The sequence below is a fragment of the Dermochelys coriacea genome, chromosome 2 (assembly GCF_009764565.3).
Source record: "Dermochelys coriacea isolate rDerCor1 chromosome 2, rDerCor1.pri.v4, whole genome shotgun sequence".
Lineage (NCBI taxonomy): Eukaryota > Metazoa > Chordata > Testudines > Dermochelyidae > Dermochelys > Dermochelys coriacea.
Window position 1 is genome coordinate 223,792,874 of NC_050069.1, and position 266,192 is coordinate 224,059,065.

Consider the following 266,192-nt stretch of genomic DNA (forward strand, 5'->3'; position numbering starts at 1 on the left):
ATAAAAGCTCACAACTCATATTTTAATATCTGTAGTCTTATCTTTCTAATGCAATGGATCTGTCTGTTTTTGTGAGCAAAGTTCAGGGAAGTTGGGTGTAATGTTTGTCCAGCTTTAGCCTTAGGTCAGATTCAGCATTCATCCTGCTTCTGTATTTGGAACTGAGGGCGGTAAGTGATGAAAATCCTGTCTCACACAGGTACATAGTAGCAAATGGCATCAGAATAACGCACTGCTTTGTCTGCAAGTTCTGGGACTCTCCAGTTCTTTGAATCCAAAACTCAATTAGGGAAGCTCTTTTAAATTCTGACCATAATGTGTCATCACAAGAAAGCTCCAACAAGCACTCTTGTGCCTTATTGGAAAAACCAGAGGGCAGCTCACAGATTTCAATTCTGAAAGGATTACGTACCCAGTTGTTTGGTTCAGCTTCTACTGGAAACTAATCTTCAAACTGTTGCTTAAGAGCATATTCTTCTTTGTCATTTTAAATTTTTTTTCAAAAACCAGTTCATTTTCAGACAGAAAACCTTCCAATGTTGGGAATGAGCTGAAATCTTCCTTTTTTACGTGATTAGCAAACAAGTCAAGTTTCTTGATCATTGTATTGATTTTGTCTCGCACATCCAATAAAACTCCCTGCAGCCCAGCATTCAGCTAATTTAGGCGTGTAAATATATCAGAGAGGTAAGCCAATCGTGAGAGCCAGGATGAATCCTTATTGAGGTTACAGGGACAAACCATCCCGATGTGTAGAAAGAATAGCAAATATGGCAGGTGACCAGCTTGGCTTAACAGTGAAATCCTTGCTGATCTTAAACACAAAAAAGAAGCTTACAAGAAGTGGAAGATTGGACAAATGACCAGGGAAGAGTATAAAAATATTTCTCTGGCATGCAGGAGTGAAATCAGGAAGGCCAAATCACACCTGGAGTTGCAGCTAGCAAGAGATGTTAAGAGTAACAAGAAGGGTTTCTTCAGGTATGTTAGCAACAAGAAGAAAGTCATGGAAAGTGTGGGCCCCTTACTGAACGAGGGAAACAACCTAGTGACAGAGGATGTGGAAAAAGCTAATGTACTCAATGCTTTTTTTTGCCTCTGTCTTCACGAACAAGGTCAGCTCCCAGACTACTGAACTGGGCAGCACAGCATGGGGAGGAGGTGACCAGCCCTCTGTGGAGAAAGAAGTGGTTCGGGACTATTTAGAAAAGCTGAATGAGCACAAGTCTATGGGGGCGGATGCGCTGCATCCGAGAGTGCTAAAGGAGTTGGCAGATATGATTGCAGAGCCATTGGCCATTATCTTTGAAAACTCATGGCGATCAGGAGAAATCCCAGATAACTGGAAAAAGGCTAATGTAGTGCCCGGCTTAAAAAAGGGAAGAAGGAGGATCCTGGGAACTACAGGCCTGTCAGCCTCACCTCAGTCCCTGGAAAAATCATGGAGCAGGTCCTCAAGGAATCAATTCTGAAGCACTTAGAGGAGAGGAAAGCGATCAGGAACAGTCAGCAAGGATTCAGCAAGGGCAAGTCATGCCTGATTAATCTAATTGCCTTCTATGACGAGATAACTGGCTCTCTCTCTCTCTCAGATAACTGGATGAGGGGAAAGCAGTGGACGTGTTGTTCCTTGACTTTAGCAAAGCTTTTGACACGGTCTCCCACAGTATTCTTGCCAGCAAGTTAAAGAAATATGGGCTGGATGAATGGTTTATAAGGTGGATAGAAAGTTGGCTAGATTGCCGGGCTCAACGGGTAGTGATCAATGGCTCCATGTCTAGTTGGCAGCTGGTATCAAGCGGAGTGTCCCAAGAGTCGGTCCTGGGGCCGGTGTTGTTCAATATCTTCATTAATGATCTGCAGGATGGTGTGGATTGCACCCTCAGCAAGTTTGCAGATGACACTAAACTGGGAGGAGAGGTAGATATGCTGGAGGGTAGGGATAGGATACAGAGGGACCTAGAGAAATTAGAGGATTGGGCCAAAAGAAATCTGATGAGGTTCAACAAGGGCAAGTGCAGAGTCTTGTACTTAGGATAGAAGAATCCCATGCACCGTTACAGACTAGGGCCGGAATGTCTAGGCAGCAGTTCTGCAGAAAAGGACCTAGGGGTTACAGTGGATGAGAAGCTGGATATGAGTCAACAGTGTGCCCTTGTTGCCAAGAAGGCTAAAAGCATTTGGGCTGTATAAGTAGGGGCATTGGCAGCAGATCGAGGGACATGATCATTCCCCTCTATTCGACATTGGTTGAGGCCTCATACTGGAGTACTGTGTCCAGTTTTGGGCCCCACACTACAAGAAGGATGTGGAAAAATTGGAAAGAGTCCAGCAGAGGGCAAGAAAAATGATTAGGGGACTGGAACACATGATTTATGAGGACAGGCTGAGGGAACTGGCATTGTTTAGTCTGCAGAAGAGAAGAATGAGGGGGGATTTGATAGCTGCTTCAACTACCTGAAAGGGGGTTCCAAAGAGGATGGATCTAGACTGTTCTCAGTGGTACCAGATGACAGAACAAGGAGTAATGGTCTCAAGTTGCAGTGGGGGAGGTTTAGGTTGGATATTAAGAAACACTTTTTCACTAGGAGGGTGGTTGAAACACTGGAATGCGTATCCTAGGGAGGTGGTGGAATCTCCTTCCTTAGAAGTTTTTAAGTCAGGCTTGACAAAGCCCTGGCTGGATGATTTAGTTGGGGATTGGTTCTGCTTTGAGCAAGAGGTTGGGACTAGATGACCTCTTGAGGTCCCTTCCACACCCTGATTATTCTATGATTCTAAACAGCTTGGAATTGGAATGGACGCTCTGTTAGAATAGCTGTACTTCTGAACATAGCTCAAACAAATGAGTAAGTACTTTGCCTCTTGACAACCACCGTACATCTGTATGAAGAAGGTTGTACATGAGCATTACCCATTTCATTGCAGAGTACACTAAAATTTTTGAATTTATAGGTCTAGCTTTATATAATTAACGTTTTCACAGCAAAGTCCAAAACACCCCTTCATTTCCACTGGCATATTCTTAGTAGCTAGTGCCTCCGATGAATGCTACAGTGCACCCATTTGGTATTAGGTGCCACTTCACGGGATGCGAGCCATTACCCACTTATGTCTTCCATCATTGTTCTATGCACTGTCAGTACATACTCCAACCAATGTTGGCAATCAATACCGTGTTCCTCAAACTCATCTCGTAACTGGAAAAGTGTTCAGGGTTGTTCTTCTTGGCTCTGAATGACGAAACAAAATATCTTCCAGTACTTTTCCTTCCCACTCATACCTGATGTATGCAAGAAGATTTGCAACATCAGCGATATCAGTCATCTCATTCAATTTCAATGCAACATACCTACTGTTATTCACACCTTTCACTGGAATGTCTTTAACATTAGCTGCCATATCTTGACTTCTGCGTGACACAGTGTCATTTGAAAGAGGCACACAAGCTAACTGCTTTACCGTCTTCTCTCCACACATTATAAACGCAAGTTAGACATAGACATAGAACGCAAGTTCTTTAGCTGCAGGCAGAATAATTTCTCCCCCAATAGTGTGAGGCTTCTCTGCTTCGGCGATTCAAAGGCTTGTACGAAATGAAGCTTCCAGGGCTTTTAAATTTACTGTTGCATGAGCAAACAGTGTTACTTTCCCTTGTTTCAACTCATTCAGTTTGTGCTGAAAAAATTCAGGAGGTTTATCTTTGAAAGCAGTGTGATTTGTCTCCAGATGATGCCGGAGATTTGCAGGCTTCGAGCTTTCATTAGCCAGCACTGCGTAGCAGAACACATTGCAGCCTTAGTTCATCTTGTTCACCATGTGAAGATGTGAAAAGCCTACATTAATATAGCTTGAGTGGTATTGTCTTACTGGTTCCTGGTAAACATGGGTCTGCACTCAAAATTTCCTTTGCAGATGTATGTTTGCTTGCTGTACTCTCATGTTCTATTTTGAACTTTGAACTGATCTCACCGTCACTGGTTTGATTATTTGTTGATGTTTTCTTTTTCAAATATTCCGTTTTCAACCACAAATCCATGTCTGGGGGTTGACCACGATCCTACTTACTGGACTGACAAATGTTAAGTTTTTTGAAAAAGCCCTAGATTCTGGTACAGTCAGTACTTTCCACGTGACAATGATGCCCAACACATACAATAGGTAGGTTAGCTGAATTGCATCCAATGCAAACCACACATACACAGCTGAAAAATGAAACTAATTAAAACTATGCATGTTGTGTCGTAGGGTACCAATTTAAAGAAACACACATTTCGCATCTGGATTAAATGTGAATAAAATAAAATAAAACAAAATAAAATACCACCAAAGGCCCAATTAAATAATCTACTCCTACCACAGACCACTAAATCTCTCCACTGGGCTGAGAAGGGGGCAGGGTGTCTCTCCCCTGCCACGGCAGCCACTGGGCTGGAAAGGAGTGGGGAGTGTCTCGCCCATGCAGTAGCTGGAAAGATGGGGGGGGGTCTCTCCCTTGCTGCGGCAGCTGCCAGGCTGGGAAGGAGGGGGGTGTCTCTCCCCCACTGTAGCTGTGGCTAGGAAGGAGGGTGGGGTCTTTCATCCACCGCGGCAGCCATTGGGCTGGGAAGGAAGAGGGGTGTCTCTCCCCTGTTGTAGCTGGGGCTGGGAATGGGGGGGGAGAAACCTGGGAAGGCATGCACAGCTCCACTTACAGGGAACTGTCCATGGACCATCTGCATGGCTCTCACCAACCACTGGTGGTCTGCGGACCATAATTTGAGAACCTCTGCTGTACGGTGCAGAAGTGTGGGCAATAGAGAGAGAGCAGGGTTGTGCCTACAAGTGTTTGAGATTAGATGTCTTCACTCCATTAGAGGAGTTACACGGACAGACAGATTTTGAAATGAAAGTATTATAGTGGAAGTCAAAGTCTGTGATGCAGCTGACAAAATCCAGGAAGTGCAACATCGCTGGTTCGGACACAGGCAAAGGATGAATGAAGGGGACCTGGTGAACAGGGTCATAGAAAGGGACTCAGAGGACAACTGAGGAAGTGAATAGATTGCACCAAAGAAGAGGGTAAGATGGGATAAGGGAAAGAAGAGCCTTTGTAAAGCACTTTACAAATTCAGGATGATTAATTTGCTCAACTTTATTTTTTTTTTAAATGAGCGCAGTCCTGCATTCACTGAACATCCCAAATGCCCAGCAAAGCTGTAGAGTGGAAGTTTTGGCTGCACAAAGCATCTAAGATTTACTCCAGTGGGTAAATTCAATCCTATAGTGGTGAACAGCAGAGAGGCTAATAGAGGGAGTTTGCCTGGGATCTGTCTGAGATGTGGTATGCTAAGGGCTGCATTAGGGAGGCTGTGCTGGTGAGTATCTGAGTGTCTGTTGTGGGGACAGTTTGACAGTGTTGGTTGTTTAATTGGTTATTTGAAAAGTGTGACTTGGGAGTGCTTTGTTCCAGGTTAGCCTTGAGTGGGCCTGACTGTTATAAAAAGCCAGTCAGCTGCGAACCAGCTGAGCGGCGAACAGCAGAGAGGCTAACAGAGGAAGTTTGCCTGGGAGTTCGCCTGGGGAGTGCCCACTGAGGCTTACATCTTGCCGGCTTCTCTGAGTAGTCACTACAACTCCTGAGGAAGCTCGTAGAAGGAAGGTAATATGGATGGGGAGTGTTCAGCTGTTGTGACCTGCACTGGATGTGCCATATTTGTCTTTCTTCCACAGAACAGAAGCGACTTTGTCTGTACAAAGTGCAAGCTGGTCTCCATATTAGAAGAGAAGGTTCAAGGTCTGGAGAAACAAGTATCGACCCTGCTTTGCATAAGAGAAACTGAAGATTTCCTGGACAGACATCAGGATATGCTTCTATGGACACAATGTTCTGAAGATTCAGAGCAGGCTACGCAGCGGGGACAGGAGGACGGTGAAGAAATTTGGCAGCATGTGACCTCCAGAAGAAGAAAGGGGAACGTCCATGTACCAGCAACGCAGATACAGGTAAGCAACCATTTTCATGTTCTCTCCAGAGGTACTAATGCGGAGAGTGGACTAGACAATACATCTGAGGGAAGGGTACAAAAGGAGACCCCGCCGATTGGAAGGCATGAGATGCACTGTGCTAGGGATGGGGGTTCCACGACCACCGCTCCCAAGAGAAGGAGGCGGGTGGTGATGGTCAGGGACTCTCTCCTCAGAGGGGCTGAGTCATCTATCTGCCGCCCTGACTGGGAAAACCGAGAAGTCTGCTGCTTGCCAGGAGCTAGGATTCACGATGTGACGGAGAGACTGCCGAGACTCATCAAGCCCTCGGATCGCTACCCCTTCTGCTTCTCCACGTGGGCACCAATGATACTGCCAAGAATGACCTTGAGCGGATCATTGCAGACTACATGGCTCTGGGAAGAAGGATAAAGGAGTTTGAGGCGCAAGTGGTGTTCTCGTCCATCCTCCCCGTGGAAGGAAAAGGCCTGGGTAGAGACCGTCGAATCATGGAAGACAACAAATGGCTACGCAGGTGGTGTCGGAGAGAAGGCTTTGGATTCTTTGACCATGGGATGATGTTCCAAGAAGGAAGAGTGCTAAGCAGAGACGGGCTCCACCTAATGAAGAGAGGAAAGAGCATCTTCGCAAGCAGGCTGGGCTAACCCTAGTGAGGAGGGCTTTAAACTAGGTTCACCAGGGGAAGGAGACCAAAGCCCTGAGATAAGTGGGGACGTGGGATACCAGGAGGAAGCACGAGCAGGAGAGCATGAGAGGGGAGGGTTCCTGCCTCATACTAATAAAGCAGGACAAACAGCAAGTTATTTCAAGTACCTATACATAAATGCAAGAAACCTGGGAAACAAGGGGAAGAACTGGAGTCAACCACAGTCAAGGAATTATGATGTGATTGGATAACAGAGACTTGGTGGGGATAACTCACATGACTGGATCTGTCCGGATGGTATATCTGTTCAGGAAGGACAGGCAGGGCAGAAAAGGTGGGGGAGTTTCATTGTAATAAGAGGCAGTATGACTGCTCAAGCTCCGGTATGAACTGCAGAAAAACTGAGAGTCTCTGGATTAAGTTTAGAAGTGTGGCACAATGATGTCGTGGTGGGAGGTCTGCTATAGACCCCGGACCAAGGGGGATGAGGTGGACAGGCTTCCTGTCAACTAATGGAAGTTACAGATCGCATGCCCTGGTGTCTCATAGGGAACTTCAGTCACCTGATATCTTCTGGGAGAGTATACCCGCAGTGCACAGACAATCCAGAAGTTTTTGGAACGTAGGGGACAATTTCCTGGTGCAAGTGCTGGAGGAACCAACTAGGGGCAGAGCTCTCTTGCCTGCTGCTCACAAACTGGGAAGAATTAGTAGGGGAAGCAAATTGGATGGGAACCTGGGAGGCAGTGACCATGAGATGGTCGAGTTGGCAGGTCTTGACACAGGAAGAAGAGAGCAGCAGAATATGGACCCTGGACTTTAGAAAAGCAGACTTTGACAACCTCAGGGAACTAATGGGCAGGATCCCGTGGGAGAATAACATGGGGGCAAAGGAGTCCAGGAGAGCTGGCTGTATTTTAAAGAATCCTTATTGAGGTTGCAGGAACAAACCATCCCGATGTGTAGATAGGATAGTAAATATGGCAGGCAACCAGCTTGGCTTAATCGTGAAATTCTTGTTGATCTTAAACACAAAAAAGAAGCTTACAAGAAGTGGAAGATTGGACAAATGACCAGGAAAGAGTATAAAAATATTTCTCGGGCATGCAGGAAGGCCAAATCACACCTGGAGTTGCAGCTAGCAAGAGATGTTAAGAGTAACAGGAAGGGTTTCTTCAGGTATGTTAGCAACAAGAAGAAAGTCAAGGAAAGTGTGGGCCCCTTACTGAACGAGGGAAACAACCTAGTGACAGAGGATGTGGAAAAAGCTAATGTACTCAATGCTTTTTTTGCCTCTGTCTTCACGAACAAGGTCAGCTCCCAGACTACTGCACTGAGCAGCACAACATGGAGAGGAGGTGACCATCCCTCTGTGGAGAAAGAAGTGGTTCGGGACTATTTAGAAAAGCTGAACGAGCACAAGTCCATGGGGCTGGATGCGCTGCATCTGAGAGTGCTAAAGGAGTTGGCGGATGTGATTGCAGAGCGATTGGCCATTATCTTTGAAAACTCATGGCGATTGGGGAAGGTCCCAGATGACTGGGAAAAGGCTAATGAAGTGTCCATCTTTTAAAAAGGGAAGAAGGAGGATCCTGGGAATTACAGGCCGGTCAGCCTCACCTCAGTCCCTGGAAAAATCGTGGAGCAGGTTCTCAAGGAATCAATTCTGAAGCACTTAAAGGAGAGGTGAAAGACAGAAACAGCATGGATTCACCAAGGGCAAGTCATGCCTGACTAATCTAATTGCCTTCTATGATGAGATAACCGGCTCTGTGGATGAGAGAAAGCAGTGGATGTTTTGTTCCTTGACTTTAGCAAAGCTTTTGACACGGTCTCCCAGTATTCTTGCCAGCAAATTAAAGAAGTATGGGCTGGATGAATGGTTTATAGGTGGATAGAAAGCTGACTAGATCATAGGGCTCAATGGGTAGTGATCAATGGCTCCATGTCTAGTTGGCAGCCAGTATCAAGTGGAGTGCCCCAAGGGTTGGACCTCGGGCCAGTGTTGTTCAATATCTTCATTAATGATCTGCAGGATGGTGTGGATTGCACCCTCAGCAAGTTTGCAGATGACACTAAACTGGGAGGAGAGGTAGATATGCTGGAGGGTAGGGATAGGATACAGAGGAACCTAGACAAATTAGAGGATTGGGCCAAAAGAAATCTGATGAGGTTCAGCAAGGGCAAGTGCAGAGTCTTGTACTTAGGATAGAAGAATCCCATGCACCGCTACAGACTAGGGCCCGAATGGCTAGGCAGCAATTCTGCAGAAAAGGACCTAGGGGTTACAGTGGATGAGAAGCTGGATATGAGTCAACAGTGTGCCCTTGTTGCCAAGAAAGCTAAAAGCATTTGGGCTGTATAAGTAGGGACATTGCCAGCAGATCGAGGGACGTGATCGTTCCCCTCTATTCGACATTGGTGAGGCCTCATCTGGAGTACTGTGTCCAGTTTTGGGCCCCACACTACAAGAAGGATGTGGAAAAATTGAAAAGAGTCCAGCAGAGGGCAACAAAAATTTAGGGGACTGGACACATGATTTATGAGGACAGGCTGAGGGAACTGGGATTGTTGCAATGGGGGAGGTTTAGATTGGATATTAGGAAAAACTTTTTCACTAAGAGGGTGGTGAAACACTGGAATGCGTTACCTAGGGAGGTGGTAGAATCTCCTTCCTTAGAGGTTTTTAAGGTCAGGCTTGACAAGCCCTGGCTGGGATGATTTAACTGGGACTTGGTCCTGCTTTGAGCAGGGGTTGGACTAGATGACCTTCTGGGGTCCCTTCCAACCCTGATATTCTATGATTCTATGATTCTATGTTTAGTCTGCGGAAGAGAAGAATGAGGGGGGATTTGATAGCTGCTTTCAACTACCTGAAAGAGGGTTCCAAAGAGATCGATAGACTGTTCTCAGTGGTACCAGATGACAGAACAAGGAGTAATGGTCTCAAGTTGCAGTGGGGGAGGTTTAGGTTGGATATTAGGAAAAACTTTTTCACTAGGAGGGTGGTGAAACACTGGAATGCGTTACCTAGGGAGGTGGTGGAATCTACTTGCTTAGAGGTTTTTAAGGTCAGGCTTGACAAAGCCCTGGCTTGGATGATTTAGTTGAGGATTGGTCCTGCTTTGAGCAGGGGGTTGGACTAGATGACCCCCTGAGGTTCCTTCCAACCCTGATATATTATGATTCTATGAAACTCAGATATAGTAGGGATGAATTTGTCCCAACACATGTGGTGGGAACTCCTTCCAAACATTCCTGTCCTCTTTTCTGTAGCGTGTACTTAGCATATCTTTTTGGAATGTGCAACACAAATTGTGTGTAAAGTTAAAGTTGATCAGAAATGGGTTACAATTGCACATCCTATTAGTCACAAGCTATAAACTCAGCATAACTAAATCCTGCCCTCAGGATTCCTACTTGATTCATGTACATGTTTAATTCTCTGCCTGTATTCATACCCATCTGTTAGGATGGCTTAGTGTCCACTCAGAAGTTACTTGCACCCTTGCAATGAGAAAAGAGCACCAGATGAATTTAGAAGGGCAGGTAACATTTTATTTTAAGTATGATTTCTACTTCACCCTCCCTTAAGAACCAGCACCAATGATAAAAGCTCTGTTATAAGAACTAGAGCAAGGAAGAATACAAAAGACAACAAGGAAATGACTGATGTGTCACCGTTTTTGTTCTAATGCTGCTTAATGTGGGGGTCCATCAAACTGGTAAATATTCTTAAGGAAATAAGGCTCTATACTAAATCCAGATAAAACAGTGACTATTTAGTATAGATTACAATTACAAGAAGTGCTTCTCCATGCCCTTTCTCAATTGATCTATTGTACTTATTTGCTTGTCTGTCTTATTTCCTGATCTCTGTGTGGAACAATTTCAGTTCTACAGGGCAACACCTTGCACATACTACATACAATTTCTATTCAATTATTAATATATCAACATACATTTGAGTTTTTAAACTGGGACCTGTCATAAAAGTTTCAAATTCACAAAGGCAGAATGTTTAAAGTTCTAGAAGCAAAGCTACAGGGTCTGACTTTGAACAATCCTTAACATTTTCTGGGCCAAATCTTGATATGTCTGTGTCAAAACTGCACCTGCAAAATGTGTATGCAGCTAGGTAACTGCCCAGGTGAAATGAGTATTTACATACAGAAAATAGTTACTCATGCACAAGCAGTGATCGTGCAGACAGTTATCTATTTTTGCATGTGCAAGTAGACAGTGCAATCATATAGCTGTATTCACACAGCTACTTTTTATGTCTTTGTGTAAAAAGGTGCTAAAATGTACATAAGAAAATCAAATAAATGAAAAGAGGATAAACTAATCTGAAGGTGAACTTTTTTTTTTTTTAAACCCAGAGGCCTGACATTATTTTGACAGTATACAAAACATCCTGCATTCAAATAAGAAATTGTTTGTTGTCAATAGAATCCCCGTTTGTGCTGCATTTGTGAATTTCATTTGCATCGATGGATTGTGAAAGGCTTTATGCCTTCGAAGTCCACTTCTAACTCAATTGCAACCTCTGTCTAGTTTGCTTTCACACACAAACGTCCTCTTGGTGTGAATAGAATGGCATGTCATTACTGCGGAGCTCTGAAACATGCGGCAGAATGGCTAAACCTTGGAAATGAGACTATCTAAACAAAAGTAATAAAAAGCTAAATGATAAAGCTATAGGTTCAGGTACCTCTCTGTTGCAGTTTCAAGGCTTCCAGACTTGTTCTGTACTATTTACACCAGTAATTCTATTGCCTAGTCACTTCTCAGATCACCCCAATAAGATTGTTTTTCTTAAAGCACCACTGGTCATCCTGTAAGCAACCATTTAAATTTGTCTTTAGGAATAAAGACGGAGGGCTAAATTCAAATAGGAATCCAAATCTTGCCTTCTGACACATATGCATATTTCCCATTGAATTCCAATGGAAGAACTCATCTGAGAACTGAATTAATCAAAGATTTTAATATTACAAAAATAGAACTGTTCCCTTTTTATTTTTACATAGAGACTTTCCTTTTATTAACAAAACCCTTTTAAATATGTTTAATATTTTCATTCTTGGATTTAGAGGTCAACAATAAGCTCATATGAATTGATGTAAATATTAAAATGTATTGTCCCTTAAAATAAACAGCAGCTTTGTTTATATGTTTGTATTATTGCAAACCTTCTGAATATTTTCATTAAAATGGTTTGAAATCTTTCCATTATGCCTGTGCATAATGTACCAGTGTTTTCAAACTAATGTTCTAAAGGGTAAACTAAGTTACAGATCCAGAAAAAAAAGACTGTGATAAGCCAATCAAGAGGTAAAATTTGCGTATGTGAGCTCAATGACTTCAGCATTCATATGCATAAACCAGCAAACATATGTGACTATATATATGTATCTTGCATATATCATCTGATTGGCTGTCATATGAGTTCAAAAAAATTATTAGTGGATGATCTTGGAAATCCTGAGATAAGGAATAGGGACAGCTGGAAACCTTGTTTTTATGAATTCTCCTTCCCTGGAGAGTTCAACTATTCATTCATTCTCAAAAAAAGTTTTTCCCCTTTATCTTTTGTGACAAAATGACCTTCGCTATCTGTCTTCTAGACAGACATTATCTGCAGTCTTCCAGCAGTCATACAGCTTGAAAGGCCATGCCATACTGTTTCTGACACTGAAGCACATCACCTCTGTATGTGGGTGTTTTAAACTAGGATACTGAAACATGGGTCTTTTTTGGCTGTGTTTTAGAGCTGATGCAGGATGCTTCTTTAACAAACCATCACAATTGGAAAATTATTTGCATTGCTAGGTTGAAAGTATTATTTTTATTGAGCTTCAGTATGCAGAGTTTTATGCCTTTGTTATTGTTTATATGACACAGTAAATGCGCCTGGCCCTTTACAGACAAGTCAGAGACAATATCCCTGCTTCAAAGCCCTTACAATCTAAGGCACATATCCTTTGAGGTACTGAGTGAATCAACCTTTTTCATTTTAAGACATGACTTGACTCAGGTTCAGACACGACATTAGGGATAGTAAACTTTTTTTTTTTTTGGCAGAGTTGCGGAGAAGAGAAGGAAGAGGCAGCAGTTGGGACAGGAGGAGAAAGGTGACAGTAATAAGGTTTGCAAAAAGAAAAGGAGTACTTGTAGCCCCTTAGAGACTAACAAATTTAAGCCTAACATGGCTGCTACTCCGAAACCAGTAATAAGGTTGTGTGATTGCTTTAGTTAGTAATATGGGGCGTGAGTCATATGAGTTCAGAAGTATGTATTAGGCATGACTATTAAGTATTTGTTTTTCTACTGAAACAATTTACTAAAGAAAGGGAGACTAAAACTATAAACTTTATAGGCATAGTACATTTTGAGGAGCGACTTGGAGAAGAAGCAGGGAGACAGGGTTGGGGCAAATATGTTCATTTTGATTATCAGTACATTTAGGGTTTGGACATAGCAAATATTTTCAAGGCTGGGAAAGATCCAGGATCTGTCAAAAAATAGAATTTTGGCAGCCACCTTCTACAGTGTAGTGCTTCACTGTCCTTTGCTTACAATTATAAATTCAAATTTCCCATGACCTCATCATGCCCCATGAAATATTCAGATTTCAACAGCATGACCTTATTGTACAACTCAACTGTTTAATACGAAATTGCCTGAAAATGAGTTCACCAACACTCCTGCAGTGATGCTATAATGGGGAAAGGGAAACAGAGCAGGCAATCACACAATCACCTGCATGAAGACCTCTGCACCTACAACACCAAGACTTCTTTGAGATTCTTGGTGATGTGTAGCATTGGAAAACTATGTTCCCTGGCCCTCTCTGCATCCCCACCATTTAAACCATAGCAGGAAACTCTGCATTCTCCCTTGGAAGGTGTAAGCAGGCACTATGTCCCAAACCCACCCCAAACAATTCTTACACCCCCTCAGGTCTTCTTTAATCAAGTCACAACCACTTAGTTTTCAGAGAATTATAAAAGACTCCTCTTATCCTTAGTCTACATTCCATCAAAGCTCCTCCTCACCATCCCTCTGTTCCAAGACCTCTTAAAGCTCCTTTTCTTAAGCTTAACTGGCTTTCTACCTCTCCCAGAGAAAGGCAAGGCAGTCCATCTCTCTTATATCAGTGATTAATGAGCCAGCTGCAGCTGTGAATCAGCACCCATTTCACCTGTGTTTAGGTAGCTCTCTTCCTGATAACAGCATGTGTTAGGGAAAATCTGAGTTCAACAGTGAAAATCCAGAGCATAGTGAGAAACTGTAGTTGGTATGACTATTTGGTCTATTATTTGGGCTAGTGACCTAGGACTTGATTTGTCTCATAGTTTTATTATTTCTCTGGAAAAAAAATACATCAGGGTGTTAATTTGCTATGAGTCTTGTGGATTGTCAAATTCAGCATTGATTCCCAGCCTGGTCTGGAAAATTGCTGATGGCTCTTGCAGTCAGCATAGCAGAAGTTTCTCTTGTGTATTACTAATCTTTCTTCTAAATGTAAAACAGCCAACCAGCAGTTAATTAAGTAATAAAGCACAACAGACCATGTAGCACAGCTGATTAATGCAAGTGAAACCCAGTGCTTCTCTCTAATGCACTTGAAGTATGTGTTAATCTGCACATACAGCTTGATGATGAATCTTGTTACAGTTATTTAAAGGATATGCATCTAAACACTGTTCATATTTTAAAATGACTCTGGAGTCCCATGGTTAGGACAACAACCTGGGCAGTTGGAGACCCAGGATCCAGTCCCCCTGCCCAAATCACTAGTTAATCTACAGTAGAACAGCTTCAACAGAACATATTGAGGGAGCCCTTGTCAGAATACCTTATAGCCAACTGGTTAGCACACTGCTACTGAGAGGTAAGAGAATGCTGTTTGAATCCTTTCTCCTACTCTGGGGGAAAGGGGACTTGAACCTGGGTCTCCCATGTGAGCATTCTAACACTTAGCCTAGAAGTTATAAGGTGAGTAGCACTCCTCCTTTGCCTGGTTTGTATGGACTGAGGCAAATGCCTAATTCATTCCCACAAAAACCTGCTTATTATAGCCTAAGCCATCTGACTCCATGAGACAGGTTCCCATTCATGGATAGCTAAGCAGAGACTGGGCTGCAAGGAGGTGCCAGATTTAGACACCTAACTATGAGAGCAGGGCAAGTGTAGCACACACCACTCACATCATCATCTCCCTTTGACTAGCTTGTGTGGCTCTCGGCTTAATGGGCTGGATTTTGTGAATTGCATTTTAAGGCACCTATCTCTCCCCATTCATTGCATAGGGAGCCTAACTCAGGCTGTGTAGATCACCGTGTTGTTCTTTCAATTTTCTAGGCACCTAAAAATTAGGCACCACAATGGCCAGGATTGCAGCACCTAAATCCCTTTGTAAATCCAGGCCTTTGGTATTTAAACAGATGCACGGTGTTCACAGGGAAGAAAATTCTCAGCTGAAGGGAAGAAAGAATAAAAGACAGGAAGAGGCTGAGAAAGGAATTTTAATAGAATGTGCTTGAAAAATCCTCATTTGTGATTTTTTCATCGATGTCATCAGTTCATCCATAGTGGTCACAGTTACTTTATTTAGATTTCTAATAAGATACAAAAATCCACCTAAGCAGCATCCTGGACGCAACTTAAAAATCAAACTAAAAACAGCAGAAAACACATTGGCAGTCCCCTGCCAATTCTGCTTAGTGATTAGAGCAAGTGACTGGAAACCAGGACTTCTGGATTTCTGTTATTGATTCTGCCTCTGACTTGTTGTGTGGCCCTGAGGAAGTCGCTTAAGCTCCCTATACCTTTGTTTACCATATCTGTAAAATGGATAAGATAATACTCTGCTAATACTCAAACTTTGTGAGTAGATCTAACTTTTGTAGCTTTAGCCAATCACTGAATTAATGTGGTAATAAAGATCTTTGAGATGCTTGGATTAAGAGGGAGATTGGTTTGAGGATCTAAATGGATCTGAACTTTTCCAGTATTTGCGGATAAGGGCTCCAGTCTGATCCTATGGCTCAGAAATCAGCAGAAAAATAACCTTTGGTAGCTTGAAAAATTATGTCTTGATTGTAAGCACTGTGAATCTTTAAACATGGCCACACTCTCTTGCTCCTTCTATTTGTTTCCTTTAACTCAGTCAGGAAGTTAAAATGGGCTTTAGATGCACAATGGTGGAAAAGGACAGTTATTGAACATAAAAAATTACAAGAGATCTGTGAAACTCACCAAGCCCTGAGTTGACAAGAATTTGGGCTAGAATGCAAGTTTTCATCAAGAGTCCATTGTTTCAAAAGTGAAGGAAGAAGAACGCTCCACAACATAGGTGCAGCAAGGACCCAATTTACCATGCTGATATTAATTGTTTCCAGGGGAACAAGAAACGTTAGCATTCACCTTTACATACTTACTGTATGGAAGAGCATGTTAGAAAGGGACTATGGCCCATACAGCCACCATCCCTCAGCAACTCCCCACTCATGAGGAGAGCAGAACTGCAGAAAATAAACCCAAAAGAGGCCACATGAAGATTGTGCACTTCCTCACATAGTGCCTTTCTCTACTCCACAAAAGATCTGCAAGTCCATTGACTTCATTCAGAAAGGGAACACGGCTAGGAGGAGCTGTGCTAAGTGGCATGTTCCCTTGTAAGAACACTATGGAAGAATAATAGTAAAAGGACATCATAATACTTCAAGCAGAATTCATTTTAATTTTCCTGTGAGCATGGTGACAGTCATAAGCTGGTAGGCAGTGCGGAGTGCCTCCTCATGACACAAAGCCATTCATGGCTATTGGAGGGGACAAAAAGGAAGTTCCCTAATGCAGCTGGCCTGGGGTTTGTGGATCCCGTTACACACAGAATTCCCACCGTCAGTGTTTTTGCTAACCTGTGCCTCTCCCCTCCCTGCAAAATTGCTGATTTGGAGCTGTTTGACACAAAAGGGTTTTGCATCTAACCAGCTCATTCTAAGTATTTGCTGCTAACTCTAATAACCCCATTTTTTGAAGTGATTAGCACATTTACTAGAAAGTGCTTAAACATGCTAATGAAACATTATAATCCATAAAGCTCAAAAGGAAAGTACTATTTGTTACATTTATTTACAAAAACAATGCTTAGGAACCACTTTCTATTAGTTCTTATTGAGGCACTATATGCAAATGTATTCCTTTCTTTAAGATTATCAGCATTTGTTCCCAGATAAAATATCTATAAGTTTTCAGCCTGCAAGCAAATATTTGTACAATTTAATAAACACCATAGATATGCTCATGTTGAAGAGGAGGACACAAAAAGGTTTCTTTAAAAGGCTTTGGGGGCTACATTTTTTGTGCTGTCATAACTCAAAGTGAGCTTCCTTTAATAAAATTTAGTTGGAAAATTTAGTCTGTACTGCAGAGCAGACCTATTTCTTATGTGGAAAAATTAAAAATTGCAGGCTTATGGCATTTATAAATTAGTTACAGAGAATGAAGCTGCAGTAACTATTTTTCATTACCTTTTCTTAATAAATACCAGTCATTTAGGATTCAGTCTTGTTCTGACATACAAACACTTACAGAAAAATCTTTTGAGTCAGATTTGGCTTAATTTATCAGCTGCCAAGAATCCTCTTGATGAGCATTCCGTAATATCAAGTTGCACACCTGCTGAATTTGGAGGTTTGATAAGAAGGGACTGTGAAGAAAAGGAAAATAGATTGCTTGAGCCAAAGTAGGCAATTGTTACTCTTCTCCAGCATTTTATGTAAAATTATCATAGGAAATGTTTATTATTTTTACTGAGTCTCATATTCCTTGAGAACAGAAGGTTTATTATTCTTTGATTCTGGTTAAGAATGTATGGTATTAACTACAACTTCTGGTTTTTGTCTGTATGTGGCTTGTAATGATGTATTTTCTTGGTATCAGTATATATATGGATCCATGAACATCAATTGGACTTTTAGATTAGACATTAGAAATGTAAAGCCCAAATTTGCCACCACATACTTGCTTACTGCTACCATTTAAGTCCATGTTTGCACGTACATATCTCAGGGTAGAATCAACCCGTAAATTAGAGCTGGTGTCTGTTAGTATAAGTTTGATTTTCTGCCTGTGTGTGTCCTCCTATCAGAAACCAGCCTTTCTCATCACAAATATTACTCAGGCATGCAGGAGTGAAATCAGGAAGGCCAAATCACACTTGTTGCAGCTAGCAAGGGATGTTAAGAGTAACAAGAAGGGTTTCTTCAGGTATGTTAGCAACAAGAAGATCAAGGAAAGTGTGGGCCCCTTACTGAGTGAGGAAGGCAAATTAGTGACAGAGGATGTGGAAAAAGCTAATGTACTCAATGCTTTTTTTGCCTCTGTCTTCACGAACAAGGTCAGCTCCCAGATTACTGCACTGGGCAGCACAGTATGAGGAAGAAGGTGACCAGCCCTCTGTGGAGAAAGAAGTGGTTCGGGACTATTTAGAAAAGCTGAACGAGCACAAGTCCATGGGGCCGGATGCGCTGCATCCGAGAGTGCTAAAGGAGTTGTCGGAAGTGATTGCAGAGCAATTGGCCATTATCTTTGAAAACTCATGACGATCAGGGGAGGTCCCAGACGACTGAAAAAGGCTAATGTAGTGCCCATCTTTTAAAAAGGGAAGAAGAAGGTTCCTGGGAACTACAGGCCAGTCAGCCTCACCTCAGTCCTGAAAAAATCAGGGAGCAGGTCCTCAAGGAATCAATTCTGAAGCACTTAGAGGAGAGGAAAGTGATCAGGAACAGTCGGCATGGATTCACCAAGGGCAAGGCATGCCTGACTAACCTAATTGCCTTCTATGGTGAGATAACTGGTTCTGTGGGGGAAAGCGGAGTGGATGTGGTTATTCCTGGACTTCAGCAAAGCTTTTGATACGATCTCCCACAGTATTCTTGCCAGCAAGTTAAAGAAGTATGGGCTGATGAATGGACTATAAGGTGGATAGAAAGCTGGCTAGATCGTCGTGCTCAACGGGTATGATCAATGGCTCCATGTCTAGTTGGCAGTCAGTATCAAGCGGAGTGCCCAAAGGGTCGGTCCTGGGGCTGGTTTTGTTCAATATCTTCATTAACGATCTGGAGGATGGAGTGGATTGCACCCTCAGCAAGTTTGCAGATGACACTAAACTGGGAGGAGTGGTAGATAGGATAAAGAGGGACCTAGACAAATTAGAGGATCAGGCCAAAAGAAATCTGATGAGGTTCAACAAGGACAAGTGCAGAGTCCTGCATTTAGGACGGAAGAATCCCATGCACTATTACAGACTAGGGTTCGATTGGCTATGCAGCAGTTCTGCAGAAAAGGACGAGAAGCTGGATATGAGTCAACAGTGTGCCCTTGTCGCCAAGAAGGCTAAAAGCATTTTGGGCTGTATAAGTAGGGGCATTGCCTGCAGATCGAGGGATGTGATCGTTCCCCTCTATTCAACATTGGTGAGGCCTCATCTGGAGTACTGTGTCCAGTTTTGGGCCCCACACTACAAGAAGGATGTGGAAAAATTGAAAAGAGTCCAGCAGAGGGCAACAAAAATAATTAGGGGACTGGAACACATGATTTATGAGGAGAGGCTGAGGGAACTGGGATTGTATAGTCTGTGGAAGAGAAGAATGAGGGGGGATTTGATAGCTGCTTTCAACTACCTGAAAGGAGGTTCCAAAGAGGATGGATCTAGACTGTTCTCAGTGGTACCAGATGACAGAACGAGGGGTAATGGTCTCAAGTTGCAGTGGGGTAGGTTTAGGTTGGATATTAGGAAAAACTTTTTCACTAGGAGGGCAGTGAAACACTAGAAGCGTTACCTAGGGAGGTAGTGGAATCTACTTGCTTAGAGGTTTTTAAGGTCAGGCTTGACAAAGCCCTGGCTGGGATGGTTTAGTTGAGGATTGGTCCTGCTTTGAGCAGGGGGTTGGACTAGATGACCTCCTGAGGTCCCTTCCAACCCTGATATTCTATGATTCTACGATCACACATAAAGAACCGCTTAGAAACAGCCTTTCAAAATGTTACCCGTGAAAGGTAAAAGGCAAAGAGAAAGGATGATGGATTGTATATGTGCATTACAGTAGTGCATAAAGGCCCCAATCAGAGATCACAGCCCCGTTGTGTTGGCTCCATTTATAGACTCTTATTTTCCAGTAGGTTCCAATCCACCCATATCCACCCGTCATATAATAGGTTAATTTGCCTGGTACAGTATTGCTTTTCATTTACAGTACAAGAGTGTAAATTTCTGCCTTAGAGGAAAAAACAGCAGACATTTCAAGTACCTGTAAGAAAATATGGTAATGCAAGCATCCAGTATTTTATTACCATTTCAATGAAAATCTCTCAAAGACCCTAAGAAGGCAATTGAGTAGTATGCATAAATTAAAATTCAGATTGAATGGTCACATTCCTCTATTCCATATTGGAAAAATAGTTTTCTGAAAGTGCCCAAATTTTGGAGGGGTCAGAAATCTAGATCAAAGTTTTGCAAATAGCCTCACTTGTATATTGGAACAAACCAAAACCTTAGATCTAAACAATCCTGAGTGAAAGAACAAATCCAGCTGTGAAAGCAGAGCCCAACTTTGAGACTCTAGATCCTATCTACTGTATTGTTATAATGGTGCTTTCTGTGAATTAAAGCAATCAACGTGCATTTTCATCTATGTTTCCCCTCCCAAAGCTTTCGGAAGCATTCAGAAGTTTGCATTGTCAGATTTTCAAATAAGGTGCACAAAATTACAAAACGTACATGAGCAAAAACTCACTTTGTGTACTCTCACCATCCCCCATCCCTAAAAGCTTCCTCAGCCACTCCCAGACATTACCTCTCACTCCAAGGCCATCTCCACTTTTTGGAGCCTCACTGGGAATTGAGTGTGTTCATCATCTACTTCTCTCTCAGCAATCTGCATCCTTGCAGATGTGTTATGATTGCTAAGTTCAAAGTTACCTCATTCTCTCATAACACATCTCTCTGTTTACCCCTCTGCACAGCTATGGTAGTTATGGGCATGATCAAATGTCCATTGAATTATTCAATGTACTTTGCTTCTGGCATCACGTTGGATTTTTCACACTTTAGCACTGATTGAAGATCTGTCAGAGTGCATTCACACACTTGCTACCTTGTGTACACACACATGCACAAACCCTACAGTCTATAATTATGAATGATAATCAACTGCTTTTTTAATAATTGGAAATGTAGCCCAAAGGAGAGTTTATTAATGAGTGAACCACATACAGTTCGGATTAGCATCTTAAAGTCTGATGCACTATCAAAAGTTCATTTTAACTTTTTGAAGTAACCTACAGCTGTGCTAACTTCTTCAACATGGGTGGGAAGGAAGTGTTCCAAACCACAGACTGACCAGCAGAGCCGGTCCTAAGCAGGGTGGGGGAGGGAACACATACAGAACATCGTTAAAAGGGGAATACTCTGTGATCTCCCCCTACATTCCTGCGCTCCTGGATGCTCCCATTAGGATGGGACATCTCCACAGGATCCCCCAACAGAGGGGTATAGCTTAGAGTCATTATTCAAGCCCCCACTTAGGAAAAGTTAATTTTACCTATGTACTGTATTTGTTCACAGAGTCATAGAGTTTAAGGTCAGAAGAGACCACCACATCATCTAGTCTGACCTCCTGTAGGGTCTCTTGTGACACTGCAGAGATGAAATTGGCAAGGCAAAGCTGACAGTGACACATTGCACTACTCCACATATTGTATGGAAGTTTCCTCCCTGAGGTATATGGATACCTCCAGAGTGGAGGCTACTACAGTCCTGAGAACACAGTAGTTACTATGTCAAGGCTATGACCTGCATCCATAAAGACTCAGGCATTGCAATGTTCAGTTGCAACACCTAATGCTAGATTTTTTTTAAAGTGTATTTAGGAATCTTCTATTTTTAGGCCAATAGGTTTTAGGCACCTAGATGCTTTGCAAAATCAAACTAGATGCCTAAATACCTTCAAAATTCTGCCCCCTAGGCAGTAACTGGACCAACACGAGGATCCACAAAGCCTGAGTTAGATGCATGAGGAGAGAGTGGTACCTTGGATTGTGCTCTACAAAAATCAGCATGCTAGTCAGGGAGCTGCCTAAGTTAGCCAATGGGAGATGCCAATGAAAAGGTGTGTGTCCTAAGCCCCACACCTCTCATGGAGTTAGGCACCTAAACCCAGGCTGCATGCGGCACCCATCGCTGCCTGTGATCCACAGCGAGGAACCTCTCCTGGAGTAGGGAAGTTTAGGGATCTAAGACATTTCTTGTGAGAATGAGTTAGGCGCTTGCCTCACTCCACAAAAAATGCTCCTCCCTTATCAGGGATGTGGGTTCAATTCTCCCCTCAGGCAGAAGGATTTGAACAAGGGTCTCCTCCACCTCTCAGGAGAGTACTCTAATCGCTAAGCTATGGGATAGTCTGATTTGGTGCTCCCTCACTCTCTCCTGTTAAAGCTGTTCCACTGTAGATAGATAATTAAAGAGTAGTTAGGCCACAGAGGCTATATAGTCCAGTGGTTGGGGCACACACTTGGGAGGAAGGATCCCCAGGGTCCAGTCTCCCTGCTCCAGTGACACTTTATATACACTGGAACAGCTTCAACAGGAGAAAGTGAGGGAGGCCTATCAATATATCCCATAGCTCAGTGGTCAGCACACTGGTCCTGAGGGGTGTGGGAGACCCCGGTTCACATCCTCTCTTTTCCTCAAGTAGAGGGGGGAATTTAAGCTAGGTCTCCCACATCTCAGTTGGGTGCTCTAACTACTCAGCTAAAAGTTATAAGGTGGACAGAACCTCCTCATCCTGCAGCCAGATTTTGAATGGAGACCAATCCAGCTCTGAGCACGTCTACCAGCTTGGGCCCCACAGGTGAGTTAGGTGGCAAAATGCTCATCTTCCCCTGGTTCAGGGATCACAACTAGGCTTAGGCAAGACGTAATTATTGGGACACCTAGAGGGAAGCAGAAGAGTGCAGGCCCAGAGGCAAAAACTGAGGTACCAAGGGAACTTTTACCCTGAAAACGTAGACACCAAGTGAGTTTAGACACCTAAAAGGTTAGGCAGCAGCCAAGAAGTTTTGTGGATTGCAGCGGCACCTAAATCTGGGATGTAGGCACCTAAGTACCTTTGTGGATCTCTCTTGTGCTATTGCTCAGCTGCCTGAAGGGTGGCAATGTCTCCCCTATCAACTTGAAGAGTTGCCCTTTACCAATCCAAATGGGAAAATCCAATTCAGGATATATGAGAGTTATCTCCTTTCTCTAGAATATTTTTAAACTAAACTAAACTAAAAACAGAGACTATAAAGGCCAGTTAGATCCCTGATATAGAGTTTCCACAGGCTGATTAGTAAATTGATTCTGACACGACTGTTAGTTGTAATAGGTGTGATTGAAGCTTAGTTTGGTCGAGCACAAGTAGTTTACTTATAACCTTTTAATTCGTCTATATGAATTTCGGCAACAGGAACCTCTGTTCTTGGGGCTGCCTATGAGGCAGCAGAAATAGAGAGGATGTGCTTGGCCGGTGGGACTCAGGAGCCCCGGCATTCAATTCTCTGGCCAGGCCCACAGATTGCCTGTGTGACCTTGGGCATGTCACTTACAGCTTATTTACAAGGGGTTTTAAACTGGATCATTGAGTTAGTTGGGTTTGAAAATGCTTCTGCACTGACACAGACCCGTCACTGGCACTTACTCCACATTTATCAGAGTTCTGGAGATCTCTTTTATCTCCCTGGGCCTCACTTCCCCATCTGTAAAATGGTGGACAGTATGCTTTCTCACCTCACAGGGTTGGTGTGAGGATCATATATGAAAGACTTTGAGGCACTAAGACACTACAGTGATGGGGTCCATTTAAGTACTAAGATAGATTAACCCTGTGGTGGACTCTCAGGTTTGAGCCTTCAACACTTCTGCACTTAATGTCCACTCCCATTGCCTGTCCCATTTGGAATAAGTTAAGCCATGTGTAAGTGCAGGAGTCTAGCTCTAACAGATTCTGAACTTGTAATATCTGAAAAGACTCAGAGATGATATGTCCGGGGCTCAAAAGGAATGTCAAAGTAATTACATTTTCCATTGAGACGAGAGGTGCTGATCTCTCACCAAAGCCGCATTATACATTGGTGTGCACAAATACAACAGTTCCTAAACCCTGCTTTTGATGTCTTGTCAAAATAGTTCCTCCAAATCATTTCAGGCCAGATTGTGAACGCTGTTACAAACAAGTGATGTCACAACCGCAATCTTGTGAGTTGCCCCTCAATAATGTGAGGTTCTTCACACCTGGCCCTAAAAAAAACAGCCAAAGAAAGTAATAAATAAACCATCCATGTCTACAGCCACAGAACAGACCTTGGAAGATATCAAAAATGACTGTACACCTGAACAAAAGGCGGTGAAAGTATAACACAGAATATTTACTGAGATATTAGATTGATTTTTACAAATGGTGTACAGTGCAACCTATTCAGATCTTTAGGTCCATCTACCAATGCAGAAAACATATACATATTAACCATTCCCAAATGACACCAGATCAATCCTCTTTGAAAACAATAAACAAAAGGAAACACACTCCCACTCAGCGGAGTGCCCCAGGAATGGAACAAATGAGCAATTTTTTTTCTTGCTTCTCGCTAGCTATATTTTGTTTTTCAGATTTTGAGTTTTGTTCTTGGTTTCTATCACTTCCTGAACCTGAGGTTTCCTAGTGCTTCTTAGTGTCTGCAGTACCTGTATGTTTCCAATTAGCCCGCTTTGATTCATCTGTAGAAACAAAGATGCTCCTCAAGCTCCCAAGACTTCCATAGAGGTTTCTTATCACAGCAAACCCTGTTATTACTATCTTGTTTTATAAAGGGCTACCTTTGAGGATAACTTTCACAGACTTTTGTTTTAAATATATGCTATTGTTTGCAATATTTATCTCAGAAAATTAGCAATATAATATATTTACTTCTATTTCTGTTTCCCAGTCTGATTTTCCCCTCTGTTTGCAATGCAGTACATGACCAAACATCAATTTGGTCACTTCTGTCAGGTCCAGCAGTGAGGAAATTATTGCTGGTTCAATCTCTGGTAAAGTGTGGGGGTAATGCTGATTGGAAATATCCCCCCCCCCTCCCAGCATGAAACATGCTGCGCTCCCACTCGTTTTACTTCCACCCAGGGCCCTGGAGCTACAGTTTCACCCCCATCCCTGATTTTGAACCCACATTTCCCAGATTTTGCTCTCCCCCCCTACACACACACACTTTGTCAGAAAGGAGCATGTGGCTCAAAGTTTAATTACCTGCTACAGCACAAGAAATCTCAAGATATTTTTGTTGTGTGCAGAGAGAGTTGTGTGCACATATCTGATGGCAGGATTTGGCCCTCAATGTTTTTATTATTTTTAGATTCTCAGTGCAGAAGTGGATATACAATCTTTCTCTCCATTCTCCAGATTACCATCAAAATGCTTCTAACTTTGGGTTCCTCCACAAATCTGCAGTTTCTTTCCTTTGATTTGAATAGGAGGCCTATGAATTGATCAGATTAAAGTCTGCAACAAGTATTTGTTTCTAGAATTTGCCGCTAGCACAGCAATCTTTTCTAGTTAATGAAATGGCAATACTGTCATTTTTTAGAGACTGTATAAAGGCAGCTGTTGAAAACACTATTGGAATTTTGCACATGCAGTATAGCAGACCCTAATATTTCAGCTGAAGGAAAGGAGCTGCAATATTGCATTCCATAACAGCTAGACTACACAACAGCGTGTTCTAATAAATTGATTTCTCTAATTATGTGCCATCAATTAAACGATAAACCCAACAGATTTCATTTCATAACATTCAATAGTGCTAATTACATCCCACGCAGCTGCATATTAGGGAGTTTGGTTATATATTTATTTACATTATTACTGTCATCATCATTGTAAAATCACTTTCTTCATGAAGCTATAAGACTCCTGCTTCAGAGTATTTTTCATCAACCAACTTGTCTAGTATAACAATGTATGTGCTTTTTATTTGTCAGCTTATTGACAAACATATACCCAATACTCTGTAAAGTGTCCGGGGCCTAGGGATAGAATTTTCTCTAGAACAGTGGTTCTCAAACTAGGCCGCTGCTTGTTCAGGGAAATCCCCTGGCAGGTGGGGCCGGTTTGTTTACCTGCCGCGTGCGCAGATTCGGCTGATTGCAGCTCCCACTGGCTGTGGTTCGCCACTTCAGGCCAATGGGAGCTGCAGGAAGGACGGCCAGCACATCCCTTGGCCCATGCCGCTTCTCCCAGCCCCCATTGGCCTAGAGTGGTGAACCGTGGCCAGTGGGAGCCACGATTGGCCAAACCTGAGGACACGGCAGGTAAACAAACCGGCCCCGGCCCACCAGGGGCTTTCCCTGAACAAGCGGCAGCCCTAGTTTGAGAACCACTGTCTTATAGGGTATGTCTACACAGCAGCAAGGAGTGTGCTTCCCAACACAGTTAGACAGACATGTGCTAGCTCTGCATGGGCTAGTGTGCTAAAAATAGCTGCATGACTGTGGTGGAACAGGTGGCAGCTCAGACTAGGTGCCCGAACACAAACCCATCCAACCCCAATAGTACATACACTAGCCAGAGCTGCCATCTGCACTACCTCAGTCAGACCACTGTTTTTAGTGTGCTAGCTCAAGCAGAGCTAGTGTGTGTCTGTCTGCCTGCACTGGGAAGTGCCTACCACGCCACTGTGTAGACATACCCTCAGAGTTGTGAAATGATAAAGCATTGCTTTGTAGGCCTACCCAAAAATGCTCAGGCTGATACAGGTTTGGAGTTCTCAAAAAATTATTAAGAGACAAGACAGAGATTCATTCTGACCTTGTTTAGGAACTGATGAAGAACTATACTATACAGCCATGCTGACATGACACATACTATGCTTTCATCACAATCTACAGAACACTGAACTTGATTCTGATTAACAGATTTTAAAACACAGAAGGGGCCATTGTTACCATTTCATCAGTGTACCACAGGTCATACAGTTATACCCAATAATTCCTGCAGCAAGCTCACAACTCTGTTTGAGCTACAACATATCTTTTAGAAAGACACCCAAGTCTGATTTAAAGGCTTCTAGTGGAGATTCTAGTGGAGATTCCCCCACATCCCTGTTCCAGTGATTACTTATCCTCCATTGTTAAATTGATGTACCTTATTTCTATCTGATTAGCTCTAGCTTCCTTCTAGTCATTGGATCTTGTTACACCTTTGTCTGCTAGATAAAAGAGTCTTCTAAGGATCTTCTCTTCATATAGCTATCTACAGAATGCGCTCAGAATGCAGGATCAAGTTACCGTCAGTCTTCTCTTGGTTAAACCAATACATTGAGCTTGTTTTGTTCTCAATATAAGGCAGGTTTTCAGACCTCAGATCATTCTTGTAGCTCTTTTCTGAACCCTTTCCTATTTGTCAATGCCCTTCTGGGATGTGGACATTAGAACTGGACACATTAATCCAGAAATGGTCTCATTAATGCTGTTTATAGTGGCAATACCTTAATAATAATAAGAATAAGAATAAGAATAACCCTACTCCTATTCAATATCCCACTGTTTATGTCATGTCAGCCTTCTTAAACTGTTGCAGTGGCATGATCTCACATCAGTTTTATTCTAGAGTAACCCCAGAGGTTTCAATGGAATTACTTCTCATTTACACTGGTGTGAGAGGAGAGTCAGGCTCGTTACTGTGAAGAATAAACTTCAGCAGATTTAAATGTACCTGTGTTGTACTGAATGTTTTCCTGACTGCTCACAAATGTGGCTTTTGAAGAATCTAGCTTTATGAAACTTAAATAGATCAACCTAAAGTGTTGAGTAAGTGGAAAAAAAGACTCTCAGGATTTGTGATATCAGTAGAATATGAGCTGTCAAAAATCTGAACTACAGATAGATGAATCTGTATGTAAAAAGCAAAAACAGAAAATTAAAAAAATCTTTCCACTGAAACATGGAGATTCCCAATTTTGAATTACTGCAAATATTTTCAGTTAATTCATAGGATAACCAAATTGTCAAGGGCACAAGCTTGTTTTGGGAAGAAAGACTCATAGGGGATGGTTTTAGTGAAGTAGGATGCTGGACACAGAAGGGTTAGCAGTTGGGGCAGAGGGATAAGAAAGAGAAGAGAAGACTGTCCATTCTTCCCTCGTGTTTTCTGGTTTGTGTCGTCTTCTCTCCTTTCCTCAGCCATTCATTCTCTCTTATCACATTCAATCAGAATCCTTTGTATCCCCAATTCAGCCTCCCTACATCACTCCCAGTAACACAATCTGATAGCTTTGATGTAAGGAAAGTGAATAGAAGCATGGATACCAGTCCTCAGTAGTGTCAGTAGCCACCTGCATGTGGTAGTGATGCAGCTGTACTGCTTGTAGTCTCATCACTTGCACCAATCCCCATAGTTTCATTCCACTTATTCAACAAATGGGAAAGAGCTGGTTGGAGGGGCTGCATGGAGGATAGCTTGGAATACTATTCTCTGACAGACCTAGGAAGGCCCTTGAGGTATAAATGTTGTCACCCAGACTACATTAGTTACATCAGCTCCTTCAGGCAGCCAGTCTTTAGTGGAGCAGGGAGGGGGGTGTGTGTGTGTGTGTGGGGGGGGGGGTGTTAAACTGTTTTGTTTTGTTTTTTGTAAAAGTAAGAGACCAGAAGGTACAAAAGTAAAGTCCAATGAGCAGAGTACATGTCTGCTCTTACAGGCTGAAGGATCTCTGACAACAAAATGGCTACTCTGTTCTGCACACAGGGACAGTTCTTAGAAACTGAAAAGCACCGTACACAGAAAACATCAAAACATGATAGTAAACATCGGCTATCATGATATTGCAGACAGGGCACACTGCAGGCGTGCAAGTCAATAAAGTTTGGGGTCAAGTTATATCCATTTTGTTGGGACCAGCTGCCCACACTTTTGAATGTAATATTATAAGGAAAGTGATGCTCTTCAATTTTACACCTAAGATCAAGCCCTTACAAAGGACCCTGTAAGGCCTTGTCATCATATTGAGCCATGAAGTTTCAGAATGAATTTGGTGACTCTTGGGACTCTACACTTGTGGTGGTGTGTAGGGTATGTGTAGCAACACATGGCCGCAAAAGGCAGGTTACATCTACACTGTGGTGTGTCCATACGTGTGGTAGTGAAAGGCTCTGGTGGGGGGAGACAGCAGGGAAAGGTTCCAGCAATTTAACATTACATTACTAAAAATAGCAGTGTGGACATATGAGCCATTGCTTGGGTGTATAGAGAGCTGTGTAGGGTGTGGTCCTGGTGTGGCTGTACTCTACTCACCTAAGCAGTGCTTCACTGTCTACACTGCTATTAATAACTGTGCTAGATGGCATTCACTGTATGGACTCTACACACCACCGTTAGTGTAGACATACCTTAAGAGTCTCTGAATTCATTCTCAAACTTCATGGCCTGATAATGATTATTGTGGGATAAGACAACAACAACAACACTACAGAAAACTGGCTTCATTCACCACACTTAGAATGAACCTGGAGTCCTGTGGAGCATCCATGGAAATGGGCTTCTTCTACAAAGTTGTCTCTCCCTTATTCCCCATCACCTCCACCATCTGGGTTTTCATCTCCTTCACTTGCCAAGAAGCTGGGGAAGTTTGGGCCAAACATAATTTTGGGTATATCAGTACTTTTAAAAAAAGAAAACTGTAAAACTGCAGCTGTACTAGGATTTTTGAAGTAAATCAAGTTTTTACTGTAGAGTTTTAAAATGAAGGCCTTGCTAATAGGAAAGACCTATTTTATCATAGCAGTGCTCTCATAATGCAGGAAATAAGTTAGGGGTGGGGAATATAGTTTGCACACATGGTGTAAATATATTTTATTAAATGGCTGTGTAGCCAATGGTTTTGTTTAGTATCCATTTATCATATGATTGATTAATCAATATGTTATATTACATATTTTCACGGTATGCTAATTAGAGTTGATTTGTAGGATTATAAAAGTATAAGATTGATCAATATTTAGAGGAACTGTGTAATAGACATGAGTAAGACAAGCTGAAATGCAAAAGCCTGTAAGCTGAGGCCTGCAAGACTCTAGCTTAGCTATTTTGGGCCTTGGAGACAAGAAATGATGGCGCAAGTCGATGACTGAGAAATAACCCAAAAGATGATGGGAAAGAGGTACCAACTGGTAATATTGAGAAAGTATAGCTGGGGAGATTAAATTTAAATCATAAATGCTGTAACAACAAATATGATTTCTAACACGTACGCTAACCGCAGGACAAAGGTGGTACTTCAGTGTTGACAAGAACCTACCCAGCCTATAGAATTCGGGGTCCCTTGTGTTTCCAGGGGACACAAACCAATAAGAAAGAGGGCTGACACTTTCATGTACATGTACAGAATATAGGTTTAGACAGAATCACAAGTATAAAAAGGAGTGCCCAGAGCAGGAAATTGGGCTTCCTATGGGAAACTCCAGCAGGAACCACTCCTGTATTGATGGTCAATCCATGAGAGGGCCAACAGACTCTAACACCATCTAGGAGGGGTGTGAATATGTCTGTAGGTGTAACTAGTTCATTATACTTATCTATAGGAATTGTATATGCTGTAACATTTATAGCTTTCTTGGTAACTTTTATAAAATTACTAAAAGATAGATGCCCTTGTAATAGTATGTGTTATTTGCCTATGGTATCATGTGTTTCTATGAACTCTAGATCTGGAATAAATGGAGGTACTGTTGAATTTGAGACTGTAAGAGCCAAACCCACTGAGGTATGATTAATATTAAATAGAATAAAAGGCTACAGCTATGGCCTTTAATTTGCAGAAAAGAAGCCAGTGTGGTGATGAGTTCATTTCCCCAGAAATCACCACCTTGGTACTCATTCTGCTTGGCATCCATGAATTCACAATTCACTTAATGAAATTTGATCAGTGTTCCTGAATCACAGATTTCACAGGAATTAGTAAAAGCATCACAGGGAGATTAGAACACTCTTTATTTTTTAGGGAAGAAAAAATACATTAGTAGAGTTGAGAAGGTGTATTATAAAATTATAGTGTTGCACACACAAAATCAAATACTATGGTTACACCTGTTGCCTCCAAGGGAGCTTTCTGTGCTTCTTGATCCTTTTGTGCTAAATATTAACTGTGATTTCAGAGATGAAATCCTGACACCATTGAAGTTAATGATGAAAAGATCAAGATTCAACCCCAGGAGTGCAAATTCAGCTCACATACGTATTCTCTGAGGGCCAAATCCTACAATTTTCACTGAGGCAAAACTTTACTTGAATTTTGCCTCAGTATAGCGGACTACGGTAAATAGTCCTGAGTTGTTAATTTTGTGCTTTAAACTTATTTGTGTTCATATTATGGCTTTACTAGCTGATCATGGTGGTTTAAAACAACCACTCTAGTTTGCAGTAAATGATACAATCTGAGAATTAGCTGTTGTACAGGTGAAGGAAATGAGTTAGATGTCTTCCATCTGCCCTATGCAAGGGAAAACCTTGTTAGCTAACACTCTTTTTTCTCACCAGTGAAAGTGCTAATGGGATCCCCAAGTGAAGTCCTTTTTCATTCAAATAGATTCCAACAATGCCCCGAATGCCAGTGTTTACTCTATCATTTCCTGTACTTTACAACCTACAGGCTGCGGTTCAGGTTCATTTACATAAATCAATTCCATTTTCAAGACATGTTTATAAAGCTATTTACATAGCTCACAACTGTGTTTCAGTTATAGATTCATAGTGTAGCTTCTGGTCTCCTGCTAATTGAGGTTAGAAAGCCATTACTGATATAAAAGTAATAATGCTATCTTGCAACGCAGTAGGAACCTGCTAATAATTCAGCTGTGGAAAGAAAGCAATCTTTTCATATTCCCTTCTTTAATGTCATTTAAGCTCCACATTAGCATTCCATGAAATAAAATCTTACACACCAGTGTGTTAGGGTTTCTTGATAAAGCTTCTATCACTCCACTGAGTGGTTCCAACATAGGAAACCAATTTTTATTTGACTTTTAGGTTATAGTCTGAAGAGTTCAAGAAAATAAAGCTCTTAAAAATCTGAAGGTTAACAGTTAAGCTGATTTTCAAAACTTGGCTGGAACTTATTGCTACAGTATGTGGTACATTATATGATATGTATAATGCTAATAAAAATACTGCACTATATAAAGTAGTACATTTCACAGAAAGATCTCAAACTGTTCAAAATTCACTCCTACTAGTATCCAGGGTGTTATATGTGTCTCCTGTGCCCATGAAAATATATTGCATTTGAGGGGGGTGGGATTCTGCCAGGATAGGGCAGTTGATTTTCTTGGCTCCATAGGTGGTGAATCAGGACATCTACAAGTTAGCTAGGTCTGGCCTGGTTTTGGGCCTGCACTGGTCAGATATGGAGTTCCAAGCAATGTCCACACCATACCTCTGCTCTAGGCAGTCTTACCACCATAAAGGACCCACAGCCTGAATTCCATCCTGGAGACCATTTCCTTCAGATCATTTTTTCTACTTTCATATTTTAGTTGACTATTTTCCCCCAATAGGCCCTTCCCAGGCATCTGTGCAGCTGAACATTGAAGTACAGGCAGTAACCTCTTCATCTGGAGGGTGATTTTTTTTCTCCATACTCGTATATTTTTTGGCCTCCTTCCAAGGAACTACTTGGTTTGACCAGTGGAAGGTGCAATAGTTCTATCATGCATTCTACTGTTCTGCAGTAATTCTAAATCACTTACCATGCATCACAAAGAGTTGCTACTCCTAAAATGCAGCAGACATTGTATGCTGGTAGAAACACAATCTGGAATTTCCAAATTGATTGCACATGAGAGGATTCAGCATACGATAGAATTTAGAAATGAAAAGAGACTTAGGGTCAGATTCTCAATGGGTTTAAACTGCAGTAGCCCCAATTCTAAATACAAAACTAGCCTGTGTTATTTCTCTGTCCTCAGTGATGTTTGCAATGTGTTCTAAGTACAATCCTAAGTACAGATCTAGTGCCCCAAAACTTGCATAGAGAAGAAGCAGAGGGAAAGGAGCCAGTATTTCAGACCACAAACTGAACCAGTGACCACAGAAGGCTCCACTTCAGTTCCATGGCCTGACTGTAGGTTGGGGGATTGGGGTAAATGTCATGCTCTGCTTCATTCCTTGCAGGAAGCCCAGCTACTTAGGCTTTCATGAAAGAGGTAAATTTCATTTATGAATAGCAGCCATACTTGGAAAAACAAACAAACAAACAAAAACATAAAAGGAAATTCAGACAAAATTCCACTCTGGACTGCTCTAATTTAGTGACAATAAAAACAGCTGGCCATTTTTTATTAAGAACTTCTTTGCCAAATCTATGCATTTCCTAAAACCAATTATCTCATTATGAATCACGTATAATGTGGTATCTGGTTGAGATTAGTACAAATAATATATGCTCTGTTAGCCAGTTGGGAATATAACTCTTTATCATGCTATAAGGATTAAACAGGATGTTGGTTTCCAATAGGATGAGATAGACAGGGCTCAGCATCCATTCAGACTATGGGAGTATGCAGTGTTAAACAGCCACTTCATTCATGTGTGGGACTTTCATATACACACACACATACTCCACACTATACCCTCTCACCCTCTTTTGGTGATAAGCACAGTAAACCTCATGTTGCAACTCGCCCTGTACCTTCCCAAATTTTTTGACAACGCTCGGTCCAATTCTAGGTCATGGAATCCATTACACTCTATTTAAGGTGTTCCTTATTTTTAACAAAATATAATTCCTTTCTCCACTCTGTCCTTCTTGAAAGCTCTCCCAGCCCAATATATTTCTATGGAGTTGAAAGATTTGTTCCTGTTTGTCTCTTTAAATGTCCATATTAGCTTTCAAAAATAGGCAGAGTTGTAATGATCACAATGGTTAACTCCTTTAGTATGTATATAGTTACAATTGGACTACTAAGACATTTGGGAGAGGAAAAAAGTCTTTATATGTTTGTGCTGCCCCTAACACAGTGGAGCCCCAATGCTGATCACGGTCTCTGCCATATAAACAATAATTACTCCGTTAACTTTGAATAATACTTTGAACTTCTATAGCACTTTCCATCTGAAGATCTTAAAGTGCTTTATAAACATAAAATACACAGCACTCCTGAGGTAAATATTATCATCCCCACTTCATAGATAGGAAAATTGAGACATGGAGAAGTTAAATGACTTTCCAAATGTCACCCAGGAAGTTTGTGATGTTGTCAAGCATAGAATCCAATTCTCTTTACTTTTAATCCTGTGCTTTACCTCTCGACAGGCTTTCTTCTTTTAGAAAGTACTGTTGATTTGGGGATTACAGACATATGCGGTCTATATAGCAGTGGGAAACATTTCAATCATAGCCTGTAATTGACGTATGGCACAAGTATGTGGATGAAAGATGCTTGCAGGACTAAGAAATTTGGAGATCTACATCAGCCCAAGCTCCCTTCCTTCTCTCTTCAGTAGCCCCTCTCTTTCCAATAAACCCTAGAATCCTTCTCACCCATGTCCATCAAATACACACAAGTTTGACTTCAGCTATATCTAGTAGAGGTAGAGTGTATGGTATGCTGAAGAGTTGGTATGAGGGCCCTTTGTGGGGAGGGAGAATGTTTCCCTTAGAGGTTAAAGCTCAAACTTGGATCTACAAATGAACCTGAAGAGTTCACTTCAACCAAACTCTCTGCCAACTGAACTGTAGAACAGTGCTACTCAAAGTGGTGGTCTGCGGACTGGTGCCTGTCCGCGAGCCATCAGCTGCTGGTCTGCGCACACATTGGGGGAAAAATATTGCCGGTCCCCCACATCAGATAGCTTGAGAAGCACTGCTGTAGAAGACACTTCGTGAACCAATTCCTGTAGGGGTCACCTGGATCAGAAGCTGACATTTCAAGTAAATTGACAGAGAACTAAAAAAGCATTTTAGAATGCTTTGATTATGCACTACATGGCAGCTAGATTTAATGTCTCAGCATGTAGAAGGCTTTATTTTATCTCTTGGTTATTCTTTAGGTTGCCTCTTCCAGACTTTTTGTAATTTTGTTTCTTGTGGGGTTTATTTGTTTGAGACACAAGAGAGAAGTATTATACAGTCAGCTACATACTGGTTACATTCAGCTATATAGGTTGTCTGAATAAATTAACAAAAGTCAGCTTCCCAAACCAAAATGAGCCCTACTGTTGTCAAAGAAGATATACCAGAAATGAATTCTATATAGCTTAATCTGTGTGCTCATTTAAACTATAGATGATTGGTTTATGCAGATGTTTACTGCATTTTCTTTCAAACAAAGCCCCAGGATATCCTGGCTCTTTCCCAGCTTACTGTGCATCTTGCTTTGGTGGCTTCTCCTGTCCCTCTGCAGCTTCCTTGAGACCCCCTTGGGAAAACATGATTTTCACATTGAAAGGCCATTAGGTAAGATGACAAAATCAAGCTTTTCCAGATAAATCTGTCTTAACTGACCTGCTCTGTAACATACTTAAATGCTGTCGACATTTCATTCCTATTCTCAGGTTTCAGAGTAGCAGCCGTGTTAGTCTGTATTCGCAAAAAGAAAAGGAGTACTGGTGGCACCTTAGAGACTAACAAATTTATTAGAGCATAAGCTTTCGTGAGCTACAGCTCACTTCTTATTCTGAAATAATATCCCTCAATATTAGAGTCTGTGAAATTGAGCACTAACATAGATCAAACATCCTAGACAGACTATTGACCTATCAAGGTAGCCTGTCTTAAGCAGATGCCAAAACTTGGTGTTTCAGAGAAAGGTGAACCAGTCAGTTGTACACAATGCTGAGCAAAGAGGCAGGAGGGTGGGTGGCTTTTGACTCTTACAAACAAATTCACTTTTGACTTTTGCAAGCAAAAAGCATGATCTCTGACGTCCAAGACTCTAAATAAATATTCAGGATATATCACTCTAAAGCTTATTGTTTTGATCTTCCTGTCTTACTGAATAACACCTGTATAGAAAATAAGCTTAGTTTTAATACACTGGGTTATCTAAATGATCCACTTCATAGAAAAATGCACTCTTGTGAATATGTATTTACATTGTGATTTTCAGAACTGCTGAACACCTACAGTTTCCTTTGACTTTAATACGATTTATGGATGCTTAGCATTTCTGAAAAACAGGCCACTAGGATATTATAATTTATCATTTTTTCCCTAGAATTTCTAACTGAGCTATGAAACTCACTTGTAACTAAAATGTTTTGTACATGCTGAAGACTACACACAGATCTGAAGAAGAGCTCTGAAGCACTCAAAAGTGTGTCTCTTTCACCAACAGAAGTTGATCCAATACGAGATATTACCTCCTCAACTTGTCTCTCTACTATCGTGGGGCCAACATTCCTACAACACTGCAAACAATACATGCCGTCAAACTCAGGAGTGCTACTCTACCTTTTTATAGCTAGCTTGCTATAAGCTGACTCTCCAGTCCCTTCTAGAAACCCCTCTCAAGCAGTCTCCCCGGTAGAAACCATCGTCCTGCACTTCTCTCCCATAGAGATCCTGGCCCCCACTCCCTTTACAGACTTGTGCCATGCTCTTCTCTTGTTCTCCCCCATAAACTGGCCCTTTAGTAATGTGTTGATTTGAAATGCCTTCTTGCATTGTAGTTAAAAAATAACTTTGTTTTTAACAGACTTCAATGAGTTATTTAAGACAAAGTTCACACCACAGATTTCTAAGAGGAATTTTACATGTGATTAGAGTTGAAGTGAATTGGGAATTTGATAACATTGGCGTTTCCATTTACTCCATGCCATGACTATTATCTGACAAATACAAAAGAAAGAGAATTCCTTGTCACTGGAGGAGTTTTCCCAAAGTTCTGCTGCTGCTTTCTCTCATTTTCCAGTGCAATGACTGTTGCAGCCAGTTTAAGAGAGAACTTATCTGAGGAGGATTTTACATAGGGTGAAATTCATCCTGGTGTAGAGGGATGACACAGTCTTTTACACCACTTAGAAACATGCTTCGGACAGTATAGAGGGAGGAGCTGCGTGTGGGCTGCAAGCAGGGCCATGGGATCCACAATTATATAGATCCAGGAGTCCTGATAAACCATGTAATTTGTGTGGAAGATCTATAGCTGCATTTCCAGCCCACAGGCACAGCAGCAGCAGGGACAGAGGTTGAAGGGTTAAAGTTTTCTTCCTCAACAGTAGCGGTCTTCAACCACATAAATCTCAACTCCTTGGACTTTAGCTGAACTGAATTTTACCCAAAATAAGAACATTCTTGAGGGTAGGGGTACACCATAATTTGTGTAGAAATGGAGGATTGTGATTGAATACCTAGAGGCCCAATAGTCAAATATACATATTTTAATAGGATGTCTATATTTCACATTTGGATTGTCAAATTGGCACCTGAACACACAAGATTTACTTGTGTTCTCCTACTAAGCTCATGACTTTAATATGAGTGCTTAAATGTCCCCCCCTCTTTTTTGGGGGGAGGTATTGCCTATATGCTGATATAAGCATCCACATGGGAGATCTGTAAAGTTGTTTAGGCACCTGTATTATTAAAGTAAATCTGCAGTGACAATAAGGAATTTCTCTATAATTTGTGAGATGCTAACATTTGATTTGCTGGGTAAGTGGATGGACTGTGGTAGGCTGAAATCTTGCTGCTTGCAATATAATGAAACATAATTTAGGGGTTTTGTTTTGTTTTTTATTATTTTTACCATTTAAAAATGAAAAGAGATCAAGATATTTCACTCTAAAATCTTTTTCTTGTATTTACACACTAGTTTCTTTAGGCCTTGATCCTGTACCGTTAAAATCAGTGGGAGTTTTGCCATTGACTTCAATAAGATCAAGTTAAGATCCTTAAGAATGTTTAGTGGATACACTAGGAGTTTCTTAAAATAATATTAATTATATTGTAATTATATTAATTAACATTGAGTACACTGCAGTCCCTTCTTCAAAGTTGTCATGTTGTACATTCTAGCAGATTAATAATAAAAATATAGAACCTATTGAAATGCTTATTATACCGACATAAATACCAATTCAAGGATTTGTCTTCTGAGCCAAAGTATTCATTTAGAGCATTTTCTAAACTGAATAGCTTGTATAACATTGTTCACCTGATTACAATATAGCGTTTTACATGCTAAACCTTACATTTCAGATTAAGAAACAGCTATATTTTTGTCATTTTCTGAAATTATAAGTACACAAAAGTAAGAATCAGTATATACAATATTCTAATTAACTGACTGGACATCAAAGGTAACAAACAAATTATGCAGCTACTGAGTGTATTAAAAAGATGGCATAACTGGAATTGCCTAAACATAATATATAATGTTTCTTTTAGTGAAATTAGTTTTGTTTTCCTGCCTTAATTATTTTGGTGTGGTCCCACTGGAAAACAAATAAGATATTGCAAAATATTTATGGATACTTTACAGACGCTTTTTAAATTCTTAATTTCTTTTTTCTGAGATAAATTACATGGGAGCTCCAGGTTGGGAAGCCTTTCTGTTTGAACGATGACTTTTCTAAGTGCCCTAAAGCCAATGCTCTCATGTCACATGGACTGTGCATATGCAGACAGAGTACTCAAAAGGTGGCTGGCTAGCCACTAATCAGAGTCTGTGGGTGGCTCAAGGGGACATGTGCTGGCCAATAAACCTTTGCTACAGCCTATAAGACACTGTAAGTTTGAACCCAACCCGTGGTAGAAATCTGAAAATGAAATATAGGTATGTTACTACAAACTACCTCCATCCAAGATTTTTATGTATTTATTTTGAGGAAATGTAATCTGACTACAGCAGAAAATTCAGAAGGCACTCAATCTATATTTGAAAAGAAAGTAAATTACACATGTAAACGTTTGTTGGGGGAGAAAGGAGTTAGCTGTGGGTGGAAGAGCGGCAAGTGATTTGGTTCTGCAGCAAGGGGAGGGGGATTATTGGGAGGGGGATAATGGGTATGGGTAGTAGGGGAGGGAAGCGGGGTTGGGAGGTTCAGATCGTGGGAGAGGGTGGGGATTAGGGAGAGTGGGACATAGAGGTGGGTATGAGGGTGTGGGGGGGATTTGGGGCAGTGGGCACCTGTCAGCCCCACATTCTCTCGTCCTGTGTGTATGCTAGGATTTCGGGGCCCCTGCTGAGTTCAACAAAATTCAAACGTCTGAAAATAGAAAATGAAGAGTTCAGATAGATGTCCATGCAATTGTAATTCTGCCCTCTTTGAGTGATGCCCCAACATGATGCTTGCAGTCATACACTTAGCCTATTCCACTGAAAGAATAACACATCTGTTAAATTTTATAACCCCTTCAATACCTTTTACAACCCCTTCACCCTTATGCACATGATGCCATCTAACATTACACTTCCACTTACCCTTCATTAAACCTTTAGATCACACCCATCTCCCACCTGACTGCTGACAATCCTCAAGGTAAGAAAATACCTGTGCCCCAGTCTGCCAGCATCTGGTCTGCCAGCATCATAGCCATGTCTTTGCAAATTGCTTTTTGTTGACCACTCGCGTGAAGGATTGTGCCAGCCCACTGGTAAGCAGGAGTCCTGAGGTACTTCTAGAACTCTGACAATATGTTGTCATAACCAGCAGCAGTGCTGCTCTTAACATCACTCCAAAATTTGTCTAAGTCAGTGGCTGTGAGGGCTCTAAGTATTGCCAGGCTTTTCTCCAAAGGAACTAACACCATTCATCATGGATTTGTTGTCTGACATGATTCTCGTTTGGTGCCTTTGACACATTCAGCAGATGGCTGGCAGCTTGGTTTGGCATCACAGGTGGTTTGCTTTGGATTGGTGGTTGTTGAGCTGCACCAAGACGACAAATCAAATTCCAGCATTTCCGGCTTCAATGAGTGATATCTAAATTCAAAGTCATCCCTTCCCATCATGCCTCTCCAGCAGCAAGAAGTGATTGGGATTAGGTGGTCAGCAATATCTGGGTCACCAGAGGATTCATATTGACTGAGCAGTTTGGCACATTCAGCAACCAGGTAAGGAGTGTAAACTAGACGGTACCTGCATGGTACGGATGGGCAGGTGGCTCTGAAGATGACTTCTCAAAATCAACTAAAGGCTTCATCGAGTGAGATGATAAGTGAAGATATAGAGACGACATTTTTTCCTAGAGCATCTGTGTACTTTTTCCAGTCTGCCTTCCTGAATTTCCATCTTGGCATGTTAAAGGTTCTAATGATTGGGACTTGTAACCCCATGTGGATAACAGAAGGTCTCTGTTGGCTACGTGGGAAGTCTTCCAAAACCAGACATGATGTAGGTTAGAAGTGATCATCCATGAATAACACCCAACACTAATCAGGAGAGTATTTATGAGACCATCTGGATGAGTGGAAGGTTGCCTCTCTGCCTTGCAAAATGGATGAGGGCAAGATCATTGTTAGATGCCCACTCCACCAGCTGGTCTCTGTTAACGTCTGATGAGAGTATCCCCAGTCAGGATGGTGGCTGTTGAAGTCACCTATATAGACAACTGGATGAGCTAGTCTCAGCAGAACTTGCTGGTTAACATTTGGTGGCTTGTAAAACCTTTTGATCTGGAAACCTCCCACCTGAATCACATCACAGACAATAGTTGATATAAAAGGAGCAGAATCTGAGATGTTTGCCTAGATATAAGTGGAGCAGCCCATGTTTTCCAAATCATTATTTAATTGCCTCTTTGGAAATGTTAGAGCTGTGTGTTCTACTCATTATTATTACACATTCTTGTTTTCCTAAGTCACTTCTGAATTCAGCTTCTGGTTTTAAATGGGTTAGTCTTTAAATCATTTCAGTTCTCCTTCTCTTCAGTCAGTTATTAATGTTCCGGCTACTGAAGTTGCTCTGAATTCTTATCACTCACTCAGCTGATATTATTAACCAATCAGAGCTGACATTGGAAATAGTACTTTAATTTACAGGGGGAAAATATGACTGGCATTATTCATAAATTACACAGCATTCGCTATGTAGAATACAAAGACTCAACTGAGTTAGTTAGTTATGAAGATTTACAACCAAATCCAAGTCAATTGAAATCAATGGAAATATTCCCATTAATTTCAATGAACTTTGGATCAAGCTTTTTAATAGTGAATTTAGGTGGAAAACTTGCAAGTGTATCCACAACAATGTATTCTCTATTCTAATCTAATTTTGGTAGCCCTGAAAATAAACCTACAAAAGAAAAGCAGAGACATGACATAGGTTATACACTGATGAATCAGACAAGAGATGCCTTAGGAATGTAACCTAAAAAAATAATTATATGAAAGAACAAATGCCTCAAACAATCAAGATCAGACTGTTTAAAAATAAGTTAAATACTTGTTAATTATTTTTCAAATGGTAAGTAGGTCAGAAATTAAATCTGAGAATATTTATATGTCAAATCTAAATTACATCATAGGATATACCTATACTGGAGAAGAAAGCACCCAGTCATAGTTGTAAAATGACTGTTACTATGGGGCAATACCTAACTTTTTAAAAAATTTAAAATATTTTCTCGTTCTAGGATGCCTTCCACTGAATTCATTCAATTGTTTCCCCTTCCCTTAGGTTAGTCACAGATGGCAGCCATCAGGACACTGCCTCAACAATTTGAAGATTTATGACAGTAACAATTCTTCCACCACACCTAGTATCCTTGATGATGGCAGTGCTTGGAGACAAAATCAGTAAGAGGAGGGATACTGACCTCCTTAAAGGGACCATCCTCAATGGGAGTTTTGTCAGTGTAAGGAATGCAGGATGAAGTTTTTTGGCAGTGAGCATCTTTTGACTGATTTCATTCTGTTGACACAAGCAATTTGTGTATTCATAATTTCCAAGTAACATTAGTTATGCCTGTAGGAATTCTGTGCCACTGCATATGTGCAGAATTCATGACCCTGCAGATTCTTTTTCTCTGCAGAAATTACACCTTTCATGCACCACAGGCTGCTGTGGCACCAGAACACACAGCCAGAGCCAGAGCAGTCAACTGCAGAGAGTGGGAAGGAGAAGCTGCACTTCTCATAGCACCCTATCCGTGGAATCAGGTGAGGAGGAATGGGATACGTGTGGGGGGGACACGGACAGAGTGGGACACGTGGGACTTCGGGGGAGTCACATAGACTGGGGTTCAGAAGGGCTGGTGGGGGCACAGGAGCTAGTGGGGTGATAGCATTGAGCCAGGGGCTGAATGAGAGCAGGGGTGCAGGGCCACATGGAATGAGGGAGGGGGTTGCAAGGACACATGGGGATGGGGATGAAGTGGTTGCTGAGGGGGTGCAGGGCCATGGGAGGATGGGGAGGGCATAGACACATGGGGAAGAAGGGGTGCAGGGACATATGGGGGCAGGGGCAGATGTGCCTGACTGAGTGGGAGAGGGTAAAGGTCAGCCAGGGTCTGCATGGGGGAGGCTCCCCAACAACCCCTCCTCCCTCCCCGCAAAAATCTCCCCTGTCCCATACTTCTCCCATCCACACCCAACAACCCTCCAAGTTCACTCCCAGGCTCCTTCCCAGCAATGACTTCCTTCTCCCTCAGCTCCTCCATTAAACCTGACTTCCCAAAGCCTTTGTGCAGCTTCTGAGGAGTGCAGGGAACATGTTTCTGTATTGTAGTTTAAATGACTTTTTAGTCAAAGTTCTATATTAATATCTTTAGTAAAGAATCGATTTGTCAAAAAACATTTCCTGAATCTTTTTTGTTGTCTGTATTGTTACAGACATACATGTCGACAGCCATTTATAAATAAATTACTGAAATAACTGAAACTGGCCTGATCATATAGTGTTATTTTGACAAATAAAATATGCAGCATTTTAAAATTGTGTGCAGAATTTTTAATTTTTTGGTGCAGAATTCCCCCAAGAGTAATTAGTATGGGTGCAAGATGTTAACAGGATGCTGAGAAAAGACGGACACATTATCCCTTTTGGAAATATTGTCTGTTAACCTGGAAGATTGTCTGATGCTAGTCCTGCTTTTATGTGGCTGATGTAATTGATTCTATTTATAAATATCCACAATCAGCTGTTACCTAATTGCACTGATGAATTACCTATTGGATCACTGGCCAGGCTTTTTAAAAGAAAAAAAAGTCACTTACTATTTTAACAGCAAACAGCAGACACTAAAAAATTAGGTACAAACACATAATATCATACAGTATCAGCTTTACAGCTCTCTAATGATGCCAACATATGTGATTCATTAGGTTGTTATCACAGCTTGTAATTCTGGGAAGCCATGGGTTTTAATCAAGAAGATTGTGAAAAACTGTTTTACAAACATCGAAGTAACCAAAATACCTCAATCTTTTTATGCAATGATAAATTATTATGATGATCACAATCTGATTTCTGATTTTCTAATACTTTGTTACAAGTTCAACTGAATAGACCCTTTTTGGGCTGTTCCCTTTTCTTTTCTTTACTTTACTGGTAAGGATTGTGACAAGTGGAACTGCTGTGTATCCAATGAAGTGAGCTGTAGCTCACCAAAGCTTATGCTCAAATAAATTTGTTAGTCTCTAAGGTGCCACAAGTACTCCTTTTCTTTTTGTTGTGTAATAATTTGTGAATCCTGCATGTTGACCTGTTTATTGGGGTATTTCGTTTAATAGGAGGCTGCAAGGATAAGCAAGCAAGAAGGAAGCAATGGTTCAAGATAAGCTACTCCCTAGTAAATATTTAAGAGTTATTAAGAGACAATGCCTGAACTATTAGCTGTGAAGATTCTACTTCCTGGCTCCAGCCAATTTACAGCGCGGGTTTTGACAAACAGGACCAAAGCTTGAGAACTAGAAAAAGAACAAATGACTAGTTTAAAAAGGGACTCCCTCTCAAGAAGGGGGTAACTGTTCAGATGTCCAGGGAAAGCAAACTGAGACAGACATCCACTAGGTGTCTGAAGAAACAAGGCCTGTCTAAGCTACCATCAGGGGGCGATAAGCCTATAGATAAGAAAACCATGCATGTTTAATGGGACTGTTGCCCCCTTACTAACATTCAGTGGGGGTGTTTTGGTTGGCTAGCTTCCAGTACTAAAAGGAGAAGGGTCTATGGGAAACCAGGACCCTGAGACTGATAGGCCCCAGGAACAATGGGGAGAGGCCAATGCTCCAGGTCAGCCTGAATGACAGGGCAGGCACGCTAATCAGAGAGTCAGGAGCCAGGGAGGTCCCGTCCTCCACGTGAGCTGGATTTGCCTGGGTCAGACAGAGTGGGGCCGAGCTAAGGAGAAAGCAGGGGCCCAGGCTAGGCTGGGGGGCAGAGCTGTGCCAGATCCAGAGGGACCAGAAAAGCAGCCCAGAGAGAGCAGACCCTGTCCTGGGAGCACAGCTGCAGCCCCAAAGCCAGAGGCACAGCCCAGAGAGAGCAGACTTGCCCTGGGAGCAGAGCTGCAGCAACCAGAGCCAGAGGGGCCAGAAAAGCAGCCCACGAAGCAGGTCAGTGCTGGGAGCAGAGTCACAGAAGCAGCCTGCAGAGCAGACCTGTCTTGGGAACAGAGCTGCAGCAACCAGAGGCAGAAGGGCCAAAGAAGCAGCCCAGGGAGCTGGAGGCAGAGCAGCAGCAGCAGTGCAGGGACAAGTGGTGGAGCTGGGGCTGGAACAATCCGGAGCTGGGTGCGGTGAGCAGCTGGGGAGACCGAGGGGGACCCTGGGCAGCGGGCCCAGCACAGGGGAGATGCCTCAGCCAAGAGGCTCTGCAGGCCAGGCTTGGATCATAACCCCGACAGGGCAGGGGCGACACTGGGAAGAAGGATCCTACCACTTAGAGCCTGAGAGCGTGTGGCCACCACCAGTGCAAGTGTCCAACCCACAGCATCCCTGCAGCACAGCCAGGCCTGAGAAGAAGGCCTGGGACTTACAAGGAACAGACTGTGAACTGCCCAGACATTCCAGAGACACTGTTTGTGATGTTTCCTGCCACAGAGCGGGTTGATGTGTTTCCTTTAACCTTTCCCATTTGTCCTTATTCTTTTTAAAATTAATTGTTGATTAAATAACTTGCATTTGCTTTAACTTGTATGTAATGGTCAGTGAGTCAGAGAAGTGCCCAGTGCAGAGAGAGTACACCAGAGGGGGGACACCCTAGCCTCTGTCCTAGGTGACCACAGCAGGGTTGAGAGTCGAGCCCTCCAGGAGTCCCGGGCCCAGCCTTGCTGGGGTTACGAGGACTCTGCCAGACAGGAGAGTGGAAGGAGAGTGCTCAAGAGCAGGGAGGCCACTGGGTAAAGGAAGTGGGAGCGAGGACTCAGATCCTTTCGCTAGCCCACTTCACCGGGATAGTGCAGTAGCCAGGAAAGTTCCCCACAATAGCGGGACTATTCCCCCGCTTACACATGTAAGATGGCAAAAGTCCCATATGTATGGAGGACTTAGTGTAGTATGCTGAGCCAGACTCCAGGACTTTCACTGTGCTGTAGCAGCGTCCACACAGGATATTATTGTGTGTCAAGTTCCCATGCTGTAGATTCACATCCCAGTTTGCCAGGCACTAATTTGCTATGTAGACAAGCCCTACATGCTTTGTTCCTACTGTTAAAATACTTTAATTATAAGAAGGCTATCTGGACACTATATTCACCACCCAAGAAAGAGATTTTGGAATCATCATGGATAGTTCTCTGAAAACATCCACTCAATGTACAGCAGCAGTAAAAAAGCAAACAGAATGTTAGGAACCATTTGGAAAGGGATAGCTAATATAGCAGAAAATACCATAATGCCACTGTACAAGTCCAGGGTACACCCACACCTTGAATACTGTTTGCAGTTCTGGTCACCCCAGCTCAAAAAAGATGTATTAGAATTGGAAAAGGTGCAGAGAGGTGTATTAAGCAATATAACTACAATAAAATTAGAAAAAATACAAAGTAAAATACATATTCATTGTATCATAAAACATCTTGTTCACTACTTTGTTATAAGAAAATGTAGAGTATCTACTGGTCACACTTTATATAATCGTTCCATTTATAAAGGGCTTATAGAATTAATAAATGGTTGCAAGATGTATAAGCCTATTACAGACATGACTGGCATGAGTCTACCTTTTCTACCTAAAACAAGGAAGACAGAGAAACAAGTCATGGAAAATATTACATGAAGAAATATCACAGATTGCCAGGAAATCCTCATCACAGAGCAGACAAATCATGCACAGTATAAAAGAAAAATGTAAGTGGGATTATATTTCATAGCAAAAGACTTTGGGTGAACTTCTGGTCGCATTGAAGAGAAAGTAAGTTTTGCCACTAACGTCAGTGGGGGCGAGAATTCACTCTCTGTTTTTGAGTTTGAGGCACTTCCACAGAGATTATCACTCTGCAACCCACCATGGAAGAAAATGTTATTACTGATGGAGCCCAGGTTCAAATGTGCAAGGGGCAGGAATAAGGTTCTCTCAGAATATGGCCCTTAGCTATGGATTTCACAACTGCCAGAGACAAAGTTAAATCCAAATCTTGCCACTTACAGAAATGCATCCTGGATCACTTCCTTAAACAAAAAATTTTGTTTAACAACCAAGTTGGGGAATGGCCCCACCTGTGAACTCTGCGTAGTAAAGTACTTAAATGTTTTTCTCACAAATAAGCACTTTTGATCTGGATGTAAGTGGGGAAAGCAGTATGAGAACACTGTCCCCTTTCCTGAAGAAATTGATAAGTTTTCCTGGACTGATGTAGATAAAACCTAGACACTAAAATAATGAGCAGCATAAATAAACACAGAGTAAATAATAAGAGCTGTAGCATTTCGGATAAGGTTTTATGGAAAATTGCCTGCTGCTGAAGGGAGATTGTACTGGATAGGGCGAAAATTTAATTTTTTTCTCCTGCTTTGCTTTCTCCTCCCGATTCTCTACTTTGCCCCTCCTAAATTGCCACCTTTACTGCCTCCCTCTAATCCTGCTGGTGTTGTGTACTATACATGCTGCAAACTGTCAATCTGCACCTGTGTCTCTCGTTGAGTCCGGCAAGGGGTCAGAACACCTGCTCCTCTCAAATCCCAGGGTGAAGAGCATACACAAGGGCTGCTCACTTTTTTAAGGCACAAAGAAACACAACTCAGATGGGCACTAGGCTCCCTATTCTGATAGGGTTCTAACCCACGAAAACTTACGCCCAAATAAATGTATTAGTCTCTAAGGTGCCACAAGGACTCCTCGTGATTTTTATTCTGATTATATATTTCCAAAATGAGGTAAAGAATGGCTTGACTATTAGAGGGAGATGGCAAGAAATTACAAGCAAACACTATAGCTAGGGTGGGCTTTTTTTTCATAAATTTAAATCTACACTCTACTGCTTGGGAAGGGAAATTTTACATCAATATTAATTCTACATATAAAATCATGTAATAATTCTACATGCAAAGAAAGTAAATACATGTCTTTTCCAAATTCATCTTAAAGATACGCTAAAATCAAGCTGAACTATAGCTGACAGATCTGTTCAATTGATAGGGAGAGAAAAAGGAAATGCTGGAAGTTACCAGGGTTTTTGTGTCACAAAAGGAGAACGATTTGTTCTAAAGCAATTGTATATAGGATGACGGCTGGTTTGGTAAGACCCACCGCCTATCATACGGACCAATATTGTCTAACTACGCTCTCTGGTTTGTCTGTAATCACGTTGTCTCCTCTTATACTTGAATTGCAAGCTCCTTTGTGAAGGAACTATCTTTCTGTTATGCAGTTGTATAGTATCTAGCACAGGAGTCTCCCACATGCGGCCCACAGAATTATTTCCTGCAGCCCGCCATAGCTCCCCTCACCCCCCGTCCCGGCCCCCCTCCTGTGCATGCTGCATCCCTGCTCCTCCACCTACCTCAGCTGTTTGAGGGCGCTTAGGACTTTCCATTGGGGGGGAGGAGCGGGGACACAGCACACTCAGGGGAGGAGGTGGAGAAGAGGCAGGGCTGGGGCCAGGATTTGGGGGAGGGGTTGGAATAGGGGTAGGGAGGGGTGGAGTTGGGGTGGGGACTTTGGGGAAGGAGTTGGAATGGGGGCGGGGGACTTTGGGGAAGGAGTTGGAATGGGGGCGGAGAAGGGGTGGGAAGAGGCAGAGCAGGGGTGGGGCCTCATGGAAGGGTTGGAGTATGGGCAGGACTGGGGGAAGTGCGAGGGCTTTTGTATCTTTGTATGGAAAGGTGTCAGTGATGTACTAGTCCTCATGTGGCCCTCGTGGTGATTTGAGTTTGAGATCCCTGATCTAGCACAACAGGGCTTTTGTTCGTGAGTGGGACCTCTAAGCGCTGGTGCAATACAAATAAAAAATAAAAATATATGATGCCAGTCTCCTATAGAATAAGAGAACCCAGTGTAGCCTCCTTTTTCTAGTAAATGCCTCATTTAAATTAGGAGAATCTATAAATAAGCCTCACAAAAGTATTTTCTTTAAACACAAGTACCAGGAAATCACTCAACTTCAAATGAGATTAAACCATCTGAGATGCTTATGTTTGAAGCCGGATAATATTTCTCAAATAATTTATTAGACAAATTTCAGAATATATTTAAAATAAATTATTTAACTTTTTGTTAATATTCATCCAGATATAAAGCTTTGTGTGACAAATGAAATAGAGGGGGAGCTCCCTTTTATGGACACCCAGCCAGCCAGTTTGCTATAAAGTCCCTCTTGGTGGTTGCTTCCTTTACCTGTAAAGGGTTAAAAAGTCCCCCAGGTAAAGAAAAGGGAGTGGGCACCTGACCAAAAGAGCCAGTGGAAAGGCTAGAACTTTTTAAAATAGGGAAAAAAGCTTTCCCTTTGTGTTCTGTGGTTGTTCTCCGGAGAGAGGGGAACAGAGCAAAGTCAGGGCTATGACTATGCTGTAAAAAGCTTTTTGCCAGGTATGGAAATCATTAGATTATATTGAGAACTACCCAAATATGTATATAGATTAGGAAATGTCTAGGAAGATGCAGTTAGGTTTATTTCCTGTAAGGTTTGTGGACTCCTCTGTGCTAACCCCAGATGCTTTTGTTTGCTTGTAACCTTTAATCTGAACCCCCAAGAAAGCTATTTTGGGTACTTGATTTTTGGAATTGCTCTTTTAAAATCTAGCAAAAGCCTAAATTCCAGATGTATTTTCTTTTTGTTTTTAATAAAATTTACCTTTTTTAAGAACAGGATTGGATTTTTGGTGTCCTAAGTGGTTTGTGCATATGTTGTTTAATTAGCTGGTGGCCACAGCGAATTTCATTTTTCTTTCTCAGCTCTTCCCTGGAGGGGGGTTAAAGGGCTTGAAGGTACCCCACACAAAGGAATTCCCAAATGTGCCTTCCTGGGATCTGAAAAGGGGTTTGCATTTGGATAGTGGCAGGGTTTACCAAGCCAAAGTCAGAGAAAAGCTGTAACCTTGGGAGTTTAATACAAACCTGGAGTGGCCAGTATTAATTTTTAAAATCCTTGCGGGGCCCTATCTTCTGCACTCTAAGTGCCAGAGTGGGGAATCAGTGGGGTCCTGACACTTTTGGTAGATAATTCATGAATATATTTGTCTAGTAATTTATTAGATAAATTTTATAATGAATTTCAAATAAAATATGAAAATTAACATGTAACCCTTCTGCCCCTCAGAGTTGGCAGCAACAAGGGCCAGGTTCAGTATCTAGGGGTTCCATTCCAATAACAATACAAAACCGGCTCGAGCCCCCAACCAGCGACTTGGGACAAATATATACCACCCCCGCTGGTTGCCTCCAAGAGGCAATACTTCTCTCTCGCAAGCACGGAGTCTGAGTATAGCAAAAAGCCTTTTAATAACAGAGAGAAACAATGTGGCATTGTTTCTCAAATAAATGTTAGTCTCTAAGGTGCCACAAGTACTCCTTTTCTTTTTGAGGATAGACTAACACGGCTGCTACTCTGAAAAATGTGGCAGTATGTTTGGAAAACACCACCAACAGGATTCCTAACACAACCCATGAGCAAAAACCCACCCCAAGCAAATTGGGGCATATCCTTTCCCTTTGGTTCTTGAGTCCAGCAACCCAAAATCACCCAAAGTCCCAAGACCCCGAAGTCTCTCTCCCTGGTCAGGGCAGCCCCAGAGTTCGAAAGTTTATCTGCAGAGTTTTACCTCCCAACCTGGGTGGAGATTGGGGGGGGGGGGCGGCACCTTACATGGTCCAAAGCTGATTTACCCCACCTCTCCATGGGGCTCCACTCTGCCAGCCGCCCCCATGACCTGCTTCAGGCATTCAACAAACTACTCTGCTCCAAGAGCCACTCTGCGCTGCCAGCCCTCCCGCAAACTGCTCTGCTCCAAGAGCTGCTCTCACCATCACACAAACTGCTCCTCCATATATCTTCAGGCTCCCCAACTACTTAACACAACACTCAGTGATTTCAGCTCTTAGCAAACTTAGCTCTTTTGTGATTTCAGCTTGTAGTAGGGAACCTTAGTGCTGGTACACCAGTAGCCCAAAGTGAATTCAGCTCAGCAGCCTGTAAATAAACTCCTAATGGAATCAAAATTAGCTCCACTATTCCACAGTGGAGAGAGAAGTGCAATTAGCATGTAAAGCCCATACCATCAAGTATTAACACCTATCCCCAACCTCTCTCTATTCACTGAGTTTTGGAACCCATGACCCTTGCGTAGCAAGTGCTGGTTAATTGATGGTGAGTCCCTCCATCATAACAAAAGGCCAAGTACAGTTCCACTGTCTTTAATTCACATAATCAGGATAATAAGAGTTTATTCCTTCCCCAATAACAGAGAAACTGGGGCTCCTACAGCAGCCAAAGTGACCATCTAGGCAGGGTGGGTGTGCCTATGCAAATGAGATTAGCCCCCTGAAGTTCTTTTCCACAACCCATCATGACTCACCACCAGATGTAAGGGTAGAGTTCATCCTGACTCTACTTAAAAACATACGTTTCCAACTCTAATTTTAGTCTACACTAGAATCATTGTCTGCACCCTGACATGCCACAATGCAATGACTGCTGGGTCCAGAAAGTGAGTTTTATAAAGACGTTGTGGGATGACAAAGGGAAAAATGAAGTGGAAAAGGAGCGAGCTACAGTTTCCAGATGTATTTTAGCAGTAGGGTTATCATCCTGGGAAATAAAATTAATCTAGTGGCATAGAGTGATTTACAGCCCTAACAAAAGGAGATAAAGCCCAATTTTGACAAAGCATTAGAATGGTCTCGTTAGAGCTGGTATGGCAACAGCCATTTTTCATGTTCTCTGTGTATATATATCTTCCTACTGTATTTTCCACTGCATGCATTTGATGAAGTGGGTTTTAGCCCACGAAAGTTTAGGCCCAAATAAATGTGTTAGTTTCTAAGGTGCCACAGGTATTCCTCAGATACAGACTAACATGGCTATCACTCCGAAACCTTTGCAGCACTAGTGAAAGAGCTTTTCTAGCCCCAGATTATTTCTAAAAATATTGTCACCAGCAGAAATTCCATATACCACATTTTTTGGCAAGTAAAGTTGTTTTCAGGGCCCATTTAAAAAGATGGTGTTAAGACCAAGTTTTTGTAAATCCCTGCACACCGGTTAGCTGAATGAGCCACCAGGCAGCCAGCTTTGCTGAAACTAAGAGCAGGCTGGCTGATTGCCTTTATGTCCAAAGTACCCATGATCACTAGAGTGCCAACTTTCTGATTGCAGAAAACCAAACACCCTTGCCCCGCCCCTTTCCTGAGGCCTTACCCCTTTTCCGAGGCCCACCGCCGCTCACTCCATCCCCCCTCCCTCCATCACTCGCTCTCCCCCATCCTCACTTGCTCATATTCACTGGGCTGGAGCAGGGGATTTGGGTGCGGGAGAGGGCTCTGGCAGGGGGTGAGGGCTCTGGGGTGGCACCAGGGATGACAGGTTTAGAGTGCAGGATGGGGCTCAGGGCTGGGGTGCAGGCTCCAGGAGGGGGCTCAGGACTGAAGCCTGAAGGGGGTTTGGGTGCGGGCTCTGAGTGGTACTTACGTGAGGCAGCTCCCAGAAGCTGCCAGTATGTCCCTGTGGTCCCTAGGCGCAGGAGTGGTCAGGGGCTCCATGCACTGCCCTCGCCCGCAGGAGCTGCCCCTGCAGCTCCCATTGGCTGCATTCCTGGCCAATGGGAGCTGTGGAGCTGGTGTTGGGGCAAGGGCAGGGTGCAGAACCTCCCAGGCCACCCCATGCCTAGGAGCTGCAGGGATATGCTGGCTGCTTATGGGAGCTGTATGGAGCCAGGGCGGATAGAGAACCTGCCCTAACCCCGCTGACTGGACTCCGCTGACAGGAGCTGCCAGGGTCCCTTTTCGACCAGGTGTGCGGGTCAAAAACCGGACACGTGGCTACCCTAAGGAGCACTAATTTTGTCACATGTTCACACCCTGCTCATCCTGCTGCCACAAGTAATCCCAAGGACTCTCATTGCCCCTTCAAAGTCACGGAGCCAACCCTCTTCTGCAGGAAGCGTTAGAGGCAGCCGGAATCAGAGGCTCCCTGTGACTCTGGGCGATACGACAGGCGCAAATCTCTAGACAGCTCCGTCAACAGATCTGCAGAACGCGGCTGACCCGAGCCGCGCTGGCTTCTCCTCCCCACTTCCGGGCTGGCTTGTGGCAGGCATGAAAGCGAAGGAGCGAGGGGGAGCGAGGCAGGACTAGGGCCCGGGAGAGAAGAGGGAACGTAACAGGAGTGGGCGAGCGGGGCAGGCAGCGGAGAAGAGAGTAAAGCGGAGAGAAACGCGGAGCCTGCAGGGGATCACAGAGACAAAGGGCGAGGGCACGGCGGAGGGGGACAGGGCGCAGGAGCTGCCGGAACACAGCGCACGGGGCGGCGCTGGCGGACAGCCACCGCCCGGCGCCACGGGTGGCGGGGCCCTTCCCCAGGCCCGGGCTGCTGCGGGAACGCAGGGTTAGCTCCGGGGGGGGGGGGGGAAGCTGCCGCTCCCGCTCCGGCCCCCGCCGTCACCCAGGGCGCTGGAGCGGCCCGTATCCGCCGGCGAACGTCCCCGGGCGCCCAGCCCGGGCCCTGCCCGCTCCTCCCCTTGGCCTTGGAGTCGCCGCTGCCCCGCGACGGCAGAACCAAGATGGCGCCGCCGCTACCCAGGAGGCCCCGGGCTCGGCCGGAAGGGCCCCGCACGCGGAGGGACTGCGTTACCCAGAGGGCCGTGGGGCAGCGATGTCGTGGCGTTTGGGCGGATTGGTGACCCCTGGGGAGGGCCCGGAAGCCGGAGCTTGGCCGCGGCCGCTGACGCGCGGAGCCTCTTGCTCAGCGGGTCGCCTGCCCATCCCGCCGCAGGGATGAGGCGCGCTGGGCTGGGTAAGCGGCGGACGGCGGCGGGGCTGATCGGCGCGGAGAAGAGCGGGGGGGGCGGGGCTCGGGAGCGGGGGGGGTGACCGAGGCCCTGTAAGCAGGTGGAAATGGGGCCTGAATCGTTTCTGTGGCCTCCTTCCCCGTGGCCTGAACTGGTCTCTGGCTAAGCTCCGGGGCGCGTACCCCAGCCGGGGCTGTGCACCCGCCGTGAAGTAAAGTGGCCCTGAGAGGAGGCTGCAGAAGCGAGACACCATCCCCGCGCTGAGCTGCTTCTTAGGGGAGGCCCTTGGGATACTTCTCTTTCCACCTCGCTGATCACAGCTTGCCAGACACACGCCCCGCTCCAGCTGCTGCCCTCCTTCCTCCCCCCAAAAAGAAAAGGAGGACTTGTGGCACCTTAGAGACTAACAAATTTATTTGAGCATAAGCTTTCCTGAGCTACAGCTCACTTCATAGGAATGCATCCGATGAAGTGAGCTGTAGCTCAGGAAAGCTTATGCTCAAATAAATTTGTTAGTCTCTAAGGTGCCACAAGTACTCCTTTTCTTTTTGCGAATACAGACTAACACGGCTGCTACTCTGAAATTTATCCCCCCAGTAACCGAGTGTTGTCGTTGTTTCAGACCTTCTCTTGGTACCCTCCAGCAACCAGGTGATTACAAAAAGAAAAGGAGTACTTGTGGCACCTTAGAGACTAACACGGCTGCTACTCTGAAGCAGGTGATTACAGAAAGTGGGAGGCCTGAGTCATCTCGGGACCCATATGTAAATCTGTTTCAGAGTAGCAGCCGTGTTAGTCTGTATCCGCAAAAAGAAAAGGAGGACTTGTGGCACCTTAGAGACTAACAAATTTATTTGAGCATAAGCTTTCCTGAGCTACAGCTCACTGCATCGGATGCATTCGGTGGAAAATTTTCCGATGCATCCGATGAAGTGAGCTGTAGCTCACGAAAGCTTATGCTCAAATAAATTTGTTAGTCTCTAAGGTGCCACAAGTACTCCTTTTCTTTTTGCGAATACAGACTAACACGGCTGCTACTCTGAAATTTATCCCCCCAGTAACCGAGTGTTGTCGTTGTTTCAGACCTTCTCTTGGTACCCTCCAGCAACCAGGTGATTACAAAAAGAAAAGGAGTACTTGTGGCACCTTAGAGACTAACACGGCTGCTACTCTGAAGCAGGTGATTACAGAAAGTGGGAGGCCTGAGTCATCTCGGGACCCATATGTAAATCTGTTTCAGAGTAGCAGCCGTGTTAGTCTGTATCCGCAAAAAGAAAAGGAGGACTTGTGGCACCTTAGAGACTAACAAATTTATTTGAGCATAAGCTTTCCTGAGCTACAGCTCACTGCATCGGATGCATTCGGTGGAAAATTTTCCGATGCATCCGATGAAGTGAGCTGTAGCTCACGAAAGCTTATGCTCAAATAAATTTGTTAGTCTCTAAGGTGCCACAAGTCCTCCTTTTCTTTTTGCGGATACAGACTAACACGGCTGCTACTCTGAAATTTATCCCCCCAGTAACCGAGTGTTGTCGTTGTTTCAGACCTTCTCTTGGTACCCTCCAGCAACCAGGTGATTACAAAAAGAAAAGGAGTACTTGTGGCACCTTAGAGACTAACACGGCTGCTACTCTGAAGCAGGTGATTACAGAAAGTGGGAGGCCTGAGTCATCTCGGGACCCATATGTAAATCTGTTTCAGAGTAGCAGCCGTGTTAGTCTGTATCCGCAAAAAGAAAAGGAGGACTTGTGGCACCTTAGAGACTAACAAATTTATTTGAGCATAAGCTTTCCTGAGCTACAGCTCACTGCATCGGATGCATTCGGTGGAAAATTTTCCGATGCATCCGATGAAGTGAGCTGTAGCTCACGAAAGCTTATGCTCAAATAAATTTGTTAGTCTCTAAGGTGCCACAAGTCCTCCTTTTCTTTATGTAAATCTGTGGTAGAGATCATCCTCCAACCTGTTGAGGGTGACAGAAAGTGAAAGAAGATGCATTTAAAATGCTGCTGTTATTTTTGCCTTTTTGTTTTGTAGTATGCTAGTACTAAGCTCATGGACTCTGTTTTAGAGCCCGTGACTTGAAAAACGTATTTGTAAAATGAATAACTGTTTGTTGCCCTTCATTCCCTGCCTGAAGACAGGCTACTTCTGCAGCTGGCATCAAACTTTCAGATGTGTCTAGAGTGTGGCTTGGAAATAACCCTGTTGGGTAACAAGAATATTGGCATTTGGAAGAATTATGTAAAAAGGGGGTGTGGGAAGTTATGAACGTGTTGCTGTCTGGAGCAGGCACTATTACTTGTACAGCACATAGCAGCAGTTAAATCTTTTCACTACTGTAAGGTTCCCCCTTAATGGGGGAAAAAGTTAAGTAAATGAGAAAAAGCATTGTCCAAATTGACTAAACTGTAATTATGTAAATAAAATACAAGAATAAAATAATGGCTTACCCAATCTACTAAGTAGTTAGGAGTTAGTTTTGACCAAACCATTCAGAATGTGGTAAAACAGACTCCGTTACTTAGGCTATGTTTACACTACAGTTCCTAGGGCAGCATAGCCCATACGGTAGACTCAGCATTTGCCAACAAACATGAATTTTGCAGGTATAAAAACCACTTCCCTTCATGACCTTACCTTTGCTGAGAAAAGCCTTCTTCTGTTGGCATAGCTGTGTATACACTGGGGGTTTTGTCAGCAGTGTGTAGTTTTTTCACCTACATTCTGGACTGAAATCACTATGCTAGTGTAAATTTTATGTGCCGATGAGGCCTTAGACTGTAAATTATTTGGTAGACCAAATAGACCAGTAGCCCATCTTTTTGTTATGTGTTTCTATCATGAGTAGCACAACAGAGCCCTGATTTCTGTCTGAGGGCCTTAGGCTACATCTACACTATACACTGTGTAGGGTATGTGTAGCTACATGGTGCAGTGAAAAACAGGTTGCGTCCATACTGCAGTGTGTAGCTACATGTCAGTGAAAGACTCTGGTGTGGGGAAAGGGCAGCATGGAAAGACTTCAGCAGGTCCCCAAGCCTCTCATTGCAGTGAGAAAAGGCTCTGACGGGGAGAGGCTGAGCTGTTCCCTGTGGTGGGGAGTTGCCAGAGCCTTTTGCTCTTCTGGAGCCTTCCCCCTGCCACCAGAATCCTTATCTGCAGCAAGGAAAAGCTCTGGTGGCAAAGGGCTCCAGCAGCAGGGAGCTGTCAGAGCATTTTCCTGCTGCCTCCCCTTTGCTGGAGTCCTTACCTGAAGTGAAGAAAGGTTCTAGAAGTGGGGAGTTGCTGGAACCTTTTCCCCTCTGCCGGAACCTTTCCCCGCTGCCTCCCCTTGCCAGAGCCTTTACCCAGAGCAGGTGTTTTTCCTTGTGGCAGGGAAAGGCTCCATCTGGGAAGCAGCGGGACACTGCATGTCTAAAAAGAGCAATGTAGATAGGAAGGCATGGCTTGAGCGAATAGAGAGCCATGTAGGATATGAGTACATACCCTGACCATTTAGGCATGTCTGTACTCTACTCACCTAAGCTGTGCCTCCCTGTCTACACTGCTATTTAAACCTGTGCTGGGGAATGGAGGGCCACCTTAGTACATACTCTACATGCCGTCAAAAGAAGCATACAGTGCAGATATGGCCTTTGACACTCCTGCAATACCAACAATATTTGTTTTTAAGTGTACAGAATTCAACTGATCTAGGACAATTATTTTACTTCCAGTCTTCCATTATGATTAAGGCTATGATTTAATCATGGTTATTTTTAGTAAAAGTCATGGACAGGTCACGGGTCAGAAACAAAAAATCAGGGCCTGTGACCTGTCCATGACTTATACCATAAATACCTAATGAATCTTGGGGGTGAGGGGTGCCACAGAGGGGAGGGGGAGCCTGCGGCACCAGCGCCTGGGGCAGGGAAGCCCTGGGGGCCATCAAGCTGTGGTTGCTCCGGTTGCCCCCGGGGACCGCTGCTCAGGAAGTCCTCAGGGCCAGCTGCATTGGCCACCGCTTGCGTGGTTCCTGAGGTCAACTGCCTGAGGCCGCCAGAGCAGCTCTAGGGTCGGGATCACTCCAGTAGCCGCCTGAGCAGCTGGCCCTGGGGTCAGCCATACTGGCCGCTGCAGAAGTCACAGAGGTCTCAGGAAGTCACGGAATCCGTGACTTTCGCCCCCTCCATCACAAACACAGAGCCCTAATTATGATGTAACTGCATTATGATGCAATCTTCAAGATTTGGGGTAGAAATCTTGATCTTTACTTTTGAATGCTAGAAGAGAAAAAATTCTGTTACTCTATCAGCCACGTTTCTAATGCTGCTTTATGCTTGGGATGAATCGTGTTAGTTAAGTAATAGGTCCCATAGCTGCTTCTGAATTCTTTTGGGTTTTTTGTGTGGGTCTAGTTCTCTAATTAAATCACGTCAGATTTCCACTGAAGGAATGGTTAGCTTATAGTGACAGGTCGCTCCAAACACACCTTCAGTAGCTTTTAAAAAAAAAATGTTTAGTGCCTCTCCCGGTGGTCCTCTGATCAGGGTGGATTTGGTTTAAATCATGATTTAAATCACTAGTCAGGAAGACTCAATTTAATCATGGTTTTCTACATAAAAGTGCATTCTTGTTGGTTGTTATTACCTTAATACATATTCTTCACAACTCAGAGATAGATGAAGGTTTCATTTTTAGAAGGTACACAACTATACGTTTTTAAAGTGATTTATTTTGAAAACTTTTCAGATTAGTTTTACAGCTATATCAGAAAACGAATGATTGTTTGGTTATTTTATTTACCAAAGATAATTGAAGCAGATAGTTCACCTCCCAATGACTTTATAAATATCTGCAGTTCAATGGGTTAATCATTAATATTTGGAGGATTTTCTTGCCATGCTGTATTAGGAGGAGAACATCACCAGACAGACATTTAAATTGTTTTTTTTAACTAAAACAGCAACGTTAAGTATTCTGGATTTTTTTTCTTCAACAGCAAACATATAATATTTTAACAAAACAAGCATCTGTCCCTCGCTTCTCACATTTATCTCCAGACTTCTTCTCCTTGTCCAGATCTATTCCGCCCGCAATCTTCTATTCATTGAACTTTTTGAAACTTTGCACTTTTAGAGAGAGGTAAGGGATTGACTCTGTGTACAGAAATTTGCAGAGGGACAACAGAGTTGAGGTCTGTTATTTCTCACCTCTATATGTTTTGTTTATTTATTTACAAACATTTTTGCTGTTAACAAGCATGTTACTTCTGGAGACACAAATCCACAGTTTGAGAACTGCAAAACTAAGCATCTCTGATGGTATCTTCTAAACTGAACATTGAGTCCCATTGGGTAGATAGAAAGATTATCCTAAATAATCTGTACAGACGCCTGTGGAACCCCCTAAGATTGGGTCCCTAATCCATGAACTATTGGAACTCATTTACAAAACTTTTCTTAAACATTATATGAATATATTATCTCATGCTATAGAATTAGAATTTATAATCCCTATTCCATGGTGAGATATCTTTGAGCTCTAATGTATCTTAACTAAAACTATCTTTTTTTGTCAAAAAAATCCGATTTAAATAAAAAAAATCCCATTTTTTAAATTTCTTTTAAAAAATCATAGATTTTATTTACCCCGCCTCTGATTAAAAGTCATGCTTTTTAAAAAGTTTGTGCTCATTATACATTTTAACATTTATGGTAGTTGGATGCAAATATAGAGACTGTTCATGAATTCCACAGAGTCTTTGGGAAGTTTGGGCATTCTCATCTTTCGGTCAACCAACCATGGTGTTGATGGTGATAGTAAAAGAACTTTTGAGCTTCCACAATACGTTCTAGGACTGGTAGGTATTAATATACTTCAGGATTTATATCATGTGATCCATGCATCAGAAGTTTAGGATTAATTCAGACAGTATTCTTAGATTTTCTGTTCAGATATGGGATCAGTCTTAAATGGGAACATACTTTCCCTGAATGGATGTTTGTACCCATTCCTGGGTCATATTAGACCATTGATGTCAAAGTAACCAAAATATAGGGGTTACCAGCTCGCTCTATAATATTGATTCTTTAAATTTTTCCCCTTTCTTCACTTGCAAGACCTGCAAATTTAAATATGTCTGGATGGGTATACTAAGGTTGAAGGGCTTCAGACACTTCTCCTAATTGCTCATTTCGTGCTACATTGAAGGTAATGCTCAACATAAAAAGGAGGTTGCAAATTGATAAAATTCATTGTTTTGCTTTTCCCCTGTTGGAAAAGATGGGGATCAATATGAAAAGTGAAATTTGAAAGGTGGATAAGGAACTGGTTAAAGGGGAGACTACAGCGGGTAATACTGAAAGGTGAACTGTCAGGCTGGAGGGAGGGAGGTTACCAGTGGAGTTCCTCAGGGATCGGTTTTGGGGCCAATCTTATTTAATCTTTTTATTACTGACTTCAGCACGAAAAGTGGGAGGATGTTAATAAAGTTTGCGGATGACACAAAGCTGGGAGGTATTGCCAATTCACAGAAGGACCAGGATATCATACAGGAAGATCTGGATGACCTTGTAAACTGGAGTAATAGTAATAGGATGAAATTTAATAGTGAAAAGTGTAAGGTCATGCATTTAGGGATTAACAACAAGAATTTTAGTTATAAGCTGGGGACGCATCAATTGGAAGTAACAGAGGAGAAGTAGGACCTTGGAGTATTGGTTGACCACAGGATGACTATGAGCCGCCTATGTGATATGGCTGTGAAAAAAGCTAATGCGGTCTTGGGATGCATCAGGAGAGGCATTTCCAGTAAAGATAAGGAGATGTTAGTACCATTATACAAGGCATGGGGAAACCTCATCTCGAATACTGTGTGCAATTCTGGTCTCCCAAGTTTAAGAAGGATGAATTCAAACAGGTACAGAGAAGGGCTACTAGGATGATCCGAGGAATGGAAAACCTGTCTTATGAAAGGAGACTCAAGGAGCTTGGCTTGTTTAGCCTAACCAAAAGAAGGGGAGATATAATTGCTCTCTGTAAATATATTGGAGGGATAAATACCGGGGGGGAGAGGAATTATTTAAGATCAGTACCAATGTGGACACAAGAACAAATGGATATAAACTGGCCATCAGGAAGTTTAGACTTGAAATTAGACGAAGGTTTCTAACCATCAGAGGAGTGAAGTTCTGGAACAGCCTTCCAAGGGAAGCAGTGGGGGCAAAAGACCTATATGGCTTCAAGATTAAGCTCAATATGTTTATTGAGGAGATGGTATGATTGTATGACATTATTTTGGCAATTAATTGATCTTTGACTCTTCGTAGTAAATAGGCCCAATGGCCTGCGATGGGATGTTAGATGGGGTGGGATCTGAATTACTACAGATAATTCTTTCCTGGGTATCTGGTTGCCCACATGCTCGGAGTTCAGCTGATCACCATATTTGGGGTCGGGAAGGAGTTTTCCTCCAGGACAGATTGGCAGAGGCCCTGGGAGTTTTTCACCATCCCCTGCTGTGTGGGGCACTAACAGACCGTTCCTGAATGAAACTAATGTTGAAAAGCTATTAGAAGGCCAGACAAAGTGACTTAAATTTATCGTGTGGCTCCATTGCTATTATGAGGACATTAAAAAATGTCCTGCTTGCTTACAGGGTCATTAAACTTTGTGCTCTAAATTTCAGTAGATGGTTCCAGTTAATAGAATATTTGATCTTAAAGAATCCAAAGAAACAATTTTTTGTGCATTCTTAAGATGAGCGTGAATCCTGTATCTTCCTATTTCACAACTCTTGACAGACTCTTACATTTTATTTTAGGAGAAATCTGTTTTATTTAATCTATTCAGTTTCCACTTTCTAGTCAGTCCCCCTCAGATTGGGGCACGTTGAGAGAGGTTGTTTAGGTAAATTCTTCTATTCTTATAAAAACCTATAATTTCTAGAATTTCTGCCATTGCTTCCAGCCACCTGTGCCTTCTTTGGCTGCCTATTACACAGTTGTGCTTACTGCATACTGCTTATTCCCATAATGATAGCACACAATGTTGTGGGACAGTACACACACGGCACTGATTTCTCTTAAACTTCAAAAGTACTTCTTCCATACCTGTCTGGCAACCTCATTCCCACTTGAAGTTGTGGTTTATGTAAATATGGGGTTTGCTTATTAAAAAGACTTGGAATGCTTGTTCCATTTGTAAAAGACTGTCTCTTGCAATGATCTTTGATGTATAACTGCCGGACTTTGGCTCCAAGCTACAGATTTCAAAGTCCATTGTAAACACGTTCCTACTATGATATTCACTTAGTAATGAGTACCATAAGGTTACTTCAGTTATAACTTCATATTTGGCACATGCTTGTGACTCTGCGAAAGGATTCTCTTTGAGCCAACTTTGGTCTTAATCCAAATCTGATTGGAAAAAAATTTAAAAAAATAAAAGAAAAAAGATCCATTTCCCATTGTTGAGTAGCATGATAGTAAAATGGAAGCTTTCCAGTTCATTCATCCTTACTGAAAACTTGTCATCAGGCCAATTTGTGGGAAAAAAAAAATTTTTTTTTAATCTGCATCTATAAAAAAAACAACCACCAAACAAAAAACCACCTTGGTATTACAGAATATCATAAATTCATAATATCAGTTATCTAGTTATCCTGTTTTCCTAGGTATGCCTTTACCATGTGCAGTACAGTGGGAAATCAGTCAAGAGATAATATCAATGCATTATTCTAGTTTTGTGGATATGACTGCTCTGTCTCCTCTCTCTCAAAACCTTTTCAAGGATGAACTGAGAAAATGAATTTGTCAAGGGGATTCAAACAGGTTTAGTGTGATTTGAAATTTTTAGCTACTCATGATAAATGAGGATAGGAACTAGATTGCTAGCTGAAAGTAAATACAATCTCTACTCTAAAATTTAGCAGATAAAAACCCAGGCTTTTAGCCAGCCATCTCCCTTGATATGTCTTCTACTTGTGGCCTGCTACCCTGCTATTCCTTTTAGCCCTGCAAAGCTAGGACTGCTTTTACTTTGAGTACTGGGTGGTGTGTGTGTTGGGGGGGGGAATGCAGGGATCTTGGTGCATACCTCTCCCAGTATGCTGTTTAGCTGCTGGTTGGACGGTCTCTTTAATAGAGATTGGAGGGGGTGAGCATACTAAACTGATGATTTTGGCACTGACTCTCCTCTACTGGACAGTCATCTGCCAGTTGACAGTCTGGGTAGCAACTGTGAAGCTCTTTCATCCACCTAGTAGATGACTTGCCAAGTGCAGCATCCCACCACAAGGCAGAGATCTGTTGCTGGTAGAAACATGAGGAAACCTCTGATTATGCAGCCTGTATGTTAATCCTTTTCCCTTTTTATAAACTAAAGGGACATTAAAACCTATATTTCATATAACAGGTTACAAATGTAAACATTCCAAAGTCAAAAATATGAAGACTTACTGAGTAACCTTAACTCCTGAATCCAGCATATTTGGGAATGTATACCTTAATATACAATGGACTCAGTTCTACTTTCAGGTATGCTTTTAACATTCAGGCTGTCTTCCTTGGAGAATACACAAACGTACTGTATCTGAGGGCAAAATTGGGTTATGATATATGAATTAATTAAATCAAGGTTACCAAAGAACCTTTTAATTTTCCTGATTTCTGAACTGAAAGCTAAACTCAATGTTCTAAATGGCTGAGAGAATTTGTATATGTTAACAATGTCTCTTGCTCATTCTTGAGGATGCTGCAGGGATGCATAAGGAAATGCATTTGTAACCATAAATGGACTGGGACCCCCATGATACTGTATTTTGCTTGGATGATATTTCCTGTCTGTAAACCTGATTTACTGGGGTTTTTTGTGTTTAGGTGAAGGAGCACCCACTGGTAACTATGGCTATTCCAACAGTGGGTATAGTGTACACGAAGAAGAAAATGAAAGGTTAACTGAAAGTCTGCGTACAAAAGTCTCTGCCATAAAATCAGTAAGTCTATAATTACAGTGGCATCATCACTTCGATTGAATCAAGTGCACAAAATCTTATGAACCAGTGAAGCAGCAATAGAGGAAAAGTTTAAAACATAAATTGAATACAAGAAAAAAATATTGCCAGTCAAAAAGCACAGTGCATTCACTCGTGTAGCTGATTTCCTCTTCAATTAGACTTTAGCTCCTGCTGTCCTTTTTGGCTAATCATGAAGCTACTTGCCTGATGAGGACAGCAGAGTCTATACTTACTGCTTATTCTCAACTCTAGGAGTCAGCATTTCCTCGAGTAAGAATCACACTGGCCAGGGAAACTAGAAGCCTGGGTTCAGCTCAGTAATTGACCTGACAACAAGGTTTTTTTTTGTTTGTTTGTTCCTGTTAATTTAAGGAATTAGACTACTTGTACTTAGCAGAGACAGTAGTTGAAGAACAATCAAGTCCTTCAAGTTGAGATTTGGACAACTTTTACTACATCTATTTATGAATTTATAATATGGAATAATTATTTTGGAAGTAACATCCTGATTTCCTCAAAAGAAGAAACTTTTTGACTAGGGAAACTCATTCTAGAGACTGAGGACTATATTTTTAAAATAAATCCTTTTCTAACCAAAACCCCGCGAGTTCACTCTACTCAACAAGAAACTCCATTTTTCCAATAGTTAATCCATTCCGAAACCTGTTAAACATTTTGGAGCCCTCACTATAGGTGCCGTTTTTAGAGATGTGGTGCAAGGCAATGACTTTTACAGAGTCAAAGCCCTTACAATCTTATTGCTCAGACTGTTGTTCATAATTAAGCAATTCAGTTCCAATTAGACAAGCATAGAGACAGATTATCTTAAATAAATGCTGTCATCTTAAATCGTACTTTGAACTAGGATTGTCAAATTGGGGGTTGCATCACAGGTGGTGGTTGGGGTTTTGAAGTAAAATCACCAAAACACAGTGACTGCTAAGATCTAGTGGAATGAGCTAAAGGGAGGGAAGGAGAAGCTCTGATTTCTGCTCTCACAGCTTGTCACTCATAATCATCTTCCCTAATGCTCGCACTATGCTGTACTCCTGATAAGTGCCACTTAGAATCATCGCACAGTACCCTCATACAAAAACAGCAAAAGACCATGGGAGTGGGATCATGACACAAAAAAGTAGGTCATTTGGGTGGCCCCAGGTAGGAAAGTTTGAAATTCTGTTGTCAACATGGCTGTGTTAATAATATAGCAATAAGCTACTCCAGGGTGTGCATTAGTTAGGTGATTACCATATACTTAAGGTGTACTGAGAACCAGGAACACAGACAGTACATTCAGCCATCCAAGCAGTGTGCCAATAACCTAATAACTGCACCCTTGAGTAGTGTATTGCTATGTAAATTTCACCCATATCTTTTAAATTTCTGGAAATTCATGCCATGTCTTCTTCCACTGTGAAGAGTGGTTCTTAGTAAAATGAGAAAAATAGGGAAAAGGCTATAAACACCTCTTTATTCTGAATATTTGATTCCAGAGTCAATCTTTATAGAGAACCTAAAAAAAATCCTGAGAAAAATGTATACCATAAAATAATGTCAGTCTTTAGGCTGTATATGTTCTTGTCGTAAACTAATACAACATAAATGTAGACGCGGTGGTGGCATTACATCACCAGAAGATGCATCTGCGTGTCAGGGAGATGCATTCAGGTTAGAGCCACTTTGCCATAGGGGGATGGTGTAAAGTAACAAGTGTCCCAGAGTTGAAGGCCTTATCTATTGCACTTGTGCACAATTTCATAGATGCTTTTCTCTGGTCTCTTTGAAAATATAGCATCCATGTTACTACATCTAGAAAAACACAGGAGATGACAGATACTTTCAGAATGACTTCTCCCAGTATATAATAGTGAAATCTGGTTTATATGGCTCAAATAATATAAGTAATGGTAATGCTCACTTCTTTTATAGCTTTCCATTGAAATTGGAACAGAAGTTAAAAATCAGAATAAAATGTTATCAGACATGGTAAGTATGTAGCAATTAATCTTACGAATTTCTACAGCGATATATACATATGCTTGTTTATAGTTGGTGTTTTTTCTATTAAGAATCTTGTAGTGACGGGACTAAGAACTTATCCCTTATGTTATATAATACCACAAAAATGTTGTTTATTATAGGGACAAAAAGGAGGAACAGTTCTATTCTCCAAATTGACCATTAGGTACTATTTCTGTAGCAGCAGTGCTTCCTCATGTAAACACTTTGGCCTTGTCTACGCTACCGGAGTAAGTTTACCTAAGTTACACTACTACAGCTACATGAAAAATGTAGCTGGAGTCGACGTAGCTTAGGTTGACTTACTGCAGTGTCTGCATTGCGTCTCTTACTTTAATCTTCTCGTTCCATGGAGTACCAAAGTTGACCGGAGAGTGCTCTGTAGACGATTTAGTGGGTCTTCACTAGACCTGTTAAATCAACTCCTGCTGCATCGATCCACGGCAGCATCGGTAAGTGGAGACATGGCCTTTGTATGAATATAACTTCTAAAGGAGCAGTAAAAATTGGTAGGTCCCAGATGAGTCTAATTATTTCTGCTCCATTACAGCAAATATGGAATAGGATTTAAAATATAGCTTTGACAAAGGGGGCATGTCAGTGCTAGAATTGATTTAAAAAAAATGGAGGACAGAAGTGAAAATCAAAGAAAATTGGTTACTTGCGTAAGATCGTCTTGTATCTGAAAATAGGTAATCAGATGGAATGGACATGAAATGAGGACTTCCCTTTATTATAGGCTAGCAAGATGTAACTGCCTGTTCATATGCTGGTTTGAAATGGTTTTTTAATACTTTAAATACAAAAAGAAAAGACAAATGCAAGAAGTGATTGTGCCTAGTCCATTGTAGCGTGGTGTTACTTGCTTAGAATGATTCTCTTTATGTTCTCCTTTTTCATAGGACTCTGACTTTGATTCTACGGGTGGATTTCTAGATGCGACTATAGGCAGACTGAAAACACTCTCCAGAGGGAGCCAGACAAAACTATTGTGCTACATGATGCTCTTTGCACTCTTTGTCTTTTTTGTAATTTACTGGATTATTAAACTGAGATGATGAAAATTATATCCATCTTTTTAGTGCCACTTCAACAGAATTACAAAATGGTGTTAATCTGTGAGGACAGACATTAAATTTACATACTCTGTTGATAAATATGGTTAAATGGTTATTGTAAAATATATTAAATATCAGTGCATTTGTTATGTATATTTTGTCTTAATATTTACCATTCCAGAAGCTTTCTTATCATATCCCCTGTTTTCTGGGGTTAACAAATGTTATCTACTACCTTGTGCATATTTACATCTTGGCTAAAATTACTTCTTGGGGAAATATCTTTGGAAATGCACAAAAATAAAAAAATAAATAAAAAATGTGCCCGCAAGGACAAAATGTGAACCTTTAACTTTGAATTTCCTTTAATGGGTTTCACGTTTTTAATAAAGTAAAAACAAATATTAACAAAAGTAGGGCCTAATCCTGAGCAAGGACCTCAGGATAAGGCTTGTAGCAATTTGCAGATTATAAAAGTATGAAAAAGGCTTATGCTTTTTCAAAACAGATTTATTGTAGCATAGGTTAAACCACCTGAAACTACAGTATCGTCATACTTGTAATGCTTTGAGTGTGGGTTGGCAAGTTTCTGTAAGTATTATGGCTTAGAATTTTAAAATGAAATAAAAAAAAAATTGACCTTGCAGGTTAAGGAGGAATTAACTGACCTAAACTGGAAGAATGTTGGTTAATTTTAATTTGAGACCAAGTAATGCTAAGGGCTGGTCTACCCTGGGAATTTACAGGGAGATAGCTATGTTTCTCAAAGGTATGGAAAAATCCACATCCCTGAGAGACATAGTTATGCGAACCTAACCCCTGCTATAGACAACATTAGGTGGATGGAAGAATTCGTCTGTTGACCTAGCTTCTGCCTCTTGGGGAGGTGGATTACCTATGCAGATGGGAGAACCCCTCAGGTGTGCATAGGTAATGTCCACGCTGAAATGCTATCGTGGCACAGCTGCAGCAACATGCAGACAAGTCCTAAGACATGTATTCAATATAACCAAATGCCTTTTGATAGTTTGGGGAACCAGCATGGACAAGATGCAAATATTTGCATAGCATCTTTCCATTACATTTTATATTTAAGTACTTAAAACTTACTGATTCTATTGAATCGCTCGGGTTTTTACCCTTCGTACGTTTGTCAGTTAATGACCTCTTAAAGCTACTTAGCATAATTTTTAAATGTGAAACCAGATTTATAATGTCTTATACTGGAGAGTATTAGGATGCAAGATAGCATTAATTACCTCTTTTATTAGAGGTACTTTTATTTATTTGTTGATTAAGCCTTAGTTTTGGTTATTCATAAAGGTAAATTGTTGTCTAGCGACTATTACACTGTTAAATGCAGCATACAAAATAGAAACCATTTTCTGGAGATTGAAATGTTATCTAAAAGAAAACTATTCTTTGCGTAAATTTTTTGGACTCAAAATGCAAAATGTTGCCATGACTTGTAGTACTACCCCATTACAAAGTGTAAAAAAATAAAGCATGTCTGTGGTATGTTTCTTAGCCATATGGATTTGTTCCTGAAAATAGATTGCAGGTTTGTTCCATCTTATGTAGTCTTTCCTAGCATAAAATACTAAGAGGTTTTTCAAAAGTGCTGATTTTAAAATAATGTTAGAATCAGTATTCGATATTTTAAACAGCAGTATTTAATGATGCAACTATCCTTGTTTGGGAAAAAAAAATAACTTAAACAACTGGTAAACTGAGGTGCATTCTGAATATTTAAGTATCATACTAGTATTAGTCTGGTGGATAGTTACTTTTATAATCCATATTCAACAACTTGATTGTGTTTTTCTTATCTACCACGTTTGAGGAGACCTAATTTTAGATAGTCTGCAAAAGAATTAATCTACTGTAGTTTGAGTAGACTTGAAAAAAAATCTTTATTGTCAAACATCTAAAAAAATGTACACAAACAAAATGTGCTTGAAACACTGACTCTTATGTAACACATCCTCCATCTTTAAAGGATTGCTGTTTGTATCACTGTATATTGCAATGGCCCTCTGTCTAAGGAACCCTCCATTTTTAACAAATCTGCCTTCAGGAATTAAAGTCCACTCACTATTCTATTGGTAGGTATTGCAGTCTTTGGGAGTGAGCGTTACCCCCCAAGCTGAGATACTACAAGCATTATTCCTAATACAGTGCATTGCCTCTGACCTCCAGAGCTTTTGCATCTCATCAGTCTTGCCAGGCTTAGCGCTTCCCCCTTTGCTAGTGGCAGGGCCTCGAGCAAATCAGCCCCACTCTGGACAGTGTCTTTCCATTTTTATTTATCAGTATTTTCAAGGAAGGCTTTGGGGCAGGCCCAAAGAGTATTCTAAACAAAAGAAACAAATTCACAAACACAAAATACAGGAGGATACCTTTTCCTATCCCGTCTCTGGGGTGGGGGTTATCCTGTTATTGGCCCCAGCGTACCCATCCTTCCCCTAAACAGGCATTCAGTTTAGTTGTTTCCCCTGTCAGGAGGAGAGTAGCCCCTCACCCAGGAGAAGTCTGTCTTCCAGCTACCACTATCCCTGCAACAACTTGTCTCTCTGCCCCTTCTCTCACCAGAAGAGGGGTTTATAAATGTCTCAGGCAGCTCTTGATTGGACTCAGGTGTCCCTCAGTTTATAGGGAAAATGGCCTTTATCCTTCTAAGGCTAACAGCCCTTCCACTATTCTCTTGCAGCTGTCCAGCCTGACTTTGTCACAATACATACATATATACACGTACTGTCTTCATGTTACTGCAGCATCTCTTTTTGGTTATCAAACATAGTATCTGAAGTTTCACTACATAGACTACTTTTTTTTTCTCTCTCCCTAGAGCAAATACCTATATGGGCAGGGACTCATTGCGTATGCAACACATAGCATAATTGAACTACACTTGAATTAATGTTGGTATACTTGTTTTCTGCCCTTGCCCAAAAGTGTTGCACTAACACCAGTGTTCACATTGCTTTACAGTTTATTCTTGTCTTTTCTCAGCCTTTGTAGGAATCCTCAGAATATAAAATCTGCCTCTGTTTGATTCTTAGATTGTTTAAAACTGACAGGATTTTGAGGTCTAGGTTTTAAACCGCAACAGGTGAGTAAAAGGTATGTCTATGAAAGACTCAATCTCCCTAACCCTCTATGTCTGGGAAAACTGTAGCTTGAGTTTTAGCCTTTTCTTGATATTACTACCTTATTAGTTTTCTAGGAAAAATAGATCTGATACTTCGGAGAAAAGTGAGGGTATCTTTAAGCATGAAGGAACAGTAAAATATGAGGAGGGAGTGACACTGCACCCCATATTCTTCATAGTGATATATGATTATAACATAATCATGATGTATTTTATGCAAGATGGGTCATGTAGGATGTCATTGGAAAAGTTATGATTTGCTGAATATGATTATCCCATTTGTATGCATGTATCATTTTTGTATCTGAAGTTATAAATACTAATGTGTCTGTACTTCAAACATAGTGACGCCCACTAGACAAGATGCTTTCAGTCTAGATAGCTGGCTGGGAAGGGCCTATTCAGGGCAGTGAGCCATGAGGCCTTATCTCATCTCCTACCTGGTGACCCTTCCAGAGAACACTCCAGACAGCCTGTAAGTAATGGCTGCTATGACTCTATAAGGACATGTGACCAGGCTACATGAATCTGGACTCCATCTTGGGATGTCAGTATTTTTCCACAAACCAGTCTGGGGACTAAGTTTTGAAACAAAGGTTCCCACCATATGTTAAAGCTATATAAGGCAGGGAGTGACATCTGTTGTTCTTCACTCCCCACCCAAGAAGACTCCTGGAAACAGCTGAGAAACAATGACTGAACTGGGGAAAGTGCTGGACACAGGCTAAAGAAATTTCTAGCCTGTGTATGAAAGACTTGAGGATTCCAAGCTGTAAAGCAAGCACAGCTTGCCCCTTAAGAATCTGCAGCCTGCTTGTATCATCAGCCACGGTGAGAATTTGCTAATTCATATCCTGTCTTTCTAGTATCTTAGACTTAGTTTGCATTTTTATTTACTAGGTAATCTGCTTTGATCTGTTTGCTATCCTTTATAATCACTTAAAATCTATCTTTTGCAGTAAATAGACTTGTTTTTGCTTTCTCTGAACAAGTGAGTTTAGAGTGAAGTGTGTGGGAATCGTAGCTCAGAGGAGCTGTTGCATATTCCTTTCCACATTGGTGGGGGTGGGGGAGAGCAAACTCAGTTTACGCTGTACAGTTCCCTGTAAAGCACAAGATGGTATAATTTTGGGTTTATGCTCTAGAGTGGGTGCATGCCTGGGACACTGAGAGTTACCTTGGCTTTAGCCTTTCTACTGTTGGTTCATGGAGTGGCTAGTCAGAGAGCCTGCATGTAACTGCAGCTGGATGTATCCCTACCTGTGTGTATGTTGGGGAAGTTAAGACTGGGAGCTTGTCACAGCAGTGCAGTATGAGAGTGAACCCAGGCTGGTGGGTCAGAGAGTTCAGTGGTACCCCAGTTCCAGGTGACACCCTGGGGGGAACCCATCACAGAGGGGGAAAAATAAACTCCTTTAATCTGCTATGGTTGCCTAACTTCTCAATAAGCTACATCAGAAAAAAAAAAGTTTTGTATAATGTATAAGTAGTACAGGGATGGCCTGATTCCTTGGGATGCATGAGCACTTCATGGCTTTCCTCTCTCCAACCAGAGATTTCTGGTACTAGATTTCTATAGCATCAGTATAGGGTACTTTAAATTATGCATCTCTGAGAAATGAGATGTGAAAAGGGTATTTATTTTTAATCACACTAGAGCGCCTCAACTTTAATGGCATTAAGTTATTTTGATATCTCTTGTAGCCTGAAATTATTGGGCTGGGATACAGTTAAGAGCGTGCAGCTCATGTGGATGGCTGTAGGTTACAAACTATGTGTTTCAATAGGTTTTACCAGTGCATTTTAAATGATAAAGATGAACAATGGATGAAGTATTGGCCTTTTAACAGAAGTAAATGTGCAGTATGAAGATTTGATTCAGAATCCCAGCCATTCATTTGGAAAAGGTTGAAAGAGAACTTATGTAGAAATAGAATGACCCTTTCTTGAGGAATATTTCACTATGTAAAGGATACTATATGTAAGGAGACTATTTGGGGGAGACTATGTATTGCAACCCCTGTAGTGTAGAGGCCTGGACTTTTAGGTTGTTCAAAGTAACAAAAGTCCAACTCAGACTGTTAACATAAAATTACTTGGAAAGTCAGCAGAAGTTAGATTGAATTAATCTAAACAAAAGGGTATTCTTGTACCACCCAAGGATTCCTAAGGTGGTGACTGGTAAGAAAAAGCGAATGGAATAAGAAATTAATGGATCAAAATTGGTGTAAAAAACTAGGACTAGTTGGTGGACAAAATAAAGAAAGATGAGCTATCTTCCGGAAAGACTTTGGGGGAAATTCCAATGGTGGAAGACAGGTGGACTGAAAGGAGTGAGCTTTACCATCCTGGGTGTCATCTTAACAGGCTTCTCGGGCCTCAAGATTCATTGTGATAGCACTAAGTCTTCATCATTTTGAGCATGAGAGATGTCCTGACCACCCAGCTCAGAGGATATTGTCACCTCCACCAGCTCTCACTAAATCCTGCCCACCAGCTGGACTGTAATATTTGGGTTTCTGCTCTTGTTTCTTCTCGTTTGTCCTTTTTCCTTCTCTTTCCGCCTTTTGTTTAGTAAGAGTTTGGCTTAGCCAGCCAAACAACTGCAGCTTTTGCAGCACTATAATGAAGCCAAAGACAATCGAGAAGAATGCCCTAAGAGCCTGATTTCAGAGTAGCAGCCGTGTTAGTCTGTATTCGCAAAAAGAAAAGGAGTACTTGTGGCACCTTAGAGACTAACAAATTTATTAGAGCATAAGCTTTCGTGAGCTACAGCTCACTTCATCGGATGCATTTGGTGGAAAAAACAGAGGAGAGATTTATATACACACACAGAGAGAACATGAAACAATGGGTTTATCATACACACTGTAAGGAGAGTGATCACTTAAGATAAGCCATCACCAGCAGCAGGGGGGAGGGGGGAAGGAGGAAAACCTTTCATGGTGACAAGCAAGGTAGGCTATTTCCAGCAGTTAACAAGAATATCTGAGGAACAGTGGGGCGTGGGGTGGGGGGGAGAAATAACATGGGGAAATAGTTTTACTTGGTGTAATGACTCATCCATTCCCAGTCTCTATTCAAGCCTAAGTTAATTGTATCCAGTTTGCAAATTAATTCCAATTCTGCAGTCCCTCGTTGGAGTCTGGTTTTGAAGGTTTTTTGTTAAAGGATAGCCACTCTTAGGTCTGTAATCGAGTGACCAGAGAGATTGAAGTGTTCTCCAACTGGTTTTTGAATGTTATAATTCTTGACGTCTGATTTGTGTCCATTCATTCTTTTACGTAGAGTTTGTCCAGTTTGGCCAATGTACATGGCAGAGGGGCATTGCTGGCACATGATGGCATATATCACATTGGTAGATGCGCAGGTGAACGAGCCTCTGATAATGTCGCTGATGTGATTAGGCCCTATGATGGTGTCCCCTGAATAGATATGTGGACAGAGTTGGCCACGGGCTTTGTTGCAAGGATAGGTTCCTGGGTTAGTGGTTCTGTTGTGTGGTGTGTGGTTGCTGGTGAGTATTTGCTTCAGATTGGGGGGCTGTCTGTAAGCAAGGACTGGCCTGTCTCCCAAGGTCTGTGAGAGTGATGGGTCATCCTTCAGGATAGGTTGTAGATCCTTGATGATGCGTTGGAGAGGTTTTAGTTGGGGGCTGAAGGTGATGGCTAGTGGCGTTCTGTTATTTTCTTTATTGGGCCTGTCCTGTAGTAGGTGACTTCTGGGTACTCTTCTGGCTCTGTCAATCTGTTTCTTCACTTCAGCAGGTGGGTATTGTAGTTGTAGGAATGCATGATAGAGATCTTGTAGGTGTTTGTCTCTGTCACCAGCAACCACACACCACACAACAGAACCACTAACCCAGGAACCTATCCTTGCAACAAAGCCCGTTGCTAACTCTGTCCACATATCTATTCAGGGGACACCATCATAGGGCCTAATCACATCAGCCACACTATCACAGTCTCCTTCACCTGCGCATCTACCAATGTGATATATGCCATCATGTGCCAGCAATGCCCCTCTGCCATGTACATTGGCCAAACTGGACAGTCTCTACGTAAAAGAATGAATGGACACAAATCAGACGTCAAGAATTATAACATTCAAAAACCAGTTGGAGAACACTTCAATCTCTCTGGTCACTCGATCACAGACCTAAGAGTGGCTATCCTTCAACAAAAAAGCTTCAAAAACAGACTCCAATGAGGGACTGCTGAATTGGAATTAATTTGCAAACTGGATACAATTAACTTAGGCTTGAATAGAGACTGGGAATGGATGAGTCATTACACAAAGTAAAACTATTTCCCCATGTTATTTCTCCCCCCCACCCCACCCCCCACTGTTCCTCAGATATTCTTAAAAAGAAAAGGAGTACTTGTGGCACCTTAGAGACTAACAAATTTATTAGAGCATAAGCTTTCGTGAGCTACAGCTCACTTCATCGGATGCATCCGATGAAGTGAGCTGTAGCTCACGAAAGCTTATGCTCTAATAAATTTGTTAGTCTCTAAGGTGCCACAAGTACTCCTTTTCTTTTTGCGAATACAGACTAACACGGCTGCTACTCTGAAACCTGTCAGATATTCTTGTTAACTGCTGGAAATAGCCTACCTTGCTTGTCACCATGAAAGGTTTTCCTCCTTCCCCCCCCCCCGCTGCTGGTGATGGCTTATCTTAAGTGATCACTCTCCTTACAGTAAAAAGAAAAGGAGTACTTGTGGCACCTTAGAGACTAACAAATTTATTAGAGCATAAGCTTTCGTGAGCTACAGCTCACTTCAGTGTGTATGATAAACCCATTGTTTGATGTTCTCTGTGTGTGTATATCAATCTCCCCTCTGTTTTTTCCACCAAATGCATCCGATGAAGTGAGCTGTAGCTCACGAAAGCTTATGCTCTAATAAATTTTAGTCTCTAAGGTGCCACAAGTACTCCTTTTCTTTTTGCTAAGAGCCTGATGTTGCTGATGTCAGAGTGGCTTGATAAGACTGTGCTGTTGTACCTGTATTTCTCCAGCAGCAAGCACTAGAGACAGAAACTATATTTTCCGTCACTGGTTTTTTCCTCTTTTGTGTGTGTTTTGTCTTGAAGTTGGATCAGACTTTTACAGCTCTCCCCCATCTCAAGCAATCGTCTCTTTTCCCTAAAAAAGACCAGCTGTTACCATCTTTAATACCACCTAAAAGATTGTCAACCAAGGTGCATTCTCTATAAAACTGTTTGCAGCTAAATAGAAAGAGAGAGGTTTTCATTTTAACACTTACTTAATACTTTACATTTCAAATCTCTATCATTTCCTTTTCTGTATCTTTAATAAAAGGATAGCTTTTTAATGGTGGTTGTTGACATGCTGGCTGATGTCTCTGCTCAACCCCTTGGCCTAAACTATCTTTAACTATTTAGTGTTGGATAATGACAAGATCACTAACACCAGTGACTTTCTGGGCCCATTTATTCCATTGAAATTAACACCACTCAGAAATAAGCATTGGCCTCTGGATAGCTTTTGATACAACAAAATATCATTACTTAGAACACTTCATAATTCATACCAAAAATGTTAGTCTCTCCCTATATCAGCAAACATTTGAGTGCTATGATATGGTCTTATGGTCATAAAATACTCTGCATTTACTCACTACAGATGTGGGTGCTATACGAAAACTAGTCCACTCGCTAGTATTGTGTCAAATGCACAAATATTAGAGCTGAATAACACTTTTCAACCAAAACTATTGGAGAAAAGTGAAAATTTGGGTTGACCGCAACACTTTGTTAATTTGCAAAATTGTTTTGGCAAAAAAATCCCAAAGTTTTTTGTTTTGAAACTAAACATTTCAGTTTGAAACAACTATTTGAAATTTCCTTTATTATTAAAAACCAAATGTTAAATGCAACATTATTTTCTGGGTCAAACAAAAATGTTTGATTCAGCTCAAAATGGTTTTTATTCTTTTTTAGTTTTCAGAACTGCCACCAAACCAAATTGTCGGTCATTCACACAGTTCTCCAATGTATATTGTAATTATCTTTGCTTTTGTTTTTAAATTTAATTGCTGTGGTGTTGGGTTTTTTTAAAATTAGTAATTTTCAATGGCTCTTGCACTTAATGCAAATGGTATTTTACTGTACCAGCAAAACAAGTATTTCAAGTTGCAATGTACTTTTATATTAGCTGTCATGATGCTTAAAGGAAATATCTGCTTTAAAGAATTAGCCCCACAGTGCTGTTGAGATTCCTTAAGACATACTTTATGATTCATCATTAAACTGTGAAAATTCTCGATTTTAATGAGCAGTAATCCCATCAAAAGCATTTTTTTTGGCAGTAAAATGGTTTTTGACAGTTGTGATTTTTTAATATGTTTCAGTTTAAAAAGCTTTGTTCTCATCTAAAAGTGGTGGAAGGAATGACCAGAGTCAATTTTGAAGGTACAGATAAGGTTGAAATGTAAAGACTAAGTTTGATTCAATGTAAGTATAATGTAAAACTAATTTTTACATTTATTGCAAGCAGCTGTACATTTCATGACAGGGACTTCTGTAACAAATTATGCTAATTTGTCCAATCAAATTTCATTTGTCACATATTTGTGCTTTAAAGCAATTACAATTTACAGTACTGTTAAACACATTTAATCAAGTTTAAACAATTTTAATAAGTGTAACTGACACTGATGAATCAATATTCAAAATAAGCCAATATTAATGGACTGATCTATTTAGAGAAAATGAAAAAAAAAAGTGGTTGTCTATTTGGTACTTAGGTCCTAACCAATGTAAACTCCTGTTAATCATAGATTCCAAAGCCAGAAAGGACACTTGTGATCATCCAGTACATCCTCCTGTATAACACAGGCAGTAGAACTTCCCCAGTGTGGTTGCAGACTGTAACAATTTAGCTAAGGACTACAAAGAGGCTGGTGGCACCTTAAAGACTAACAGATTTATTTGGGCATAAGCTTTTGTGGGTAAAAAAAACACTTCTTCAGATGGTTTTTTAGAAGAAGTGGTTTTTTACCCACAAAAGCTTATGCCCAAATAAACCTGTTAGTTTTTAAGGTGCCACCAGACTTCTTGTTGTTTTTGTGGATACAGACTAACACAGCTATCCCCTGATAGCTAAGGACTAGGTATTGTAAGGGAATATTACCAGACTTATGGCAACTGTTCAAAATGAATGATGCATATGTAGATCCACTTTCTGCAGTGTGTGAGCTATTATTCATTTAATATTACGAAGTGAAAGTTATGTAACCTATAGGTGAATGAAGGACAGCAGAATTACTGTTCCAGTAACAGAATGTACAAGTGTAAGAAATGAGGTATGAGAAACTGTGGTGCCTAGAAGTGCTAATTGTGGACCAGGACTGTACAACCACTGAAGAAAAAAGAAAGTCTGTTCCCCAAAGACCTTATAACCTGAGATAAAGTGCATGCCTCCAATACGGTTGGTGTTCAATGCAGTTTTACATTAAAATTTGCTTAAGTAAACTACTGGTAGAATTGTCTCTTGCACGGGATGTAGCAAGGCGGCACTCAATTTTATCATGGCTTAGGTTTTTTAAATGTAGGTGTATCTTGCTTATATAAGTAGACACTCACTCCATTTACTTAATATGCACTAGACCAGGGGTGGCCTACATGTGGCTCCGGAGCCAGATGTAGCTCTTCAGAAGTTAATATGTGGCTCCTTGTACAGGCACCGACTCTGCGACTGGAGCTACAGGCGCCAACTTTCCAATGTGCCGGGGAGTGCTTACTGCTTAACCCCTGGCTCTGCCACAGGCCCTGCCCCCATTCCATCCCTTCCCACCTGTTCCCCTGAGCCTGTAATGTCCTCGCTCCGCCCCCCCCAGCCTCCTGAATGTCACGAAACAGCTGATCCGGAGGTGCAGGGAGGGAGTGGGAGGCACTGATCAGCAGGGCTGCCGGCCGGCGGGAGGCACAGGGCAGGGGGGAGAGCTGACGGGGGGCTACTGACATATTACTATGGCTCTTTAGCAATGTACTTTGGTAAATTGTGGCTCCATCTCAGGCTCAGGTTGGCCACCCCTGCACTGGACCATTCACAAGCAGCAATTAGTTTTCAACAAGAGAAAAAAATGTTGCAAGAGGATACATGTTTTCAGATTACTTTCTTTTAATTTCGATATTTACTTTAAAAGTTATGGTACAAGTAATTTTGTATACAAAGGCACTAACTAGTAGATCATTGGCATAAATGCTAGAAAATTTCACTTAAATTTCACCTTAAATATATTGCTTATTCTTTCAGTACGTAATCAATATACTGTATCTCTCTCATGAATTTTCAATGAAGAAATGTAACTGTTACTGGGCGTTACTTCTTTTGTGGAAGAGTTTCCATATATTTGCATATAATGGAAAGCATGACTTCATCTGCACCAGCCCCTATTGACAGTAGTCTTGAATCTCTGCAGAGAAAAAGAATGGGTGAAAACATTTGTATGATACATCAGCTGAAAATTCATGCTGAACTGAAATGTTTCCTCCCTCCTCTCCCCCTGACACACATTTAGTTACTACAAATTCGCCTGGTTTTATTACCCAGAAATATACTCTAGCTGTAGAAATGTATATTACTTCCTAGACAAAGCCTTAGATAATATTGTACATACACATCAATCAGAGTGAAGGAACTTTTCAGGGTGTTTGAAAAGAAAAACACAGCATTGCTTCAGACATAGCCTAAAGTTTGAAAATGCAGTTTTCTTCAAGTGTAATGCTAGCTCTGAATTTCAGTAATTTTGTTTCCCCTTCAAAGTAAAGCTTATGAAGGAATTACCCCTTTGCTCTCTTCCTACAGCTTTAGAAATCAGCCAGAGAAAACTTTAAAGAACAGCTTGGTGTTCCATTGTCTATACTGTTTAGATTGTCCAAGTTTGTTAGGCTAACACTTGAAATCTCCATGCTCACCACGATGAAGGCTGCACTTTACAAAATGAATTGTGGCCCATCTTTTCTCTGGAAATGTGTCTGCTGGGGATGGAGGGTAGAGAGAGCAGGTTCCCTAAAAGGGTTCTAGGGAGAAAAGGTATCTTTCATCCTTTAACTTTTCAGAAATTCAGTGTAGTCTGTAACATTGAACTTCAGTGATCTCTGTAGGGAAGAGTCACAATCGAACAGCAGCAAGGGTTCTGCAGAACACTGGGGGCAGTCCATTTTTGTATGACTTTGGAGTAAATACTACTTCTTAAAATACATCATGGTATCCAACATCTACCCTGATCTGATAAGACTATTTTTAAGGCCTTACTTTTAGTCAGTTTATCTTCCTGGAAGGGCCGCTCTAACCCTACTTACTTTTGAGTGAGTGGTTTCAGCAATAGTAATTGAAAAGCTGGCTGTTACACTAATGAGCCATCCCCACCTGTGATGCCTAAATTCTCATAGCAACTCAGATCTATAAACCATCATGCCCCCGCTCTTTCCTATTTTCTTTGTAAATTTGATTTTCCCTGGGGGGAAAAATTGTTTTGCTAAACTACCACTCTTCAATTCAATAGTGACATTGTGGTAATCAGACACATATCAAGAAAAGAAGAAATTACTTAGAATCAGTCTAGATCAGATGTATATGTTCATAGGATTTATGGTCTGTTTGAAAAAACAACATAAAAAGTTACACTGACTTTTTAAACAATTTTCTAAAAAACCACAAAATACTGTGACAGCAAATGCTTGGTTATTCAAAGTAACAACTTAAAAAACATACTTGTAATTTTATCTATTACTAATAAAACTTTGCCTAGCAATAACTAAAAGGTATTTGAGAAAAAAAATCTTTTGGATTTACCCCACTTTGAACATTTGGCAGCTCCATTTATAGTCATTTTACCCGTTTTATAAGCATAGCCAAAAATCAATTTCCCCTGTTGCTTGCTTGGGTTTTACACACAGCAACTGAGGAAGAAAAACATTTAAAAAGCAGGAATGCGAGATTTCAACACTGTAACAGTTGGCAGAAGTCAAAGGTAGCTTGTAGTATTTTAAACTACTTTAAAAAAATTTTGTGATGACTAGATTTCAGGTTCAACATAATCCTTTACAAATTTAAATAGTTTCTAATAAAGCAAATTACTTAGTCAATGACAAGCTAAAAAAGTCATGTTATATTAAAATGAAATCTAAGTTTGTTGAATATCCAAATATGTAATATATGGAAGATGTCTGCCTATATAAAATGGGGATCTTTCCATGAAACAATCATATATCTGGAATCAGTGAGCGAAAATGATTTTCTCCTCATCCTCTCCCCCCAAAAAAGAAAAGAAAAATCCTTACTATATCTATTTTATTTAATAAACACTGAGATATAAGAAGTGAAACATCTGGGAAATGTATTACATAAAACCAGCAGGATGTATCTAGTGAGGGGGAGGAATAACTAGCCTTCATTAAATTCCATCTTCTAACAACTCGGTACGTTGGAAATACTTTTGTAGAACAAATGATTTCAGAACTATTGAACTTAAAGTGATAACAATTACTGAAACAACTTGACAGACAGGTTTGTACAATGTCTAGTTAAAACTCCCTACCAACACTGCTAAGCAATTTCAAAGTTGAATGTAATAAACATTTATCATAGTACATGATGCTTGCTGAAGTAACAGCAGACTGACCTGTGTGTCAAGCACTAACGCTGCTTACTAAGGATTACTTTTCAAATTAATTTTCCTGGTATGACTGAATGGACATGCCATGCACTTACAGTAACAGCTGCTTGCTGCTGTACAAACGTCACAGTGATGTGAACTGATTACAGGAATGTCTGAGTAAAAGGAAGAGCTAGTATTAGGAGACTTGCTGCTGTTTGTTTGTTAGTAGAGATTACAATGGATCAAAGAGTAAACCTGTGTTTGTTCCTTCAGGTGATATTCTTACTTCACCTCTCTGGTGACTATGATTATTCAGTCATGGAATTGTATTAGTTCATAACAAAATTCTTGAGTGTGATCATCATCACTGAGATCTATTTATAAGGCTTTTTCTTTTGAGGTGGCAAGGATTTATTTCTTTAATATTAGATGGCAGGCACAGGTTAGATCCCAATAGGAAATGTGCTAGATTTTCCAGCTGGGGAGTAAATACATAACTACACTAGTCTGCTTATCCTGGAATCCTTATACATAACTACACTATCCTGGAATGGGCCAGAACAGCCATGTCAGAGTCAGATGGGTGCTACCAGAAGTAGCAATAGTGCCAAAACCACAAGTTAAGAGGACAAATCAAACCCTTTCAAATGCATGAGATTTATTTCCATAATCCACATAAATCCTACTCCTGGGGCATATGTCCCAACAGCAGCATGTTCTGAAAAGGCCAGGAAGCTTGCAGAAAGATGCTCTGGGGAATGAAGCACTTACACTGCTCCCAGCTCAGGAAATTGCCACATCACTACCTTGTGGTCAACACATCCGAACTCTCTTTTTCAGCCAGCCCACAGCAACCTTGCTTCTCTGAAGCAGTAGTTCTACAGCTTTCTAACAAAGGGACGGCAGTTTTATATAAGATGTTTTTAAATAACACTTTCCTTCTTCTGTTGCATTGGTTTAACGGAAGAGGTTGTTAGCAATAAGCCTGTTGACAGTTTATATCCCGTGCTCTGATGTAATTTTTAGTAAAAGTATTTCAAGAGCTTTATTTCTAGAAACAAACTAACAGGTTATAAAGAAGTAAAATTTTTATAACTTCCATTTTTTCAATTTTCCTTTTGCCATTTTACACATAAATGGTATATTTACTAATGTCTTGACAGACCTAACCCTGATTCCACTAACACTTTGTTAGGCATCTTATTATGAGGTTTGATATGCAAGCTGAAATCTACTATAAGCAGGAGAATTTAAGATCCATATTTTGTTTATGTAAAAATGCATACAGCAATAACTTCACTTGGCATATAGGCTATAACCATCCTCCAAAAGAACACAGGGACCTGGAGCCAGCATCCCACTTAAAGGATTATTGGCAACGCATAGGAAATACTCTCCTTATAATTTTGCTCATTTCTATAGTCAGTATTTTTCTTCCCTCTGTTTTTATCATCTTTGCATGAATCTCAGTGGGCTCAGGGTGTATAGTTTTGCATCTCCCTTTTAAAAGTACACAGAGTCTCTACAGATAAAAATTTACTCATGGTGTGTAGGGCCACTGCAAGGCCTTTGCACCTCTTAAATCCCATCCAAGGGGCAGTATTGAGGCAGCGAGAGGCAGAACTTCATTCCTCCACATGTCTTGGAAATGATCTCTGAGCTAGCCCCACACAGGCTGCCAGAGAAAAATACTGGAACGTCAACCACGGGAAAGGTTGTTGGAGCTGTGTGGAATGTTGAGTTTCAAAAATAGGAGCCTAAAGGTAGACTCCTGAATCCATATTTATGGGGAGTCAAGTTCTGTTGCTCATTCATTTTTATTTTGGTTCTGTAATTTGTGTCAGGAGCACCTAGGATAGGCACCCCCTTCCTAACGGGAAAAGGACCTGTCATTAAGGTGTCCTTCTCTGGAGCTACTGCCTTAGAGATGTATAGGGCTTATGGTGAACTGTAGAAGGAATATGGAGTCACCAGTGACCACTCCCTTTACTTGAGCTTCAGACTAGCCTTGTGGGTAGATTAAACCACACAATTACTGTTTAAAGCGGTGATCCTGCAAAAGGGATCTTCTTCCATGTTCCTTGACCGTTACACCTAGGCAAAGTAACATAGGAGCCAATGAAACTCTGTGCCTGTGGATCCCCACTGCAGGATCAGGCAGGAGACAATCAAAGGATCAGATGTGTGGCTTGTGTAACTCCAATAGAACTTCATTATTTACATCAACTGAGGGTTTGTTCCAGATTATTTTCACTGCAGCAAAACTGGAAAGAGCAAACATCCCATGTAGGGTTTTTAATACTCCATATTTTTGATCAAAGTTATTTAAAGCAGAGTCAAAACCTTTCACATTCTCAAACGGTGCCTCACCTGTAAAGTCTGCTCACTAGCACATCATTGGTGAATCCCATTCCTCCCCAGAACTGGAGGCAATTATCACTCAGCTCACGGGCTAGACGACCTGCCTTTAGTTTAGCCATGGAAGCAAATTTGGTCACATCATTGCCTCTTATATAGAGAGCTAAAATAAAAAAGCACAAATTCTACAGTAAGTCACTGACTGCAGTATATCTTCACTCCCAATCCCCTTCCCACAGATTTCCAATCATGACAATTTTTTGATATTAAGAGTATATTCCTGAAGCCAAATGTGGAAGCTTACCAACAGCCTGGTAGAGCAGAGAGCGAACAAGTTCCACCTCAGTTGCTAATTCTGCCAAGCGAAAGTGCACTATTTGGTTATGCAGTACTGGCTGGTTATATATTTTCCGTTGGCGAGTATAGTCAATAGTTTCTTGTATCACATTTTCCATTGGTGCCAGGACTAGAGGAATCAAAGCACAGAACAGCAGCTGTTTTTACTCAAGGGTTTTGTGGTGTATGTGAGGTTTGTCAAAAAGGAAGACTTTTTTTCTCCTCCCAGCTTGTGTGAAATAGGTACAATGAATAAACTAGTTATTTAAAAATAAATTATTCTATGGGGCTTATTTACTATTTATAGTTTCAATTCCCTACAGATGTCGGTCATTCCGATATGTCTTGAAGAAAAACTTCAGAGTATACGTATGTATAAACTGGAATACTAAGAAGATCTTCTTTTCTATATCTACTGCCAATATCCTTGTCCATGCTTCAGTAATCTCCTACCTTGATTACTGTAACCTTCTTCTCTCCATCCACCTCATTCCTTTTAGGCCATCCACATGGCACAGCTGCCAAACTCATTTTCCCTGCCTCATCACCCATCTTTATGAGTCCCTTCAGGGACTCCACATCCCATTCTGCATCACTTTCAAGGCTACTCCTTGCTTCTGTCTCATCATTGGTCACCCATCACACCCATATAACCTTCTGTACATGTTGGGACAAGCTAAAGGAACCAAGAATTCTGAACTGTAGGAACATACGAATTACTATATTCAATAAGACCATTAGTCTATAGAGTCCAGTGGCCTCAAAGGACGGTGTAAGAATCCTAGAGTGTTACCCTGGATTTGAGGCATAGGAGTGCACCCCAGAATGTGATGAAAAGTGATGATTTAGTAGGGGTCACTATGGCCTACGTGTTTTGTAGAAGTTAGTTATAAAGATTAGCTAATACAGTGTACTTGGAGCAGTCCTCTGAACCCATCCTGAGAGACATTTTTCCCTACACCTTTTCTCCCCAGTGGGTTAGCAACTGGCCAAAGTAAACCTGCTGGTAATTACTCAATACTATTCCAGATTTTAGGTAAATATTTGGGATGTTCTGAACTTATTGCTTATGTCTGTGTATGCTTAAATCTAATAAACTGCATTTTTAGACATAACATGCTTACTTGCATTAATCTTTTATCAGACGGAATTTCTGTGTTCCGGTTGATTTATTCTTGACACCGCCTAGAGTGAAATAGTTAAGTTACTACTACTGTGGGTTCTGAAAACCCTGGGTAACAACAGTAGACATATGTGGAACAATCTGCTCCCCTGTACATAATTTCCCATGCCTAGTCTTTCTAAACTAGAAGAAATGAACTAAGTTCTCTTCATTCTACTGATAACCAATGTGCAAGGTCATTCCTCAGGGATACAAAGGGGACATCCCCATCTACTCCCAAGCTGAATAATCTGCCACATTGAAATGCAGAGCACCTCATGCCTAAAGATTTATCATTGTTCTCTGACTTGGCCCTGGCTGAATGACTCACAGATCTGAGCCACCATGCACAAATTAAGTATTTAGAAAGATACCATTCTATGGACTTAGCACACTTTAAACTTTCCCATCACTTCCAAGTTGAATATAGGAATTAATAAATAAAAGAGATCTGCCATCTTACTGTTCAGGTCCCCAGTCTTACAGTGTGATCTGCTAGCATCTGTGGGACTCTGTAGGGATCCATGTTGTCCTGAGGGCAACATGACAGATTTTTAAAATTGAATGGGCATGTCACATTATAAACAGAAAGGTGTGCTTCATTATTTTCTTCAAGAAAGCAAGAAACACAGCTACTTTTATTAATGTCTGTGATATATTTACTGTATTATACATGAGTGGTTCTCAACCTGCGGGCTACTTGTGGCCCAATCAGCACACAGCTGCAGCCCATGTGACATCCTCATGGTTATGCAAGTAGTATTGCATGTGGCCCACAATGGAAAATAGGTTGAGAACCACTGCTACATAGGCATACCTCCACTGCTCTGATGATCAACGCCCCCACAACGTACCTATCAAGATTCATGGGTCCTACAGTTGCCTATCACACATATGGTGTACCTCAGACAGTGCACTAAAAGCCCCAATAACAATTATGTGGGTAAAACCAGACAAACACTATGCTCTCAAATGAGTTCACACAGAAAAATGATAAAAGACAAAAACACTCTATCACCTATGGGTGAACACTTTTCACAACGTGATTACTCTGACCTCATTCTCAAAGGAAATCTGTGCAATGCTTTCAAGAGACAAGCCTAGAAGCTTCAATTCATAACTTTGCTAGGCACTGAATAGAGACACTGGATGACTGGTGGGGTGTTAACTGGTCACTTCACCTTGAATGGTCCCTTGAAATGTTTGTTAACTATTTACGCTAAACAATCTGTTCCACCTTGTATTTAGCTGTGACAGTCTGGGTATATTTCCCAGACCTGAAGAAGAGCTCTGTATGACTCAAAAGCTTGTCTCTTTCACCAACGGAAGTTAGTCCAATAAAAGATATTATGTCACTCACCTTGTCGTTGTGACACACTTGGCAGAAAAAGAGAGAAAGGAATGTTTAATAATTTGGGACCACATTTTGATCTGGCAAAATAAGGTTTTTATAAAATGTAAGGCCATTAAAAACATTTCCAGAAAATTATTCTTTTTGTTCTATTTTTAATATAAATTCCAATGGAAACAGATTAAAACAAAATTCTTTGAAGATGTGCTACTTCCTCAGGTATACAAACTATGGATTAGCCTATCAGATAGACTTGACCTGGTCTATGCTTTATAGGAGCAATTTTGTGTCCAGAAATAATTGCATCTGCACTGAACTTCAAGGGGACACTTTACAAGATAGACTTCAACCTTCTCATTTGTGGGTCCCAAGAAGTTAGTAGATTATCTAGAAATGTTTACGCCTGCAGGAATGGAGGCTGGCCCTGAAAATCTGCCCCTATTTAGAAAATAAAAGATTTTTAAAATATCATTTTACATGCAACTTAGGCCCAGTCCTATAATTGGTTTCCCAGGGTTGAATCCCCACTCCCATGCGGATCCAGTGGCAGGATTGGGGCCAGAGGTATGAAGAGATTTTTAATATAGTTTTAACCTTGTTGTCCTTTAAAAAATGAAAAGGAAATACACATTATTTCCTCTGTCAACTAATGTTTCTCTAAGTACAACAAAAAGTCTTTGTCAGCACATTACAGGCATCACATTACTTTTTAGGCTGAGCTACAAGATCACATTTTTAAAAAAGGTCTCAAAAATGAAAAACTGTTTCCAAGGCTGTGCTAATTTGGTTGTTTTCAGAGAAATTCAGTCACAGACGTTTTTTAACAACATTAATCCCTTTACAAAAAGCTGCCTGGCTTTATCATGTCTACCAGGAAGTTTCTGCATCCGATGAAGTGAGCTGTAGCTCACGAAAGCTTATGCTCTAATAAATTTGTTAGTCTCTAAGGTGCCACAAGTACTCCTTTTCTTTCTCTGAACCTCTGTCACCTTTCTCATAACAGGTCTCTTTTCCCCGTTTCACTGTTATTTCCACAGATAAAGTGTAATTTAATCCTCCATCCTTCAATTTTGATTTCTCAGCCACTTTCTTTTGTTTGTCTTTTATTTCAACATCCATATTATATTCTAAACTTGGAGGAACTTTCTATTACGTTTTATAGAGAAAATTTGTACACCATACCTACAGAATGGGAGACTATATCCTGGAAAGCTGTGACTCTGAAAAGTATTTAGGGGCCATAGTGGACAAGAAACGCAACATGAGCTCCCAATACAATAGGGTTACCAGACAGCAAGTATGAAAAATCGGGATGTGGGTTGGAGGTAATAGGAGCCTATATAAGAAAAAGACCCAAAAATCGGGACTGTCCCTACAAAATCGGGATATCTGGTCACCCTACAATGCAATGCTGTGGCAAAAGGGTCTAATGAGATACATGGATGTATAAATGGGAGTAACAATAGTAGGGAAGTACATGGCACTGGTGAGACTGATACTGGAATAGTGCATACGTTCCTTGGGATGTTGACGAATTGGAGAGGGTGCAGAAAAGAGCCACAAAAATGACTCTAGGGTTGGAGAACACCTTTACAGTGAGAGACTTAAGAAGGTCTATCTGTTCAGTTTATCGAAGACCAAACTGAGAAATGACTTGATTACTGTGTATAAATACCTTCACAAGGAGAAAATACCTGGTACCAAAGAACTTTTCAGTATAGTGAAGTAAGCCATAACAAGAACCAATGCCCAGAACCTGAAGCCAGACAATTTAATCAGAAATAAGGCACACATGTTTAACAATGAGGGCGATTAACCACTGGAACAAATTACCAGGAGAAGTGGTGGATTTCCCATGGCTTCAGACAAGACTGGCTGCCTTTCAGGAAGATTGCTTTAGCCAAAACCACAACTTATTGTGCTCATTACTGGAATAACTGGATGAAATGCAATGGTGTGTGATACACAGGAGGTCAGGCTGGACAATCCTATGATCCCTTCTGACCTTAAACTCTATGGCTCTGCGATGTAGTTCCTGCCATATCAAAGCAGAAGAGAAGGGAAAATTTGAAAGTGGTTAAAATTTGAGTGGCATTTCCAGTGGGACAGCTGTTGGAATGTTCACTTATCCCTGTGGAGAGAGGGGAACATCAGCTCTTCAGTTACTGTGGTAATTATGAGAACAAGTCATAAGAGAGAGAGATCTGCAAATTAAAATTTAAAAATTGACAAGATTTCAACGGGGACAAAGCTGCCTTTTCCTTGCATACAATCCCCAAGGGATAGACGGTAATTGTTGTGTAATGACATACTAATTAATTAAGAAAAAAAGCCTCTATATGGTTTTGATGGAACTGGTAGAAGAGCAGAATGATACAAATATCTGTAGGAAGAATCTTGTCACAGCGAGACTCTTTTGCCTTTTTGGGGGTGGCGGGGGGGGGGGGAATACTTTGTCTTTTAAGCTTCAGCAGCAAACCTTTGTCTGTGTTATGGAAAGAATTCTGCAGTTGATCCCAATGGTTAAGGGACAGCTTATGACTGACTTTGTGGATATGCAAGACTGAGGAGATGGAAAAAGGAGTTACTCCCAGGCCAGGGTCTAGAGACAGTCAAGATTCTTGCACTCTTTGGGTGAAACTCACCTCTGTGCAGAGGGCCAGCATAAGGCTGTACAGGAAAAATCCAGCTTTGTCCCTCTAGCCCTGGGCTGGAGGAAGCATACTCAGTTGCTCTGATAGGGTGGTGCATGCACAGTCTGGTCAGCACTAAGAACTAGGAAAGGCTGGGGCATGCTCAGGGAGGGTGGAATCTTTAGAGATATTAGGTGTTAAGCTCTAGCAAGTATGATGGGGCAAGGCCAGATGGCTATAGAAAAGTAGTGGGAGATAGATATATTAGCTCCACGCTAAACAAATCCCTGGTACCAGGATAAGTTAAATGGCAGCTGCTCCAGGTCAATTAAGACAACTGGGGCCAATTAAGAACTTTCCAGAAGGCAGGAAGAAGGCTAGGTTGATTGGGACACCTGAAGCCAATCAGGGGCTGGCTGAAACTAGTTAAAAGCCTCCCAGTCAGTCAGGTGGGTGTGCATGTCAAGAGCTGTGGGAGGAAGTTGTGCTGTTGGAGAGACTGAGTAGTACACACCATATCAGGCACAAGGAAGGAGGCCCTGGGGTAAGGGTGAAGTGGAGCTTGAGGAAGTGAGGGCTGCTGTGGGGGAAGTAGCCCAGGGAATTGTACATGTCATGTTTCTAAAAGGTCAGCTACCATAGCTGATACTATTAGGGTCCCTGGGTTGGAGCCCGGAGTAAAGGGTGGGCCCGGGCTTCCCCCCCCCCTTTGCCCCCTGATTAATCACTGAGACTGGGAGACAACAGAGACGGTGCAAAGAAGGATAACTTCTCCTCACCTCCCTCGCTGGCTTATGATGAAAATGGCTCAGTAGACTGCGACCCTTGTCTCTAGAGAAAGAAGGGTTACATGGAGGGTCACAGTGAGCCTCTGAGGCTAGCGAAATCCGCCAGGAAACGTGGGACCCTCAGAGGCAAGGACAGAGCTTTGTCACAAAAGTCTCTACTGAGCATATGCAAACTGTGATTTTTCTGAGACTTATTACTTGGTCAAATTTAGTTAGATTTCCACAGGGCTGGCAAAAAGGCATATCCTTTACCCCCTACCAAATTTCAAGTCCCCACTCCAAAGCCTGAGGATTAGAGCTGTTCAAAGAAAAGGTCACCAGATTTTTTTTTTTTAAGATGAGCCAAACAGCCTATTTTTTCCTAACCTCATTCTCAGAAATGGCTGAACCATTTTGGATGACATTTTCCAGATGAATTGAGTCTGAATACAGATGCCCAGCATGTAAAATTTCAGCCCAAACAGTTAAAGTTGGACAAAGTTATAAGCAGCTGAAAACAGCATCATATAATGGGACATGCTGGGCAATCTTAATAACAGACAGAGCTACCAGTCCTGTCTAAAATACCTTTACATAACTTTGAAATTTTAGTAAAGATAATCTTATTAGAGTGGGCCAAATAACACTATAAACTAAGTAAATACTGAAAAAGAGTGAATGGTTCAGGAGACTGGTGAAGGGACATAAGTTTGAATTTGTCCTGCATTAGTAAAGACTGAAATTTGATACCATTTGATTACTATTTTGGTAGTCCAAGTTAAGTTCATTATTAATACTCGCACTTGAGTGGTACTTTATGTACTAATAAATGCTGGCTGTCACAATCAGTTCTCAGTCAATAAGTGTCTGCATCACAAGACCACCTTCACAAAACTTAAAGGAGGCACCATAAAAACAACAGTCAGACAAACAAAAAAAAACCTCCATCTGCTTCTGCTTAAGTTCTGCAAAATTCCCTTTGACTCCAATGGCAGCAGAAGCAAGCTCTAAATGGGTCTAGAGACTAAGCCACACTCTCACTCCCACAGAAGAGGCCTGCCAGTTCAGGCTTGAGACACAGAGGCAGAGCAGCATGGGGAAATTTGTCCTGCCACTGCTTATGCTGTATCTGTATCAAGGTGAATAGAAGATTTTGAGATAGAGAGCTGTTAAAGAAGAGCACCTTTACACAGCCACAAAATTCTCTTAAGAAAAAACAGAAAATTATAACTTCTCCATTACATGCAGTTTCCGAACGCAGCCTTATGGTAAATCCATGTTTGCTATTTTCCATGTATATTATGATAATCTTTGTATTTCATTGGCAGCCCATACACAATGCTGCTGCATTTTCATTTCTCCTCATGCTGTTGTCAGAAAGCTCCAGAAAAAACAAACGAACAAACAAATAAAAATACTCCAACCCAAACCCAAAACAAACAACAAAAACTATACACTGCCTCACTAGTAGTATCCAAAGATTACTTTCTTTCCATTTCGTTTTTATTCCAGCTATACAAAGATAAAGTTCTCTATGTCTAGACTATGACCAATTTTACAAAAATGAATCACAAGAGTTAGCTGTAATCCACCACCAGGAAAGTAAATTCTGTTAGTCATTTTTTAAGAGTCTTCTCTCTTGCCAGGAGTACGGCTGATGACTTACTGTTGGCTACTGCCCATAAACGCTCTTCTTGGAATTGCAACATCTGGTATGTAAAACCCATTCCTTCCTCCCCAACGAGGTATTTGCTGGGAACTCTGACATCTTCAAAAAAGATCTGTGCTGTGTCTGATGACCTCATACCCATCTTGTCTATTTTTTTAGCAATGGAAACACCTAAAAATAAAGATGGATTAGGAAGGATACAGGGAATAAGACTCTACAATATAGAATTATATATATATTAATTTAACAAAAGAGAGAGTTCTATACTAACATTTGCAAATTCAAAAATTTCTATGCTTAGGCTACAATAAAACCCTAAATTTAAGAAAACATGAAAAGTGTCTTAAACTTAACCACAGCATTTCTTCCCTATCTGTTAGAATGCCACTATTTTTAAATGGGAAATCAGAATTTTCATAATCCTAAAGACCTTACTTCTCATAATCCTAAAAAATTAATGATTTGCTAGTAGAAATGGCCTTTTTAATAAAAAGAAGAGGACGACTTGTGGCACCTTAGAGACTAACACATTTATTTGAGCATAAGCTTTTGTGAGCTACAGCTCACTTCGTCGGATGCATTCAGTGGATGCATCCCATGAAGTGAGCTGTAGCTCACGAAAGCTTATGCTCAACTAAATGTGTTAGTCTCTAAGGTGCCACAAATCCACCTTTTCTTTTTCGGATACAGACTAACACGGCTGCTACTCTGAAACCTTTATTTTAATGGACCGCTAGAAATCTAGCAGTATCAGGTTAGCTTTTATGTTATTTTTATGTATAAAAAGCAGAAATTAATGCAACTTTTTGAGTGACAACACTGCAGTAAAAGCAGTAACAGATATTTAAGAATACTACCATTTTATCTGTGTTTTGTAACCTCTGAGTTATCTTTCAAATATATGAGCAGTTCCCAATTCATAAGTTTCTGCAAATTAGTCTCACATAATGTATAGGTTGTCATATCAACTCATTTTCAGGATTAGTGAAACTAGATCCAAGACTTTCCTTTCCCTCTTTCAGTGTACTATGTTGCAATGATAGCATTTTTCTGGAAAGAGGGTACTTCTCTGGTCAAAATGTCTCCAGTGACATTAAAAAGTCACATTACATACGTATGGAATACAATGGAGGCTTTCAGCAACTAACACCAGCTATTCATTTTCTTCTGCCAGCTAGCAGTGACCATTTTGCAGCTGGACAGTTAAGAGTTAAATCACTTGAAATTAATCCCCAAACAGTGTCAACGGCATAAAGAAATTTTTTTTCTTTTCACATGAGGAAAAAAAGCATTTCTGCCTCTGGTAGTCTTGAGTGGCATCTAAATGCATATGGCTCATTATTTAACCCTCCTGAGAGCATTGCTCTTGACCCTTTATTAATTGCTCTTTTATGAAAAGAGTTTAAGCATCAGATGTCAGGGAAAATGTGTTTTGGTCCACACTGAAATACTTTATTCTCACTATTGATCCGCCATAAAAGCAATCCCACTGAAGTCCCACATCTCATCAAGGTGTGAAATTTATTCTTGCACAGATGGGCCAATGCACCACTTCAGAGGCGCATATGCCTCAGGTGGTGAATTTCACCCAACATATGTAGGATTTTCACAATCTAATTTCAAATGGCATCTTCTCTACAATTATGGTATCTTGCCAGGCCGTATCATTCACTCACTCCAACAAAGAGATCCAAAACTAAACAATATGAGAACTCCTCCTTTTTTTGGCATATAGAGATTGGATGAGCTTTACACCAGGAGGTGGGCCCAAATCCATAATTTTATTTAGCATTATCTAATAATCCATCTCCATAGCAGACATGATGTCAGATTAGGTTGAAATAAATGTTGTGCTCTTCCAACCACAGTGTTAGCAGTGGCTTGTGTAACATTAAATCACAAACACTATGTTAATGCAATAATAAAATTGCATGGTTAAGCAACCAAAGCTTTAGAAATGATAAAATTAAAACTGAATGCATTACCTTAATGCTCCCACCTTATGTTTATTATGTATTAATGCACAATCTTTATTTACATGATTACACACTATGAATCAAATAATACCATTTCTCAGATGCATTATTTATATAACAAATACATATATTACATCTTGTATTATGTTATTGTATTATTATATATGTAATATCTTGTATTATATGTATTACTGTGTGTATAGCTGACGAGGCCCCAAAAGTAATTTTTATTAAAATTGCACAATATAATATCTGAGTATACTACAAATAAAAAATATTGTATACTGCTGTATAGTAATAGTGAAAATGTGCTCATATATAGGGGCATATATTTAAAATTACAATATAAACACTTTCAGTGATCATGTTTCTTCAGTTATGATTAAAAACTTCTTACTTTAAATAATTTACTTAGTAAAACTAAATACTTAGCCCCTAGAAATATATGTATGTTTTAAATGCTCTTATGGAGAAAAAGTGTTTGTAACTTGTACGTCTATTAATATACTGATAACTTTCTAAGTAGTAGTATTTAAGTATAAATTCTGTGCTGTAATTCTCACTCGTTAAACAAAGAGTTCAACAGTGTTTTGGAAAGATGAAAGGCAAACACAGAAGTTTACAGTTTTTATCCTACAAAGCTCCATGTAGTCTATAAAGATAAAATAATACACAATATATTGTGAGGAGTGGATGTAGCTGAACACCATTTTGGGGGGATGAGGTGGGGTGGGAGTGGTGGAGGACCAGAATCCAGGACAGCATTTGTGGACCCTCACCAAGATTAAAACACTGGATATTATGATATTTTGCTCAGAGTTTTGCTTCAATCTGTTTTTAATGATGTTTTGTAAGGTATTAATCTTGTCCTTGGCAATTACTTATCTGTTTCCATTGTAGCTTACAAACTACTCCAACAGAAGCCTATTGATAGACTTTTTTAAACAATATTTCTGGCCAGAAGAAACCTTTATGTTACAGTAGCTTTGGCATCAGAAGCTGAAATCTGCAAAATATTTAATTTCCTCCCTTTGTCCCTTTCTGTTCATTCATTCATTCTGTACCTATCATTTAATATTTCAGAGTGACATAGAATCATAGGACTGGAAGGGACCTTGAGAGATCATCTAGTCCAGTCCCCTGCACTTATGACAGGACTAAGTATTATCTAGACCATCCTTGACAGGTGTTTGTCTAACCTGCTCTTACAAATCTCCAGTGATTGAGATTCCACAACCTCCCTAATGAATTTATTCCAGTGTTTAACCACGCTGACAGTTAGAAGTTTTTTCTAATGTCCAACCTAAACCTCCCTTGCTGCAATTTAAGCTCATTGCTTCTTGTCCTACTCTCAGAGGCTAAGGAGAACAACTTTTCTCCTTCCTCCTTGTAACAACTTTTTATGTACTTGAAAACTGTTATCATATTCTCTCCAAGTCAGTGGTGGGCAACTTGTGGCCCATCAGGATAATCTGCTGGCAGGCTGCCAGACCGTTTGTTTATATTTGCACAGTTATCTGCAGCTCCCATTGGCCGAGAACGGGAAACCGCGGCCACTGGAAGCTATGGGCGGCCATGCAAATGTAAACAAATGGTCTGGTGGCGTGCAGGTTGCCACAACAGCTGTAAGTCTTCTCTTCTCCAGACTAAACAAACCCAATTTTTCAATCTTCCCTCATAGGCCATGTTTTCTAGACCTTTAATCATTTTTGTTGCTCTTCTCTGGACTTTCTCCAATTCATCCATATCTTTCCTGAAATATGGTGCCCAGAACTGGACACAATACTCCAGTTGAGGCCTAATCAGTGCAGAGTACAGCAGAAGAATTATTTCTCGTGTTTTGCTCACAATACTCCTGTTAATATATCCAGAATGATGTTTGCTTTTTTTGCAATAGTGTTACACTGTTCACTCATATTTAGCTTGTGATCCACTATGGCCCCCAGATCCTTTTTTGCAGTACTCCATCCTAGGGAATATTTGCTTGGTTACTTTTTTGACAGTGAAACATTGAGTTGAGGACATGTTACGTTCTCTCCAAAAGATTTTATATCATATGCTGTAAAATGCAATAAAAAGAAAACTGCAAGAAAAACAAATCAGTGCTCTTACCTGGTAGGTTCATTGGTAGACATATAAGAGATTTATTTTGGTGGGGAGGTCCTTCACTGGAATTTGCCAGCAGGCACATCCAGTCAGCTTGACATCCCGAAGTAATCCACATCTTGCTACCATTTATGACATAATCATCGCCTTTTCTTACTGCTGTTGTTTTGATACCTATTTAAAAACAAATGTGAAATAAGAGGTTCTTTTCACATGGGAGGGATCAGGTGATTGAGGTGTGATTGGTAGAGTTAATCTCTCAGTTACATCAGCCGTCAGACAGCTAGCATTCACTCATTGCTCAACAACTGTTGAGAGTAGTGGAAGCAAATGCTAAAGATATCATAATTGTTCATGTGCATTCATTTAAGTCATATTTCAGATTAAAAAATACCAGGTACCAGGGCCGACTCTAGGTTTTTTGCCGCCCCAAGCTCCGAGAGAGCAACTGCCCAAAGAAAAAAAAAAAAAAGGATGGCCGGAATGCCGCCCCTGGAATTGTGCCGCCCCAAGCATGTGCTTGTTTTTCTGGTACCTAGAGCCGGTCCTGCCTGGTACCACAATAGGATTGTGCAGACAACCTTTAAGTTTGAATGACCACTCTGCTCTACTGCATTTTAGGTAATCTAAAGAAAAAAGATGAATGAAATGAAACCAATGAGAAATGTGGGGAACCAGATCACCTAAGCCAGTGGTTCTCAACCAGGGGTACACGTGCTTCTGGGGGTATGCAAAGGTCTTCCAGGAGGTATATCAACTCATCTAGATATTTGTCTAGTTATACAGCAGGCTACAGAAAAAGCACTAGTGAAGTCAGTACAAACTAAAATTTCATACAATGACTTGTTTATACTGCTCTATATACTAAAATGTAAGTACAATATTCATATTCCAATTGATTTATAATTATTAGGGCTGTCAAGCAATTAAAAAAAGTAATCGCACTCAACTGTGCAATTAAAAAAATTGTGATTAATTGCACAATTAATCGCGCTGCTAAACAAGAATAGAATACCATTTATTTAAATATTTTTGGGTGTTTTCTACATTTTCAAATATACTGATTTCAATTACAACACAGAATACAAAGTATACAGTGCTAACTTTATATTTATTACAAATATTTGCACTGTAAAAAACAAGAAATAGTATTTTTCAATTCACCTAATACAAGTACTATAGTGCAATCTCTATCATGAAAGCTGAATTTACAAATGTAGAATTATGTACAAAATAATAACAGAATTCAAAAATAAAACAATGTAAAACTTTAGAGCCTACAAGTCCACTTAGTCCTACTTGTTCAGCCAATCGCTCAGACAAACAAGTTAATAGATAATGCTGCCCGCTTCTTGTTTACAATGTTACCCAAAAGTGAGAAAAGGTGTTTGCATGGCATTGTTGTAGCTGGCATCGCAAGATATTTATGTGCCAGATGTGCTAAACATTCATATATCCCTTCATGCTTAAACCACCATTCCAGAGGACGTCTGTCCAAGCTGATGATGGATTCTGCTCAACAATGATCCAAAGCAGTGTGGACCAATGCATGTTCATTTTCATCATCTGAGTCAGATGCCACCAACAGAAGGTTGATTTTCTTTTTTGGTCAGGTTCTATAGTTTCTGCATCAGAGTGTTGCTCTTTTAAGACTTCTGAAAGTATGCTCCACACCTCGTCCTTCTCAGATTTTGGAAGGCACTTCAGATTCTTAAACCTTGGGTTGAGTGCTGTAGCTATCTTTAGAAATCTGATATTGGAACCGTCTTTGTGTTTTGTCAAATCTGCAGTGAACATGTTCTTGAATCAAACAACATATGCTGGGTCATCATCCTATAATACCATAACACAAAATATATGGCAGGATGTGGGTAAAACCATGGAGCAGGAGACATACAATTCTCCTCTGAGCAGTTTAGTCAGAAATTTAATTAACACATTTTTTTAAACAAGCATCAGCAGCATGGAAGCATGTCTTCTGGAATGGTGGTCGAAGCATGAAGGGGCATTTGTAAGTTGCACTTTCACAATAAAGAGATTGCACTACAATACTTGAATGAAGTGAATTGAAAAATACTATTTCTTTTGTTTGTCATTTTTACAATGCAAATATTTGTAATCGAAAGCAATATAAAGTGAGGACTGTACACTTCGTATTCTGTGTTGTAATTGAAATAAAAAAATTTGAAAATGTAGAAAAACATCCAAAATATTTTAATAAATTTCAATTGGTATTCTATTGTTGAACAGTGCGATTAAAACTGCAATTAATTGTGATTAAATTTTTTAATCATGATTAATTTTTTTGAGTTAACTGCAATTAATCAACAGCCCTAATAATTACATGGTAAAAATGAGAAAGTAAGCAATTTTTCAATAATAGTGTGCTGTGACACTTTTATGTCTGATTTTGTAAGCAAGTAGTTTTTTAGTGAGGTGATACTTAAGGGTACGCAAGACAAAGAAGACTCCTGAAAGGGTTACAGTAGTCTGGAAAGGTTGAAAGCCACTGATCTAGGCTGCCCTAAAGTCAGTCCCCCTGGTTGTTTGAATATTTCCATTGCCTAAAAGGAACCTTGTGTGAAACAGAGCCAAGTAGTAACATGGCCAAGGCCCCCTTATGCCTGATTGATCCTCGCTTGCCACTTGGAACCACTGGCAGCTGGTAAGTAGAAGACTAGCCTTATACCGGAGACCAGACCCCTCCCCCCGGACGGGGTGAGCACAGAGGTGACTGAAGGCCTCCTTTGCACCCCACATTCCCTTTCTCAGCTGCATTGAGTGTTCTTCCTCCCTCTTCAGTTAAACAGAGAGACCTCTTAAGAATAAAAACAGATTACCTTTGATTTTCCAAAGTGTTATTCCAAGTGTATTATGCCAGTCAAGTTAGATGATAAATAACTTGTATCTAAGCAGAGAATTGAAGTCACCAACTATCTGCACCACTCCGTCCCAAAATCAAAACCATATTTAGAAAGTTCTGATATTGATTTAATTTAACCAGAAAGGCATTTGTTAAAATAATTAGACAATGCTGTGTTTCCCCTCCTAGTTACTTCACGTTAATTTACTTTCTGTTACTGGAAATAAAACTACTGATAACAGTGAACTTTCCTACAAACAGAGCCAATTTACTGGAAAGAAAATAACGGTGCATGGTACAAAGAGATTAAGGCATATCATTTCCATTACCGGTATTGAGACTAAACCCCCACATGTAACATTGAATAATGATCCTGGAGATATATTTGTCTTTAGAAATCAGAAATCAAAATGTAATCTGTGTTTTTGACAGAGCAAATATTCTAGAAACTGAACATTTTACATGGTTTTATTGACCAAGAAACCTCAGCCACCATGAGATATAATCTCATTAGCCCTGTCTACAGGATAAATTTGTACCATTATAACTTCTACTAGTTCAAATGAACCACTGTAGTTTGTAATAGAGCTGTGTGTCTAAACTAACCATAATGGCCAGTGTAAATCTGTTCACTGTATCCACAAACAGTGCCACTTCCAAGCACTGCAGTACCAGTTCATTGTGGGTTCCTCTTCACTGAAAAAGGGTGTTGTGGGAGTAGCAATCCATATGTGGAGATGTGATATATCAAATTGCTTTTCTGCAAAGCACGTTCCATTTAATTGTTCAAGAGACAGGCTGCTTTATGCACTGAACAATGTAATGGCATGTCTACATAGAGAGTTATTCCAGAATAGCTATTCCTAATTAACTATTCCTGATTAACTTCATGTGTTGGTGCTCTTATTCCAGAATAACAGTGCCTTATTCTCAATCCATTTTGTTCTGGAATAGGAGCGTCCACCTATGGAGTTAATCAGGAACAGTTACTCCACTTTAAATTCACACCCCACCTTTTTCCAGATTAACTTTCATATGTAAATACATCCTTAATTTATAACACAGTCTTTAGGTATTGAAACAAGAAAAGGCGTATGATTACAGACATTGACTACAGAAAACTTGTATGCACAACATGACAAACTACATTAGCTCTAAACAAGAAAATAATCAACATTACAGGAGGCATTTTACACTGCACAGAGTGGTCAATGAAGGAGTTGCAGGATTGTGCTGGAAGGTCGTATTGCAACAGTAAAGATGAAATGCCAGGGCTTTTAGTACATATTAGCATTGAAACAGTGCAGGGCAGAATGCAGTAGTGGTCAGATTAGCTTTTCACAAATGCAATGGCAATTGTGCTGGCAATCCCGCCACACAGTTCCAAGCACTCTTGTATGTTGGGACAAGAGATGTGTTGCAAGAAGGGTAGGTGCTGGCAGTGTTCGCTCTCTAGCACAGACAAGGCTAGAGAAGTGAAACTGAGCAGGTGCAATAAGTAAATAAAGACAAAAGGGCAACCAGTAAACGACAGCAAAACTCTAGGGTCAGTATGAAAGGCATCTGTAAAATGTCTTCCCTGACATTATAAAATTATACTATCGTTTGAAAATAATTTCAAGCATATTAACCTTTTCCTGTATTTCACAAGATTACTATCTCCCCTAACTTATTTAGATAGTGGAGTCAGTTGAAAAGTACAATTTACAGCAGAATCTGCAGTGAAGGAGTCACTGTTTGTGAAATCATAAAGGAAATGGAAGAAATCGGCATTATGATACATTAATGCAGTTTCCAGCCGACTGCCCAATATCTTCTAGTTGTCACCACTGTAAACAAGTTCAGATCTCCATTAGCAGGTGTTGCAAGTGCTATGTCTATATCAGAAAGCTGTGCTGGTCTAGGGCTATTTTCTGCAATATGGAGAGTTAACTCATTCAGTCTCTTCAAGCACAGAATACTTTTCTTTTGAACAGTGGGCCAGATTCAGCAGTGACCTAAAGAATGACACCTCCCCACCTTACTTTATAATCTCGTTAGTTGTGCTTTTTTTTATTCTCTCACGAGGAAGTAAATCACACTAGATTCACACATCTGTTGAATGACAAATCAGTGCAAATTACACCACTTTACCACTTAAATCCATTTCTGACCAGTTTATGAGAAAGTATAATTTACACTAATATTTACATCATTGCTGAATTTGGCTCAGAGACTTCCATGGTCTTGTTGGTCTGTTCCCCTTTTCCAATCTTGCCCATACTAGTCATTTTTCCTAGAAATTTCCTACCAAAGCCACCATGGTAGTAGCAATGATGGGGGAATCCAGATAAACAGGGTACTGACATTTTCATCACCATGTCATCTAAGTTTTGCTTCAGTATGTTAGCTTTAGCAATCTTAGGCATAATCAGTTTGCTTACTTGCAACATCTGACCCTGCTCCAGGTTCACTGACTCCTAAACAAGCCACTACTTCTCCAGCTATAGTTGGTACAAGGAACTGTCGTTTCAGCTCATCAGAACCAAATCTGCAATGAAAGAATGGAAACACAGACTGTTAAAGACTTTTGAAGGGGAGTTATGCATATAAAATCTAGTCTTTCTTGGTGAAACGCACTCCACCCACTTATATAATGTATCTCTATGTGGGTGGTGTGCCCAGAGCAAATCTACCCTCCAAGCCCAAGGATGGGATAGAGATCTGCCAAGCTCACATTCCAACCTCTGGCTGGAATAGCAGCCCCAACTACTTTGTATCCATTGTGTTGGGGGTGTCCAAATCTGTGTAAATGTGGATCCAGTGACCTCTCCCCAGCCTTCTGTGCCAATCCACATTGGGCTGGCATCAAGACCATTTCCTAGGGTTGCCAACCCTCCAGGATTGGCCTGGAGTCTCCTGGAATCAGCATCCATCTCCTGGTGACCAATGAAAGCAATCTGGGAGATTTTAATACGATATTTTAAGAAAATGACATTATGTCATGTTGGGGAAAAAAATCTCCCAGAACAGCTTCAGAGTTGGCAACCCTACCATTTCCTCAGTGTGTCTTCCATACCACCACTCACACTGCAGACTCTTTTGCAAACCCTCTGAACAGGGCTTAAGTGGTATGAAGGGTCTTGTGCTAGACCGCTGCATGGCAGGGGATTTCCACCTGCCATGAACATTAGTACTACAGGTGTTAGATAGGGTGCATCTTAAACTGGTTTTTAAATCATGCAAGGAAATCCATTATTTGCTTCTTCCTATCACATCTCCCACGAGCCTGCACTAATGCAGAGGTAAAAAAGAAAACAAGGAAAACCACTGACAGCATTTTTTCTGCAAATTTAAAAAAATATATTTAATACTTCGTCTGTCTTCTGACAATATACAGCATCTGTGAAACTGCAATTCAACAACTTGGCTATACTGTGACATTCAAAGAAAAATTCTGCTGTCTTGCAAGAAGTTAAACTGTGTTTTAAGAAAATGAGTTTTATGAAAAAGTAAACTTGTTTTCCATCATGAAAGATGGGTCAGGAGAAAAAAAAATCAGTTATTCAGGCAAAACTCCCACTGTGTTGGCTATGTAAAAAATGTCGGTGGTTCAAACAAGCCCACCTTCAACAAACTATAACTGATCTGTCCCCATTATTACTTACTGCTCTACCCATTTTTGTGGTGTTTGCAAATTTCACCAACAATGAATTTATATTTTCTTCCAAATCACTGAAAGAAGTTGAATAGAATCAGGCCAAGAACAGATCTCTGCATGACCCCACTAGAAACACCCCCACTGGATGATAATTCCCCATTTACAGTTGGTTTTTGTGATCTATCAACTACCATGTGTTTAATCAACGTAATATTGGCTACATGGATTTTGCACAGAGCTATTTTTTTTTTCAACAGAATGTCATGTGGAATAAGTCAAATCCCTTACAGAAGCTACCTTTATCAAACAAACTTGTCATCTCATCAAAATATGATATCCAGTTTGTTTGACAAGAACTATTTTCCATAAAACCATATTGATTACTATTAATTATGCTATCCTCATATCCTATGTCATCTTTCTGTGACTTTGTCCAGAATCATGTCAGCAGCCCCAATTATAGGAACACCAAGAAACAGACTGTGGAGTCTTTGCTCTTTCTCCTCATACATTGGGACAAGTTCTGTTTGTTTTATAGATGCAGAAAGAGTGCTCTGAAGACCCAAATATACCCATATTGACAGGGATGATCAAACTGCCACTGATTGTTCATTCACCGAACAAAACACAAAAGTAAATATATGTTATAGTGCAGCTGGTATCATTGCTGTTATTAAAAGTTGCCCAACACTTCCGATTATAAAACCTGGTTTTCAGTTGCTTACAACTTTACCAAACTTTAATTGTTTGGGGCTCATATTTTCCATGAGTGTCTGCCTTAGGCTAGATTTTTTTGAAAGTTTCAGCCAAAACAGTTCAGCTGTTTCTGGGATCAAGATTAGGGAAAATACAGTGTTTTGCCATTTAAAATAATCCTGACAACCTTTTCTTTGAGAAACTCTCATGCACCAATGTTTTGGAAAAGGGAGTTGAAATTTGGCAGGGATGTGACTTGTGCTGTTCCTGTGGAACTGGCCAAGTTATAAGCCTCTGTAAAATCTCAGTTCACACACTTTCAGTAGAGACTTAGAATTTAGCAGCTAAAATCTCCAAAGATTCCATCCTCACTGAGCATGCTGTAGCTCCTCACAACTCCTAGCACTGACCGGACTGTGCATGCACCATTCCCACAGAGCAACTGAGCATATTCCATGCCACCTTAATTTTAGCATTTCAGTTCTTGACCTCTGCAACCTTAATGTTCTTTTAACACATTTTGATGTATAATGTATATAAAAATAAAGCTCCTTGTAGCCGCTGGAATATTTTTTTCCCCGGTCCATTGTATAAGATAATAGGTCCCAACTGTGGCACATTAATCATTAATGTCAAAATAGCTATGTAGAAACTATCTATTCTTTTTTGCCCCATACTTGGTATTCATGACATTCCACCAACATTACTGTTAATACTGAAGAAATTATTAAATATTATACTGTAGATGATGTTAAATGGGGTAAAATAAAAAAAAGTCACAGCAGGATCCAAATCCCATTACATTTCCTTGATCCACTTCTTAGTTCTGTTTATGTGTACTCATTTAAAAGCTGAAAGCCCCCTTAATTCATCTTAAATAGCAATGAATTTGCTTTTTGACAGATGTGATTCTTGATGCATTGACTGAAAATATGTCGACTGTGCATCACTATTCTGGTTTAATAGAGCTGATGATCATCCTCCTAAGGAGAAAAGCTGACAGTTTTCATTCTTGTTTCTCCTACTCCGAGGGAAAAAAAGCTGTGCTGAAGTGAATTGATTAATTAGTAAGGAAGGAACGTTTCTAATTAGGACTGACACTTTCCGACATACTGTTAGCTGCAAATTGTAGTTTTGAGTATGAGCAGCTGCACTTGGTTCTTTACACTACACTTGGTATTTGATTAAACCACATCAAGCTTTCTTGTTTCTGAGCTCACACATTCAAATGGATGATCATCTAACCCACTTCAAACTAGATATGAAGTCTTCTGGGATAAGGTACCACTCCTTACACAGGTGGTGCAGCAATCCTTGTGAGATTAAATGTAACCGCTGATCATGAATGAACACCAGTAAATTCAAAAGGACCAAATCTTGACAAGAACGACACAGCTACTTTTAAAAAGAAAAGGAGTACTTGTGGCACCTTAGAGACTAACAAATTTATTAGAGCATAAGCTTTCATGAGCTACAGCTGTAGCTCACAAAAGCTTATGCTCTAATAAATTTGTTAGTCTCTAAGGTGCCACAAGTACTCCTTTTCTTTTTGCGAATACAGACTAACACGGCTGCTACTCTGGAACAGCTACTTTTAGTTACTCATTATCTAAGGAAATATAAAGCTGAAAAATAGTCTTAGATGAGAAAATCTTAGACACATCTGCATTATTCCACAACATGTAACAGTGAAAATGATTTAAATGACTTTGCTCATTCACTGTCAAGTAGTCTATATATCAATTCCAAATAGTCTCCTACTAGTCAATATCAGAAAGGCAAAGGTCTAGTCATTTGTAACTGGTACAACACACCTAATACAATGAGTCCTAATCCTGTGTGGGGCCGCTATGTAGTAATATAATAAACATAAATAATATCACTACTTTTTAACTACTTCTTAGCCAGGTCAGTTCAGACTAGAATTAATTTGTTTATTGTAAGTTAATAGAGAACATTTTCTTAGACAAAGCCTATTCAGCCAGAGAATCAAAGGTTGGATGATTTCCACTCGGGCTCCACTCTGAAATTCTCAGAGTAAAACACAATTTAATGTGACTTTAGTATGGGCATGTCTACACATGAAATTTATTTTGGATTAACTTGATTTTTGGGGGGATAAATTGCCTTGTGTCCACACAAGTTTTTTCTCAATTACCTGGGGTCTCAATACTCATTACAAACTCCACTCGCAAAGTAAATTTCCATAATAAGGTTGGCATGAATTTATCCCCAATTTGAATTAACAATTCCTCCGTCAGTCCTCACACTGCTTTTCCACACCGCTTTGCTTCACACCTAGGTCAACCTGTTTGTTTACTGTGTGCCCTCTACCACCCTAGGGTCATCTTGACCAGATATCACCTTCCTGTTTAAATGCTGGTGCTCAGCAAGGCGATTCTGCTCCCAGAGTCCAATACTGATTATATAGACATTCACCCCCATGCTTCTGCATGGTCCTATGCAGAGGTCCTAGACTTCCCTGCCATCTCAGGAGAGGAGTAGGTCCAATCTCATCTGAAGAGCAGTCACCAGAACACCAATATATGAGAGGATATAAGACCAAATGAAGGAGAAGGACCAGTCCTGGGGCACAGGCCAGTGCTGCAACAAAGAAAAGTCACCCCAGAAGGGTTATATAAATGTCAAGGACAATAACAGGACCCATGGAAGAGCTCGCAAAACCTGTGTCTACTACTGCAAGATCTGCCTTGAAGTTAATATGCCAGTATTTAAAAAGGGTAAATTGGATGACCTGTGTAGCAATAGGACAGTTAGCCGGACACTGATTCTGGACAAAGTCACAGAAAGGACGATATAGGATATGAGGATAGCATAATTAATGGTAATCAATATGGTTTTATGGAAAATAGTTCTTGTCAAACAAACTGGATATCATATTTTGATGAGATGACAAGTTTGTTTGATAAAGGTAGCTTCTGTAAGGGATTTGACTTATCCCACATGACATTCTGTTGGAAAAAAAATTAGCTCTGTGCTAAATCCACGTAGCCAATATTACATTGATTAAACTCATGGTAGTTGATAGATCACAAAACCCAACTGCAAATGGGGAATTATCATCCAGTGGGGGTGTTTCTAATGGGGTCTCGCAGGGATCTGTTCTTGGCCAGATTCTATTCAACTTCTTTCAGTGATTTGGAAGAAAATATAAATTCATTGTTGGTGAAATTTGCAAACACCACAAAAATGGGTAGAGCAGTAAGTAATAATGGGAACAGATCAGTTATAGATTGTTAAGGTGGGCTTGTTTGAAACACAGACATTTTTTACAAAGCCAACACAGTGGGAGTTTTGCCTGAATAACTGATTTTTTTTCTCCTGACCCATCTTTCATGATGGAAAACAAGTTTACTTTTTCATAAAACTCATTTCCTTAAAACACAGTTTAACTTCTTGCAAGATAGTAGGATTGCTCCTAGTTAAAGATCACCCAAGAGGATGTTTTAAGGATTGTCAGAAATGTTCATTTTGGAAGGAAGAAACCGCGGGTAGAGGGAGGACTAGAGATAATGCAAGAAGATGTTAGGTAATATTTTTAAAAGCACTTAAGTGTGGTCATTTTTCAAGTAACTTTTGAAAACGGAACTTAAGTGCTTTTGAAAATTTTACGCATGAGTTTGAATTCCCAGCTGTCTATGGGCATGGTACTAAAAACTGCCACCACTTTGCACTTCTATGGCACCTTCCTCTTAGGATCATGAAGCGTTTTTACAAACATGAACAAATTAAGCCAAGATTACACAGATGACTGAAATGAGAAATTGAGACTAAGGGTGAAATCCTGGCATCAATGGGAGTTTTCCTTTGACTGCAATGCAGCCAGGATTTCACCCTAAATTGTCAGTATTAGAAGCCTAAGTCTGGATGTAATAATTAACATATATTTTCAAGCCTTCATTTGCATATGAAGTTACCCATCCAAAGTAGTTCAGTGTCTATTTCAATGCCCAGCTATGCATGAATTTGAGGGAACTATATGTCCAATTATACATATGTAGTGCACTTGCCTGACATATCAAAATATCTGATTCAATTTCCAAGGAGAGTTTTGCAAATATGATGAAAGGAGAATTGGACCCAAAGTTAGGGGAGGCTTAACCCCAAAAGGTGCTTATGCTTTCTGATTGTTCCAGACTTCCTTTTAAGTATTTTGGGGGGAGCTTTGAATAGTTGATAACTTTAGTAGGCTATTTGCTATGCTCAGAATCCATAGAATATATACTGAAATAAGTTTAAAATGCAGTAATTAATTATGTCAAGGCTGATTGATTTTTTAAAATTAGTTTAGAGCAATATAGTATAGCTGCATCCAGCAGGAACCATTGAGGCTGGGACTGAGATGGAGTGATGTATGAACATGCTATTCAGAATGACCAATCTGCCCTTACTATACCTTTCCAGGTCAAAGTGCGTCACAGCAGAGCTTGCTATCACACTGAGTTTTCTCTTTTCCATACTATGGGTTATCTTTACATTTTGAAGTAACACATTATTCTGAATATATACTCCGTGGAGCTGAATCAAAAGTACAAAAATGTGTTCACTAACAGTCATATGAATTCGACAATGAATTTTTATTTCCCCACATTCATGACTTTTCCATGTTCAGTTTTTGTAAACATTCAGCTTTACTAGCACTAATGTATGTGAAAAGCAAATTTTAAGCTCACATGATCCAATATTGACTGGAAGAAAAATTCAAACTGAAGAGCTGAAGGGCTATCTTCTACAGTCTTATAAAAGACTACAGTTTTATCCTTTGCAGTATAATAAATTAACTACAGCTGTGCTAGGAGTGATCAAATGATAAACTATAGCTACTATCTGTTGTCTTCAGGTTTCTAGTGTATTTGTGTAAGGCAAAGGAAATTCTCTTTGGAAAGACTTCCCATAAGTAAGACCTCCAAGTTTTTAGGGAGGATCAGTATATATCATGGAAGTATATCCACATTTTCAGATTATGGGGCTTCAGGAAATGAATGATGTTGTTATTCAGAAGGGAAAGGAGAAGATAGAATGTCCTTCTCTGCAAAACTACATAGGCATCAGTTGACTGTGCAATTAAGTCTCCTTATCAACAATAGTTTAAATGACCTATTATAAAGAATAGTAATTTTTATTATCTTTACCTATGTTTGACTTTATTATCAGCTCTCATCTTTATTATTAATCATGCTATTAATAGTTCATTATTCCAGAATGGCTGCCATTATCTAATCCTTCAGTTTTCAGAGATACTTGTTACAGATACTTTGCCTTATTATGGCCCCAATCAAGAAAAGCACTTTTGCACATGGATACCTTTAAGCATGTGAGCAATCCCAATGCTGAAGTGTTTTGCTGGCTTGTAACCTAAATCTGGTTAGATGGGTTGCTGTTACGGGACAGGACTGCTATGGAACTACAGGATGAGCAGGGGCTCTTAGAGACAGGGGAAAACTTTGGGAAAATGACATGTTACAACAGCTGTCATGTTGACAGGGCTGGATTATGACATTCTGAGGCCCTAAACTATGTCAAGTGTAGGAGGCCCCATATCATAAAAAAAATTAGTTGATTATTTTCACAGAAAGGACATTGAATATATAAACATGAAAGCTCTTTATTTGCATATATACAAAGGAAAAGTTGTAAAAACAGAATAATAATCTAACTAAAACACATCTTGTAATAAGAAAAGGAGTACTTGTGGCACCTTTGAGACTAACAAATTTATTAGAGCATAAGCTTTTGTGAGCTACAGCTCACTTCATCGGATTTATTAGAGCATAAGCTTTCGTGAGCTACAGCTCACGAAAGCTTATGCTGTAATAAATTTGTTAGTCTCTAAGGTGCCACAAATACTCCTTTTCTTTTTACACATACAGACTAACATGACTGCTACTCTGAAAACATCTTGTAATATGCCTGCTTGCATTATAAAATAGTTTCAAATTTACATATTTTCATTATGATTTCTTAATTAGTAGATGTGAAAACTTTATATCTATAGCAACACAAAAGCAGTTAGTTACACAGACCATCTTACTTAATGGAAGCAGTACTACCTGTAGTATATTAGTTTGCACATGACATTAAATTTAACACTGAAATTTAAAACATTTTCTTTTGTGATTTTTGGAGAGCAAAATCACTGATGATGTCCTCAGATGATAAGCTACGGAGTTTGTCACTTTTGATGCACAGAATGCTTACGGCAGATAGTTTTTCTAGCAGCATTTTCTAGGCAGACATCTCTCTGCGTTTGCTTCTCTATCCTCTGTCTCCCCCAGGACCACTGATTATTCTTGAGTAAACACCTCGGACACACAGAGTGACAATAAGCTCCATGCACAAAAGAGAATGGTATCTCTAGACAGGCATTGAGAAAGTGAGAAAAATTAGCCTATATTCAAGCAAATATAATGAATATTATAGGCTTTAATTGTCTAAAAATCATATATGCACATAATTTGAAATAACTTGCTCACCAAGTACTCAGAATATTTTGATATATATGTATATCTTCCTTCACTTCTCTCAAACCCCTCTATTTATCCTTTCGTCAGCACTGTCTGATATTTACTAAGGTTCCCGAAACTGACGGAGGGAAGCCAACACAAATGTATCCTCCTCAAGATCCACTCAACCCAAGTCCATAAGACAGTCACCTGCAAACTCAGTCATGTGAAGCATGGATAGCGCATGAACCAGAAAGCAGCATGCGCACTAAAATACACAATTGTACGTATGAACAGATCAAAAGAAGAACGAACATACTAACACTTAAGAAAACGAAGAAAAACAGGAGCGAAGGCACTATACAGCTGAGCATGCTGGACCATAAGCAAAAGATGGCAGCCTTCTGGCTATTACCAGACAAGGGGGATGCTAGATATGATAAGGAGGACTTGTGGCACCTTAGAGACTAACAAATTTATTTGAGCATAAGCTTGCATCCGATGAAGTGAGCTGTAGCTCACGAAAGCTTATGCTCAAATAAATTTGTTAGTCTCTAAGGTGCCACAAGTCCTCCTTTTCTTTTTGTGGATACAGACTAACACAGCTGCTACTCTGAGACCTGTCGCTATATACGATGTCACTCCTAAGACGAATCCCGTATGAGTTTTGCAGGACTGCTTCACGACACTGCCTCACATTTTTCCCAATTTTATCGGCAGTGAGATTATTTATTTATTTAAATAAATTATGAAGATATGGTCAGAATTTTACCAATAGCAGCTGGCCAACAAAAGGCTGCCATAGGAGACTGATAGCAGACTTATACGTAGAAATACTAACTATACAAGTGCAATTATTGTTTTTTTTCTCAGCCCTGGCCTTCCGGCCTGTCAATAATGAACAATTTGTGAAAGGTAAGGTTAGGGTAAGGGTATTTGTGTAGTCAGATGTGTATATTTATGTCATATTTGAACAAAAATGTCTATATTTAGAGAGAATCTTCTTTTTCCCATATCGCCTTTATTTATCAATTGTTTTTGATAAAATTTGAAATGGAATCCGTTTTTTTTCTTTTTTTTAGAGGCCCCTCATATTGTGAGGCCCTAAACAAACTTTATGTCTGAGGGCCACATCTGCATGGGGAAATTGTATGCAGGATCATGAATGTAGGGCTGGGGCAGGAGGTTGGGGTGTGGGAGGGAGTGCAAGGTGTGTGTGGGGTGCGGTGTGCAGGAAGGAGCTTACGGCAAGGGGTTGGGGTGCAGGAGGGAGCTCAGGGCAAGGGGTTGGGGAGCAGGAGGGGTGCAGAGGGGGGTGTGGAGTGTAAGAGGGGGCTCAGGGAGAGGTTTCGGGTTCAGGAGAGGTGTGCGGGGGCTCAAGGCAGGGGGTTAGGGGGCCTAGGGCAGGAGGTTGGGGTGCAGGAGGGGTTTGGGTGCAGACTCCGGCCCAGTGCCACTTACTTCGAGCAGCTCTGGGATGGCAATGGTGCGCAGTGGGGCTAAGGCAGGATCCCTGCCTGCCCTGGCCCCGCACCGCTCCCGGAAGCGGCAGACACATCTGACAGTGACTCCTGGGGGTGGGGTTGGGCAGGCGGCTTTGACACGCACTACCCTCGCCTGTGAGTACCACCCCTGAAGCTCCCATTGGCTGCAGTTCCCCATTCCCGGACAATGGGAGCTGCAGGAGGCAGTGTCAGAAGGTGAGGGCAGTGCACGGAGCTCTCTGCCTTCCCCCCAGGGGCCACAGGGATGTTTTGCCCAATGCTTCCAGGAGCAGCGCGGGGCCAGGGCAGGCAGTAATCCTGCCTTAGCTCCGCTGCGCCATGGGTCTGGCGATCCCACGGGCCGTATTGAAAGCCCTGATAGGCCAGATGTGGCCTGCAGTTTGCCCTCTCCTGCCCTAAGCTATAGTTTAGTTAGTTTATGCTTTAATCTGGTGCTGAATGTAGAAATCCAATAAACTGGATTCAGATGGAATGATATAGATGTGACACCAGTTGAATATAAAGATAGAGAAACAATTACAAAGCAATGAAGGCCCTGTAAAATTAAGTATTAATAAGCAGCAGGTAAGCAAATGCCTGGTAAATGACGAACACACACAGATCAGTCAGTCAATGTGATACACGTTAGGACATTAAAGGAATTAGTTAAACTTATTGTCACCTGATAATTATTTCAAAAAAAATGGAGGAAGTACTGGAAGGATTGAGAAAAACAAACACAGTGCTGAGTTGCAATAATGAAAGAGGACTGATTCTAGTAATTACTGTCAAATTCATCCTTGGTGTCATTGCATTGGGATGAATTTGGTTCAGAAAGGATTGGAGAACTATGGGCAGTTTACAGCATGGATTTATTAAGGGGATGTTGTGGATGTGGCGAGGGGACTCTAAAGCTTATACCCACCTTCTTCTGAGTTTTTTTTTCTGCACCCACACCACCCCCCTCCTTCCATAAATCGTGTGCAACTAACAAATGCTAAAATTGGAGCAAGTTACATCTGTTTTCTGAACCAGTCATACTCAATGTGTAAGGTCACCATTAACATCACTCCTAAATTTGGTTCAATGCGTTTTTATTATTATTTCTTATTTTTAAACTCTTCCAACCTCCTCTGTCTTTCCACCCCCAACTTTTCCTTTTTCAACAGTGTCATTTGAGGATATAAAGTTGGTTTCCACTTCTCAGACCATGATATCTAAATTTGCTTTAAGACAGATGCTAAAAACCTGTTGAGATTTATCTTCATAGACTGTGTGACATTAGTCTCTGACAGTCAAATAATTGATTCTCATTTGTTGTTGCTAAGACTGCATTACTACCATTCGTCTTCTCTCCCCAGCTATTGAATCCTTCTACTGGTGCATATTGATTTGTCTGGAAAAATTAACATGTTGAGGTTCTGTGTTTAACTTATGTCTAGTCTTGCTTTCAGTAACCAATGTACTGCAGTAAAAGGTGGCATATTTATTTTTGTCTAAGAAACATACCTAAATTAGCTAATTTCTATTTGAATAATGCCAGCACCATGAGAAACAAATCTGTGTCTGCTTGAATCAATTATTTGATTCTTGGCTTATTAGTCTTCCAGACCAGCTTGTTAAAATGCTTCAGAGGAGTCAAAGCTCTGTGTTTAGTGTTCTAGATCAAGTAGAACACATCACTTGTTTTTTAAAACTTATCTTCCAATGTAAAATCATATTCTCCTGTTATACTAAATTATTTAAAGATGAGGATAAAGAGGAGCTTCCCTTGGTTTGGGGGGAAAATAAAAAATGGTAAATTTGGTCAGCAATGTTTTTCTTAGTGCTAAATACATTATATTATTTCCTAACAAATTTGAAGTTGAAGAGAAGAGTCAGAATTGACAATTTCTTTTGAAAGTTACCTTGTTAGAGCTGGTGTAGCCATGTCAGTTTGCACTCCAATAGCCATAGGAACTCCCCCACAGTGGATATTTCCCAGTTCCTCTGCCACTGCAATGCTATAGGAGAAGTCCAAGCCCATGCCACCATATTCTGATAAGGAGAAAACAGTGATCATATTAACATTCTTTGTTAAGAGAAAAGAAAACCTATTTAATTACAATCGTCTACAAGCTGGGGCTATTATATAGTTTCCAAATATTTAACAATGATCAACTTTTATTCCAGCATAGTCATAGATTCATAGATACTAAGGTCAGAAGCGACCATTCTGATCATCTAGTCCAACCTCCTGCACAGTGCAGGCCACAGAATCTCACCTACGCACTCCTACAAAAAACCTCACCTATGTCTGAGCTATTGAAGTCCTTAAATCACGGTTTAAAGACTTCAAGGAGCAGAGAAGCCTCCCTCAAGTTACCCATGCCCCATGCTACAAAGGAAGGCGAAAAACCTCCAGGGCCTCTCCAATCTGCCCTGGAGGAAAATTCCTTCCCGACCCCAAATATGGCGATCAGCTAAACCCTGAGCATATGGACAAGATTCACCAGCCAGATACCCAGGAAAGAATTTTCTATAGTAACTCAGATCCCATCCATCTAATATCCCATCTCAGGGGATTAGTCTTATTTACCCTGAATATTTAAAGATCAATTACTTACCAAAATCCCATTATCCCATCATACCATCTCCTCCATAAACTTACCAAGTAGAATCTTAAAACCAGATAGATCTTTTGCCCCCGCTGCTTCCCTTGGAAGGCTATTCCAAAACTTCACTCCTCTGATGGTTAGAAATTTTCGTCTAATTTCAAGTCTAAACTTCCTGGTGGCCAGTTTATACCCATTTGTTCTTGTGTCTACATTGGTGCTGAGCTGAAATAATTCCTCTCCCTCTCCTGTATTTATCCCTCTGATATATTTATAGAGTAATCATATCTCCCCTCAACCTTCTTTTAGTTAGGCTAAACAAGCCAAGCTCCTTAAGTCTCCTTTCATAAGACAAGTTTTCCATTCCTCGGATCATCCTAGTAGCCCTTCTCTGTACCTGTTCCAGTTTGAATTCATTCTTTTTAAACATGGGAGACCAGAACTGCACACAGTATTCTAGGTGAGGTCTCACCAGTGCCTTGTATAATGGTACTAAAACCTCCTTATCCCTACTGGAAATGCCTCTCCTGATGCATCCACATTGGCAGCTCATAGTCATCCCATGATCAACCAATACTCCAAGGTCCTTCTCCTCTTCTGTTACTTCTAATTGATGCGTTCCCAACTTATAACTAAAATTCTTGTTATTAATCCCTAAATGCATAACCTTACACTTCTCACTATTAAATTTCATCCTGTTACTATTACTCCAGTTTACAAGGTCATCCAGATCCTCCTGTATAATATCCCGATCCTTCTCCGAATTGGCAATACCTCCCAGCTTTGTATCATCTGCAAACTTTATTAGCACACTCCCACTTTTTGTGCCAAGGTCAGTAATAAAATATTAAATAAGATTGGTCCCAAAATCGATCCCTGAGGAACTCCACTGGTAACCTCCCTCCAACCTGACAGTTCTCCTTTCAGTAGGACCCGTTGCAGTCTCCCCTTTAACCAATTCCTTATCCACCCTTTGATGTTCATATTGATCCACATCTTCTCCAATTTAACTAATAATTCCCCATGTGGCATGGTATCAAATGCCTTACTGAAATCTAGGTAAATTAGATCCACTGCATTTCCTTTATCTAAAAAATCTGTTACTTTTTCAAAAAAGGAGATTAGGTTGGTTTGGCATGATTTACCTTTTGTAAAACCATGTTGTATTTTGTCCCATTTACCATTGACTTCAACGTCCTTAACTAATTTCTCCTTCAAAATTTTTTCCAGGACCTTGCATACTACAGATGTCAAACTAACTGGCCTGTAGTTACCCGGATCACTTTTTATTGTCTCTCGACTGTCCATGCCCTCCCAATACCGTAAATAGATATTTGACGCCATCATCATGCTTGGTGATTTACAAATAAATCAGTAGAGACAGTCCTTGCTTGATGGAATTCACAGTCCAAACAGAACTGGACACACACTGCATACGAGTACCAAGAAAACTAGCGGCGGGAGAATATAGCAACACTTAAAGCCCCTTTATGCTTGGCATTGTACAACCACATGAAGAGAGTCTCTGCCCTGAAGATTTTCCCATCTAAAAAGACAAGACAGACAAAGGTGGGGACGGGAAACAGAAACAGAGATGAGAGAAGTGACTTGCTCAGGGGTCACACAGCATTGTCAGCAATAGAGTCAGGAACGAACTCAGATCTCCTGAAGCTCAGCCCAGTGACGTATCCACTCTACCACACAGCCTCCAAAGGGCATTTCCACTCAGAGGCTGAAGATTTGAAACCTGGGTGCCTGAAGTTAGGGGAATACATATGGATTTAGGCATCTAAATAAATGGCCTGCTTTTCAGGGGTACTGAGCACCTACAGCTCTAAAAGTCAAAGTACTTATATAGCTGCCTAAATATGAATTTGATGGTCTAAATTCAGGCACCTAGTTCTGAAAACATTGAGTTTTTAATCACTGCAGGAGAACCTGCTCAAAACATCCTCAAAAATCAACAGCTCTGATCAGCATTTATAAAGACAAGAGAAGTGAGAGAATCTGTAAGGCTCCACAACAAAGGCAGTGAGAACAGACTCGAAGAGACTAAGATATGTACACAGTACAGTTTACATCAGTTACGTTGCTCAGGAGTGCGAACAAGCCACCCCGAGTGATGCAAGTTGCATTGACCTAAGCGCCGGTGTGGACAGCGCTATGTCCATGGGAGAGCTTCTCCCGCTGACATAGCTTCAGCGGCTCACAGGGACTGGAGTAATTAAGTCGACAGGAGAGCTCTTGCCCATCAGTTTGGAGCACCTGAACTAGCAGTGCGACAGCTGCATTGGTGCAGCTGTGCTGCTGTAAGCTCTGCAGCGTAGCTGTAGCCTAAGGTAGTAAGGAACTCTCTAATAACATAGCTGCTTATATCAGTCTTCGAATGTTGGTAGTATTCTCAAGGAAGCCAAGTCTCACTGATCTAGGATTTACGGCTGATAGGCAATGCACTAAAAATATACAATCACAGAGGTAGGGAACAGTAACTCCTTTGGCTCTGCCACAGTTCTCTGAGGTGGCAGAGGACAGGAAAATTGCTGTGTTTTAGGTCCATTCTTGGGGGCATGAATCACTACTATAGTGCTGCTACAGCTATTTAAAAATGAGTTTAAAATTACAACTCCCATACCATTCCATACATATTCCACATTCAGGACATAGTAAGATCTCAAAAGCTAAACAAAATCAGGCCATGACAATAGCTGGATTGAAAACTGAGGGATTGTAGAAAATGGTGATTTAGTAGGTGATGTTATTCCCTCTGAGTTAGCACTGAGCCTATGCCCAAGAACAATGTCAGGTAGAAGTGTGCTGCTGTGTATATGCATATATGTCCTAACTATTTATGGTCATTAAAGCACTTTTCACTAGAACAGAGGCAATGACTGTGGTGTCTTGGACAAATTCCAGTATGGGTCTTTATACCTCCTTACCTTTCATACTACAGTTTCAATTAAAGAGGATATTATTCTTCATCTCTTCCCCAAGTTATACAGTGTGGCCTAATACTAATACACAGCTGTGTATTGCACCCAAGAAGGAGCTGAGTTTCCATGGGGCAGAGGGGATGATTCCTGTACTTGTAATTTATATGCAAGATTAATTATTATATTATTATTATGATTTGACTGAATAATTTGATTAGGTGGCATGTTACTACTTTAATTAACTCATTGGAAATTCACCCCAACAGAGGAAATTTAAAACAAATGGGGATGGAAAAATATCCTGTGGCGCAGCCACCTGTGTTCTGTTTGTTCTGTTCCCAGGAGCAGCTATGCTTGTTGACATCACGCTTTTGCTATCTCAACTTACCCTTACTTCCGTGAAGTTTGCATTATAACACCGATAGCCAAATTAAAAACAACACAGCCCATATAAACCTATCCTTTGTACACTATTATCTGTTTCCTAAACCCCCAGGCAGTGCCTTTGTGCTTCCTCTTTTTCAGAAGGAGAAGAAGCCGCAAATTCAAAAGGCAAAGTCTGAGCTTTAGTTTTGCGTGGTGCACTTGCATAATATAGCCTGACTGCATAGGATTTTCAGTATAGTGAAATTACTGTATTTCAAAACTTAGTTCAGCACACCCCCTGAAAAAGCCCATACTTTGTTTTTAATTAAAAAATCAAAAAACCTCCCACAGACAGTTTAAGCAATGCAGGGAAATGACAATCACATGGGGATGTCTACAAAAGAATATGTTTCAGAGTAGCAGCCGTTTTAGTCTGTATTTGCAAAAAGAAAAGGAGTACTTGTGGCACCTTAGAGACTAACAAATTTATTTGAGCATAAGCTTTCGTGAGCTACAGCTCACTTCATCGAATGCATTCAATGAAGTGAGCTGCAGCTCAGGAAGGCTTACGCAGAAAATAAATTTGTTAGTCTCTAAGGTGCCACAAGTACTGCTTTTCTTTTTACAAAAGAATATATTATTCATCACTGTTAATGTTACAATAGCCCTAGCAATGAAGAGAGCAACTGGCAAAAGTTAAAGACAAAAAGGATTTCATGGCTAGCAATACATTAATTGGCTACCCAAAAATTATTCTGACAGGCTTCCACGACTGAGATTTATTTTTTTTTACAAGTCAATAACAACATTTCAGATTTAGAAAGTAGGCTAGTCAATACATCACTTTCCCAGAGCAATGAGTAGTGTAGACTATCACCACGCTTCCCCTGGGGAAACAGAGAAAGAATCACATGCGACAGGCAGATGCCAGTCATGCAATGTTGTTGTAGCCGTGTAGGTCCCAGGATATTAGAGAGACAAGGTGAGTGAAGCAATATCTTTTTTTGGACCAACTTCTGTTGGTGAGAGACAAGCTTTCAAACTTACACAGAGCTCCTCTTCAGGTCTGGGAAACTCACCCAGAGTGTCCCAGGTAAATACAAGATGGAACAGATTGTTTAGCATAAGTAGTTAACACATTTCAAGAGACCATTCAAGGTGAAAGTGACCTGTTAACACTCCTCCAGTCATAGGGAGGAAAGGAAGGGGTAGAAGCAGCTGGTGGGGGAGGGAGAGAGGGTTGTTAGTAGGTTATAGATTATTGTAATAAAAAATTAATCCAAGTGTCTCTATTCAGTCCATGATTTTTAGTATCTAGCAAAATTATGAATTTAAGATCCTAGGCTCATCTTTTGAAAGTGTTGTGAAGGTTTTCTTTGAGGATGAGGACTGAGACGTCAAATATAGAGTGATCGCTTTGTGCGCGAATACTTTTCACAAAGCGATCACTCTGTATCTCGGATCTTAAATTCATAATTTTACTAGATACTAAAAATCATGAATGGAATAGAGACACTGGCGTTTTGTCTTATTATGGCTATTATGGAATAGCCTTTTAGGTGGGATGGTGAAAACACCCAATGAAGATGCATGACATATAATTGGTCTCATATGTTTATAGAGCTTTGAAATCTCTCACGTTTACCAACTGTCATAAAAAATGAGATTATGTGGAATCACTCCTGATATTTGGTACCCCTTGTAACTCAGTATGAAAATAAGTAAACTCATTTCTCATGATTCTAGAAAACCAAAAGAAAAATGAGATGATTCCCTCCTGAACTTTGATCTGAGAGAATACTATACTGGTGCCAAGATAACCAAATTAACTGGTAGTTTTCACCAGAACATATAATTTTAAATCAACAGACGCAAAGCTGAAATGTTTGAGCCTTAATCACCTGTCCTAAAGATAGTTAAGAATAACAATTCTAGTATTACAAAAGGCCTTGTGATTACATAGCTGTTAGTATTCATTACTAGTGTATAAATCTCACCATAATTCTCTTCCTGTTTCTTTAACATAAAAAACTCAGACAGTTTAAGAATATTCAAATGTCTTTTCTTCTTGACATATTCAAAATCCCAGGAATCTAGCCATTACATTCTGGGATGATCAGAGTTAAACAACACAGTTAATACCCCACCTTCTCTTAATTTGTCCATATTGGTCATTTGTTTCTTCCTGGTAATAGCAAAAAGATGCCTCACCACACAGAGTAGAAACACCATATTAGAGTCCAATTCAGCTATATTTGGATACACGGGTATGTTGCTCAATTAATACATCTGGATCAGTCCACAAAAATGTTAAAGAAAAACAGATGTAAAGCTCTCTACTACAGAGTGGAACGAATTATACTTTTAATAACAATCTGTGGGCTGGGGCTACAAAATCAGAGCCATATACAACTCTCAATTCACAATGGATCTCCTCTTGATAATGAGTGATTTCACGAAGACCAAGAGCACTTTGTTTATGTGGTAACTAAACTTTATTAATAAAGTTTCAACATGACTTAGAGGGGGAAAATTAATGCAGTGCACTTTTAGAGCCTCTGCTATTTCTGCATGTTTGACCTTTGTATGTATATGTGCACCTGGGGTAACTGCAAATTAGGTATGCCTAAATCATTAGAAATTTGAATGTTATGATATTGTTAGGCTTAAGAGTTAACTTACTGAGATTAATGTAGTAACTTAAATCTCTCAGAATTGTTTCAGGTTAAGACAGTGCTGTACTGGGAATTATTATGAAGGTTTTCTTCACAATTGCAAGGAGTAGAAAATGTCCTTTAAAAAAAAATTAAAGCTTCCACTCTGCAGAATCTCTCTTGAAACAGATAAATGCATCAAGCGGGCTGATCAGGCCCACAGGCCATGTGTCTGACATTCCCATAATGAGTTCAAAAGATATCAGGTCAAACAAGCTAGAATCACATGTTTAAAGACATAACTTGCAAACCACTACTTTAATCATCCTCCCATTTCCAGTAACCTCCCTTACATTTTTATTAGGATTTTTATATTTTTAAACAAACACAACATGATGTGACCAAATGCCACACATATGTGAGCAATCATAACTGTATAAATCCTCAAGCCCAAGAGAACTTCAGAGTTCCCTGATGATAAAATACTTTGAAGAGTTCTGTCCCGTAACCCACACTGTGGGGAATGAAAAGCTCTACAATACAAAAAATGTAAAATGTGCACATGACAAAAAGAGAAACAGCCTGGGAGGAGATTCAGCAAACTTTCAAAGCCCCAATATTGCAAATGGTCTTATGAACCACCAGCTGTATCAACTCCACATAAGAGAAAACTGAAACTTGGTCCACACCCATCAATATACTTCCAACTAATCCCTACAGTATGCATGTTAATGAAAACCTCCTGAATCCAGTGTCCTCATCCTCTTTCTGCTTTTCATCAACTTGAGTTTTTGTTGTTGCTGGGGGTTGGTTGGATTTTTTTTGTTTGGCTGGTTTTTTATTAGCCACAAATGATACAGAAGTTTAGTTTTAATGTCCTGGAGGTTTCAGTAACAGAGAATGTGATCTCAGTTATTAAGAATAATAAAACAAAATTAAAATCCAATTAAACTCTATGACAGGGAGAGAAAAAAGAGGGAAAAGGAAATCAAGAAGTTTATGAACTTGATATTGCACAGTGCCAAGTCCCTCCTGCAGTGGTGAGCAGCCTCAGCTCTCATTGTAATGCAAAGCCAGTTCTAATGAGGCTTCCAACCCAATTCTGCAGGCTAACAGAAACGTCAAATCCATATCCTAGCTTTCATGTGCTTTTCAATGCAAACCTCCAGACTAAAAGTCTGTCAATCAGTAATTACTGCAGTATCTCATGATGAGCATAAAACGCATTGTTGTGATTTGTTTTCACATAGTTGTTCAGACTTCAGTTACCATTTTTCCACTGAATTCTCTGTTGGGGACAAGTTTAGTTAGCAGGGTAGACTGCTGCCCTCCAACCAAGAGGTTACCACTCTTCCGACAAACAGGCACATATTGCAGCAACAGCCTTTGACCAGGGAGGTAAGACACCCAATCCTGTTGACATCATTCTGCATCAGCCATCGAGTCAGCACCAAAGCAACACCCCTTCCCTATAGGCTGAATGTGTCTTTAGTCACAAACTCATTGCCTGCCAGACCTCAAAGAAGACATGAACTCTGCCTCCCCTGGTAGAAAAGAACACAGCCAGCTCAGCTACTCTGCTACATTTTAATTATTTCCAAAAGATTAAACACACACAGAATTCTAAATGTGTTGAAAATACAAAGAAATCAGATTGTGCCAAGCCCCCATATTCATATGCTGCAGCATATCAATATGGGCGCTTGGCACAATCTGGTTTTTATTTTTTATAATTTTGGCTGGTAATATCAATGTTTATTTCTGAAGTATTTTATTTTTATTGATTTAGATTTTCATTTTTGTGGGAAATTAGGAAGAATTAGACAGCAGAAGTTCAGACAATAATTATTTAATGACAGTAGACATTGAGATTCAAAAAGCTAAAACTTTATAACCATTAAAACACAAATTATCAACACCACATGTCAAAATTTATAAAATAAATGTCTTTAAATCAAATGCTATTAATTTCTCACGCAACATTTTTCTTACTTTGCCTATTGGTAAATTTTTAATATTATTGATTAAACTATTTTTTCGTGGGGGGGAATGTACAGCGAAATCTAGGTTTACCGATATTTACTGATAAAAATCTAATCCTTCCAAGACTATCAATATTGCAGTGCTGGTGACATACTAACCCATTTCCCCTGACCTCTCCTCCCCACATGCACACATGCGTGTGCACACACAAATTATGGTTATTAGCAGCTGAAAGCCCATGCTATCATTTGGGTGTGGTCATTGGGGTAAGTACTTCACCATCCATGTCTCCCTCATAAAACCAATTAAACTGATGCATGTACACTACCTCTGATTTCACAATGGTTTAGGACTCTTGGCATGGCATAGATACAAACCTTGTTGGCCCAGGGGTTAATTTTTAAAGGCAAAGTGGTTGAGAATTTAAAAATTGGAAAGCAACAGACCACAAAACCCAGTGATGATTAAACCTTGTGGTATTCTGAACAAAAAGAGCTCACAACCATGCTTATAGTTGTTTCCTTCGCTTCACACTGACTCAATAGACACTGTAGGCTTCAGAGTAACACACAAACAGATGACTATCCTGGAATCTTATTATATAGAAGATACTTTGTTTAATCTTTACTAGAAACAAATTTTGCATGAGAGCAGCAGGATAGATAATCATCATCCCAAAAGCTCCAGCCTCCATTCTGGTTCCCACGTACTTACAGGGGATCATTGGAAACCACTGTTCAAAGGTTTGGTGAGAGATTTCACTGCTCAGCACATGAAACTCTATCTACCAGTCCTTCTCAAAAGCTCTTTTAGTCCACTCCATGATGGTGAATTACCTATTGGAGATCCAGAGTTGTTTGACACAGAAAGGGGAATTGTTTCCAATTAACTCAAGCTATCACTACAACAAGGTTAGATTTTCTAGAGTAAATTCCAGTGCAAGAGGTTTACCATTAACGAGGATCATAGAGATATCTTGCCTCCCCAGGTATCCCTGGCAGAGCACTTTGGCCCCATAGTGCCATTATGTCACTGCGCGAAGTAAGGTGCAGTGTCAAAACACAACACTCCAACTCTGAATGCTACAGAATTCTCCTGTAGATGGCCTCCCATGACCCTGACCTGTGTCTGGTCTGCAACCTGTGCAACATAAGGTGACCACACCACTTAAAGATCTTAGTCACAAACTTGCTGAGCACATCATTCTTACTATTACAGTGACTGGGGCAAAAATCAAATCAATAGAGACATCTGTAAACTAATGCACCAACTATAGATTCCGCCACTGGTTTTGCACATTTGGTAATCATCTCATTCACAGTCACCAGACAGCCAGATTCCTCAAAAATGACAGCACTTGCTGATGTGGAAGTAATAAACTGTCAATTCATATAAGGAACAAAGATTACAAATCCCCCAAACAGTTGTTCCCAAAACAATTTAAGCGTCTTCATAGTATTGTGATCATAACTTCTGATGCTAATGGCATATTTATAGAAGTTTCAAAATACAGATAGATGGTACGATGGGGTGTACCAGCCCATTTGAGGCCCCCTGCTGGAGGCCTCATGGTCCTACCACACTCTACCCCAGAAAAGGAGCAGTGAAGGTGGGTCCTCCAGGCCTAGAGAAGCTGCAGGGAAGCAGCCAATCAGAATCCAGCAGGCTCAGTTAAAAGGAGCTGCAGGATATGAGCAGATCAGTTGCTGGCTGGGGCCAGAAGGAGAAAGAGTGATTGGAAGACTGCAAAACTCCACAGTAAAGAGGCCTGGGAGAGACCCTGCTCAAGAAGGGAACAAATAGAGAACCCTGAGGTAAGGCTGAAGAGAAAAGGCTACATAGGGAAAGGCCTAGGAAATAGCAGCAGCAGCAACTATTAAAGGAAACAGCATGTGGCTGCTATTTGTAGGATCCCTGTGTAGGGGTCCCGAAGTAGTGGGTGGGCCCGGGTCCCACACCAGCCACCGGCAGTGGTTAAAGTCCTGAGAAGGGGATAAGCTTTGTGTAGAAACCCAAGCACAGGGCTGAAATTTAAAGGACTCAAGGACAGGGCTGAAGACCCTGCAGAGGCCAACCATTTGTTGGATTTTTGTTACCCCCAGGAAGAAGACCAAACTTGAAGGAGTAACCTGGCTGGCGAGGTGGCACAATAAGAATTGATAAGACAAAGAGTGTCCAGGGAGAAAGCCCTGGGGCATTGCTCCACAGCAGGGCCGGCACGGACTTAAAGTCAGCCCAGAAGGGGCTGAGAAGTGAGCCCAAAAAACAGGGCTGCAGGTACCAACAAGGGCACAGTGATATGCCCTGGTGGACCTATTATCCTGAAAGGGGCTTGTTTGTTTAAATATTGATTATGTGTAACTTGGCTAGAGGGCTAAGCCACTGAAGATCCACCTGATTAGGTTAACAGCTGACAAGAGAGAGTGAGTGAGTGTATGTTTGAGTAGAAAGAAAAGGAGTACTTGTGGCACCTTAGAGACTAACAAATTTATTAGAGCATAAGCTTTCGTGAGCTACAGCTCACTTCATCGGATGCATTTGGTGGAAAAAACAGAGGAGAGATTTACACACACACACACACACACACACACACACACACACACAGAACATGAAACAATGGGTTTATCATACACACTGTAAGGAGAGTGATCACTTAAGATAAGCCATCACCAGCAGCAGGGGGGGGAAAGGAGGAAAACCTTTCATGGTGACAAGCAAGGTAGGCTAATTCCAGCAGTTAACAAGAATATCAGAGGAACAGTGGGGGGTGGGGTGGGAGGGAGAAATACCATACAGACTATGCTGACAGCTTGTGCCACACACTCTCAAAGAAACTGCGGAACCACCTGATCAACATCCTCTACAGCAAACAGGGAAAGATTAAGAATGAGCTCTCAAAACTGGATACTCTCATAAAGAACCAACCTTCCACACAAACTTCCTCGTGGCTGGACTTTACAAAAACTAGACAAGCCATTTACAAAACACACTTTGCTTCTCTACAAAAGAAAAAGGACACTAAGCTATCTAAACTACTATATGCCACAAGGGGCCACAACAATGGTTCCAGTAACCCACCCAGCAATATTGTTAATCTATCCAACTATACTCTTAGCCCAGCAGAAGAATCTGTCCTATCTCGGGGCCTCTCCTTTTGCCCCTCCACCCCCACGAACATGATACAGTTCTGTGGTGACCTAGAATCCTATTTTCGACGTCTCAGACTCAAGGAATATTTCCAACACACCTCTGACCAACATATTAACCCACAGAGACCTTCCTGCCAACACTACAAAAAGAAGGATTCTGGGTGGACTCCTCCTGAAGGTCGAAACAGCAGCCTGGATTTCTACATAGACTGCTTCCGCCGACGTGCACGAGCTGAAATTGTGGAAAAGCAGCATCGCTTACCCCATAACCTCAGCCATGCAGAACACAGTGCCATCCACAGCCTCAGAAACAACTCTGACATCATAATCAAAAAGGCTGACAAAGGAGGTGCTGTCGTCATCATGAATAGGTCGGAGTATGGACAAGAGGCTACTAGGCAGCTCTCCAACACCACTTTCTACAAGCCATTACCCTCTGATCCCACTGAGAGTTACCAAAAGAAACTACAGCATTTGCTCAAGAAACTCCCTGAAAAAGCACAAGAACAAATCCGCACAGACACACCCCTGGAGCCCCGACCTGGGGTATTCTATCTGCTACCCAAGATCCATAAACCTGGAAATCCTGGACGCCCCATCATCTCAGGCATTGGCACCCTGACAGCAGGATTGTCTGGCTATGTAGACTCCCTCCTCAGGCCCTTCGTTACCAGCACTCCCAGCTATCTTCGAGACACCACTGACTTCCTGAGGAAACTACAGTCCATTGGTGATCTTCCTAAAAACACCATCCTAGCCACTATGGATGTAGAAGCCCTCTACACCAACATTCCACACAAAGATGGACTACAAGCCGTCAGGAACAGTATCCCCGATACTGTCACGGCTAACCTGGTGGCTGAACTTTGTGACTTTGTCCTGACCCATAACTATTTCACATTTGGGGACAATGTATACCTTCAAATCAGCGGCACTGCGATGGGTACCCGCATGGCCCCACAGTATGCCAACATTTTTATGGCTGACTTAGAACAACGCTTCCTCAGCTCTCGTCCCCTAATGCCCCTACTCTACTTGCGCTACATTGATGACATCTTCATCATCTGGACCCATGGAAAAGAAGCCCTTGAGGAATTCCACCATGATTTCAACAATTTCCATCCCACCATCAACCTCAGCCTGGACCAGTCCACACAAGAGATCCACTTCCTGGACACTACGGTGCTAATAAGCGATGGTCACAAACACCACCCTATATCGGAAACCTACTGACCGCTATTCCTACCTACATGCCTCTAGCTTTCATCCAGATCATACCACACGATCCATTGTCTACAGCCAAGCGCTACGATATAACCGCATTTGCTCCAACCCCTCAGACAGAGACAAACACCTACAAGATCTCTATCATGCATTCCTACAACTACACTACCCACCTGCTGAAGTGAAGAAACAGATTTGACAGAGCCAGAAGAGTACCCAGAAGTCACCTACTACAGGACAGGCCCAACAAAGAAAACAACAGAACGCCACTAGCCATCACCTTCAGCCCCCAACTAAAACCTCTCCAACGCATCATCAAGGATCTACAACCTATCCTGAAGGACGACCCATCACTCTCACAGATCTTGGGAGACAGACCAGTCCTTGCTTACAGACAGCCCCCCAATCTGAAGCAAATACTCACCAGCAACCACACACCACACAACAGAACCACTAACCCAGGAACCTATCCTTGCAACAAAGCCCGTTGCCAACTCTGTCCACATATCTATTCAGGGGATACCATCATAGGGCCTAATCACATCAGCCACACTATCAGAGGCTCGTTCACCTGCGCATCTACCAATGTGATATATGCCATCATGTGCCAGCAATGCCCCTCTGCCATGTACATTGGCCAAACTGGACAGTCTCTACGTAAAAGAATGAATGGACACAAATCAGACGTCAAGAATTATAACATTCAAAAACCAGTTGGAGAACACTTCAATCTCTCTGGTCACTCGATCACAGACCTAAGAGTGGCTATACTTCAACAAAAAAGCTTCAAAAACAGACTCCAACGAGAGACTGCTGAATTGGAATTAATTTGCAAACTGGATACAATTAACTTAGGCTTGAATAGAGACTTGGAATGGATGAGTCATTACACAAAGCAAAACTATTTCCCCATGGTATTTCTCCCTCCCACCCCACTCCCCACTGTTCCTCTGCATCCGATGAAGTGAGCTGTAGCTCACGAAAGCTTATGCTCTAATAAATTTGTTAGTCTCTAAGGTGCCACAAGTACTCCTTTTCTTTTTGCGAATACAGACTAACACGGCTGCTACTCTGAAACCTCTGATATTCTTGTTAACTGCTGGAATTAGCCTACCTGCTTGTCACCATGAAAGGTTTTCCTCCTTCCCCCCCCTGCTGTTGGTGATGGCTTATCTTAAGTGATCACTCTCCTTACAGTGTGTATGATAAACCCATTGTTTCATGTTCTCTCTGTGTGTGTATATAAATCTCTCCTCTGTTTTTTCCACCAAATGCATCCGATGAAGTGAGCTGTAGCTCACGAAAGCTTATGCTCTAATAAATTTGTTAATCTCTAAGGTGCCACAAGTACTCCTTTTCTTTTTGCGAATACAGACTAACACGGCTGCTACTCTGAAACCTATGTTTGAGTAGGTTCGCACCCACCCAATAGGAGATGCCCAGAAGAGGTGAGTGTCCCCCATCACAGATGGATAGAGACAGGTGGAATAAAGATACAGTGAAAGTCTGGTATACTTTTTATGCTTAACTGTTTGCTCTGTTTTCAGAGATTGAAAGTAAAGTAATGAAACAGCATGTAAAAATTACTGAGCAATGAAGATTCTCGTTAGTAGGACTGGGTGGAAACTGGATTTTCTGTTTCCTTGGCAATTCTGTGGATTCTGAATTTTTATCTGCTCCAACATGAAAAAACAAAACAATACTGACACTTCCCATAAAACTAAAATTCAAAAATATTCTGTTTGGGGTCAAACAAATGTTTTGTTCCAATAAAATCAAAATGTTTCCTTCCGATTTTAACTTTTTTGTTTTTAAATTTTTTACACATAATATAAAAGTCATATTTAAATTAAAAATAATAAAAACGAGTTGCCCGCCTGTAACTGTTGTTCTTTGAGATGTGATGCAGACATGTATTCTATGGTGGGTGTGCGCTCCCCATGCATCAAAGCTAGAGAACTTTGCCTAGTAATATCCGTAGGGGCTGTGCTCATGCCCTGAGGCCGTAGTCCCTCCCATGGTGGTATTAGGGTGGTGATACCCTGACCCCCTCAGTTCCTTCTCACCAAATGTCAGAAGTGCAGATGCCGATGCAGAGGAGAGGGAGGATGGGTCATGGAATACATGTCTGCATCACATCTAAAAGAACAGTCACAAGGAACCATTTTTTCTTTGAGTAGATGGAGCCATGTACTCTGTGGGTGGTTCACAAGCAGTACTCACAGGAGGTGGGGCTTGGAGTCTATTTAAAGAAGGGCTGCAGAATTGCCTTCCCAAAGTTTGCATCTGATCTGGATGCAGATGTAATAGCATAGTGGTTTGCAAAAGTATGCACAGAGGACCAAGTGGCAACTCTTTCTATGTCCAATATAGGAATATCCTTTAGAAATGCTGTTAGCTAAACCAAGAATCAAAGGACCTCCTCCTTTGGGATCTGTGACTCTTTCCGAATTAATACCATTGCTGCACAGGAAGGGAGGACTGTCTGAAAAAAATGCTGCGAGCAGCATTTTGTTGCAGCTGCTGACCATTAGGTGGCATCTTCCCACGGCTAGAGTATACACTCCAAAAGCATTTAAAGTAGTTCGCGAGTCTTTAAACGAGTGCAAGGTGTCATCAGTCTTTACTGTAAACAAAACCGGGCCATAAAATGGTAAATTCTGTTGCATATCGGGTTCAATGCCAGAGTTCCCTAACCACGTGGCCCTCCTCCTATCTACAGCTAATGACATAATCTTGGCTGAGGTCTCCACCATGTCCAGGGCTGCCTGCAACAAAGTTTAGGCCCTCCAAATGGCCCTCCAAAATGAATGCCTTGAACTCTTCCCTAGAGACTTCTGACAACTTGTCTGTGAACTTAGATACGGCCACCCAATTAACAAAGTTGTATTCGGAGAGCAGCAACTTCTGTCTTGCAATCCAAGCCTAAAGGGAAACAGAATTTTTCCCAATTTAATTCCTCTTGGACTCTCTGTAGATTTATAAATCTACACTTTGGGTGTAGATTTATACCTTCTCCGCCTCGCCCTGTCATTGCTGCAGTCACCACCAGAGAGTTAGGGAAGAATGGGAATAGAAACCTTCAAACCCTTGCACGGAAATGAAGTATCGTTTCTCCAAATGCTTCACAGTAGAGGGCAATGAAACGGAGTACTCTAGAGGGCCTTTGCAAAGCCCTGGAGAGCCTCATTTATTGGGACGGCTATTTTCACTGAAGCTGATGGTTGGAGGATATCCAGGACCTTATGTGTATTCTCCTGAAGGAATTCCGCTAGGATATCCAAGATAGCAACCATAAGCCTCAGGAGGTCCTAATATACCTTAAAGTCCTTAGGTACCAAGGGAGAGGAAGATTCTGGCATGGCAGAATCATCTGGGGTGGGGGAGGGGGGACAAGGAGGCAGTTTACTGCATCAATGATGGATCCTGTTCTTGTACCATGGGATCCAATTACAGTCCCATAAGACCAGAAGGAACAGACTCAGTGGCCACAGAACCAACAGTCAGGACTGGTGATGTTGCTCTGGAATGGGCTGAAGAGCAGGACCTCTGGGACCGAGGAGTGTCCCAGGGATTCCAAGGAGGCCACTAGGAAAATGGATAAGGCATTGGTGGCTAGCAAGGCGCGGGCCAAGAGCCTATTCCAACATCAAAATGGAATATTTAATATTTAATATTTAAATATTTAAACCTTAGCATTCTGCCATTTTTTCCCCCAAAACAAAATTTCCTCAAAATCAGTACATTTCCACAAAACATTTTGCTTTCAACAAATCTGCATTTTGTGCACAAAAATGTTCAGTGGGAAAATTTATAACCAAAATCGAGTAGTTAGTTTGACAGGAAGGCTGGTCTTGTGTTTAAGGTTTTAGACTAGGACTCAGGAGACCTAGATTTAGTTCCAGATCTGACAAATATTTTGTATGTGACTATGGGCATGTCACTTAATATTTCTGTACCTCAATTTTCCACCTGTAAAATTAGGATAATATTTAGTTTCTCCCACTCCATCAGTTTTGTCTAATTAAATCATAATCCATTGGTCAAATTGATTTTTTCATTATGTGTTTTGTTTAAAAGGGGAGTTAAAACTGGACTAAACTGAGTCAATCCAGTTCGAAAACACTTGTGCACACATGACATAATTCAGTGTAGTGCAAAAACTGCATTTATCTTGAACTCTGGAGTCCCCTTTCAAAGTGAACTAACTTTGCTACGTTTCAGAGTAGCAGCCGTGTTAGTCTGTATTCGCAAAAAGAAAAGGAGTACTTGTGGCACCTTAGAGACTAACAAATTTATTAGAGCATAAGCTTTCGTGAGCTACAGCTCACTTTTTTAACTTTGCTACGAATCCAGTTAGTCTGGTCTATTGTTTGGGTGCACGCAATGCTGCTGCAAGCTACTTTGGCACTCTTCCAATGGCTATCCCACATTGCTTGGCAGGTGACTTTTATTGACCTGTTTATCTTTGTGCCCTGTCCTGCTCTGGGGTCAAGTTGACTGTCTCCTCCCCCATTTATAAGATGGTGCACAAGAAGATTTTGTCCATTTGCTCCTGGATTCCAGTTTATCATAACAGCTATAGTACACCAGAAGCTCTTCAACATTCCTCAAGCAGCTGCTCCGAGACCTCGGAGCTCACCGCCATCTGAGAAGTGCCAGTGCAGGAAGTTCATGTTACAGCCACCAGAATAAACCCCTTTTTGTGGATTCTGTGATGTCCAGGAGGGGCCACGACTGGGATGACAAACAGTGCTAGTCAAAAAGCAAACAGCTGCTATATTAAAATGAGGAACAACAGGAAAAAATCCAGCAGGGGCCATGTAACCTGTCCATTTCTTGGGGAGCTGGAATGGATTTTACGTAACCACATGACGACCCAACCCAGGCAGCTTGTGGAGCCTGCTGTCTTCCCCTCCCCCATCGGCCATGAGCAACAAGACTGATTGGAGGATGAGCACAAGTTGCCCAGTGAAGAGATCCCCCTGGAATACCAGGATCTCTTTTGGATTCAGAACCCAATGGCAGCCAGTTAGAAGGCAAGTCCAATTCCTGTACTGCAGAAACCAACACCAATTCCTAGGCAGCAACCCAGACCAAGACCGAGGGGCCTGATCCTATGGAGGGGACATCAGCACGTAAGTATTTTTATAATTTGTTTAATAATTTAATATTTAAGTTTTAAATTTATTATTTATTATGCTATGCTGCCATGCTAGCTTCTGTTCCCGGTGTCCCATGGCCGCACTCATTGTAAACGGATATGAGCTAGAATCCTTTCCAAGTCAGCAATCCCCTCCACCCTCCCTTGGCCCATGCTCTTTGTTCAGTGCCCCTGTTCATCCTTCCAAAACATTAGCTACTCAGCCTAGGTAATTGGCCTCCACTTTATGTTACTGACTGTTTTCAGGACCACACCACAGGGAGGCATGCCCATGACCTATTCTTTCCCCTTCCCTCAGCTGTCCTGCCCAGCAAATGCTGCCCCATCCTCCTCAAGCTCTTGTTTTCCACCTCAAAATGGTGGCCAGCAGCATGGCACAGCTGCAGCTTCTCCCTTGACCCCATCCAGTAGCAGAATCAAATAAGGAAAATATTCTTTTGTGCAAAATGCAAATGTTTGCTGAAACAGTGGTTACAGGAAAAGAAGTTTGGTTAGTGTTCTCAGTTTACATGAGGTAGATATCCACACTGCATGCCCATAAAGCTACAAAGTGTACTGCTATTGTATGTATTATATTGTAACACACATTCTTACAGACCAGTATCAGTGAACACTTCAGGCAATCGTAGTACCCTAGCTATTTTTCTCTGCACTTCAAACGTGACTGCAGGAGAGAGAAAGCAAAACCTAAGGCTGAAAAATTGCTCACTTTTTGTCTGGACATCAGTAATAGCTGCGCACACCATTTCCGCCTCCCTCCATCTTCCCCCTATAGCTCGCAACTCCCTTCCAGTCCTGCACTTCTGGGGACACCATCTTGGAGAATAACTTTGCCAACTATCTTTAAAATCATTGTCTGCCTCCTGGTCACCCTCCTCAGTGTAATGTCATCCAAACCAGGATAGCCTACAGGGGATGTAGAGGGAATTACTATCCAACTCACCCCCAGATTCACCCCATTAAGCCCCCTCCAACACCACATAAGCATCTCCACAGTACATCAAAACTGCAAAGCCAGACCAGGAACACAAACCCTATGCCTCCCCCCAGCCCCAACCTCCGCAACACAACAGCAGAGCAAAGAGCATATACTGCACACACAAAAATCTAACTACACACATCACTTACCTTCTCTAAGGATCCCTCGCAGACTGGGAAGACTCTTAGAAAGGTAAAGCCAGAAAATATATGTAAAAAAATGCCATTTCAGCCTGCCTAGAACACGAACCACTTGTAATTTTTGTTAATACTTCCAGAGCTTTGGCACTCACACTGGCCAGACCCTCCTGGACAAGTCCCTTATCAATGGTTTAGTGGCTGGCAAATCTGAGGGGGAGAAACAGAAAACTTGTGATGAAATGTTCATGGACATCATTACAGAATCCAGAAACTGCCTGAAAAACAGGGAGAGTTGGAGGCAATATCTGAGGACTGAGAGGGAATCCGACTAGGAGTTTTCCAGAGAGATTATTGCAGTGGTAGAGGATGGTGTGGCATCTGCCAGGATCAAAACCAGCATGGAAAAGACAGGGAGATGCAGAGGCTACTCCTTGAGGCAATAAAAAATGCCCCATTGCAATGCACGTTACTATGAGGGCAGCAGGCCACGCAGTACTGCAAACCAACAGCAGCCATGTTATGCGGCCTCTGGATAATACAGGTGAGTCGCATCATACGCGCATTTAACTTGCATGAATTCAACTATACATGCTCGGCAAAAAAAATGAAAAATAACAAGATACCTGTAAATAGTGTGGGCGATTCCGCCCACCATTCCACTCAATGGGCGTATACCCTGGAGTGAGCATGAGATGGGAGATGTCAGTCTCAGTTCCTGTGCCTCTCATAGTATGAGCATCTCGCCGCACTCAGTGTGATTCTAGTGTTTAAAGATATGTATTTTTCATACAACATGGCCCCTAAATGGAAGCCAACTACTTCATCTGGTGCTCAACTGAAGAAACAGCAATCTGTTCCAACACTGAGGAAAAACTGGCTGTGTTGGACTTATTGAGAGACGGTATGTTGTTCTCCAATGTGGCGTGTAAGTATGGCTGCAAGGAATCTAGCATCTGTGCCATCTAGATTAGAGAGAGAATTTCATCAAGCCGTGGCACCAAGTGCTCCAATAACTGCTAAGGTGATGAGCCAGGTGCGTGATAAGACTTTAGTGAAGACTGAAAGGCATTAAACTTATGGCTGGAAGACATGAACCATAAATGTGTGTCTATTGATGGCAACACGTTGTGAGAAAAGGCTCTTAGCCTCTATGCGCTGTTCAAACCTCCCACCAAAGAGGGACAGCCTTCTGATGAGAAGGAATTCAAAGCCAACCAAGATTGGCTTAACAGTTTTAGGAACTGCTCAAAAACGTGCAGACTACTGGTGAAGCTGCATCTGCCAATGAAGAGGCAGCAAAAGCCTATCCCGAACAATTAAAGAAAATCATAGAAGAAAAGGGCTATCTTTTGGAACAAGTTTTTAATGCTGACAAGACTGGGCTCTACTGGAAAAAAATGCCCAACTGCACTTACATTTCGAAATCAGAAAGACAAGCCCCTGGTTTCAGAGCAGCTAAAGACCGTGTGACTGTATTGTTTTGTAGCAATGCGGCTAAGCATTTAATAAAGCCAAGCTTGCTCTACAGGGCTGCAAATCCCTGTGCCCTAAAAGGCAAGAACAAAAATCTCCTGCCTGTGTTCTGGCAGTCAAATAAAAAGGATTGGGTGACGGCAGCATTATTTCTGGATTAGTTCCACAAGTGTTTCATTCAGGAGGTCAAGCGATACCTCAAAGAGAAAGGACTTGACTTTAAAGTGTTGCTGATCGTAGACAATGCATCTGGCCACCCTGTGGCACTCCAGTTTGCGCATAACGACGTTGAAGTAGTCTTTCTCCCCCCCCCCCAATACCAACCTCTCAACCAAGGTGTGATTCATTGTTTCAAGGCCACATACACGAGGCTTTCGTTCTCACAGATACGTAGTGCTATGGATGCTGATCCCAATCTTAATGCGATGGAGTGTTGGAAGTTCTTCAACATTGCTGATTGCATCCATTGCCTGTTTAATATAAGTGATGCAATTAAGCCTGAAACAGTCAATGCATGTTGGCGAAACCTATGGAAAGAATGTGTGAATGATTGACAAAGAAGTGAAATGCATTGTTCAGGTGGCCAGGCAAGTGGGTGGTGATGGCTTTTGTCGACATCCTAGTCTGGCGTCTGCTGTGCATCCCACAATGCACAGCAAAAAAAAAATTCCCAGAATATACACTGCTCAGCAGCAAAGCAAAGGAACAAGGGATACCCTGTGAGAACACCATGCCGTCAGTTCTCAGCAAACCCCTGCCATGTGTACACAGTGATGCCCATTGCATACCATCCCATGCACAGTTTGTGTACCGCACATTACCGGACACAGCAAAAAAACTATGGATTAAACCCCCATGTATATAAGCTCTGTGATTAGATTCATAGATACTAAGGTCAGAAGGGACCATTCTGATCATCTAGTCCGACCTCCTGCACAGTGCAGGCCACAGAATCTCACCCACCCACTCCTATGGAAAAACCTCACCCATGTCTGAGCTATTGAAGTCCTCAAATCGTGGTTTAAAGACTTCAAGGAGCAGAGAAACCTCCCTCAAGTCAACCATGCCCCATGCTACAGAGGAAGGCGAAAAATCTCCAGGGCCTCTCCAATCTGCCCTGGAGGAAAATTCCTTCCCGACCCCAAATATGGCGATCAGCTAAACCCTGAGCATATGGGCAAGATTCACCAGCCAGATACTACAGAAAATTTTTTCCTGGGTAACTCAGATCCCATCCATCTAATATCCCATCTCAGGGGATTTGGCCTATTTACCCTGAATATTTAAAGATCAGTTACTTACCAAAATCCCATTATCCCATCATACCATCTCCTCCATAAACTTATCAAGTAAAATCTTAAAACCAGATAGATCTTTTGCCCCCACTGCTTCCCTTGGAAGGCTATTCCAGAACTTCACTCCTCTGACGGTTAAAAACCTTCGTCTGATTTTAAGTCTACACTTCCTGGTGGCCAGTTTATACCCAATTGTTCTTGTGTCCACATTGGTGCTGAGCTGAAATAATTCCTCTCCCTCTCCTGTATTTATCCCTCTGATATATTTATAGAGAGCAATCATATCTCCCCTCAACCTTCTTTTAGTTAGGCTAAACAAGCCAAGCTCCTTGAGTCTCCTTTCATAAGACAAGTTTTCCATTCCTCGGATCATCCTAGTAGCCCTTCTCTGTACCTGCTCCAGTTTGAATTCATCCTTTTTAAACATGGGAGACCAGAACTGCACACAGTATTCCAGGTGAGGTCTCACCAGTGCCTTGTATAATGGTACTAAAACCTCCTTATCCCTACTGGAAATGCGGTTTTGGAATGCATCAGGAGAGGCATTAGCTTTTTTCACAGCCATATCACATTGGCAGCTCATAGTCATCCCATGATCAACCAATACTCCAAGGTCCTTCTCCTCTTCCGTTACTTCTAATTGATGCGTCCCCAACTTATAATTAAAATTCTTGTTATTAATCCCTAAATGCATAACCTTACACTTCTCACTATTAAATTTCATCCTATTACTATTACTCCAGTTTACAAGGTCATCCAGATCCTCCTGTATAATATCCCGATCCTTCTCCGAATTGGCAATACCTCCCAGCTTTGTATCATCTGCAAACTTTATTAGCACACTCCCACTTTTTGTGCCAAGGTCAGTAATAAAAAGATTAAATAAGATTGGTCCCAAAACCGATCCCTGAGGAACTCCACTGGTAACCTCCCTCCAACCTGACAGTTCGCCTTTCAGTAGGACCCGTTGCAGTCTCCCCTTTAACCAATTCCTTATCCACCTTTTGATGTTCATATTGATCCCCATCTTCTCCAATTTAACTAATAATTCCCCATGTGGCACGGTATCAAATGCCTTACTGAAATCTAGGTAAATTAGATCCACTGCATTTCCTTTATCTAAAAAATCTTACCTTTTCAAAAAAGGTATTCGTGCAGCACCTACTACAGCATGATCCTAAACTGAAATGGAGTCTCTAGAAGCTATTGTTATACATTATAATAATTTTCAATGTAATTGAACTTGGAATTTTTGCTTCTTAAGCTTTTCGCTGCTTATTTTTTTTTAAGTACTTTGGAATCCTGCCTTTACTGTGTTCAATTTAATGACTCTTCTTTTATATACCATTGCTGGTTTTCTTTCGTTTGAGGGATGGTATTTAGGATACGGGTTCCTGGATATAAATTAAGGGTGGAGGGGTTATAACGTTTTTAAAAAAAAAAAGCCCTCAAACTTTCCTCACCATGCATGTGAATTATTTTCTTCAAAAGGAGTTTCGACCCAAAAGGCTGTATATTGGTACGGGCATTTGATTATCTTAAACGCTTTGAAAGTGGGTCAATGATGAGTTCTTTGGGTATAGTTTTCTTCCCATTCCATCATTATCTACATCAATAACAGAAAGTGTACAAAGAAACCAAGGTACAAACCACTGAACTCTCAGGATTTTGTAATGGGAATGCCAGCAGTCATTTAACTGCAGCAGCCCTGGCAGGCACAATTATAATACAATTTATCACTGAACACACACCATGCTGAAGAATACATAATCACCATACCAGCAGGTTGAGACCAATAATTTATATTGAATAAATTAGGCTAAAACAGTGTGCCTTAAGGAAATGATAAGATGTCAAAGGGATCTGTAAGAACTGAGAGGAGTTTTAAAATAAATGCCTTTTGGAGTCCTCTACACCTCCCTCCTCTCCCCTTCCTCCCACCCTTTAAACCTTTTGAAAACAATAATAGAACTACTGCATTAAAATATCTTAGGAGACAATAATAATGTTAATAATAATAATAATAATCTGCAAATACTTAAGGTCAGATTCTGACATTGTTCCTCATCTGGAATAGTACCTCACTTCATGAATCATCTCAGTGGCATCATGGAGTAAGTGTGTCAGAATCTGATTCTTCATATTTATGAAGATTTTCTTTTATCTGACAGCCTTGCAATAACTTCTATATAAATTGTTAAAATAACACTGTCTAAAATTTTTTTAAAAAACCATATGCTACAATCATGTTTGTGTTTTGAATCTCAGCAGCTTTAAGACCTAACTTTAGTGCCATACTGCATTTCTGAAAAGAAATTTAATTTACAAATATATTTATATTGTTGATTCTTATATGAGCGCGGTGGCATGCATCTGTAATCCCAGCTACTTGGCAGGCTGAGTCTGGCAGATCGCTTGGGTTCAGGAGTTTGGGGCTGTGGTGCGTTATGTCTACTAGGTGTCCAGTGCCACTGACAGCATGGCCAGTGGATGGCTGAAGGACTGATTAGAACAACACGCATGACGTGTTTTGATTGGCATTCTCTCTGTGAGGGCTGATGGACCGATCTATCCAGGTGATTCTTATGCAATGGATTGGGAGCTATGATGTAAAATGTTTAAACTCAAAAAGAAAAATGAGTGAAAAGATTCACAAACAAAAACATTTCCTTCTCCCCAGAAAAGTTATTTACTGTGGAAGACATTTGAGAAAATCTCTCACGAGCACTAATTTCCTCAGTTAATACCATCATGGCTGAATAACCTAGCTCATAACACATCTTGGAGAAAAGAATAATTGAAAATCAGAATTTTCCCTCCCTTGCCCTGTGAAAAAGACACTTCAAAGCTACTGTGTTACCCACTACCTCTCCAACACACACACACACACACACACACACAGGAGTGAGGGGGGGACATTGGCCAGAAGACAAAAATGTTTATTTTAGAGTAGCAGCCGTGTTAGTCTATATTCGCAAAAAGAAAAGGAGTACTTGTGGCACCTTAGAGCCTAACAAATTTATTTGAGCATAAGCTTTCGTGAGCTACAGCTCCAATACATCCGATGAAGTGAGCTGTAGCTCACAAAAGCTTATGCTCAAATAAAAATGTTTGTGTACACTCTACATTTTTAAACAATTTCCTGGTATTGTAACATAAACTCTTCAATGCATCTATTCAATTGGAAAAGGACCAAGACCTGGCAAATCCATATCAGACACTGGACCTTTACAAATTAGTAAATGAATCATCTGAAATTGACCACGACTTTTCTTTTGAGAGAGAAAGTAAACAGGGCAGGATTTACACCTTATGCAGCCCTAGGCAGAGCATCTTCAGCCTCTCTCCCCCCACCCACAGATGACCTTTGTGTTTTCCATAAAAAATTAAACAAAAAGAAATATAAACACAGCTTTCCCAGGATGCACGGTGCTCCTAGCCCGAGCCGGGACGCTGTCCCAAGCAAGGCACAAGAGGGGGGAATGTACCTCTCCACATGGCGAGGGGTCTCCAGATGTCTTCTGTCCCCCCCGCAGCCCGGCGCAGCAGCTGCGCTCCAGCTCTGCCCGTGCAAGTTAATGGGCTGACAGCCACACTCCACCCTCTCCCTCCCTGGTACAGGACAAAGGCAGCTGGGCAGCCAAGACTGGGAAGGGGCCGGGACGCTCCCAGCACCTTTAGCAGCCACCCTGCCTAGCTGCAACTCACAGCGCCCCCAGGCTTGCCGACTCGGACACTCACCCTGCTGCAGTCCCACATGCTGGGTGGCCACCAACCCATGCCAGGAGCCCGGCTGTCCACGGGGGAGCTGAATGCATTAACTTTTAACCAACTTTTAGGCCCCCCTGGAACACTGGCGCCCCTAGGCATGTGCCTACTGTGCCTAATTGGAAATCCGGCCCTGGTTGTAAAGTGTTATATAAAGGTTTTCTTGGCATGCATTTGGGAGGACTGCATTCCTCTCCATCATGTATTTTGTTCATGCCAAATATTTTTACAGAGATTATTTTAGAAATGTTGGAGAAAACGTTGAACAATTTTTATTGGCACCATTTTTTTCCATCTATCCAACCGTAATGCGAGGTTTCTGTAGTACCCAGGCACTATTCAAAATCCCTGTGTGGTGGGATCTATCAGACCTTCTCTGACTCCTGCTTGAGGAGAATTCATTCAAACCTGGCTACCAATAAGGTTGGTCCTTCAGAGGTCTAGATGCACTAGGAGGAGACACTGATCAGTTAGGAGCCAGCAGGTCAATTTAGAAGCTGTGCCTGCTTCTTTTCAGGGCAGTGCAGAGGGAGACTGGGACAGAGGATGAGCTCCTCACTGATGGGCCAGGTCAGAGCCTTGCCCTCAAGCACTGCAGCATTTGTCCTGGAGTTTGGTTTGTTTAAAGGTGCAGAGAGACAAGTCTGAGTTTGTTATTTTTATTGAGCTGTGTATAGACTGATGCCAAGCTTACAGCACAAGCCCCCCTGCTCTGAGCACGCAGCTACAACTGGTGGACTAAGGCAGGGAGTGCCTGCAGTACAACTCTTGGCCCTGCAGGGGGTGCTATGGAGCAACCCCACTTGTGACATCCTACTGAAGTATTGTTAATATGAAATTATTAAAAGACAAAACAGGATCGGACAAATTGCATACATAATATTAAACACATTTTTCATTGTTACATTGTTAATTTCCTCTTCTTTTCTTTACCGCAGTCATTTGCTGGGCAATTAGGTCTAACTTAGGGTTAGATTATGGCATCAGGGCTGTTTCACACTGGGGCATTCTGGCAACTGGAGATCAACGGTGGGTAATGATACTCTGGCCATGCTTCCTTTCTCCTAGCTATACCACTATGCCTAAATCCTGAACTACAGCAAACACACACCAAGAAACCCTTGGACTATGGACCCTTTTCAACAGTGGGAAGGAGTTACTAACTTGCTGTAGTAGCTTGGCTCTTATTGTGTTTCTGATGAGGAAGAAGAGTTCTGCGTAAACTCAAAAGCTCATCTCTGTCACCAACAGAAAAGATATTACCTCACTCACCTTGCCACTTTAAATCAACACTGGCAAAAGGGCAGACTAAGCAGAGCAACTGATACATGAAGCACTTGAAAAACACACTCCACACCAGCTCCCACAACAACTAAGTACACTGACCGGGCCAAAGTACACCAGTGACCTAAGCAATTCCACTCCCAAGCCATACCCTCTTATCTGCAATTTAAGGGAGTATTAGCTATGTCAGTACAAAACAGTCCATTCCTTACAGTGCAGATATTTCCTATTAGTCAGTTAAACAGGAATGTAAGAAAAATAATGAAAATATTAAGTTAGATTTTTTTTATATAACTTAAGCGCTTCTATCCCTAGATATCTCCTCAGTGACTCAGTCTCTGGATAGGCTACCTTTTTCTGATATGGTCTCCAGCTAGGATACCCACCTCCCAATAATTCCAGTATATGCAGGTTGCCCATCATCATACTAAGTCCATTCACTCTCATTCTGCTGGTCTGAAACTGGTGACCCTGGCCTACCAATACATCAGTACTGCCCTGTTGGCTTGTTTCCCTGTCTGCCTGCCTGATGTTCTGCTGGTTGGGTCCCTTGCTGGTCAGATCTCATTTGTACTTTTGAGCTAAAGGCTCCTGACTTCCACCACCTATGTCCTTCCTATTGAGACAATCATACACCAGAAAAAGAACAAAGCAGCAACACTTTTACCCCTCAGGCCTTTAGAATATAGGCAGTCAGCTGCACCTTGCTAACCAGGCTCACCTGACTTAATTTTTCACTCACCCAGAGTGAGCAGCTGAGGGCTTGGGAACAACAACAATAATCTTTTACCCGCATTACAACACTGAAAATTATTTATATCTTCACTAATAAGTGATGCAGAGGAATGGTTCCTTCCTCTCACATTTCCTTATGGCTGCTGTGCCACTCTCTGACAAGGAGCAGCGTGTGTTCCCATGCAAACAAAGCCAGGTACACCAGATGCAGAAGAGGTGTGGAGCCATGGCCCTGAGCCCTTTGGAGAGGGTAGCAGTCCCTGCACCCAGGAAAATTTAGATTGCAATTGCACCTGACCCCCACACAAGAGAAATCCTCCTTGGCATCCTTTCCTCTCTCTCTTTGTATACCCATAGAGAGCTGGACACAATATTCCTCTGAATGGATTAGGAAAGACTATTGTAGCAGTGGTATCAGGTGAGCCAAAAGCAGACCTCCTTCTTCAAGACAAATTACTACATTTAAATTGTGCTAATCATGTTTCAGCTGTCACTCTCTCTTTTGCATATCTGAGTGGGTCCCCTATTTTTAATTCTTATATGAAAAAAATACCCCAAAAGCCAAACTGTACAGACAGTATCATTTACAATATTGCAGTAGGGTTCACAAGAATTTCTGTGGTGAGCGTAAAAAGAAAAGGAGTACTTGTGGCACCTTAGAGACTAACAAATTTATTAGAGCATAAGCTTTCGTGAGCTACAGCTCACTTCACAAAAGCTTATGCTCTAATAAATTTGTTAGTTTCTAAGGTGCCACAAGTACTCCTTTTCTTTTTGCGAATACAGACTAACACGGCTGCTACTCTGAAACCTGTGGTGAGCGTGTATGCTTCTATCATATATCTGTTTTCAGGTGTTTCTGAGAAAAACACTAGGAAGTGCTAAGGCAGTCTCATTAACTATAGCCAAAGGACTGCAGGACCAAACTGTATGTGTGACAAAAATCTGCTCTGAATTCACACACAGCATTCTGCACCATATCCCAACACACACGAACTGTGCTTTTAAAAAAGGTCAACTTGGCCATTTAAATTGCAAGACAGATAAGAAATGACAATTGTTGTCTAGATTTTTGAATGCATTTGTGGTCTTCTGATACATAAAGTTTCATTTTAAAAAAATATTTTCAGTCCATTTGTCTGTAATGTGTATTTTACAATACAAGTCTTCCAGAGAAAATAACAACGTAACTAAAGGTTGATGTTCTACAGTTGAATGAGATAATTTTTACATCAGTTTCACTGGTAAATGACTTTATATTCTTTAATATTTCTACTGATGATTTGAACTGAGCTAGCAATGTTGGTTGCTGTTCCACTACAGAAAACAAAACAAAGTAAAAAAAACAGCGAAATTCACAAGAGAATAGGAAGCCATTACTGATCATATATACCTGGATTTATATCTGGCTGAACTATTCATGGCAAATAATTTGACAAATTAACCCTGTTTTTTTGCATCGTCTTACACTAGGTAATGATTTTTATGAATTTGTTCACTATTTGCAATTGTTTTATGAAGACTTCCTATAAACAAATTTCAGCTTTTAGAATCCACACAAATTTTTCACGGTCAGTATTAGTTCGGCATTTTCTTTTTGTTATTTGAATTGTGAAATTGTTCACTGAAGAAACATGGGATTGTTTCCATTCCTTGATTGGATGATCAGAAGCTTTATATTTCTGAAACAAATAAGTGTATACACGAAAATTTGAACTTCTCCCTAAAATTCCTAAGAATAAAACCCATCCAAACTTTGTGAACAATGCATAAAAGGGGGTTATGGATAGCCGTGAATTGAGTTCATTGGTTTTATTTGCATGCACTTTTGATTTTTGCAATATTAATCCAGTTCTACCCTGGCTTCTGGCATCTCATGACTGCACTACAGCATAAGGAAAAATGCTATTTTGAATATGATTTCACAGGTATATTTGAGGACTTTATTTGTTGCTTTAAAAACCATTGAAGTTAAAATACTGCAGACTATCTTACTGCTGGGCAGACAATGAAGGTTCAAGGACTTGGAAAACAAAGCCTAGGATTCACATATATATTTTAATTTGTATTAATTAAGGCAAATTCAGCCCTAAATAGGTTATTATTTAACATGAAAAATAAGTGATATTTACTGAAGAGTCTCTCTTTGTTTTTAACTTGACTTATAGTGACCACTGTGCCTTTTAATATGAAAACTACATTTGAAATTACTTATGCCATTGTTATTCAAGGTGAATCAGAAAGAAGACTAAAGTATTTCCTTAATTTCATTTGAAAATATATATATTAAGATAAGGAATTCAGAAGAAGAAAGAGAGAGAGTTTTATTGTACCATGTCTCCTTTAATCACCATTTAACTAAGCTAAACATTATTTAGCTCTTTAATCTTTTCTCAGAAATCAATCCCTTCAATTATTTTTATTTTGTCCTTTTCTGAACTCCCATCAATTTGCCTACATCTTTCAAGCGGAGGTAGCCCCAAACAAGAACTCCAATTTCAAATGCTTGTCAACTTTGGAGATGTTTATATTCTGAATGCCAGATCCATAGCAATCTTTTGGATTTGGATGTCTAGGAGAGATCAATTTCCAATTCTGATATCATTATTAATTATTAATTATTATTACTCTTGTAATATCTGTGCTGGGCTGCTGCAGAGGGCAGCCATCCAGCCAATACAAGGAACATAAATCAAACAGTAATAAATGATAGACAGAATTCTGCTCTCACAGACACATAGGCAATGGAACTGCAAAACTGTAAATGAGAGCAGAATATGGTTCAGTGTTTGTTACAGATTTATATTTCTTCTACCAGCAGAATGGCTATCCTCTGTAGCAACAGAACAAAAATATTGCAAGGGTCACTCATATGTGAACAACTTTTGAAAATGTATTTCTTGCTGACAGAATGGTGATTTGTAAAAGCAATTTAAAATCAAGATGACAGTCTCAGAGATTATAACAATATTAGGTTATGTTACATTTTGGCCTACCCTACCCATGAGTGCACCTTGAAATGTTCTTTGTATTTTATTTTGAAAAAAATCAAGCACAATAACCTGACACACAGAAACTAGAAGGCATTTTAAATCAGATCTAAGGTTCTTTTAATAGTGATTAGACTTGAGACATGCCAGAATGCATTTTTGTTTGTTTGTTTCAGATTCATAAGTGCTCAGAACCAAACTGAGGCACATGTAGCACTGTGAAATCTTTCTATGTGGCTGTTCCATATCATATAATTTACAGCTAATTAGCAAATAGATACCTCACCTATAAAGGACTTCACTCAGTAGGTCGTAGGACCTAGTGTGACTGATGAAATTATCATATTTATCATATTTTCCTATAGGAAAATAATGTCACTGATCCAATTTCTCAGTGTGAAAGCCGATCAGTCAGGGGTGCTGCAATCACCCTGGAGTTTCAGTTCCTGCTGCAGAATCCTGCTGACATCCCTCCAGTACTGAGTGTCAAGGAAGCATGTAGACTCGCAGGCTACCACAAATAACATTTTACACATTTGGCCAGCCATCTCTGCTCATTTTCTTCCCTTCAGCTACCTGTGAATTACACTGACAGCTGTCATAGAATGGTGGTATATAGAAGCTTATAATACTAACCATAGGGAGCAGGCAGGTCCTTAAACTGAGCTACTCTGGTTTGTACCAACTGAGGATCTGACCTAGAAGTCTACATTACCCTTACTATTAATTTAATAGATAGACAAGTCGGGTGCGGTAATGTCTTTTATTATATTATTTTCTGTTGGTGAAAGAGAGAAGCTTTAGAGCTTACACAGAACTCTTCTTTAGGTCTGGGAAAGGTATTCAGAGTGTCATAGCTAAATACAAAGTGAACAAATTGATAATCATAAAGAGTTAACACATGTTGTGAATGACCATTCAAGGTGAAGCAGGCAGTTAACATCTCTGCAGTCATAGGACAAATGTGATACACTTCATCCACTGCACTGAACACGCTAACAACATCTATGTGGGTGAAACAACTCAATCACTATGCTTCTGAATAAACTCTCATAGAAAAATGATAAAAGACAAAAACACCATATCACCCATGGGTAAACATATTTCACAAAGCAATTGCTCTATATTATTCCTCTTTTCCTCATCCTCAAAGGAAACCTCCACAACACCTTCAAATGATGAGTTGGGAGCTCAAATTATTAATTTTGCTAAACACTTAAAATCATGGATTCAGTACAGACACTGGATTTATGGCTCATGACAACAACTGACCCTTCTTTGTTCTACGACTGCAGAGGTACTGACTGCCCACTTCACTTTGAATGGTCTCTTGCAACACAAGTTAATTCCATATGCTTAACAATCTGTTCTACCTTGTGTACCTTGAGTACCTTCCCCAGATCTTAAAAAAAAAGCTCAGTGTAGGCGCAAAAGATTATCTCTTTCACCAACAGAAGTTGTTCAAGAGAAGAGAATACTTCACCCACCTTGTCTCTGTAATATCCTGGCTCCAACTCAGCTACAACAACACTGCAAACAATACTAATTTAACTGGAAGTTTATATGTCACCCACTGCCAAGGTATTCTCCTCACAAAAAATCCCAATCCCTATTATAATCAGTCAAAAGCCTGGTATTGGAACTAATATCAGAACTAAATGAAATATGAAAAAGGTGCAGGAAATTTTCAAAATTAGTATGCTGACTGGCTGCGGATTACCATTGTGCTTCTTACCTACAGCAGTATTACCACTGCTGCAGGTAAGCAAGATCGATGCCTTGCCTGCTAGATTTACACAGCATACAGCAGCACCACTGCCAGGGTCTACCAGTCTAGCTCCAATAAATAGTTTCTGAACACTTTACAAAGCACTTTACATAGCAGGAGGAAGCAGCTTTGGAAGAATGCCACAAGGCAAGATCCAAAGTGACAGCAGGGCAAACCTGAAGTAAACACGTAAACAGTTATAGAGAAAGCTAACAAAACTTACTTTTAAAAGTGAGGTCTCAATTTAACTTTGGTATCTTACCTTTGCCATATAGATGGGTGGGAGATTCAGGTACTGTACTCTTAATGAGAATTTGTGACACAGAACTGTTTAAGGAATGCTTAAACAAAGTACAAAATACTAGCACATTTCTTATTTTCATGTTAATCAAAATGCCAGCTTTTCTAATTTCAATATAAATATTGGGCCAGATCTGCAGCTGGTCAAAATTGTCGTAGGACTATTGACTTCAATGCAATGACAATTTACACCAGCTGAGCCTCAGTCCCTTAGTCTGAAACATGATCCTCCTCATCAGTGTGATCTCACCAAAATCACAATGGCTGATTAAGGAGACCCCTCTTCACTTCTAGCTCCATTAACAAAGAAAAATAGCCTGACATCTACAGTGCTAAGTGGCAGGGAAGCAGGAATTTTGTGGATCGCCGAGGTGCCTAAAACCGTACATTATGTACAATTAGGTACATAAATCTGGGTTTTAGGTGCCTAAGTCCCTTTGTGGATCTGGATCTTAACTTCCCAGTTCTGGGGTCTTGCCATGGGACCATGTCCAATGTCTTCATGTTCACCCAGAGAATGTTTGTGCAGTTAGTGTGTCTTTGCTTCTCTAAGTAGGCATAGATAATTAATAGAAAGTGCATTATTTCAATTATTTTCAAATTAAATCATTTTAAAACTGACTGAGGAGCTGAGCAAATAAACCATTTCATTGAATATTAAAGTCACAAGTGAGAATAAGCATCCACTGAGGTCTTCTTTCTGTGTGCCACTGTCAAAGCCCAGGGGATTTAAAGTTGCTTGCATTAACTCTGATTAATTGCTTTTGTGAGTTTGTAACAACATAAGCTGTGTTAAATATGTATACATGCATTCATATCTATAGAAGAGTTGCAGGAAATAATTTCTCAAAATTCTTCTAAAAAAAACCCCCCACTCAGTAAAACCTTTTCCAAAGAATTTCCACATCTTGCAATAATGTGAATGCTTACAATATCACAAAAGTAAACACTACAAAATAACATATACTATGAAGAATATACAAATGGGTGACAGCAGTCATTGGTTCAGTAGGCAGAATATAAATAAAGCATGTTTGGCTTTTCTTCTCAAGAATGATGGTCCTTACTCTGACTAGGGTTGCCAGGTGTCCAGAACACCCAGTCAAAAAGAGACCTTGGCGGTTCCGGTCAGCACCGCTGACTGGGCTGTTAAAAGTCCAGTTGGTGACGCAGGCAAGCTAGCTACCTGGCTCCGTACAGCTCCTGGGAAGCTGCTGGTTTCTCCCTCTGGCTCCGAAGTACAGGGACGGCCACGGGGGCTTCATGTGCTGCCCCCACCCAGAGCTCCGGCTCCGCAGTTCCCGTTGGCTGGGAATCATGATCAATGGGACGGCACCTGTGGGTGGGGACGGCACCTGTAGGCCCCTGGCCCCACTTCCGCCGAGGAGCTGGAGAGATATGCCGGCCACTTCCCAAGAGTCGCCTGAGGTCAGCGCTGCCCAGAGCCTACACCCCACACCCCCTCCTGCACCTCAACCCCCTGCCCCAGCCCGGAGCCCCCTCCAACATCCCAAACCACTCATCTCCAGCCCCACCCCAGAACCCACTGCCAAGTCGGAGCCCTCACCCCCCTGCACTCTGAACCCCTGAGCCCCAGCCTGGAGCCCCCTCCTGCACCCCAAATTCCCCAGCCCCACCCCGGAGCCTGCACCCTCAGCCAGAGCTCTCACCCTCCCACACCCCACCACAATCCCCTGCCCCAGCCCAAAGCCCCCTCCCATACCCGGAACCCCTCATTTCTGGCCCCACCCCAGAGCCTGCACCCCCAGCCGGAGCCCTCCCCCTCCCACACCCCAAATCCCTGCCCCAGCCAGGTGAAAATGAGTGAGTGAGCGAGGGTGGGGGAGAGTGAGCGACGGGGAAGGAGGAAGGATGGAGTGAGTGTGGGTGGGGCCTCGGTCAAGGGGTGGGGCGGGGGCGAGGCCTCCATTTTCTGCGATTATAAAGTTGGCAACCCTAACTCCGTCTCTGACTTGTGGCGCAGCAAGGGGAAAACAGGTATATTGGGGCATCTACATAGCCCTGAATGGGCTATAGTGAGGAGCCACATTCTCTCAGAGGGAATACAAAATGGGATGCTGTGACACAGAAGTCCATTTGTGGGTCACTGCTCCTTGTCAGGTTTCAGAGTAGCAGCCGTGTTAGTCTGTATTCGCAAAAAGAAAAGGAGTACTTGTGGCACCTTAGAGACTAACAAATTTATTAGAGCATAAGCTTTTGTGAGCTACAGCTCACTTATGCATCCGATGAAGTGAGCTGTAGCTCACGAAAGCTTATGCTCTAATAAATCTTTGAAAACTCGTGGCGAACGGGGGAAGTCCCGGATGACTGGAAAAAGGCTAATGTAGTGCCCATCTTTAAAAAAGGGAAGAAGGAGGATCCTGGGAACTACAGGCCGGTCAGCCTCACCTCAGTCCCTGGAAAAATCATGGAGCAGGTCCTCAAAGAATCAATCCTGAAACACTTAGAGGAGAGGAAAGTGATCAGGAACAGTCAGCATGGATTCACCAAGGGAAGGTCATGCCTGACTAATCTAATCGCCTTTTATGATGAGATTACTGGTTCTGTGGATGAAGGGAAAGCAGTGGATGTATTGTTTCTTGACTTTAGCAAAGCTTTTGACACGGTCTCCCACAGCATTCTTGTCAGCAAGTTAAGGAAGTATGGGCTGGATGAATGCACTATAAGGTGGGTAGAAAGCTGGCTAGATTGTCGGGCTCAACGGGTAGTGATCAATGGCTCCATGTCTAGTTGGCAGCCGGTGTCAAGTGGAGTGCCCCAGGGGTCGGTCCTGGGGCCCGTTTTGTTCAATATCTTCATAAATGATCTGGAGGATGGTGTGGATTGCACTCTCAGCAAATTTGCGGATGATACTAAACTGGGAGGAGTGGTAGATACGCTGGAGGGGAGGGATAGGATACAGAAGGACCTAGACAAATTGGAAGATTGGGCCAAAAGAAATCTAATGAGGTTCAATAAGGATAAGTGCAGGGTCCTGCACTTAGGATGGAAGAATCCAATGCACCGCTACAGACTAGGGACCGAATGGCTCGGCAGCAGTTCTGCGGAAAAGGACCTAGGGTGACAGTGGACGAGAAGCTGGATATGAGTCAGCAGTGTGCCCTTGTTGCCAAGAAGGCCAATGGCATTTTGGGATGTATAAGTAGGGGCATAGCGAGCAGATCGAGGGACGTGATCGTTCCCCTCTATTCGACACTGGTGAGGCCTCATCTGGAGTACTGTGTCCAGTTTTGGGCCCCACACTACAAGAAGGATGTGGATAAATTGGAAAGAGTACAGCGAAGGGCAACAAAAATGATTAGGGGTCTAGAGCACATGACTTATGAGGAGAGGCTGAGGGAGCTGGGATTGTTTAGTCTGCAGAAGAGAAGAATGAGGGGGGATTTGATAGCTGCTTTCAACTACCTGAAAGGGGGTTTCAAAGAGGATGGCTCTAGACTGTTCTCAATGGTAGCAGATGACAGAACGAGGAGTAATGGTCTCAAGTTGCAATGGGGGAGGTTTAGATTGGATATTAGGAAAAACTTTTTCACTAAGAGGGTGGTGAAACACTGGAATGCGTTACCTAGGGAGGTGGTAGAATCTCCTTCCTTAGAGGTTTTTAAGGTCAGGCTTGACAAAGCCCTGGCTAGGATGATTTAACTGGGACTTGGTCCTGCTTTGAGCAGGGGGTTGGACTAGATGACCTTCTGGGGTCCCTTCCAACCCTGATATTCTATGATTCTATGATTCTATGAAATTTGTTAGTCTCTAAGGTACCACAAGTACTCCTTTTCTTTTTGCTCCTTGTCAGCACCTTTTGTCAGGCCTGACATACTCCCCATACCTCACACACTGTTTGTCACGATATTTATTTAAAAGGTGACATGTAAAATATCATTTGAAATCTGATGAAATATAGTAATGAATATCACTGTGAAATGTTTGTAACAACTCTGTAGGTAAAATTATGGATACTCTCTGATATGTTCTGGAGACTGTAAACAGACAAAGATGACAAAACAGGTTTCTTCTGTGTAAAGAGGATAGATAATATGGTGGCAGACATCCTGTGCAGGAAAGAGCTCTGACCACCTGACTCCGGGTCAGCCACTGGCTACCTCTCCTGCATCTTTGTGAGGGAGGAGGTGTGCACTAATGGCATCCCAGTGCCAGAGGGCAAGGCGGTCACTGGTATCAAGTACCACAAGTTACAGCTGGCCTGACCAATTCAGTGTAGCCCAACTCACCGTGCTTATAATCTGTACCTAAGAGGTGTCATGTAATTTGTCACTGGAACAGTAATAACTCACTGAGCATTAATATTCTTGTGTGATGTGTGTATGAGATGCATATAAAGAGCTATGGATATATGCTGGAATGATGGCTAAAATGGGTTTAAAGTCAGGCATATCTGGAGGAGTTGGTAAACACAACTGACCTAGAAAAAGGAATATATTTGCTTCTCTGTCCAGGCCAGTGGTCAAGCAGAGACAATGAAGGTCCATTTACATATTAGGAACACTAAACACTAAAGCTATCAAGCTAACAAGTAGGGGAGGAGACAGCATGGCATCCACACCCAGCAGGAGAGACACACTTTATCTGAGCTAAAAAGACAGGGGGTCTGAACCTCAAGTAATAAGCAATTGAACTAGCTGATTATATACAATATTACTGTATGATAAAAGTGTATCCAATAAGGTATTTTCTAAAGTCCTATGACACAGTGGTGATTAATATCATACTAAAATGTATGTATTAACAATTAATAAGGAATTATGGATATTTGTTGATATTAGGCTGAACAGTCTGTGTCCAAGCAAAGAGAGAAACAGGTCTCTCACAGACAGAAGGGAACATCACAGCTATTTACTGTCCAATATGTAAATTAAGCAGGGTAAAATCAAAACACTGGAAATCCTATTTACATACAGAGGGATGGGAAGCCCACAGGAAGGGAAAAACAGCATGAGGTCATCCTGCCTCTTGAAACAAGGTCATTGAACTGTGGAAGATATAAACAAGGACAGAACCATCTTTGTATGCAGTGTTGTAGTCATGTTGGTCCCAGGATTTTAGAGAGACAAGGTGGGAGAGGTTTCAGAGTAGCAGCCGTGTTAGTCTGTATTCGCAAAAAGAAAAGGAGTACTTGTGGCACCTTAGAGATTAACAAATTTATTTGAGCATAAGCTTTCGTGAGCTACAGCTCACTTCATCGGATGCATTTCGAGCTTCTACAGAGCTTTTCTTCCTGACCTGAAGAAGAGCCCTGTGAAAGCTTGAAAGCTTGTCTCTCTCACCAACAGAAGTTGGTCCAATAAAAGATATTTCCTCACCCACCTTGTCTCTCTAAGAAGCTATATTTTATACCCATCACTAGACAGACAGACAAGGGAATGGAGCGCTTACAAGCTGTGAAAGATGGGCCTTCAACCAAAGGGGAGTTGAAGTCTCTGGGAACAGAATATAGGTGAGAAACCTGCTTAGGCAAAAGATCTTTCAATAGGAAGACAAAGGAAGCCAGCATCTTGTAATCTGTGAAAGGTCTTGACTGAGTGAAAGTCAGCCATGGCCAGGAAGAAGGAAGACTCGTGAGAGAAACCATCTGAAACAAAGCCCATACCTTGCTAAGTTAATGTTTAGACTTTTATATGTACGTTTTCACTTTTATTTGCTTGTAACCCTTTCTAACTTTATTCCTTTTATTTGGCATCACTTAACCCACATCCTCTTGTTAATACATTTGTTTTATTTTTACTGCAAACCAATTCAGTGCTGTGTTTGAAAGGAAGAATGTATTTACCCCAGTTAAGCCAATAAGCTGTAATGTGCTTTTGGCTCTTTAAAGGAGCAATGAACCTTACTTTTCTCAGAATGATCCACTGGACACTTTAGGGCACACGGTTTTAGGAAAATTCAGGACAGGGAGTGTGTTGGGGGTCACTCTGCAAATAGCATCCAAGGAGAATCTGCTAGGAGTGATGGAAAACAAAGTGGGGCTGTAGACAGCTGCTGGGTCAGAGTTGCTGAACAAGGGCTTGCTGCATAACAGGGAGGCACTCAGGGTGTGTGACCTGCATGCTGGCTGCTGACTGTGAGCATTCCAGGCAGAGAGCTACAGTAGCAAAGCATTGTAAGGTATTCAGGGTTATGGGGTCAGAAGTGACAACCCCCCACTGGTCTGAACAGCATCCCAGAACATTATGACAGGTGCACAGCGAGAGAGGGGCTCCTTGTGATCCCTATAAATGTCCTTGCCTGGGACAATCAGGGTTATACCACCAGCCCATGTTCATATATGTGAGAGAAAGAGAGAGAGTATGTGACAGAACACTGAACAGTGGAATAGGCGATGAACAGTACATATACAATGTCATGGCTCCATAGTTATGGGTACCACTGCCCCCCCAAGCCATTTATTCAACTTGAGTGGCAATAGTTTTTACTGCACACCTGAAATTGCAATCTTCACTATGGTTAAAATTCTGCCTTATTTGTGGGAGCTATGCAGTGTAGAGAGTGGAATGGTGGCAGCCAACCATATGTTCCATGAGCTGCCTCAGGAGAAGTTACATAGATCCTAAGGCCAGAAGGGAGCATTGTGATCACCTAGTCTGACCTGGATGGCCAGGCCATAGAGCTTTCCTATAATAATTCCTAGAACATCTCTTTTAGAAAAACATTCAATCTTGATTTTAAAAAATTGTCAGTGATCGAAGGTTGCAGGGGGTGAGGAGGAAATGCAGAATGAGACACTCTTTCCTAATCTTTAAGGGGAACATCTTAGTTCCATTTATGGCAGTGGGAATTCTGCTACACAATTCAACAAGAGCAGGATTTTGTCATCTGTCTCCCAGGCTCGGCAGGACTGTGGGACACTGGATCCTACACCTGTCACTAATGCAGGCTACAACACTGCCTACTCTTTGCCTCGAGTCAGTGTAATTGTACTGGGAGCTAGACTAGTTCCACATCTGAAGGATAGAAATAAAAAAGTTTTCTGACAGACTGAGTTTTTTAAAAAGGCAACTGCTCAAAGCTGCTCAGAGGTTTGGAATTTTGGAATAAAAGCTGAAAATGAGTTAAGGAATGGAGTGCCGAGGAACTGGCAAAAGGTGGACAATAAATGCAGTTTATCATATGGTGCTTCTTTTTAATCACAAGACTCAATGTTATCGAGTAGATTTTCAAAAGCCAAAAAAATGACAAATTAGATGGCTAACTCCCATAAGTTAGGAACCTAAGTGCCATTTGATAGTAATAATAATTCCTAACTATTACATAGGACTTGTCATCAGTAGATCTCAAAGTGCTTTACACTGCAAGTTAGTATTATTATTATATTTTGCATATGGAGAAACTGAGGTGCATGAATGTAAAGCGACTTGCCCCAAATCACACAGCAGGCCACTGGCCACACTGGGAATTGAACCCAGGTCTCCTGAATCCTAGTCCAGTGCTCTTGTGCCTTTGAAAATTTCCCCTACATGGATATCATTCAAACAAAGGTGATGTTTATATATGTACATAGATATTATATTATTAATTATATGTAATAATAATATATCTAACTGAGTATTTGAGGCACTGCTTATAATATAAATTATAGATGCTTGCCTGTGATCTGTGCAAATCATCATCTGGAGAACAAACTGTACAAAAATCTCTTGTGCTTCCAATATCTTCTCCAGAGAAGGTTAATAAACTGCTTAGTTTACTAAACATGAGCAGTATACTCAGTATTAGGGAACATTAATTCAAATCCTGTTCAAAATGAATGTTGAATTGAGAGGGGAAACTATGAAGGTGTAACCTTTTTAATTACATCTTAAAACAGCTGGCCTGTGCCTTTTTTGCAAACGATGATGTCTGGATTCTGCTAATTTGTTCCAAATGCCATTTTGCTCATTTGACCATTAAAAATACTTTATGCTTAGCCTCAATATTCCAGCAATGGGAAAATGAATAAAATTCCTGTTGAAGAATGATTCCAGGTGCTGTACTGTGAAGCAATAAAAATGCAGTTTAATGTTTGTTACACTAAGATGATCCCACATTTCTGAAATTGACAAAGTTCTTTGACTGGAAAAGGTCACAAGCAAGAAAAAGAAGAAAAATGTTTATTTTTTAAAATGTGTTCTTGGGGTTCCAAGCCTATTCATCTCTCTCTCTCTCTCTCTCTCTCTCTCTCTAAACCAACCATGGGAGTCATTTCAGCATTGGGAAAAAGCAGCTCCAAAGGCTATGTGGATCACAGAGCACAAATGGACAATCCTCATAATCATGAGTTATGGTTATGGAGCATAAGGTAAACATGAGGACTGGATTGGGACTCAAAAATCTGGGTTCAGTTTGTTGCTCTGCCAAACTGCCTGTGTAACCTTCAGCAAGTCACTTAATTTCTGTGCCTCAGTTCCTCATTTGCAAAAGGGGAACGATATTTCCTTTCCACAACCTTTGTTATCATGTCTGTTCAGACTGTAAACTCTTCAGGCCAGAGGCTGTATCTTGTTATTTGCATGTACAGTGCCTAGCACAACACAATCCTATTTTTAGATACTACTTGAAGACAAGTCATAATAACTCTCTCTACATAATTAGGAAACTAACTAGTCATTTCCCTGGTACCCAAATTTAAATTTTGATTTCATATTATGTTTTCTATGTGAAATTGTTTGTTTACCTCCTTTTAAAAGTACATTGTAAGGGCATCATCAAACTAAATTTCAAACCACTTTCTGTAAACAGAGACAGTTTAAATGTCAAGTTATGTTAACTATGTCACTGTTGATTGTTTTAGCAGAGAAATGCAGCTATTTGGGATTGTGGGCAGAGTTTGGGGTTGTGAATTGTATTTGTGGAATTTGACCGTCTAGAATGCCCTGTGGTGACTAAAACACAGTGATTCAAATGAAATCTTTATTTTTATTATTTGATTGAGCTTGAACTTTAACTTTTGTTTCCTCTCTGTAACTATTAATATGTTTGAATAATTTAGTAATTAATATGTTCATTTCTAGTAATTAAACCATAGAGTTTTGTAGTTATTTTTTAAAAAATAAGTCACTGATTAGACTCAATATTAAATTAAAAGCAGCATCACAGTGTCAAAAATAACATCCTATGGAATAATCTGCCTTTGGAAGGTAATATTGTATAATTATTGCCATCTTCACATGAAATCCTTTGTGTTCCAAAATATATTCTACCCTCCCACATAAAGCATGAGGTTATAGAGTGTGGAGACATTTTCAGAACATGGACCTCTACTATTCATCGTGGTATTTTAATAGAACATTAAAAATGAGTGAAAATTATTTTAAATTTAGTATAGGATTTTTTCCTTAAATGCTATTTGCTTTTTCATTCAAAAGACTTTTAAGTTACTATTAGGACAGGATGAAGGGCCCTATTGTTCCCTATTGTTCAGCTACTCCCTGTAGAAGTCTGCAAATTTTCATTCACAAAGTTTTCTATATATTCCATTGGAGGGGAGCTTGTCCTTACCCCTCATTGAAATAGGAGGAGAAGTGACCCTTGAAACAAATGATCTGCTGATATCCACGAGGCTCTCATTGGTCCTCCTAGTCCTGGTTATTTTTCATTTTGAGGATTTTATCTTAATCTCTTTCCTTAGGCCAGGACGAATGAAAAACTGTTAAAGCTTTAACAGGATCAAAGACTTGAAAAGATGTTGAAACTCTGTACTTTTATTTACCGTGTATTTCGGAAGCCTACTTAACTGCTTGAAAAATATCCACTGAGAAAATCTGATTCATGCTGTTCCATTCCGTGCCATATCTTTCCCATAAACAGCAGACTGACGAAATATTTTCCTCAACTTACTAAATGAGAGAATGGTACTGTACTATACAAAAATGTACAAAGATCCAGATTCTGATCTTAGTTATGCAGATGTAACTCCAGAGCAACTCCACTGATTTCAATGGATTTACACTGGTGGGAATAAAATCAGAATTTGGCACATAGTCTTCAGCCTTTGTGTGTACGCACACACAGAGAGAGTTAAAAAAAAGATTAAAATATCCTGCAGAATCCACAATATCTTTTAAATATTTTGGTGGCCTGATGGTGACTTAACCCCCAGCACAAAACGATGAATTATTATAATGGCATAGAAAAAGTTCAGATAGCCAAAAATTAAACCTGTCTTTCTTAACTTAGACACCAGGAGAGAAGAAATTGGATTGTCTTCATCAGTAAATAAAAGTTTAATTTAATGTTAATTTGGAAAAGAAAATTAGGAGCTTGAATATTTATGATGTAAACTTGATGGAAAAAAAAGCAGATTATTTCCGGTGGAAATAATTCCTTCTTTACACAAGAAAGGTATTCCAGAAATTTATCTCATCCTCACTAAGAAACCACATCCTGCTCTGTGACAAACATGGAAGTTCTACAACTTCCACCCTAATTTCATCACAAAAGGAAAGAGAGAGGGACAGGTACAAGGGTTTTAACTGATTCCTGATGTAAGCAGGATCTGAATGAGCTCCCCCTGACATCTCATGATGAGCTGGGGAAGAGGACTTCAGGAGCAACTCTTGTTTGCATAGACACACCCACTCTGCCTACGTGAGCCACATGATGGAACTGCTTTGCCCAAATGATCAATTTTGGCTGGTGTTGGAGTGCAGGGGTTATGAAATGTTATCCTTATTGTATGAGAAAAGGGCAGAAGAACTGTACATAACCTTCCCTGATTGAGAAGGGTCACCCTAAACAGAACTTAATTCACTAAGTAGGGGATAGGGGATACCAAACCCCAGTGTAAGGAGAGAGGGTGGTGATAGGTGTTCCTACCCGAATGGGTGGGCTCTTCCTAGGGATTCCTAGACACCGTTTGGCCTTCCCTTCTCCACTGTTTAAAGACAGAGCTGCTAAGAATCAACTGAAAGGCCTTGTTTCACTCAGTCATTACTAGAGCTGAAATCAGTGATAACCACGTATTGAACCTTAGACCTGGTGTGGGACAGCGTTGCAGAGAAGGAGCCTGCACTAGCAGTGAGGTTTCCTGCTACCTGCTGAAATCGGTGACAGCTGAGGTAAGTGGTGGAATCTCAGAACATGACATTGTAGCAGAGAGAAAGTGGTAGCAGAGGCAGCAGCAGCCAATGGTAGCAGAAGGAAGGACAGAGCAGCAGCCAAAAGCAACAGAGTAAACGGTGGTGGCCGAGGGCAGAGTGAATGACAGCAACTGTAAGCCAGTTACAGAGTTGCTGCAGCTGTTGAAGCATTGCTCTATGCTTTCCTTCCCCCAAGGTGGAAGGCAAACTTGTGAACACAACTCTCGGTCTTCACTGACCAAGGACAGCAACTGTGAGTGGGATGCAGTGGAAGGAAAGGGCAGTGGAATGTTAAAGGAACATTTGTTTGTTGAACTTTCACACTGCAAGGTCAGAAATTGAGGCAAAGGACACCACCCAGCATACTCTGGCATGTGTGTTTGCTCCTGGTCATACGCTCTCAAATTGTGGTTGTGGTGTTTTCCCAAATTAATGCTGGATTCCTCTTCCCTTTTAATTAAAAATTTTCTTTGCTACACACAGACATAGTGCTGGTCAGAGGGAAAGTATTTCCTCTTAGAGGTGCCCAGGTGGTGGTGGTAAATTTTCCCAGATTACTGGGTAGGGCCTCCAGCCGATTCTGTTTTGTATTGTTATGAGGAAACCCTAGATACTGAACCCAGTCCTTGTTGCTGCCGACTCCACTGGCAGAAGGATTATGCTATATTGTGATTGGTCATGCAGTTTTGCACAAGTGGAGAATAGGCGGGTGGGGGGGAGGGAAGAAAGCTTCCCTTATTGGACTGATTTATTAGAGAATATAACAGGGTTGCACTCACCTCTCGCAAGTGCTCCCTGGCCGAGTGCGTGTGCCCACTCTCTCACGCTGTGGTGTGTCTTTGGTGACTCAGCTCTCTGGCCGAGTCACGCACAGTCTGTCTGTGCGATGAAAACAAAGCAAAACCCCTTCTGGGATACAAGTCCAAAGGGATCTCTCTCAGTGCCCCCTGTATTGTCTCCCACAAGTTGTCTCCGCTCCAGGACAGAGCGGTGCCCAGAGCTTCCTCCCTGGTGACAAAGTCTTCGCCCTCTTAAGGGCCTTTCTGGCCACAACTCTCCAGCTGGGCCGCTGCAGTTCAGTTCCCCACTCTGGGGATGCCTCCATGTCCAGGCCAGTGGTAACGCACTAGTCCGGGTCCCAGCCCAGGGATATCATAGATAGCAGCCATCTGCTCTGTCCCTTTAACTACGTCATACTGCTTCTCTAATTTCCTGGGCCACTTCCCCATGGCTCCAGGCCATCTTCACCCTTACCTCAGGGCCTTGTCTTAATGGAGTCCCAGCAGCCAGCCCAGAGCACCATCCACTCTCCTCCAGCTCTAGCAAGGAACTGCTTTCAGTCTTGCCCGGCAGCTCTTCCTATATTAGCAGGCTGAGACCTGATTGGTTGCTTCCCACACAGCCGTTCTATGCAGCTTGGAGGACCCTTCTACTGCGCTTTCCTGGGGCAGGGTGTGGCAGGGCCACAAGGCCTCCAGCAGGGGCCTCAGGGCCTAGTCCACCCCATCACAGAGAGTTACATTCCATCAGCCCAATGATTTGGAGTTAAGGAGAGTTCCACTCCAAAGCTAACAACGTATCACTATCACAAATATAGGTCCAACAGTTATTTAAAGGAACCCTGCAGTTTTTGTGGAAGCTGGCTGGTTTATGATGGTTTAGATTTATATTTCAAATTTATACGCAATTGATTGTCTAGAAATAAGAAAATATGGTGCCAGTCTGGCACCCTCAAAAAGATACATTGTTCAATTTAAAATTAATTCTACAAACATAAACCAAAATGCAGAGCAACCTTCAGCAATGCTGGAACTTCCCCTCCACCAGGGGACCCCTAGAGGGGACACCATAGCCCATAACGTGAGTGGCATTGGCTGGAAGGGAGCATAAGCAGGACAGCAGAGGATGTACTTTCTTAGTGGAAATTAATTCTCTCCCCCCAGATGGACAGCTCCAATCACCCACAGAATGCAACAGTATCAAAATCTTTCTCCCACCTTTGTGGGGGGAAGGGGGCGTCAGCAATGCAAGGAAATGCAATTCTGAATAGCCAGAACCTTGATTTTTAAGGTTAAGTCGGGTGTAAACACCTGGAATGTGAGAAATATGGGAAGTACTATTCTTCTTGTGAGGAAGGTCATCTGTAAATGGGTGACTTTTAACTATCTATTAGAAACTTCAGAGAAGCACTGAATAGATAAATGAGATGTTATTTTTAAACGATTCCCTTTTGTGCTGCAAAGCAGCCCTAGGCATAATGACACTGGCTTACTGCAGAGGTTATTCTACCTACATAGATCTGAAGAGACCATGGCTAAGCACAAGACAAAGGGGACGCAGAATGAGTTGAGGAGCTTTAGAGAAAGAGCCACGTTTAAATTATTAGCCAAATGTTTTATCAGAGTTGTCCACAGGAAACCTTTGGTTGTGCTAGAAAGAACTCCAAGATTTGCCTCAAGAAACAGGGAAAGAAAAACTTTGGCTAACAGCTTCTTTGTGCCAGTTTACATAGTGCTTCTCTCCCTATTGAGACTATTTACAAGAAATATATATTGAAAAATAAAAGTAGACTAGGACTTGGTCTACAGTAGCAATCTAGTTATGCTGACCTAACTCCCAGTATATCAATAGGAGGGCTCCTCTCATCAACATAGCTACCGTAGGCATAGGTAGCATCTTCACTGAAGCGCTACAGTGGCATAGCAGTGAAGCTACAGCCTTTTAAGTGTAGACAAGCCCTAAGAAAAGTTACAGTATTCCTCCTCTTGGGTCTATTTTCGATTAATTTTTCTACTAAAAATTTTTTTAAAATGTCAATTTCTCAGGTAGAATAGTTAAAAAAAATCCAAAATCCAAGTCCTATTAAAATCAAAAAGAATGTCAGCATTCACTCCTCTGACCCCAGGATTTGACCCTAACTTCTCAGAGCTATTATGACAGAAACAGAGGAAGCAGAATCCCCCTATTAGCATTCTAAGGGGGGGAATTGCTTTATCTACCTTCCAAAACAGAAAATCCCTGATTAGATTATGGAAAGACTCCAAAACAAAGAAAGAACAAATAAGGAAGTCATCATGTGTATATCCAATTTAAATTTTAATAAGCTTTTCCCATAAAGAGAAGGGAAGTAAGTCCTTCTGTCTATATCTGTCTCAAATCATTGAAAATTTCTCTTTGAATAACAATGATTTTATAGCAAGTAGGTAGTGAGAAAGGGGAACATGTTTCAAAAGCATTAGGTTTCAGGCATGCCAGATATATATTACTATGAAAATTGCCAGTTCTGGTTTTGTTTTGTTTTTGGTTTCTAAAATGAAGAGTCCAAATTTCCTCTACATTTTTCCACAGAATACCAGTCACAAGAAACAAAATACAGGGAGAGTGTACTTCCCTGGGTGTGTGCTTTGTGAACTGTAATTTTATTGGTAATACATAAATAATTTTGACTTCAAAGAGATATATTTTAAAAACAAGTAGAAATATTCCTCCATTGTCAGAGGAACAACAAGTGGACAACACCAATGCCAAAAAACAGAATTGGGTAATAAAACAGTGTAGAGACTCAGCTGGAAAATTATACTAGAAAGCTATGTCTGAAGAATGTTAGTAATATTAGGAAGGAGAGGCCAACCTATGCTGACATTGGAAGTCTGTTAAAAGTGGTTCAATAATAAATAATTATTTAAATATATCATCAAGAAGGAGGGTTTTCCTGTAGCTTGAGTGCAAAGTCAGAGATATACTTCAAAAGCTTCCTCTCAGAGGTTGTGTATGGGGGGGTGGAGGAAGAGACTGAAATATTGAAGACATCGGAGATATTTTGGGAACACTTGAACTTTGAACCTTTGTCCCTACTGAATCAGGACACCCTGCAAACCCTCCTCTCCTAGAAGAAGTTATACAGAAGGTAGGTTGTGCTTTCACAATAAGCCAGGAAGAAGGGGAGATGAAATGAAATCTCTTCTACACAAATAATGAGAGTATCAAAAGTTAAGGAATTACCTTACTGGATCTGGCCAGTGGTACATCTGAATCCAGTACCCTGACTCTGACATGGCCAATGCAGATACTGAAGAGGAAGGTGCAAGAAACCCCATAATGAACAATTACAGACCTTCTCATAGTGTAAGTATGTTCCTAACTCTCAGTTTATGACCTGACATGTGAAGAATTATATCATATATAACTGCTCTAATGTAACTGTGGATGTTCCTCTTACTTATATATAAACATCTAATCCTTTGGGGAACCTTACTAATTCTTGGCCTCAGTGATGTGTTATGGCAGTGAGTTCCACAGGTTAATCTCTGTGGCATTAAAAATAGGGCTTTCAAGTTACTAAAAAAAAATCATGATTTATCATGAGATTTAAAAAAATGCAATTAATTACAGTTTTAGCCTCACTATTAAACAATAATAGAATAACATTTATTTAAATATTTTGGATGTTTTCTGCATTTAATAGTACTGGACCCAGGACTGATTCCTGAAGGAACTCTTTAGATATGTCCGCCAAGTTTGACAGCAAGTCACTGATAACTGCTCTTTGAGCAATCAAGACCATATTTCCTTATTTTGCTTATAAGAACATCATGTGGGATTATGTTAAATGCCTTACTAAAATCAAGTTATAATATATCTACCGGCATCACTGCCCACTCCTTAGGCCAGTAACTCTGTCAAAGAAGGAAATTATATTTGGCATGATTTGTTCTTGACAAATCCATATTAGCTATTACTTATTACCCTATTATCTTTTAGGTGCTTACAAACTGATTGTTTAATAATTTGTTTCAGTATCTTTCCAGATATTTAAGTTTGGCTTACTGATCTAAATTTCTGAAGTCCTTTTTTGTTCCTCTTTAAAAAGATAGATAGTATGTTTATGCTTATCCAGTCCTCCAGGACCTCACCCATCCTTCATGGATTCTCCAAGATAATCACTAATGATTCCAAGATTACTTAAGCACTCTCATGGCTTCAATACATCTAATTTATCTAATTATTCATTAACCTGTTCTTTCCTTATTCTGGCTTGTATCATTCCCCTTGTTGTTAATATTAATTGTATTAAGTTTCTGGTCACCATTAACCTTTTTAGCAAAGACTGAAGCAGAATAGGGTTGGAGTACCTCAGCCTTCTTGATGTCATCTCTTATTAGCTTTCCTTCACCCACTAAATAGGGGGCCTACCCTTTTCTTCATCTTTCTCTTGCTCATATTGTATTGATGAAACCTCTTCTTTTGCCTTTTATATCCCTTTCTAGACATAACTTATTTTGTGTCTTGGCCTTTCTGAATTTGTCCCTACATTCTTGTGCTATTCTTTTGTACTCATCCTTAGCAATATGTCCATGTTTCCTCTTTTGGATTTTGTGTAGGATTCCTTTTTGATTTCTAGGTCATTAAAGAGCACCTGAAGATCTATGGCTTCTCCCCACCACTTCATTTCCTGAAATATGCACATTTTATTCATAATTTCATTTTACAATGCACTTCACCCAATTAACTCAAAGTAGAGAAACAAAGCCATGATTTGTACCTGTGGCACTTACTCTGGTTTCAAGCAGGGCTTAGCTCTATTGGTCCAAATCACAACTTTCTTGATTACATCTGGGTTTTGCACCACTCAGGTTACATCAGTAGCTGGCCACTGATAGCTACAACTGGGGCACATTTCCAGTGAGGACAAGGCCATGGAAAGATTAAGTGACTTGCCCATGGGAAATCAGTGAAAGAGCAGGGAGCAGAATCAAGATCTTTCAACATTCAGTCCTATGTTTTAGTAACAAGACTAGTCCCTCTCTTCCTTAAACCCAAGCACATACATATATATATGTATATGTATATATATATACTTGCCAGAGACAGAAAAACGCAGATCTTAACAAAACAAAACAAAAATGCATGGTATAGGCATTCTGGCACAGACAGGACTAAGAAAACCTCATCACAGGTCACATCAGTGACTTTTGGTGACAAAGTTTTAAGTTGCAAAATCAGTGGAGTATCAAGCTGCCATTAGCTAAATTGCCTCCACAAAGAGGTTTTTCCGTAACATTACAGTTATAGAAAATCTGCTATATATTGCCCAAAACATATTCTATTCTCCAGAAAAGGAAATGTCCTATACCAATGACTCACTCTCCTCTTTCTTTTGGAGTACATGTATGTTTGTGGGTTGGTTTCATTTGTAGCAATGACCAGAATATAAAGTATTTATGAGATAGTATAATGGGAACTTTTTTAGTACAAGAGGTAAGTGAGGTTTGGGTTCCTTAGACGTATGTTAGCTGGCATGTTAGAGACAAATAAGGAGCAGTACTTGAAAATTAAAACAAATGACAAAAATTAGCAGATAACGAATGACTAGATTTTTCCTGAAAAGCTAACCCACTGGCAGAGCTAGTACTTTTCTTCTCTCCAGCTTCTTACCTGCAAATGTCTCAACTACAGAGTTAAAGAAACTGCCAAGGAAAGCAGAAAAAAATAGCAAAATAACAGCTTTTTCAGAACACCAGCTCTCAGGGAAAAGCAGAATTCCAGGAATAAAATTTTTATTTTATCTGGCCAGGATTATGAGCTTTTGTGATTTTACTATTTTACTTGGATGCACTACTCGTTTGATTAAGAATTACACAAAGGAAGGAGACTACGTGAACACACAAGGGAAAGGACAGCGGATGAAGGAAGACTGAGGGCGACCCGAATGTACACCAACTTTTGTTTTTCAATAAAATGAAATTAAATTAAAGCTGACAGTGTAGATTTGATCACAAAGTAGATTTGGAAAGAACAAAATACAGGCACTAAATTTCAGAGTACAATAGTTTTGTTTTCCTTTACCACACGATCCCAAGCACTTGGACAACAAGTCTAATATTTCTATGCTACAGCCATCCCTTGAGAATGCTGCATGTATAGTTCTAGCAACTGCTCCCAGCGTATTATAAAAATTAATTTAAACAAAGTAGTAAAGAAATATATGTTGAAAAAATGTGGGGTGGAAAATATATGCAGTAATTGCAAAGAACGACTATACATATTATTATTGTTACTTAATAGCTCAAGTTTTATCTTAGACCTCTCTTTTCATTATATTTATATATTCCTGTTACTGGCAATCAACGACTGCTGCATCCATGTGAATATCAGAAAGTAGGGCAAGCCCTAATCTTCAGGCAGACCTTGTCTGCCTACTGGGCCAAGAAAGGAGGCAGAAGAAAAATGAACAAACCAGGAAAGCAATATAAAGCAAATTACTGCTTCCTCCCACTGCCTCCTCTTGGGACCAATTGCACTTATTTCTTCCTTTTCCCTCTCCTTGTTGCCCCAAGAAAACCAAGACACTCCTTCTTCCAAGTCCACTACAAGCAGCAGTAGCTCCGGAAGAGCCTGAGTAGCTAATCAGACCTCAGAGAACTCAGCTCATATTCCCTGATGTATGTTGACACTACAGCAAACTGAGCCCTAACCAGCCCACTGAACCTGGAGGCCCAGCTCAATGCTACTCCCTGTTAGAAAGGCTTGTGTTTTTTCTTACTGCCTTGGTACTATTTCATGTTCCAAACATAGTTTTTGTATCCTACTGGTATCCTACTTTTCTCTGGAATTATACTGGTACATGATTTAATTTACCTTAAAATTTCATATCATGCATCTCTCTATAAAGAACAGATTTGCATAATTCTTTTAAAATATACAAGAGAAAAAAATTCAAGGCCCCCAAAATTAAATTCTTGGCATGATGATGAATATTCTTTGGATAGAGTATCTTTTAAACAGACTCAGCTGAAAAGCATCCAGTAGCTCAGCAGCAGATCACCACAATTCTGAAAAACAATATTGGAACACACATTCTGCACAAAATACTTCCTGTTGCCTTTATCTAAAATGCTGTGAAAAACAACAACCAGCTTCACTGTATCCTATCCTTGTACTGTTTTGTACTGGATTCTTATTTGCAGGAAATAACATTGCTATTTCTGTTTTTGCAGCAGGTTATTAGTGATAATTGGAAAAGCAGCTCCTAAAAGTGTACCTAACTAGCATCAAATGGTAATTAATTCATGCCACAATATCCCAATAAACCAATGCAACAGAGACCTGTTCTGTAAATTCTTTTTTGCATGAGTAATTCTTACTCATGTAAGCAGTCAATAAGACTATTCAACTGAATAATGGCTACTAGGCTCCATATTAACTTCAAGTGGCACATATAACACAGCAAGATTTGGCCAGGACATGGAACAGAAAACTTCTTGGTCATACTGATGGACAACTGCCTCACAGCAAGAGAGAGAGTAAGACAATGACACTGATACTACTCAACCTACCAGCTGCTTTTGATCACGAAGTACTGTTGACTCATCTATGTATCTAGGCAAAAGTCAGTGGAATTTCATTAACCTGCCTTCTGTCATTCCTTCCCAACAGATCTCAGAATCATGATGGGCAGATCTTCTTATTCCTGAGAACACTGACATATGGAATCCATAACTACTTTTGTGTAAAGCCTACATGTAAACGTTAGGAACAGTGTGCTTGTAACACAGATCTACACATTCTTTTCATTCAGGGAAGGCAAACTGTCCCACAAATAACAATGTCTTGGAGGAAATACAATCTACATGAAGCCCAGATGGCTTAAACTAAATCCAGAGAAAATGAGGTCACGATAGTCAAAACCAGTAAGCACCATCAACTGAAGCCAAATGTGCTCCAGCAGTTAAGATTTTATGCAATCTCAGAGTCATGCTGGAAACTCTGCTGACCATGGAGAATCAAAGAACAACAGTTCACAAAGGGCACACCTTCTTCCATCTTTGACCAAAGTAAAGACTCTGTCCCCTCCTCTGAGAGGAGGGCTGACCAGAGTAGTACATGTATTCACTACCTTCAGGCTAAACTACTGTAGTGCTCTCCAAGTTTGGACAAGAAATTCACACAGAAGCCACAGAGGGGTTGGTACCCATCTGCCAAAGGGAACAAGCTGAAGAGAGGATATTGTACCAGTGTTCCCCAACCTACACTAGATCTCCTAGTGCTACTGATTCCAATTCCAGGTCCTGAGCTCTGATACACAAAACAACCAGAGGAATATATATCCATGTCACTTAAAGCATGCATCTCCTTAAAGCAGAAATCCACCACAGCAATTTCAATCATTCAGCACTACACACTGCTAGATACTGAAGTCACAATGGAACAGCAGAAAGAGCCTTTGCAACAGCAGACTCAAAACTCTGAAACAGCTTTCCCGCACCCAATGACCGTTATATCTCAATAAAGGACTCAGAGGTCTAGTAGTCTCACAAAAGGTCCTTAAAATGAGAAATCCAACTACCTGTGCAGATCGTGAAATAATCAACAGAAAAATGGGGATAGGAACTTGGATAGTACTTAAAATGAAACAACTGGACATGGATATAAAACAACTTCTTCTTTTAGCTACAGAGTAGTTACCATTTAAAAATTTCCCCCAGATTTACCACACAGTGGTATCTGAGCTATAACAACATTTCCCCAACTTTACAGTAGAGATATAGTGTTCGGGGAACCAGCTGCCCAGGGCAGCAATCCAAACTTACTCTTGGAGGCTTGAGCCCTTCCTCAAGTCCAAGCCTGGGTCAATTACCATATTCCTATTGTAAATCTATAGATCTCTTACAGAAAGTCAGCTATAACTAGAATGGGACCAGTGGAGTTGCAGAGGTGTAAAAGAGGGAAGAATTTGTTATCCCACAAATAAACCAGTTCAAACGTGTTGTACTGATCAAATGAGGCTGTTATGCATCTTCTGTCGGCAACAGCTAACTAGCATAACTATCTTCAACTATGTTTAATACAATCAAAGATAGAGGGCCAGAAAACAAACATGCTTTAACGTAATAAGATGATTTACACACTAAATATGTCATTTTTTGCTTAACATTAACAGCCCCAATAATTCCAACTTTATGCTTTAAAAAAAAAGAGAGAAAAATTATCTGATGAATGGGAAAGGTCAAAAATCAGTAAGGAAAGGAACCTGGTTTTCCAGTATCTTAGAGTTTTCCAAAACAATGAAAAATTAAAATAACCTTAAACTCTGAACTTACCTAGCAGAGTCCTCTGAATCATAAACTTTCCTATAGGCATGGAAGTATCATACTAAGCGTAATGATTAGAAGACTACTAGTGAAACTGCCCTGACCATTTTGATAGAAACAATATAATTTGTACAATATTGCAGCTGAATTTAATACTATAATATAAAAAATGAACAGGAAGCATCAATTTTGCTTTGAACTTTTATAGTGTTTAATACAAAATATGACTCGTATCTCTAATATTTATTGTAGCTGAGCAAGAATTATACAATTAATAAAAGACTTAATACAAACCTATATACAAAGTAATAAACAATAATATTTATCTTCAATATATCACATTCATTTCCTTCGAATCACAATCAAGTTTTTCTTCACATCAAAAAAAGGGGGGGGGGAATCCTCACACTCTTATTCATCATTTACTGACCGACTGTGAAGAAAAAATATTGCAACAATCCTAAAGAGGACATATTGCCAGACCATTCAATTGATACTGTAGTCTTCTGCTTTCCCTTCAGGAATTATGCAGCATTCTCAAACCTCAGTGGATTAATTAGGCAAAAATTTATAAAGCACTTTCAACATGAGAACCGTGAAGGACTAACAAACTTAAGTTAACACCGAACAACAAGTATTTCTATTATTCAGTCTAGTCTAATAGACTTCAAAAACATCTCAGCATAAACTACAATTTTTCATTTCCCACTTCACTTAGTATGAAGTATGTTATCCCCTCTAATGTGGCTGTCAATATGTCAGCATGAACCAAACAATGAAATAAAAGAAGAGCTCAAATGTAATATAAATGAGATGCCAAGTCCCATGTCACTTAACAAAACATATTACCATCTAACGTTATTCTAAGGCACCTATCACTGGTATCTACTGTAAGTAATGAACAATTAAAAAGGTAGCATGAAGCATGCCCAAAAGGGTCTCCGTTCTCTCCATTTCTACCCCAAATTTCAGTTGTACAACTCCAGCACAAGTTAGAGTGGTAAGGGGGCAGCTTTAACACCACTGGACTATTAGATGCAGCGGAGGAGCCGCGCGCTGCCTCCGCCCCGAGCACTGGCTCTGCAGCTCCCATTGGCCAGGAACCCCACATCACCTCCTGCATCCCAATCCCTTGCCCCAGCCCAGAGCACCGTGAACCCCTCATTTCTGGCCCCATCCTGGAGCCCGCACCTCCAGACAGAACTCTCATCCCTCCCACACCCCAACCCCAAACCCCAGCCCACTGAAAGTGAGTGAGGCTCAGGGGGTGGAGTGAGCGGAGACGGGGTCTCTGAGAAGGGGCAGAACTCAGGGCAGGGGCGGGGCAAGGGTGATCAGTTTTGTGCGATTAGAAAGTTGCCAACCCTACTTCTAACATGTCCCTGACATCCCTCCCACTCCCTCTACCTCAGCCCAATAAATAATATAGACAAATTCTCACAGGAATTCTCCTCCATGGGCCATTTCCAGCTGCTTTATGTCCTTATGTAGGGAAAAGTAGATTTACAACAGAGAATCAGGCCTAGTTTCTGTGTGTGGATGCAAAAAACATGCAGATACAAATACAGACAGTAGGTTGAAGTCCCTCAAAGTCAAATGTATTAAAAAACAGCACACCTAACTTAAATATGTAATTGTGTACATAAAATGAGTAATTGTGAATTACCTATTTTTCATGTGCAAATATTAATGTTGTACATGACACTCATTATGTATTGTGACAAAGTTCCTGTTCTACCTTGGCTGTTTTTCTGAATTCACAGTCCAGGTCGACTCCTCTGGTGTCTGACCAGGAGTTGGGAGGATTTGGGGGGAACCCAGGCCCGCCCTCTACTCCGGGTTCCAACTCAGGGCCCTGTGGAATGCAGCTGTCTAGAGTGCCTCCTGGAACAGCTGTGCGATAGCTACAATTCCCTGGGCTACTTCCCCATGGCCTTCTCCCAGCACCTTCTTTATGCTCACCACAGGACCTTCCTCCTGGTGTCTTATAATGCTTGTACACCTCAGTCCTCCAACAGTCCACGTTCTCAATCTCAGCTCCTAGTGCCTCTTGCTCCCAGCTCCTCACACACACACACACACCACAAACTGAAGTGAGCTCCTTTTTAAAACCCAGGTGCCCTGATTAGCCTGCCTTAATTGATTCTAGCAGCTTCTTGATTGGCTTCAGGTGTTTTAATCAGCCTGTCTTAATTGTCTCCAGGAGGTTCCTGGTTGTTCTGGAACCTTCCCTGTTACCTTACCCAGGGAAAAGGGACCCTATTTAGCCTGGGGCTAATATATCTGCCTTCTATTACTCTCCTATAGCCATCTGGCCCGACCCTGTCACGTATACCTTTCCCCTCTGTGGGGGTTGGGCAACTTAGGATGTCAGGCAGCGTACTCGTGACAAGCCATCTGCATTGCCATGGTGGCTTCCAGCCCGGTGTTGTATAGTGAATTGGAAAGGTTGTAGGGACAGGAACCATCTGGTTACCCTTGCGTTCTTCTCTTTATTTCGCTGCATCCACCGGAAGGGTGCATGGTCGGTCACAAGGGTAAACGGTCGTCCCAGAAGGTAAATATGCAATGTTTCCATGGCCCATTTCACAGCTAGGCACTCTCTTTCAACCACAGCATTCTTCTGGTCTCTTGGGAGGAGCTTCCTGCTGAGGTAGAGGATTGGGTGTTCTTCGTCTCCGACCATCTGCGATAGGACAGCTCCCAATCCTACTTCAGATGCATCTGTTTGTAAAATGAATTCTTTGTTGAAGTCTGGGGCTATAAGCACGGGGTTACTGCAGAGGGCTGTCTGTAGATCCATGAATGCTTTCTCTGAGGTATCCGTCCACTTCACCATGTCTGGACCCTGGGCTTTTATCAGGTCTGTCAGGGGACTCGCTCTGGTAGCAAATTGGGGAATAAATCGTCGGTAGTACCCCACCACACCTAGGAATGCCCGGACTTGCTTTTTCCGATTCGGCCAGGGCCAATTTTGGATAGCCTCTAGTTTGTGTAGTTGGGGCTTGACCACGCCCCGTCCTACAATGTAGCCAAGGTATTTAGCCTTGGCTAGCCCTATAGCACACTTGGTTGGGTTGGCTGTGAGGCCAGCTTGTCTTAGCGTGTCCAGAACTGCTTCCACCTTTCCTAAGTGGGTTTCCCAGTCGGGGCTGTGAATAATCACATCATCCAGGTATGCCGCTGCATAACTGGTATGGGGCCGTAGGAGCTTGTCTATAAGACGCTGGAAGGTGGCAGGTACCCCATGCAGTCCAAAAGGAAGAACAGTATATTGAAACAGACCCTCTGGTATAGAGAATGCCGTGTTTACTTTCGCATCTTTGGCAAGGGGAATCTGCCGTATCCCTTTGTTAAATCAAGGGTGGTCAAAAATCGGACATTGCCCAGGCGGTCAACTAACTCATCGATACGGGGTATGGGGTATGCATCAAATTTGGATATCTCATTCAGCCGGCAAAAGCCATTACAAAACCTAGTGGTGCCATCGAGTTTGGGCATCAACACAATCAGGCTTGACCACTGACTGTGGGACTCTTTGATGACTCCCAGCTCCAACATCTTTTTTACCTCTGCCTTGATCTCCTCCCTTTTTGCTGCTGGGACCCGATAGGGCCTTAAAGTTATCTTTGCCCCAGGGTCTGTGATAATGTGGTGATATGCTTTGGTGGTCCGGCCTGGTTTGGTTGAAAACATGGCCTGGTATCGGTTGATCATCTCAGTTACCTCCTTCTTCTTTGTTTGGTGTCAGATCAGGGGATATCCTGATCTGCTCCTGCATATTATTTCCCCGGATCGGGGTCTCTTGGGCCACTACACACGCCTCTCGTTGGTGCCAAGGCTTTACGAGGTTAATGTGATCCATTTGTTCTTGTTTCTGGCGTCCTGGCTGCTGCACCTTCTAGGTTACTTCCCCCACGGGCTCAACCACCTCATAGGGCCCCTGCCATTGGGCCAAAAGCTTGCTTTCTGCCATGGGTACCAACACCATCACCCGATCCCCTGGTTGGAACTGTCGGACTTTTGCCAGGCGATTGTAATGGGTTCGCTGGGCCTCCTGCGCCTTTTCCAAACGTTCCCGTACAATAGGGCTATCCGTTCTCACATCTGCAACACATGGTCAATTATATTTCTCCCATCATTGGGTTCTTCTTCCCAGATTTCTTTTGCAGTATCTAGTATGCCATAGGGGTGGCGTCCGTATAATAATTCAAAGAGGGAAACCCAGTTGAGGCCTGAGGTACCTCCTGGATTGCAAACATAAGGTAGGGTAGTAGGGTGTCCCAATGCTTCCCGTCTCGACTTACCACTTTCCTTATCATTGCCTTGAGGGTTCAGTTAAACCTTTCTATTAGCCCATCGGTCTACGGAGGACAGACTGAAGTTCTCAGGGTATGTATACGGAGCAGTGTACAGAGGTTCTTCATTAGCTTCGACATAAATGAGGTACCTTGGTCTGTTAATATCTCCTTTGGTAACCCCACTCGGGCAAAGATCCCCACCAACTCTTTAGCTATCGTTTTAGAGGCTGTGTTCCACAGGGGGATGGCTTCTGGGTAGCGAGTAGCATAATCCAGAATGACAAGTATATACTGGTGACCCCAGGCTGTCTTTTCCAGGAGTCCCATTAGATCCATGGCTATTCGCTTGAAGGGGACCTCTATGATGGGAAGGGGTACTAAAGGTACCCTCAAGCTGACACTCCGGGCAGGACGCACGGTACCTCCACACTTGTTCATGTACTCTGAGCCAGAAGAATCGTCGCAGGACACGTGCCAGGGTCTTCTCTACCTCCAAATGCCCCCCAAAAAGATGACTATGGGCCAGACTTAATACAGCATTCTGGTATTTTTAAGGTACTAGGATCTGCTGTACCTTCTGCCCCTGTATTGGTGCAACCAGGTATAAGAGATTCTTCTTCATTATGAAGTAGGGTCCTGGTCCCTGGGTTTTCCCTTCCACGGGGACCCCATCTATTTCGGTCACCTCCTTCCTAATGTTGTTGTACCTTGGGTCTTCAGCCCGGTCCCGTCCAAAATTTCCTCTCCCGAGGCTTATCTGCCCAAGATCTAGGGGGCCAGTCTTTGTTGCCTCTACTGGTTCAGAGGCATTAGGGTATGGGTCAGACTTGGGTGCTTCTCCCTCCTGGGTGGCCTCCTTTTCAACTGCTCGGGTCCGCCTACCTACGAGAGCGACCCTCCGGCTTTGGGCCAGTATTCGGGTTCCCAAGGCCTTAGCTGCCCTTCTTTCCCTTTTCATCTTTCTACGCTGTCTGGGAGTGGAGAACAAATCTGGGGATATTACAGAGAAGGTTGGGGATTGACAGTCTACTGTGGATGCCTCACTACTTTCAGGGCTTCCCCCCTTCTCCAATTCTCCTTCTGGGAGTAAGTCTCTACACTCTGGGAAGTCCCTCCCTATGAGCACTGGGTATGGGAGTTTAGAGACTACACCAGCTGCTGCCTCAGTAGTGTTCCTCTGAATCTCGATTTTTACTGGGATGGTGGGGTAATAACCAACTGTCCCATGGACGCATGTTATCCCCGTACACTTAGCCCACAGCAGCTGACTACACTTCACGAGCTTCCCCGAGACAAGTGTGATAGCACTCCCCGAATCAACCAGTGCTGTGGTCTCTACCCCATTTACCTTCACTGGTCTTGTGTACATATGTGGGGTTAGTGAGACCCCCATAAGGTGGATTAGGAGCATGGGTCTGCCCAGTTCCCCAGGTTACACTGCATAGGCTCCTCGGCATTGGGACACTGTGCAGCTATGTGTCCCCACTGCCCTGGAGACATGGGTTCGCATCCCACTGCTGACACCAGTTCTGACAAAGTTCCTGCTCTACTTTGGTGGGTCTTGCGCTTATTGGCAGATTTGCTCAACTTGGAGCTTCACGGCAGCCCTCAGCTTGGCCATTTGTCTGAACCCACAGTCCAGGTCGACGACTCCTGTGTCTGACCAGGAGTTCAGAAGGCTAATATATCTGCCTTCTATTACTCTCCTATAGCCATCTAGCCTTAACCTGTCACCGTATGCAGAGTTATTTGTGTGTATGCATGTGAAACACATTAACAATTTAAGCTCCTATTTCAATAGTCTTAAACATTAAGGTTTCAGAGTAGCAGCCGTGTTAGTCTGTATTCGCAAAAAGAAAAGGAGTACTTGTGGCACCTTAGAGACTAACAAATTTATTAGAGCATAAGCTTTCGTGAGCTACAGCTCACTTCATCGGATGCATTTGGTGGAAAAAACAGAGGAGAGATTTATATACACACACACACAGAGAACATGAAACAATGGGTTTATCATACACACTGTAAGGAGAGTGATCACTTAAGATAAGCCATCACCAGCAGCAGGGGGGGGAAAGGAGGAAAACCTTTCATGGTGACAAGCAAGGTAGGCTAATTCCAGCAGTTAACAAGAATATCAGAGGAACAGTGGGGGGTGGGGTGGGAGGGAGAAATACCATGGGGAAATAGTTTTGCTTTGTGTAATGACTCATCCATTCCCAGTCTCTATTCAAGCCTAAGTTAATTGTATCCAGTTTGCAAATTAATTCCAATTCAGCAGTCTCTTGTTGGAGTCTGTTTTTGAAGCTTTTTTGTTGAAGGATAGCCACTCTTAGGTCTGTGATCGAGTGACCAGAGAGATTGAAGTGTTCTCCAACTGGTTTTAGAATGTTATAATTCTTGACATCTGATTTGTGTCCATTCATTCTTTTACGTAGAGACTGTCCAGTTTGGCCAATGTACATGGCAGAGGGGCATTGCTGGCACATGATGGCATATATCACATTGGTAGATGCGCAGGTGAACGAGCCTCTGATAGTGTGGCTGATGTGATTAGGCTCTATGATGGTATCCCCTGAATAGATATGTGGACAGAGTTGGCAACGGGCTTTGTTGCAAGGAGAGGTTCCTGGGTTAGTGGTTCTGTTGTGTGGTGTGTGGTTGCTGGTGAGTATTTGCTTCAGATTGGGGGGCTGTCTGTAAGCAAGGACTGGTCTGTCTCCCAAGATCTGTGAGAGTGATGGGTCGTCCTTCAGGATAGGTTGTAGATCCTTGATGATGCGTTGGAGAGGTTTTAGTTGGGGGCTGAAGGTGATGGCTAGTGGCGTTCTGTTTTCTTTGTTGGACCTGTCCTGTAGTAGGTGACTTCTGGGTACTCTTCTGGCTCTGTCAAATCTGTTTCTTCACTTCAGCAGGTGGGTAGTGTAGTTGTAGGAATGCATGATAGAGATCTTGTAGGTGTTTGTCTCTGTCTGAGGGGTTGGAGCAAATGCGGTTATATCGTAGAGCTTGGCTGTAGACTATCGATCGAGTGGTATGATCTGGATGAAAGCTAGAGGCATGTAGGTAGGAATAGCGGTCAGTAGGTTTCCGATATAGGGTGGTGTTTATGTGACCATCGCTTATTAGCACCGTAGTGTCCAGGAAGTGGATCTCTTGTGTGGACTGGTCCAGGCTGAGGTTGATGGTGGGATGGAAATTGTTGAAATCATGGTGGAATTCCTCAAGAGCTTCTTTTCCATGGGTCCAGATGATGAAGATGTCATCAATGTAGCGCAAGTAGAGTAGGGGCATTAGGGGACGAGAGCTGAGGAAGCGTTGTTCTAAGTCAGCCATAAAAATGTTGGCATACTGTGGGGCCATGCGAGTACCCATCGCAGTGCCGCTGATTTGAAGCCACACTATCAGAGGCTCGTTCACCTGCGCATCTACCAATGTGATATATGCCATCATGTGCCAGCAATGCCCCTCTGCCATGTACATTGGCCAAACTGGACAGTCTCTACGTAAAAGAATGAACGGACACAAATCAGATGTCAAGAATTATAACATTCAAAAACCAGTTGGAGAACACTTCAATCTCTCTGGTCACTCGATCACAGACCTAAGAGTGGCTATACTTCAACAAAAAAGCTTCAAAAACAGACTCCAACGAGAGACTGCTGAATTGGAATTAATTTGCAAACTGGATACAATTAACTTAGGCTTGAATAGAGACTGGGAATGGATGAGTCATTACACAAAGTAAAACTATTTCCCCATGGTATTTCTCCCTCCCACCCCACCCCGCACTGTTCCTCTGATATTCTTGTTAACTGCTGGAATTAGTCTACCTTGCTTGTCACCATGAAAGGTTTTCCTCCTTCCCCCCCCCCTGCTGCTGGTGATGGCTTATCTTAAGTGATCACTCTCCTTACAGTGTGTATGATAAACCCCTTGTTTCATGTTCTCTGTGTGTGTGTATATAAATCTCTCCTCTGTTTTTTCCACCAAATGCATCCGATGAAGTGAGCTGTAGCTCACGAAAGCTTATGCTCTAATAAATTTGTTAGTCTCTAAGGTGCCACAAGTACTCCTTTTCTTTAAACATTAAGGGTGAAGCTGCACTGAACTCCAGGACAAAACCCTTATTGACTTCAACAGGGACAAAATTTTATCTTAAACTGGAAGTAACTAAGCCTTCAAGAGATCTCAAATTCTCCTTCTTCTTGGAATGGTAATTTTATTTTTTCCTGAAATGTTTTTCAAAGATTAATTTTTGTCCTTTTCATTCTCCAGGAAGAATCTGAGTGTCTTAGTCTTCTAACTGAGGCCTGGTCTACCCCAGAAAAATAGTTTGGTTTAATTACATCAGTAAGTGGTATGAAAAATTTATACCCCTGAATGGCATAGTTAAGCTAACCTACGTCCCCATGTAGACAGCGCTACGTTGACGGAAGAATTCTTCCATCAACCTAACTACTGCTTCTCCGGGAGGTGGATTACCTATGTCAATGGGAGAATCCCTCCTGTCGGCATAGGTAGCGTCTGTACTGAAGTACTGCAGCAACACAGCTATGCCGCTGTAGTGTTTTAAGTGTAGACAAGCCCTGAGATTGAAGGAAACTAGCGATGCCTGAATTAAAGAGATGCAATACCTGAAACTGACCGACTGTCCAAGTGACAGCTCTGCCATTTAGGGTACGCCTACACTGCAGCTGGGAGAGAGCTTCTCAGCTCAGGTAAACAGAAACGCACTAGCTCTGTTCAAATTAGTGTATTAAAAATAGCAGTGTAACTGGGGGTAGCATGGCAGGGGTGGCAGTTTGGGCTAGTCGCCCGAATACACACCCACCCAGACCTCCTGGAACTGTGCTTGGGGGTTGGTCCAAGCGGTCATCAGTGCTACACCCGTCACACTGCTATTTTTAGCATGCTAGTTCAAGCAGAGCTAATGCACGTCTGTCTACCTGAGCTAGGAAGTTCGCTCTAAGCAGCAGTGTACATGGACTTTAGTGTATAGATGAACATTAAAAAAGTTCCGTTCTTTCAACAATCTGTCATTATTGATAATGTCAATTCTCAAGCTTTACATAATCCTGGAAAAATATATTTATTTTGTTATCATTTCAGCTGTTCAGTTTGATGAGGGGGGAGAGACTTTTTTGTTTGTATGTTTTGTTCCTAACCTCCACCCCTTAATGTTCTGAGGACATCCTACATAGATGTACTCATTCATTTTCTTGAATGGATATCTGATTTTTAGTCAGGCTGGCCTCTAAGCCTTTACCCCAAACCTGAATCAAACTCAAACCAAACTTTTATTTTTAACTCCCCAAACTTCAGATGAGTTCACATCTAAGGCTTTTGAATTGGGCCCATCTCTAAGTAACATATCACAAAGGTAATACTGCATGCCTTGAGTGTTTCCTTCATTACTATCTCTTTTTGTCTCCACTGATTTGAATAGTTAACTTCTCCAGTCCCACAGTTTTTCCAGCTGCTGTGGTCCCTGTTCTATTACCAAAGCTGACCTCATGTCTTGCACCTTGAAATATTTCTACATGTAGAAAAAGTAGAACCTGTAATACAATGGATACAGGACTGGCCTGGAAGTCAGGAGACATGGGATCTATTTCTGTCTCTCACTCTAAACATCTGTGTGACACTGGGCAAGTCACTGCACCTCTTTCAGCCACTGTTTCCCTACCCAGTTGTCTGTCTTGACTAGTTAGATTGTAAGCTCTTTGGGACAGGACTGTATCTGCATGTGTGTTTATACAGCGTCTAGCACAATGGGGCACCAATCTAGGTTGAGACACTACTGTAATACAAATAATACTTAGGGCTGTCGATTAATCACAGTTAACTCATGCAATTAACTCAAAAAATAACTGCAATTTATCACAGTTTTAATTGCACTGTTATACAATAGAATACCAATTTAAATTTATTATTTTCTGGTTTTCAACATCATCATATATATTGTATTCTGTGTTATAATTGAAATCAGTGTATGTAATTTTTTATTACAAATATTTGCACTGTAAAAATGATAAACAAAAGAAATAGTGTTTTTCAAATCACCTTGTACAAGTACTTAGTGCAGTCTTTATCATGAAAGTCCAACTTTCCAAAATGTAGATTTTTTTTTGTTTCATAACTGTACTCAATAACCAAAAAAATGTAAAACTTTGGAGCCTACAAGTCCACTCAGTCCTACTTCTTATTCAGCCAATCGCTAAGATAAACAAGTTTGTTTACATTTACAGGAGATAATGCTGCCCACTTCTTATTTACAATGTCACCAGAAAGTGAGAACAGGCATTCACATGGCACTTTTGTAGCCGGCATTGCAAGGTATTTATGTGCCAGATATGCTAAACATTTGTATATCCCATCATGCTTCGGCCACTGTTCCAGAGGACATACTTCCATGCTGATGACACTTGTTAAAAAATAATGCATTAATTAAATTTGTAACTGAACTCCTTGGGGGAAACTTGTTTGTTCACTGCTCTGTTTTACCCACATTCTGTTATATATTTCATGTTATAGCAGTCTCGGATGATGACCCAGCACATGTTGTTCATTTTAAGAACACTTTCACTGCAGATTTCATAAAATGCAAAGAAGGTACCAATGTGAGATTTCCAAAGTGTTTCCAAAGCTACAACAGTCGACCCAAGTTTTAAGAATCTGAAGTGCCTTCCAAAATCTAAGAGGGACGGGATGTGGAGCATGCTTTCAGAAGTCTTAAATGAACAATACTCAGATGCAGAAACTACTGAACCCGAACCACCAAAAAAAAAAAAAAAAATCAACCTCTGCTAGTGGCACCTGACTCAGATAATGAAAATGAACAAGCGTTGGTCCAAACTGCTTTGGATTGTGATGAAGCCGAACCCGTCATCAGCATGGACGCATGTCCCCTGGAATGGTGATTGAAGCATGAAGGAACACATGAATCTTCAGCGTATCTGGCACGTAAATATCTTGTGATGCCGGCTACAATAGTGCCATGAGAATGCCTGTAATCACTTTAAGGTGACATTGGAAACAAGAAGTGGGCAGCATTATCTCCTGCAAATATAAACAAATTTGTTTGTTTGAGCAATTGGCTGAACAAGAAGTAGGACTGAGTAGACTTGTGGCTCTGAAGTTTGACATTGTTTTATTTTTGAATGCAGTTTTTTTGGTACATAATTCTACATTTATAAGTTGACTTTATGATAAAAGGATTTCACTACAGTACTTGTATTAGGTGAATTGAAAAATACTATTTTGTTTTTTTTACAGTGCAAATACTTGTAATCAAAAATATAAAGCAAGCACAGTAACCTTTGTATTCTGTGTTGTAACTTAAATCAATACATTTGAAAATGTAGAAAACATCCACAAATATTTAAATAAATGGTATTCTATTATTGTTTAACAGTGTGACTAATTGTGATTAATTTTTTTAATCGCTTGACAGCCCTAATAATAATCAAAATAATATATGTAAAGGCTTTCTCCTCTGGTCTCCAGCAGAAAAGCAGACCTTTAGGAACTAGTGTGATCCTTTTATCAGTAACTTTGTTTATTTATAATCATGGTTACCTCACATCCAAAATCTTGTACATCCCTCCACCTTGGAATAAGACTGTTTGCTCTCTGATGGATCTTTTTCAAATGTGATGTTTAGAATTGAACTGGACTGTCCCACAAGGTGTAGATGTGTCTCGGTCCTAACCCATTCATAAGACTCCCCAGCACTCGCTTGGGTTAAGCATCCTATGGAACCAGTGGCATCAAAGAGAGATGAAATACTGAATCATTTTATTCTTACTACAAATAATAATTAAAACATTTTGAGGTTCAAAAAGTGCAGCAAATGCAAAATATTTTCTCCCCTATTATTTTCATTAGCATATGCCTCTACACTGCCAAATTTCAGGGAAGAGTGGAAGTGGCAATGCCAAAATAGCACTGTTCTCTTTGTATTTCCAGCTCATTCAGAAACAGGAAATAGCAGAAAATTAATAAGAAAGCCCTATTTTCCTAAGATATCCGGTCCTTTTTTTTTTCTTCCCAGATTTAAGGGGTTCAGACAAACACCTAAACTTTTGAATAATTATCTGAACTAAATCTCTGAACCAGGTTCATTCCTCACTAGTTTTCTCAGAGAATTACATCTACAAAGTAGTGAATCATGGTGTTAAATTGTTATTCAGTGGCTCACTAGGCTCATTTGTTGATTGTAGTTTGTCTCACAACAGGTGCAAGACATTAGTAAATATTTAAGAGAGCTGGTTTGCTGGTTTGTTGGAATGCTTACAAGTAGCATAATGGCCCATCTCATGTTAAGCTTTTAGCATGTACCAAATATTCAAATTCTAACTGTGGCTCTCTGTAGCAGATCTGCCGGGCCTCTGGTATTCTGTGGCACTGCCATGACAAGTGAAAGTTCAAGAGTAGCTTTTTTACAGATTTGATGCCATGTACCCATATTACCAAACTGAACTCTGGCTGTCCAGTTCCAGAGAACATGAAAACAGCCTATCTACCCTTATACACAACATATTGGGGATGAGCAAACAGGTCAGCTGGCCATGTTTCAACCTCCCAAATCAAACAAACATTGTGTGACCATTCCCAGATTACAGGAGTGGTTTAGTCAGGGGCTATGCTTTTAGCCTAGCAAAGCCTCCAGCTGTGAAATGTGGCCGGTACCAACTTTTTAGTTTTTGCACTCTCCCCTAACAGATGAACCTGCAATGCACAAGTTCCCAATTCATTATCTTCCCAGTGACAAGCCTGGGGGCTCCTTCCCGCCTCTACTACCAAATCCTGCCCAAATGATAGACCCCCATTGCTCTCCGAGTTCCCTGGACCTCTCACCCCCTATAACAAGGTATAGTACCACAAAAAGCCTCTTCCCAAGTCACTTACCAACTACCAAATCCTAGTTATTTCCCCAAATATCTATTGTATGCACTGAATTCCACTCAGAACTGCCAGCCGCACCCACTTCCATTCAAATACATAACATCCTTAGGAACCACCTCCACCGGGGTGGGGGTGGGGGGGAATAAATAAGAGCAGATGAAAACCTGTTCATATTTATGCTAGGGTTAAAATGTTAACTTCAACCAGCTCCATATTAACTACCTTAAATACAGCTTCCCTCTAAATCCACTTTTAATTCCTCACAGGTGTGAGAGTGTCAAACCTCTACATCTGAAATATCTGCTCTTCTGAAAATGTGTGAGAGAGGACTAACAAAATTGGCATTAGGAGATAAATGGACCTCTCCCTCCTCTCACAATTTCATATTACACACACACACGCACGCGCACGCACACACACGCGCACGCACGCACGATGAATCTGGCATTAAAGAGGAAAGATTTGGCACAGTTTTCAAATTTCCTAGCATTGCAAACTGTAATTTGAATACTGAGTCTGCTTTTGTGTCAGGTGTTTATCAGGCCCAAGCCAAGGGTATCCAGAGACAGAGTGGGACTCAAGTAATGAATGCACAGCTTAAACAGTCTACACTTGCCCAACACACACTGAATCTCCTAGAAGTAAGGGAAGGACGTAGCCATGGGTCTAATTTTTCTGTATTTTGTCAGATATAAATTGTATTAGGATTCTCAAACTGTATAAAATCTTACTGAAAATAAAATAAAGGACAATATTTCAAGATGGGTTCTTGAAATCATCCAATAACTAAAGGAAATATTTTGTATGAAATGAACAACAAAGCAACACAAACTCTTACATGTCAATTATTTGCACAGGAAAATACATCACCTAAATGGAGGCACCCATTTATGTTTCTAATTAAATTTACTAATTATACACTTGCAAGAGAAATTCATCCAGGCAGGAAGTCTATGCTCCATTTAAGCCCCCAAAATATTGCTGAAGTGAGATTTACTTGGTGTACAGTCTGCTGTCCCTCTGCTCAGAGGTGCCTTTCTCCTTTGCGAGCTTCAGTAGTTGTCCATGTCCTCAGCCTACCCACTTCTTTCTTTGCCTTCATTGAGGAATGTAGCAATGTTTGTTCTTTTCACCATTTCCAACAAGTGGATCTGGAGTGCGTGAATGTGACATGCACAGTCAGGCACACGACCGTTAATTTTAGGCATCTCTCTTCAGCCAAACTTCTTGAAAATCTAGCCACCATTTAAGCCTGGGTTCATAAACCATATGGACAAAAAGAATCACAAGGATCTTTCTTCTTGCATCTTTTCAGCCTTCACTCTAATTTCTAATCTGAACATGAAAACCTCCAAAGAATGTGCCTTGACTCCTTTCCTTGGTGACCAACTCCAGTGACCAGTTCCCCGGATGGTTAAAAATATTTCCTGAGGTCTAACCTAATATTTTCTGTCCTTACTTTTGGGAATATCAGATTTAGTTTCAGGGAGAGTTTTAATATCACATTAGTCTAATCACTGCAGTTTTTTTGAGAGTCCCACAGTAAACTGAAATGAAAAGAACAGCAATGCAATAAATAACATTAAGTTGTTACTGCTCTTATTCTGTTTAAGACAGAACTGAGTGAAACTCAGAAATAGATTTTGCTTAAAGAATTAATATAAGAGGAAAATTAAATTTATTTTGATTAAATAATATCCTCACAAATGTACTATGTATTGTGTATCAGAAAGAATTTCTTAAAGTGCTGCAGTAAAATGTATAATCTTTTCTCAATGGATATGGCCAAAGCCCCATTGCTTGAATCAGGTAAAACCGAACACAGCAAAAAACATGACACGGGAAAAAATCCTTCACTGGCAAAGGGGTAAATAAAATATGTTATTTCCATTGCTACTTTCTAGAATTCTCCAGTTATCTATGGTTTCAGAGTAGCAGCCATGTTAGTCTGTATTCGCAAAAAGAAAAGGAGTACTTGTGGCACCTTAGAGACTAACAAATTTATTTGAGCATAAGCTTTTGTGAGCTATAGCTCACTTCATCCAGAAGTGCTTATGCTCAAATAAATTTGTTAGTCTCTAAGGTGCCACAAGTACTCCTTTTCTTTTTGCAGTTATCTATGGTTTCTTTTTGCCTATGGTGATTACATGACCCTTTCACTAACCTCTTGGGCTCTCATAACAGAACCAGAATTTAGAATTACAAATACATATATGAACAAAACAAATGTACTGAAAAAAGATATTTAGAAGTTAATAAATCATAATTCCACATGGTGAAAATTGATGATCCCTTTGCAATACAAATGCTACCTCAATCAACTCTCCATACACAGAAAGTTATTTCCAGTGCTAACAATTGCTGTACACTTGTAGGACACGTGCATTGTAAAATGCTGCTCCCATTAAACAGTTCATTGTTCACAAATGGAACAGTGTTTATAAAGGAAATAAAGCCCAGTTTCAATAAATATCTGTAGTCTAACAGCTGTTTCCTACTATCTAAGCAAAACAAGTACATGCCTGATACATGAACCACTTTTTTTGCCCCACCAAAAAATGCTTGAAAGTTAGGTCTGTTGAAAAATAAATGTTATTCAACAAAATAACTGAAAAAAAATGAACTAAACTGAGGACAGCCTCTTTGTTCTGAAACTGCAGCTGTTACTAAAACAAATGTATTTGATAGATGCAGCTCTTAACTTCATGCTACGTGCTGTCTAAATGAAAGCTTAAGTCTAGATTAGGAGGGATGTAGCATGAAAATTACACTTCTGGTTCATGCTGGAAAGAAGAAAATAAGGTATGTGGCTAATGACAAAGAAACATTAAGGATGCAGGATGTCTGTATCCACTTGAAATTAAAATCCTCTGTTCAAGTTCTCTTTTTTCCACCTATTTCAACAAGCACGGATCAGGGCCACAATGGAACTCTAAGAACTGTAAATGATATTATTTTACAATTGCTTCAGTTTTATATATATATAAACACACACACATATACCAGCTTGCTATATCCTAGGGCATTATAAAGTAGCGGAATTGGAGTGCTGCCCCCCAAAGGGTATGGCTACTCTGCAAATAAAACCTGGCGGCTGGCCTGTGCCAGCTGACTGGCTCATGGGTCTCGGGCTAATGGCCATACAGAGATTGGGCTGAAGCTTTGGCTCCAGAACCCTGCGAGGTGGGAGGGTCTCAGAGCACAGCCCAAACATCTACACCACAATTAAACAGCCCCTTAGCCCGAGCCCAAGTCAGATGGCACAGGCCAGTTTTTATTTGCAGTGTAACCATACCTGTAGGGCTCCAGTGCTACCCAGAATTCCAACAGCACAATGCACAGCAGCCCTGCTTCTGACACAACACAGCTCCCAACACCCTCCCCGCCCCCCTGACACAGAGCCTTGCAAGGCAGTCCTTGGAGGACAGCCTTATGAGTGTTTTTACAGTGCTTGCACTGGAGGAACCCTCTAGCAGGCAGATCTGGGGCTTTTAGAGTTTTTTATGCCACTTAGGTAAGCTCTTTTACCTGGCACAAAGGGGTTGGTGCAGAGGTGAGGATCTTGCCCTAGTTGTTTTTCCAAAAGGTTCACTCAAGATTTCAGTGCTACTGGGTGAATGTGAGACTCTCTGCATTAGTACTTATGTCTCATTTATAATGAAATTTATATTTTTCCAAGTCTTTAGGCCCAAGGCACCAGGAGAATTCTTAATTCAAGTGACAAGAGCATATTTCACAAGACACTCCTTGGATTTGTTCTTGGAAGGTTATTTCCAAGGGAATACTTTGTCACTAAGATTTGTGTGGCTTAAGGTGAAATGTATCGTTTGGAAGAGTTCTTTGTGCTACAGAAACCCTGTTGGATTTCCACATGGGCAGAAGGGCAAACACAGAGAAGTCATATAGGGAGTAGGGGGCATCTGCACTTCCTGAGTGCTGGTAAGGAGAAGCTCTGAATGGCACAGAGGGGAGTCCTGAGGCAGGGCTAGAGAAGGGGCCATTGGATCTATGATTACACGGATTAATTGACCAGGCATGCCTGTCTACATGGCCTGGAAGAACAGCTGCTATATCAGTCCACAATCTGAAGTGGAAGATACAGAAGGCCCCATGAGGTTGTAGTCAATCTCCTATCCCAGCTTCTGCTTTAGTTTCCCTACAGAAAGTCTGTATACCCAGGTGGCATAAATATCACCCACACTGACAGAGTGTCTTTGGTACACCTTAACAATTAAAACATTTTCTCTTTGGACTTCCCTGTCTGGAAGTACAGTTTTCAATTCTAGTAAGAGGGCTTCCTAAAAAAGTAATATTGGGAAAGAGAAATGTTTAAAAATGATATGATAAATGTATATATCACTTCATGACTCACTTGTTTCACTCCACTAATGGCAGCAGCCTCCATCACCCATTTCTCTGCCTCTCCCATAAACACCTTCGTGCATTCTTCCATGTTGCCCGTATGCAGGGGACACCCTCCTCAAATCAAGGTGTAAATTCACTTCTCTGCCTGGCTCAAATCCCTTCTTAAGATCCATCTCTTCTCCAATGCCCATGGTAACTGACTAATGAGAATAGCCAGGTAGGTGAAAAAGTAGTTGATCTATTAATATGTATTTACTACATTACTTTAAAAGCCTCCCACTTGTAAACATAGATAACATACATAACCTTTTGTTCCTGCCTTCCCCTCCTTACCTCTCCCCCTCCACTGTGTTCTAAACCAAACTGTCCTGTCTTGTTCCTATTTAATTTGTAAAATGCTTAGGACAGTGGCTGTCTTATTTTATGCTTCTACAGTAGCCAACACAATGGGACCCTGATTGGGGCCTCTACACTATTTTAATACAAATAATAAGATTGTATAATTTGATTGCAATGAAATCTATAATCACTACAAAGGGGCAATATTAATATTAGAAATGTGAAGGAAATGACTTATTCAGAGATTGCTTTAGGGCATATTTCAAAATTTCCCATCAAAGTCATTTACAGGGAGGGATTTTATGCTCTGTATTTTTCTTTCACCGAATAATCCTATTTGTTCTTCAGTGTTAATCTTAAGTGTTCTTTTCACACTGTCAGCATTTTATAAAGAAGTGGCAGCTCAGAACTAATTGGATTTGTCAAACAACCATAGCTTAACAGTTTTGTGAACTGTAGCCACCATGAATAGCTACAGAAAAACCTTTTGGTTAAAATATATAAGAATGCAGATGTTATTTCCATGAAAAATTCTTCCTCTTAAAGTCGTTTGTGAGAATACATAATTTGTTCCATAATTCAAACCCAAATTCTTAGCAATATAATGAAGTGATGTGTGCAGCTAAATTGAAAGGTAATGTGTAAAATCCGTGCAAATGACAAATTAAAATTCACCTATTTTCGCTCCTACTCAATTTGCCCTAGCCTTGAAAAATACATTCTTCACTCTTCATTGACTTGACAAAGACATAGGGCTCAATGTCTGTTGTTCTTATAGGAACTTTAACAGAAAAGACAGATTATGAGAACTCTTAGTTGTAACTGTTGTGACAAAAATGTAAAAATATAATTTAATGAAAGGGGGCCAATACACAATCATAGAACAAGGCTATTTAATTAATTATAGTTTCCATTTCTGTAGTGCCTTCTGCATGAAGATTTTAAATTAAAGCCTCACAACACCAGTATTAAAACAGGCAATTATTATCCCCAGAATACCAGGGAGAACAGAGGCACTGAAAGACTAAGGAAGTTTTCCTAGAATACACAGGCAGGCTAAAGCAGAGATAGGAACAGAACCTAGATCTCACGTCTCCCAGTCTTGTGCTTTGTTAATTAAGTCAGTTTTCTGCACTTCTTGTTACATAAATTACATTTTTAATAGGGTGACCATGCATCCCGTTTTGGCTGGGCCAGTCTCCTTTTTAAGCTCTGTCCCTGGCGTCCAGACTTTTTGGGGCAAAACGGGACAAATGCCCAGTTTTGCCCCAAAAAAGTGGGGGGTGCCCCCTAGTGGGGGTGCAGAATGTTCGGGGGGAGGAACAAGTGGCAACACCAGCCCCACGTGGTGGATATCAGGTGAGCAGTGATGCCATGTGGTTCGGGACATCCCCGTGTGCGAGAGGAGGCTCGGGGAGGGGTTTCAGATGAGCCCCAAGCCATATCCCATTTTCCCTTTGGAAAATGTGGTCACCCTATTTTTAAGATACAGGATCAGATTCTCTAATCCCACTCCGCTCCCTGTGTGTTGCTCTGATGTGCAGAAGCAATAGAAACTACCCACACCTTTACTGCCATGGATTTCCTCAGTCTGAGGGGAGTCACTGGCTAGTCTAGAGGTGCAATAGCTATCCCTATGCCACCTCTCTTCAAGCTCCCAAGAGGGGAAACCCATTGGGGTAGGGCTGGTATCAGGTACCAGGGCAAGCTATATTTGGCTATCCTTAGCAGATACTTCCTTAGGAGTTGTTACCCATCAGGCAGGTGCTCGGAACTCCACCAGGGCTTCAGTCTCAACTCAGTGAGAGGGGCCACCTTCTCTCTCTTCCCCTGGCCCCACAAACACATTGGCCTTTACTGCACCCAGGAAAAAAAGGGCAGAGAAGAGAATCTGGGCCAGAGGAATGTATAAAATCCCAGTACCAGTAAAATATCATTTTTTAAACAAACAGAATGCAGCATTTCCTATTCCTGTAAGCTATTTAAAGCCTTATTACAATCTTTTAAAATTATTAGTATTAGCAAGCATAATACTGGAATTTTCTCTGTATCTGTACTGTATATCACCAGGTGCTTACTCTGCATTGGCTGCTGTATTGGCTTCTGTGCGCTGGGAGCTTTAGAATAGTGCATTTTAAACACACAGTTGTTAATGCCTATCTTTTCCACTAAATGGTGAAGGTAAAATAAGTGTGAATGCTGTACAGGGTGACCAGATGTCCTGATTTTATAGGGACAGTCCCGATATTTGGGACTTTGTTTTATATAGGCACCTATTACCCCCCCCCATCCCTGTCCCGATTTTTCACACTTACTGTCTGATCACCGCACTCTAGGAATACGTACAGGTAGGCATAATGGGTCCAAACTTGGTGAGGTATAGAGCACCCTCAAATTGCATTCATTTTAATGAAGACTGAAAATGCTCAGTACATCTCAGGAGCAGGAGCAGTGTTAACAAGATGAGGTTTCTGTACATAAGCAGAAGTGCATCTACAGAATTACATTCCCAACTCTGGATGCTGTTATGGAAAAATCAAAGCATGGGATTGACACACAGGAAAAAAAAATGACACACGAAGCAGTTGCTTCCTGTGAATTTCACAGAGCAAAACAATATAACATTCGTATTGCTGCTTGAATACAGGAATCAGGCTTGCAAATAGTAGGGAAAATCATTACACATGTTGTGTATGGAGAGTAAGTGTACACAATCAAATCAGCCACACTATCAGAGGCTCGTTCACCTGCACATCTATCAATGCGATATATGCCATCATGTGCCAGCAATGCCCCTCTGCCATGTACATTGGCTACTACGGACAGTCTCTACATAAAAGAATAAATGGACACAAATCAGACGTCAAGAATTATAACATTCAAAAACCAGTCGGAGAACACTTCAGTTTCTCTGGTCACTCGATTACAGACTTATAGGTAGCAATATTACAACAAAAAAATTTCAAAAACAGACTCCAACAAGAGACTGCTGAATTGGAATTAATTTGCAAACTGGACACTATTGAATTAGGCTTGAATAAAGACTGGGAGTGGATGTGTAATTACACAAAGAAATGCATCCGATGAAGTGAGCTGTAGCTCACGAAAGCTTATGCTCTAATAAATTTGTTAGTCTCTAAGGAGTCACAAGTCCTCCTTTCCTTTTTGCAGATAAAGACTAACACAGCTGCTACTCTGAAACAAATTCCACTGATGGTCAAAGAGCAGCAACTTAGTAATTTTTGAACTTTTACAGTATTTAATTTAAAATATGACTCATATCTCTAATATTTATTGTAGCTGAGCAAGAATTATACAATTAATAAAAGACTTAATACAAACCTATATACAAAGTAATAAACACTAATATTTATCTTCAATATATCACATTCATTTCCTTCGAATCACAATCAAGTCTTTCTTCACATCAAAAAAGGCGGGGGGGGGAATCCTCACACTTATTCATCATTTATTGACTGACTGTGAAGAAGAAATATTGCAATAATCCTAGAGAGGACATATTGCCAGACCATTCAATTGATACTGTAGTCTTCTGCTTTCCCTTCAGGAATTATGCAGCATTCTCAAACCTCAGTGGATTAATTAGGCAAAAATTTATAAAGCACTTTCAACATGAGAACTGTGAAGGACTAAAAAACTTAAGTTAACACCGATCACCAAGTATTTCTATTATTCAGTCTAGTCTAATAGACTTCAAAAACATCTCAGCATAAACTACAGCTTTTCATTTCCCACTTCACTTACTATGAAGTATGTTATCACCTCTAATGTGGCTATCAATATGTCAGCATAAACCAAACAATGCAATCAAAGCAGACCTCAAATGTAATATAAATGAGGGGCTGAGTCCCATGTCACTTAACAAAACATATTACCATCTAATATGAAAAGTGAAAGGTGAATAAGGAATTGGTTAAAAGGGAGACTACAGCGGATCATACTGAAAGGTGAACTGTCAGACTTGAGGGAGATTACCAGTGGAGTTCCTCAGGGATTGGTTTTGGGACCAATCTTATTATTACTGACCTCGGTACAAAAAGTGGGAATGTGCTAATAAAGTTTGCAGATGATACAAAGCTGGGAGGTATTGCCAATTTAGAGAAGGACCGGGATATCATACAGAAGGATCTGGATGACCTTGTAAACTGGAGTAATAGTAATAGGATGAAATTTAATAGTGAGAAGTATAAGGTCATGCATTTAAGGATTAAAAACAAGAATTTTAGTTATAAGCTGGAGACGCATCAATTAGAAGCAACAGAGGAGGAGAAGGACCTTGGAGTGTTGGTTGACCACAGGATGACTATGAGCCGCCAATATGATATGGCCGTGAAAAAAGCTAATGCAGTCTTGGGATGCATCAGGAGAGGTATTTCCAGTAAAGATAAGGAGGTGTTAGTATCATTATACAAGGCACTGGTGAGACCTCATCTGGAATACTGTGTGCAGTTCTGGTCTCCCATGTTTAAAAAGGATGAATTCAAACTGGAACAGGTACAGAGAAGGGCTACTAGGATGATGCGAGGAATGGAAAACCTGTCTTATGAAAGGAGACGCAAGGAGCTTGGCTAGTTTAGCCTAACCAAAAGAAGGTTGAGGGGAGATATGATTGCTCTCTATAAATATATCAGAGGGATAAATACCAGAGAGGGGAGGAATTATTTAAGATCAGTACCAATGTGGACACAAGAACAAATGGATATAAACTGGCCATCAGGAAGTTTAGACTTGAAATTAGACGAAGGTTTCTAACCATCAGAGGAGTGAAGTTCTGGAATAGCCTTCCAAGGGAAGCAGTGGGGGCAAAAGACCTATCTGGCTTTAAGATTAAACTCGATAAGTTTATGGAGGAGATGGTATGATGAGAACATGATTTTGGCAATTAATTGATCTTTAACTATTCATGGTAAATAGGCCCAATGGCCTGTGATGGGATGTCAGATGGGGTGGGATCTGAGTTACTACAGAGAATTCTTTCCTAGGTATCTGGCTGGTGAATCTTGCCACATGATCAGGGTTCAGCTGATCGCCATATTTGGGGTCGGGAAGGAATTTTCCTCCAGGGCAGATTGGAAGAGGCCCTGGTGGCTTTTCGCCTTCCTCTTTAGCATGGGGCATGGGTCACTTGCTGGAGGATTCTCTGCACCCTAAAGTCTTTAAACCATGATTTGCAGACTTCAATAGCTCAGACATAGGTGAAAGGTTTATTGCAAGACTGGGTGGGTGAGATTCAGTGGCCTGCATTGTGCAGGAGGTCAGACTAGATGATCATAATGGTCCCTTCTGACCTTAATATCTTTGAGTCTAAGGTTATTCGAAGGCCCTATCACTGGTATCTACTGTAAGTAATGAACAATTAAAAAGGTAGCATGGAGCATGCCCAAAAGGGTCTCGTTCTCTCCATGTCTATCCTGAATTTCAGTTGTCCAACTCCAGCACAAGTTACAGTTGCAAAGGGGCAGCTTTAACACCACTGGACTATTAGATGCAGTGGAGGCTCCATGTGCTGCCCCGCCCCGAGCACTGGCTCTGCAGCTCCAATTGGCTGGAATCCCACATCTCCTCCTGCACCCCCACTCCCTGCCCCAGCTCGAAGCACCCTCCCACACCCTGAACCCCTCATTTCTGACCCCATCTTAGACCCTGCACCCGCAATTAGAACTCACCCCTCCCACACCCCAACCCCATGCCACAGCCCACAGAAAGTGAGTGAGGATGTGGGAAAGTGAGGGATGGAGGGAGGGGAGATGGAGTGAGCAGAGACGGGGCCTCTGAGTCGGGGCAGAACCTCAGGGCAGGGATGGGGCAAGGGTGTTCAATTATGTGCGATTAGAAAGTTGCCAACCCTACTTCTAACATGTCCCTGACATCCCTCCCATTCCCTCTACCTCAACCCAATAAATAGCTATAGACAAATTCTCACAGGAATTCTCCTCCATGGGCCATTTCCAGCTGCTTTAAGTCCTTATGCAGGAAAAAGCAGACTTAGAACAGAGAATCTGGCCTAGTTTCTGTGTGTGGATGCAAAAAACATGCAGATACAAATACAGACAGTAGGTTGAAGCCATTTTGAAAATCTATCCCTCTAAGTCAAACGTATTAAAAAAACAGCACACCTAACTTAAATATGTGATTGTGAACATAAAATGAGCAATTGTGAATTACCTATTTTTCATGTGCAAATACTAATGTTGTACCTAACACTCCTTATTATGTATGCAGTTATTTGTTTGTGTGTATGTATATCAAAACACGTCAACAATTTAAGCTCCTATTTTAATAGTCAAACATTAAGGGTAAAGTCCTGGCTGCACTGAACTCCAGGACAAAACCCTTATTGACTTCAACAGGGACAAAATTTTATCTTAAACTGGAAGTAACTAAGCCTTCAAGAGATCTCAAATTCTCCTTCTTCTTGGAATGGTAATTTTATATTTTTCCTGAAATGTTTTTCAAAGATTATTTTTGTCCTTTTCATTCTCCAGGAAGAATCTGAGTGTCTTAGTCTTCTAACTAAGGCCTGGTCTACCCCAGAAAAATAGTTTGGTTTAATTACATCAGTAAGGGATATAAAAAATTTATACCCCTGAACGGCATAGTTAAGCTAACCTACGTCCCCATGTAGACAGCGCTACGTTGATGGAAGAATTCTTCCATCAACCTAACTACTGCTTCTCCGGGAGGTGGATTACCTATGTCAATGGGAGAATCCCTCCTGTCGGCATAGGTAACATCTGTACTGAAGTACTGCAACAACACAGCTATGCCGCTGTAGTGTTTTAAGTGTAGACAAGCCCTGAGATTGAAGGAAACTAGCGATGCCTGAATTAAAGGGATGCAATACCTGAAACTGACCGACTGTCCAAGTGACAGCTCTGCCATTTAGGGTACGCCTACACTGCAGCTGGGAGAGAGCTTCTCAGCTCAGGTAAACAGAAACTCTGTTCAAGCTAGTGTATTAAAAATAGCAGTGTGACTGGGGGTAGCATGGCAGGGATGGTAGCTTGGGCTAGTCGCCCGAGTACACACCCACCCAGACCTCCTGGAACTGTGCTTAGGGGTTGGTCCAAGCTGTCATCAGTGCTACCCCCGTCACACTGCTATTTTTAGCATGCTAGTTCAAGCAGAGCTAATGCATGTCTGTCTACCTGAGCTCACTCACCAGCAACCACACACCACACAACAGAACCACTAACCCAGGAACCTATCCTTGCAACAAAGCCCGTTGCCAACTCTGTCCACATATCTATTCAGGGGACACCATCATAGGACCTAATCACATCAGCCACACTATCAGAGGCTCATTCACCTGCACATCTACCAATGGGATATATGCCATCATGTGCCAGCAATGCCCCTCTGCCATGTACATTGGTCAAACTGGACAGTCTCTACGTAAAAGAATAAATGGACACAAATCAGACGTCAAGAATTATAACATTCAAAATGAGTCGGAGAACACTTCAGTCTCTCTGGTCACTCGATTACAGACCTAAGAGTGGCTATCCTTCAACAAAAAGCTTCAAAAACAGACTCCAGCGAGAGACTGCTGAATTGGAATTAATTTGCAAACTGGATACAATTAATTTAGGTTTGAATAGAGACTGGGAATGGATGAGTCATTACACAAAGTAAAACTATTTCCCCATGTTATTTCTCCCCCCCATCCCACCCCACCCCACCCCCCACTGTTCCTCTGATATTCTTGTTAACTGCTGGAAATAGCCTACCTTGCTTGTCACCATGAAAGGTTTTCCTCCTTCCCCCACCCCCACTGCTGGTGATGGCTTATCTTAAGTGATCACTCTTCTTACAGTGTGTATGATAAAACCCATTGTTTCATGTTCTCTCTGTTTGTGTATATCAATCTCCCCTCTGTATTTTCCACCAAATGCATCCGATGAAGTGAGCTGTAGCTCACGAAAGCTTATGCTCAAATAAATTTGTTAGTCTCTAAGGTGCCACAAGTACTCCTTTTCTTTTTGTGAATACAGACTAACACGGCTGCTACTCTGATACCTGAGCTAGGAAGTTCGCTCCCAGCAGCAGTGTACATGGACTTTAGTGTATAGATGAACATTAAAAAAATTCCGTTCTTTCAACAATCTGTCATTATTGATAATGTCAATTCTCAAGCTTTACATAATCCTGGAAAAATATATTTATTTTGTTATCATTTCAGCTGTTCAGTTTGATGGGGGGCGGGGAGAAACTTTGTTTGTTTTGTTTCTAACCTCCACCCCTTAACGTTCTGAGGACATCCTACACAGATGTACTCATTCATTTTCTTCAATGGATATCTGATTTTTAGTCAGGCTGGCCTCTAAGCCTTTACCCCAAACCTGAATCAAACTCAAACCAAACTTTTATTTTTATAATCTATTATTTACTTGAAAGGTGTTGGTAGGTGCAGAAAAAAAATCATACATTACACAAAGTCAGATATGTAAGCCACATTTCATCCAGGTACTAAACTCCCCAAACTTCAGAGGAGTTCACATCTAAGGCTTTTGAATTGGGCCCATCTCTAAGTAACATATCACAAAGGTAATACTGCATGCCTTGAGTGTTTCCTTCATTACTATCTCTTTTTGTCTCCACAGATTTGAATAGTTAACTTCTCCAGTCTCAGTTTTTCCAGCTGCTGTAGTCCCTGTTCTATTACCAAAGCTGACCTCATGTCTTGCACCTTGAAATATTTCTACATGTAGAAAAAGTAGAACCTGTAATACAATGGATACAGGACTGGCCTGGAAGTCAGGAGACATGGAATCTATTTCTGTCTCTCACTCTAAACATCTGTGTGACATTGGTTAAGTCTCTGCACCTCTTTCAGCCATTGTTTCCCCACCCAGTTGTCTGTCTTGACTAGTTAGATTGTAAGCTCTTTGGGACAGGACTGTATCTGCATATGTGTTTATACAGCGTCTAGCACAATGGGGCACCAATCTAGGTTGAGACACTACTGTAATACAAATAATACTTAGGGCTGTCGATTAATCACAGTTAACTCATGCAATTAACTCAAAAAAATAACTGCAATTTATCACAATTTTAATCGCACTGTTAAACAATAGAATACCAATTTAAATGTATTAATTATTTTCTGGTTTTCAACATCATCATATATATTGTATTCTGTGTTATAATTGAAATCAGTGTATATAATTTTTATTACAAATATTTGCACTGTAAAAATGATGAACAAAAGAAAGTGTTTTTCAAATCACCTCGTACAAGTACCGTAGTGCAATCTCTTTGTCATGAAAGTCCAACTTTCCAAAATGTAGATTTTTTTTTGTTACATAACTGCACTCAAAAACCAAAAAAAAGTAAAACTTCAGAGCCTACAAGTCCACTCAGTCCTACTTCTTATTCAGCCAATCGCTAAGATAAACAAGTTTGTTTACGTTTACAGGAGATAATGCTGCCCACTTCTTATTTACAGTGTCACCAGAAAGTGAGAACAGGCATTCACATGGCACTTTTGTAGCCGCCATTTCAAGGTATTTACGTGCTAGATATGCTAAACATTTGTATATTCCATCATGCTTCGGCCACCGTTCCAGAGGACATACTTCCATGCTGATGACGCTCATTAAAAAAATAATGCATTAATTAAATTTGTGACTGAACTCCTTGGAGGAGTATTGTATGTACCCTTTTAAGAGTGTTCACAGAGTGTATTTAGCAACATATGCCTCTTTCCTGGATCCATGCTGTTCCTTATATCACTTGAATGTGACTTCAGAAGCAGAATGACTGAATCTCAATTTTGCATATTTTAAATATAAGATGCATTATGCATCTATCATTTAAATTATGCTAAAAGCTGGGACACGTAGAAGAGAACTACAGGAAAATAAACCCCATGTATTATACAAAATACTAAGTTTTTGTTTCATTTTACTCTAACTAAACGAGGAAAAACATTTACTGCACACAAAGACCAACATTTTTAAATGTGAATACTCAAAGTTTCTGTCTTTGAGCCAGTTCTTTCTAGCAATCCATAGTGAGTTTGTTAGACTAAATATAGACACGTATGTTTCCTAGCATATCCTACTCATTCAGCACGTGCAGTGAGGTGCATTTAAAAAATTAATTTCTGTTACCAGTTCCAGTGGTATTTCCAATTTTAAGTATGTAGAATATCACTAGAATGAGTAACATCTTTAATACTGGAATTAATTAAGGGTTTCTACTCTATATTACAACACTACAAATCACAAATCCCACTACAAATCACAACCAAATCCCAATTTAGTATCTCTATAGCAGGCAAAACTAAATCCCCGGATTTGAATGCACCTCAACTTGGGGAGAGTGAAGGGAGTAGGGACAGGCCATAGATACAAAAGCCACATCTGAATCTGAACTTTCCCAAAGTCCAGGTGTTCAGATTCAGTCTATAACAGACAGATATTAGAACTAAGTGATTTAAGAGTCTGAGTCCTATTTTCAAAAGGAAAAAAAATCAATGGGACTTAGTTTCCCAAGTAGAACCGTGTGAATAACTGATTTTTCGATTTACTGGGCATTCTGAACAAAATTGGGGAAAAAAAAATTTTGGGTCAACTTGAAATGAAATGTTTCCAAATGTTCAGCAAACTGAAAAATTGGAAAAAAAAATTAGTTTAGGGTCAAAAGAAATGTTTGTTTATTTTTTTATTTGTTTTAAAACTTTTTAAAAATTACTCAAATTAAAGTAACTTTCTAAATGGAAACTCATTTCAATTTGAAAAATTTCATTGTTTCATTTTGAACGGGTTTTTTTTTTTTAAATGAAAACAAGTTGGTGAATTTGACACACATTTGCAAAATGTCTGTCAACCTCAAACTGCATTCTTGCAGTGAAAAAAGTTTCAACCAAAATATTCACCCAGCTCTACTTTCCCAAGTGCCTAAAACATGTCTGAAAACAACATATAAGATGCTTTTGAAAATTTTACCCAAGATTTCAGATGCAGGTTCTGGTTTTGGTCAATATCTATTAAAATGAATGTAAAGATTGTCTTACCTGTTGGTTTGTTAACTCCAAGGAATCCAGCTTGTCCTAGAGTTTTAAATACTTTGTGTGCTGGAAATTGTCCTTCTTCTTCCCATTTGTCCACAAATGGGTTAATCTCCTTGTCAATGATCTGCATTTGGAAAACAAATTAAAAAGTACGTTTAACACAGAATTGCACTAGTAACATTTTGAAAACCCATGTGTTTGCTTTCTGCTGTATACATTAATCTCTAAGGCTTAAAGTTGGTGTCCATTAAAATTGCAAATAAGGGCATGATACAAATGTAAATCCATTCTTTTAGAAAGTATAAATGTTGACTGCATGAGGAGTTGTTACGAAAAGAAAAACGCTAGAACCCATGAGAAATGGAAACCATCCCTATTTTTACTACATCCAAATTAGTTTCAATGATTTCATACACTACAAATAATAAAGCGGTGACAAAGGCCAAGCCAAAAATGAAGACAGCCACAGAGAGGGGTCAAAATTGCTAAACCGGTGGTTCTCAAACTTCTGTACTGGTGACCCCTTTCACATAACAAGCCTCTGAGTGCAACCCCCTTTGTAAATTAAAAAAACACTTTTTAGTATATTTAACATCATTATAAATGCTGGAGACAAAGCAGGGTTTGGGGTGGAGGGTGACAGCTCATGACCCCCCCCCCATGTAATAACCTTGCAATCTTCTGAGGGGTCCCGACCCCCAGTTTGAGAACCCCGGGCTAAACTAACCAACCAGTCACAAAGGAATTCCTTGCCTAACTTGACATAGACCCACGGTCCCTTTTAATCTGCAGCATTCTGGCTCTTGTTCCTGTTCCATGGTATACATCCCATGTACAGAAGGACATTCAGACTGGCATCTGCTAATGAGATACCAGTATGGGATGCCCACACCCTCTACCATCCCAGATATAAACTTAGTGCTATTAGCTCTTAAATAAAACCAGTCAAAGGGATACACATGCAAAAATGGGATTGGGGTGAAGGAGATGGAAATACATTGGGCCAGCTCCTAGTTCATGCTCAGGCCTATTTGTGTCATGGAGCCTAAATGGGCAGCTGAGGACTCTCCTAGCATTGGGAAATCCTCGACTGGCATAGAGCCAACATAGCTAGCTCCACACTTCCCACTCCTATTGTAGCATGCGTGGTTGGGTTGTGACCAGAGTGCAGAATACTTCAGCAATGCCTGCCCATGCCCAGTGTAAACAATGGCCCAGAGTGGACTCTGACTAGCCAGCATAATTTGAAGCAGCCTTCAAACTGCTCTAAATTATGCAGGGGTAATTGAGGATGGGGCATAAGCCACATTTGCTCCTACACCAATTCTTCAGTGCACATGAAGATTGAACACATTAAATAACACACATAGGTAGGGCCTTATCAAAAATCACAGCTGTGAAAAATGTATCACAGACCGTGAAATCAGACCTGCCCCATGAAATCTAGCTATTGGATGGGAAGGGAGGGGAGGGGCAGGGCAGGGCTGCGGGCGCCCCAGCTTGGGGGGCTCCTACTGTGCCCAGGCTACAGCTGCTAGTCCCCTCCAAGCTGGGGAGGGGCAGGACTTACTCTTCCCCTGAACAACTGCTCTCAGGGAGAGATCAGACCCACCCCCAGGTGCCTACCCTGCAGCTTCCTGCAGCTGCAGGAGGTTACTGGAGGTGGAGGTGGGTCTGATCTCCCCCATGCTGCTGAGAGCACCCTGCAGCTGCATGAGGTACCCGAAAGTGAGTCTGCTTTCCCTCAGAGAGCGACCATGCAGGGGAAGAGCAAATCCTGTCCCTCCCCAGTCCGGCCGGGACTAGCAGCTAGGAGCCCGTGGCTGGGGCACTCCAAGCAGCATGGTGGAGATCAGACCCACCTCCACCTCTGGGAATCTCCTGTAGCTGCAGGAAGCTCCGGGCTGCAGCTTTTTCAGAGCCCAGATCTGAAGGCAGTGTAGAAGTGAGGGCAGCACTCCCACAACCCCTCTACAGCAGCTTTGTTACCACCCCACAACTTCCTTTTGGGCTGGGACCCCCACAGTTACAACACCATGAAATTTCAGATGTAAATATCTGAAAACATAAAATGTGAGTGTGAATTTTGTAGAGCCCTACAAATAAGAGGTCCAAATTAAAACACACACACACACACACACACACACACACACACACACACACACTTTGGAATAAAAAAGTTATTAAAAATAGTACAAGGATAAAGACAGATTTTTAATCCGCGAAGGAGATTTTACTCCTCTCCAAGATAATGATGTATTACAATATACACTTCATTTATTATTCCAAGTGTTTACCTTTCCGAGTCTTTTGTCCATACCAAATAAATAAGTCCTGTGGTGATAACTACTACTTAATCTGGAAATAAATACTTACTGCTTCCCAAATCACTAGGCTGAGAAGGAAGGGACCCTGTGGAGTTTCATTTTGAGAGATTTAGTTTTTGTACAGATTTAAGAGAATTTCAGCCCATCCACACCGGCTTCCTGCTCTACAGCTGGCCAAGGAACACTGGATACCTCACATCAGGCAGCAAAAACTATTATTTCACTCCTAACACCATATTCTGAGAAACAATTACACTGGATGTTTAATTTATTAAATTATTTATAATCTCTCTCATATGAACATTGTCGATCACATGATTAGCAACAACAAAAAATAAACTGCACTTCCCTCTTCCCATGTTGTATCTAGGACAGACTTCCACTATGTTTATAAATTTTCATTCCAGATACTTAAATACTCAAGATATAGACCCTTAATGTTGAGTTTGCTGTAGAAAAGTATGATTTTTTATTAATAGTGTTCTTTGTTTGTGAGACTTCACTTGATAGAGTCCAGGAAAATGACTAGAAGCAATTACTAACTATGAACAGAAATCTACCCTAATGTTTTGATGGAGCTCAGCAAAAGTAGGAAGTGGATGTACTAGAATTGTTGCCCCTGTACTATAGCCATTGGGACCGAGTCCAGCGCTGCAGCCATCTGCATGTATTAGAAGTAAATGAAGTCAGTGGAATGATTGCAGCATTAAACTCATTTACATTTTCCACCAGTTTTGCAGAGTTTAACTGTTTGTCCTGTCCTGCTTGTTTTGACCTTCAGTTATAGCTACATGTATGAAACAGGACCAAAGTAAATTGATGTCTGAAAACAGTGTGATACAGTTTCACCAATAATCACAGATTGCTCATACCTGACACCATTTTGGAGCTGTAAACAACATAACTGCACAAATAAAAAATAATGTATTCTACTAGCACCTGGGATAAATAAGATTCACTTTCCAGATGCTAGTAGCATCTCTTTTCCACCATTTGCCATACCCCATTACGAATGTCTGTATTTATGATAATGTGTTTTCACTGTACTGTCCCAAGACATGACTTCTTGTCATTTGTGTTGCCTGTTTTAGAATGTATGCTCTTCAGAGCAGGAAACAGGTCTTACTCTATGTTTTGTAAACTGTTGTGCTCATTTATGATGTTATATGATTATAAATAAAAAAGTTATACTTGTTGTCTTCTATCCTAGATAAGTATTCCAAATAACAAATATCCAAGAGACTAACTGGAATATAGGGATACATTTTCAAAGGGCCAAAGTTCTGTTACCCTATTTTCATGAACAATTTGGCTCACAAAATGTGTACTTATATTTTTACACACTTATGTAAGTGAGATGTGGTTGCAAGTTTAAATACTTGCATATCTACCTGATTTGCACCTAGAATCTAATACTTAGGTGCAAGTACTCAGATTTGTGCCCACAATTGAATTTTGGATGCTTCAGTTGCACTTGTTAAAAGCAGGTGCTTAAATTGCAAGTATAAGTTGTGCATGCTAAAGAGAAAATACCCATTCTAAAATCTAACCCATAAAGTGCATAGGAATAAGTATTCAACAAGTTCACAAAGGAAATATTCCTCCACAATCATAGATAATCAGGTAACCTGCTGCCGATTATACGCTTCATCATAAAAAGTGCAGAAGATAATGAGTGGCAATCTGTAGATTCGTTTACATCAGTGCGACATTTACTGTATATAAGACTAACATCAATACCTTCAGCAAGGTTCAAAGTAATCTCTAAGGCTGCATGTTGATGTGAGGGCTTGCATTTCTAGAGAAATTCCCAGTTACAGAGGCCAAACCTCTTAGCCTGACCAAGTAGGCCAGTGGTTCTCAACCAGGAGTACATGTACTCCTGGGGGTACACAGAAGTCTTCCAGGAGGTACATCAACTCATCTAGATATTTGCCTAGTTTTACAACAGGCTACATAAAAAGCACTAGCAAAGACAGTACAAACTAAAATTTCATACAATGACTTGTTTATACTGCTCTGTCTGCTATATAATGAAATGTAAGTACAATATTTATCTTCCACTCGATTTATTTGATAATTATTTGGTAAAAATGAGAAAGTAAGCAATTTGTCAGTAACAGTGTGCTGTGACACTTTTGTATTTTTATGTCTGATTTTATAAGCAAGTAGCTTTTAAGTCAGGTGAAACTTGGGGTACACAAGACAAATCAGACTCCTGAAAGGGGTACAGTAGTCTGGAAAGACTGACAGCCACTTAACTAGGCAAACCGCAAGGGAATTCAGTATCTATGCTGAATCGAAACGGGAAGCAGACTTCCATTTTCAACATGCTGAGAAAGTACCAACAAAAGCCTATGAAGAATGACAATATTTATTTAGGATGACAGCATAAGAATTTCTCTCAAGTACAGTGTACACATTTTCCTCATACTGCACCACCAGAGTGTCACAATTCAAATCCAGAGGCATGATCTCTGTAAAGAAGAAGAGGGTCAGTTTGCATACCAATGCAAGCTCCTGTCCCTCTGTGGAGACTGCCTGCAAGAGTGATACCATAGTTAATATCAACTGTTATTCTTTTAAAAAACATGGATAGGTGCCCAATAGGAAACTGATCAAGCCAACAAACTCATATAATGTTAGATGACGTTAACAACAAACTTTTTTATAAAGTAATCTGTACTAAACTGTATCAAAAACAGCATCTGTAGCTCAGTGTTCAGGAAAAGAGAAATGGGAGGAAAGAGGCAGCATTGCTGCTTTTTTGGTTTGGGGTTTGTTGTTGTTGTTATATATTATTCCAGCATACAAGTAAAATAAACACATGGAAATTCACCTTCAGAAAATCCCCAGGTAGTGCCACATGAAACTACAGCATACTGCACTATCTATTTGACGGTCCAGACTAACATTTCCCTTACGCTGGGGTGAATTTTTGCTTAATACTAAATACTATTTCTGATAAGATTAAAAATATTATGTGGCATAACTTAATTCTACCAACATACAGTAGGCTTTCCTGTTTTGGCCAAAAACACACACATTTCTTCATGATTTTACTATGGCAAATTAATGTCAACAGAACACATTCTGAACATGACAAAACAGGTTTGCTTGGACAGAATAACTCTTCCCTTTCTATATCTACTTCCCAAATACAAAAACTGAACAGATTTGTATGTGTCCAATAACTGGGGGTGGGGGTGGAGAATCTTAATCCAACATTTTTAAAAAATGTGGTATAGATTACTGCCAAAAAGTTTCATATGAAAATTTTTTTACTCAGAAATTTTAATTATGTATTTCTTAAATTGAAAAAAATAATCTCGGGGATTTCACTCAGCACACCAATCTGTAGTTAGCCATGCAACTCTATACTGCTTCTACGAAAAATTATTAACTTTGTTAAATTATTTAACTTTGTTAAATTCTCACTGCATTCTGTAACAAGCATATTGTTCCTACAAGAGCAAAAAATGTAATCAAATGAATTTTGGCACTGAAAGTAAAAATAAATGTCCTTCAGTGACTAAAGATCTTTTCCTGTTAGTCACCAGTGAGCTCAGCTTCCATGTAGCTATTTGAGATTCAAAGCTAAAACAATATATAAACCACAGCTTTTAACCTTTACAAGCATTGAACTTATTACTTCTTATCCCTTATTTTACTAGTTCTTATATCTCATTTTATACTATTATTGTACAATGTATTTTTGTCCATGGTTAGCAGGATAACATTATACTGAGTGGAAATTTCACACAAAAATACTTAATTCAAAATAACTCTTTCACAAGTTCAGGAATATAATTAAATCTTCCAGTAAGTCCTATTCAACTAAAATAAGAGGGAATTTGAAAGGTAAGAGATATTGTATGAATTAATAGGATATTTAATTGCATTCTGTGGTGCCATAAAGTATACCATGTCAGTTCTGATATTAACAGATTTCAGTTCAAAGGCTCTCACTTGACTAGAAAAAAAGATCACTCCAGTTAACATTATGACAACATAATTAAAGAAGTCTCTGTAACTTAATTTAGTGAAAAAATTTGCATGAATAGAAAAGCAACAAACTAAACTAAACTAACTTATTGATCACTAGAAAAAACATCAAACAAGTGAATTGGGAGAATTGGATAGTTCAGGGGATTGGCAGTGAGCTACAGAGCCTTTTACCTCTAGCATTTGGCACAAGCAATAATTATTCTCCTTAGAGCAAAAGTAAGTAAGTAAATAATCTACAATATAGGGGGGTATTTCGGCATATCCTAGAAAACCTATAAATATTTGTAATAGTGGCTGATGCATTATAATTGTTCTAATCACACTACAGCTACTAGTATTTCAAGTAAAAACTACTCAGGCAAGCATCAAGGGCTCAACAAAATTTCCTAGATGGCCATCACCATTTTTATTGTACCAGGATACTATTAATTCATTTAAAACCACCAACAAATAAGTGTTTCTTATGGTTTTGATTACATACCATATATAGTACTTTCCTTGCTCAGATGTTCAGGATAACCCTGACTGTTCATAAAAACTTCTGCAGAGCATCACTGACTTTCTGAACTTGGAAGCCAGGCTGCAACAATATGTGATGGACTAAACAGTGAAGCTATAACCCAGAGCATCCTTATATTTGACATACATTCATGGAAGAATAAACAGGAGTACATGTGGCACCTTAGAAACTAAGAAATTTATTTGAGCATAAGCTTTTGTGGGCTACAGCCCACTTCATCGGATGCATAGAATGGAACATATAGTAAGAAGATATATATACACAGAGAAGTTGGAAGTTGCCATACAAATTGTGAGAGGCTAATTAGTTAAGATGAGCTATTATCAGCAGGAGAAAAAAAAATTTGTAGTGATAATCAAGATGGCCCATTTAGACAGTTGACAAGAAGTTGTGAGGATACTTAACTTGGGAAAATAGATTCAATATGTGTAATGACCCGCCACTCCCAGTCTCTACTGAAACCCAAGTTAATGGTATCTAGTTTGCATATTAATTCAAGCTCAGCAGTTTCTCGTTGGAGTCTATTTTTGAAGCTTTACTGTTGCAAAATTGCCACCGTTAAATCTTTTACTGAGTGTCCAGGGAGGTTGAAGTGTTCTCCTACATTCTCCTTTTTGAATGTTATGATTTCTGATGTCAGATTTGTATCCATTTATTCTTTTGCATAGAGCCTGTCTGGTTTGGCCAAGGTACATGGCAGAGGGGCATTACTGGCACATGATGGCATATATCACATTGGTAGATGTGCAGATGAATGAGCCCCTGATGGCATGGCTAATGTGATTAGGTCCTATGATGGTGTTACTTGAATAAATAGATGGACAGAGTTGGCATCGGGCTTTGTTGCAAGGATAGGTTCCTGGGTTAATGTTTTTGTTGTGTGGCGTGTGGTTGCTGGAGAGCATTTGCTTCAGGCTGGGGGGCTGTCTGTAAGAGAGGACTGGTCTGTCTCCCAAGATCTGTGAGAGTGAGGGATCATTTTTCAGGATAGGTTGTAAATCTTTGATGATGCGCTAGAGAGGTTTTAGTTGGGGGCTGAAGGTGACAGCTAGTGACGTTCTGTTATTTTCTTTGTTGGGCCTGTCCTGTAGTACTCTTCTGGGTACTCTTCTGGCTCTGTCAATTTGTTTTTTCACTTCAGTAGGTGGGTATTGTAGTTTTAAGAATGCTTGATAGAGATTTGTCTCTGTCTGAGGGATTGGAGCAAATGTGGTTGTATCTTAGAGCTTGGCTGTAGACAATGGATCGTGTGGTATGTCCTGGATGGAAGCTGGAGGCACATAGGTAAGTATAGCAATCAGTAGGTTTCCGATATAGGGTGGTGTTTATGTCACCATAGCTTATTAGCACAGTAGTGTCCAGGAAATGGACCGTTTGTGTGGATTGGACTAGGCTGAGGTTGATGGTGGGATGGAAATTGTTGAAATCATGGTGGAATTCCTCAAGGGCTTCTTTTCCATGGGTCCAGATGATGAAGATGTCATCAATGTAGCGCAAGTAGAGTAGGGGTGTTACGGCACGAGAGCTAAGGAAGCGTTGTTGCTATTTCATGGAGTTTAACTGAATTGCTTTTTGGGAGGGGGTTGCATTCCTACCAAACAAGCAGTGGGTTCCACCTTCAGAAACTGCAGAGCCAAGGGATTCCACATGAAACAGAGAGTCTTGGGGCCCCAAATCATACACTCCTACACTGCCTGGCCATGGCTTCCCCTGGGATCCCCCCTTAAAAACAGTCCTCTGGCATACAGGAGCTCTTTAAAAAAAAAAAAAAAAAAAAAGAACAAACAATATGGGCCCGTACTACCATTTCCAGAAAATCTGTGGAGCTGGGGGGGGGGGGGTACAATTAGCTCCTTTCAGACTCCTTTCCCAGCCAGATGCTTCCTTGCAGATTCTGAATACCTTGCTGAATATGGGCCTTATGGGGTAAACTACTAATGACAGGGACTTCTTATGTTTAGTACACTTCACCCACTGTACAGTGCTGTATACACTAATTGCATTGTTTTATTATTTATTCAGCACCTAAAAATGTGGTTAAAACCTTTAGAAAAATGAAAGACATTTCATGTAATACAATTACCTAGGCTTGTTATGTCCTGAAGGTTCTATTCTATGTGTACATAGACATGTATATGCAAATACAGATATACACAAAAAATATGTAAGTTACTCAGACTCAGATAATTCCCATCCCACCTTTCTGTTTGTGGGATGTCAGACTGAGGTGATAAGAATCAGGGAGGCAAGTGACATTGCAGCAAGTGAATGGTGGCAGTGGAAAGTCACTTAGTTGTTGACTGAAGAAGTCCTGAGGTGCCCAGTGATGTACTGAGCTTGCAGTAGTACAACCTGTGATGTTATACGGTATGTCTAGACTGCAGCTGGGAGGTGTGATTCCCAGCACAGATAGACTGGCAGATATTGCTAAGCACCCAAGTTTGTGCCTCGGGGGTTGGGCAGGCTTGGACTAGGGAGACTAGGTGAGTCGCTGCCCATGCCACATGTCCGAACTATTTTTAGTGTGCTAGCTGAAGCAGAACTACCATAAGTCTGTCTGCCTGCACTGGGAATCGCACTTCCCAGCTGCCGTGTAGGCATATCCAGTGGGGCAACATACAGAGGCTGTGAAGCTGTTACTCCATGAAAGCATGATGCTTTTACGGTCCAATTCTGAAAAGACTGTGCAAGTGGTTAATAGGGACAGCCCTGGGGTTACTACTGAGGCCTGAGGTATCCCTTTGACATAATGGGTGAGAAAGGAGAAGAAGGGTGCACAGGCCTGGCTCACTCCAATTTTCCTTGCTTTTATTGGAGACGGCTGTGGCTGAGTCTCAGCTTCCAGAGGAACTGTAGGATTTGAAGACTGACCTGTGCTAACAACAATGGGGGCTGGAGTGGAAAGATCATTTATATCTTTTATATATATTGCAACCTCACAGGCACTATTAATCTCCAGCTTTCAGTTACAATTCCTGACAATATAACAAATATGCAAGGATGATACAAAAACCCATATTTATATATGATTATCTTATATCATTTATATCCTTACAAATAATTATAATTAATGAATAATAATACCATGCCATAAAACTCTTGGCATTCATTTGGACATCGGTTATGCTGATGCCCCAGCAGTAAACAGATGAATGCTGTCTCCTACAGCACTAGAAATGCAATGATCAGCAAATGTTGGATCAAACTGTTAGTGAATGAAATTGTATTTTCTAATCCTAAAAGAAAAAATAAAGACAGAAAAACCCTAAATGTAATATACCTCATTATTTATAAAAACACATTTTCAGCAGAAAGGCACACACAACAGATCCTATAATAAGGGTCATATAATTTCTTCCTCTCCATTCATACAGCAATAATTGGACAGGGTTCTGTTTAAACCATTTAGTATCCTCCGTTTTACTGCCGCATGTTTCACTATACTGTACATAAAATATAATTATGATTACTGATTCAGAGGTTAAAATACTGCAAATCTCCTTTTTTGTTCCCACACTTCAATCTACCTGTTTTCATTACAAAAAAATATATAAAAAATAAATAAAAATTCCAGATTGTGAAACCCAAAAACTCACTAATGATTTTAGGCACTGCATATGCCAATTCAATTTTACTACTACTATGAATCATTTTCCAGTATCTAAGATACATCCTTGTGTGCAAGACACAGCCACTCTATCAGGTTATTTGAGTAGATATTGCAACCTCACAGGCACTATTAATCTCCAGCTTTCAGTTACAATTCCTGACAATATAACAAATATGCAAGGATGATACAAAAACCCATATTTATATCAAAGCTGTTTTGGCTCTTTAATCCAGTGCTGCTCTTCCAAAGAAACAAAACAAAAAGTAGCAAAGAACAGTGGCTCTCAACCTTTCCAGACTACTGTACTCCTTTCTGGAGTCTGATTTGTCTTGTCTACCCCAAGTTTCACCTCACTTAAAAACTACTTGCTTACAAAATCAGACATACAAATCAAAAGTGTCACAGCACACTATTACTGAAAAATTGCTTATGTTCTCATTCTTACCATATAATTATAAAATAAATTAATTGGAATATAAATATTATACTTACATTTCTGTGTATAGTATATAGAGCAGTATAAACAAAACATTGTCCGTATGAAATTTTAATTTGTACTGACTTCGCTAGTGCTTTTTATGTAGACTGTTGTAAAACTTGGCAAATATCTAGATGAGTTGAGTACCCGCCCCCACACCAGAAGACCTCTGTTCACTCCCAGGGGTATGCCTACCTCTGATTGAGAACCACTGCCATAGAATACCCAGTTACAAAATGTCCAGAGGGCAGCCAATTGGTTAAATATGAATGTTTTGCTCATGATCTACACAGGTTCCTAACGTTCCTTTTTGAACAACACTTGTATTCTATTTTACTAAAGCCATTTCTCTATCTCAGCAATGGTAAAATTCTATTACAACGGTTGTGAAATCTGACCACAATGGGCAAAGTTACACATACCATGCAGCTAGACTAGAGTTCTCTTTATATCACTGTGGTAGTCAACTCAGCAGCTTTCAAATCACACATGGCAGTGTTTTCTTCTTAGTTCAGCTGTACAGACAAAACTATCTGGTCATTATTAAGATTAAATTTTTGCATCACTAAAACTCTGCTGGGGATTTAGAAAATGTATTTGTATTCAAACTTTTAGCTTTACATTATATACAGAAAGATGATCTAATGATGGTCTCTAGAGAGAGCATGTGATAAGTGACAGCTTAGTGTATTCCACATAAATGCAGAGTTAGAGTTACTCCAGTGTTGCTGCAATACTCCCCCCAACACCTACTGAGGGCCAGAAATCTGTTCAGGTGTTGCTGAATGTCAACATTTTTTAAAGTAAGAATAGGGGGGAGAGAACGGTGAGGAAAACTAAAAAGATTTTGGAAGAACAGCTTAAATACTGGAACACCAATCTATACAGATGCTTATTCCCAACCACTGCGGTATCTTAGTGCCTCATATAGTTATTAATGTGAGCACACAGAGTTCTCTTTTTTGCAGTCTCTATTTCAGTTAGCAGGATTTTTTTTGCATGCAGTGTTATTGTGGGAAATGCAGGTCACAGAAATTCCCTTTTCCATGTACAACTGGCCAAGAGACTGTGCCCCCATTCTGCTGGATTCAGACTTTGCCACAGTGACCACAAATTCTGGCCTTAATCGTAATTCTCTGTGACTAGTAATGAAACATAAACCCTATAGGAACTCCATTGGTTCCTAATGAATGTCTGTCTGTCTAACAGCACAGACTGCAAAGAACACGTCACCACATAGCTCCACTTTCTTCACTGGCTCGCTGTCAAACACAGTGTCAAATTCAAGTTTAGAGTTATCTTCAAAGCCCTCAATAGGACAGCCCAACTACCTGATCCAGGACTATGGAGCTAATTTCCAGAATAGGTTGGAAAGACCACAAATCTCACTGCTTTCAAAATAAAATGTAAAACCCACTTTTTGTACCCAGGTCTACTGCGTATCCAGAAACAGTAAGAAATACAGCTGAACTCCAAGGCTGTGGCCAACTTTATGATCTGAGGGTGGACACATTCAGACCATAAGGGTGTTACAGAGGCAATCCATTCTTCAAAGGGATGGATCGCTTGATGATTACCTATTCTGCTCATTTCCTCTGAAGCACCTGGCATTGGCCACTGTCAGAAGACAGCATACTGGGCTAGATGGACCTTTGGTCTGACCCAGTATAGTCATTCTTATGTTCAAAGTTCCCCCACTACCTAACTAACGTCACCCCTGTCTTTCTAGAGTGCAGCTGCTAAATCCACATGTGGCAAGTTTGGTCTCAACCCCCGTCCATAGGTAACAGTGTCACTGTCTTCATCTCTCTTCTGAGATTTCTATCCATCTTTTTTCTCAGGTGTTCAACACTTCTAGTAACGTATCATGATTAATGTATTCCCTTTACATTTGTAAGTCATAACACAAGTTTGTACTCTATGCATATTTTTAATATTATTTTACGCAGGATAATGGTCACAGACTCAGGTGAGCCAATGGAGCACTCAGTAAGTGAGCTTGCTTAGATTTACAGCAGTCATATTAACATTCAACTCAAGCTGTCTTACCTGGGCCTTACAGTCCACAAAGTCTTTTGTTGACTCACACAAAAAGGTGCAGTCAGTTAGGCCCTGATCCCACCAGGCTTCCTGGGCCCCAGCTTCAACCAGACCTGGCCCCTGGAAGAAGCTGACAGCTCTTTATACCTTGCTTGCTGGGCCTGGATTAGCTTCTGCCTGCTCCTAGCCCTTCTAGCCACAGTAGGACTGATTCTCATTGGTTCCACCTGCAGCTGATCCTGGATGCTCTTTCTATGCAGCTCCTGCTCTTCTTCCCCAAAAGGAGTGCTCCCAGAGCTTCCAGCAGGGGGCAAAAAAACACTTGGTACACCTTTTTACAGTAGCAAATTGTAGGTATGGGAGAGTTTATAGAAATCTTTATGATTATTCATCGGTCCTAGCTCACTGGATTAGTAAACCTTTCTTGAATTATTTCTCTCTCCTCATGTAATTTTTCTCTAGGATTTCAGTTAGTCAACCAATGGCACATACAGCAGGAGACAAGAGTTTCCCCGCACTTCTGCTTTTGGATTAAAGGTTCAGAACAGCAGCTTTTCATCTTCCTGTCCCTAACCTACATGTGAGGGATTTCTCTTTGCCCCTCTCAAAAATGCTAAAAACTAATAAAATATGCTTTAAGAAACTTATAGGGCAGGTGTGAAGGATTAAAAACTTCAGGTGAAATTCTGGGTCCACTGAAGTCAATGGGAATTTTGCCATTGATATCAATGGCGTCAGGATTTCATCTTTTATATGGCTATATTGTACCTTTGATCTTTAAGTAAAATTCCCCTTGGCATCAATGGGAGTTCCATTAATGGAATTAGGATAGATATTCAGTTAGCCCTAGAGTGATTGCCCTTGTTATTTATTTGTATTGCTATAGTGCCTAGGAGCCCCAGTCATGGACCCCACTGTGCTACCTTGCTGTCTGTACTTGCACAGACAGTGTAAGTCTTCTCTCTTTTGTGGATGAGAAGGAACTATTCTAAAAGAGAACTTCAACAACCTCTCCACACATTTAGATGGAAAAGGACAAACATTCATTTTGAAAGAACGTGTACTGAACAAACTGCAGGAGACAATTTTCAGAAACTCAACATACCTGAAATTTAATATTGTGAAAAGTTCATATGTGCGTCTCCTCTTAGGCTGAAAACCCTTAGTCTATTATATACATATTTGCCTTATTCCCTTTTTGTTATGTGCAGTGATAATATATGTCCCCTTCTTTTGCATATTTAAAGCATGTGCATTGATACAGTAAGAAACAGGTCATTTACAGAGCTGATTAGCCTTAATTGGACTAATATGGCTAAAGTACTAACTACTGTGTTAAACCTTTGTGACTTTAGGTCAGTCTTTCATAATGGTGACAATTAGACATTGATGCCGTCAGAATCAGTTCTAATGAGAACTATACTGATACAGTGTGGACCATCAACTTGATAACACAACATATTTAAAAGTATATTTTTATTAGGCCCAAAATTCCAAAAGTGGAGGTTTTTAAATGAAGATTAGATATTGTCAAAGGAGTAATTATATGCATCTTCTAATGTATACATATACCTATCTTGCCCAAATTATTTTTTAAAAATCCAGAGAAGAAACTCAATGTCATTTCTTCTTCAAAGGAGTTAGAGCCTAGTCACAAAATCATAGAAATGTAGGACTGGAAGGGACTTAAATAGGTCATCCAGTCCAATCCCTGGCACTGAGGCAGGACTAATTATCATCTAGACTATCCCTGACGGGGATTTGTCTAACTTATCCTTAAAATCCTCCAATGACGGTAATTTGTTCCAATACTTAACTTCCCTTACAGTTAGGAAATTTTCATTAATGTCTAACCTAAATCTCCCTTGATGCAATTTAAGCTTGTCTTCAGTGGTTACGGAAAACAATTTATCACCTTCCTCTTTATAACAACCTTTTATGTACCTAAAGACTGTTACGTCCCCCCTCAGTTTTCTCTTCTACAGTATAAACAAAGCAATTTTTTTCAATCTTTCTTTGGAGGTCATGTTCTCTAGACTTTTAATCATTTTTGTTGCTCTCCTCTGGACTTTCTTCAATTTGTCCACCTTTCCCAAAGTGTGTTGCCCAGAACTGGACACAATACTCCCCTTGAGGCCTTATCAGTGCTGAATAGAGCAGAAAAATTACTTCTCATGTTGTGCTTACAACATTTCTGCTAATACGTCACAGAATGATGTTTGGGTTTTTTGCAACAATGTTGACTCATATTTACTTTGTGATCTACTATAATCCCCAGATCCTTTCCTGCAGTACTCCTTCCCAGGCAGTCAAGTCCCATTTTATATTTGTACAAATGATTATTTCTAATTTACCTAGATTTCAGTAAGGCGTTTGATACCGTGCCACATGGGGAATTATTAGTTAAATTGGAGAAGATGGGGATCAATATGAACATCAAAAGGTGGATAAGGAATTGGTTAAAGGGGAGACTGCAACGGGTCCTACTGAAAGGCGAACTGTCAGGTTGGAGGGAGGTTACCAGTGGAGTTCCTCAGGGATCGGTTTTGGGACCAATCTTATTTAATCTTTTTATTACTGACCTTGGCACAAAAAGTGGGAGTGTGCTAATAAAGTTTGCAGATGATACAAAGCTGGGAGGTATTGCCAATTCGGAGAAGGATCGGGATATTATACAGGAGGATCTGGATGACCTTGTAAGCTGGAGTAATAGTAATAGGATGAAATTTAATAGTGAGAAGTGTAAGGTTATGCATTTAGGGAATAATAACAAGAATTTTAGCTATAAGTTGGGGACGCATCAATTAGAAGTAACGGAAGAGGAGAAGGACCTTGGAGTATTGGTTGATCATAGGATGACTATGAGCTGCCAATGTGATATGGCTGTGAAAAAAGCTAATGCGGTTTTGGGATGCATCAGGAGAGGCATTTCCAGTAGGGATAAGGAGGTTTTAGTACCGTTATACAAGGCACTGGTGAGACCTCACCTAGAATACTGTGTGCAGTTCTGGTCTCCCATGTTTAAAAAGGATGAATTCAAACTGGAGCAGGTACAGAGAAGGGCTACTAGGATGATCCGAGGAATGGAAAACTTGTCTTATGAAAGGAGACTTAAGGAGCTTGGCTTGTTTAGCCTAACTAAAAGAAGGTTGAGGGGAGATATGATTGCTCTCTATAAATATATCAGAGGGATAAATACAGGAGAGGGAGAGGAATTATTTAAGCTCAGCACCAATGTGGACACAAGAACAAATGGGTATAAACTGGCCACCAGGAAGTTTAGATTTGAAATCAGACGAAGGTTTTTAACCATCAGAGGAGTGAAGTTTTGGAATAGCCTTCCAAGGGAAGCAGTGGGGGCAAAAGATCTATCTGGTTTTAAGATTCTACTCGATAAGTTTATGGAGGAGATGGTATGATGGGATAATGGGATTTTGGTAAGTAATTGATCTTTAAATATTCAGGGTAAATAGGCCAAATCCCCTGAGATGGGATATTAGATGGATGGGATCTGAGTTACTATAGAAAATTCTTTCCTGGGTATCTGGCTGGTGAATCTTGCCCATATGCTCAGGGTTTAGCTGATTGCCATATTTGGGGTCGGGAAGGAATTTTCCTCCAGGGCAGATTGGAGAGGCCCTGAAGGTTTTTCGCCTTCCTCTGTAGCATGGGGCATGGTTGACTTGAGGGAGGCTTCTCTGCTCCTTGAAGTCTTTGAACCATGATTTAAGGACTTCAATAGCTCAGACATGGGTGAGGTTTTTCATAGGAGTGGGTGGGTGAGATTCTGTGGCCTGCGCTGTGCAGGAGGTCAGACTAGATGATCAGAATGGTCCCTTCTGACCTTAGTATCTATGAATCTATGAATCTTCCTAAGTGTAGTACTTTGCACTTGTCCTTATTGAATTTCATCCTATTTAGTTCAGACCATTTCTCCAGTTTGTCAAGATCATTTTGAATTCTAATCTGTCTTCCAAAGTGCTTGCAATCCCTCCCAGCTTGGTATCATCTACAAACTTTGTAAGTGTACTCTATGTGCCATTATCCAAATCATTTATGAAGATATTGAACAGAACTGGCGCCAGGACAGATCCCTGCTGAATTATTCGACATGCCCTTCCAGCTTGATTGTAAACCATTGATAACTGCTCTCTGAATGCAGTTTTCCAACCAGTTATGCACCCACCTTATAATAGGTTTATCTATGCCACGGGTTGACAACCTTTTATAAGTGGTGTGCCAAGTCTTAATTTATGCACTGTAATTTAAGGTTTCGCGTGCCAATAATACATTTTAACGTTTTTTAGAAGGTCTCTCTCTATAAGTCTATATATTATATAACTAAACTATTGTCGTATGTAAACAAGGTTTTCAAAATGTTTAAGAAGCTTCATTTAAAATTAAATTAAAACGCTGATCTTACACTGCCGGCGCACTCAGCCCACTGCCAGCCTGGGGTTCCGTTCACCTAAGCCAGCAGCGGACTGCGTGGGGCCTGAGGCCGGGACCCTGGCTGGCAAGGGGCCGGCGGCCAGGACTCCAGACCGGCAGTGGGCTGAGCGGGGCCGGCGGCCGGGACCCCAGACCGGCAGTGGGCTGAGCGGGGCCGGCGGCCGGGACCCCAGACCGGCAGTGGGCTGAGCGGGGCCGGCGGCTGGGACCCCAGACCGGCAGTGGGCTGAGCGGGGCCGGCGGCTGGGACCCCAGACCGGCAGTGGGCTGAGCGGGGCCGGCGGCTGGGACCCCAGACCGGCAGTGGGCTGAGCGGGGCCGGCGGCTGGGACCCCAGACCGGCAGTGGGCTGAGCGGGGCCGGCGGCTGGGACCCCAGACCGGCAGTGGGCTGAGCGGGGCCGGCGGCTGGGACCCCAGACCGGCAGTGGGCTGAGTGGCTCAGCGCGCTGCCGATCAGCCCACTGCCAGTCTGGGGTTCCATCCACCGGCTCCTGCCAGCCAGGGTCCCGGCTGCCGGCCCCGCTCAGCCCGCTGCTGGTCTGGGGTCCAGGCCCTGTCCACATAGAGTAGGTACCTACCTTCTCCCTGATTCTAGCCATTCTCTTCCTCTCTCTGCAGTGAGATAAGGATGGGAGTGCACTGAGAACAAGGCTGGGGGTGAAGGAGCGGGCTGGGGTTGGTGTGCAGGGTCTGGCCAGGAGCTAGAATGAGGGAGGGGGCTCAGGGTAGGGACAAGAGGTTTGGGTGTGGAGCGCTTACCTGGACAGCTCCCATTTAGTGCGAGGGGTGCAGGTGGGAATGGTGGGGGGGTGCAGGAGCTCCCGTTTGGTGCTCAGGGTGGGGGTGGGGATGTGGGAGGTGCAAGAGTCAGGGCATGGGGTGTGGGGAGGATGGGTATGTGGGGGGGTGCAGGAGTCAGGGCAGGCGACTGGGGATGTGTGAAGAGGTACAGGAGTTAGGGCAGGAGGCTGGGGGGCCTGGGTATGTGTGGGGGGTGTCGGAGTCAGGGCATGGGGCTGGGGTGTGGGAGGGGTGCAGGCAGAGGGCTGGGTGTGTGTGAGGAGGGTTCAGGGGTCAGGACAGTGGACTTGGGGGTCTGAGGGGTTCAAGGTCAGGGCAGAGGGGTGCGGGTGTGACCTGGGGTCGTGGGGGTGTTCCCAGCCCCCTGCCCTGAGCGGCTCACAGCAGGGGGCTGGAAGGGATATGCCCTGATTCCACCCCTTCCCCAAGGTCCCCGGAGCAGAGCGCGCGCTGCAGCTCCGCTTTTCCCTCTCCCCCGCTTTTACTTCTCCCCCTCCATAGCAAGGGCCGTCAGCTGATCGGCTGCAGGGAGGGAGAGAAGGAGGGGCAGGAACCCAGCATGCTGGGGGAAAAGGCGGGGGGAAGGGGAAGCTTGCCTTCCCTGCAAGGAGAGAACGGTGGGTTAAGAAGAGTGGGCCGGGCCAGGAAGGATATTTAATGGCACGCTGCTGTCTGCCAGGGTCCCCGGCAGACAGCAGCATGCCATTAAAAATTGGCTTGCGTGCCATCTTTGGCACGCGTGCCATAGGTTGCCCGCCCCCTGGTCTAGGCTATATTTCTCTAGTTTGTTTATGAGAAGGTCATGTGAGATAACAAAAGCCTTACTAAAGTCAAGATATATCACATCTACTGCTTCCCCACATCCACAAGGCTTGTTACCCAGTCAAAGAAGGATATTAGTTTGGTTTCACATGATTTGTTCTCAACAAATCCACATTGACTGTTACTCATCATCACCTTATTTTCTTATAGGTGCTTACAAATTGATGGCTTTGATTATTCACTACATTATCTTTCCAGGTACTGAAGTTAAGCTAACAGGTCTATAATTCCCTGGGTTGTCCTTATTTACTTTTTTAATGATAGGTACTATATTTGCCCTTTTCCTGTCCTCAGGTATTTCTCCTGTTCTCCACAAGTTCTCAAAGATAATTGCTAATGGTTCAGAGATCTCTTCAGCCAGTTCTTTAAGCATTTTAGGATGGACTTCATCAGGCCCTGCTGACTTGAAGACATCTAACTTGTGTAAGTAATTCTTAACTTGTTCTTTTCCTGTTTTAGCCTGGGATCCTACCCCAATTATTAAAGAATGTTGTCATAAATATAAAGGGAAGGGTAAACACCTTTAAAATCCCTCCTGGCCAGAGGAAAAACCCTTTCACCTGTAAAGGGTTAAGAAGCTAGGATAACCTCGCTGGCACCTGATCAAAATGACCAATGAGGAGACTTTCAAAGCTGGAGGGGGGGAAAACAAAGGGTCTCTTTGTCTGTGTGATGCTTTTGGCGGGAACAGAAAAGGAATGGAGTCTTAGAACTTAGTAAGTAATCTAGCTAGATATGCGTTAGATTCTGTTTTGTTTAAATGGCTGATAAAATAAGTTGTGCTGAATGGAATGTATATTCCTGTTTTTGTGTCTTTTTGCAACTTAAGGTTTTGCCTAGAGGGATTCTCTATGTTTTGAATCTGATTACCCTGTAAGGTATTTACCATCCTGATTTTACAGAGGTGATTCTTTTACTTTTTCTTCAATTAAGATTCTTCTTTTAAGAACCTGATTGCTATTTCATTGTTTTTAAGATCCAAGGGTTTGGGTCTGTGTTCACCTGTGCAAATTGGTGAGGATTTTTATCAAGCCTTCCCCAGGAAAGGGGGTGTAGGGTTTGGGGAGGATTTTGGGGGGAAAGATGTTTCCAAGAGGGCTCTTTCCCTGTTATATATTTGTTAGACGCTTGGTGGTGGCAGCAATAAAGTCCAAGGGCAAAAGGTAAAATAGTTTGTACCTTGGGGAAGTTTTAACCTAAGCTGGTAAAAATAAGCTTAGGGGGTTTTCATGCAGGTCCCCGCATCTGTACCCTAGAGTTCAGAGTGGGGAAGGAACCTTGACAAATGTACCTTACTGAAGATAGATCTCACAGTGGTACTTGGACTTAACAGTGTTAGTCACCAAAAATTAGTCCAGATAATTTATGTTATATTCTGAAATAAATATGTAATTGTTCTTTAAATCTACCAGTTTGGCAGGCATAATGATATGAAACAGGTGTGAGCACTACTTTCTATGAAAATACTTTTATGCAATCCATAAACATTTATTTCTCCCTGAGGACCAACTACAATAGGCACTGAAAGCATTTTTAAAAATCATGAGCCAGAGGGAAACATAAAAAACAAAGAAACCAAAACCCACAGAAAGTCCTAAAATCTAGAGCAAGGCCAACCTCAGAGACAGAGTGCCTTGGGAACAGGAGAAATGGGAGGAAAGACACATACTGATAAAAACAATAATCATACATTTCCACACAAAAATGCTTAAAACAGAACCAAGCATCAATCTTATATTTTCTGATACACTCTTGCAAGAATCTAAATTAATCACAGACACTCACACACCGCTTTTTCAGACACAACTTTTAGCTGTCAAAAGTGTGCCAGTATATAGTCCAGTTTAGTCAGACGTGCTACTGAAGACAAGCAGCATGATATAATAGCTAGCTCTGAAGCACAAATACAATTTTTGGGCCTAACCTCTTATGGGGGATGCTCCCTGAAGTCAGTGGGAAGTTATTCTCCTGTGAATAACAGGAATAATTAATCTAGTATTTGAATATAGAGCTGAAGTCATCTTAGATTTGTGTAACATACTTTGAGCCTGAGCAAAACAGAAGGCATGATCCTGCTCACAAAATTGCCATTATTGCATTTTGACTACAAGTTAATCATTTCAGTGTCAGATGATACTGGTGACATCAGTCTGATAATCACACACAGAGAAATCTTCTTGAAGCCTTAACACATCATGCTGAAACTTATTTTATTTTTCACTCTTATCACTGAAATATAGTTTAAAAGTTAAAACAATTCTTTGCTCTGGCACTCACTATATTGGATGATACTTTTTGTTACATATAGGTAACACTACTGCCCCTCCCAGCTACAAGATCTGACATGAAAGCTTTCTCTCTATCAAAGTATTGTCTAGTATATTGATTTAAATCAACTGAGGATTTGTCCCCAAAATACTTACATAATACTGCAATCAGAGAAAAGAGGAGGAAGTGGAGCACAGGATCTGTGGGTATATTATATGCTTTCCTTGGGAATGCTGGATTCCATGTAGTTTGTGCCCAACCTCTCTGCAAGATTGAACTTCCCCTATTTAGAAGAACATTCAGTGCACAATGGGTGAAGCTCCCCATGCTTAGTGTTCTGAATCCATTTCCTCCTGCAGGTTTTAATGAAAGGAAATATGATTGTAGACCAGGGGTTCCCAAACTTGGTTTGCGGCTTGTTCAGGGTAAGCCACTGGCGGGCTGTGAGATGCTTTGTTTACCTGAGCGTCCACGGGTACAGCTGCTCAAAGTTCCCTGTGGCTGTGGTTTGTCGTTCCCAGCCAATGGGAGCTGCGGGAAGCAGTGGCCTGGCCCACGCCGCTTCCTGCAGCTCCATTGGCCAGGAATGGCGAACCAGGGCCACTGGGAGCTGCGAGCGGCCATACCTGCGGACGCTCAGGTAAACAAAGCGTCTCGCAACCCACCAGGTGCTTATCCTGAACAAGCTGCAAACCAAGTTTGGGAACCCCTGTTGTAGACTACGTTTTTAAAAATCTCAAGCCCAAATCATGTATTTCCCTGCTGATGCACTTTCCTTCCTTCAATAATTTAACATCCTCCCACTAAATAATATGATCAGTGGGTAGCACCTGTTATCCCCAGGACTAGATAGTAACCTGTCACCTCCCCCTCAGTTTGCTAGTGGCTAAGCTATGAAAAGCTTATTCTGAAATGATATACAGTATTTGTAATTATCAGAACAATACACTTTTCTCTTCTGCTGCTGCCCTATGGATGTAGGGAATGTGACAAAGATAAATCAACCAACTTCATTCAAGTGGTTTCATTGGGAATTGAGGGCATGCTGTATTTTGCAGAAAGTGTTCATCCTCTCAAAGGATCATGCTCTCTAATATTTACTGCACTGAAAACTTTTCTTATATGCTTTAAATTTTTACACGAGGGAAATGTCTCAGACTTGAAAACCAGAAGGGACCATCATGATCATCTCTTCTGACCTCCTGCACATTGCAGGCCACAGAACCACACCCACCCCCTCCTGTAATAGACCCACAACCTCTGGCTGAGTTACCAAAGACCTGAAGTTATGATTTAAAGACTTCAAGTTACAGAGAATTTACCATTTACACTTGTTTAAACTTACAAGTGACACATGCCCCTTGCTGCAGAGGAAGGTGAAAAACCTCCAGAGTCTCTGCCAATCTGCCATGGGGGAAAATTCCTTCCCAACTCCAAATATGACGGTCAGCGGGACCCTGAACATTTCAGAGGATACCTGGGAAAGAATTCTCTGTCATAATTCAGAGTCCTTCCCATCTAGTGTCCATCACTAGCCATTGGGGATATCTGCTATTAGCAGTCTCAGATATACGTGTCATTGTAGGCAGTCTCATCATACCATCCCTGCCATGAACTTATCAAGCTCAGTCTTGAAGACAGTTAGGGTTTTTGCACTCACTGCTCTCCTTGGAAGGCTGTTCCAGAATTTCACTCCTCCGACAGTTAAAAACCTTCGTCTAATTTCAAGACTAAACTTTTTCATTGCCAGTTTATATCCATTTCTTCTTGTCATTTTGTTACAGATTTCGCTGTTGTGGTGGTGGTAAAATCAGGGGGTTTCCGGGTGCCAAATGTAGGTTCAGTGTGCTGGAGAATACACAGGGCCTTAACTATACTAAATATAGAATCTTAGACAAAAAGTGGTCACCATATTGATTTGTAGCTTTGCTATGGGGATATAAACCAAGACCAACTATCATCCAAAGGACATGGTCTTGTGTCTTCTTTATTCCAATATCCCCATTATAGTATTTCAGCAAGCATGGGATAAGAGTAATTGGACCAGATCCTCAGGTGGCATAAATGGGAAGCTGATTTACACCGAATGAGGCTCTGGCCACACATGTATGGAGAATTGCACAGGTTCATGTCCGAGAGCCCTCATTCCCATTGCCAAGACAAAAGAAAAAAAGAAAAATGCAGAGTTTATATACAACAGATTAAGAATTTGTTTCCTCTACATTACATTTGAATGTAATCAATCTCCATTTCAACAAGCTGCTGAATACTCTTGCACTATAACCTTTTACAATAGAGAAAAAAAGTTACTTCTCAGAGATTTCCAAGAGGAAGGGTGGTGACCTAAAAAGTAGTAAAGGAAACTACTCACATGACAATTTCAATATCCCTGCTGAAAACAGCTCCCTGGAATTACATGAGTCTCTTCCTCTTCATGCGCAAACAATTGGAAAATTATAGATAGAGTTATATTTTTAACCCAACAGATTACAGAGAAAAAAAGAATGGAAACACAAAATAAGGATTTCGGAGTAATGGAATCCAAATAATTATTTCTGTAACTTCTCCTGTGCTTGTGTTAGCGTATATCTACCCAGGAGAAAGTTACATCAGTTAAACTACAAATGTAATTTTAAACAGGTGCAAATGATTATGTGACCACTCTTATTTTACTTTAAGAGTGACTTATTGCAGGTTAGAGTCAGCTCTACACTTAAAACTTGGCTGACATAGCTTCAGTGCTTAGGAGTGTGAAAAATCCATACTCCTGAGCAACATAGCTATGCTGAGCTAATCCCCACAGTAGAAACAACTAGGTCTATGGAAGAATGTTTCCATCTGTCACAGAGGTGGAGTTCCTACAGTGACTGAAAAGCCCCTTCCGAAGCTGTAGGCTCTGTCTATGCTATGGGGTTATGCCAGCATAGGTAGAGCACAGTAGCTACGCCGCTATACTCCCTGTAGTGTAGACTTGGTCTAGCTTAAATCAACTGAGAACAGGTTTAAGCTAAACCAAAATAAATCATTCTTTAAATATAATAAGAGTATTTACAAGGGGTTTTGTACAAGCTTAACTACAGCAGTTTAAAAATGGATTAAAGTTAAATGAATGACATTTTCATGTGTAATCAAGTCCTCATTCTAGGAGTTATGTATATGCTATAGAATTGGCCTGTAAAATAAAATATTATCTTAATATAATTTCTTGTGCAATACAGTCATCTATCAAAAATACACATATTGCCCCAAGCTACTGTAGCAGGGGTGGCCAACCTGAGCCACATATGCTGTTCAGAAGTTAATATACGGCTCCTTCTATAGGCGCCAACTTTCCAATATGCCAGGGGGTGCTCACTGCTCAACCCCTGGCTCTGCCACAGACCCCTGCCCCCACTCCACCCCACCCCTTCCCGCACCCTCCCCTGAGCCTGCAGTGCCTTTGCTTTTCCCCCTGACCCCCCCAGAGCCTACTGCACTCCATGAAACAGCTGACTGTCAGGCGCTGATTGGCGGGGATCCAGTGGGTGGGAGATGCTGGGATCAGGGTGGGGGAGTTGATGCGAGGCTGCTGACTTATTACTGTGGCCCTTTGGCAATGTACATTGTTAAATCCTGGCTCCTTCTCAGGCTCAGGTTGGCCACCCCTGTACTGTAGCATCTGAGCACAATCATTGTGTTTATCCCCACAACTCCCCTATTCAGTAGTTAAGTGCTATTATCCCCATTTTACAGAGGGAAAACTGAGGTAGAGCGAGGCTATGCTGCACAGGAGATATGTAGTGGGAATTGAACCCAGGTCTCCCAAATCCTAAACTAGTGCCCACTAGACCAGTGTTTTTCAAATGCTGCCACTGTGGCCACATGCAACCACTAGGGGCTTTTCGTGCAGCCACAACAGCCTCCTGGGTGGTGATGGGGACACAAGCAAAGCATCGGTCCCTCCAACTTCCTCCTTGTTGTTCCTGGATACGCACCCTGCACTGCCTCGGGAGAGAGAGGGACACGTTGCAGAAACAAGGGGAGTTCTTGACCCACATTGGACAGAGGGTTTGGGCAGCAGGCTCCAGTGGTGGGACTTCAGGAACCTGGCCGTGCAGCCCCGGGCTCCAACTGAACCCCCCCCTCCCCGGCTCTGGCCACGTCACCCTAACCTCCACCTGCAGAGCTTCAGCCCCTTCAGCCCCTGATTCCAGCTGCATGGCAGCAGGCACTGGCCCCCAACTCCAGTCCCAGGCCATGCAGGCACCAACCCCCAGCCGCATGGCAGCAGGCTCTAACTGTGGGGCTCTGGCCGCGGGGCAGCAGGTGCTGACCCCCGACTTCGGACATGGAGCTTCAGTCGGTCTCTGGCCCCCAGTTCTGGCCGTGCGGTGACAGGGCCTGGCCCCGGGCTCCAGCCACGTGGACCTAGCCCCTCATGCTGATCTCCTGCCCCAGCTGCACAGCAGAAGGCAGTAACCCACAGCTCTGTTACTGGGCTCCGCCCACCAACCACTGGGCACTGACTCCTGGCTCCAGCCATGTGCCCCTGGGCTCCAGCACCCAGCTCCAGGCTCTGGTCATGCAGCAGCAGGCACTGGGCTTGGGCACTGACCTACAGCTCCGGCTGCATGGCAGCAGGTTCCAATCCCTGGCTCCAGCCACACAGTTCCTGTCCCCGTCTCCAGGTTCTGGCTGTGGGCACTGAGCCCCAGTCCTGGCTGCATGGCAGCAGATACCAGGCCCTGGCTCTGGCCACGCGACAGTGGGGCTCATCACCCACCCACACCGCCCATGGCCCTTGCTGCTACCTCCCACAGCCCTGTATCCACCACCCCTGGACCCGCTGCCTTCCTGGCCTTGCATCCATCCCCCACATTTCCCCAGGCCCCTGCTTCCTCCCCCAGGCCCGCTCCATCCCACCACTGACTCTGGCCCCCGCTGCCTCCCTTTCGGCCCCCCCATCCAGGGCTCAATGGGTCCTGGGGCTTGCTGAGAAATGTGATATTAACAAACATGCAAGTATCACTTTTCACAGCAGACTTCGAGCTATCTGTGAAAAGCGATACTTGTATGTTTGTTAATATTAGTTATCATAGCCTCCCAAGTAGCTAAAGTATGCTGTGATATTAACAAATATACACATATCACTTTTCACAGCAAGCCCCAGGACCCACTAAGCCCTGCATGGGGGGAGGAGGGTGGTAGTGAGGGGGAGGCAGCATTATTTTTGTTACTGAGTCTGCCAAAAAACCCTACAAATATAAATTACAATGACCTGGATGTGAATCTGTGCATTTTTAATTTGTTTTCCTAAAGTTAATTAAGTATTTTAGGAAAAACTGTCAATGCAGTCACTAGTGAGAGTTGGTGGCCGCACTATGAGGCCATCAAAAAATTTGTTCGGAGAAGCCTTGGGCACAAGACCATGCTTCCTCTCTGTATTCAGGTATTTAATTTGTTTTAAGTTTTAGAGTTGCCAAGCATAATAGCTGGTGATATTTTCTATTAAATAAGAGACAAAGCCTAGTCCCTAAGCACATACACACTCCTACAGCCCCAGAACAAAGTGGAAATGGTGCAGTTCCCCGACACATGAAGAGACAAATGCAATAGTTCTGTAGCCTCTGTACACCACAAAACCTAGCTCTTCATGTGCCTCCCTGTGCGCTAGTGTGTGTGGAGAGGAGTATGTTGTCCAAGGAAGTTAGTGAATCTGTGACTTCTCAGGTACACAGGTCAAACCCCCCCATCTGCAGCCAGGATCTCTGCAAACCTAAGGCTGCGGGAGCAGCTACAGAATTACTCTGCTGTCACTTCACAGATTGGGGAGGGTTCCTCATCCAAGGTACAGACAATTTACTCTGGCTTTGTGCAGGATCCAGGGGTTCAGTCTAAGTGAATAATATTAACGTTTGGATTAACAAACTAATCAAGACATAGAAATCTTTCCTTTATGTGAATAGAAAATCAAGGCACAGCAGAATATACACAAGGAACACATATATATACAAAGCTCGAGGGAAGAGGCCTAACATTATTCATGTTTATCAACACATTAATTAAACATCCTTTAAACTAATGAGACAATAGTACATCTTGTTTGAGCATGAGAAGCATAAGTTGCAATTTTAAAATGAAAGAAAAATAAACATTGTGAATCAAGTGTCTTTCCCCCCACTGAACTAAGAAATAAAAGAAATTTGGAAAGGTTAAACTCATCTAGTAATGCACAAAATCCCAAGTGAAGTGAAATATCACCCACTGGCAGGAATCATAGCATAAGATGGACCCGTTTCACCTATACAGTGCAAAGGAACAGTGCCTGAGTTTCAGCCCTACATAATGCCTCCTCCCATCATGAACCCTTAACGATTATCACAGTTATGCCTTGGAGGTCATAGTGTAGAAAAAGTGGTTCAAGCTTCTACTTGTGATATGGGTATAGATATCAGGCTGTCAGGACCATGTGACTTGGCAATACACTCTTCTACACAGGTCATTAACCCTGGTTCTCAGCTCTGTACTCTAGTAGTAGTATTACTAGTAGTAATACTAGAATACTCTAGTATTCTCTGCAACCATACTTTTCATGGGCTGAATCTGCCTTCCCCGTCCTGGGCGAGGTCACCGCCAGGGCTCCCGAGCCATCAGGCGGCAGTCACGGCTGAGCACACTGCGCTGGCGCGCTTGGGAGACGCTGGCAGGGCGGCGAGGGGCATCGCACCGACACAGCTGGATCGGGGGTGGGCAGAGCCGGGGCACAGGGAGCGGGAAAGCAACTGCGGCCTCGCCCGGGTCTCAGCCCGAGGGCACCTGGGCCCGGGCACCGCAGGAGCAAAGCGAGCTCGGGCTGCGAAGTGCCAGGCTCCCTCGGGCCCGAGCGACGCGGGGACCCGCCCCCCAGCCGCGCCGCAGGGCAGGCTGGTACCTTCCGCAGAGACGCCCTCAAGGCGTAATGCTCCCGCGAGTACAGCAGGGGGGCTCCTTCCCCGGCGGCTCCGGGGCCGCGGCTCGAGCTGCCCGCGCGCAGCGGGGCCCGAGCGGGGCGGGACAGCCCAGGCCTCCACTGGCCCCACTCCCCGCGCGCCAGGAGGCCGCGCCAGCTCCGAGCCATGGCGGGGGCGGCACGGGACTGGAGGGAGCGACGCACATGCGCGGCAGCGGCAGCCGCTCCCCGCCCCGCGCCTGCCGCCAGGAGCGAGGCGGGGGCGCAGCCCGGAGTCCCCTGCCCTGCACCTGCTCGGCGCGTTCCTTGGCGGGCCCGGCGCGTGACCCTGTAGCTCGCAGGCTGCAGCCCTGAGCAAGCGCAGGCGGCTGCGGGGTCACACGCTGTTCCCGGGAAGCTTCCGCTGCTGCGAAAGGCGCTGCAGACAGCCCCCTGCCCGTGCGCCTGACTGCGAGGGGCCTCGGCCTGCTGCTCCGCTCGTTTGACTGTAGGGGTGACAGATTTTTCTCTTCCCTTTGTTCGGTTTAGTTCAATGAGACTTTTAAACCACTCGATTGTCCCGCCTTCACGTAGCCCCGAAGTAGTTCTTGTTCTAGGGGCTGGGTGGTTCAGGGGGTGCCACGCGCATCAGGCAACGAAATGCAAACGTTTGCTCACGTTCTTTGCATATCCTTATCTAAAGGACCACCAAAGCGTTGGTAGACGCAAGAGTTTTTATTAAAGCGAGCTAGTAAACGCAAGAGTCAAGAGAGAACACGCTAAACAGACACTACGCGCGAATGCCCATTAGTACAGTAAGCAAGTATCTGTCCCCTCTGGGGAACAATATTTAGAATACAATTGAGAATATTATCGAGTAGTGAGATATAATTAGATCATACACAATGATAAAGAGATAAACAAGAGTCTCATTCAAGGTGGTTGGTTTTAATCCATCGACAGTACTCCTTCAACAAGGACCCATGGAACTGAGGACAAACTAGTTATACACTAAAGGTACAATAATGTATGTTCCAATTGCAGGAAACTTTTCTTTCATGCAATGACGCAGCCTCCTTTCTCTTTAAAGGGATTCCTGTCTTCAGGAATACCCTTGACCAAAGGATCCTCTGCAGATCTTTCTTCAATGTAGTTCTTTATCTCTTCAGAACATTTGGACACCTTAAATAAAAGAAGAAGTAAGGTTCTGCTTTATACATAGCAATCCCATTTCCCAGTAGACTATAAAGACAACGTTCACTTCATAACATTCTTTTTCTCCTTCTCATATGTACGTTATATGTAAAGGACCTGAGGCTGCAAGTGCGCCACATGCGATCACTGAGCACTTCCAAAATCTGGCCCTAAATTTAAAAGAAAAACAAACATTTACTTGTGTTTATAATAATCTCTAACATTATTAAAACTGAAGGGATGTTAAAGGTCAAGTTTCTTTTCTTTTTATTCCCACGACTGTTTTGTAAAATGTATTTTTTTTCTTCTGAACCAGTCAATAAATGGTTTATTTGGTGAGCTGTTTGTTCCCCTCCCAAGCATGTGTTTCATATTTATTGGCAAAAGAAGTAAAGGTCATATTTTTCAAAAGTGACTAGTAAGTCTGGACGCATCAATACTTTGGTGTCCAACTTGAGATACCTTTTAGGAGCCTCTTTTTCAGAAAATACTGAGCGTTCTCCTTCTGAAAATCAGGCTTTTAAAAGTATCTCAAGTTGCACTCCAAAATCAATAGTCACCTTTGAAAATGTTGGCTAAGATGTATTTTTAAAAAAATCTGCAAGCAATAGCTTAATGTTGCATCACACATCCACATACGCTTCTGTGTGAAAACATACACTATATCATCGTAGGGATGATACACAGCCTAGTCCTGCAGATACTGTGCATAAAAAACCTCCGCTAATTAAAAAATAAAAAACTAAAACCTAATAATTTAATTAAATTAGGGTCACAAAAACTCATATTATTTCAATGGTACTCATATGCAATTGCTGCAGAATCAGTAGAATTTGAACCCAAACTCAATGTAACATTTCACATTTTTCCAAACAAATGCTTCAGTAGCCTTTTTTCTATTATAACAAAAACCAACAGCCAAGGTGCAGTCCTACAATAACAAACATGTTGAATGGAAGACAACAAATTCAACAAGGAAGCACATTTCACCTGTCGGTTACAAAGGTTTGTTATAAACAGCAGTTCGGATAACATCCTGAAAATTATGAAAAACACATTGACATTGTCCTTTCAAGCATACAGTGGTTCTCCAGTAGACACTTGTTTGTGGCAACACTTTGTAAGAGCAACCTCCCCTTATGAGCAACATTTCCCCTGGAAATGCTTTCCCGACTGTGAATTGTTGACACTCCTCATAACAACAACAGCCGCTTAGGAGCAACATAACAAAAGAGCACCATATACTCCTACTCATGAGCATCTACTGTAATATGCTATGTGATATTTTGTGACAAATTCAGAGCAAAGTAACGTGCTAACATGGGACTATAGTCTCCCTTCCTATTTAGAGAGCCACAGAAGGGGAGAAACTCCTAGAGCAGTGGTCCATGTCACCCGGAGGGGCTGCGGGCAGGCTTCAGGGGGTCTGCCAAGTAGGGCCAGCATTAGACTTGCCGGGGCCCAGGGCAGAAAGCTGAAGCCCCACCGCACTGGGCTGAAGCCCAGGGCCCTGAGCTCCGTCACCCGGGGAGGAAGCCGAAGCCTGAGTGATGTAGATTTGCAGGGTCCCTGTGGCACAAGAACATAAGAATGGCCTTACTGGGTTAGACTAAAGGTCCATCTAGCCCAGTATTCTGTCTTCCGACAATGGCCAATGCCTGATGCCCCAGAGGGAATGAACAGATCAGGTAATCCTCAAGTGAGCCATGCCCTGTTGCCCATTTCCAGTTTCTGGCAAACGGAGGCTAGGAACACCATCCCTGCCCATCCTGGCTAATAGCCATTGATGGACCTATCCTCCATTCATTTATCTAATTCTTTTTTGAACCATTTTGTAGCCTTGGCCTTCACAGCATCCTCTGGCAAAGAGTTCCATAGGCTGACTGTGTGTTGTGTAAAGAAAGACTTCCTTTTATTTTAAACCTGCTGCCTATTAATTTCATTTGATGACCCCCTAGTTCTTGTGTTATGAGAAGGAGTAAGTAACACTTCCTTATTTACTTTCTCAATACCAGTCATGATTTTATACACCTAAATCATATCCCCCCTTATTTGTCTCTTTTCCAAGCTGAAAAGTGGCCGTCTTATTAATCTCTCCTCATATGGAAGCCGTTCCATACCCCGAATCATTAATCTTAATCAATTGCCCTGCTTGCTACCCACTAATGCGGGCTCTGACTTTTGTATGCAGCAGAAAACCAGTTATTGTGGCACAGGGGGTCATGGAATTTTTATAGCATGCAGGGGAGAGGAGAGGCCTCAGAAAGAAAAAGGTTGAGAACCCCTGTCCTCGAGAAATGTCTATGTTCTGTGCTCTCCCAAGGGAGAGAGATTTGAAACCCTACAGAGAAGGCCGGGGTTCAGTCTCCAGACCCTATGGCAAGTCCCACAGATTCTGGAGATCCCCTTTGTTTATGTATCCCTCATTGTGCCTGATTGCCTCTTCCCTGGAGCAACATGGATTCACCTACAGAAGCAGCAACTTGTTCCTGATGCCTTAGATATCTGGAATGTTTGAGGACTGCATTCTGAATAGAGTTTCTTCTTCCCAGCTCTTCCCCCTCCCATTTCCAAGAGAGCTCTGCAGAGTCACAGTTAGGAGGAGTCCCCAGGAAGGGGCTTCTATTGTTTCTGGGAAGGGGAAAACTTGACACAGTGGCTATTCTTCCCATTTTTAATGGATTTGGGCACTTCCTCTGCCTCATTTACTGTGTTTTGCTCAAACAAACAAAACAAAACCTACCAAAATAAGACACTCCATAACACGTTTCTCTCACCAAAGGAAAGAGGATGAGGAAACAAGCAACAAATGATAGGTGCATAGTGACTACCGGAAGATGTTCAGCTATTATGATGATGAATATGGTATAAGAACTTATAGATAATAGAAACAGAAGTAGAATAGTCATGATAACAGAATCAATACATCTGGCCTACTTACAATAGAGAGATTCTAATGGACATAGCTGCTGGAAGTAGGGGGATGCTGCGGGTGCTGCACCTCTGGCTTGAAGTGGTTTTCATCATATACAGGGTTTACAGTTTGGTTCAACGATTCTCAGCACCCCCACTATACAAATTGTTCCAGCACCCCTGCCAATGGATTACGAAAAGTTAAGCCTTAGGCCATAAGAAAGAACCAAAGTTTGCCACTGGCCATTAAGTGTATCAAATAAGATCTAATTACCCATAACCTATGACTAAGTCACAGCAGGGAGGAACATAGGGCCAATGGTTAAAAACTTGAATCCCATCCTGCAAACTCTTATGCACATACTTAGCTTTACTACTGTGAGCAGATCCATTGATTTCAGATGGGACTATTCATGGTGGTAAAGCATGTGTGAAAGCACTTGCAGGATTGGGGGCTTAGTTTGTTTGGATCTTGAAGAGGAGGATTCTTTTGCTTATGAGAAAAATTTCTCTTGAGTATGAATCTGTATATTTTTATTCACCGAGGGAGATTATTTTAAAGGAAATTTCCTCACTACATCATGTCAAAATGCTGAATTTTTGCATTCGGTTGAAGTCAAGGGGACTTTGATCGGCATATTTGCTTATGCCCATGAGAGGAGTAGGGGATGTGGCTCACACAAAATTCTCATGTCAAATGGTGATTTATGCATATGGATAATAGGAAACGTAATTGACAGGAAATAAAAGACTGGAATGTATAACAATGCAACCTTAGCATCTATCAAGGTGAGGGACACTCTCTCTGCTGGCATGATGGAGATTCCCGACTATGCCTTCTCCTAAATTTCTCAGACTCTCAGCTTATTGACAATAATGTCCTTTCTTTTTAAATATGTTAGATTATGTGCATCCTATGGAGTGTTTTTTAGTCACTTCAATGTTTTTGAGGCAAGACTCAGATATTCTTATGCATTTATACACATTGCAAGGGGCTCTGGATCCTATTGGAGCTTCTTGGTTCTGTTGTAATATAAATAACTATAATCACTCTAATAAAAATCACTGACATCTATTTCATGGGCTAAAATATACCTCTGACATCAATATTTTGTTTCTGAGCAAAGTCCCTGAACCTGCAGGCTGTAACTTTATTCAGATGGATAGTCCCATTGACATTGTGTGAATAAAGTTATACAGCTGCTTAAGGAGATGCAGGATCAGGGATTAAATTCAGGGCCCCATCATGCTCCCACTGAAGTGAACAGGAGTTTTGTCAATGACTCCAATAGGAAAAGGAGCAGATCCGAAATCTAGGGATCAAGAATGTTCATCTCCAGAAAACGTGCATGGTAAAATACATCCCACCTTGTTGACTGCATATTACTTCACAAGGTGAATCACCAGAAACAACAACAACAAAAGACCTTTAACTTTTGAATCGGCCCTTATGGACCAGGGTTCTCCGACAACTGTTCTCTCTTGTCCTTCTGTGGACCACTTCACAATAGGGAGAGACTTTGGGGAATTCCTCCCAGGCTCCCAGGCCATTCTGGGTCTGGCCTGGTAGCCCTGCAAACCACCAGAAAGAACTCTGAAGACCAGAGTCTGAGAACCACTGGCTTGTACAGTTTTGTTTTAATTAACAAGGCTGTTCTGAATGATAGGACTTGGTTTCTAGGAGCCAGCAAAATCATTTTGTGTTCTAGAACATCTCCAAAATGTCTATTTCCGATCAAATTCAGTGGGGGCGAGGGGGAATCCCATGGTTGAGCTCACATATTCCAATGTTCAGCACACAGTGGATATTTTATCCACAGTTTAAAAGTCTGAATGGTCCCTTGTCTTTATTTCCTCTTTAGAGAGCAGTTTCAGCTGCCCTGTGCCAACTGCACCACACCCTCGCTGAGCCCTTGGGTTTTAGCAGCAGCGACTACCGAATTTAGCGCTAACACCCTATGATTAACTTGTTAATGTGTTTTCCTCCTTTTTTCTACAATTATAGAGACATGTCTCAGGCTGTGTCACTCACATTTAACCTCCACAAGTCTGGATCCTCCTTCCTATAGCTTTCAGAAGTTTTTAGCTCCGATTTCTGTGACGGAAGGTAGCAGGTACAGTCACCAGAAACTACACTACGTGGGGAGCGAGAAACTCCTCTAAAATCTCTTAAAGTTACTGCGCGTTAAGTATATTTTAAAAAGACACAAAGACATCAAGGCCCCAATGTCTGTTTCATCCCTTCAGTTGCTGAGACAGACTTCAATGCCCACCTCCAGCTTTCGCAAGAAGGGAGAGCTCGTGGGGGCTGAAATCCTTTCCCCGGTCTGAGATCGCGCTTATGCGCCTTTCCTCCCGTCAGTGAGCCATTGCGAGGAGGCGAAACTAAGCAGCTCATTTAACCGCGCAGGCATCTATCTGCAGGTCTCATTTCACTCCCCTAAAGAGGGTCAGCGCTTCAGTGGGGCGTGAAAACCCTTCCCCGCGCTGTGAGATGCACTGCGGCGCTCACCATTGAGAGGTTATGTTAGGCATTGTTGTGAACCTAAGGCTGAAAAGAAGCAGAGTAACTTCCAAACTGCCCCCCCCCCGCCCCCCAACCCCGGAGACTCGAGAGCTGAAGATCTTGTTCACGCCCCAGCCTGACCTCATCTCCAATCTGCCTCCCCGGGGCGATGGGGCTATTTCAGCCGCAGGCTCTCAGGGGGCTGGGGCGGGGGCAGCCTGGGGAAACTCACCGGTTGTCTTTCCAACTTCACTTCTTTCCGGAGCTGCTCAACTTCCATTTTCAGTTTATCCTTTTCGCTCAGATCCTCTATATTGATCGCCGGCATTTTCTAGTTGTAAAAAGGGGAGCGAGTTACCCTCTCGGAGGAGATGCTGGGACCCAGCGGTTCGCGAAAGAGCCCCCTCCCCACCCCGAGGGCATGACTTACTGTTGTCCCGGGCGAAATTGACCCGATTCTCTGAAGTAACAACTTCCTCTCCAATAAACTCCCTCATGCACCTTCCCCAGAGTGCTCCAGTCCAGCCAGCTACTGACACCCGCGACTCCTGGGTTTTAAATCAGCAGCATAAGCTTCCTAAACGGATCAAACCCAGCAGTTTGACCCCCACCCTGACGGAGAGGACGTTTACACTAGGCATTGCACACATGGGTACAACAACGCACAACGATTTACTTTTCCCTCCCCTTCCTCCATTCAAATCTTCAGTTCTCGCCTTTGCTGTACAAATAGGTATCAACTCTTTTATGTAAACTTGGCCGGCCAGTAACGGAGGGGGTTGGGGGGAAATCGGGTAACACTGATTAATCCATTTAAATCCCAGTGTATTTAATCTGGTATTAACACGGAGTTCGACTTAGGCGCAGTGTCACGGGTGTAATGCAGAGAACAAGGCGCGGAGAGAGGAGGGCTGGCTGTTCTGGGGAAGAGGATGTGTGTGCTGAAAACTTTCTCCACAAGGAAGAAGCCAGACATATTTAGAACACACATCCTTTGAGAGGAAGCAGATTTGCTAAGGAAATGTCCGGCCTTTTCGTGTGTCGAATTCATGGTGGTACCGAACGACAAGGCTGGGGGAGGAAAGCGGTGGCGGTTAAGACAGGCATATAGACTCATATAACAGTGTTGCAGCAAGAGTGATCTGGTTCGCAGAGCACAGTCTGGAAAAGGACCACGAAATTCCCCTTGGAATTGTTTCTTCCTTTTGTTAAATTAAAACACTCCGTAAACATTTGGAACTCCTGATTCATCTGACTTTCTTTTCTCTGCTGGAAAGGCGAATGGGAAAGGTTGGGTGGCCCAGTCCGCGGGGAGAGCTGTGTGATGTGACTCCAGTTAATGGAGTGCAATGCTTTTCAATCAACTCCCTCTCCTCCGCCCTTCTCCAGCTCTCTTTCTCTGTTTTCTCCCTTGTACAGCGACAGGTTTCAGAGTGGTTACAGAGTTAGTCTGTATCAGGAAACAACAACAAGAACAAAACCCCCCAAAACAAAAACAAAAAAAAACTAAAAGGAGGAGTACTGGTGGCACCTTAGAGACTAACAAATTTACTTGGGCATAAGCTTTCCTAGGTTTAAACCCACTTCGTCAGATGCATGCAGTGGAAAATACAGTAGGAAGATATATATACACAGAGAACATGAAAAAATGGGTGTTGCCATACCAACTGTAACGAAACTAATCAATTAAGGTGGGCTATTATCAGCAGCGGTGTATATATATCTTCCTACTGTATTTTCCACTGCATGCATCCGATGAAGTGGGTTTTAGCCCAGGAAAGCTTATGCCCAAATAAATGTGTTAGTCTCTAAGATGCCACAAGGACTCCTCCTTTTTCTCTTTCCTTTGTACTGCCATTCTCCCCTGTCCAAGCAAAGCATTTTGCATAAGCAGCACAATTGCTCAAACAAAAGGCAGGGGGACCCGATTCAATGCCTGCCTATTAAAAATATGTTGTTTGGAATATGGTTGTAGTCCTGGTGGTCCCAAGATATTAGAGTGGGGAGGTGGGTTTTTTAGTGATATATTTTATTGGACCACCTTTGCTGCTGAGAGAGACAAGCTTTAGAGCAGATCTCTGCTGCAGAGCTTGTCTCTCTCACAACAGAAGTTCCCCCAGTAAAAGATATTACCTCACCCACCTAGTCCCATTAAAAACACCACTTTATCACTGTAGCAAGCCACAACAAGCATAGGAGAGAAGCATCCCACATTCAGAAACAGCTTCCTTGTCTAATATGCATGCAGCTCCTTTGCCAGGTGTGGAAGAGGTTGGGAGCAGCCATGGGACAAGCTGCTGATTGAGGACATGGTGTTGCCCTACTTAAACCAATCAGAGTTCCAGTTTTGAAGGTAGCTCAGCCAGCCCAGTGCCAATCAGGGTCATGTCTGGAGATATGAGTGTGGCATGTGTAGATACACGGATAAGTGACACAAACTACAACATGGCCCTGTCTAGTTGCCATAGGGGCTGGATTCAGTATAGGGAGATGTGCTGGGATCCACAAACCCCACACTGGGGAACAAGGAGTAAAGGAATGTCTCTGGGCTCAGCCAGCCCCCTACCCCACACCTGCAGGAAATGCTCCAACTGGAGGAGGAGTTAAGAAGTAGGGGAGCAGCTCCTTAGGGGGCAGACCAGGGAAGACAGTAGATGTGTGACCTTCAGTGTCAGCTGAAGAGAGCTGAAAGAAAGGCAGAATCTCTCCCCATGACAACTGCCAAAGGGTCCCTCCATGAGGGAGGGGCAGAGCTGCTACAGAGATAACCTGAGAAGGAAGCATTTCTCTTTCCCTCTCAGGTGGACTCTGAGTTTTGTTAATCCCCCTTTACTTTGTTTGGACTACCCCAGCAGGGGATCTGATCTGCCCCAGGAGGGTGGGCCATGCTGCAAGAGGAGGCAGTTGCCACCCAGGAAGAGAACTTATATGCAGTTGCCAGAACATGCTGTGTACTGAGTGGTCAACCCTCATGCTGCCTAAACCCAGATGGTGACCCAGGAACTATCACAGGGGGGTGATAGGAAGTGGCCTGGGAAGGACAGCCTTAAGTCTCCCTGGCTGTCAGACCACTGATAGCCTTCAAAGAGCCCTGCGTCAGAGCTTGGTGGTGTGGGAGGGCTGAGGCTCCCTTACCAACAGCACCCTGCAAGGCATGGGCCTAAGCCCTGACCACTAGGAAATGCTACTCTACCAACCCACCCCTGAGTGAGGACTGTCGCAGAAGGGAAATTGTCTTCCCTCCCTCCTAACTTTCACCATTTCTTGCCTTCGCTTCCTATGTCTTCTCTTCAGAGTCTATGCTTTCTAGGGCATAAACTGTCTCAATGTGTTTGTTTAATGTCTAACACAATGGATCCTAGATCCTGATAGGGACCTCTGGCTACTACTGTACTATACTGTACTGGCTACTACTGTAATATAATAATAATTAATACACTCAGACAACCATGTCTCATTCCACTGAATAAGGCTGCATTACTGTATCCTTAGGATTACACATCTGACCATATAAGTGACCACATGGAACAAGGAGAGCTCAATACTGTGATGTCATGTTTGTTTCCTTTCACCTTCTCTCCACCCATACCAGCTATGCAACTCCCTTCAGCTTTTTAAAAAAAAAAAAATCCCTAAGATCCACCTTTTCCTCTTCAGTCCTGCTGCTGAAATGTTTTTTGAAGGCTTCAGTCTTCTCCTGCTTCAACCACTGCAACTTTCCCCTCTCTGGCCTAGTGATTTTTACCTTGCCCACCATCAGTCTCCCCAGAATGGAGCTGCTAAAGTACATCCCCTTTCTCATTGTTCATTCCCTTCTTTTCATCACCTACCTGTTGCTTTTGGAATCAACTTCAAGCTCCTGGTTTTCACTACTAAGCACTGTCTAGCACCACTTCTGCTGCCTGTATCTCAGTGCATCTATTTCCTTGTATCTGCACAGCCACACTTTGTACCTTGCAAAGTTTCTGCTTACTTACCTTAGTATCTACCTTTTAGAGTCACAGGTAAAAAACAAGTGTGCATTAGGGTAATGTTGGTAGAGGACTTAGTGAACAATTTTGTAGCATCTTCTCTTTATGGGTATGTCAGAGGTGACTCCTATTCAGGAAAGATATGGTTCTTGCCACTCTATCTCTAAAAATGACTCCAATAATGGAGGCAAATCTTACTCACTTTATGCATATGACTAGTTCTATTGACGTCATAAGAACGGCCGTACTGGGTCAGACCAAAGGTCCATCTAGCCCAGTATCCTGTCTACTGACAGTGGCCAATGCCAGGTGCCCCAGATGGAACCAACAGAATAGGTACTCATCAAGTGATCCATTCCCAGCTTCTGGCAAACAGAGGCTAGGGACACCATCACTGTCCATCCTGGCTAATAGCCATTGATGGACCTAGCCTCCATGGATTTATCTAGTTCTTTTTTGAACCCTCTTATAGTCTTGGCCTTCACAATATCATCTGGCAAAGAGTTCCACGGGCTGACTGTGGGTTGTGTGAAGAAATACTTCCTTTTGTTTGTTTTAAACCTGCTGCCTATTAATTTCATTTGGTGACCCCGAGTTCTTGTGTTATGAGGAGTAAATAACACTTCCTAATACTCAATGGAATAACATAAAAAAGCAAGATTTCAGTGTCCCCAACTGTGCACGTTATCACATAATACCCTAAGGCAAAGACCCATTTGTATGGTGATTTTATTAGTCTCTTCTTTCTTACTAAGAACAGCTCTACATTTTAAATCTATTGTCTTGTTGAACTGAAAGCATAGTTGACTAAATATTGCACCGCACTGTAAAAATGATATACAGGTTTAAATTAAACAATGGTTTATGTGTGCGTGTGATGGTGGAAGTGAGTGCATTAATTCTGCTGTTTGTTTAAAATATTCGATTTTTTTTTCAATTCTAACCAAATATGACGCATCCTAAAGAACATCAGTCTAGTCACATTTAACTCAGTTGAGACTTTGTTAATATTAGAAAAATGACATTTTGAGTTTGCAAGAAATGGAAACGGTATGTTTGCACTTCAGGGAACCAAGTTTCATTATATCTGATGCTACTAATAACTCTAACTAAAACCCAGGACATCTATTATTAACTGTCACAATAACAGGATTACTAAACGTGACAGCTGTGTCCTTGTGGTAACATCTCAGGTTGTATTTAGGTAGTTTGGTCTGTGTCACTAAACCATTCATTTATCCCTTAGCAATCTGATTATAAATATGTGTGCGTGCGTAGATAGATATAAAAGCTAAAGGATATATTTTAAAGAAAGAATACAGATGGATGATAGAAATACAGGAAAGAAGTATAGGGAGAAAGAGAGCTCTACAAACTGGGTGCTTTGTGGGTCAATATGAACAACACTAGGTGAGTTTTCTTTTCTTCTTTGCTTTTCCCCCTTTCTGGAAAATTTCCTGTATTAGCTTTAGTTTGCGTATCCCCCGCTGCAGAAAAGTTGATTATTAGAATACATCAAAGGTACCCCTTTTTAATTATTTGTATATTTTTATTTATACATACTGTAGGTGTACATGACATTTGGCAAATATATAAAAATGGCAAATCCTTGTTGCTCCAAGGATCTAGACATCTAAGGGAGACACAGCCTAGTCAGGATGACAATAAGAGGGAGGGAGGACATCAGAGGAAGATCAGGGGATAGCGTTATTTTTATCTAAGATTTTCTTCTTCTTCTTCTCTCAACTAATGTATTCAATCTGGAGAAAATGTTAGTTAATGAAAGGTCTGTATGTGATGGTATACTTTAAACATAAAAAAGCTCTGCCAGACAATTGAGCTAATCCTCTGCCAGGACAGGATGGACACCCTTGACGTAGATTTCTATATGTTAGAGAATATACTTTAATTCAAAGATGTAACTGGGTATATGTGCAAGTGGTTAAAAGTTCTCGGCTGCCTCCTTTTTAAATTAAAAATTATTCACCGAGTACGACTCCAATGGGTTACCTTTTTTTTCTTGCAAAGTCCATTGAAAGGTTGCAGTGAAATACAGAGGCAACAGCCCCATAATATTAGACAGTTCCCCTAAATTGTCAACTTCATTGTAATTTGCGTAGATTATTATAAAGCCAGAAGGGACCATTGTGCTTATCAAATTTGACCTTTGCACAACACAGGCCATAGGACTTCCCTATATTGAGTCCTGTTTGAACAAAAGCATGACTTTTAGAAAAATGTTCATTCTTCATTTTAAAAATTGCAGTGATGGAGAATCCAGCACGACCCTTAAATTGTTCCAAGGGTCAATTGCCCTCACTGTTTTGGGTTTTTGTTAAGCACCTTATTTCTAGTCTTAATTTGTCAAGCTTCAATTTCTAGCCATTGGCTCCTAAATCTTTGTCTGCCACATGGAAGGGTCTTCGATTATCAAAGTTCTGTTCCCTGTGTTAGGTACTTATAGTCTGTGTTCAAGTCCTGCCCTCCTTCCCCCCAACTTTTTTTTTATATAACCTACAGTCGCCATGCATCAGCTTTTCCAGCAGCCACTCATTTCCCTATTTGTAAGCTTGTACTCAACTTTTCCTTTCGTAAAAAACGGGGCTGCCACAAACTCTTCCATTTGAACGAAAGTGAACTCTTATTGCTAACACTAAGTACAGTCACCACAAATAGCACTTTAATGGGATATGTGGCTTTAGCATCATCAAAGGAAACAATGACGTGAGGATGCACCCAGCAGCTGAAAAGGCAAGGTGAGAAAGGAGGGGTCACTTATCCTTTGATATGACCGTGATCAGCACGACAGGGCAAATCGGAAACCTGCCTTCTCCCCAGCAGGGGTTTGCCGGGCAGATTATTGGTATTAATACCCGATTTGTGATGGGTCCGCACAGGTGCCAACGGGGCAATCTTGCCTGCCAGCCCCGCGGAGGAAGGGTAAAGGCAGGACTCCCTGATGCGCGACTCTTGGCTCGCTCGAGCAGAGTTTACCGTTGCTCTATTGTGCCCTCCCCGCCCGCACTTTCCCTCCTCCAGCTCGACAGGCCGCCCCCGGGGGAGCAAACGGGCCTTTCCCGGAGTTACTCGCTGGGAACTGCCCATGGCCCAGTGGCGCCCGGCTGCGGAGCCCGCAGGACGCGCTCCCAAGCGGTGGGAATCGCCGCCCGGCTCCATCGGCGTGACTCGGGCAGCGCGCCGCGCCCTGCGGCCCCGGGGGAGGGGATCTGGGCGGATATAAGGGCCGGAGAGATGGGGCCGGGGAGGACAAGCGCCGGCTCGCTCTGCAGATCGGCTGCCCTGCGGCAGGCGCGCCTCGGCCCCGGCCCGCGTCCCCGTCCCTGCAGGCGATGAGCTCGCCCGCCAGCCTCCGGAGCTGCTTAGCTCTGGGCTCGCTGCTGCTTCTGCTGGGACAGGGCCCGGGCGCCCGCCAGGCGCGAGCAGGTAACAGCCGAGCCCGGCCCGGCGAGCTGCGGGAGGGGGTTGGGCTCAGCGCGGCTTTCCCGGGTGCCTTTGGTCCTCGTGCAAACGACGGTGGCTCTCTCCATCCCGGTTTTGTCCGGGGACGCTTCTAGCGCTGGCTCCACGCTCTGTCTCTCCCGCCGCAAAGCCCCCGAGAGTTTTATATGCAGCGTGCTGGGGGCTGAGACCACCCTGCGCTTCCTCCGGCCCTGTCCGCTTCTCCCAGCGCCTCGCTCCCCTTCCCTCTCCTCGCGCTGCTCCGGCTGAAAGCCGGCCACGTGGAAACTGCCCTGGCCCGTCGCCTCTCGCCCCGGTGACTCACCCCGAAAGCGCTTGTCTCTCTGTACAGCCCCAAATCAAGAGGTCTGCCTGCTGCCCCCGGAGGAAGGCCCCTGCCGGGCTCTCATCCCCAGATGGTACTACGACAGGTACACTCAGACATGCCAGGAGTTCAGTTACGGGGGCTGCCAGGGCAATGCCAACAACTTCAGAAGCTTGGAACGCTGTGAGAAAAGCTGCTGGATGATCCGGAGTAAGTCCTCTCTCTCCCCCTTTAGTTACACACAGGGGTCCTCACCCCAGCATTGGCTTGGGCATCCTGGGACATCTCGGTTATCCTGCGCTGTTGGTTAACAGTTCGCTGCCCAGGTTTGCATTAAGCGAGACAGACTACTGATCGCTTCTTCTAGGCCCCGGCACACCAGGAGAGCCACTTAGTCCTTCTGGTGTGCATGCTTTCTCTAAAAGTAGACGTGGGAGCCTATTCGCTCAGAAAGCTCCATCTTGTTGTTTTTCACGAATATGTCTATGCCTCTTTTGCAGGGTTGCCCTACTAAAACTTTTACTACGCCCTGCCGTCCCCCATGCCTGGTGTGGGTACTCATTACCCAGTCTAAAAGCATCCTTGAACTTCTAGGGAAGGTTGCATTCCATCAACATTTGCTGCTTCATCAATTGAAGGCCTAGACCCCAGGTTCTATTTTTAAAAAGCATTTCCTTCCAGCTCCATAACTTAATAAAAGTTGTAGCTTGCATATGTATGCTTATCACTTGAGCTGAAATGATACCTTCGCTGGTAGCTCTCAGGTGTCAGTAGATGCCGTCACAAATCTCCACACCAAGAAGCTTCTGGGAGCAGGTGAAGGTTTCCTTACTCAGTGGATTTTGCCAACTGTTTTTTTTCTCTCTTCCGGATTTAGCATTTTGCCAGTGACAGCTGTAACAGTAGCAGCACTGGTAATAGTAGGGTTGATCCTGCAACCCTAGCTAGGATAAAACTCCCACTGAATCGAGGCTTCTTAGGGCTTTGTTGGCTAAACCAATAAAATCACTCCGCTGAGGAAAGGACTAAGAGGAAGGATGTATATGCCTGGCTTCTTTTTGGAGCGCATCATAGTCTATCCCTAATGTTTTTAAGAAATCCATTATGTATGAAAACTCCATCTAACTCACTAAATGCTCAGTCTAGTGCTGTATTTTAACAATCAATTATCATATATCTCTTAAGCATATCGGCAGAAGTTAAATGAGTTCAGAAGTATCTTTGCCAGTGGAAAGCATGTCAGACAAGACGTAATAAAGTTTAGCCTAACTGTGCATTGATGTTTAAATGCTCTTTATTCTAGATGTGCCCAAAATATGCAGGTTGGAGGCTGCTCCAGGACCTTGTAGAGGTTATCTAAAAAGATATTTCTTCAACCTGAGTTCAATGAAGTGTGAGAAATTTATCTATGGTGGATGCTATGGAAATGATAACAACTTCAGAGATGAAGATTCTTGTGTGGACTACTGTTTGCCTGAGAAAAGTAATGATTACTCCAACGTTCTACTAAAATAACTTCTTTTTAAATGTGCTCTCAATAAAAAAGATGGCGTTTATCAATACTAAAGTTATTTTTCTTTTTACCTCTGAAGACTCCTTAAAGTAAGCTTTGCCTCTACTGTTTCAAGTCTGATATTTGCTCATTGCTATAAAGTGTTTTTGAGCATGTCATGTGCATGTCAATTTTGACTACACACTTTCAGGGATCATCAACCTCCACTGCCTGTTATGTAAAGGACAAAACCACCGATCTAAAAATATTATATTACAACCCGAATCCTGCCCAACAATTACACCCACACAATCCCTTGACTTCTGAGGGATTGTAGAGGTGTAATTGAGGGCAAAATTTGGTTGTGTGTGCCCATGTTGCCGCAGTTTAGTATAACACAGTGGTTGCTGGGCTTTAGGAGGATGACGCCTGAAGCTTAGGGACAGAGTGCCTTCTCAAAATTAAAGACCTGAGAGAGACTGCCAGGTTATTTGCTTTTGGCACTCATTTGATCTCAGAAGGCAAAGAACTTTTATATGGAGTTGTGACTCTTTGTTGCCTCATTTTCAAAGAGAAAGATAGCTACTGTCACCAGATAACTCTATCTAAGCTTTGTAGAAGAACTCCAAATATATACCAGATGCATACAACTATCATTAAATGAATAAGCAGCCATCACAACATGCATCATGACATCTTCATTAGTTTTGGTTTATGGCAGAATTGGCAACATTTTCATGGGTGAAAAGTAACTAGTTTCGTTTCTTTTGCACATTTAAAGAATGGGCAAATAGCAACAGTAAAAATGACAATTCTGATAAGAAAAAAACTAACCCGTTTCTTTTAAATACAGTGGTGTTTTTTTTTTAATACAAGCTATTTAGTTAGTTGTACTTTTCAAATCATTGAATAGATTAAGGGCAAAGCTATGCCTTCCTTACTCACAGAAGAAGTAAGAAAGCAGCATGTGGCTCCAAATTATTCATATTTATTAGCTACACAGCACTGTCTACAATGAACTGCTGAATCTCACATGCAGTGTGATTGTGTGAGGGCTCTTTATATGGTATCTGAGATGTGTATATGGTTTACTCATGGGGATGTAAGGAGCCTGTCCTACTAAATCAATGGTAATCACAATAATTTCAATTGGTGCAAGATTGCCCCAAATTTTGATGGAAATACAACAAATCAGAGCTACTGAATATTACAGTAATTTCTTTCTCTCTCCTCTCTTTTTTAAGCTGGCCCCTTATTATGCTATAGCCCAAAAGATGAAGGATTGTGTTCATCTTCTGTGACCCGTTATTACTACAACTCAAAAAGCCAATCATGTGAAGAGTTCAGCTATACAGGTTGTGGTGGAAATGCCAATAACTTTGTTAGCAAAAAAGATTGTTATAGTATCTGCAAGAAAGGTAAGATTTTTTTTATTTTTACTATTTAAAATGTACACATTAATTAGCATTTGTACAAAGCTCTTCATCCTCAGTGCACTTTACAAACATTTCATCCCCAAGCGTTTGGGGTCAGTATTATCACCAATGTGCAGCTGGTAAAACTGACGCAGGGGGCCATATCCTGCTTTCCTTAGAAGAATAGTCCCCTAGAAGTCAATGAGACTAATAACTTGAGTAAGGTAAGTAGGAGATGAAACCTAAATGGTTAAATAAGAATATAATATAAGAACGGCCATACTGGGTCAGATCAAAGGTCCATCTAGCCCAGTATCTTTTCTTCTGACAGTGGTTAATGCAAGGTGCCCCAGAGAGAATGAACAGAACAGGTAATCATCAAGTGATCCATCCCCTGTCGCCCATTCCCAGCTTCTGGCATAGGTCACAAAAAGATTGAAACTTGTAAGAACACTAACCGACCTCTCTCCTGGACATTTTAACGAGAAAATTGTGTTCATACATGTTATCCCTGGTTTTAATACTTCCCATTTTGCTTCATTAATTTTATATGTAAATCTTGCAGAGCTGCAAATAGAAAAGCACCATACTAAAGTAGCATTATATTATATGCTGACCCTAAAGTGTTCACCAACTGGAACTTCTTTCAACAATCAGTTCAGATATTGACAGGCTATATTCTACCATTGATATCAATGGGAAGGTCTAAAGATGGAGCTAGGGTTTACATGGGTCATTATTTGTTTGTTGAAAACAAAAGTAAACTCTAAGGTGACTTTTGTAACTGTTTAGAACACTTAATACCAATAGGACTGTTTATGCAACATGTAGCTTGTGCCGTCAAGGACTCAATATTAGGAAATGTGGGAGGTAATGATCTGATCTTATAAGCATCATGGAGTGAAATTTAGGCCTCATTCAAATCAATGGTAGTTTTGCCATTGATTTCAATGGGATTAGGTTTTCACCCCTAGAATAGTGAAGTAAAGATGAAGTAAGTAGGACTACATATTGTGGTAAACATTCTTCACGGTAGTATGTGCAGGATTGGACCCCAAGGCTGACAATGCAACATGATATGGTCTTTAATCATATGATATGGTTATCTGATACAAGTGTTTATCTAAACTGTATTTTATTATTATGCAAAATAGCATGACCACAAGGTAAGACAGCATCACGATGCAGATGTACAAAAAGACAGGGATAAGGTTGAACATTCAGCTTTAACTTTTACACTTTGAGAGCTCATCGGCACCTGCCATGTTGCATTAATTATGTAGGTTTCTTTTTAAAAAGTGTGTGTGTGTGAGGAGGGGAGGAATAAAGAAATATCATGAGTTCTGTAACACACAGGCACTAGTTGGCAAAGCTCAAGAGAAGCAAACCAGCCTCTTCAGCAAACTGTACTTTAAGTAGACACTGGCCAGCTGAAGGGGATTGAGGTCAGTTTGTACTCCAGTGCATGTATGCATTTCCATACCTTTGTAGTGTACAGACTGGGAGAGTGCTATTATGGGCAACTTTTAAGCAGCTTAAGCACATTCTTCTCCCCCAGGCAACTCTTCTGCCACCTTGTTGTTGTGTCAAAAGTTGTGGTGACTACTTTTTTTTCCTTTGAATAAATATATATTTGTTCTTCAAATTGATCAATCACTTTAGGACACTTAAGCAGTGTAAAGAAAAAGCATCTAATTAATTTCAATGATAACCCTCCCCTAAAAACTGAGGATTTGGGAGGGAAGCAATGGAGCTGAGGACTGGCCTTTGGGCATATGGATGCAAATTAAAACGAAGCACTAGGCAAAGTCTCTCGATCACTTTTGAAAAGTGCACATTTCCCAAGCCCTGCTCACATATGCACTGAAAAGGCATGATCCAAAGCCCACTGAAGTCAATGGAAAAAACCCTAATGGGATTTGGGTCTGGCCTTTCTTGTGCTCTGAATTAACAAAAATAACATGGCCGTACATAGTCAGTATGCAGTTTTCAAATGCTTTGAACTTGATATGAAATCAAAACCATTTTTTTTTAACTTGGCAAAAGCAGCAGTTAACTTTTAAACTTTGGCTCTGTTTGCTTGATTGCTGTTCAAAGAAATGTGGTTAGAAAAAAATATTGTAGTGGGGAAAATGTATCTTTTTTTTTTTTTTTTTGATATAACTTAAAAATGGCTGGAGAGATTTTGTTAGTTTTTCCATACTGATTCTTAAGAACAGTCAAGGAAAATTTCTGCCTCAAAGGTGAATGTTTAGGAAAGGTTAGAACGTGCGTAAACAGGGAGATATAATGGAAAATGGTCTGCAACCTCAGTTACAGCTGTTGCGAAGCAATCAGTGTGAGTGTTCTAATCAACAGGATGGAAGAAACAAGTGAGGAATGACGACACCCTGTCAACCTAGTTTTCCTAACTCCACTTCTTTCATTTTCTTAGCAGGGAGTAAGAAACCAAATATCAAGAAGCCAAGAAATAAACTTCCCAAGACTACAAGAAAACTAGAGAAAAAATCTAATCAATCTAACTTAATGTTTTAAATCTGAAGAGCCCATCAGTTCTGTCTGAGAACTACTCTTTTTGAACATTTTTTTTACATTAGAAGCAGCTATTATTTGTAATGTGAATTGACTTGTTTGGATCTCTGCAACACTGTTTTTGCTTAAAATAACAAATATTTCAATTTCCATGTTTTTCCTGAGAAATATTGCTACTGTTTTTGGGAAATGATTTAACTGTCACAATCCTGTGAAGCTTGAAGTACCCTTCATCTGTTTGTTTAACTAAGGTGTACATCAGGCTAGAGCCCTACGCTTAATTTTTTTAGCATTATTTGTTTACTAAACTGAACATCAGCAGAGCCTTCCAAGACTGTATACAAATATCTATAATACTTCTCTTGCATATCCTTTTGTCATTATTATTGCCAGTCTATCCCTTAAAGGGAGCCATGTTTAAATAGAAGAATCAAAATAGTGGTAATTATATTAATGTGGCAAAGGAGATTAGAGCCTGGTTCAATTAAAAAAAAAATCCAACTTCTGTGAAAGAAAACCTTGATTTTTTTCAAGTCTTTCCTAGCTTTGGTAATATGCAAAATAATATAAGCTCAAACCTGGGTCTTCCTGCAAAAGGAAATTGGGCATGGGGTCTCTTGGACAACTTCTTGTTTTAACAGAAGGCAATTAATAAACTACATAAGTATTTGAAATGAAGATGTAGTAACTGCATTCCACCTCCCACCCCAATATCTGGTATTGCTGTAAAACTCAAGGTCAGATCCTAAACTGGAATATTTTTGTTGACTTCAATGGAGCTAAACCAGTTTACTCCAGATAATGATCTGGTCCTTAATATTTACAAGAGAGGCTGTTGAGCATTGAAAAATGGGAGCTTCAGTAACATCTCCCGTTGTCCCTGTTTTGGGTCACTTTTGTAATACTCGTGGTAGTGTGTTGACAGACATGCTAATATGCAGTCTTTTGTGTATTGTTTGTTTTTACAAGATCCATGTATGAATTATGATTTTTTTCCAGTTATAATTGATTCGTATTGGAAATTCATTATTAATAAAAATGTTTTTTAAAAAACAGAAAGCTGTTTTTGTCTTAATGCTATTAAGTATCCCTATGTAGATCTATAAATGTGTGTAAATACATGTGTGTAGCCAAACTAAATGAGTCAAACATGACTTGAGGGTTTAATCTGTTAAATCATCTATTTTTATTGAGATTTCTATGTGAACAAGGCCTGCAGATTACATCAGTCATTCATTCCCTATAGTTTGTGTATCTCAGCAGGCCATAAGGGGTTGCTTTGAAATGATGGTTGGATAAGTTCAATATCTGTTTGGTAGGTCTCTTGTCTGATGTTGCCCTACGTCTGGATCTTTTCAGAAAACAACCTGCTTGGGCATACCCAATGATGTCTCAGACATCTCTGTTTAGAATCTTGGTGCTGAAAAAGCAGCAGGGCAGTTCCAATCCTTTGTGGCTCTTATCCTGGCAACACTCTAAATACGTATTTTGTAGTCTCCATGCTCCCATATAAATATCACTTCTACTCTGGGTATTCTTGACCTGGCTGAGTTAAAATGCATAACAGGTCTTCTAAAGTAAGAATAGGAACACTGCAAGTTTCAAACAAGTGAGCTTTTTTTCTAAAGCCATGGTCTCAAAGTTTAAATAAACACAATGCACCTGAATCTCTATCTCTCTGGGGATTAAACCCCTGAGTCCCTGGTTCTTGACACAAAACATATTTCATTTGTTACTCTATCTGTGCTGAACATGATTTTCTTTAATACTGAACCTCAGATAACTATTTACTAACTTTCTAATGCATGGGCAAGGCTCTGTTTTTTACTAAACTTCTGTCTGATTAAATCAACTTTTCAAACACAATTATGGGCCAGTTTGGCTGCCACTCAAGTCAGTGGGAATTTTGCAAGGTGCTTATTGTGGTTAGATGTTGAGCTGCGTGTGTGTGTGTGTGTGTTCTCTCTGTGTGCTGCCCCACTCTGCGCAGACAGACAGCACAGCAGACCTTGAGCGAACTGCCCAATGACCACAAGATTTATTAAGGTACAAAGGCACCAGGCCAGGTTTATTGTTGACAAAGTACGATAATAGCACATGGCAGACTATGAGGATACTAAGACATGTACGCCTGTGACAATGGACACAGCTCAGTGAATGGCAGGACTTCCCATTCCCTCCTCAGCTGGACAAAGATACTCCCTCTGAGATACATCTTTATACCCTGATACAAACAAGTTAGTACTGCCTCTGACATAATTAGTTACTGCCCCCTGACGTGGCTAGTTATTACCCATCAACTTGTACATGTTGGTTTAATTAAAACATTTTAATTACTTACTGTCATCCTGACCTTCCCTTTTAGGAGGGGTTAGTGTGTTCCTGTTCTTCTTGGGAAATATGTTTGTACCATCCTTAATATCGGAATGTGTTTGTGTAAGTACTTTGTGCTTAGCACTTTTTAAAAATGTGTATTTTTGCAATATCAGCCCTGTTTTTGCTAAATTCTGTGAGCGGGTTCTGCCTCATACCATGCCTCTGATACAAGAGTTTATGTTTCAGGCTCCTTTCCTACTACTTTTGAATGTATAATATAGATCCACAATATTCATTTATAAGAATAACCAACTGTATCACATAAGGATTTCATCCTGAGTGTCTAAGTTATCCCCGACTCTGGCCCTTCCACATAGGGTAGAAGGCTAGAGTGGCATAAAGGGCCCCAAGAATCTGTGTATCCCGCTGTGGGAAGATTCCCCATGCTCAGGCACTGAGCCACAAGTCTGCCTTCTGAGGATCTCCTCACAAGCCCTGGTGTAGGAGGAGTGACTGGAGGAAGGAAGGAGGGTCAGGGGAGAGCTGCACAACGCTACACTGTGGAGATTCCCAGCAGTGTTGCTGTCCATAGGGTAGCTATGAGGAGGCTGTCATAACTTAGACTTGGGCACTTTGGTCTGAATGAAAGTTAGATGCGTAGGTGCTATTGAAAATCCCACTAGGTACCTTACTACATCTTTAAAAATCTGGTCCTTACTGGTTGGCTTATGCCATGAGGCAGGCCCAGGGTTTCTATCCATTAATTTAAAAAAATCTAATTTAACACTGAATGTTCTTCTTATTAAATGCCTAGACCATTTTTGAATCCTCCTAATGTCTGGATTTAGTTATATCTAGAGCTCATTGAGTTCCACAGGTTAATTGTGCATTGTTCAAAAATAATTGTATGAATTTTAAATTAAAATTGCCTATCAGTTTAAGCGGCTATCCTGCTCTTATGGTACAAGAGAATAAATGAAAGCATTCAATCTATCTTCTGTGGGGATCATGGGTTCCCAGGCAGTGCTTAGACAGTGCCCCCCACCTTCTCCAGAGTGGGTCAGCAAAGCTCTAGCTCCCAAAGGGCCCTGTCTACAAAGCTCCTGATAGGTTGAAATATCCAGCCCCACCAACTGAATGGGATGCACTTCTTAAACCAGAAAGAGGCACAAGAAAAGTTGTGTGAGCAAGTAGGTGAGTCTCTGGCTGGCTCTTACTATCGTCCATGCCTACGTGCTCACCTCCCAAGCCCTGCCTCTGTCTGTTCCTGCTTTCCTGCCTCGCTCCAGGTCCCTGCTCCTATGTCCTGCTCCTGATACTGTCTCTAGATCTGGCCCTTGGCTTGACTCCTACCTCTGGCTCTGGATCTGATTCTAACCATTAGGTCTGACTGCCCATGCCCTGATTCATACACCTTCTGTATGCCATTCTTATCTTCTATGTCTTTATCAGGTCCCCTATTCTATGTCTCCTTTGTAAATTAAACAATCCTATCTTTTAAATCTCACCTCTAGAGGTAGATTTTATGGGCCACTAAAAAATCTTGGTTGGCCATCGCTGTACTCTTTTTATTTCTGCTGTTTCTTTGATATAGGGTGACTAGAACTGAAAACAATATTCCAAGTGAGGCAGTACCATTAATTTATATAATGTCATAAGGATATTAAAGTTTTCTATGATGATTTATTTCTTCTAACTTTTTGTTTGCTGTTTTTGGCCACTGCTGCACATCGTTTATCATGGCCCCTAACTCTTTGCTTTGAATTGTATAGACCCCATTCATGTCAATTAGTTGTTCAAACTATTCATGCCAATGTGCATTACCTTGTATTTGTCAATAATGACTTTCATTTCTCACTGTGATATCCATTTGCCTAGTTTTCCTAGGCTTCTTTAGAAGTCCTCCCAGTCTTCAGTAGTCTTGAAGAACCTACATAATTCTGTGTTGTCTGCAGATTTTGGTGCCCCCTTTTCCAGATCATTAATGAAACAATACTGGTCCTAGAACTGATCCCTGGATTGTCCACAGTTGACCTTTTGTGATGTTGAAAATTAGCCATTTATTTCTGCAGTATGGCCATATTGGGGATGAAGCCTGATTTTAGTAATTGGTGGCCAGCAAGAGGTGTAGGTAAGACAGAGAAGGAAAGCAGTGATTTAGAGCAGTGGAGTTTGCCTTCTTTTCAAACATAGGTACGCTTCTCTGATGCAAACTGCTGCTTTCCAGGCTGACACTAGGGGCTTATACTAGTGTACCTACCGTAACTGCTGGCCACAACTTGTTCATATCAGCTAATCTCTAGTACAGGGGTTCTCAACCTTTTTCTTTCGAGGCCCCCGGACATGCTATAAAAACTCCACAGCCCACCTGGGTGCCACAACAACTGGTTTTCTGCATATAAAAACCAGGCCCAGTGTTAGGGGGTAGCAAGCAGGGCCCATGCCGCGGCCGCACCACAAAGCTAAGTTGCTCAGGCTTCGGCTTCAGCCACAGGTGGCAGGGCTCAGGGCCCCAGGCTTCAGCCCCAGGCAGTGGGGCTTTGGCTTTCTATCCTGGGCCCCAGTGACTCTAATGCTGTCCTGCTTGGTGGAACCCCTGAAACCTGCTTGCAGCCACCCAGGGAGCCCCGGACCCCTGGTTGAGAACCGCTGCTCTAGTACAAACAAGGCTTTTGTTCTCTATGTCTTATTCAGTTTCTAGCCCACAATTTCTTTTCCTTACTAGTTTCTCATGATGGTCTTTATTGAAAACTTTATAAAAGTTCCAAAATCTTATATTAGCTGGTTCTCCTTCATCCACTGTTTTCCTGTAACACTCTAGTAGTGTCTCATATTAAGGTGGAAAGTGCCTGAAGTGTAATCATTTCATTTTTTTCAACTCTCACATAGAATTTAAAGTGTCCAAAGAAGAACATGCTTAAGACAAAGTGCATACATTTTCTTTAGAAACAGACTCAATCTTGCACGGATTTTGCAAGCAAAGCTTCCATTTATTTCATTTTGATTTTAATGGTAATTTCACCTGAGTAAGGAGCACAAGATGAAGTCCTAAATTAGTGATTTTTCCAGAATTAAACGGAGTATGTGTGAAATCCTTTCAATTGATTTCAGTTGGACTATGGTTATTTACATCAACTGAGGATCTTAGCATTTTACATGCAGATTACAGAGCAATCATTTGTTAGACATGAGGAACCAAATATTCTGCTGGTGCAAATGAGTGAAACATCATGGCATCAATGGAGCTGTGCTTATTTACACTTGTCGAGCATTTGGCCCCAAAATATGAAGCCTGGTGCAGTGCTGGTGTCATGTATATTGGTTAGAGGTGGGTTGGAAATATTCCTTGAGTCGGAGACGTCGAAAATAGGATTGTAGGTCACCACAGAACTGTGTCATGTTCGTGGGGGTGGGGGGGGCAAAAGGAGAGGCCCCGAGATAGGACAGATTCTTCTGCTGGGTTAAGAGTATAGTTGGATAGATTAACAATATTGCTGTGTGGGTTAAGGGAACCACTGTTGTGGCCCCTTGTGGCATGTATTAGTTTTGAGAGTTTAGTGTCCTTTTTCTTTTGTAGAGAAGCAAAGTGTGTTTTGTAGATGGCTTGTCTAGTTTTTGTAAAGTCCAGCCACGAGGAAATTTGTGTGGAAGGTTGGTTCTTTATGAGAGTATCCAGTTTTGAGAGCTCATTCTTAATCTTTCCCTGTTTGCTGTAGAGGATGTTGATGAGGTGGTTCCGCAGTTTCTTTGAGAGTGTGTGGCACAAGCTGTCAGCATAGTCTGTGTGGTATGTAGAGTGTAATGGATTTTTGACCGTCAGTCCTTTTGGTATGATGTCCCTCTGTTTGCATTTGGAGAAGAAGATGATGTCTGTCTGTATCTTTACGAGTTTTTTCATGAAGTTGACAGATTTCCACTCTATACGGCTAAATTCAGGTTTCAGAGTAAACTAACACGGCTGCTACTCTGAAACCTGTCATGTATGTGTTAGAGATATTTTTGGTCCCTAAATTCTTATATTGGACTGAATTCAACTTTCAGTTATGAAAGTCTGGAGTAACTCCATTGTGGAGCTGTCAGTAGAGTTGTTATGGATTTACATTAGTGTAGCTGAAAGCAAAATTTGGCCCATTATCTTTCCAGAAAACTTTATTATGCCTAAGTATATCACAGAAATATCTTAATATATGCTGGAATGAGTCTTTATTTTTCAATGTATAGTGGTCTTGCAAAGTAATGCTATTAATCTGATAACTGAATTAAGTCTTGGTTTTTTAAATCACCGTATACCACCTAATGAATAGCAATGACATGTTTAAAAATCATATATAAACAAAGAATGTAAATCATGCTTGTATAAGTGCTAGACAACTACTGTGAGCATAAGCAGTGATTTCTAAATAAACGCAACACAAGTCAACCTTCTGAATTACATGTCTGAACTAATCATAAAACGAACGTGGTCAGACAAGTTTAAAAATAATTTTATGCGATATAAAGCGTTGCTTCTAATGTGCGTGAGTAAAGTATGTGAGTAAAATGAGTTCCTTTCATTGATTCATGTTAATTAAACTATTTACTGGAAGGATTGACACTAATTTTAAGGGAACATTCATGGCAGTGAAACCCTTCCAAAATAACTGTGGTGGCTATTTTATTAGGCTCCACTTTTCCTGTGTTAAGGGTTTTGAATACCAACAGATTCATAAAGTAGCTGTTACCTTTTCTAACTCAATAAAACAGACTTTTTAAAACACAGGCCCAACATTTGTACCTAGATGAACATATTAAAAAATAAGGAACAAATTATTCTCATGAAAAAGATCCCAATAAAGGCCATGCTACAACTATGACCCATAGTGTAATTCTCCCACACTTACTGATGGTGAATAGTACCTATTGGACTCAATGAAACCTTTTGCAGAGGAAGGTACCACTCACTGGGAATAAAGATGAAAAAGATGTCCCATTATTGTCATACATTATTAAACATTTAAAGGCTTAATGTATAAAATGCCTTAATAAAATCCATAGTAAGAAGTAAAAGTATATGAACACCGTAAAAGCCAAACAAACTGTTAAAAAAGTTGAGATTAAAGTGTCAAAATATCCCTTATTGTCAAACTAGACCCAGGCCTTCCAGTGTCATTTTGTAATTCACAAGGAAAATCTAATGTTTTACATATAAAAGGAATGCTTTCTAACAACGGCATCAGTAAAAAGTTGCTTTGCATTTTTCTAGAAGTGGAAGGGAAATATTATATGAACAATATTAACAGGTAATTATTTGCCTCTATCACAAGGGCATGGGATAACACTAGAGTACAATTAGCCACAACCAGCTCCCATTGAAGGTCAATGAAAATCGGTCTATTGATTTCAAAGACAGCTGGATGAAGGCCAGGGTGCAGCAGCAACGTCCATTTGCATGCAGAAAAAAAATTCCTTTAAGTTTTGATATTCTTCATGTGCTGGCATGTCCTGAGGTCTATCCGCTTTTTCTTAGCAAACCCTTTCTCCTGGGAAACAAACAAACAAAATAAATAAAAATACATTAAATACTTTCCTAATATTACTTTCCCACCTAACCGTTGCTGTAGATGCCACATGGAAGATATTGGATTACTGGTGGGGGCAAGTGGTCCATGCAATCAGAATGGAAGAGGAGCTGGTCTGTAAGTCAGTAGGCCTGATTCTCCTCTTTACATTGGTATGGCTCCATTGACTTCAGACGAGTCCCTCTTGACTTACATCAGTGTATCTGAGAAAAGAATCAGATCCAATCCCCCTATTAAGATGAAGTCCATAATGAGAAATGCAGCTAGCTTGTGTCTTAGGTGAAGGATGCTGCACGTTACCTGATATACGGAGGTAATCCTTTGATTTTATTTACAAACAGGATGCCCCCTGCTGATTGTATTTATCCTGTGCATTTTCTCTTCTAGATTTTGCAATCTTACATCTGCTTTCTGAGTTGGTGTACAAATAGGCATGTCCAATACACACAAGACCAGACCTGCCTGGTAGGAACCTGTCCGAGGGATATCCCTTCTTGGTGACTTGCCTTACTTTAGAACATTATTTTCAGGATAGATACATAACTTCCTAAATACTATCCTTTCATGCCATTTCACACTGATTAGGATGACCAGTGGGCTGCGGGCTCTCGGTAGAGACATCACATGCTGTCCTTTGGTGAATTCTTATGTATATATCTGACCCAGGGAATCCCTGTAAAACTCCATGGACCCCCTCTGTCAGTTGGTACCAAGAGCTTGCAAGGTCACATCTATATATCATGTAATAGTGATTTTTACACCTTCTCTAGTTTGAGATTAATGGAGAACTTGTGAAAAAAACATGATTTTTTATACAATTTCAAGAATTAATATTTTGTCAGAACTATCTAAAGCCACTCAAACCTCAGAAAAAAATAGCTTCTGGTCTGGGCTAAAGTCGCTTCATTTTTTCCCCCCAGCCTTTGTATTTTTCCTGCAAACTTGCTATTGGAGAATAATAATAGACCGTATCTATTCTAGGATTAGGATGGTGATGTGCACTTGATTTCTCAAAGGGGCAATAAAGAAGCTCTTTCCAAACACTGTGGAAGTGGAGCTGATGCAGAATTATCAAACTCCTTAGTGCTTAATTTTTAATGGGTACCTGTAGTTTTATTTGAAAGAGACAGAATTATACCTGTGAATGCAATATGGAGCACTTACCATACATATTTTAAGATGAAGTTTTATCTTTGTTAAGATCAGTATATTTGATTATTTGGAATAGATCCCTAATGTTTCTTGAGGTCTTTGTTGTTTTAAGCAAAGAGTTTTTGTGCAAGATTATTAAACGTGGGCCCCGAGGGAAGGGTCACAGAGTGTGGCTCTGGCCCTCAGTGCAATACAGAAGCTTCAACGCCGCACTATACAGCTATTACACACATAAATGGCACTCTTTTCCTCTCACAGCAGCCACAGAACTTGAAATGTGTCAGGTTTTTCCTGAGAAGCTGGTACTACTGAGGCATAATTTAGATGAGAGAGGCAACTCAAGTGACCCTCTTGCTTATTTTAAAAGAAAAAGAGTGCTAAAGCGAAAATTAACAGAGCTGCCCAGGACTGAGTAAATGCACTATGTCTTTGTGAACACTACAGGAAGATTAAGGGCCAAATTGTACCTAGCCCCTTCATAGGAGCACTGGGGGCCTTCTCCATTGCATCCCCTGCACACAAGGACTAATCATAGTCTATGTATTTACCTCAGCTACTAAAGATCTGATTTTGCACCACTCTGGTGAAAGGGAGCTTTGCCATTGACTTCAAAGATTTCAGGATCAGACCCCAAGCAGCTGGGGAGCGAATGAAGCCAGGAAGCCATCCTCCTCCGAACAGACCGGGCCTATTATTGTGGGGGGAGTGTGTGCTGTGCAGTCTCTCAGCTGTTGCATTCACAGGTCTCTTGGAGACTTTGGGTACCGTTGTGGCACCTTTCTCCTGAGAGATCCCAGTAGGCCAATGCAGTTTAATGCATTGTGAGGGAAGCAGCACAGCGAGGGCCGGGTTCTTACCCTGGATGCAGTGTTACATTATTTTTAGTCTGCAGAAGAGAAGAATGAGGGGGGATTTGATAGCTGCTTTCAACTACCTGAAAGGGGGTTTCAAAGAGGATGGCTCTAGACTGTTCTCAATGGTAGCAGATGACAGAACGAGGAGTAATGGTCTCAAGTTGCAATGGGGGAGGTTTAGATTGGATATTAGGAAAAACTTTTTCACTAAGAGGGTGGTGAAACACTGGAATGCGTTACCTAGGGAGGTGGTAGAATCTCCTTCCTTAGAGGTTTTTAAGGTCAGGCTTGACAAAGCCCTAGCTGGGATGATTTAACTGGGACTTGGTCCTGCTTTGAGCAGGGGGTTGGACTAGATGACCTTCTGGGGTCCCTTCCAACCCTGATATTCTATGATTCTATGATTATGACTTTTTTCTCATCTCGTGTTTTGTGTGTGCTACTGGGTAACATTAGCTCCATCTTTTTGCGGGTATACACTGGGGTAGCTCCTCTGAAGTCCAGGGAGCTATATGGATTTACATCACCTGAGGATCTGACCCAAAATATCGTGTGCAATGATTATTTCAGCACCACATGACACACGCTCATGTTGCACCAAACAGAATTCAGAAATTCCAATAATTACCCAGCTCTCTAAGATTGGAGCCAATAACCTTCTGACATGTTTTACTGTTCTCAGCAGCAGGCTAACGGTCAATTAATTTTCATCCAGCACCCAACCAAGTAGAACACCGGCCACTTTGCATCCAAGGTGAAAAAATAAATCACAACAGCATTGAAGCCTGCACCCCAACAACGATGTAAAGGTTTTTGCAAGTGCTGAATGATTTTTATGACTCATATTCTATTGTATTGCATTGAAAGCAAGCCGCTAAATAGGGAAATGATAAGCACTGGTACAAAATTAGAGAGACATTTAAACGAAGCTGCATGTTATTGATGGATTTTATTAATTGTCTTAACTCTTTCCCCTATTTTTTCCTTTTTGAGAACGGCATGGGCTGGCTACACTCTGAACAATGGCTGGGATTCAGCAATTTCAGGTTCATTGTCTCACAAGTTTCCAGTGAATTAGCCCTCAGTTCAGAAGTCAAATGGCTATTTTCCTAATTACCCACCTGCAATGGGTTGTCCACCCCACACAAGCCCTGCCTGGGTTCATGTGGGCCAGGAAGAGCCAAGTAACCTTAGATGCTGCAGGGGACCAAGGGCTTTGTAAGGCCTAATGGCAGATGAAGCTGGTCTGGGATAGGATTATAAAGCTAGGAAGTGAAGGCAGGAAAGGACTGCATGGAGGAGGTCTGCAGTTACTCCTGAGAGGGAAAGGGAGTTGGCCAGGGAGAAGGCAGAGATCTAGGGGGAAAGTAAGACCTGAGGTATTTCCCTGGACTAGGGAATTTGACAAGAGCTGAGAGGGGTGAAGTAGCCACAGAGAGCAGAGGATGTTCTGGCAAAACCAGAGAAGGCAAGGAGATAGAGAAGTGGGGTAGGAAGAAACCTAGGGACACAGCAACAAGGTTTGTGACTAAGGACACCTATATTCCTAGTCGTAGTATCCCTGGGCTGGAACCTTGAGTAACGGGTGGGCCTGGGTTCCTCTACCAGCCACTGGCAAATTAGCACAGAAGCAGGAGTTGGAACAGAGGACTGCCAGAGATGTAATGGGGGGCTATAAAGTGATCTGGTTATAAGGCTGCCAGGTCATGAAGATGGAGCACCCCTCAGTCATGGAGAGAAAGAGGGACCCTAGCTAAAGCAACTCAAGGGAGAGGGGGTCCAGACAGGGTGAAAGCTAATTACCAGGTCCAGCCACAAGGAGGTGCACCTGCAATGAGTGAAACCCTTTTTCACCTCCCCACAAACTCAGCCTACTCTCAGAGAGGCAAACTGGGCTCTGTATCATCATGTTGAACAATCATAAAGATTCTGTGGTTTGATTCTGGTCCCTGTGCTTTCCACCACTTTCATTAGTGGTGGGCAGCCCAAAGCTGCAATTATAAGCTTGCTGAGGCAGGAGCCTTGCCTTGCACATAGGAGGGTAAAATTTTTCAAAACACCAACAAGATTTAGGAGCCTAAGAGACAGATTTTTAAAGGTATTTAAGCACTTAAATATGCAGGTAGGCACCTAATAGGTTTTTTCAAAGCACCTAGGTGCCTAACTCCTATTCATTTCAAGGCAGATTTCCTCGGTGCCTAGTAGGTGCTTTTGGCAATTCCATCTGCATTGTTAGGTGCCTAAAAGGGCCATATTTATAAAGGTACAAAGTCCCATATTCAATAGAGACTTAGAAGGCCAAGTCCCTTTAACTTTGTACAACAGTCTTTATGGCTACTATATTCTGCTTCTCAAAGTTGATGTTTCTGTACTGTGTTGCCCAGAGTATCTATATGGGACAATCAAAATACAATTTACAAATAGAATAGAGCAGTGAATGGTTTGGAAAAAAATATAAGCCTGCTCAGAGTAGACTATTTGAGCTCATCAAACCAAAACTGAATGTCACAGGCTTAAGTCTGGTGGAAATGACATTTTTGTCATGGTGTTGCAACCTGATATTTGTTTCTCAACATGGATGTTCTATGCCACCCCAGAGGGCTTTGAACCCCAGAACCTTTCCCTGGAATGTGGATGGCAGGATAAAAACAAGGGTACGGGGAAACGCCTCCTTTCCCCTGCAGACATGGTGAATAAGATTGCCACTGTACAGGGCTTTTTGGCCAGCCATTTTGACATGTGGCTGGTTGTTTCTTGCCTCCTGCTCTCCATCCCCAGAGCAAGAGCTCTGCTCTCTCTTACAGTATGGGAGTTTATGAATTTCATGATAGAGAACATTCCTGGGACTTATCAAATTTGGGGAGTAATTTATTTTTGGGGCAAAAAAAGACCAATTTTTCAAACCCTAAACTTTGGAAAGTTCAGAGAAAAAAGTTCCCAGATATGAACCACCTCTGGTTTTGATTTTTCAAGCCAAACATCTGACTGTTGAGGTTTTAGAAAATCAAAATTTTTTCATCTTTAATTTATTAGCTATCTATCTATAGCTATGTAGGATACACAGCTTGTAATGTTCAGGAAACCAGGTCAGTAGTGAGCTAAAGTTCTTACTCTCTGAAGGCTGTCAAACGGCTTGTTTGGACTGAGTGGATGGTCTCGGTCCAGAACCTAGAGAACACATGTTTTCCCTTTAATAAACTCATAATTGCAACTGGCTCTAATTGGTATCTTGAATCACTGCTGGACAAGGACTGAATGAGCATGTTGTTTAAATGATCCTCTAACTCATAGAGCTATCAATGTAGTCCTCTCCATGAGCGCTAAAATTCACTTAAGGATAGAAATTTGTGTGTGTGTGTGTGTGTGATAAACAGAAGAAGAAGAAGAAGAAAGACTGCGGCAGTGATGGAGACTGCCTGAGGCAGAGGGTGGATGAGATTGTCACGTCAATTAAAAAAAGCTGTAACATTGCAAGCATGCACAAAACAATTTGAAGTAATCGTGTTGATTCTTTCTGGGTTCTGATCTGCAATTTCAGTTGCCTTTGCCATCCAGCTGTAAGGAAAACTTGAAAATCACATTGCCATTTCTGCTAACAACAATGCTCTTAATTTTAAATACTTTGAAAGGATCAACCAGGATGGAAGGGCTGTTTTTAATTCCCTATTTTAAAATGTTTTGCTCTTGCTTTAAAGACTTGTCACCCCCCGCCCCACACAAACACACACCTCCTCTCACATCAGACATCATGCTGTCATTCTGCTAAATCTCAGAGTTAGAGCCAAGATGAATGCATGGTATCTGTCAGTGTACCCACTCTAATGAATTAATTTAGTTAATGGAGGTAGTACAGATATTAAATTATCCCCCATGTCAGCCAGTAAGCAAGTTTTTCCTTGTACTGAGGCAGTTTGTATTCCAACCAGGGATTATTTTCCAATTCTCTTGAAATATTCCATCCCCAAAAATGTGTTCCTTAAAGTCATCCCTGTTATGTGTAAGAAATCTCTAGAAAAAGCACATAATCATTGAGGGGTTAAATCTTCCCCGTGTCTGTAGGAGGAGAGAAAAGACTGTAAACAGCCATTAATAAGTCAAGGAATGGTCAATGCACACAATGGGTGAAATTCACCTGTGGGGCACACTTCGCACTCTGATTAAGACAGTGTGTGTCTGTGAGAGGCAGATCATAGTCAGAGCAGTCACATATAAATGCGTGCACACCTCAGACATGCCATGTAATGGGTCCCTGCACTGCTGCAAAAAATGTTAATCTTAACAAGGGTATGTCCAATATAATGGGAACAGGGTTTAATGTTTTCTAAATCTGAGCTTTGCCAGGTGTATAAATTGAAATCTTTGGCAAATTTTCTCTGTGGTGCGTTTGTCTTTCAGTCTAAGAATTAGAAGCTTTCCAGTTGATTTGGATGGGGTGTTACTTCTCCACTTCTTGATGCTACAGTGCTTTTCTTTTCATTAAACTGTGTGGCATTTTGAAAAAGAAAAACTTGACCTGGGAATAATTCCTCTCAACAGAGCCACATGGAATTCCACTGGTGAGAAGGCAATACTGTGACCTTTTGGCTTTAGTAAGCCCCAATTATTTTCTGTTAAAAAATTTGAATTTTAGCTTGGGTGGGAATTAGAAGAGACTCATCCCAGAACGAAATGTTCTTCAATTCTGTTTTAAAAATCCATTTAATCCTGACCAATGTAGCATGTACTGTTAAAGGCCAGAAGATAGAGTCCATATTCATTGTTAAAAAAAATCTTAATTTGCTTTTCACATAAGAAATTAAATTAACTCCAAAAGGACTTCCTTTCTGAAGTGTTGCCTTATTGTTAAGCCTGGTTCTGAGCACTCCCACCCCAGTGTTTGGAAGCGAAGATGCAGATCCAGCTCTGAACTCTGCAAGTAGGACTCAGCTAGTTAAGAGCAAATAGTGCAGTAAAATCTTGCAAAGCCTCACAGAGAAACTTAAGGCTGTTATCAGCAAACTGTTCCACATGGAAAGGGCTGAAGATATTTGACGCTTGTCAGATGAGGAAATAGTCTAACTTGACAAATCACTAGGAAATACATTGCAGAAAACAACCCTGCACTGATTGGAGGATGATGTAAATAGCCTGCAGATGTATCTATGATATTTATGTGGTCCCATAATACTACAGTATGTGATCATTTTTAATGTGCTTATTTTCACAACACCCCATGAGAGCTAGAGCTGTGCTTTTATCCCCATTTTACAGATGAGAACAGAGGCACAAAGAGACTAATTTACTTGCCCACAGTAGCACAGGAAGTTGGGTGGTGGAGCAGGAATTTGAATCCGAGTTTCTCAGGTCTAGGCTCAGACCCTAACCATTGGGCCCGGAGAATCCTTTTGTATGCTATGATGATTCATTTTATTTTACATACATTATAGCAGGCACTCTTCCTGTTCTGTGTCAAAGCTGCAGGGTCTTTGACTTAAAAGGCAAACAATTGCCTGAATTGTCAGTGGAATAGTTGGGACGATAAGATACTGTGATTGGCCCTAGCACAGGCCATACTGGACTGGAGCCTACTGGCATGCTGCTTCTTCTCCATTAAAATAACGTTAAGAGTCTGCCACAAGACCCCTACAGGTCTTGGAAAGATAAATTCTTTTTTCAGTTTTCCAAGTAACCTCTATAGTTGCAGAGATTTCCATGACACTTTGCAGTGTTTTATCTGTCACTCATTGTATATGGCCAGCATTTTTTCTTTACCACCAGCTCTTTGCTCAAGGCTGTACAATGAACAGAAATGGAAACAGCTCTGGCCCTAAAGATCTTAGAATCTAAAATGGGAGGGGGGCAAACTTTTTGGGCCGAAGGCCACATTTGCGTGGGGCAATTGTATGCAGGACCGAGGCAGGGGGTTGGGGTGCGGGAGGGAGTGCGGGATGTGGGAGGGGGTGCAGTGTGCAGGAACGGGCTCAGGGCAGGGGATTGGGAAAGAGGAAGGGTGCAGGGTGCATAAGAGGGCTCAGGGAAGGGGGTTGAGGTGCAGGAAGGGTGTGGAGTGCAGGAGGGGGCTCAGGGCAGGGGTGCAGACTGCAGGAGGGAGCTCAGGGCAGGGGGTTAGAGTGCAGGAGGGGTGCGAGGTGCAGGGAGGGGGCTTAGAGCAGGGTGCAGGAGGGGTTCGGGCTCTGGCCCAGCGCTGCTTACCTAAAGCAGCTCCAGGGTGGCAGCGGCGTGCACTGGGTCCAGGTCCATTCCGGAAAGCAGCCGGCACCACATCCCTGCGTGGCCCCTGGGGGAGGGGTGGGCACAGGGCTCCACGCGCTGCCCTTGCCACTCCTCCAGGTACTTCCCCCAAAGCTCCCATTGGCCGCAGTTCCCGGTTTCTGGCCAATGGGAGCTGCAGGGGAAGGTGCCAGGAGATAAGGGCAATGAATGGAGTCCTCTGCCCCACCTCCGGGCCACAGGGCCATGGTGCCAGCCGCTTCTGAGAGCAGCGCTGGGCCTGCGGCACTACGGGGACAGTCCCATGGGTTGGATCCAAAGCCCCGACGGGCCGAATCCAGCCCGTGGGCCGTAGTTTGCCCATCCTAATCTAAAACGTAGATGCACTGAACACAGCTCACTCTGGGAAAGCCATTGTGAATAACTTAACAGGCTTTTCTTCTAACTATGTTAAATAGCGTGGAAACAATATATGAAAAGCAAAAGTGAATATCTCTGTGAATGTCCTATTGTCAGGAGCAGTTAGGGTAACCAGACAGCAAATGTGAAAAATCGGGATGGGGGTGGGGGTTAATAGGAGCCTATATAAGAAAAAGACCCCAAAATCAGGACTGTCCCTGTAAAATCAGGACATCTAGGCACAGTCATCTTACCCTGTAAGGAACCTTCATTAATGTACTTATGAGCAGAAAGCCAGTCTCCTTTCACACTTGTCTTTTTCACTCAAATACAAAGTTGTTGAAAATATTTTTAGAAAATGGAGATGTTCCTTTGCTTCTTAAGCCACATTTCTCCCAGAAATTAAAATGCATGCAGGTCTTTAAACAGCAGTTTGTATTTTACTTGTGTATGTGCTTTTGGTATTGTGGTTTATTATTTTATGGCCATCATAGACACCCTCCTACCAAAATGGAAAATGGGTTCCAAGTACCGACAAGAAGGCTAATCCTGCAGCCCTTTCCATGCCAAATTCTTATTGAAGTCAATGGGAGTTTTAGTTGATGAAGGTCTATTTAAGCATTGGAGGACTTGGCTTCAAGTCCTTTCTTAGCCAATCTGATTTTTCCATCTGCTTCAGCAGTTTAGGCTTCAGATATCTCCTACCACAACTAAATATGACATCATCATTCATAAAAACATACTGTCTTAGTTTGATTAGTCTGTTTCAGGGGTCTCAAACATGTGGCCCACAGGGTTATTTTCTGTGGTCCGCCAACTCCCCGTGGCTCCACCCTCCCTGCATTTACCGAGAGTGGCTCTGGCCTACCGGGCACAGGGCAGGCTCCCTGCCTCCTGTGCCACTCAGGGAAGTGGCCAGGACTGGGGGCAGGGGGCCCCCAGGAGTCTGTGTGTTGCCCTAGCTGCGCCTCCAGGCACCTCCCCCAAAGCTCCCATTGGCCATGGTTCCCTGTTCCCGGCCAATAGGAGCTGCAGGGGAGGTACCTGGAGGAGCAGCCAGGGCAACACACAGACCCCTGTGCGTCTTCCCTTCCCCAGGTCTCGGCTGTTTCCCAAAGCGGCGCGTGGGCAGGGCAGGGCAGGGCAGGGACCCTGCCCTGCCCCATGTGCGCGTGGGGCCAGACCCGCCCCCAAACCCTTCCTGCAGCCATACCCCCTACCCTGAACCCCCATCACACCCCTCCTGCATCCCAACCCCCTTCCTTGAGCCCCTTGCCATACCCTGCACCCCAACCCCCTGCCCTGAGCCCCCACTGCACCCCTCCTGTGTCCCAACCCCCTGCCCTGAGCCCTCTGATGCACCCTGCACCTTCCTTTACCCCCTGGGGGCAGGGAGGGGGCACAGTTGGGGTGGGGATTTCAGGGAAGGGGTTGGAAGAGGTAGGGCAGGGGTGGGGCCTCATAGAATGGGTGGAGTGGGGGTGGGGCCAGAGCAGCAGAGGGGGGTGGTCAGTTGTGCTGCCTTCAGGCCAATGTACTAGTGCTCATGTGGCCCGCGTGGTCATTTGAGTTTGTGATCGTGATATAAAACTTAGGTGCTTAAGGAACTTTTACTTTGTACCAAGTGAGTTTAGGCACCTATAGGATTAGGCAGCAGCTGAGTGGGAGTTGTGGATTTAGGTGCCTAACTCTGTAGTTTAGGCACTTAAATTGCTTTGTGGATCCCAGCCTAGATATATGCAAGGTATTTTGTATCTTGTGGAGAAGTAGCACAATTACAAAGCAAAATAAGATTTCACCCTGAAAAATAATGCTGTAAAATGGCATTGTGGGTATCATAGTCATATCTCACATTCAATTTTCTCAGCTTGCACATAAAAAAAAAGAGACATTTGTTTACCATAACTGCTAGGCGCATAAGCTCACTCTGGGCTCTGAAAATCAAGCTGAATTGTTTTAATCTCCTGCACCATCACCAGTAACAGAGGGTCTGAAAGCCAGATTATTTCATCAACTACACCTGTGCCTCCCAGTGGGCATCAAATTATGTCATCAGCAGCACCTGATGGCTAATTGGGTAGCAGAAAAATGAATGGAAGAAGAATCTGAAAACAAATGGTATGCACAGGTGCAACTGATAGCATAATTTGTCTTTGAGAATCCTTATTACTGGTGCTGTTGGGAGGGAAGAAAAGAACCCATCTTAAATGTCAGAGCTCATTTTGTAGGGTAGTACTGAGACAAAAAAAACCCACCACCCACATTTTTACTTGCAAGCTGAACTATTTTGCTATGGAAATCAGAAAAAATTCAATGAATATGGAGCCTGATAATGCCAGTTTTCAAGAGTCAATTTTCAAAGTAGAATAGTACTCAGCAGTTTTTTTCTCTGTCTTCTTTAAGTACTGATACAATAACTTAAATCTAGAACATAGATACTAAGGTCAGAAGGGACCATTCTGATCATCTAGTCTGACCTCCTGCACAGTGCAGACCACAGAATCTCACCCACCCACTCCTACGAAAAACCTCACCTATGTCTGAGCTATTGAAGTCCTCAAATCGTGGTTTAAAGACTTCAAGGAGCAGAGAATCCTCCCTCAAGTGACCCGTGCCCCATGCTACAGAGGAAGGTGAAAAACCTCCAGGGCCTCTTCCAATCTGCCCTGGAGGAAAATTCCTTCCCGACCCCAAATATGGCGATCAGCTAAACCCTGAGCACATGGAGAAGATTCACCAGCCAGAAACCCAGGAAAGAATTTTCTGTAGTAACTCAGATCCCACCCATCTAATATCCCATCACAGGCCATTAGGCCTATTTACCATGAATATTTAAAAGATCAATTAATTACCAAAATCACGTTATCCCATCATACCATCTCCTCCATAAACTTATCGAGTAGAATCTTAAAACCAGATAGATCTTTTGCCCCCACTGCTTCCCTTGGAAGGCTATTCCAAAACTTCATTCCTCTGATGGTTAGAAACATTCATCTGATTTCAAAGTCTAAACTTCCTGGTGGCCAGTTTATATCCATTTGTTCTTGTGTCCGCATTGGTACTGAGCTTAAATAATTCTTCTCCCTCTCTGGTGTTTATCCCTCTGATATATTTATAGAGAGCAATCATATCTCCCCTCACCCTTCTTTTAGTTAGGTTAAACAAGGCAAGCTCCTTGAGTCTCCTTTCATAAGACAGGTTTTCCATTCCTCGCATCATCCTAGTAGCCCTTCTCTGTACCTGCTCCAGTTTGAATTCATCCTTTTTAAACATGGGAGACCAGAACTGCATACAGTATTCCAGATGAGGTCTCACCAGTGCCTTGTATAATGGTACTAACACCTCCTTATCTTTACTGGAAATACCTCTCCTGATGCATCCCAAGACTGCATTAGCTTTTTTCAGGGCCATATCATATTGGTGGCTCATAGTCATCCTGTGGTCAACCAACACTCCAAGGTCCTTCTCCTCCTCTGTTACTTCTAATTGATGCGTCTCCAGCTTTAACTAAAATTCTTGTTGTTAATCCTTAAATGCATGACCTTATACTTCTCACTATTAAATTTCATCCTATTACTATTACTCCAGTTTACAAGGTCATCCAGATCCTCCTGTATAATATCCCGATCCTTCTCCGAATTGGCAATACCTCCCAGCTTTGTATTATCTGCAAACTTTATTAGCACACTCCCACTTTTTGTGCCAAGGTCAGTAATAAAAAGATTAAATAAGATTGGTCCCAAAACTGATCCCTGAGGAACTCTACTGGTAACCTCCCTCCAGCCTGACAGTTCACCTTTCAGTAGGACCCGTTGTAGTCTCTCCTTTAACCAATTCCTTATCCACCTTTCAATGTTCATATTGATCCCCATCTTTTCCAATTTAACTAATAATTCCCCATGTGGCACCATATCAAATGTCTTACTGAAATCTAGGTAAATTAGATCCACTGTGTTTCCTTTGTCTAAAAAAATCTGTTACTTTCTCAAAGAAGGAGATCAGGTTGGTTTGGCACGATCTACCTTTCGTAAAACCATGTTGTATTTTGTCCCATTCACCATTGACCTCCATAACCTTAACTGCTTTCTCCTTCAAAACTTTTTCCACGACCTTGCATACTACAGATGTCAAACTAACAGGCCTGTAGTTACCCAGATCACTTTTTTCCTCCTTTCTTAAAAATAGGAACTATATTAGCAATTCTCTAATCATATGGTACAACTCCTGAGTTTACAGTTTCATTAAAAATGCTTGCTAATGGGCTTGCAATTTCGGATGCCAATTCCTTTAATATTCTTGGATGAAGATTATCTTGGCCCCCAGCTTTAGTCCCATTAAGCTGTTTGAGTTTCACTTCTACCTCAGATATGGCAATATCTACCTCCATATCCTCATTCCCATTTGTCATGCTACCATTATCCCCAAGATCCTCTTTAGCCTTATTAAAGACTGAGGCAAAGTATTTGTTTAGATATTGGGCCATGCCTAGATTATCTTTAACCTCCACTCCATCCTCAGTGTTTAGCGGTCCCACTTTTTCCTTCTTTGTTTTCTTCTTATTTATATGGCTATAGAACCTGTTACTATTGGTTTTAATTCCCTTTGCAAGGTCCAACTCTACTTGACTTTTAGCCTGTCTCACTTTATCCCTTCATGTTCTGACCTCACTAAGGTAGCTTTTCTTGCTGATCCCTCCCATCTTCTACTCCCTGTATGCTTTCTGCTTCTTCTTAATCACCTCTCTGAGATGCTTGCTCATCCAGCTTGGTCTACAACTCCTGCCTATGAATTTTTTCCCCTTTCTTGGGATGCAGGCTTCCGATAGCTTCTGCAGCTTTGATTTAAAGTAATCCCAGGCCTCCTCTACCTTTAGCTCCATAAGTTCTTCAGTCCGATCCACTTCCCTAACTAATTTCCTTAATTTTTGAAAGTCAGCCTTTTTGAAATCAAAAAGCCTAGTTGCGGATTTATTTTTGTTAATCCTTCCGTTCAGTTTGAACTGAATTAGCTCATGATCACTTGAACCAAGATTATCCCCTACAACCATTCCTTCTATGAGATCCTCACTACTCACCAAAACCAAATCTAAAATGGCATCCCCTCTAGTCGGTTCAGCAACTACTTGATGAAGGAATCCATCAGCTATCGCATCTAGGAAAATCTGAGCCCTATTAATTATTATTATTATTATTATTATTATTATTATTATTACTAGCACTGGTCCTCCAGTCTATATCTGGGAAGTTAAAGTCTCCCATGATCACACAGTTTCCATTAGTATTTACTTTATTAAAAACATTAAAAAGGGCTCTATCCATATCCAAATTAGATCCCGGCAGTCTATAGCACACCCCAAGCACTATCCCAGGGGAGGCTCTACTAGTTTTCTTCCCCAATGTAACATATATAAAGGGCCGCTGGCTGACTGGCTGGCTACCTTTATAGGACCCCTAGTCAGAGAAGCCCCGCCCCCTAATCAGGGCTCAGCTTCTCTCCCAGCACAAAGCCCCTACAAGCCTCTACACAGACAAATACAAAACCAAATACAAATACCTTCTCCTCCAACAGAACTCCCACTCAAACTCCTCTGTTTACAACTCTGTTTGCTGGATCCTGTGCCACTGCAGTTGTCTGTGCCACTGCCTGACTGGCTGGCTACCTATATAGGACCCCGGTCAGAGAAGCCCCGCCCCCTAATCAGGAAAGACAGAAATAAAGGTAAAGGTGGTGGAGTAGCATTGTACATCAATGATGAGGTAGAATGTAAAGAAATAAGAAGCGATGCAATGGATAAGCCAGAGTCCGTTTGGGCAAAAATTACATCCTATCCATTGCATCGCTTCTTATTTCTTTACATTCTACCTTAGCATTGTATATCAATGATGCTCTACCACCTTTACTTCTGTCTTTCCTATAGAAGGGCATGTGCTCAATACCTGTAGTCCAGTCATGACTACTATTCCACCATGTTTCTGTTATCCCTATAATATCTGATTTCACTTCCTGCACCAGTAGCTCTAGTTCCTCCATTTTGTTACCCTAGGCTCCTCGCATTGGTATACAAACATCTTCATTTTTGCTGTTTGGCCTCGCTCACATTTTGTACCCTATTAGACATGGTCATTCTACAGCCAATATAACCTATTAGACTGGTATCCACACAGCCCTTCCTCCTTATATACATTCTCCTACCCACGGCTGTATCCTTTCTTACTTCGTTTTCTTCCCTCTCAATGCTAAAATCCAGTGAGGAGATTACCTGGACATCTCCCATCCATCTCCCCCAAATTCCTAGTTTAAAGCTCTCTTTATCAGTTGGGCCAGCCTCCATCCTAGAAGTCTATTTCCTTCCCTACTCAGATGAAGTCCATCCCGAGAGAACAGTCCTCTGTCCATGAATGCCTCCCAGTGGCCATACATCCCAAAGCCTTCCTTATAGCACCGCTGCCTGAGCCATCTGTTGATAGTCATAATCTTGTCACACCTTTGTTGCCTTTCTCTAGGAACAGGCAGAATCCAACTAAAGATTACCTGAGCCTCGATTTCCTTAAGTGTCTTCCCCAGCCTAGCATAGTCTCCCTTAATACTTTCCAGCGAGAATCTAGCTGTATCATTTGTTCCCACATGAAGGATAATTAGGGGATTCTTTCCTGCTCCCTTTAGGATCCTTTTCAACCTCAGGTCTACATCCTGTATCTTAGCACCTGGAAGACAGCACACTCGTCTATTCCCTGGATCAGCTCTGGTTACAGGCCTGTCTATTCTTCTCAATAAAGAGTCCCCAATCACATAGACCTGCCTTTTCCTGGTGACGGTGCTATTCTCCAGTCTCTCCCCTTTTCCCTCTGGCTGCAAGTTCTTTCCATTCCTATTCTCCCTTGTAATCCTCTTCAATCCATCCTGTATCCTCCTGGGGCTCATATTTGGTGTAGTCTCCATTGACTCTTCCCCTTTTCCTATAGGACTAACCTCTCTTCTTCCTTACCCTTCCATCTTCAGCGACTACCTGCTGAGCCCCTTCTTCATTTTCCTACTCTGAAAACCTGTTTCTGAGCTCTATTTCTCCTTCACTAGCCCATCTTTTCCTCTGCCTGGTTCTTTTAGTCACATGCTTCCACTGACCACTTCTCACCCAGTCTCCCCTCAGAATTCCCCAGCCCTGCTTCCATCTGCAAGTCTAAGCTTTTCCCTTCAGATACCTCATGTCTTTGCTCCATAATCTGCTCAAACCCCTTCCTAAACTCAACCAGACTTTCCACCTGCATCTCCAAACCTCAGATCTTTTCCTCCATCAGCTCTATGAGATGGCAT

At 41.6% G+C, this 266,192-nt stretch overlaps 4 protein-coding genes across 8 annotated transcripts; 2 read left to right on the forward strand and 2 right to left on the reverse strand.

Annotated features, from left to right (window-relative positions):
- The first annotated feature begins 52,740 nt into the window (after window positions 1-52,740).
- On the forward strand, window positions 52,741-67,655 carry BET1 (Bet1 golgi vesicular membrane trafficking protein). Its single transcript, XM_038392509.2, has 4 exons — window positions 52,741-53,064; window positions 62,923-63,038; window positions 64,989-65,045; window positions 65,981-67,655. The coding sequence occupies exons 1-4, from the start codon at window positions 53,046-53,048 to the stop codon at window positions 66,134-66,136; spliced, it is 348 nt and encodes a 115-aa protein (XP_038248437.1). The 5' UTR covers window positions 52,741-53,045; the 3' UTR covers window positions 66,137-67,655.
- A 9,763-nt stretch (window positions 67,656-77,418) lies between these two features.
- On the reverse strand, window positions 77,419-223,215 carry LOC119851029 (probable acyl-CoA dehydrogenase 6). 2 transcript variants are annotated; one of them, XM_043509291.1, is made up of 10 exons: window positions 222,589-223,215; window positions 207,343-207,453; window positions 194,354-194,474; window positions 111,331-111,460; window positions 99,563-99,669; window positions 94,283-94,450; window positions 90,192-90,365; window positions 82,581-82,742; window positions 82,289-82,439; window positions 77,419-77,731 (listed from the first exon to the last, which is right to left on the reverse strand). In XM_043509291.1, the coding sequence occupies exons 1-10, from the start codon at window positions 222,772-222,774 to the stop codon at window positions 77,638-77,640; spliced, it is 1,404 nt and encodes a 467-aa protein (XP_043365226.1). In that variant the 5' UTR covers window positions 222,775-223,215; the 3' UTR covers window positions 77,419-77,637. The 2 variants fall into 2 exon arrangements, with proteins under 2 accessions (XP_043365226.1, XP_038246116.1); XM_038390188.2 differs by lacking the exon at window positions 207,343-207,453 and having other exon boundaries at window positions 222,589-223,118.
- Window positions 223,216-223,305: 90 nt separating this feature from the next.
- Window positions 223,306-230,146, reverse strand: LOC119851030 (guanine nucleotide-binding protein G(I)/G(S)/G(O) subunit gamma-11). 3 transcript variants are annotated; one of them, XM_043509294.1, is made up of 3 exons: window positions 229,902-230,146; window positions 229,431-229,533; window positions 223,306-223,767 (listed from the first exon to the last, which is right to left on the reverse strand). In XM_043509294.1, exons 2-3 carry the CDS (start codon window positions 229,524-229,526, stop codon window positions 223,642-223,644), a joined length of 222 nt encoding a protein of 73 aa, XP_043365229.1. In that variant the 5' UTR covers window positions 229,527-229,533; window positions 229,902-230,146; the 3' UTR covers window positions 223,306-223,641. The 3 variants fall into 3 exon arrangements, with proteins under 3 accessions (XP_043365229.1, XP_038246117.1, XP_043365227.1); XM_038390189.2 differs by lacking the exon at window positions 229,902-230,146 and adding an exon at window positions 229,629-229,878 and having other exon boundaries at window positions 229,431-229,529; XM_043509292.1 differs by lacking the exon at window positions 229,902-230,146 and adding an exon at window positions 229,629-229,873.
- Window positions 230,147-236,247: 6,101 nt separating this feature from the next.
- On the forward strand, window positions 236,248-243,227 carry TFPI2 (tissue factor pathway inhibitor 2). Of its 2 annotated transcripts, none has more exons than XM_038390673.2 (5): window positions 236,248-236,613; window positions 236,981-237,163; window positions 238,257-238,436; window positions 239,690-239,863; window positions 242,295-243,227. In XM_038390673.2, the coding sequence occupies exons 1-5, from the start codon at window positions 236,520-236,522 to the stop codon at window positions 242,393-242,395; spliced, it is 732 nt and encodes a 243-aa protein (XP_038246601.1). In that variant the 5' UTR covers window positions 236,248-236,519; the 3' UTR covers window positions 242,396-243,227. The 2 variants fall into 2 exon arrangements, with proteins under 2 accessions (XP_038246601.1, XP_038246602.1); XM_038390674.2 differs by having other exon boundaries at window positions 236,285-236,613; window positions 242,298-243,227.
- Window positions 243,228-266,192: the final 22,965 nt, after the last annotated feature.

Coding starts and splice junctions, on each gene's coding strand:
- LOC119851030 (XM_043509294.1), bottom strand. CDS start 229,526: ATGCCGGCGATCAATATAGAGGATCTGAGCGAAAAGGATAAACTGAAA. Junction 223,768..229,430: donor TGAAGTTGGAAAGACAACCG/GTGAGTTTCCCC, acceptor CTTTTATTTAAG/GTGTCCAAATGTTCTGAAGA.
- LOC119851029 (XM_043509291.1), bottom strand. CDS start 222,774: ATGGCTCGGAGCTGGCGCGGCCTCCTGGCGCGCGGGGAGTGGGGCCAG. Junction 111,461..194,353: donor TGGAGTTAACAAACCAACAG/GTAAGACAATCT, acceptor TCTCCTTATCAG/AATATGGTGGCATGGGCTTG. Junction 82,743..90,191: donor TTTATGGGCAGTAGCCAACA/GTAAGTCATCAG, acceptor TGATTCCTCTAG/TCCTGGCACCAATGGAAAAT.
- BET1 (XM_038392509.2), top strand. Junction 63,039..64,988: donor AAGTCTCTGCCATAAAATCA/GTAAGTCTATAA, acceptor CTTCTTTTATAG/CTTTCCATTGAAATTGGAAC. Junction 65,046..65,980: donor ATAAAATGTTATCAGACATG/GTAAGTATGTAG, acceptor CCTTTTTCATAG/GACTCTGACTTTGATTCTAC.
- TFPI2 (XM_038390673.2), top strand. CDS start 236,520: ATGAGCTCGCCCGCCAGCCTCCGGAGCTGCTTAGCTCTGGGCTCGCTG. Junction 236,614..236,980: donor CGCCCGCCAGGCGCGAGCAG/GTAACAGCCGAG, acceptor CTCTCTGTACAG/CCCCAAATCAAGAGGTCTGC. Junction 237,164..238,256: donor AAGCTGCTGGATGATCCGGA/GTAAGTCCTCTC, acceptor TCTTTATTCTAG/ATGTGCCCAAAATATGCAGG.